Source organism: Chroicocephalus ridibundus, chromosome 1, assembly GCF_963924245.1.
Source record: "Chroicocephalus ridibundus chromosome 1, bChrRid1.1, whole genome shotgun sequence".
Lineage (NCBI taxonomy): Eukaryota > Metazoa > Chordata > Aves > Charadriiformes > Laridae > Chroicocephalus > Chroicocephalus ridibundus.
Genome location: NC_086284.1, coordinates 137,929,514 through 138,217,871, shown reverse-complemented (window position 1 = coordinate 138,217,871; position 288,358 = coordinate 137,929,514). Strand labels below are relative to the sequence as shown.

The following is a 288,358-nucleotide window of genomic DNA, read 5'->3' as shown; positions in this document are numbered from 1 at the left end:
GCCACCTACACCACCGCTTCTCTTCACAAAGAGCACCCAGAGTAACCATCCTCTTTTTCCTCCCTGCAGAGAGGGCTCTCCCCACCTCCCTCCCAAAACAGAAGCTCCTAGCTGTGCTTTCACATTTACCACCTCCTCGTACAACCAAGCATTTTTTCCTTTCCTCCATACAGTATCCGCTTTCCCCGCATTAGCATATATGTTATATCTGTGTAAGTATTTTTGATATTTTTAGCAGTAACCTTCCTCTTTGTTTTATACATATGCTTTCTTTTTCAACATGTGTTCTTGTTCTCCCCGCTCAGGGATATGTCAACAGGCAAAAGGCCATGTAACATGCTCCATCTCTAATACAGGGTATACTTGCTAAGAAATATACTTAGCTATATTTTCTATATGCTAACTAAATCACACAGAATGTCTTTCTCACTCTTTAGAAAGCAAAAGTAGCTTTGTTTCAGCAGGTGAGGAACATTGCAGATATGACAAATAATGGAAAACCTGTTTCCTGGGGTAGAGGGGGAGGAAAAAGTCCAGAGTCTTCCTACGCCCTCAAAATCTTACAGGGTCTAGTTTCTGTGACTGAATTTTAAATGCAGTGTAAGAGGATAAATGGAGTGTGAAAGATTGTCTAGCCCTTAATTTTTCCTGTGTTTATGTCTGGGTTTTATGTTATAGTCAATACTCCTTAGCCTATTTGAAAATTAATCTCCAGTGAACAGGTGAGTAGATAATGGAGCAGTGATTCTTCTGCCTCCATTTATCTTTTCACTTATAGAGTTAATTGAAAATAGGAACTTACTCAGTTACATTTTTCAAGGCACACACACTATTAGAGAGCACTGGCGTCATGCAGCAATTTGTCTTTTGGTTCGCTGGCACTTCATAAAGGCTGCAAATTACAGAAAATACAAGCCCTTAGCTTTGCACAGAGACCAGAACTGATACAATAATAACGTAGCTGTCACTCTTCACATTTATCACACTTGCCTTAAATTAACAAACCTTTCCCACCAAACCCACCATCATCCTTCACTTTAATTCATCTTTTGGTTTGAGCTGCTACACAATGTCCAGGAATACAAACACGGTATTTTTTTTATTATTATTTAATTCTGCACCAAAATAGCAAGCTGCAAACTCTACACTACCACAACCGAGAAAAAAAATATCTTTGTAAAGACGTACCGTGTTGGTGCTCCTGCCTTTCTTAACCTGCTTTTCACACATAAAGGCAGCATCGCCTCTCAAAGTGCCGATCCTGATGGATCACGGGATATGGAGGATGCAACCAGTACATGACTGGACGAGAGGCACATACATATGGCCTTTCTGCGGCAAGCCCTTGCGTCATCCCGTTGTCTTCTCCTGCTATCAATGAATTGTAAAGCAGTAGCTGGGTGTCACGTTGAGAGCGAGAGACATCAAAGCATGAGTGATCTCAGAAATTCAGAACGGATGGCAAACCTAACTCGGAGAATAATCCTTCAGGGAGTGATCCGCTGTAAAAGGCACGTTGCAAACCAAAAGCAGAACCTTGAGGGTGAGGTGATGCTTAAACATGAATTGCCTTTATAATCTTATGAAACCTCAGATCATGATTGGAAACGGCTAAAAAGATGATTCACAGCATTTGGCACAAATATATCCACGTGCCTAAGATAAGGCACATGATTACATGCAACTATGCCAGAAACTGTATTATTAATTTGAGCTTCCCAAAAAAAAATACAGTAAGAAAAAATGGAATTCTGTTTCCAAAGAGTTCAATTCTCTGTGAAACAAACCGAGCCCTAACGTAAACAGCATTGCTACTTCCGTAGAAAATTACTTTACCTAGACTACAATAAAAAAACCCTGTTGCCGGCAAAACACACAGTTTCACAGTCTGCGACTTGACAAAGGAACAATCTCAAGAAAAAAACTGCCTGAAACACGAGGCTTTCTTAAAAGAAGGAGGACAACCAAAAACCACTTTGCAAGAAGTAACAACATAGAGGTGGGTTTTCTCAATGTCCAAAATTGACATTAAACTTTAAAAAAGAAAGCTCTCTTTTTGCAGCCTTGACACTGAAATGCTGGACTAGCGCAGGGGCACATGCAGTAAAAAAGGACCAAAAAGGGCCTCCCCATTCCAAGGGTGGGAGGGCTGAGGGGGGGATTTCAGCCCTCCACTGGCCCCCAACACTCAATCTCGTGCCACACAGTCCCAGTGGAATCATTCCCCGTGTTGGGGTACAACGGTTCGCCGTCGGTGGGTTTGGCTGTGCGGCGAGGGCACACGGAGCAGCGGGTGGGAGCACCTAAGGATGCTGCAAGGGGCTTGAGGCCACCACAAGCTGTGGTCTCCTCTGATGGGAAAAGCTCAATGTTGTCCTCACGCCACGTGGTTAAGCCCACCAGCTTCTGCAGCCAAAAGCAGACAAGGAGAAGACACGGCCAGTGCTACCAGTGGGGTGCATCTCACCCTCGGTGGGGAGATGTGAAGGAACATCACCAGGCTGGGCTCTGTCCCCATCCTCGCTGCTGGGTTTGGCTGCAAGAGCTCTCCCATCCTGGGGATGGTCATGATCCACATGGAAACGCAAAATGCCACATCCGGTTTCTGCTGCAAGAGTTTAACGCTGGTTTTGAAGGGGGAGATACAAAGCAAAGTTTTGGCATTGCCCTTGCACGGGTAATGCTTAGGGGTGGAATATGAAAGTACAGTCAAAATCTTACACATTGGGGTGGAGGAAGATGGGGAAAAGGGCCTCGCTGCCCAAATTTGACAACAGTCACATTCTCATAGCATCAATATTTTTATCCCTTTCTCAGCCAAAGTCATCATCAGTGTTAATGATATTTTTCTGCCTGGTTTGGAAACAAACTAAAGAAAACTGTACCCTTTCTCCAGCTCTTCCCCTCTATCCTCTCTTCCTGCTCTTGAACGTCAGTATAGAAACCCAGAAGACCAAAAAAAAGCAGGCCTTTCAAATTCAGAAATGGAAATTCCAAAGATGGAGTTCCCCCAATGCCAACAAAATCCCTGCCCGCTTCTGCCTGCGTATCATAACCTGAAAAATTGAGTAAATAACAAAGTCTTACCTCCTGTTGCGGTTTAACTCCAGCCAGCAACTAGGATCATGCAGCTGCTCACTCACTCCCCCCAGCTGGGATGGGGATGAGAATAGAGAACCAGAAGAGTAAAAGCAAGGAAAAATTCATGGGTTGAGATAAAGACAGTTTAATAGGTAAAGCTAAAGCCACGCACACAAGCAAAGCAAAACAAGGAATTCTCTCACTGCTTCCCATGGGCAGGCAGGTGTTCAGCCATCTCCAGGAAAGCAGGGCTCCGTCACACACAATGGTTACTTGGGAAGATAAAACGCCATCACTCCGAATGTCCTCCTCTTCCTTCTTCCTCCCTCAGCTTTATACACTGAGTATGATGTGATATCCCATACCCCTTTGGTCAGCTGGGGTCAGCTGTCCTGGCTGTGTCCCCTCCCAACTTCTTGTGCACCCCCAGCCTACTCGCTGGTGGGGCAGTGTGAGGAGCAGAAAAGGCCTTGGCTGCCTAGCAGCAACAAAACATAAGAGTGTGCTACTAACACTATTCTCACCCCAAATCCTAAACAGCCCCACACCAGCTGCTAGCAAGAAAATCCACCCCATCCCAGCTGAAGCCATGACACCTTCCCACAAAGTGATTACCCAGCCTGCCTCACACGTCTTCTGAGAGCAACTGGGAAATCAAAACATGAAAACACTTCTGTAGAAATGCTAAGGATTACTAAAACTCAGGAGAATACAATGGTCATTATGATGATATATAAACATGTGACCAAACGTGCCCAGGATGGTTGAGGATTCAGGAAGAAATTCTTTACTGTGAGGGTGGTGAGACACTGGAACAGGTTGCCCAGGGAGGTTGTGGATGCCCCATCCCTGGAAGTGTTCAAGGCCAGGCTGGATGGGGCTTTGAGCAGCCTGGTCTAGTGGGAGGTGTCCCTGCCCATGGCAGGGGGTTGGAACTAGATGATCTTTAAGGTCCCTTCCAACCTGAACCATTCCATGATGCATCCAATCACAGCAGCACCTGCTCCGCTGACGTGGGACGTGAACGCCACCAACATCCACAGCCTTCGCCTCAGACACCTACACCGGGAGGGGACCAGCCCCCATTCGACCCCTGTGTCGTCCCCCCGCGCTGGCTCCCGGGCACATCCCTCGGCGCCCTCGGGGACCGCGGGGCGGCGGCGGCGGCGGCATCACGTTGCGGCGCCACGTGCGCCCCGCGAAGCCCCGCCCCGCGCCGGCGGCACGTGAGGCGGGGGCGGGGCCGCGCCGTAAACCCGCTGGTGCCGCAGGCCCTCGGTGCCGGTCGTCTCCCCGCCGCCGGCGGGGGGGTGGCACTCGGGACGCCCCGCATGTAAGCGAGCTCGGGGGCCGGGAGCCTCGCCGCCGCCAGCCCGCGGAGCCCGGAGGGAGCGTGGGGGGCGGTACGGAACAGCCCCGGGGGCGAGGTCGCCGGTGTAGCTGGGTGTTGGGTGCGCGTTCCCCCTCCCCGTTGCGGGGTGTAGGCAAGAGGCGGGTGACGGCGGGCATCCTCCGGGGCCAGAGCCCCGCCGCCGCCCCTCCCCGCAGCCTCCCGGCGGCGCGGCACGGCGGGCTCGCCCGGCGGTGCCAACACCGGCAAGGCGGGGGCTATGGCAGCCCGGGGGGGGACGACACACACCCGCTGCCGGGGACCGTTCCCGCCCCGCCTCGGTGCCCCTCCACCGTAGGCGGGACGAGCTCGCCCGGGACCTCGCCAGGGTGGCACGGCGGTGAGCGCCGCCCGGGCACTCAGTGGCGATTGTTTAAGGTTGTGACAAATAAATCCCGGTTTTGCACACACACACACGCACACCCTCCATCCTTGTCACCCCCGCGCAAAGGGGATGCGTGGCGGGGACAGGTGGTGGCGCTCAGCTGTGGCGCCGGGGCAGCGCGCACCAGGGGAGGCAGAGAAGAGGCCCAGGGGTTTGGAGGCAGGGGACGAGGGCTGCGGCTCCCTCTGCGCCCCGAAGGGACAGGACGGGCAGACCTTTTTTGCAGCTGTAGTTTCAGAAAAGAATGAGTTAAAGGTACCCGAGCACCTGCCACGGGCCAGCGGTGCGTCTCTAAATCAGAATTATAAGCTAGTAGCTTTCAGTATCAAAATTATTTAGGGAAACAAGCCTTCGCTGAAAGAACGAAACTGAAATATCCACAGCACTAGTTCCTTTGCTTGTTGTCATCTTTTTTTTTTTTTTTTTTCCCCTCACGCATACATTGGAAATTCAGTGGAAATTCAGAAATGTGATATAACATTCCTCCAATGCTCTGAAAGTTTGAGGCAAGGAACAAGCACTGAACTGCCTAGCAAGTTTGTGTTTCTCTTCAACTCTTCCAAGCTAGGACACAGCTGGAGAGAAAACAGAAGTGGCCACTGCTAGTGCAGAGCTCCGACCTTCGGCGTTTGTCCTGTATTTTGTCTCAGTAAGGAGGCACGTATGGATAGGTATGAGCTTGACAGAACAGGGCTGACAGCTTGTTCTTAAGTGGCACAGGCATCATGGGTTAAGAAAAAAAAGGACCCTACCAATAACGTTCTTGCATTTCGGAAACATTTCAGTCTTGTTTTACGGGTGTTTTAATACACCCACGCAACTCAGACTGAGCTGTGGGAATAATGACAGTGCAGCTTTCCAGCCAAGACCTGGAAAGAGTCCGGAAAAAAGTGAAGGGCCGCATCCTGGTTCTGCTGCAGTAAACTAGCACTAACTTCAGTAGGGCCAGGATTTCACCCTGGTTGCGACCATAAATAATGGAAACAGCAACAGGCAGTATATACATATGATGCAAGTTTAGAAGTTAGAAGTATTTGTGATTCATGACATAATTAAGAGCATTAGGAGGAAACTTTCCATAGGGAAAGGTTATTCTATAATTATCCTCTCTGCTGGCTTTATATCTTCCTTTGAAACACCTGGAATTAGACAGTCTTAAAGACAAGGCACTGGATTCCCAGGCTGCACTGGAATAGCCATAATCATTAACAGAGCCAGGCAGAGTCTTTTCTACTTCATTCCTGTGTGATATTAAAATATGCTGTTAGAAAAGGCCATAGTTATTTGATAAATACTTTCTTCCTAACCCTGGTTCACTGTTAGCAAACAGTCAGTTCTAATACATATGAGGAAAGTTTCTAAGAATGAGGAACATTCCTGCAAAGGACTGTGTCGCCTTTCGTAAGGCCTTTTGCCTTTTCCTAAGACCCGATTGCCTTTGAATGAACTCGGTTGAAGCTGAGGAGGGCTCAGCACCAGAGGAAGCAGTAGTGGAGGTGTGATTGTTATTAGCTATAGTGACAGCCGGCACTGCCGAGTATCCTGACGGCTTTAAGGCAAGGCTGTGCGCAACGCCGGGAAAAGTTTTTTGTGAAGTTTTGGGGATTCTGGATGCCATCTAGAGGATTATCCTTGTCGTTGTTGTTCTCTCGGCTGCTTTTCCTCAGGAAAAGTGCTTTCCTACCTTTCCTGCAAGGAGCGTCTGGTGGGCACCTGCCAGCTTTGTTCCCCTTGGCAGCTGAGTGCTGAAGGCTCACACGAAACGAGCCAGCGTAACCATACGGCACAGTGCGGTACCACTCGTGGGACCTGGCTGGGGCCCAGAAGGCACTGTCATCCCATCAGACCTAATGATCAGCCCCAGCTGGTGTCCCAGACAGAACCGGGCTATTTTGCTTCCTATCCTGGAGCTCCATGGGAGACACCAGCGTCCAGAGAACCACACCCAATGTTTGGAAATCAATCCGTGCACCAGAAGGACAACCCAGGGCCTGACATTCTCTGGTTTAATTTCCTGTGGCTTTGGGCCATGCATTTGCGGGATGCTGGTTCGGGGCCACTGAGGGCAAGGAATAAGATTTATAAATGGATGCAGGAGCCAGACTGCCTCTTGGGACCTCTGCTGCTCAGGTGTGTTATCAGCTGCAGAACTGGCACTCAGCTTCCAGCTCAGGTGTGTTATCAGCTGCAGAACTGGCACTCAGCTTCCACCTAGGAGGATGTAGCCGCATCCCTCAGTATCTGAATTTTCTGTGGCAGACTAGGTACAGAACCATCAAAGTGCCAGCACCACCCTGTTGCCGATAAGCTCTTGATACCAGAGCCGCCAAGTGACATTCTCGGAGTAGGAACTTGGGGTGTGATTGCAAGGGGATGCTCAGAGTTGATGTGGATTAGATATAACCCTGCAAAGATAATATGGGGGGTGGGTGGGGGGTGATTATACCTGGCACATATGGGTTTGTGTCTGTTGTGGGTGGAGCACTTTAAGACCTTGAAGACCAAGCCTGGAGCTTGAGGTTCTGCGGGAGCTCTGCTGCCCTATCTGCATGGTCTATAGGCAAATCACCAGTTGACCTCTCTCAGCTGTCCCCAAACCCTTTATGCCCTTCAGAATTCAGTAGCACAAGAAGTCCAAAATTTGACTGTTCGCTAATGATTCTCTGAAGTTTTGTTTTAGCCTGGCCACTGCTATGCATCGCAGCTTGTGAGAGGGGCTAACTGTTGTGAATCCATATTTAAAGAATTCTTTATGACCTTTAAGATCTATTTTCAAGATCTGTTGCAGGAATTAATAGGTGAATGTATTTGGAAATTTATGCCCTTCTGGCCTATGAAATCTGCAAAATGCCCTGTTTCAGTTCTCCATCCTGCCGTGTCCCCATCTTACCTGCCAGAGGAGGCTGCAAACCCCATCTCTTCTGTCCCCATGCTGGCCTATCAAATGGGAAGTCCGCCTACTGATGCTTTAGGAAAAAAGACAGTGTTTTTGTCTGCGACTGGGACTATTTCTCAGGCAATTGCTTCAAGAAAAGGGAATGAAAATGTCAGGCAAAAAACAGGTGATTGCTCTGGTTGCCTTTAGCTTCCAACTTGGCTGGCACTGCAAAACAAATGGTAAGACTAGTCAGGAAAGAGTTACCACCTTCACTGTAAAATTAAACATGTCTTCTGTAGTTTACTGATTGTCATCACCCCTCATTGTCTTGGATATTCTCCTTCTCAGGTCCTTTCATTTGTTCAAGGTGATACACGTGGCCATTTTCCCCATGTACCACTTCTGTGCTTTCTGCCTTTTGCTGCACTACCTCAGGGGATGTTGTCCACTTCCTTGCGTGCCTCAGTAACCCGTGGGGCAAGCCCTCACTCGGTGTACACTGAAATAAGGGTGTACAAAAGAGGTGAGGGCTTTTCACCCTTCCCTCTCCTTCTATAGACACATCCTATAGATGGCGATTCCCACTCTGGACTGGAGATCGGGATAAATGTCTTTCAAAATAAGCCAAGATTTCCTGTTGCGGGATCAAAAGTATCTAGGTTTACTGCCACACTCCCCTCAAAGAGTACGCAGTGCCCACTAAACTGAGCGTGCAAAGGGTGGCTGATGGTCTTTCTGTCCTTGGCAGGGAGTCGCTGCTGTGTACGCTCACCGGGGAGCGGCACCAGGGAGAAAAGATGGAGCGGAGGCCGGGGAAGACAACTCACGCCCGGAGGAACCTCTTTGGCCCCGTAGACCACGAGCAGCTGCGTCAGGACTTCCAGCACATGCTGCGCAACAACGTGGAGGGGGCCCAGCAGAAGTGGAACTTTGATTTCCTCTGGGACATGCCAGCAGAGGGGCTCCTGCAGTGGGAAGAGCTTGAAGGCCACGAGGTGCCCGCCTTCTACCACAGCTGCATGGTGGGAGGTGCTCGGAGATCACTGCAGCGCTTGAACTGGCCCCTGGGTGTGGAGGACAAGAGTCACCATTTTGCCCAGGTGGCACTGCCCGAGAAACCCAAAACTTCCAAGAAGACGGGGGCAAGAGGATCTTGGAAGGGAAGAAGAGAAGACAGATGTCTTTGACAGGTGTGTGAGACCTTGGTGTGGCTCAGACGATCAAACCTGGTCCCAGCAGCTGCTTAAAAATTCTCTGGTGGGTGTCCCCCCCGCCCCAAACCAGTCTTGCTTCAAGAAAGTGGGCCTGTAAACCAGTCTTGCTTTAAGAAAGTGCAACCCTTCAAAGAAGCATCTGAAGGAGAAGGCAGGCACGCTCTAAATTGATAGGCATGGGGCTTATGTTTTTCAAAGGGCTTATGCGACACCTCCTGGCCCTGGGATTCTGTTTAGGACTTGTCACAGAGCACTAAGATAATGACCACTTCTTGCTGGAGCATAGTTGGGATGGTTAGGAGGGCTAGATGTTTAAAAAGGCAGTCTAAGAAAGGCAGTGAGATGATTTCTCAAGAAGGAGCACAGCAGGAAAACAGCGTCAGATGGGAGTTTTGGGGTTTTTGCTTGCTTGCAGGTTTGGCCATGGGCACCCTTTCCCGAGTGCAGTAAGGAACGCTGGCCAGCCAGCTAAGCCTTAGAAGGAAGACCAGAAACCAGAGAAAGCAGCCGGGTTCTCCTGCTAACTTCAGCTTGGATATTGTACTCAGTGAAGGCATCCAGAAATTTTAAGGGCAAATTGATCTTAAACTTGGCCAGGTGGCAGAAGGGGCTAGGTTTTCAAATGCCTCTCACCAGGACTTGCTGCCAGGAGCGGGTTTCAGCACCCGTAACAGAGCTTTAGGTTTTTGAAAGTCCTCAGCATCCTGCATGCTAAGCTCTTTTGAACATCTGGCCCCTCCTTTTCTCTTCTCAACAGGATTTGAGCTTGGTCAGAAAATCTGATCATCCCCCTGTACTCAGCACTGGTGAGGCCCCACCTCGAGTACTGCGTTCAGTTTTGGGCCCCTCGCTACAAGAGGGACATTGAGGTGTTGGAGCGTGTCCAGAGAAGGGCTACAAAGCTGGTGAGGGGCCTGGAGGACAAACCTTATGAAGAACGACTGAGGGAGCTGGGGTTGTTTAGCCTGGAGAAGAGGAGGCTGAGGGGAGACCTTATCACCCTCTACAACTACCTGAAAGGAGGTTGTAGAGAGATGGGGGCTGACCTCTTCTCCCTGGTGACAAGTGATAGGACGAGGGGAAACAGGTTCAAGTTACATCAGGGGAGGTTTAGATTAGATATTAGGAAACATTTCTTCACTGAAAGGGTTATTAAACATTGGAATAGGCTGCCCAGGGAGGTGGTGGATTCACCATCCCTGGAGGTGTTTAAAAAAACGGTAGATGGGGCACTTAGGGACATGGTTTAGAAGTGGCTCTTGTCAGGGTAGGCTAAAGGTTGGACTTGATGATCTTAAAGGTCCCTTCCAACCTCAACAATTCTATGATTCTATAATGGATTTCCCTTGTCCATATTGGGGTTTTGGTTTATCCAAGACTGAGGTTTTCAAGAGGTAAACCAAGGATTTTCTTTCGGGAATTTGATGTGAGACACCAGCTCGAAATTGCCTAGAAGATAATGGAAGCTAAGGTTTCAGGAAACACTTTCTGAACAGTGATGTTGATCTCAGTTAAGTCAGACAATAGACTAATTTGCTATTTGAGGGTATGAAACTTAATTGCTAGCGAGAGGTTCAGGAAGAGGTTGGAGATTAATGAAAGGTGGAACATTGCACGCTGGAGTACAGAACAATGCTATTTAATGAGTGCTCTTTTCTTCTCCAAAGCAGTTTACAGCCATTAACTAATTAACAGTATAATTTACAGGTAAGAGTACAGAAGTGCAATTCAGAGCACAATGTTGTGATGGTTTGAGGGAACTGCTGTTCAATTGTAAATCTCTCACTAGGTGTGTGGGAGTAAATTATGCAGATATTTCCAGGGGATATTTTTCTTCCGTTTTGTTTTCCCCAGGCAAGAAACATTTCATATGGGGATGTGGAAACCAAAATACCACGCTGCACAGTTTAACACTTTCCCACATGTGTTTTCTTAAGAGAAAACACTTTAGTCTAACAACGGTACCCTTCTCCCCAGGGAATCTGGGTGTGCGAGATGGGCCAGGAAAATCATTTGCAGTCTTCTCATTTGGTGAGGCTTGGAGATCAGTTCCTCTCTCAATCCTTCTCACACAGGGACACGCGCACGCCCCCTTCTTATTGCCAGCTGAAGGGTGCATTAGAAGTTTTCCTCTAAGCGGCAGGAACCTCGTCCCTCTAGGCACGACTGAAGTAATTCAGGCCAAACTGAGCCAGGGAAAGTCATACCTACTGATACGGACTGACCCCACTCTTCCACCCCTTTGCTCAACTTCTGCCATCCTGTAATGAAAGGTTAGTTTAGGATTAGGATCTGAGGTTGGATTTGAACCCGGTTATCTGCGTTCTGCTTTGGTCAACAAGAGCGCTGTAAGGCTTTACGTTAAGATCCAACAATGTGCATTTAATTTAGACTTTCAAAGACAGCTGTGGCCCATTAAATAAATATCAATATATTAAAAAACCAACCATAAGGTTTTGTGGACATTGGCGCCTCCAGAGTGGAAGGAGCAGAGGTTTTCTTGCTGCATTTGATGACTCAGACACGCAGGGTGAACTGGTACGAAAATAGGTTTTTTCCTTCTGTCTCTCAACTCTTTTATATACATGCACTTCACCTCCATTCTCTCTTTTTCATTATGACCCCAGTGTCGTTCTGCTCTGTTTTCTGGGAGAGCCACAAATAAAAAAAGCAGCTTAGATACAGGCTATAAGCCTTTCTAACTTTTTCCTTTTCTTTTTGTTTCTTTTTTTTTTTTTCCACTCCTCTCCTTTTCCAAACCTTTTGGCTTGCCTGAGCCTGATACACTTAGACCTTGGCTCTCCTGGGAGACAGTCATAAATCCTTGTTTCCTTTGCTAAAGGGCAAAGAGAGAAAATAATTGGTAAAAAGCCTGTGTTTTCACTAGCTGGTCTTACTTCTGAAGCAGATCATTCATGCAAGATGGCCGGGAGAAAATGGGGAGGAAAGGACAGCAGGTGTTTAGGTAGGTATTTTTAAACAACAGAAATCTTTCCCTCCTAGGTTGCTGTGGCCAGGCTTTCCTATTGACGTGCTGCAGGCAGCATCCTCCTCAGTACCTTACTTATGCCTTATGCCTTATATACTTAAAGTGCAAGTGCTCTTTGAAGTCCCTCTGGCTAACCAGCCAACTCCCGTGGACTCTAGTTTAGCATCTTAGATGGAAGGCGGACCATCTGAATGTGGCTCTGGGGAATCTGCGACCCTCTGGCTTTTAAGTGCCTCCACCAGTTTTGAAATTAGGCTCTGAGCAGTTGGGCTCTTGCTAAAATTCTTCACAGGCAGAAATGGGAGTACTGACTACTGAAGTCTTTTCTGAATTTCGTCTACTAAGGATAATTCCTAATGCATTTCTTTTCCCAAAATAAAATGAAGGATAGCTACATTGAAGTCTTTTAAACGGAAGAAATAAGTAGTAAGGATTACATTTGGAAATGTAAGCTTTTTTTTTCTTTTTCTTACTGGTATTCCTTTCCTCTGCTGCTCCACTGAGAGACTACAGCGGCTTACAGTAATAGCAGGATTTGCTTTTGTACTAAGTTAGCAGTGCCTGCTCCTGCCAGGGAGAATACACTCTCCTTGGGATCACGTCCTGCTCCAGAAGTCCAACTGAGGGCTAGCTCAGGTTCCACTATGCTCCTGTGCCATGCAGACATATCCTCAAGGAAGTTGGCTGCAGGAATCTCGTTGCACAAACTTGGCTGTGAAAGCCTGCAGAATTCCAGTCATCCCGGCAATAATGTTCTGTGTTGAAATGGATGCAAGACTTTGTGTTGCAAGGACTTGGTAGTTGTTGCCAATTTGATTGTGTAGAAAGCTCAGGTTTAAATATCATGGAGCCCGCATCCTCAGCTGAAATTGGAGCAAATTCATTGCTATGAATGCAATTTACAAATCCCATGAACTCTGAAGATAAATAATCATCTGTCTTCCATTTCAGCTAATTCTGCCCTATGACCTGAAAAAAAAGTATGTGTTTTTTTGTGTGAGGGTGGGAGGCAGGGAAGGAACTCCCAAGGAAACTCCTGTGTTGTAATCATGGTTCTGTAGTTAACGTTAATTTACATTTGCACCTGAAACAAGGCTTCAGCCACACGGGTGTATGAAAACGTAATGGATGTTCTCCTCGTGAGCCACAGTGCTTACTGTGAGCAAAGAACTAGTTACAATTCAGTGGTAGTGCAGGGTTTTATGCAGTCCTCCTTGAATCTGCAGTTTGATCTAATAAGCAGAAATAAAGTGCCCCATATATATAGTTCTTCTGATGTTATTTTACAGAGTATTTTTTGTTACTTTTAAAGAGGGAAAAAACCCCTATTTCTGTCTGGACAGCACTGCAGCAGCAGATCTAAAAGTTGGAGTGAAATGTCGCGTTGCTCAGCTTGCATAAGAGGGTTCAAAGTCTTTTGATCTCAACCGGATAAAAGCCAGCACGTTTCCTTTGTTTTGCTTGGTATGACACAGCTTTATGCAGAACGTGCTAAAGGTATTAGTTTTGTTCATTAACAAGCCACAGAGAAGGCTAAGTGACTTCTTCAACACGAAAAGGGAATATGAGAGATTTCTTGAAAAGCGGCCGTTAGCAGAGTCATAGCCCTAATGCTGTGTATGTGTTCTTCACCAGATTACTACTCGGCAAAGAGGCGAGTCAAAACGAATAAGCAAGCTGCTGCAAAGAAGCCAACGTCTTGAAAGCAAGGGGAGGAGGACTGCTCTGCACGGGAGAGGTTGGAAACATCTGCCAAGCTTCTTCAACCTTCAAAACCAGGGTGTGCAGGCTGCGGACACTTAGGGGCATCCCACAGCCATGTATCCCTGACAGCAGCAGTGAAAACAGAAAATACTTTCATTGGGATGAAAGTTAGACCAAATCAACTGGAATCACATTGGTGAGAAATTACTGGCCTTAAAAAACACTGGTAAGCAAGCTTGGGCACTACAGAAATTGGCTAAGGCGAGCAGTTTAATGTGCATTAAAAATCATTGTACATGAAAAAGTAGTCAACAGGTAAAAACAACTGTATACATGTAATAATGTGCTTGGACAAGTCACTGTGCAGTTGGGGCCTTTCATATCGTCATGTCTTTACATACTTTTTTGTATGGTTTCAGCAGGGACAGCTTACTAATTTTCACCATCTCAGCTTTACAGGTCGGACACATGAAAAAAAATTCCCAGCCCTTTTCCGTGATATATTTTTTCAGGGACAGAATTTTGTGCTTGCAACTATTCAGGGCTTAAGTAACAGCGTTTGGGTGCCAAACGCTGGGATGTGAATGGAGAAAGCTGAAATTATTTGGGAACATCTCCATTTATATCAGCAGCCATTTTAGCCCTGTATGTCTGCCCCACACACAAGAATTAGGTTGTTAAACTGATATGTTATGGGGAGAAGTTTGAAGATATCTTGTGTCTTTCACGTCATTCCTGTTCCCACACGGGCCATATCCAGCTCTTAATTTGGATCGTGCTGTTCCTTCTAGGTCTTTGAGCTTGCACAGTGAAAATGAAGATAAAATTTGCTGTGCATTTGTCCACAGTGGTTTAAAATGCCCGCTGGTTGTAAGAACATAGTAAGAGTGAGGGAGATGGTTTAGTTGCCATTTTATGTTTTTTATTCATTCTGCTAATCTTTCTATAAGAAGAAAAAGGGCCTTAATGAGGCTGAAATGTCACACATGCAGCAATCTTGATGTTACATGGACTGCTTTTCTATGGCGTTTGTTAACATATGCTTTTCCATCGCCTACTTTTTATTTCCCTTTTTTATTCCCCTGACTAGTTGGGATAATTGAAATTTTACAGCACATAATAATCAGTGGGTAAACCAGAAAAAGAAACCTATAAAATATACGCTCTAAATTATACTGCTGCATATGGCCTTAAGATGCATGCAGTGCTTAATGAACTCATTTGGAAAGAGCTCTGTAAATGTCGGGTTTTTAGAACGACATGAGATGATGGACTGCTGCTTTTTGTCTCAAATCTAAACAATCTAAGATTTCTCTTGGGTAGTAAAAGTCCATGTGCTCGCGTGTGTGTGTGTGTGTCAGGTGTACGCGTGAGAAGCGGTGTAAGCAAGTCATACACCCTGCATTACATGCAACCTCAGGAGAGTTTAGTGTGTTTCTTTTTTTTTCCCCGTTAAGCGCTAAAGGTGTTTAGGCGTAAATAATAGTTGGTTTCCCCCCAAACAGCACAGCGATTTCAGTCTATATCTGTATGCTGAGGTAAAGATTTTCAGCAAATTTCAGGGTCGGAGCCTGTTTCCAGCTACCTGCAACAGTCATGAGCTGTGGTTTTTCTGTCTTGAATTTTTGATTTAGTTAGGAACAAGCCCTGCCCCAGCTGATGTCAAAGGGAGTTTTACCCAAATGAAGCAGGATGAGGGCCAACCTGGCGACTGCTGCTCGCAGAGCCTTTGGCGTGTTTATGGGCAAGGCCAGCCTGTTACAAGCTTTTCACCCTCTTGAGATGTCGCATAAAGGTGTGGGGCTGGGCTTTTTGTATGTTTGGTGTTATTTTAAAACTTAGCTTGTGATTAGAACACTCTAATCTATTATTTCATATTTTTTTTTAAAGGGTGGTGATTTTCTCTAATTAGGAAAAATTGCACAACAGTTTCTCCATGTGCTTGTGAATTTAAAGCAGACCAAAGGCACTGAGCACCTTTTTGGTTTGTAGCAAGGTTACTTGCAGAATTACTTTCTGATCAGGGTGGCATGAGCTGTGCATAAAAGCCCTGAAGTCGGCCATGCACGAGGTAATCGTGAAGTAGCTGAGTCTTTTTCTTTCAAGGGGAAAAGGGGTGCTTCTCTTTATTAGGAGAAATAATGACTATCAATGTACTGCTGTCCCAAAGAAACAAGAAAGAATAATTTATTTTTTTTTCATATCGTTCCAAAACACCTCAGTGCTTAAGCATACATTTAAAAGGAAGTATCTGCCTTAAATGCTTTGTAATCAGGAGACTATAATGTCATAGGAATTTGTAAAACCAGTTGTTTAAATTACCAATAGCACAGGTTTTGGGTACCAATGCAGATACTCTCCTTAGAGTAGAGTTTCAATACAGTCAGACTCAAAGGTGGAGACCGTGGTTGAACATTCGGCCTGTCCGCATTTATAGCATCTCAATTAGCTGTGATTGCGATTGGGAGTTCAGGGCTCGGGTAGAAAAGAGTTTTCTGCTGATTAGACAAGGTGATGTCTTTCTGCTTGCCAATTATACATTAGTTAATGGCTTTTGAAGTGACAGAATATTGGAGATGAGGATACACAGTTAACACAAAAGGTGTGCGGGGGAGAATACTGTTTTCGTACAAGTCTTTGCAATTAGAAATTTTTATACTTGTACCAGAGGGCCTGATCCTCCCCTGGTGTACTCTGTGTTAGAGCTCCGGCGATCTGTGGTGGAACTGCCTTGATTTACACCAGAAGAGAACTGAGGCTGAGATGTTTTGCACTAGTCCTTTTAGTTACTCTACAGAATAAAATGACAAGCAGCTATCTGTGTAAAGCCATTGCCTCTGCTATAGTTTTTTTGTGTGTGACAGCCAAAAATAACAACAAACCTCTCGTTAGTGTCTGAGCTTCATCATCAACACAGTAGATAAAGTATATCTGTGCTTCATTACCATGCTGATGAAGAAACAATGAAACATGGAATATTTCATTATTTTGTTCAGCTTGTGAATTGCACTTTCTTGTGTAACACCGTATGCACGAGGGGATACCTCAGTATGTACGAGGGGATACCTCAGTATCTAGCAAAGCTGTAATAATAATAATAATTTTTTTCTAATAGTAGGTGGGTGGAAAACATTTCCCATTCTTTAAATGAGGCAGCAGACCTGATTGAAAAAGCAATACACTGAAGCTTTGGTCTGCTTCGTTCCCTGGGCATAAACAGTGTGTTGAATGTACCAAGCCCAATCCTGTAACGAAGCTGTCGAGGGCTTATTTGCTGACCTGTGAGTTTGATGGGCTGCAGGGATCTGTGGCCGTCCATCAAGCCCCAAAGCGGCACTGTCTCATGACGAGAAGCGAGGGGATGTGTTCGGACTTGGGGCATTAAAGACAGGGTCAGGGCAGCAGCGCTGGCGTAAGGTCTTGTGTTGTGCGGCTGTGTGAGGGAGACAGCAACAGGAGCCCACAGCCTACTGTAACCTTGGCACGCTGACAAGTAGGTAAAACTTACATCTGCCTGAGCCTCTCTCCTTCCCTCCCCCCCCCCCCTTTTTTTTTTTTTAATATAAGCTGCATGCGTGACTCAGGGCCATATATTAACTCAACAGCCACAACCTGGCTTCCACCGATAACCACAGTGTGACCAGCATATACATTAGGGAAATGGGTAGTTCAGGTTTTTTTTTCCATCCGAGATAAATGCATCCCATGAGCAACACAACCTGAGCTGAAAATGGGACAGAGCAAGTCCCGGGACACTTGTTTTATGTTTTGTACAAACACCGAAATAATTTCTCGGGTATGGATTATTTCATTAAATTCCTTTCAGGAGCAACTGGAGAAGGTTGTTCCACTTGGGCGAAAAAGCCGGGAAAAGAGATTCTCCATGTGCTTCTAGTTATTTTCAGGGTGATGCAAGTACAGCTTTCTTCTACTTAAAGCAAATCCTTTGCAAACTATGCTGAAGTACCCTTCTGCAGGGTAGTACTGGTTTCCGGGAGAAGCTACCAACTTATCTTACCATTATCTTTGGGATCCTTGTTAATAGGCTTTTGGGGGATGGGCCTTAATGTCACAGAAATGTTTGGCTGGAAGGGAACCTAGGAAGTCACCTCCTCCATCCCCCTGCGCTAAAGCAGGATCAGGACTTGCTTATTCCAAAGCTTGCAACCTGCTGTGAGAAATGATTTGCTCTGCTTACGTGGCAAATCTCGGGGGTAGCTAAGGTCAACAGCGTTCCTCCCGAGATTCAGAGGGTCTGTGTTATACAAGATGTTTTCTTTCAGGTATTGCTTTTGCTTTGCTTGTTTTGTTGCAATGCTGTAGACGCAGTTGAATTCCACATAAGCAAGCTGGTGTGTTGAACGGTTTGGTTGTCAGATGTGGATCTTTGCAACGTCATCAATAAATGCTGGTGCATAAATATGTTTTAATAGCAAAAGAAGTTGATTTTTCTTCTTTTTAGGCAGGTTCTTCTTGTTTTGTTTCTGCACTGCCCCAACCTGGCCCCCCTACACTGATGCCCCTGTGCTGTTCCACCTTCTACAATTCATCACTTCCATGCACAAAATATTGCTCGGGCTGTGGGGCAGTATAAGCTAAGCTGACCTACAGCCCAGAAAATGTATTTCTGCAGTGGATATTTCATGGTTTCCCACTGAGGTGTCACAAACCATATAGGAGGAAACTTTTTTTTTTTTCCTTTTTTTCATTTTCTGAGATTTTTCTGCCTAGGAAATGCTGCCTCTCTTACTTTCAGCAATCTGTTCCCTTGGCAAGAAATACGACTATCAGGTGTTTAAAATTAAAGTTGTTAAAATCAAATTTGCAAAGGCAGGAGGGTTTGCCCCAGTGTCCTGGACGTAGTCCAACTTTGGTAATTACGTCTCGCCTAACTAAATCCTTCTTGCAGTTTCATGGCGCTCTTCCTGTCCTGCTGAAATCTGCTATGGAGAGCTGCTGTGACATGACATGTTAAACATCTGCTGTGTTTTTACCCAGAAGTGGCCATGCTTCAATAGGAGATGAAGTGATTTATAATATGTGGCATGCATACACACAGATTTCTTTTATTACAATGACTTCTACTGAACTGGAGGAGTTACTTAGGAGTAGCACTTCCGAAAAAAAATTCAGCTCAGGAGCTAAATATGGATTTAAAAGTCTGATTCTCTAGGTCCTTCTTTCAGATGATCTTTTCCAAACCCATCCCTTTCTCTTATAAGGAGGTGCTGAGAAGTGGCGGGTTCATGTGATCAGCTGTGTTTATAGGATAATAACCTTCACGCTGCCCATTAATCCCCTCTGTAAAGGCAAGGAGCATTCCAAAGTGCTGAGCAGCTTCAGCGGTCGGGGGTAAAACCAACACGTACGCACCTGCTAAATAAATATTTTCCCCTGCTTGGTACGAACGTGACATTTCTTCCCGCACAGTTACAGTCGGTGAGAGGCCAAAGAGGGTAGCTCGTCCTGCTGCAAGGCTGATGGGCCAAGGTAAGCTGGCGATTGGGAAGGAGCGCCCCGGGCAAGTGTTTTACAGCACTGGCTGGGGACCTCTAGTGGTCCCTGAAACTTCAAGAGAGGATATTTAAAAAAAAACCAACCAAACCACCATGCACATTCTCACAGCACAGCAGCAAGGAGGCAAAATGGAGAAAAAACGCAGATGTGCAAAGATCAGCCCGGTGTTTTGCCGCTGGAAATGAAACCGTTGCGGCAGCAGTTATTACCAATTATTACATTTAATTGGTCTGCAGACTCATTTTCCTAAAAATTTAGGTGGTCCTTTGCATGAAGAAAGTGGAGAAACACCCTCATGGTCCCGTGGGAAAAGGGAAACTCACAGGATCAGGATGATGCACAGCGCGTCCTTCTGGTTTTAAAGAGACAAGCCAATTTACACTTTAAAATCATAACGTTATATTGAGCAGAAAAACTTTATTATGGATATTTTTAATTCAGATATGTCCTTGGAGCTGGAGCCATGCCACTAAGTATGTGATGAATGAAACCTCTTTAAAGTTCTGTGATAGGAGAACTCCCATTCTAATTGTTTCGGATCATCTGCATCCTGCGTTTGGTTACATGGGGTAATGGAGACCATCTGTCTCCCTTCTTTCCAGTATGTGGATGTGTATCTGTGTGTGGAGCTGTTTTCACTGACACAGTGCACAGACCCTCCGAAATGTGTGTTAAGAAAACCTGTGTACCCAGGAACAGACAACCTTTCTGACCTTGCAAGCCACGTATCAAATTCTTCCTGCAGCCAAGGGCCACAAGATGCACGTTTTGTTGCGTCACGGGAAGCAGGGGACTCCAGGAATTAATGGGAAACGACAGCGTCTCCCCTTTGCTCCCACCAGTCTGTCAGGGCACTGGGCTGGGTCCTGGAGCAGCGCGGGGATGCTGTTGTCAGCAGCACCATTTGGCGATGTCTCCCCTCAAGGGAAACGAGGGACACTGCATCCAGATCTGGAGCTCCCAACATAAGAAGGACATGGACCTGTTGGAGTGGGTCCAGAGGAGGGCCACGAAGATGATCAGAGGGCTGGAGCACCTCTCCTATGAGGACAGACTGAGAGAGTTGGGGTTGTTCAGCCTGGAGAACAGAAGGCTCTGGGAGACCTTATAGCAGCCTTCCAGTACCAAGTGGGGCCTACAGGAAAGATGGGGAGGGACTCTTTATCAGGGAGTGTAATGATAGGATGAGGGGTAATGGTTTTAAACTGAAAGAGGGGAGATTTAGGTTAGATATTAGGAAGAAATTCTTTACTGTGAGGGTGGTGAGACACTGGAACAGGTTGCCCAGGGAGGTTGTGGATGCCCCATCCCTGGAAGTGTTCAAGGCCAGGCTGGATGGGGCTTTGAGCAGCCTGGTCTAGTGCCAGGTGTCCCTGTCCAGGGCAGGGGGGTTGGAACTAGATGATCTTTAAGGTCCCTTCCAACTCTACCCATTCTATGATTCTATGACCCTATCGGAACCTCTGGCCTGTATGAGTTTTATACAGCCCGCTCATACATGACTGTTGTGGCCACGTAGATGCATGTGCCCAAAATCGTGCTAGCAATATTGGCACCCTGTGAAACAGAGTTTGTTGGGCTAAGAAAGGAAGGCTAGAGCTGGAGACAAAGAGTGGAGAGGCTCATGTCAGGCACTTGAGCCATGTAAAAAGAGCATTAAGATGTCACCAGCCCTTGGGGGGTAAAAGTGTGTTTCTGCTCAAGAAAAAATTGTGAGGTTCAGTGCATTTCCCCGTGGTTTCAGAGTAAAAAGCTACAGTGAAATTTCCCTTTTCTTAAAACATAGGTTATTTAAAAACCTGCATCAATTATCAGCTGGCTTGTCTGGCTATGGGATGGGGGAGGGGACAGTGCTGCTCGAACCAAGGCGGCACTGGGGGGAGCAGTGTACCTCCCCCTGCCCCCATGGCAGGCACCACCTCTGAAGGTTTCTCAGCCGAAAAAACGGCAAGGGGGTTATTGAGAACTGTAAATCAAGTGCAGGGGCGATAAATAAGCTTTACAGTGCAGCTACGTTAAGCTACAGCTCCCCCTTCTACAAATGCACCTTTTGCTGAGATATTGCAATAGTAGACTTTAAAGGCAGCCAAGCAGCCAGTGCAAGCGCATTTCTTCGCCCAGATTAAAAGCATTGCTTAAATTCTTGCGGCTAGACAATTTGTCTTGTCCTTTAAAAAAAAAGAAGCCCTACTAAACAGCAAAGCAGCATAAAGAGGCTGGGACGTAGGATTGAGACTGCAGGGAATTGTTAGCTTGCCTGCTGCAAATCAAGATCAGCCCTTTTACCTTTCCACAATCTTTCTGCCTTTGTTGTTTGTGGTTACCACAAAATCTCATTCTAACAGTCTCTCAGATGTTAGAATTAGATAACGTCTCTGGAAAACGGTGCCACGCTCTGGGTAAACATAGCCATGAATAAAATATTTTATGTTACGACACCTTTCATCCAGCAAGACTGCAGGTAAAAATTATACATAATATTATTTAATAATCAATAAAATATTTGTACGTGTTATCATTTATTATGTATATGTATTCATGTATCTATATATAAATATATAGGGATACATATGGATTTGCATGTTATACACGAGGACTTTTTTGCCTGATACAAAGCAATCCTGTCCCAGGGATGAACTGGAGCAGCAGGGGAGTAACATGTAACGCTCACGTTGCCTTTTATATACTAAGGAAGCGACACAAAGCTCTTCCTGAGAGAGGGGTTTTGCAAAGGATGCGTCACAAGCTCCCTCGGGACTGCCAAGGACCAGGAGGGTGTCCATAACACAGAACGTGATTTGGGAAACAATTGAGGTAATGTGGGGTTTTCCGGTGGCCGGCACCATTTATTTGCATCCTGTCCCAAACACATCAGGCCAGGCTCAGCAGAGGTGACCGTGGAGAATACCTGTGATGTTTTAGGGTCATGCTGTGATTTCCCTGTCTTACTGCACACTATCTGTCAGGGAAAGGACTGTCTGAAAAACGCAGGCTGAAGGGAAAAGAGAATTGAGGATGTTCACATCTAAACTGTCCTACCTGGAGCAGAATAGGGCTGTCCCCCAGCACCAAAAAGCCTGGTGATGTCAACCTCAACAGCACATCTCCCATGGCTGTTGTACCCTAGGCAGGGGAATAGGGGATGGGTAGATTTCAATAGACAATAGGTGTTCATGGGCAAAAAAATACCTGAATAAAAAAAAGGAAGAAGCCATTTGTGTACAGCCCCAGGAACATCAGTCTCATCACTGAAGAGAACCACCTGCCGTGAACTCCTGAACTCCACGTGTTCACCCAGCCATGCACTTCCCATGGTGTCAACAAGAAGAATAAATCATGATTTTCCTGATAACAAATTGTTTACTGTCTCCACGCCAGTCTGTAACTATTTTGCTGTTATTTGACATGGGAAGAAACCATAATTTGTGTTACTGAGGTATTAACCTCCTTTCATCTGCAGCCTGTTTTATGCAGAAGATCCACACTAACAACTCAACAATATGTTGGTAAACTTTGGCATCATACAGGTCAGAAAAAGCAGATACATCCATGCAGCCACAGAACTCATTTAATAACATCAGTGGTATAAAATGCAAATCTTACTCGTGCCATTTTTCGGTCCCCACCGGGCTGTTCCAGCAGCGTGACCAGTGCTCAGCAGGGCTGTAGGATCCAGCAGCAACTTTGCAGTTCCAGATGCCACAATTTGCTTCAGCCCGCTTCCAGCTTTTTGGTTTTTTAAGCTTCTCCTCTGAGGGAACAATAATGAGATCCTCTGATAGTTTCGTGAAGGTGAGTGTCTGATCAGTGTCTGAAAGAAAGGAAATGACAAAGCACCCAAGTTCTTGTTCTCACAGAGCAAACCTTTGCAGTGAGTTTGTTGGTGCGTTTTTTTCTCTAAAAAAAACCCCTCAAACTCAGGGTTTTATGCTAAGCGCAAATGAGCAGACTGCTCTGCCTTGCATATTTGTGCATGAATCCAGCCCAGTGGGGAAAAAAAAGAAAAAAAGACTATTGAAGGCACTGAAAAAAAAATAAAATCAGTGCGTGGAAAGGGGCTTAATACATTCACAACGTTATTTAGCTCTAACAAAGAGCAGCAACCCCAGATGACCTTCTGGCTCCTGTCTCCACCCAAGTTCCTGGCCTCTGTTCAACGTCCTGGCAAAAGTTGCAGACATCCGCAACACAATGCCAAGTAGCTGTTTTGTCTGTAGATATGTAATAGAGATTAGCCGAGTGGTGGTGGGGAGCTGCTACACATAAACCAGCACCTCCAAACAGGGAGCTGGCATCCAATTCCCATCAAAGAGCCTTTTTTTCCACACCCCCGCACCCCCCAGCAGTGCCAAGCACCTCCTCGAGACTTCGGTGGCCGGGGAAGAGAGAAAAATTTCCACCGCTTCAGCTCGGAGTTGGGGATGGGGGGGTGGGGGGGAAATTACGCGTCGCCCTCCCGTGTCAGTGCCCAGGCGACTCTTTCATGTCAATGATTAACTGGATGGGACGGGGCTCGGCCGGCGGCGCGAAGGAGGGATAGAGCGCAGGGCCCATTACATCATACCTCTCTGGTGTGCTCAGCCATGGATCACTGATTCGCCTCCGATTGCAAGCTAGCAAAGCTGACACTTGAATGGAAAAGGGAATGTAACCCCGTGCACATGGCTTGTTAACACCTCCCATGTGTGATCGCTTCTAAAGAGACGCCTGAACTGTGTCTGTAATGGAAACGGCTTTTGTTTTCCTGTAGTAGGCTTTAAAAGAAAAATTTAGTTTTGACTTTAAATACTTTTTTTTTTTTCCTCCCTTTTTCCACCAGAGACAGGAAACGGTTCTTTCATGCGTTCAGGAATACAAATTATGATTGGCAGAACATTAGAGCGCAGAAAAAGAGCTTTTGAAAGAGATCCTGGAGGAGCAATCGAGGCAGATTAAAGGTTAGGCCCCGTACCTAGCCAGCCAATCTCCTGGAGTCACACACTCCCAGCTCTCCCGAGTTTGTTTGTATTTTTATCACGGAACTGGCTAGACCTGCAATTTCAGTAAAATGCAAAGTGAGAAGGGAAAAATGCTGGGCTCTCCTTCTCCTTCTCCTTCTCCTTCTCCTTCTCCTTCTCCTTCTCCTTCTCCTTCTCCTTCTCCTTCTCCTCCTCCTCCTCCTCCTTCTCCTCCTCCTCCTCCTCCTCCTTCTCCTCCTCCTTCTCCTTACTTATGTATGAGGTATAAAGAAAGCATCAACTATTAAACCTTTTTCTTCAGCATGTGTTCATTATTACCATTTTATCCTTTTACCAGGACCACTGTGTCTGGGGAATGACTGCAAAGAAAGCTGCTCTAAAACAACATGTTAGCTCTGCAAAACATAATAGGTCCATTTATATTGTATTTTATAGAATATGTAATAATTATGTAATACGTTATTGAATTCTCATTGTACTAATATGTCGGGTGGATTTAATAGTGGGCTGTCATGAGAAATCAAGCGAGAGAGCATGAGGTCTCAGTTAAGCACACAGATTCGGTAAACACTTGGAGTTTGTTAGGAGAGGCGGCCCAGGCTGCCTGCCATGAAGCTTTGCTTCCTGGGCTAGCAAAGTTACAAAACTTGTCACCTAGGAACATCGCTGAGGAGCAGAAGAGCCAGAAGACAGTAGGACATTTTTTTCCCCTCTCTCAAAAAGGGTCTCCATTACTGATGGCTGGATCCGACCATGCCGTGAGAAGGGGCAGTCTCTGGAGTGCATTAAAATGCTTGGCAGAAACCTTGCTGTAATCATTTATGCTTTGTTCCTATGACTAAATTAACAGTATCTTATAAGAAGAGGATAAAAAATAAATAAAATACATTCAGGGTTGGCCACTGATTTGTAAGCGGAAGGGTGATGGATGCCAACCTCACTTGGCTCTTGCGCCTAAAAGTGTAAGTAAACAAACCATCATAGTTCGAGGTCTGATCTAAGAACGGGGGGAACCAAGGAAAGCCAAGATGATACACGGAAGAGTCTTTCAGAGAGAGCAGCAAGTGGGCAGAGCTGCTCTGCCTGCCCCCAGGCTCCTTTTCCTCCACCTCTGGAGCAGGTTGGGATTCATCTGGCAGCACAGCTTCATGTGGGAGGGCGCTGCGCGTACACCTTCCCTCTGGGAATAATTAACCAGGGTCAGCATTGCCGCATCTTTGGATGGGAAACTGTCAAGGAAAACACAAGCACTACAGAAAGCAGTGCTGGTAAGTCAGTATGTGGGAAACCATCTCTGAGTCGGAGATGAACCAAGCCCGTTCCAGAGCAGCTCACTTCCCTTTGGCCGTTTGAGAGCAGCTTCCAGCCTACCCTGAGTAGCTCAGCAAAGACAGAAAACGGACAGCCTAACGAGCATGTGCCCTTGCATTTTTCACAGAAACAGGCTTTTTAGGCTCTGAACGATCTGTGGACTGGAATCCGGCCTGCTCAGCTCTCCCCTGCTGAACTGCTCTTTGGGATAGTATCCACCACACACATTGCCTTGTACAGCAGCAGAGCACGCATGGCCGCTCTACCTCTGCCCAAGAGATAGCTGCAGCATTTTAGTTTTCAGAGAGGTGAACTGTATGCAGTTTGTAAAACGCTTCTGAATCCTTCGAGAAGGAGGATGTCAATAAATGGTTTCTATTCTACCATTGTAATTCCCCTCCTCCTAATTTTTTCTCCAGTTCCCTGTACAAATGAAAGCCCTTCTTCCTTTCCCCTTCTGAACAGGGATTGCCTGATTTTTTTCAGCTAATAATGAAAATAACAAATGCATACTGGAGACTTGAAGAGAGCTGTGCTTGAGAGCACTGATATGTTGTGAAGATGAGAGGGTGAGAGAAGAGACCTTTGTCTGTGATGAGACCCAGATGTCCCATTCTGGATGTGTCCAGCAAAGTTACTATGTCAAGTCTTTGTTTAAATTGGGTCCCACTACACAAGCGTATTTATTAGCATAACAAAGTTGCAATGGCCAAGGAAAGGAAAAAATGATTTGCCTAATGGAAATGAATTGTGCAGCATAACCTGGTGGTACATAGGACTCTATCATGGTATTTAATGTCTCTCCCCACGCTGAAAGAAAGAGTCTTGACACAGGCGCCAGTAGGTCTGTAGAGCCATTGGTAGACAGCCAGAGCATACCATTTAATGGAAGGACATCATTAAATATGCCTTTATTTTTATTACTTTGTAATATTATTATGCAGCTGAAATAAATCACAAGTTGTTTTCAGTGGGATTCGGTCACAAGGCACAAAAGCAGTGAGCTGGGGGGCTTGCTTCTCCATCTCCCTGTAAGCAGCCTTCTGTAGTCTCTGCAAGGAGCAAAGCTTTTGCATGGGGGTCAGCCCAGGACCTTTTCCTCTTTCAGTGTTTATTAAATGCATTAATAAATAATTACAACAACTTGAACTCCCAGGACCAAGATCTAGGCTGCTGCAGCCCAAGTGTGCAGGCAAACATGAGCTGCGGAGCCCCCAGACAAAACTTGGGGGGCTCACTACTGATTCGACATCACCACCTCACTGGCCCAGGGCTAATAAGAGCCAAAGGAGGAACGGGAGAGGTCTGATGGCGGCCAAAGGTGTTTCAGCTATCTTGCCTGGTTCCTGCATGGCTCCCAGATCCCCTCCAAAATCAGGAAGGTGCAAAGATGCCGCATGTTCACCTGAGTACTAAGCTGCAGTGCAGCATCAGCAAAATGGAGACGGAATTTGGCTCAGCCTCCCACAACCAGATGGGCAAAACATGAAGTCTTCAGACATCCAGCAGAGAAGTTAAAAAGGAGAAGTAAAAATCTGTGCTTGGACCTTCACCAAACTGACTGATTGTCCTAAGAACTTCTGCACATCAGGGAGGATGCAGCACGTCGTTTGGTTTTTAAATGGGACGGACACCCAAAGCTTTTCTACACAGTCGCTCATATTCTTATCTCTCATGCAAGTAAGAACTTTGTGATGCAAAACATTCTGTAGCAAAACTAAGTATGCCAGCGGGAAGTTATTACCCATCATGTAATCCCTGGGGAGACCTTATAGCAGCTTTCCAGTACCTGAAGGGGGCCTATAAAAAAGCTGGAGAGGGACTTTTTACAAGGGCATGTAATGACAGGACAAGGGTAGTGGCTTCAAACTGGAAGAGGTTAGATTTAGATTAGATATTAGGACGAAATTTTTCACTGTGAGGGTGGTGAGGCACTGGAACAGGTTGCCCTGGAAAGTTGTGGATGCCCCATCCCTGGAAGTGTTCAAGGCCAGGCTGGATGGGGCTTTGAGCAGCCTGGTCTAGTGGGAGGTGTCCCTGCCCATGGCAGGGGGGTTGGAACTAGATGATCTTTAAGGTCCCTTCCAACCCGAACCATTCTATGATTCTGTGATTTCATGTGATAACTTTAGCTTAACACATTTTATTTACTCTGCTCCCAGTCTCCCTGAAAGCGCTGTTAGGTGTGCAAGCTCTCCCTTGAACACTTCTTTTTTTTTTTTTTTTCATTTAACATGATCAGGTTATTTCATGGGGAGGAAGAATGGCAGACCGTGATTTAGAGAGTACTGCTGGAAGACCAGCATTATTTTTGTAAAACACCCATTAGTTCCTTCTTGCTGCCTTCAAGATGCCTTTTTATTTCTTTTTGTCAGGTAAATGTTAACAGAAGGTTTATCATTAATCACCTTTGGGCTTTTGTAATAGCTTATATTATTCACATGAACGGTCTGTGTTGCAAGACTGCTTTTTTCACTGTTTAGATACATATTATTCAGAGCTTGAGCTTTACCTAAGCTGAAGCCTAACTGAAATAGATAAGTTCTTCCTCAAAAGGGAACCTCAAAATGCTTCAGTTTAAGTCCAGTTAAGACACAAGTATCACCTTCTTGGATACTGAAATGTGTGCAGATGAGAGAGATGAGTTATTGTGCTTCATGGTCAAGACAGAAACATTAACAGTATGATGTAGAATTTGAGGAGATCATTCAATGCACCTAGTGCATAAGTTCAAAAAAATCCTTATGGCCTGCTCTTTTCTGCAGTAAACTCGTATCGCAGTCAAGCTTGTTCTTACCGTCACAAGGGACAAAACGTGGGCTCAAAAGTAGGTCTTTTCATGTGATGCACAAATGTCAGACAGGAGACAAATGGCTGCTCTTCCAAAATTTCATCCCATACTTTGGGGCATGCCCACACTCCTGGGAAAAACACTTCTGTTTGTGACCAGAAACAAACTGGAAGAAGAGCTCTGCTATTTGATAATCAAAGGCTGGTTAATAACTTGATTTCTACTGAAGTGACATCCCAGAGGACTTCCATGCATTTCTCTGTCGGCATCACACATCCCAGGTTCACCGTGTAGGTGCGAGCAGCAGCAAACCCCACAGAATAGGCAGCATCTGCTCAGGACGTTTTCTTTCTAAACGAAAAGGGGTTGCAGAAGAGAAGAGTCTGAGTAACATGTGAAAGGGAGACAGTAAATCCAGGCCCAGACACTGACCGGTTCTGCTACAGATCTCCCAAATCATGTTATCTCGGTGTGCTTCAGAGCACTTCTCTGAGATGGCAACTCCTTTGTAGAGCCACAGCAGGAGGAAGCCTTGAAGGGGAGAGAGGAGAGCTGGGGTACGGGTGCAACAACTCCAACAGCTCCCAAACATCAACACCAGGAGACAGCCTCCAAAAGGACAGGTCCATAGGCAGAAATATTCAGCATCGCCTGCCAGCATTGGTTTCATAATCAGGCCTTGGCATCCTTCTGGGGAGGATGAAGGTTCCATCTGTATTTCTGATTATCCTTCGGCTCCTGTTCCTGAACCAGAGGAATGCCTTCTTGCCACGTCTTCTTTATATCCCTCTGCTATGCACACACACGGACACACAGGAACACAAACTTATTTGCATTTGGGATGTGGATTACAGAGGGATTCTGTTCATAAACCTAGAGGGACCTGTGCTCCCAGGCCTGTCTCTTCAGAGCACTAATTCCCCCCTCCCTCTTTCGCTATGTTTGCCAGTGGAAAAAATTAGCAAACCCTATTTACAAATATTTTTGCCTCTTGGCCCTCTGCCTAATGCTGTGCTATTAAGGCTGTCGTTGTTCCACTAAACAATTGCCAAATGTTTTTGCATGCATGCATTGGCTTGCTTTTGAGTTCAGATATTCTTATTCCACCAACTGCCACCCTTCACTTAATTCAAGGTGAATGCCCTAGACTTCAAGCTTGTCAGAAAATTTCCCCTTTACTACCCCACTAAAATCTGCTATCCCAGCAACAATGGTAAAATTCCTCCACTAAGACGTTTTCCTGCAAACAGTTTTTCTGTCCCAGCCTCTCCTTTCATGATAGAAAATACTCTGCTCATGTTGGAGCAGCATGCCCCAAAGCCTTACACTTAACATCAGACGAGGTCAAAGAGGCTGTAGCCAGTGAGACCTCAGTGGAATTTGGGTACCCAATTCCAAAAACTGTGTCCTGGAGAAACATTTTCTCAGCTGGAGCCTGATCCCAGAGACAAGTAATCTCCATTTCTGCATGCCCAAAGACGTCTGAGCAGCTTAGTGTCTAAGCCAAGTTACGATCAAGGAACAAAATATTTCTCCTCCTCTTTTCCCTGGGGCTCTTGACCTAGTAACCATTCGCAGAGCATATTTTCAGGATTCTCCTCCTTCCAAAAGGCTGTGGTGGCCAACACTTTCTTTTAAAGTACAGAATGAAGTAGCAGTCCATGTTCACTTTCCTGCCTTTTCCTTTTTCTTTACACCCCTGTTGGTTAGCGGGCACCCACTTTTCTCTCCATCTGCAGGGACTCAGTCTCCTGGGATGCCCTCAAGGACCATCTGCCATCCAGCTGGGGACCAGGCATCCAGCTAGCCTCGTTCCTCACCACTCCTGCTGAACCTGGGCCAGCATTGCTCAAGTGACTCTATTACATATGCCCCACTTGAGGGATCAATGCCATAAGGAATTATTTATTTCTGCCTTTTCTAGTTAGTGGAGAAGTCTCTCGGGTCTACTCTGTTCCTATACAGGCCATTTTGATTATGGATTGACGCATTAGTGTCTGGTGAGCAATAGCAAGGGTGATGGTGATGCTACATGCTTTGGCACATGCCATTGACATACACAGCCGACGGATGGCCTCACACTTCTGTTGAGCATCAGTTTCGAGCTCAGACAAAATATGGACTACAAGCAAAAATTATAGCAAATCCAACAAAAAAAAAGGAAACTTCACAGATGCTCATTCACTCTTTTAATTTCTGTGCAAGTATATTCATGCTTCTGTGCACGGTGTTTAGTCCCAGATGACACAGTTTACTAGCGTTTCATCGGCAGCTGAAACAGCCAGTGATAAATGGATGTTGAAGAGCAGTCACAGAGAGCAAGTTGCATATCTGTAATTGCAAATGGTAGCATGGGAAATGTGATTCTGAAACAACAAAGGAAAGATTTATGTCTCTAATGAAAACAACTCCAATGTCAAATACAGCATAACTTCCCAGACCAGATAAAAATACAAAAATTATCTCCAGAAATTACTCAGTGAAAAATTCTGAATAACAAATGCAGTTGAGAAAATGGCTTGGACAGTTTGCAAATAGTAAAAAAGGACATAACAGATTTATTAACCATTATGATTTATGCATCTAGCTTTACTAGCAATGCAAGACAATAAATTAGAGCAAAGCCAAGATTTCCTCCACACTATTTGGTCGGTGAACCTTCATCCTGGCCTGAGGCACTGCTGGTTTTAGGCTGGTCCTGCCAAGCTCAACAGTGTTTCTAGGATCATGAAGTGCCAACACACAAGATCCAGGTGGTCTTCAAGAAAAGCATTCCAGCGTTCGATTTCTTGTCTCTGCAGTTGAAAACCGATGGTGTAGGAGATACGACTGCAGACACATAAAAGCCTGTCTATTATAGCCTAACCAAGGTAGTTTATGGTTAACCCTAAGACTGAAGGTGGGCCGTGCAGCCTTTAATTCAGGCACCCTCACGGAGCACAATACTTTGAAGGACCACTGCACTGCCAATTACTCCCATCCCAACCACACACAAAAGCCCAGTGCCTGTCCCTTCCCTGCGCTCATTGCTCAGGCTGGCACATGTGGAAATCACACCTCTCCCTTTGCTGTGTTTTATATCATCACCACATTCTTGGCCCTCTGGTTTGTCACCACATTCAGCTATAGTGATTTAACTCTACATCTGCCCTCAGGAGGGAGGGGACAAGTTAAAACATACACCTCCTTTAATTTGGCTGTTCACTCTTAACAAACATTGAGCAATTGATCACATTCCTCTAGAAAAAACCTTGCATTTAGGGGTTGGATAAAGATGTATTTTCTCCTGAATTCCCTCTCTCTTGTAAGACGCTAATGTGAATGCTCATCTTGACCAGAAGGGTAACAAAACTTGTTGTCCAGATATAAACACATCCGGTGAGAAGACAGCAACATGAGCAATTAAGCTGAATTCTTCCCATGCTGGGCGCTTCCTAAGTGCCCACTTGATGAATACCTGTGCCGGGACAGGCTGTGAGGAGAAAGTCTGGAGTCAGAGCCACAGGGACTATTGAGTATATCTTGGTCTTGACCATACTGACCATCTATTCAAACTCCGTTCCGGGACTGTGTCTCTTAACTAATCAGTGACACCTTAAGACACAAGTTTGTGACCTTTAGATTTATATTAAGAAAGTTTATGATGTTGCAAGAGTCAGTGACAATACACTGGAATCGGGCAGGGTTTAAATGCTGCTTCAGAGTCCCAGGAGCACAGACCCACCCAGAGCCTCTTTTTATTATATTTCCAGGTCATGCCACAAACCCCTAAGATTACAAGGATGGAGAACATTTTCAGAATACATGCAAAATCTGCTTGGGTCTTGTACACCCTCTGTGAAAGAAACGCAGTAATTTTTAGCAGGGATTAGAGTCAAACCTTCCTCTGTAGCTAACTCTCCTAGCCTGGCGTGAGCTGCCCCATTGTGACCAACTGCCCTTAATTAATGAGAAGGAAGCAGGCAGATACACACTTTGCCAGTTCCATCATTAACTCCTTTTTACGGGTGCTGCCAGACCCTGCATGCATCTCGGGCCAAGTTTCCGTCACGCCCAAGAAGTGGAATTTAACCTTCCTGGTGACCTAATCATGGCATCATCACAAATGAGGTCTTATAACTTAGTGCCGTAGGGCATTAAAGCCAACCAGCTGGCTCATACTTTGTGTTTCGTTTCTTAATAAAAATGACACTGATGTAATTGTCCTCACTGGAAATGGAGGTGACTTCATGCCTTAAGGACTGGGTAGAACTCTGTAATGTCTCTCCAGCTCCATTTAAGCACTCTTCCTAACCCACTGGGGTAAATCCCAACCCTCCGTTAATGTCCACACACACATCATATAGAGGCCAAAATGACAGACGGTCATTCAGACTATCTGGCTGGGAACAACTGCTAGTAAGGATTTTTTCCTCTGCCATACCAGATCACACAGTAGCTGTATACCTGAACCTCCATCACCAGTTGGCTGTGAAATGGGGTGACACAGGATGTACCCCGACTGTTCAGTGATACTGCACAGCATTAAAACAGGGTTGTGGAGTGCCTGGGGTACTTTAGGACATAAAACACTGCCCACCTCAAAAAAGGTAAAGCAAAATGAAAAGGGTATACAAACAGCCACGAGTGAAGCATTAAATCAGCCAGTCCTGGCCTCCTTTCTCAACGTTATTGCAATGCGGCTTCTGAAACAAAAAGATTGCATTGAATCTGAACAAAAAGATTGTATTGAATTAGTGCAAGTGGAAAATTGGTTCTTTGATCAAAAAAAAAAAGCAGGGGGAGGGGAGAGCTTTGTGGGAAAGATTCTTTTAAATTCTTTTGACACTGTCCCACATGACATCCTGGTCTCCAAGCTGATAAAATATGACTTTGATGGACTGACAATTCAGTGGATAAAGAACTGGCTTGATGGCTGCACCCAAAGAGTGGCTATCAATGGGTCCACATCCAAGTGGAGGCCAGTGACAAGTGGAGTCCCTCAAGGATCAGTACTGGGACCGGTCTTGTTTAACATTTTCATCAGCGACATGGACAGTGGCATAGAGTGCACCCTCAGCAAGTTTGCCGACGACACCAAGCTGTGTGGGGCGGCTGACACACTGGAGGGAAGGGATGCCATCCAGAGGGACCTTGACAGGCTGGAGAGGTGGGCCCACGCCAATCTCATGAAATTCAACAAGACCAAGCGCAAGGTCCACCATCTGGGTCGGGGCAATCCCAAGCACCGATATAGGCTGGGCAGTGTCTGGCTTGAGAGCAGCCCTGAAGCAAAGGACTTGGGGGTGCTGGTGGACGAGAGGCTCAACATGAGCCGTCAGTGTGCACTAGCAGCCCAGAAAGCCAATCGTACCCTGGGCTGCATCGGGAGAAGCGTGGCCAGCAGGTCGAGGGAGGTGATTCTCCCCCTCTACTCCACTCTTGTGAGACCCTACCTGGAGTACTGCGTCCAATTCTGGAGCCCCTACTACAAGAGAGATACGGACGTGCTGGAACGTGTCCAGAGAAGGGCCACGTGGATGATCAGGGGGCTGGAGCACCTCTCCTATGAGGACAGACTGAGAGAGTTGGGGTTGTTCAGTCTGGAGAAAAGAAGGCTCCGAGGAGACCTTCTAGTGGCCTACCAGTATCTTAAGGGGGCCTACAAGAAAGCTGGTGAGGGACTTTTTAGGATGTCGGGTAATGGTAGGACTAGAGGGAATGGATTAAACTAGAGATGGGATGATTCAGACTGGAAGTTAGGAAGCAGTTCTCCACCATGAGGGTGGAACAGGTTGCCCAGAGAGGTGATGGAAGTCCCATCCCTGGAAGTGTTCAAGGCCAGGCTGGATGGGGCTTTGAGCAGCCTGGTCTAGTGGGAGGTGTCCCTGCCCATGGCAGGGGGGTTGGAACCAGATGATCTTTAAGGTCCCTTCCAACACTAACAACTCTATGATTCTATGATTCTAAATAATCTTTTCCCCCCCCACCTTAATTGGAGAATTGAAAAAATAAATTAGAGGTTGGCAAATATTCGTCAAAACATTTCAATAGCCAAAGCCTAAATTCTGGCTTTAGTTCACTCTACAAATGACAATACCCTCTGAAAAATGTCAATAATATGAGAAAAAGTTATTTTTGTTTTCGTTTTCCACAAAAAAAGCCTCATCTTTCGTGCAACTCTCTTTTCAGTCTGTAATGGACACAAAGCTCCATGGGCAGATATCCTCTCCATCAGACGACTCCCCTCCACTAAAACCTTTCTGGGGAAGGGAAAACAAGACAAAGGAATAGGAGGAAGAGAGGGACAGTAAAGGAGTCCCAGTGAGGGGTAGGACAGAAGGGGGGGATGCTGGAGAAAGGAAGAGGATGAAAGAGGCAAGCAAACTGTTGGAAAAAGAGCAGGAAGGATGAAAGAAAGAACAAGGTTCTTCTTCCCTTCCCCCCCCCCCCCCCATTACAACAAGGTTAATTTTCTTTTCTTCATCCGTTGTAGGAAACCCAAAAGGGTTATGGTTTAGGTGGTAAAGACAAAGGCTGGGAAGGGAAACGGCGTAAAGTGAGTTGTACAAGGTCACAGCCCATTTCACCTCCGGAATGCAAGTCCACACCTTTGTCCATGCTGCTGTAGTTTTAACTGTCATTTACTAATCTCCTGCACTCCATTAGCTTCAGAAGCAGCCTGTAGATAACGAGATGGCAATGAAAATTTTAAGTGAAACTGATTTAACATAGCAGCTTTTCAGAAAGTTATAAGATAATAGAAAGCATCGCTTTAAAATGCTACAAAATCCAGAGGACGGCCTCAGTTCTGAGAACTGATCTGCCTGGTGTTTTCATGACACAGACACAGAACACTGGCAGCCCACACTGCTCTTTGGTGTGCCAAGAGAGATCTAGTATTTTGGAAATGCCTACCCACATACAGAAAAGAGAAGTTTGGAAATATGGGGTTCGGGAGCTGGAAAATATTTGCAGGAAAAAAAATTATTTTCTGTGGTACATTTCTTTCAGAACACAATGGGTAAACACAAGCCTGTATTAAAGACATGGAAGAAGAAACTTTTCAGAGACCCAAAATGGATCCATGCACCGTTTTGTTTGCAGAATATTATTTCTTCCCTTGAACATAAATGTCAAATCAGGGTGGAGGTGCTCAGCCTGTGCATAGTATTGACTATTTCTTCCTTAATATGCCTCTGCAATTTGTCCTTCAAGGCGTGCTTATCACAAAACCATCCAACCATGCCAGGCAACCAAAGGGCTATGGATGAAAACAAACACAAGAGTTGTTCCTAGCCCATCCCCTTCTCCGTAACCTCCCTTAGTCCTGCCTGGGCAGACGGGCAGCAGACCGACGCTGCTGCCACAGGAACTCCTCGCAGTGCTGCTACCACAGCTTGTTGGCTGTCAAAGACATGGCTTGGGTGCTACTGGCCAAGTGGCTACAACAGGGCAGAGCTTGGGGCACTTCAGGCACCGACTATGTACCGACTTTTCAGAGGGCAAGGAGGTTACAAAACCCTGTTGCCGCTTGGCTGCCCAGCGGATCTGGGTGCATCCCCACAAGCTCTGGTGGCTGATGGGGCAAGTGGGTGAGATGTTTGCTTTGTCTTTGCCTTGGTCCCTTGAGCACATGGCGAGAGTGTCTGGGACACTGGGTTCCTCCTGGAGAGGGTACACTCGCGTCTCTTGAAAGCTTGGCAAGAAGCGGCGGTGAGCTCGGGCTGCATGACATGCCGGTGTTGCTGGTGAGCAAACCTGTGGCTGAGGGAAGAAATGAGGCAGCAGGCTCTGCTGAGGACACCATCACCCTGACAGCCAGGGTGATCCTTTATGCCAGGGACAACCCCTCTCTGAAACCGAACGGTGAGCTCTTTTCACCTTTGAACAGTCCTTCAGCAGTCGGAGATATGAATATTTCAATGTACAGCTTCTGGAGGCCAGAGGTGGTTCAGATCTGGACTACTGCATGCAGACACCCTTTTGGAGCCATAGGGCCAGGGCCAGGGCAGAAATTTCAGGTAGAAATCTTCTGAACAAACTTACTTCTGATTAAGTGCTTCCAGACTGCCATAAAACCTTAAATCATCCATTTAGCCATAAAAAGAATTATAGGAAATACTTTCTAATGCTTTACAAAGAACTGTTATTTAACTGCATTTCCCCCCCTTTTTCTGTTTTCCATGAGTATTGCAGATGAACATACATTCCCCAAATAGATTTCAGTAGGTTTTTACAGAAAGTGGATTTACTTCTGCTGACTGCGGGTACTCTTGGTGGAAATCTCAGGGTTGCACTCATGTAACCATGGAACAGAAATGACATTTTAACTGTCTAAATGCTCGTAGGCAAGCTACAAATGAATGATTATTCAGAGAAATTATGGGCAGTATTATTTCAAACAACAAACACATTCAAGAACATCCAGGCAGGCTCACAGATAGTTTGCAAACAGTAAAAAAGGCCAAACACTTCCATTCAGTTACTTGCTGTAGATTATTCACGCAGCTCTAATAACAGTCCCCTGTCTCTATGAGCCTGCATCAGATGCGGTCCAAAACCGGGATGGTGGTGAAAGCTCCCACTCTATCATTATGAAAACCCATAGTTGAAGCTTTTTTTGCCCATTCATTTCTACAAAACAAAAGCAAAGGGTGGGATTTTCTTCACAGGCGTTGGTCTGGAGTTGCTTCATTTCGGTAGTTCGCAGGTATTTTTACTGTGGCTTTGCAGGGCAACCAGGAGCACCTGTTAACTTTAAAAGAAAAGCACAAAATCCCAGCAAAGCCATATTTTTTCATCATATAGCTATCTGCTTTTTACATTATGGCAGCAAATACAGCTTGCAACTAACATTATTTGGAAGCTGTAAAAAATAGTAATTGCTGTTGATCGGTGGCTGGTTGCACAGCGTCTGATAAAGACCCTACCAACGGCTACGCTTACCGCAGCCACCAGGCTCTTGGCCAAACACCCTCAACGGCTCACAGCTTCCCACCACCGCTCCTCAGAGGTGGCATCCACCTCCCAGCTGTTCCCTCTTCCCGTGCTGATGCCATGAAATACTCGCACACTGTGCTCAGGCCACAGGCAGCTGGGATGCACACCACAAGCATCCTTCAACCAAAAGCATTAGGCCCTTTCTCCTGAGGTAGGGAGCTGAAAAAGAGCCCTGCCAGCCCTTGGGGGTGCCCAGTGGGGCTGGTCTCGCTGCAGGAAGCTGAGGATATTGATTCCCCTGGTTCAAACCCTTGGTTTTGTTCCCTCAAACTCTTCACCCTTGGTAGAAACTCATTTGGGGTGGTGGTATGCGCTGCTATTCTTGAAATGTTCCTGTCTTTCTCCTAGAAATGTTGGCCACATCTTCACACTTTCTGTGAACCAGAGTGTGGTTTGATCTCGTTCAGCTCAGGGATTTTCAACAGCAGCTCATCTACATGGTTGTCATTTATGAGTCAGTTTGGGAGCTATACTTGTCTATTTGGGAGCTGGATGACCATACTGCCATAGCCCTGGAACCAAATTCACATCACTTGATGTGCTCTTCACACCAAAGCAGTAGGGTTATATGGCTTCTGCACCAGCTCTGGTTAAAGCCTGGCCCACTCAGAGATGCTGAGCACTGTCTGTCACTGGCATTGCCTGTAGGGGCTTTCTTTGTTTGAAGGATTTGCTAATGTGCCTTAATTAAATGCTCCACAGGTCTGTGATTGTTTGCTACAAGAAGTAAACTATGATGCATCTACACCAAGTTCCTAAACAGATGCCTCTGTACTGCCAACCAGGGTGCCAGCAGCACTTTGGGGGGTCTGCCCATCAGTGCAAGCATATGAGGGGATATGTGAGTCACCGGAGATCAAGTCAAGGGTACAAGTTTGTCCAAGTCAGTCATTCAGAACTTTGATTAATTTTTTGGGCTCACATGGGTGAAATTCAAAGAAGACGTCCCTGTGCTGCACATCAGCTGGGTTGGTACAAGAGCGCTGGCATAAGAGCGTTGGTACAAGAGCAGGAGAAGCGCAGGTGCATGAAGGTCTGATGGGAATGTGCCCTGCCTCAGCCAGCTCCTGGGAGGTACTTTGGAAAAATGCCACTCCCTCTAGTTTATCTAAACAACCCCTCTGTATTTCTTTTGTTTCTCATACAGCCTGACTCAGTGCACCAACTTTATGTGGGCAAAATCCATGGTGGTTCTTCATCTCCAGGAAGAAACACCATGAAGTCGTCTCTGTCTGGGGGATGAGGTGCCAGCCAGCCCAGGTAAGAGTGTCCATGCAGGTTTTAGCCCATAGGCTCAGCCAGTTCAAGTTCAGATCACTGCCGCATTCAGGTGAGGAGATCTGGTGTGCCTGCCGGAAAAGTCAGATTGGATTACTCTAGAGGGAACCAGGCAGGGGCTTCAAGATCCCTCTTTCCTCCTACCTGCATTTTGGAGTACTTACTGTCCTCTCAGGACAGCAATTGCCTGAGATGGTAATGCCTGTAACTTGCTCTGATCAAGGATGAAACATCTGCAAGGAGATTTGTCCGTCAAAGCAGCCACACTTGCTTGGATGCTATTGCTTAAGGCTGGAAACTCTGCCCTATTCAATTAGGTCATACCTGTACATGAGACAAAGATTCACAAGCTGTTCCTTGGGTTTATTACTCTGTGGTTCTGCAAGAAGGGATGGTGACGGAGCCTGGGAAGTGCCCCGTGTGCCTCAGCAGACCAGGCAGCACCATTAGAGAGCACAATTGCTTGTTTTCCAGCAGGTCTTTATAAGCAACAGAGCAGGATGTGTTAAAAACATGTTAATTTGCTGAGATTCATCTTAAGTCTCTGTTAGAGCTAGTCTTTTACCAGCTGGCGTGTTTTAAAGAGAATCAAATTACAGGCCAAACTGTGTTTAAAGTCATAGGCGGGTCAATACGTTTTCTAATAGGGCTTGGTGTCTTCGCTCTTACGTGCTGGAGCAGGCAAACCAGTTTTAGCTTGAGTTGCAGGGTTACTGTGTCAAAACTCGATTTGGGACACCATAAGGAACAGGGTCCTCATTCACTGCACAGAGAAAAAGAGGGAAGAAGTGAGGAAAAGAGAAAGGGACTTCATAGGAGCACCACGTCTGATGCCTTGGGCTGGGTCTTCACCTCCTGCCCACTGCTGACACAGCTTTTTAATAACTGCTTCATCTCAATTAAGTCATGGCCACAAAAACAAACACAAAAGACCCACCTGAAAACATTTCAGACCTTGAAGTTCTGGGATGAAGAAGAAGGAAAAGTTTTTCACTACATACATCACCAAAAAAAAAAAAAATATGGTTCTTTGCTGGTTTTGTTTTAAAGCCATCTTTGCTTAAATGTATCTCCTGAACAATGAGCAGCCATAAAGGCACCACTGCTATCCATCTTCTCTTCTGCCTCTTGGCCTGGCACAGGAAGAGCTTTTGTTGAAGTGGGGCTGGGCACATGGGCTGCTCCAACATGAAACTCTTCAGAAAACAGGAAGTTTCCAAAATAAAACCCTAATTGTTGTTGAAAAAAACACCCTGTTAACTTGAGGAGCAAATGTTTTCACACAATGACTGTCACAAAAATGAAAGCCTTTCAGACCAAAGTTAAGACATGTTAGGTTTTGACAAAAATATTTTATGAGGAAAGCAGGCGTCTTCTAAAAATACTCATTTAGCCAAAAGCTCGAGTTTTCAATCAAAAATTTAACAGTGAAACAGCCAGGCATACAAAAGTTCACATTACACTCCAAATGTTCTCCTTGTGTGTCAAGAGAGCTGGTGATACAGCAAAACGACCTGTAAGATCAGCAGCAATAAGTTAATATTTAACACAGGGAGGCCGTTCGGGAGCTGCCATATAAGAGAAACACCTCCCTCCCCAGCCAGAACGCACCAGCTCTTTGCTGGTGAAGCCAATGCCAGGCAGCAGGATGTTTGGACAGATTCAAAGTACTGTAACTACACTGAATAGAAAACAAGTTTGGACAACACAGAGACCGCCTATATGGAGCCCTCCTCCTCCGTCGCTTCCTTTTGCCAGAAGAATGACAGCTACCCCAGTGATGTGGTGGGAGAGCTGAGTTTTGGAGCACGACATCATAGGGGCAGGCTCTAAGGACTTCAAAAACTGCATGTGTGGCATAAAATACTCGGACATACGCTCACATAGGAGAACCGTGTGATGTTGCCTAGCCATCCCCAGCCTGGGCAGCGAGCCCAGGCTCCTAGATGAGGGAGGAAAAGGAAAGCAACCTTTGCTTTCTGACCTGCATTAAGTCTGCTCCCTTCCTCATCTCCAGGACTGAACCCAAGGCTCCCTCTGCTGAGCCCGCCACACAACTGCTGTCTCCTTGATCCAGCGTACGGAGGTGGTTTCCAAAATCCTCCCACCTCCTGCACCTTCATTTCACCCTCTAGGCAGGTGGCAGGCCATGGAGGAGGCAGAGAAGGACCTTTCGCCCTGCTCCACCATTGGGAAAGAAGGAGATGGAAGTGCAGAACAGGTCACCACTGACTCCAGGGGAAAATTTTCCTTAGATAAATGTGCATGCGTGTATGTATATACTATACCATGAACACTTGCACATCTCCAAACTCTTATTAAAGATCATTAGTGCAGTTTCACTGAAGGACACTGGCTGAGTCAGCATCAGCATCCAGGATGAAGAACTGCCAGGAACTGCTCAAACACTCCTTCTCCAGTTAACTGCAGAGATGCTATTATTAAGACAGGGCTAAAAGGATCCCTCAGTTCCAAAGCCGATTTTGGAGGCTTTGGAGGCAGAAAAAAACAAGTGTCGTCCCAGCTGGAAGATGAAATATGTTATGAACTGTCAATTTTATATGGGACCACCTTTGTCATCTCTTCCATGTTACCCAGACAAAATGTTATATAAAAAGTTAGTATAGCCTGTTATATATGCAGAGACCTTTTTTCTCACTGGTATATTAGTCCCCACTTGCCTACACATCTTCTTCGAAACTGTGCTCGCCTGGTCTCAGAGCTTTGTATTTTGACATATCCTCTATTTCCATCCCTCTCATATCGTGGCTTTTCAAAGCACGGTCCTTCTTCCTCACTAATAAGAACATGTCTGTCTTCCACCTCCCCAGAATATATTCTTATATTCCCGCACCCCATGAAAAAACTTGCAGTTACACCAGCCCTCCCCTCTATCCCCTGCTAATCATGTCCAGGTCTTCTGATTTCCATTTCCACCAAGTAATCTAATTAATCTCTGTAAGAAAAATCTCATGCCTAGGGTCACCAGGAAATCCACTTGAGGCGTTAAGACCCATATTAGATCCTTTCTCTCCTTAAGTCAAGCATTTGGTGCCCACAAGTTAAGTAGATTAATCGCATACCTTCTATAGGGTACAGTACAGTAGAGTAAAGCTCCAAAGTGCTGTCGCCTGTAAGAGCACTGCTGCAGGACCCCAAAGCTTCTGTGACCCCCTTCCAGGGACAGCAGCAGTGCTCCTGCTGGCGTACTCATCCCTCATGCTCTGAAATGTGAAGATACATCTCCAGAAGACACTGGATTTTTTATTATTATTTTGTGAAGGCTATTTGAGCAGATGACTGATTCCTGTTATTTTTTGGCAGGCTTCCTGATACCTCCATCCCTCAGCTCCAGGCGTTCAGAGCTCGGTGCTGTAGCAATGGCCTGTCTATAAGCTGGACAGGTTTGCCCCCCAAATCCGTCAACACGGCTCCGTAGCCAGAGAGGCAGATTGGGAGCAGCCTCTTTGCCTGTTCCCTGCCCCGCAGCTGGGCTGAGCAAGTCTTCCCTGTCTCTAGCCCTCCCTCACTCTGTTTCCAAAACATCAACTCTCTTGTTTAAAAAGCCAGCTCTGGAAATGTGATAGTAAATAGTAATGTTCTGCCTGTATGTTTTGCCACCACAGTAACAAGATATCAGAAAATATCACAGTCCCTGAGATATTTATACAGCCAGCATGGCTGCAAAGTATCCCTAGCTGTAACTTAAAAAAAGAGGGAGCTGAGGCACAGAAGGATTAAAGGCTATAGTTAGACCTCCTACCGTGGCATCTGTAAGAGACTTATATTTCTGTGACGCTTTATTCGAAAAACTGAAGGAGTGTTCAGACCTCCTCTTCCCAGGGCTGCCAGACCTTGGCTCTCTGCAAGTCAGTAAAAGGTAGAGTTGTATTCAATTCCCTTCTCCAGGTAATTAGCTTGAATGTTGTGTCTCAACACAACACTGCATCTCACTCAGCGTATAAACAAATTGTCTCCTGCCTGGAGAGCAGGAGCTGAGAACCTCTCATTGCTCCTTTTAGCCAAGATCCCATCTCCTGGCTGCCCACAATTCCTTACAGGTATCAAAAAGGGCACTGGCAGGTCCAGATACAAAATCCTACCTACTTCTGCCTCAATGTGTCACGGCCACTGGAGTTTCATTAACTCACCATCTCAGAAACTGGGTTTTGCACAACTGAATCACGTCATTCACCCTGCTGCACGCAGCCACCTCCAGCACGGAGCAGAGCGGCTATGCAAGGCAAATTGATTATACCTGCACCCATTCAATTACTTAGTCTCGATCTTGAAAGATAGTCGCCATGGGTTTCACAGCTCCCTTATAAAAAGCAGCATTGTTCCCTAACCATGCTTATCAGCTGCCTTTACAAGCCGGCAAAGTTGTCATTTTTGCAGGTCAATCCAAAGACGGTAAGAACACAGACACCGGACAAAAGTTGCCGTCATGGGGCATAGTATCTCCATTCCTTCTGCATTTTAATTATTTGAGTCAGGTGTGAAACAAGTAACTTGTGCCGTGGCCCTGGGACACCTGTGGGTGATTACCATCAGCTTTATTTTACAGGTGAGCGAAGCAAGGCCTGGAAGATGAGGCCATCTGCCCAAGACAACACTGTATCAGCAAAGTCAGGAGGGGGTGAATTTGTCTAAAACACCTGGGGCACTTGTCTAGAGTGCTAAAAAAGTTAGGAGCTCAGTATGTGTTTTAGCCAGTCACAAAACTCCCTCCTGCAGCTTCCCGCGGTGCACAGCCAACATCCGTGAGGTTACTCTGACTCACCGAGGAGAAATTCCCGCAACACCCCCTTCTCCCTGTCCTTGCACTCCATCCTCCACTCGTTTGTTTGCCACATATTTCCTCTGGATTTCACCAGGGTTTTCTCGGCGCAGGATGGCCGGGAGACGGGCTAGCGGCCCTGGGAGCATTGGCTGGAGCTCGCTGACACCTACTGACCAAAGCAAGGAGTGCAGAGGGGAAGGAGGGAAGGAGGCAAAGCCAGGCTGCCCGGGCAGGCTCTGGAGTCTTCATCCTTGGAGATACAGAAAACCTGTCTGGACACGGCCCTGGGCAGCCTGCTCGATCTGGCACGGCTTGAGCAGTGGGTTGGACCAGGTAACCTCCAGAGGCCCCCTTCCAACCTCAGCCATCTGTGACTGTGCGAAGAAAAAAGGGAAGGAGAGAGGGAAGGAAGGAGAGGAAGGACATGGCTTCCGGACGCCAAGGGACCACGCAGAGACAAATGCTGGCAATGAGGCACTTCCCACCTCTGAACTGATGTGCATCCCACATGTTCAGCCTCACAGGGTCCAAATTAAAACAGTCATGAAAGGCTGACATGCTGGTGTACACCCAGGACCTGGCCCTTCTGCAGCTGCAGAGCTTCCACACCTGGTCTCCTCCTCCTGAAGTCCCCTGTAGGCACCGCTGTTACAGTCCTGTCCCCTTCACACCACTGTCCCACCACCAGTTATTTACCCTGCGGGAGTTGTGCCCTGCTCTCAGGTATTGCAGGCCAAAGGCATCTTCCACAAGCCACTGGCAGTCGGTGTGTACATGGGCTTAATTCAGCATTCCCGTAAGATGGGAAAAGTGCTGTTACACCTTACACATAATGGCTGACACACAGGTTGTTTCAGTAGCGTCTGGTGTTACAAAGACCACATCTTTACATGAGCTCCCAGGAGCCCTTCTCTCCTTGATCTCCAACATTTTCATAGCCCAACCGTTTGGTGTCTTGAGATCAATGTCATGTCAGAAGGACCAGACACAAAATATTTTCAGTCAAACCATTCCCATCTACGGAGACTCCCACCTAACAGACCACATGCATCTACACTGATTTCAGGCACGTCGCCTTACCAAAAATATACAGAAGGTGGAATTTAACCTTAAACAAGCAGAACACTCACTAGGGTACAAACACTACAGCCCCGAGGCAATTCTCAGGAAAGGTAAGCCCTTACATCCCAAGAGGCAGCTGGGCACCAATAGGTGCCATAGCCGGGCTTGCTTTTTCTAGCAAGCCAGGGCCTGGGGCGTGAGGGGACAGCTTGGCCAGATCTTACTGTGTTAACTCAGGTCTCACAGTACCTGGCACTTTTCCTGTCACCCTGCTACTGATATCCTGTGGCTGCTTTTGTTTTAAAAGATAGGAAGAGAGCTTTTTTTTGCACTCTCAGGGTTGCAGTAAAAGCCTGACCCAGGCAGTTATACTATGCTGGGGGTAAGGAAAAAACACATAAATTGATACCTACCTTTTAATCCTCTCTTAGACGAATTCACAATTTAAGGAAGGGCTAAGCGCTTTAAAAGAATAGTTTTCAGAGTTAAGACTACAGTCTTCTATAGCAAAAACGTGTCACCTAATCTACCTCATTTCATAAAAGAGCCCATTAAGGATACTTCCTTCCTCTCCTCTTTCCTGAACCGCTCACGTGCTAAATGATACACAGGAGAAAGTACAGGAAAAAAGGTCAGACACTATTAAGAACAACAGGGGAGACATCCATCTCAATTTTCCTTTCCTGAGAATTTTAAAATTCCCATAACTTCATTGCTGCAGAGCACCAGCTAGAACAAACCAGCGCAGCACCATCGTTTTCAGTGAAAGTTTGGTTCATTTGCAAACCAAGGTTAGAGATGCGGATGTCAGCAGACGTTTTTCTGAATGACGCTGGTTTGGAGGAAGAGAAACATCACCATCATCATGAAAGACACACTGAATTTCACCGGAATATATTGGCCTCTGGAGGAAGGGGTAGCGTGAGACCTGGCTTGCTGAGGCGCGGGAAGTAATTCATGTCATGGCCCCAGCACAAGGTCATCGGCAGCGAGCTGGGGTGTTACAGATTTGTCCACTGCTCTTAAAGCCAGCACACGCATACAGAGCATGCATAACAGCCATGAGGTTAAGGTGCCATTTTTATTTCAAAGGTGGCAACCCTAAACCAGCCTTAACTATAACCCTAACTATATATAATACGTTTTAATCTGCTACAAGTATGGTCCCTCAGCACCAACGTAGTTATATGCCTGAACCATTTCTTAGCATAAGTAATACCTTACTTGGGCTTCATTATCCCTCCTATGAACTTCACATCTGATAAGCATTAATATCCAGTCAAAAAATAGAAAACCTGCTCCTGCAAGAACAGTCTTGCCTCCTGTAGATAGTCCTCGTGACTCTTGGCTCCCCTTCCCAACTACAAAGCTGGGGGAGGGGAAGAGGCAAGAGATGCCAAATTTTACCCTCAGATGTGCATTCCCACGATCTGTTGATGTCAGTGGGATTTGGGTATGAGGACAGAAGTCAGCACGGTGTCTTTCTGTTCACGGCATTCCAGGTGTCTGCTGAAACAGGCATGCCTCTTGGTTTACCTGCTGCTCGGCTACAATAAGCCCAGTTGTGATTTTTTTGTCTTGATTACGGAAGCTCAAGGAGAGCTGAACTGCGTCGAAACAGGCAGGCATGAACCGGTGTAAATGAGAGCACAGTCTGGACCTCTTTTACAAAAGCAAATCCATAAACCTCGCTAAAAATAGAGAAACTTGGTGTAAGAAGCCAGCCCCAGAAATGCTACTAGAAAAGGGGAGAAAGGGTTGATTGGAGCTGTTGGCTTTCACTTGTCTTGATTGAACTTTTCCTGAAACTCTTCATCTGCTGCACTTTTTCATGTAATCACCAGGCCAACTTTTGCTCTCCAATACAACAGAGTCAGTCCAAAGTTACTTTACTTATTTCAGGGCGGTTACTCCAGACTTAAACTTAGTACAGAATTTAGCTCTGTTTAACACATCACCACCTCCGCAGCTTGCCAGCTGTCACCCAGCACAGCACATTTGTTTAATCTACAACTGCTGTTGTCTCGACATTCCTCCACTAAAAATCCTCCCTAACTGAGGTCTCGTTATAGTAGCGCAAGCATCTCTGGCCCTCGGTACCCAGGGCAGATGCAGGTCAGCAGCAGCAGCCTGGAGATTTTTAGTACAAGGCGTGAGTGTATTTGTGTGAAACAGGGAAGATAAATATGACAGCAAGGTCTCTTGAGGAGCTACCACCTTCTACATCCAGGCACTGAGAAGTCCTAAACAGGCACCGTGGATAGAAAATGGGATTCAGGAAAGACTTGTTGTGGTTGACGATGCCATTGCCCAGAAGATGTGCTGGCACGGATGGCTATTCAGGCTCCTGCCTCTGCATTAACAGTCCTGAGTTCACCACATACTCAAGGGAATTTCCTCCAAAGGGCAACAACGAACGTTCAGCCCAGTTAAGCTGTTATCGTTCTTTGATTTATTATCTGGGGCTTCAAACTCACTCACCTAATTTAGATGCCAGAATGGGAGGAGATGTGAATAACCCCATGTGGAAATCCCACTGCCTGGTGGCTCTCCCTTGTCCCTCCAGAGCTGGAAAACCAGCCGGAGAGGCTGATGCACATCTACGGCTTCCTCAGGGCACGGAGAGCCCGAGGCCGCAGGAGGGCAGCATTGATTTTCTTTCCGAAGCGCCGTGTATGGGATCTCAGATAAATTCCTTCTTCAGGAAGGATTTTTAAAGAGCAATCTCGCGAAACTGTTGTGGGGTTTTGTCTTGGTGAAAGTGTGAGAAGTTACAACGGAGTGTCACTAAGAAATTGTTAGTACAGCCTTGGCAGGTTTCTGGTGCATGGAGGCAGCATCTCTTTTCTGGTTTATAAACCAGTCCAGTCGAATTGACTGTGGTGCAACCTTCTCAGCCAGAAGGCGGGGAGAAGGAACAGGTCTCTTTGAACATCACTGTCCCAAAAGCATGCTGACTATAGACTAACTAACAATAAACACCTATGGCCACCATTTTCTGTATCTCTTTGGAGTACATTTCTCTCTTGGACAGTTTAATGCGTTAGAGACTCTTCTCTGCCATGACTGTGCAGATCTGTTGGGGAGATAGGGGAGAGGTAGAAGTCCCTGTAATGTTCATCCTTCTCCTTTCTTCCCAAAGGCAAGTTAAGAGCTGCCAGGGCACTGCTAGAGCCGTTCCTAAGAGCTGAACACTTCTGTGAGCTCTCCCAGCTCCTGGCAGCCTTCAGAAAGTGGCTCCAGGAGTAAAACCTGAACCTGTCCCAGGAAGGATTCATGAACTGGGCACTGAGCTGGTGCTCCAGAGAGGAATTTACATCCTGACACAAGTGCCTCCCCACCAAATCCATCTCGTGTGATCTGCGAGCAGAAGGTGTCATCACCACTTCCCAAAGCCTCACTGCCCCCAGGCGGGGCACAGAGTCAGAGCCGGTGTCCTCACGGTCACCCCCAGCATCCTGCATCAGCAGCATCCCCATTCTGCCTTTGACACTGGGATTTGGTATGCAGCCACTGCTTCCCCCAGGGAAGACAAAGGGCCTGAACCCAGCAGCGCCACTGCCGACACTTCAAAGAGGTGACTCCATTTAGGCTCTTCCCAGTGAGATAGGATTCAAGCTAAGGGCTAGAGTGCTTCACAAATAACCTCAGAGTTTATTGCACAGTGGGGGGAAAGAAATTACCATATCTGTTCAAGTAAGAAAATCTGGTGTCCCTAGTGAGTGACAGATGATGGCTATTTTTATGAGAGACATACATAAGAACCTCGCACTCATTTTTAAGAGCAAACTCAGAGGGGAGGGGAAACAACAGCCAATATGTGGCAAAACCTGGTGTCTGTTCTCAGGGCTGGTCCGTCATCTGTTATATTTTTGTTTGAAATCAGTTCCCTTTTTTTTTTTTTTTTTTTTTTTGGTAGACTGCTAAAGCTAAGCTGGAAGAAAAGTTGGCTTTCTAACAACAGATTATGCTCCAGCCAGAAGGCTTCTTATCTCATATTCTCCCAGAAATATAGTTCACAACTGAAGTAACATTCAATCCACCAACCAAGTGTTCTGCAGATGTCAAAAGTGACTTGAGTTTCCAAACTTTGTGCACAGCTTTCTGACACAGGAGTTACTTGTTTTGCGAGTCGAGATTTATAACGATATGACGTTTATAAGTAGTTCATAAAAGACTGATGGATAAGCGTGATACGCCTATCAGCGGCATTTATCATGGGTGCTGTGAGAACATCGGTCAAGGATGTTTTATCAGTTGTTGTAAGCAACCCTTTGACCTTTTGGGCTCTGTAAGAATTGAGTCATCAGTTATTAACCCTGTAATATAAGTAACTTTAAGATAAAGCCTGACCTTGCTTCCTTCGCATAACTCCAGCAGACAATTGCAGAGTAGGAAATGATTTCCCTACTGAAGTCAGTGGGAGTCTTTTTATTGATTTCAATGAGACTGCCATCGGGCTGAAAGCAAGCCTGCCTATAGGACTTCTTGGGTGTATTTTCCTCGCTAAAGCCGTTTGATTGTATCTTTTGGAGGGAACAGATGGACCTGATTTTCCAGCCGTCGTTGTCAGCCAGGCTTGACCAGAGGGGTGTGAACAAGGATAATTAGAGCATACAGAACTCCTAAGCCATATGCCAGACTCGTTGAACGAACTCCATCATAGAACAGGCAAGTGTCTACATGTTTAAAAAGGAAGCATGAGAAAGAAGTATGTAAGATGAGAAGGTCACTGGGGCCTCATGTGGGTTCAAGCTGTGTAGGGAAGTCCCTGGCCCTCCTTCACCAAAGCAGAGACAAGCCACTGACTATAACAAGGCAAGGATTTTACAACAAATACCTGAAAATAGCCAATGCATTAAATGTGATCATGTAAAAATGCTTATGGGAGTGTTTTAATGAGGACTCTTTCCAGTTTAGATTTTCTTCCTGGGGAAACTCAAGAAGCCCATGTTAGTAATTATTAAAAAAAGTAAAAATTTCTATACTTGCCTACGCCAAGTCAGAAGCATGCTTTCTATGCTGACCAGGTTGATAAGGGCTCAATTCACAGTCCTATCAACATCTAGTATTTCACTTCCTTTTTCTCCTGTTTCCCCAAGCATAAGACAGAGCTCATCAGAATTTGGCCCGGATTTTGGAAATATATTTAAGTATCACTCTCTTCAACATAGCAAGCTTACATTGGAAGCAAAGCTACCATCCCATTTTCAGGAGACACTTCAGCGCTGAAGGGACTAGTTACCTTCATTGCCTGCCCTTAAGGCCGGGTCTCCTGAATGCCTAGTTCATTTTCGGCACCCTGGGTAAAAGCGCATGCGAAAACCTTAGCGGGATGAAAGGTGCTGAGGACTAAGGCCTACAGTTTAGCAGGATGTGGCAGGATACTTTTGTGGGTCTGTGCATTGTAAGAGACAGTTCTGTAGTAAGACTGTTTAAATACCTGTCCTCCTGGGAGACCCCAGTGCTGCTGTGCCAATCCTTAGCACGTATTTAGGGTTGGACACGACCCTGACGTGACTAAGGGGGTGTGCAGCCAGGGCAGGTACCACAGCAGCTAAAGACCACCTCCTTCTCAACCCCCAGCACATCCCTGTAAAATTAGGCTTGCTCTCAGGAGGAGTATTACGTTTTATAGTGTTGTTGTATAGCCAGTTCACAGTCCTGCAGCCCAGCAGAGCGATGCTGCTATAAAGCCAGTTTAACTCTGTGGGAAACCAATCCTGCCTATTGATAAGCATGTTAAAGTTAAAATGAGGATAGTTCTTCTAAAAAGAGCCTTGGAAGCCTGCAGTAGCCCACTCTTCTTACCTGAAGACGGGCAGATTAAAGAAATTCGTAGATTTGTGGTTCGGTGGGGGTTGTTTGGTTTTGTTTCATTTGGTTTGGTTTAAGGCGAGCTGACATCACCAGTTCTGGTCCACAAAAGGACCCCAAACTGAGCTCTGGTTCTTTGGCCCACCGTATCTACAGTAGGTCATTTCTGTCACCTATTTTTCACTAATTCAAAGAAAAAAAAAGATTGTCCTGCAGCAGGAAAGTAAAACTTCTCTTTATGCTCTGCTAAGTAGAAGGTGGGTACCCAAACAATCCAAAAAAGATCCCCCATTCAGTCTTGGGGAAAAAAAAAAGTAGTTCAAATTCAGGAGTGTGTATCAGATTAAAATAATAAATAGTGACTCCGTTTTCTTTCTCACTGGATTATCCAGGCTTCCCGTGCTTGCCATAGCATCCTTTACAGTGCTCCCCCTTGTTTAAGGATCCCTTGACTGGCATTGCCAGAAATCCTGCCTGTCTTGATCCTGCTGACCTGACTTTGACTTCACCGCGTGATTGGGAACTGTCGGAGTAAGAGGCACAGGATCAGTCTCCAGGGAAATAGGTTCCTCTTTAAAGCAGGTGCAGATCTTACTGCTGCTTCTGAATGAATGCTCCAGCACCAGTCCTCCCCCCATTTCAAATATATGCATTAATTTAAGAATGTAGGAGATGCACCAGACACAGGCACAGAAATCTGACTCATCCCAGCTGCACTCTGTGCATGTAGGTCACATGAAATGTCAGCTATTAGAATGCATAATACGGTATATTAACTTCAAGGAACAGTGAATGCTGCTTTGCATGCAATGCTTGGGGAGGAGACAAAGAAAACTGGTTCATATTAGGCTTTAATTAAACAGAAACCTAGACATTCCCCCATGTTCCTGAACACAAATAAGAGTGAGTCATATTTCTCCTGCCTGGGCAACTTACTATTTCCCACACCAAGCAGAGATAAGATGTCCCCAGAGCTTGGTATCCCAGAATTAATTTCACTTTCTTTTCATGCGCTCAGGGGCCTTACAGGGGTCTGAGCCCACCTAAGCAGAGCTGTGGCTTTAGCTCAGCTGTGGGACTTTTCTCACTACTCTCTGAACCACTGTTGGGATTTAAACAGGTGAAAACAACAAATGAAACCAAAAAAACCCCAGCCCTTGATGGGCTACCATTTAGGGGCACAATTCACACCAGCCCTGGAAGTCCTGAGGGATCCTGTCTGAGGTACACCAAGTCACCTGTCCAACCCTGAAACAAACCCAGGCTGAAATGCAGTGTTGTTAGAGAACACAGAGCCATTCACGCACTGGGCCGAGTTTTCAAATCCCTGAGCCAAGTTCAGCCCTAGGACAGCCAGTGGACACAAGTTTAAGCGGTAACAGGTTGAGCTTTGCCACGTGGCTTCATTGGAGTCACCCTATATTTACTCCAGTGCTCCTGAGCCGAATTGGGCCCAGGGATGTATCCCAAACTACACGTCTGTGGCATCAACTGAGGCAGGAATTTTAAGACAGACTATTTCTTGTGTGACCCCAGTGCTGCCTTCAGCTCCCCAGGGCTAGTGACCCTTCTGTATCAAGCTTCAGAGCTTGGTCCTGCTGAACAAAATGGGAAGGCTCAGGGTGGATCAGAGCTTGGGCCCACGCGTAAATCACAACTGCTTCCCCACCGCCTGACACTACAAACACAGAGTCTGTACGCGCCGCGTGGAGTGCCTCAGGCATAATAGTCCCAACACACAGAAGGCACAACGTGTCAAGTTGTCATGTATTTTGATTTGCACCTATTACCTCATATCTCTTTGTGTGATTTATTTTCCTGGCCCCCCTCCCCCCACCCCAAACAAACTTTCTGGCACTGAATGCACAGAGTGCCTTTTTGTCCCCAGTCAGGTGTCAGCTGGGGGACCTGACGTCTCTGTCCAGGTTTGTCGCTGGATTCATTGACAGGAATAAAAGATTCTTTAATACCAGGAATGTGGCAGGTGCCAAAAAACGAACCTGAGATTTACTTCCAGCTCTGGTCAAACAAATGCACAATTCAAAACAGATCAATGCTGAGTGAAAATTACTTTGCCCTGCGAAAGCAGTTCCAAAATAATCAACAGCAGCCGTGGCTCTGGCAACCATTGACATCCGATTCGGGATAACCTGGTAATACGAACAAGTGATGTTTTGGGCTCTCTGGAAGCACTGAATGTACATCCTCACCCCTCTTCCAGTTTATCAATACTGAAACAATGTACCTGGATTTTATGAAGGCTTGATTAATTCAGCAGCCACTAGAGTAGATAGTGCAAGCTAACCTCATGAGAAACTACTATCACTATGTATTTCGAGCCTTGATCCTTATGTCTATGAGGCAAGAAAGAGAAAGTGAACTCCCAAAACAACTGTCAGGTTTTTTGCCTTCTTCCAAAATATTGTGCATTTACCACTGCCAAAGGCTGCATCCCTAAACTAAAAGAATGATTGTGTGAGTCATTCCAGCAGTTTCCATGTCCCTGTGCAATGCTCCATCAACACAGGTGTCAGGTAACCTTCCTTCACCCTCCCTCACCCTCAGTGAAACCAAGTTTGAAAGAAGTTGAAAAGTAAGAATACCTTTCTCTGACACAGATAATCACAGGGAGGAAAACAGGAAAAAAAAAAAAAAAAGGAAACTTGCTGGGAAAAATCAGCAAAGTTTGAAATACTCAGTGTGAAATACCTGGAAATGAAGCTGGTGTACGGTCAAGCTGCCATTACCATTGCCGTCCTGTACCTGGGCAAGCATATATTGCAGATGAACTTGGAAAATCATACTCCCACCCCAATCTTTATAAAGTTATTGTCTTGGTTATGAAGATAAATTTCACTGAACCCCAGCACAACACTTTGTCCAAGAGTTCTCCCAGCCTCTAACTGTTGTGAGCTCAGGTGATTTTCTGAAAGCAATGTGGTTTATTGGTTTAGGATGGTTTAGATCTGTTTAGCACTTCCCAAACATTTGCTTAATCTCCCCTCAAATTCACATGAAATTCTGCATCCACAATGTCCTTTGGCAAGGAATCCCATAGAGCTACACCCACACTTTGTGGAAACAACCCCTTCTGCATGTTCTGAACCAGGTTCCTTCATCTGATGCCCCCTTCCAAGTTCTTCTATTGGAAGACGAACAAACAGTCCCCATTCACACTCTCCATATCATTCACTCTACCAAATCTGCCCACACCTTCCCCATTTTTAACTAGACAAAACAGTCCTAGTCTATGCAAACCATTTTTTTATAGCAGCTATTCTGTATTTCTGATTTGATTCTCATTGCTTATTGTTTGACTGTGTGCAATGTAGCTTAAAAATATAACATATAGGAAATGAAATTATACTGCAATAATTGCTCTGAAAGAAACTCTCTTGCTTTAAAGTAGCTTTCAATGAGCAACTGCAATTTTCCTCCATAACCCTAAAGACATCTAATACAAAATTATAAAAATATACTTGGGTTTCTCCACTGTTTAATGGGAAAACATCCAGCCTTTGAGTCAGCCTTTGTCGGTTCATCTTGCCCGTGCACCTAATGACAAATCCTGAAGGAGCAGAAATCCACGAGCCGAACAGTGTCCTTGGTTAGCTTACACGCGGAAAGTTTGTCAGGACTAAAATGATACATTCCTTCCTTAAACTGGCAGTGTAATATAATTTATGGAGCCATTGTACTTCTGTGGGACAAATGTTTGTGAGACACTGCTCACTGAGGTTTGGGGAGGGTTGGTACTACTCTGACTGGCTTAATACAGTGTATGTGGTTGAGAAGCTAAGGAATTGGTGTCAGTGCCATTCCCCACAAAATAAATAAATAAATAAAGCTCTCCAATGCTAAATGGAGAGACCAGACACTCCGATTACTCTTTTTTTTTTCTCTTGAGTTTCAGTATCTACATGGGAATCAAAAGACAAAAAGAACACAAATTCCCAGAGGAAGCTAATTAAATATTCCCTCCACCTTCTTCTCCTTATTCATTCGCTCCGTTTCTTTCAATTGGCAGGGTCCCATGGCGACCATCCTGGAAGAAAAGCATCCTCTGTAGCAGCCGCGCCTCGCCATAGCAACCGGGACGTCAGCGCCGGCAGCCAAACCCCGCAGCAGGCCGAGGGGGAGGCACTGCCCCCGGGGCTGCCCTCACCTGCCCCCCGGGGCCTTGCTGCTGGCCGGGAAGGGGGGGTGAGAGGGGGGGAAGCCCGTCGGGGCGGGAGGGATTTTTTTTGGGGGGGGCGCGCGCTGGGCAGCCCGGTGCCCGCCCCGTCGGGGCTCCGGGGCGCCGCTGTCCGTGGTGCTGACGGTCCCCGCGCCGCGGAGCCCCGACGGGGAGGGGAGTGGGGGACGGGCACCCCGCAGGGAGCGGGGAGGAGGGACCCGGGGGCTGGGGGGGGGATGTGGGGCAGGAAAGGAGGGCCCGGGGCGGCCGGTTCCTGGGGAGGGACAGCCACATGATCCGCATCCCACATGACACAGAGAGAGACTGGTGGCAGCAGCCGGCCCTGCGAAACGTCATTTTTTCCCTCCGTCAAGGAAGAGGGGTGGAATACCCCATGCCTCCCCCTTAACCAGATTTACAAATATCCGGGCAGAGGCAGCTGCAGATGTGACTACACTCCGTGGTTTCCAGTATGATTGGCACCTTCCCAGGGGTGCCTTCACTTGGGATTACAAACAGAGAAAGGACAAGACCGGTGCTTCTGGGATTATGCTTTGGAGCAGGTACGTAGATGGATAGGTGCTGTGCTGAACAGTGCTGTGGCTAAAGGGATGGTTCTCTTTGCAGAGACAAGCAAGATGATCTTTTCCAGTAATTTGTCTTCTGCGCATTTACTTATGTGCATTTAAAATCCTTGGGTTTTAGCAAGGAAGACTCATTCCTCAGGAGCAAATGCTCTGAGGGGCTTGAATTTTAAGCTGATTCTGCTGAAAGCAGAGAGGTGTGTAGAATTACTGCAGAGTAACAATGTATATTTTCTGCAGAAATCTACATTCTGTATATCTATATTCATTATTTTTAAATTATGTCACTTATTTGTCTTAAAGCAATCCCCTGACATGATCACTTTGATAAAAGCAGAAAATCACTTCTACTGAGATGGAGCAGACCAATCTGCCCGTTTGTTGTTGGGTTGTTGCTGGTTTGTTTTTTTTTCTAGATGCATTCAAACAGCTTCCTCTTTCCTTGTGTTATTGCACTAAAACAGCTGCTTTTGTATTTTTCAGTCGTTAATTTGAAATCATCCTTTCTGAAAGTGTTGTCCCCCTTTTTCTGTGTGGGTGCCTGGATGCAGCTACTTAGGGAAATACCACAGACACAGTAATCTTTGCTTATCTGTAGTCAGCAGAGGCAAGAACGCTATTCTATTTTTGCTAATTCAGGCACATACTCTCTAAGAATGCATAGCAATATTTTTCATTTATCCAGCTGGCTTCCAGCATGTCAAACAGTATGTTGGCTCCACAGAGTAATGGAGAAGTAAAACTGCTTTCTGCTTTCAAAAGGCCATTTGTGTGTACGAGGCAGGATTCATAGCCAATTCTTTCTGGCAAAGATTTTCAAATGTGGTTCTTGAAGATTTGTTGTTAAAGCCACTGTTAATCACTCAAACAAGTGGCTTGATTTGCAGAAAAATTGGATGCCAACCCAAAGGCATCCTTAAAAGCTTGAGTGTCTAAACATGGATTTTGGAAGCTTGATTTATGAGTTTATTTTTAAAATCCTGGTCTCAGATGAGTCACTAAGAGGAGGAATTTCTATACCTTAGACACATTTGGGAAGCTCTGCTCCTTAGCTTAAAGTAAGAGCTTGCAGACTCTTACTCCCCCGCAGTTCTTCTGTGAAGCCTCTGTTTGCAAAGCTGTGCAGTGCAATTCCCTCATCTGGGTCACACCATATGATCTCCATCTGCATTTTCCTTTGCAGCCCCACCAGGCGTTCTCCCTCAGGTGTTTAACAATTTAGAGAGCAATAGCAATCAGACAATGCAGAAGAACCCCCTAACATCCTCAAGTAAAATCTGCTTGCCCTCCCCAGGACAAACACAGTTCTTCCAGCACCAAAACATGACGCTTGAGTCTTTGGGATTTCTCCATTCCAGCAGCTTCCATGATTCCCTAGATGTTCCTTCTGACAGGCAGCCAACACAGTTCTTGCAGCTGGCACCTAGCCCAAGAAGACATCTCCAGTTCAGCGGTTATCGGCAGGCCAGCTTCTTGCCTCAGTGGCTTCCTCTAGTCTGCTTTTGTCCTCCCTGAGCGTAGCTCGGCCAAGACATCCCTTCCAACAATCATCTCTGCATCAGGCATTTCCAATCTAACTATGGGCTTTGCATGGCCTTCAGCCATCCTGGCTTCTCCAGAAAAGTTAGTATAGGAAGACTATGAAATGCTGTCACTAATGGCCATATCCTCTGACAGATGCCCAAGGGAACATTCTCCTGTGCTCATTCAGGTCTCCTTCTCTTATTCCTATCAGATAAGTCCTCCTGGAAGCACCTTCGAATCTCTGGCAACTCTATCCCTATCATGATTATCAGCCACCAGTGCCCCCCGACTCTCTGTCACTGTGTCTGGCACAGGTGACTTGTGTCATGCGAGCACTAGATACACATTACTGAAAAGGGTCAAGAGCCATATGACAGGGACTCTCACAGCACCAATGTTTGTACAAGTGTAAAAATCCTGTTAGCACATTAACTTCTTGCATACTGAGAAAGCAGCTCTCATGAGATTTAATGTCAAGAATTCATTTCCATATGACCTTTTCGTATAGAAGGAACTAAAAACACTCTAAGGTTTTCCTAGGAGGAGAACTTGTGTCCACTGCTAGTGAGAGGTGAGCTAAGCTGCCGGGGTGCTCACTGAAGCTGCTGGCACATTCTCCATGTGGGGGAGAGGACGCTCAGCGGGGAAAGGGTGAGAATTTCCAAGACATGGGCAGAGAAATCAGCCAAGCGTGAGATTCACCACGGCTTAGCTGTCAACACCCACCATGACAAACCAGCCCCGGTAAGCACTGCGTTCCTCACATCAAGCAGAAGAGCGTGCTGTGTTGTGGGCAATGCTTGGTGTTGCCAAAAATGAATGTAAGTGTGTGGGAGAGAGCATCTTTTTTTTTTTTACCTCTGAATCAGGAAAGGGTCCAGCCTAGCCATGTCCAAGGACAGATTCGATCCCCATTAAGGAAGGCAAACAGCCTGTAAAGGTATATTTCCACCTTCTCCACATTCTTCTTGGACAACTCCAGTAGGTGGAACAGTAGGTGCTATTTTGACAGCACAGTTGTAAATGAGGTTGGCCCCTCTTCTCCCTGCTCCCCCTTTTTCATTCCCCCACAGTCACACTGCACACAGGTCTGGGTTCTGCCGTCATTTTTACAGCAGTGCTAATCTGGAGTTTTCCCTACTAGTCACAGCCATAGGAGGGCAAAATAAAGCTCTGAGACACTTAAAACTCTGTGAGTCTTTCCTTTGGGGTAGAGGAGTTACATCTGTAAGAGGAGACTCATAATCACTGTGTACCTGTTTGTAAACAGCGTGTTGCACTCATTATGCTCGTGAGGTAGTAGCCAGAGCACCATGCTATTTGTGTCTCCAATGACTGCACAGACCAGGCCAGGGGCAAGAGCAGGGGAGACAGATGGAAGAATCAGGCTGTCAAAAGTTCGTGGCAAACCCAACATTTGTCACAGCCCAGGTCTGTGAAAGGAAGTCTCTGTCCTCCCTGGGCTGTACAGATGACCCTACTCCACAAGACACTGGAGGATTAAATTCTCACCGTAGGTAACCCTGCCTATCTCTCCAGAAAGGTCATCCTTGCTGCAGATCTGAGGGTTGCAAACTCCACATGGGCTTCAGCATAGCCTTGGTTGAAGAGAGTTAGACCTGTTCCCTCACTCTGCAGATGCGTATGGGGTGAGGGTGTCTATCTGGGTGGCAGAAGAGCACAAATCTGGTAATTTACCGCTGTCTGTCCCTGAACCAGAGCATGATGCTGGGTATAAGTGGGTACTGTAAGGTTTCCTTCCCACTGTCAGCAAAGAATAAACGTACTCTTAGAACTATGTGCATGAATAGATTACTATGTCTTAGCAATTCACCTTAGGTTAATAGAGCTACAGTAACTGCCTGCATGTCAGCCTTAACCCACCGTAAATACATGAGAAAAATTCATTGACTTCAAATGCAGGAAAAAGCCATTACTCCCAGAACCTTTAACACCACAAGGAGCTTCAAAAGATGGCACCGTCTCTTAAGAAGACTCAGCCAATATGCAGTAACTTGTGACTTAGGCATGTTTTTGAACCCTGAACGTTCATTAAAATCATGCCCCATGGATTTGCCCCAGGCCAGGCCTCAGACCTAGTGTCACAGGTCTGCCATCAGAGTAGTTACTCCAGATGTGAGCTGATAGATCCAGAAGCGATAGATGGACCCCGCTTTTGGCCTAGTTAGTTGCTGTACAGCTCACAACTTACTGAGCTCAGTTAAAGGGATAAAGCTGAAAAAGGATTCTTCCTCAGGCAACGAGTACAAGAAATATAAATTGCCCCCAATTCCAACAAGTATTTCAGTATTATATCTTTGTTCTCAGCTTTAATACCTTGTTCGAACAGTCAAGAAAGAACAAGAAGAGCCAAGGAAGGTTGATGGCAAAGATTGTCTAGTTGCCTGTACTTTCCTCAAGCACACAGCAGAAATATCTTGTTTAGGTTCACGTTCATGCAATAACCAAGTGTAACATATATTCTTTAGATGTGCTGGAAATAAAGAACATTTCCTTCCTTTATTTGATTCTGTCCATATTTCTTGCTCCCATGACCTTGCCCTGCAATACAGGCTAGGCTCTCAGATGCTAATAAAAGATGCAATAACATATATCGACTTAGATCATCGTTTCAGTTCAGAAGCTTTGACCATAAGTTGGGCTGAGACCACATCGGCACTGAAAGCTTCATCCACGAAACAGGCTATCCACACTTCTCATCGTGTCGTCTTTAGCTGCCCGTGCTGCAGAACAGGAATCTCCACCAACTGGGTAGAGCCAGGCAGCAGGCAGCAGAGTAGGAGATATGGGTATGGATCTCAAAAGTTTTATTGCATTCAAAACATTTTATTCCCCTGATGAAAGAGGGGCAGATGTTTTCTATCCCCGTGCACTGGAATGCAGAGAGTGAGGAAGAACACACTTCACCTCAAGAGATTTTCAGGCTTCGCTCCGAAGAGCTGCCCGGAGAATAGAAAAGCCTTCGTAAGAGGAATAGGGCGAATAGCTGAGCATTTTTATGAGCACTAGACCAGAGAATAGAACTGGCAGGGAATCCGTGTGCTTACAAAAGCATGTGTATCCACATTCCTCCACTGGAAGCAGAAGTACTAAATGGCCTCAATATGCACACAGCCATCTCCACACTGCAAGAAAACAGATAGAGGTTAAAAGACTCTGTGCTCTTCTATAAAAGGATGATTACATTGCAACAATGCATGCACAGGGCAATTAATTTGAATTTAGGCAGGGATGAATGTCACTTTCTAGCATCTTACACCCAGACAAAAGCCCCCCCATTCTGATTCAATTTACTCCCACTTCTAATGTTGATTAAACTCAGTTAGATGAATCATTTCTTTTCCAGTCTGGCAGCTATTCCCGAGATATTCTTCAGAGAGAGAAGTTTATGGAGTAAATGACTAGCTTAATGCTTTTGAAATAATTGTCTGGGCCAAAGATTGCTTGCTGTTTCACAGTTACAATACAGAGAGGTAAAATATGTTGAATAAAAAAGCCCCTCTGCTAGTGCCAGGTTAAGTAATGTACAATGATCTGTTTCTTTAGCTACCTTTTTAATCCTAAAAAACTGTTGTTGGGAAAAAAAAAAGTTTATTCTTTTGATTAAATATTTAAAAAGCCATTTATTGCATTCCCTTGCAAATCTTACTAGGTTTTACTCTTCCAAATTGCCATGGATGCTACATTTCCAGACAGGGCAGTAAACATGCAAACACATAGTAACTGTGCTATATGGGCTTTATTCAACAGCAAAGTAGATGTGGCAGTGATTTTATGAAGTTCTTGTGTCTCAAATATTTCCATCTCTAAGTAACAGAACCGTTTCGGAGAGTTAGCAAGAATATGGTTCCTCTGCTATCAACGCAAAGGGATAACCCTGAAAATGGAGTGTTTGGGCCTTCAAGCTGTAAATTAAGTGCATAAAACGGGAACTGCTGCACCAGGAGAATCCTCTTTGATGGTTATGAGTCATGTCTTTTTTTTTTTCTTATGCAAATGCAAAAGATTTAGGGTTTTAAACAGAAATACAGGAAGTCCTTATACCAGTTTCAAAAGAATTCCCACTCTACAGTGATCAAAAGAAAAAGTGAAATTTTTGATGCTGCTGCATCCATGCAGACTCACAATTACTAGAAAGGGTCCTTTCACTCAGATGAGCGTTATATAGGTTTAAATAACATATCTAGGTTGTTTAAAATCAAACAAAAGCATTTCTGTTAAATAAAAATGTAATTAGGCCTCACATATTGGCTATATTTTTACTTTTTGTGTTTCTAATACCTGCTTATTGACCTGCAAGGCAGAGGGAGACTAAAGAGGTCATCGTTATTTTCTTATGGATCTGATATTTGCAAGTTGCAAGTTTTGCAAGTTCAGTAACACTTAAATCATATTTCAATGAATGGTGCAGCGAACAGGAGCGTGGGAATTGGAGACACATAATGTAGCAAGATACCGAATCTCTAGTTATTTGCATTTTAAACCCATACAGAGCAGTGCATACACTGAGCTTTTCATGCTCGTGTTGCCATCAGGAGCATTAGTCATAATGCAGAAGTTTAAGACTCCGCTATAAAAAACAGACTTGCCCGCAGAAGAAAAAGAAACGCTGGGCCATAGACACTAAGGTTCGTCATGCTAAATCAAGGCATGATTCTGATCTCAGTGCCACCTACGAAAAATAGGGTTGACCAGAGATCCTTTAACATAAAATAAAATCAGCTTCTCATCCATTAGAAGGAAAAATTATCTCCGAGTACATTGTTTAATCAGCAAGCATTTACTTTCTTAAAAAATAAAACAAGCAATTGCCATTCAACCAGAGCAATCCTATGCTCGGGGTAGTTGAAGTCCCTATTATTGCACTTATATTTTCGCCTGGACCTTGTGGGCAGTGTGCCCTTTGTTACAAGGAAGAAAGAATCACAAAATATAGTATTACTTGTGCCTGTGCTGGGTGCCTCTTCTGTTTTACTCACAGCGAGGAAACCACCACCACTGGAGACGCGAAACAAAATACTCTTATCTCTCAACACAAGCACATGGTCTCCGGTGAAGGTTGGCACACGGGAAGGCTTCTGCCGTTCAGGTTTTGCTCCCTCTGGTAGCAGAGCCCCAACACGAGACGGGCGGATACACCTCTTGCCATTCTCCTTCCTCTGTTGGCACCCACCGGTTGGCTTTCCATGCACGCCTCCTGAGGGTGTTACGCACTGTTCCCTGATGGGTCTCATGTTTGCAGGTAACCCGAGTTCTCCTGTAAACTGTGGTCAGGCTGACTTTTGAGCAAAATGCAACAGAAAAGGAAGTACTCTTTGAGTGCTACGACCCTGTAACTATTTTTGGGTTTGCCCACCTGCATAACTAAATGTCTCAGGTCTGAACAGACACGGACAGCCAATTTGGCTCACCAGGAGAAATATCATGAGAACCGTGTTAGCGAGTCTGCATATTATAACAGCTTAGGAAGGTCATTTCATTCTTGTACCTGACTTCCAATTGGTCAAGAAATTTCATCTAGTTATTCTTGTGCAGCTGGCTATTTTTAAATGGCACATACTTCTGCATGGCAAGAAGGGAAATTAAGGAAGAAAATTAGTCCGTAATGTTCTTTTCTATCTGGTTAATAGGCTCCACATGTATTATTCTATTACAGATAATTCTAACATGTAATTAGCGGGTTATACTGTCAATGCATCCTGACAGTCTGCCAAAGACAGCAGCCCAAATACCCTGCAGCCAGCTGAGGATGGCAGAATGTCTCCAGGGGAGCAGAGCCACCTGACAGAGGGTGAGGAAAGGCAAGCAGGAGCTGTTTGAGAAACCAGGCATCATCTGCCAGGCAAATCTACCGAGAAAAAGATGAGGGAAGGCAACTACGGATGAGGGGAAAGTGAAGGCCAGGCTGGGCAGCACCCACAGCCCTCCACCAGAAGAAGGGATGAGGGGCAATGCATCATCTGCAGATGGTGCCCCTTGCAGGTGGTTGGCAACTCAACCACCACAACACCCACTTCTGGGTCTCACTACTGATGTCCCCGAGTGTTATTTTGACAAGAAGGTGCCATCCATAATTCCTTGTTTAACCCCCCCCCACTGAAACAAACCCCGTTGTTATTAGCCTCAAACCGCTTCAGCTACGAGTCCAGCTTAACCTGAGTCGCATTTTCATCTCCCAGACGCTACCTGCATCCGAAAAGCTGCTAAAAAGGGCCAGCTGCTTTGGGAGCGGCGCCAGTGATTCACGCGTTGACCCACTTTCCGATGATGAGGAGCTGGTGGCTGGGCAGGGTGCGAGGCACGGGGGAGAGGCGCAGCGGGGTCCTGCGGCAGCCTGGCTGCGGCTACGTGGGCTGGCTGCCTCCATGCAGCTCTGCCGCGCTGCTCTCAAGCACACTTTGCACATTCAAGCACGCTAAATTTGTGGCTATGCTGCGCAGCTGATCGCACATCGAGCCCGTTCACGTGAAACACGCAATGTTATATTAAGCAGAGCAAACGAAAACGGGGTCTAAAACACTACAGGAAAAAAAAAAATCTCTAACCACATCAAGCAATTAATACATCTTTTCCTGTTCTGCCTCTGGCTACTTTTTTGCATTGTGTTGTTGAAGATCACATGCAAAACAGCGCAAGGAGTAAGATCCCAAATTCATCCAGAGGCTTTGCGCTTTCAGGCTCTGCTCTGAGTAGGCAGATAAGAAGAAAGTATTTGGTGATAGATGCAGCACTAGAGTAGGCAGAGCAAAAAGCATCATCAAAACTGACCAAAAAAAAACCCTCAGAAAGCAAAGCTGGGAAGCTGTTATCACTTGGAAAGCAGAGGAGGATGGTGGTTGCTTTTTGAGCTTGTCCATTTGGCTTCTGGGATGAACTTTTTGATCTTCTGATCTTCCTGATTTATCTCACACAGTATCAAGACTCCAGAGTTAAGCATGCACGCTATATACCCACAGAAACAGTCTTTCTATTTCTAATGAGTAAGAGGCTTTGAATGTCAACAACGTGACTGAAAATACACTTTCTGGAGCATCAGCCCCCAGCCAGGTGCTTGTCTACACAAAGCCACTAACATTAAGTATTTTTCTATTTTATCCCTGGGATAGGCTAGGACCAACCCAATCATCTGGCTAAAACCAAGACTGGAAACTCTGTCTAGCAATATATCCATTCTTGTCTCACACCTCCTTAAAACAGGCGGTTATAGCTATCACATACCATGGCGTGTACCATACCTACCATAAAAGGACCAGCTACAGTTGGATCCCAGAAGCCGTATTTCAGTGCTAGCTCAGAAACACAGAGGTCATGCTAGCAGCCAGGCATGTGAAAAATACTGTCTAAAAAGAAGACAGATTATTGATTGTGCTAGGATTAGGAGTGGTGTTGGGAATTGGAATAGCATTGCATCTTGTGACAGTTCAGCCAACACAACCCGAGGCTCCACTGCTGGAAATCACAAGGCTCCCCCCACACTTCAGCTGCATGAGAACATTTACCTCCTCCCCTAGAGTTTTACTTTTGAATCAAAACTCTGCCGCTGATAAAAAACTCTTCTGCAGGTTTCGGGGAAGGTTGTCATGCCACCTTCTTCTCAGGGTGACAGCAGGAAAGGCTACCCTTGATGGGGCAGGTAACTAACGAGGCGAGGATGTGCGGGGATAGTGTTGATGTTCAGGAGAGACACTTTAAGTTACACAGTGTCCAACACTTGATGAAAATCTCCTCACTGTGGAAGGGCTGAGGAGGATTCATGGTGAGGAGCGCCCACCCAGCTTGCTGCCAGTCCTTCCACCGCGCTGAGCTTTCCCTTGCCTTCAAACTCAGACCTCACTTACCTTCCAAAGTTACATCCAGAAACAAAAAGATTCAGGGATATTGGGGATATTAACACCAATGGTACTAATGATTGGATGGGAGCAGGGTTTGGCTGCTAGCATCCTTATCAATGAAGATCGTGGAAAATATTACTTCCCATTCCACCTCTTGGTATAAGAAACAGCTCCTTTGTCTATCTGCTTGATGGATTTATGTCAAGTCAAGGCAGCAGGGACACTGTTGGTGTGGGTTTTTTGCAACTTCCACGCACTCCAGAAGTACAGCTCATTTCTGGGATCAGTGGGGCATATTCCACTCACTCAGTTTGCAGGTCAGCAGCACTGGTGAAACTGCACCTCAGTCTCTATCTGTGAAAGGGACATTTGTCTTTCGGAGGACAGGAGTGCCTGTCCTAAAATACTCAGGCCATTCATAAGAATCTGCATGAAACTTCATGGCCTCTGCTCCACCAGATAATCTCACCAGAGATTTCTGACCATTTCTCTGAAATCTACTACTTTAGGTAGTACGTATACTACTTAAAATTAGCTTTCACCAGTTAAGGTAGGTTTTTCCCACATACTTGTTAAATACAACATTTTCTCTTCTCTCTTGATGCAGCCTGAGCAGAAGAGTTGGCCATGTTTCCCCACAGCATGGATAACAGCAGCGGTCCTTCTGTTCTCCCTACCTTATTGCTCCCGCAGCAGAACAAGAGCTACCCCAAAACCTCCATCCCTCCTGCTGGCTGCGAGATGGCGGAGTCACCCATAGGACCCAGCGCAAGCAGGAACCACACGGTCTTGCAGTATGAGCTGAGGCCAGGGGAAATTGCAGCAGCCAGCATGGTTTTGGGAGTGTTGTGGCTGGTTTCTGTCTTTGGAAACTCCCTCGTTTGCTTAGTGATCCACAGGAGCAGGAGGACACAATCCACCACCAACTATTTTGTTGTCTCCATGGCTTGTGCAGACCTTCTCATCAGTGTTGCAAGCGTGCCCTTCGTGCTGCTCCAGTTTATCTGGGGCAGGTGGGCGCTGGGGAACGTGATGTGCAAGCTGGTAAGGTACGTACAGTACCTCACCCCCGGAGTCCAGATCTACGTGCTCCTCTCGATATGCGTGGATCGATTCTACACTATCGTCTACCCCTTGAGCTTCAAAGTGTCCAGGGAGAAAGCCAAGAAAATGATTCTGGCCTCTTGGCTGTTTGACGCTGTCTTTGCATCACCGGCTTTCTTCTTCTATGGCTCCAACAGTGACGACCACTGCAACTTTTTTCTCCCCAGTTCTTGGGAAGGAGCCGTCTACAGTATCATCCACCTCTTGGTGGTGTTTTTGATCCCCTCCATGCTCATTATCCTCTTCTATCAGAAAGTCATCAAGTACATTTGGAGAATAGGCACCGATGGCATGACTGTCAGGAGGACAATGAACATCGTCCCAAGAACAAAGGTGAAAACCATCAAGATGTTCTTAATGTTAAACTCCGTGTTTCTCCTGTCCTGGCTCCCTTTTTACGTGGTACAACTGTGGCACCCGCAGGAAACAGACTACAGAAAGAGCTCCTTGGTTTTCCTGGCCATCACCTGGATCTCTTTCAGTTCTTCAGCCTCTAAGCCAACCCTCTACTCTGTGTACAATGCAAACTTCAGAAGAGGGATGAAAGAAACGTGTTGCATGTCCGCCATGAAATGCTACAGAAGCAACGCATACACCATCACCACCAGTTCCAGGATAGCCAAAAAAAATCACGTTGGGATTGCAGAAATCCCAGCTCCGGCCAAAACTGTCACCAAAGACTCCATCTATGATGCTTTTAACAGAGAAGCAAAGGAAAAAAAGCTTGCCTGGCCTATTCAGTCTAATCCCCCAAATACATTTGTCTAGTTGGCTTCATTGCTTTGAAAAATTACGATGTACCCCCTGAACAAGGAGCTTTCTCTGGGTTTTGAACCAATGTACATATACATGTTTTTAACACAACTTTTAGGGAAGAAAAGAAGATGTTTTATTTTATTAAATGCATTGATTTTGATGTGTCCGGTCCATTTTATTTCAGTTACCTTCTGCTTTGTGGAACTGCTCTCCCTGAATCACCAGCATAACTTCTTTACAAAACAGAACAGCTCTTACACTATCAGTATGTAGGGAAAAAGGGAGAGGAAAAACACTGCTTTTTATAATCCCCATCCATTGGCCACCATGTATAAATCCACCCAAAGCCATCTATACTTCCTTTCGTTATATCCCTGTGAATACTGTTGCACTGGGGTTTTCCCACTCGCTCAGACCCCACGGGTAAGATGTCCATGCGTGGGCAATGCTGGCATAACTCTGAGCCCACTGACATCAGCGGTCAAATTCCTGCTGCCCTGGTAGGGTCAGCCTCAGGCCAGCGCTGAACGCTTTTGCATCTTCAGCATTGCACCTCTCCAGAGGTCTCGTGGTCCAAACTGCCTGGGAAAAGTCCTTCCCTTGGTCTTGCCCTCCCCGCCTCCTCTCGAGTTGCTTCTACACCCGTCCGGGTACACCCACCCAGAAGCCAGGGGTGGGCACGGCCTGGGAGAAGAACTGTTGATCAAAAGGGGTCACAGCTGTACCAGGCACCCAGGGAGTCCTCACCTGTTAAATTCAGTGTGTCTCCTGGCCCGAGTGGGTTCTTCTGGGGTACAGCTGTGGCACCTGCTGCAAATAGTGGTTTTTCCCAAACAGGAGCAGGAAAACAAGCTCTGTAGTCACACGCTCGCCTGGTGGCATCCTCCACGGGTGCATGTTTGAATAGGTCCCTGTCATGGTTTAACCCCAGCCAGCAACTAGGACCACGCAGCCACTCACTCCCTCCCTCCCTGTGGGAGAGAATCAGAAGAGAACTGAGAAAAAACTCGTGGGTTGAGATAAAGACAGTTTAATAGGTAGAGCAAAAGCCGCGCATGCAGGCAAAGCATGGAATTCATTCACTGAGTGAATATGAATGTGAATGAATTCACATTCACAAGGAATTAATTCACTGCTTCCCATCAGCAGGCAGGTGTTCAGCCATCTCTAGGAAAGCAGGAGTCCATCATGTGCAATGTTTACTTGGAAGAAAAATGCCACCACTCCTAATGTCCTCCCCTTCCTTCTTCTTCCCCTAGCTTTATATACTGATCATGACATCATATGGCATGGAATATTCCTTTGGTCAGTTGGGGTCAGCTGTCCCAGCTGTGTCTCCTCCCAACTTTTTGTCCACTCCCAGCCTACTCACTAGCAGGGCAGCATGAGGAGCAGAAAAGGCCTTGAGTGCTCAGCAACAACCAAAACCATCAGTGCGCTATCAACAGCACTCCATCCCAAATCCAAAACATAGCCCCACACCAGCTGCTAGCAAGAAACTTAACTCCATCCCAGCTGGAACTATGACATTCTCCACCCCTTATTCCATCATGCCCAGGTCCCACACTATGCAATACATCATCATTAACCACCCCCCCGCTTCCCATCCTTTGATGTAATACACAGATATCATTCACTTAGTCTATGGACCACCCCTGTGAAATGTCTGTAAAATACCCATAAATGTCCCCCAAACGTCCACTGAGTTCGTTTAGTCCATGACTTTGAGGTCCATCTGTCATAGCAGTCTTTCAGGGCAGGAGAGATTGTGTGTAGCGTTGCACAGTGCTCAGGTCAGGCCACTGCTGCTCACTTGCACTGCTTCTTGTAAGGCTTGTCCTCCATTGGTTCAGGTGGTTCCTGCTATAGCAATTCCTATAACGTGCAACAAAAATCATGGATTACAAAAATTCAAAGGTGTATCTGATACAATCTCCACCCCTGGTCCCTTTGGGACGGGTTATAGGGTTTAATATTGCAATGAACTCCTCCCCTTGCTCCCACAGCAGCTGCTAGCAAGAAAGTTAACTCCATCCCAGCTGAAATCATGACAGTCCCTATTGGGCATCCCAGAGGATACAAGCTGGCAGGGAGCTGTGGCTGCAGGCGGAGCCGGCTCCTGCTGCTATTTCTCTGCCATCACACCGAGAAGACAACCCAATGGGACCAGCCGGGGCTTTGCTCCTGGTGGGAAGGGGAATGGCACCAGCTGTGCTGTCTGGGGAACAGGGGGGAGAGGGCAGGGGCTCCTCTGCGACCCCTGCGCCCCATGACGGTGAGAAACGGGCACTGGCCTGTGTGTGCATGGGGGATGTGGGCACCCACACGCTGGCCCTGCAGAGGCTGACCTTCAGCTCCACTGGCACGGGGTGGGAGGCTGCAGGGCAGGGGAGGGTGGTGGGAGGTGTTGGGCTGGCAGGGCAGCTGGGCCAGCCCTACATCCCAGCTGAACAAGGGAGAAAGAGAAAGGAAACCCATTGTATTGTGACCACCACGTATAAATGCATAAATGCACCCCAAACTGTCTATACTTCCTGAAACAGACAGCCCTTTTTTTTTTTTTCTGCATTTGTCTGAGTCTGTGCAGTTAGTTGAGTCTGTGTGTAGAACACACCCTCAGAAAACACAGATAACTGTTTGTCCACAGAATGAGGTCACCAACTAGCATCCGGTTGGTGAATTCCCCTCACTCTGCTGGATCAATGTTCTCCCATGAGCTGGAGCCGTTAAAGGTCCAGCCCAGGCTGCTGCACCCCTCACCCAGTAAGGTTTCCATTTTCTCTTCTTATGACATCTACAGGAGAGTCCTGCAGGGTTCAGACCAGTGGCCCATCCATCCCAGTATCCTCTTGTTGACCGTAACCATTGGCGGCTGCTTGAGAATAGAGTGTAGGAAGCAGGGAAGCTACAGAGAGGTCTCCCGACCTGGTCTTCCAGCTTCTAGTTGCTGCTAAGAGCTAACACCCTTCACAGGGTAGCTCCCAAAAAGCAGTGCCATTCAGTAAATCTGCAGCAGGTCCAGAACTGGCCTAGTCACAAAGTGCCAAAGACAGGACAAGCAGCCCCACCCTGGTTGCTTGCTCAGGCCCCATCTGGAGTGGATTTCAGGAGAGTTTTGCCTGAGAATCAAGGATTTGACCTCTTTTCAGTTGAGGATTTCAAGCACTTTCTTCCTATTCTCTATTTTCTTCTCAATTAGCTCCAACAAAGTCAGTGGATGGTGAATAGTTGATTCCCACCCCCTCTCTCTGTGCCAGTCTTGGGTTTGTAACCCTCTATCGTGTATTCTCTCAGTTAGTTCTTTTCCGTACTGAAGAGTCTCATCCTACTCAGTCATTTCTTGCACAGAACCAGCTCCAGACCAGGGTCTCTCTGGACCATGCTGATGTAGCAGCCAGGACATGGCCAAGCATCCTCAAGTCCAGACTACCAGCAGGCATTCAACACTCAAGTCATCCTAAAAGCCTCATGGACACTTTGATCGCAGGTGTTAAACTAGGCAATAGAAGACAGGGTGCAGGTGTTGGCTGTCCCTCCACATATTTCTGTTTCAAAATCTCAAGCTCCCCGCTGTATATTTGAAAGAGAGATCCTCAGCCCCAGCCTCCTCAGAGAAGGATTATCTTTTTCTTCTTCTTTCAGAGCAAATGTGGCACAGCTGGGTTCCTGTTCATGCCTGGGGCCTGAAGGTGCTGCAGTAATGGAAGTTAATAGAACAAGAGCAGCAAGTACTACAGGGTGTATTAAACACTCTTAGGTATCTCCCTGTCCCGTCAGCAGGGAGCAGAAGCACACGTGTGGTGGACTCCCAAGCTGACGCGCTCTGAAGAAACTCTCATGCTGGCAATGCGGCCGGGGAAACTCCTTTGTTGAGAAATATTCCTGCATGTATGGTAGAAAACTTACTTCCTCCTCCTCTATTACACAAAGTATGGTTGTAAGAACCCTTACTGACTGCAGGAACACTTCCAGTATGTATTTCACAAATTCAGAAATCCCCATTAAATAAGGATCTGATATTTCTCATTAAAGCCATTAGCAAAAATTCCCATGAACTGGGAGGAGAAAGGACCTTGAAAAGGAGACAAGACCAATATCTTCTGTGTGGTTCATGTTCTGAGCAGGTTGTTTCTCCCTGAAAAATCACCGTATGCTTAGTTTTTCTTTGCCATTTAGTTACCTCTGACACTAAAATCAGGTCTAGGGTAAGCAGGCCAGGTTAACTTTGCAACATAATTTTTATTGTTGTGTTGCGAGATGAAACCCAACAGCTGTTCATTTCTTTAGTAGTTTTATTCCAGAAATGGGACTGAACAGAATGAGCCCTGAGGTTGCAGAGGACCACAGGGTCATAGTTACCCGCCTCCCACCAGGTTTGAGTCCAGAGGGACCCAGGACACTTGTTCCTTCATGTCTATGTGAATAGGAGTGCATGAGACAGCCTCATTATCTGGGCATCATGCACAGGACAGGCCATAACAGTCACTGTCCTGTCGAGGTGTATCCAGAGATACTGTAGCCAGTGAGTCTTTGTACGCCAAAGATGTTGCCTGTGCACAGCCAGCTTCCAGCCCACAGGTGAGGAGCAGGTCTCAGACCATTACAGACCCCGAACAAAAATACTGCTGCAGCCACCACGTGCAGGGGCTGCTGCCTTCAGACTTGCTCCGTTGCTGAAAAGGAAGGGAGAGGGAGAGGCAGTCCACCCCTAAGGTGCTAGCGCCACGCTTGCAGACCCGTCATCGGCCAGACGTCATCTCACACACAAAGCCCAAAAGAACACGCCAGCAGCTGTGAAACCACAGACTTCTGTGCAGCTTTCCCTCTTGGGAACTGAGCCACATTTCCCCACCTCCTGGAAGCTGTAAAACTACACAAGCTGGCCAGGAAAAGTTCAGGACTGCCATGACACAAGAGCTTGGGAGGCAACGTCCCTGGGTTGGAAGAGTTGGCAGTTCTGCCCTGAAATCACAGGCCTAACCAGCCCTGCGACTCTGAGCGAAGTCTTGGCTTGCTTAAACCATCTTCCCCTATCAGTAAGAGCCCAGTCACAGTTCTATCAGAGTAAGTGTTACTCTGCTTGTATAGCTTCTTTTAGCCAAAACTATACTGGTAAAATCACATTCTCATGAACATAAGCTGCGTTTGAACTTGGCGGAATTTGCCCGTGCAGCTCTCCCTCTATGCAGTTAAACTGATAAACCTTCCTGATTTCTACTTCCATATGATGCAGCTTTTGGTATGGTTAAAAAAATTGGCCAGAACAATGATACAAAACCAGTTGCTTCAGTTGCTCTTCTAGCCAACAGATCCCTCGGCCTGAAAAGCCAGCCTTCACCAGGCAGCACAAGCGAAAGGAGCAGCGATGTGCCCCTATGTCGGGTGCGTAAGTACGTGCTCACTCCTACCACCTTCCTTTCCCTTTTTCTCTATCCTTTATCCCACCGGCCGTTGCTGCTGACCAGGTTCATGCCTTGGCAAACATGATGTTTCTGGGAGAGGTGCCCGGGGAAAGGCTGCCTGAGCCGCCCCGGCAGCTCCAGCCCTTCAGATGACACCTGCCACTGGCAGTTTGGTGCTGCCCCTGGGAGAGCTGAAGAAGACATCACGCTACAGCAGTGCTGAAGATGGAAAATATCTGGCAGCTTGAGAGTTGACAGGGCAGCTACTCCATGCTTGGGGTTGGCTTCGGAAACCTGTAATGAAATGGATGGAGACTGACAAGTGCTGCCCTGGTGCCAGAGAAAGGAGGAATGTTTTCCACTCCTTCCATCATTTTAGGACGGGTGATGGATGGGTTTGATATCACCAACTGCCAGGTATCTGCTGATATGCCAGGCTCCAGAGATGCCAGAGACTCAGGAGGAAGATCATGGATTATCTAAGCAAGAAATGGAAAATGCTGCAGAATTTGTCTGATGAATATAAACAAATCTCTCCACGCTCCCTCACAACTCCTCATTGCCAACAGCTTGTTTCAGTGATCTATCTAATGCGACAATAAATTTAATGAAGAGTGAGGAAATTTAAGGACTAAACCAAGCAATGCTACTCAGAAGAAGGCACTTTGAAGAAACACATTTTAATGTGGGAATAGCCAGCAACTGCCTCCGGAGCTTCATACAGCCCTTGAGACACCCCAGAAAGCTTGGTTAGGTGCCCGGGATGCCGACCACTGCTCCTGCATGGGTAGGCGTGTGTGTCCATGAGTGCATGAGTAGCGAGGAGGAAACCGGCGTGCAGACGTGGGCTGAAGCTGGCGGAAGTTATTAGGGCAGGTTTGACAATGAGCAAACAGAAACTCCCCGTTCACAAACACATCTCAACCCCATCTGCAGAGGAGCGGCTCTGGGAGAGAGGACTCCTGGATCTCTAGCCCATCCGCCCCTTAGCCTTAAATGTTTTCAGTGCAAGAACATGACATAGTGCCAACCATTAAACATTTTTTTTCCATTAAGTGGACAGCCGTTAAGTGGAAATTCCATCATTGCTGTTTACTTTCGGTATTAAGTGCCTCGCACTTGGGAATTACTATTACAAATTGTCAAATTATGTGCCCCCTGCTTCTTATTTTAGCAGAAAGTTGGATTTTTGGTTAAACATGTTTTAAAAATTTCCACGTTAGGGGTGGGGGCTAGTGAGAAGCAGAGACGCACACCACTTGACCCGATTTTTCAGCCAGCCATCTGGACGTGACAGCGAGGTGGCTATCACCTGTAATTGAACTTAAGAGTTTCCATATGCCCGGTTAAGAATCCCCTGAGTTTTTCCATTCTCCTCAACTCAACCAGCTTGACTTCAGAATTAATTGACATTGATTTAGGAGTTGGTTTTCCAAGGTGTTGAACACATGCCATTGATTTTAGCTGAAATTCGGAGTGCTCAACCTTTCTCGATATCAGATCCTTCCTGTTTAAAAGAACAAAGAGCAAATTTGAAGTTTATTAAAGCCAGACCTATACGCTCAAAAGAAGGGTTATTAGCCCCCTAAGTGATTCTGTAAGTTAATATGTCTTTATTAGTTGGCTCTTTTCAACCTAGCAAGTGTTGTGGAATAGGCCATTTTAAATTACATGAGCTTTATTTGAACTGGCTTCTAGTAAAACATAACACACCTACTGGAAGATTGTTATATAAATGTCACCTTCTGGTGAGCAGTCTGAACTAAAACACAGATTTTTTTTCTACACCAGTGCTAACACACATAAAGTCTTCTTTCAGTTTTCTCATGAAACCAGTCCCTGGATAAAATTCAGAAGTGGCATAGACAGCAGTAATTCCTTTGTGTTCAGTATCTCAACCATTTTAGACCAGCTCTCAACTTGGTCCTACATTTGCAAGAAGAAAAAAAAAAAAAAAAGAAAAGAGATTACATCACCAAGTAATTTGATTTGTCCTCATCTCATGCCTGGCCAGACACTAGCTTCTTCACTGCGTGTACAAGTAAGACCAAGAGATGCTTTTGTTTCCATGGTTTGGGCAGGAGGGACTGATCAAGGACTTTCATTTTTTTTTGAGGCAATGTAGAATTAGACAGCAGAGACCACATACGGATGGATGTAATTGCCCAGCTTATTTCCAAAGGCATTATGGCACTTCTCTTCAGCCCTGGAGATTTACCGTCTTCACTACAACATGTACTCTGCAGAGCCCATCTCCATATTGATCCAGATACAGGAAGGAAAATGATTAAGTGATATCCAGAGTTAGTAAGATTTCAGATTATTTACCAGTTACCTGTAAATGCAACAGGAGCAGCCCTGAGTTTCTCGTTAATTCACAGCACTGCCAGGAGCTGGTCTGCTGTCAGGCTTTCTGCGGACTCTGAAACAGCTCTTGCCACATTATTGTCTTGCTCCCTCTTATTAATCCAGGGCATCTTTCTCCGAATGAATTCTTGAGGTTGTATATTTTTTTCCTTAAGAAGGATGTTGGGGATGTGGCCCTTGGCCCTCATACCAGGAGTTGCGCTGCCAGCACCAGTCTATGGCAGAAAGCACTGAACTTTCGAGCTAAACCATGCATAACCTTAGGACACCAGCAGAAGGCAGCCACCACTTCAGTACAGGCCAGAAAACGGTCAGACAGACACATAAAGAGCTATTCCAAAATACTTCAATGGAAGGTGATATGGCAAAGGGTGGCCCTCCACAAATTGCTCTTGAACCTACAACAGCACTTCTGTAAGTCCCACCAGAGAGGTCTGGTCCTGGTTGCAATGACAGACACACTGCCTTTCCACCACCACTCCACACCGCTCTTCATCGCCCCCACGCAGGGGCTGCCACCCGTAAGTCCTGACACTATTCCTGGCCAGCTTCTGACAGCCAAACGATGTTTTTTGATGGCCAAGTTCCTAGTTGTGTCTTCAAAGGCGGTTTCCTGCTTGTTGGTCATATCAACTGTCATGAGAAATTCCTATCAAGGTAACACAGCATTTGGAGTTTTGTCTTCAATTATCTCTTTCCTCTATTAAAAAAATCTGTTTGCAGTAGTAAGCGCTTTTGAATATATTTGAGTATTATATTTCAGGTATTTGCTGTCATCAGGGAAGTATGGCTTGTGAAAGGACGCAGGGGGAACCTCTTTGACGCTCTCAGTGGTCTACCAAAAGTCTCTACGGATTTATCGCAGTTGCAAGAGTGTAAGGGATGTACTTATTGCAGTGGCTTTTGTAGTACGAGCAGAGCGTGCACGGGAGGTACAATACCACCAACCTTGCACAGTTCCAGCTCACACTGCACATATGCAGAAGGAAATTCAATACAACCTCATCACTAGCACGCAGAAAGCTTCCTGGGAGGTGGTCCCTCGCTTTAGCCTTCCCAGCTTAACTCCTGCGTGGTGAAGGGAGATACAATGATCTGTAAAGAGAAAAACTCCCCACAGAGCCCAAATATCTGCCTGCCACGCTGATCTAGAAATAAAAGCGCTCTTCACCCTTTACAGAACACTCCCTGTAACTCATTCCTTACATTCAATATTTTTCCCTTGATGCCCTCATGACTGCAAGACCAGTAGCATTCTCACCTTAGTTCTCAGGATACTTTCTTCTAAAATTCCCTAAAACCACACTTTATTTCTCTAAGGCTTTTAAATTTAACAAGGGGCAAGACGGCAGCTCACTCTATATGAAGACACAAACAAAGAAAACAAACACACACGCAAAATCATTTTAACATAACATAACAACCCTTTGGCTTAAAAGAAAATTGAGCATAACTTTGTTTGGGACATCCTATTCACAAGTCTCTCACAGGAGGCACCTGTAAAACATCTCCACAGTGCCCAACCTTCTGCTGTACAATTGCAGAGGGAGAGTTAATGTAAAGAGGCTACAGTCCTCAATTTATATACAATCTTCAACGGGTAAAAATCTGGCCTTTAAAACTGATAGCACACAAGAAAGTTTTCCAAGCATTATAGGGGCAGAGGCAGTGTAAGAAATGAGCAGTAAGGCTCCTATTTCCAAGCCAAACACATCAAAACTGAATATTAGGGTTTCAAGCTCACCTGACTAGAATTTTACTATTCAAACATTCAGTTTTAATTAATATTTTCAGAGACCGCTTCCTCAGTTTAGGTATTTTACAGAATATCTCAGAAGTGCTAGTTGAGAAAATAATCTATTTTTCATTTGTTGAGAAATCTATCAATCACATGCCTTAAACGTATAAAACTCCTTGGAGGAAAAGGTTTTTCATCCGCTAAGATAACGCAGCTGTAAATTTTGAAATCCCAGTATGACTGAGCTGTTGATTTCAGCTTTACGGAGCGAACTCCAGACTCTTCAATCACCCTGGTTACACAGAAGCCTTCTCTCATAGACGGACTCTGGTCAAAATTGATCCAAAACATAAGACTGGAACCAAGAATCTCTCAGACTTCGGGGCACACACAAGCTCATTTGGGGACTTGTTTATCACCAGCCTGGTTTGCTGGGGAACCAGGGCTTACGCAATCGTGTCTGCAGCCAGTCTGCACCAGCATCTTCTGAGTCCCTCCGCCAACTCCAACTCCAATTGAAAGGGCAGTCATAAAGCTAATACAGTTTGGGGAACTAACTGATCTGATCGGATTAACCTATCCACCTGATGGGGAAAGCCAGAGAGACCTCCATCACCCTTTCAGTCCTCTGAGAGGGGTGCACCGGCCGGCCGGTGCGTGTCCTTGCTCACCAGTCAATTTGCGAGCGTCCCTGAAGGTCAGCCACAGCCTGGCTGTCTCCTACCCATCAGCAGGGCTCAGGCAGGCAAAGGAGGGGGGCAGGGGGGCAGCTGCGGTTACTGAGCGAAGGAAAGGGAAAAGTCAGGCAAAGACTTGCCACAAACTCAAAGGAAATCAGACTGTAGGGACTTTACCAACAGAACAACCCGCTTGACAGAGACACAGTCCAAACCCCTTCCCATGAGATTTTTACCATGCAAACATTTCTGTAATTTCAGTGTATAAAAATCAGCACAAGCTTAACAGAATACATTAGCATTATTAAAGCTAAGATAAAAGCAAATAAACCAAGTGTGCTATTTATTCATTCTGGAGGATAATGAAAGGATGCCAGTGATCAACTATGAGCTTCTGGATCATTACAGTGTACGGTTACAAGTGATAAGGTTGGAGCCGCTTAAGAAGTTTCTGCCTTTCAGATGAGGAAAAAAAAACCACCCTGACTCTAAATAGGTCTAATCCAATCAAAGCCAAAGGAAAATAAGTTTGTGAAAACACTCCTTCAGTGGCCCCCACAGTATCAGAAATACTCTCTGCCAGAGGTAACGGTATTTTAATCTTTAAAAGAGGGAGCTAAAGTGACAATCTCTACAAGAAAACTTTGAATGGAAAAGAAACACTGATGTACAGGAGAGCTTGAATCCCTATATTAATTTTTTCATGAAAGCAACTCAAGTTCCATTTTCCTTTGGAGGGCAGAAGAATTTTGCCGAGGTCCAGGCTTCCAAGTGCCAGCTCCCCTCAGGACAAATGATTGCTGCCAGGCGAAGGCCATAAACTCAATTCTTTCTTGTAGCCTGATCACTGCAAGGGAAACATGACTAGCTACGTTTTCCCTGCTCCTTGCTACAGTCAAGTTGTGACCTCAAAAGCTCCCCATGCTCCTTGGAAGGCTAGCGGTCAGCCCCCCCCCAACCTGTTGGAGCGGGTCCAGAGGAGGGCCACAAAGATGATCAGAGGGCTGGAGCACCTATGCTGTGAGGACAGGCTGAGAGAGTTGGGGTTGTTCAGCCTGGAGAAGAGGAGGCTCCAAGGAGACCTTATCACGGCCTTCCAGTACCTAAAGGGGGCCTACAGGAAAGATGGGGAGGGACTCTTTATCAGGGAGTGTTAATGATAGGAAGAGGGGTAACAGTTTCAAACTAAAAAAGGGAAGATTTAGATTGGATATTAGGAAGAAATTTTTTCCTGTGCGGGTGGTGAGGCACTGGCACAGGTTGCCCAGGAAGGCTGTGGATGCCCCATGCCTGGAAGTGTTCAAGGCCAGGCTGGATGGGGCTTTGAGCAGCCTGGTCTAGTGGGAGGTGTCCCTGCCCATGGCAGCGGGGCTTGGAACTAGATGATCTTTAAGGTCCCTTCTAACCCGAACCATTCTGTGATTCTGTGAAAAGAAACTGGAGTGCATCGGCATTGATTCTTGCTCCACTCTTACCATCTCCATGTAGAGCTTGAAATCAAGCATGGTAGAAAAATGGCACACATGGAAGAAATTCTGGTTAGATGCCTCCTTGACAGTTATCCCTGCGCTTCTCCCCATCCTTTCTAATTAACTTGAAATTGCTACTTTATGAAATTCTCACTGATGTCTGAAAACAGTTATATACCAATGAAGACAAGAAAAAAGAGGTTTTACAGTAACAAAGGAAATAATTTTAATCCATGTTAACAGGTGATATTTAATGTTACAGCTGGTGACAGTATTTCTGGCAGACACGGAAAGCTGTGTTAATAACAGGCACATTTGTTTTGTTTATGGGACTTATTTCATGCAAAGAGCATGATTCAGAGAAAATGCAGGGTGAATACAAGCAATCACAAGAGGCCATTCATCATTCTGCCTACGGTTTTTTTTTTTGTTAACAGATCCACAGAACTGCAACTGTGCTCATTCCACGAGAGAGACGTTCGTGGCAGAGGGATTAAAACAGACAACCTTTATCATCATTCTCCAGCTGTCAGTCAGCCTTTTTTATCTGCCAGCACGTGTAGACAATATCAGCTCCGTTAATAATGCCACTCCTTTAGTGGCATTGGACTGAAACGATGACAACATTAAGCGGCTACTACAAAAAGACACAAGATCACGTAAATCCAGCAAGCTGAAGTAGTTAATTGGCTGTTGCTCAAACACCCACGGCAATCCACTTTTGTTCCATTGGTATACCAGTAATTAAAAAGCTAATTGCCATTTTCTTTTGGAAGGCGAGAAACCCTAAGAATAAAGTCAGGAGAAATGCAGCTTGCTGAAGTGAGAACTGTAACGCGGTCTGTTCTCATCAAGAGATCCCTGCAGTGTAAGCCAGCTATCACCTTCTGAAGGTTTAAGCAAACGCTTGTCAGAGGAGTAATTAGCTGATCAGAAATCTAGGGGATACCTCCCCTCCTCTTTCTCTATCTGAGATCCCAGACAGGATTCCAGGTTTAAACGGAAAACTGTTATTCTAATCACTTTGGTGAAACCTTTTATGACTGATGTTCGTGAGATAAAGGCCTTTGGCCAAAATTTTCTCTCTCACAAATGAATTCTGCCCCCAGCTCCATGGAGTGCTTCAGGTACGTAAACCCCAGCTGAACTTACCCTTTTGTTTGAAAACACTGTCAGCAGCGAAAACGCTGGGCAACCTGGAATTTTACAGAAATACAAGCAGCAGAATAATCTCAATCTCCGTGTTGCAAGTGAAAGACGACTTACAACTTTGTGAGTAGCAGAACCGCTTCAACGCATGCCCAACATCTACAACTGAACAACGTTATCATTGCTGTCTGCTCCCGCTGTCTGCTAAGAGTGTTGCCTTCCTCCCGATCATACAGCTAAACAGAAGAACGCTTCGACAAGAGAAAAAACCACTCTGGGGTGAGCTGGTACCAGCACTGCTTCCCCAAGGCTACGCGGAGAAACAAGAAGCGGGTCCTGAGCTACAAAGGGTGATGACAGTACGAAGAGCTTGCAATGCAGAAGGGGTATTTACTCTGACGTTACCGAGGGCTTAAAATGCAGAAGGGGTATTCAGCGTGAGTCAGTGTGTGTGCAGAGGCAGAGAGAAACAGCAGAATAACTCATGTTTTGATGTAGTCTTGTGGAAAAGGAACCCCTGACAGCTTTTGAAAATAGCTGCCAGACCACTTACGGAAGAAAGGAGATTCACAGAAGACTCTCCTTCTGTAGGGAAAAAGGAACGCATACTGGAAAGTGGGAGATGTCAAAGTACTGCTTAGGGGAGAGGAAAGAAAAAGCCCAGAAATGCAAAACAGAAAACACTGACCTAGCAACACGGCAGGATCTATGTTCGATAGGGAGTAGGAAAGAATTGTTCTTACATCAGCAGGCATGCGGAGCACGCCACATAAGGACATGGTAAAGTTGGAGGACGCTGCTGGTATGCTCTGCCACCGGAATATGCAGCATTGCTGTCACCAGCACTGTATAATTTGATCAAAACGTATTTTGAAAGTTGCCATGAGAAAGGAGGTACGGAAAAAGTCACCCTTCATAGCAAGCTATTTCTATTCACATCGAACACCCCGCCTCATGAAAAACACACATTTTATAATCCACTCATCATCTTTTACTCACAAACTTATTTTAGCATCAGAATACCTATCAGCTGCAGCAGAGTGAGGAATGCCACCCTTACCCACCCTGATATATAGAGATCATACACAGGAACCGCTTGGAGCAGCATTTGCTGTTAGTAGCGTCCATTAAGTCAGTTGTGAGTTACAAGCAGACACACAAAAGACCAGGGCTAATCTTCCACAAGTTACCCGAGCAAAACTTCCACCTCCCAAGCGCTTTTTATTGAGGAAAAAAAGAAACAGAAAGTCAGTTGTTTAGGGGTTTTAATTGTGGTTTTTTTTTTAAATGAAGTGTTGCTGAAAATCACTAGCTGAACGATGACAGCATTTTCTAGTTACAATTTAAAGTAAGGCAAAGAAAATACAAATAATGGTATAAATAATATCAAGCAACAGCCTTAGCAGAAATTGCTTAAGGCACTAGCTATAACCGACACTACAAATTCTACTTTTGTATCTACATATACAAATCTATACATCCCATAAATACAGCATCAGTTGAATTTTAGTCCACTGATGCACTAATTCAGTATTGGATACCTCAGATTTTACTGCTGATTAGATGCTGCTGTTTTCTCATGCAAATCCCCACCAGAGTCACACAAGGAATTCAGTTAGTGACAAAACTTACAGAGAAATTAATGCTCAGCGGCACCAAGAGCAGGACACTCACAAGCTGGTGTTTTACCTTCCTCACCTACTGCAGGGATTTCTCCATCAGCCGATCCTCTGTCGCGCACGCTGTAATGCTTAAGTATAATGAGAAGGACTAGAGTTCTTATTTCAGCTTTTCCTCTTGATTACCCTACATTTTTAGACTAGTCTCAAACATTTGGTCTGCATTTGGTCCTTTTATTAACAGTAATTTCATAGCTAATTACAGAGATCATAATGTATTGGAAAGTAGCAAATGGAACCATGATGACGAATCTTCTCCATCTCTTCATGGGATGCCACGAAGAACCAGATGTAAATTAATCTTCACCCTAAAATGTAAAAGGGAAAAAAAGGAAGAACAAGTCAGTCACAGGCACTCTCCCAAAGCTAGTCATGGGTTCAGCTGTCAAGAAAGAGAAAAGCTTTCTGAAATGTATCTTATACATTAAAAAAACCACAACCAAGCACCTCTGATACAAGTCATAATCGTCTTTTTGAAAAGCAGTTAATAGAATGCAGGTTCTTTGGCAAACACTTATTATTATCAGATTACAAAAGCAGACCATGATTTTTATTTATTTTTTTTAACACATATAATTGCAAAACATTCTCAGTTTAGTGACAGGTCTATTAAAATGTATCCACTTCATTTTTCAGGATTCTATGCCCCAAGCATATATTTGGGATTAAAAGGACAAGACTTGTTATATCTTTTTCATACTGAGTTTTCACTATCTGGTAAATCCTCGGGTTAAATTCTCCCAAAGGATTAGTGCAACTGTATGGTGCTTACTCCACCAGCATCGACTGAGTTCAGTCTTGCCATATGTTATTGTAACTGAGTCCTGGCATTGTTATAAACACCAAATACTACAGACAGCATTTTTCTGAAGTCTGCGGATAGTTTCCAAGAGATACCCACCTTTAGCTGAGCAAACGGTTCTAGCTGACCGTTAGATTTCTGCGGCAAGTGGGAAAATGAAGCATTTCCAGGCTTATCTCCTTTCTTCAATGTTTGCGAGAGAGAACCAGCTGCACACACTCATGGCAGGAGAGACGGGTGGAAGGCTGTACCCACCTTACACAAAGAGAGGGTAAGACCAAGCCACCCTCCCTTACTTAGGGCACTATATGAGACTCCTAGTCAGAGGACCTGGTCGTATCACTTGTAGGAGCCACCTCAATGTGAATGAAGACGGTACACCGTTAAAGTACCAAATGAGCACGTACCACAGGCATTTCCTATCGGTTTTCAAGGGGAACTGCTGAACTTCAAACTCCGAAATAAAGGACTCCCAGAGATCCATCTATGCCCAGAACATTTAAAACACAGCACAATCTGCCATGGCATGGAAGCCACAAAACTTTATCTAATCAAATGATTGCTGCTGGGAATCCTGTATTCCGTAATGAACTATGGCATCTCGAGCAGGTTGGAGGATTGCAGTCAGAGCCTCTAGCTCTGTGTCACACCTATTTTGGCTTGCAGAACAAACATGGAAACAGTTGAAGAAGATGGAGGCTGTAACGTGCCTCCTGTCCCATCTGCATGAAGCACAAAAAAACCCTGTTAGAACACGGATGCCACTATTTGTGCCACAGAGCTTGGCCAGGCTTGCCAAACATGGTCCTGAATGCCAACTGCTGGCTAAGCCAGGAAGCAGGAGCCACTGTGATGAGGAACAGATGAAAACTGTTGCTCATCACAATGCGGAAATTCCAACTCCATAATTTCCTCCATAAAAGAAAACATAACTCCTGATAAGTTTCTTGTTTGGTATCACAGAAAGTGAAACAAAGAAAGAGTGGAGGGAAGAGAGCAAGTGGGGTATTTCTGGTGAGATTGGAGCTGCCTTTGTCACGTAACCTAGTGTAGAGTGGAGCTATTCTGGTCACACATGCCCTAACTCCTCTGCATGTTTTCCTACATCCCTGAAAGACACTTAAGTATACACATAACCTTTGAAATACATTTTTAGTTACTTTAAGATGCTCAGAGGGCTGGAGCACCTATGCTGTGAGGACAGGCTGAGAGAGTTGGGGTTGTTCAGCCTGGAGAAGAGGAGGCTCCAAGGAGACCTTATAGAGGCTTTCCAGTACCTAAAAGGGGCCTACAGGAAAGATGGGGAGGGACTCTTTATCAGGGAGTGTAGTGACAGGATGAGGGGTAATGGTTTCAAACTGAAAGAGGGGAGATTCAGATTGGATATTAAGAAGAAATTCTTTACTGTGAGGGTGGTGAGACACTGGCACAGGTTGCCCAGGGAAGCTGTGGACGCCCCGTCCCTGGAGGCGTTCAAGGCCAGGCTGGATGGGGCTTTGAGCAGCCTGGTCTAGTGGGAGGTGTCCCTGCCCATGGCAGGGGGGTTGGAACTAGATGATGTTCAGGGTCCCTTCCAACCCGAACCATTCTGTGATTCTATGATTAATTACAATATATAGTTTACATCTGAAACTGGAGGCACAGTACAAGTCTAATTCTAACCAAAAATAATTTATTACACTTCTGGCAAGTTCACAAAGTATAGTTCTGGACATCTGGCCTAGTTTCTTTCCCCCCTCCAGAGAACCCAGAAAAAGGACGGGCAAGCATTCAACATAGACAAAACCCCCAAAACCTATGGGCTGGCTTCGTTGCTATCTTTCAGGACAAACCGCAGTTGAGAGTTTAAAATATGGGGGGTGGGAACCCTCATATCCTCCCCATCTCTGCTTCGATGTTACTTAACCTTTCATAATAGTTTTCCATAGAATCATAGGGTTGGAAGGGACCTCTGGAGATCATCTAGTCCAACCCCCCTGCCAGAGCAGCGTCACCTAGAGCAGGTTGCACAGGAACGCGTCCAGGCGGGTTTTGAATGTCTCCAGAGACGGAGACTCCACCACCTCTCTGGGCAGCCTGTTCCAGTGCTCTGCCACCCTCAGAGTAAAGAAGTTCCTCCTCATGTTTAGGCGGAACTTCCTATGCTCAAGTTTGTGCCCATTACCTCTTGTCCTGTTGCCAGGCACCACTGAAAAGATCCTGGCCCCATCCTCCTGACACCCACCTTTTAAGTATTTATAAGTCTTGATAAGGTCCCCCTTCAGTCATCTTTTTTCCAGACTGAAGAGACCCCATTTCCTCAGCCTTTCTTCATAAGAGAGATGTTCCAGTCCCCTAATCATCTTGGTAGCTCTCTGCTGCACCCTCTCCAGCAGTTCCCTGTCCCTCTTGAACCGGGGAGCCCGGAACTGGACACAGTACTCCAGATGTGGCCCCACCAAGGCAGAGTAGAGGGGGAGCATGACCTCCCTCAACCTGCTGGCCACACTCTTCTTGATGCACCCCAGGATGCCATTGGCCTTCTTGGCCACGAGGGCACATTGCTGGCTCATGGTCATCCTGTTGTCCACCAGGACTCCCAGGTCTCTTTCCACAGAGCTGCTCTCCAGCAGGTCAGCCCCCAACCTGTCCTGGTGCATGGGGTTATTCCTCCCCAGCTGCAGCACCCTACACTTGCCCTTGTTGAATTTCATAAGGTTCCTCTCTGCCAAAACTCTCCAACCTGTCCAGGTCTCTCTGTACGGCAGCACAGCCTTCCAGTGTGTCAGCCACCCCTCCCAGCTTTGTGTCATCAGCAAACTTGCTGAGGGTGCCCTCTATCCCCTCATCCAGGTCATTGATGAATATGTTGAACAGGACTGGACCCAGTACTGACCCCTGGGGAGCACCACTCGTCACTGACCTCCAACTAGACTCTGTGCCCCTAATCACGACCCTCTGAGCTCTGTCTTTCAACCAGTTATCTATCCACCCCACTGTCCATTCATCTAACCCACACTTCCTAAGCTTCCCTATGAGGATGCTGTGAGAGACCATGTCAAATGCCTTGCTCAAGTCAAGGTAGACCACATCCACTGCCCTCCCCTCATCTATCCATCCAGTCATGCCATCATAGAAGGCTATCAGATTAGTCAGACATGATCTCCCCTTGGTGAATCCATGTCGAGTACTTCTGATAGCTTTCTTTTCCTCCACATGCCTTGAGATGACGCCCAGAATGAGCTGTTCCATCATCTTTCCAGGGATGGAGGTGAGGCTGACCGGCCTGTAGTTCCCCGGCTCCTCCTTCTTGCCCTTTTTGAAGGCTGGAGGAAAGCCAATGTCACTCAGGCACCTCGCCTGTTCTCCAGGACCTTTCAAAGATGATGGAGAGCAGCCCAGCAATGACTTCTGCTAGCTCCCTCAGCACTCTTGGGTGCATCCCATCGGGGCCCATGGACTTGTGAATATCTAATTGATTCCTCACTCGATCCTCCTCAACCCAAGGGAAGTCTTCTTTCCCCGTTACTTCCCCCAATGCCTGGGACTCCTGAGGGTTGGGCCGAGCAGTAAAGACCAAAGCAAAGAAGGCATTCAGTAACTCCGCCTTCTCCACATCCTCCATCACCGTGGCTCCTGTTTCATTCAACAGTGGGCCCATGTCCATGTCTATGCAACATTTCTAGCAATTGCTAACTAAGTACATGTGTGGACAGTCTAGAGAATAAACCTAAAAAAATGCCTTAAGGATTAATATACAAATGCTCAGAATGGAATTCTGAAAACAACTGTGCTGTACTCTGAAATACAGCACTTTATTATTGTCGTCAGTGCTTTTGACTAATCCTGAGTTGAGATAATGCTAAACAGACCAAATTAGTTCAATAAAAAGAAGGCAACATTCAGTCTAGTAAAGTCATTCATTATAATATTTATTCTATGAAACAAAGAAGAAAACATAACATTAAAAAATGTTCCATGCATTTAATAAAATACAGAGAAAGACACTGTCATAAACAAAATGGAGAATAAGCAAGCAAAACCCCCACTGAAAATCCCAAGAGCTCCACTCTCCACAATGCATCATTTACACACAAAAAGCATACATAGGAGAAAGAGCAGTCTAAGGGAAGTGGCAGGTTATCCGTCAAGATCTTGGACGAGTAAATCAACCCACAAGACGTTTGCCATTGCCTCTCTTATTGCAAGACCAAATCAATGCAACCTGTTTTCCTTGCTACCAGTTCTTGGTGTTATCTTTTTCTGGGAAACCAGGGTAGCATCACAGAATTCATATTAAGTTGCAGGCTAGAAAGATACTGGGGCTCAAAGTGAAGGCAGACACAGAAAGATAGCAGAGCACAATAGGTGGAAGAACATGGCAGTTGTTCCACTGCTGGAAGCAGGGTGGAGGGAGATGCTTTGACTATCTGACTGGGAGCAGGAGAGGGGAAAAATACATCCTGTGAAAGAATTATAGGCAGAAGCAGGGAATATATCTAGTACCTCTCTTGAAGAGCCCCGAGAACATAAAAGACATGCTGCATTATAAAAGGATACTGAAAGTAACATCTTTATTTGGGTTACAAATTACATTGCTATAAAACTTCTTACTGAAAGCTTTTGATCCAGTTCCTTCTCCTCAACCTACAGTACTCCATTTGGCTTTAGCAAAGCTGTTACAAGATCCTTCTCTTGCTTTTATTTTACAGAACCTCTCAGACTCCCACAATGGTTACTCATCATATAACTACTGACCACAAAGCCAGTGTAGTTCTGGGCTCTGACATAAAAGCAGCCCCTCATCTCTAACTGGGAATGCCCAAAAGCTGTATTTGAGGAGGGTGGTGTAGAGAGAGGAAGAACAAGGCTCCGCTTACACAAACACCTATTACCCGAAAAGCCTCACTCCATGCAGGCTTGGGAACACCACAATCAAAGACTTTCATGTGGGGAGGAGCAAAGAGAAGACAGCAGACTGGGATCCTTTCCCCTGCACCCGGGGATGCATCCACTTCTCTGACAACAGCATTCTTCTGCTAGCTACCAAGCTATCTCTGCTGCAGTGCGGAAGGTTCTGCATTGGTCTCCTGCGAATGACGCACCATGGGGGAAGATTGTTACAGTTACAAATTTGGTTTTCATGTTGTTACTTAAAAACATAAAGCTAGGAATTCATTTTTTTTTTCTAATTTACAGTAAAGTGTAATTTAACCTGTACCATGAAATATTACAAAATTAGAAGATGTGAGATATAGAATTGCCCGTGCTACACCATAGCTCTGTTCCTTTGCAGGCACATATCAGGATTATGACTTTATATCACATGATCTTTCCACATTTCAATCCCCAAAAGAACCTTATTTCATTCCCTGGACAAGCACAAATGAGGCAGAAAGACGACTCCACAGGAAATTCCAATTCCACCATTTCTCACTTTTGAGTGCTTGCAGCTAGAATAATGTTTTCTTGATGGAGTTTTTAAAATTCAATTATGTTTTGTGTGCTCCATTTACCTTGCATTAGGAAAACAGAAAATGCTGTAAAAGATTAAGGTCTCAGGTCTTCACAGGCCTCCACAGGCCTTGTTGAAACACAAAGACTGAGTCTTCTTTTTAAAATAACTGCCCAACTTCCTAGCTAGTGTAATTTCTGTGTTGTCCATGTAAACATTACACTGAGTCTTTGTACCACCCACTAAGCTCTTTGCTTCAATCAACTATTTGTGCCCAAAAGCACATCCTTATGTTTCTTCCTACACCACAGCCATCCTCCTACGCCACAAAAGATGTAACAAAACAGGAATTAATCATAGGCTGGATACTTACAGGGATTGCTGCTGTTTGCTTCTGTCTTCCCAGCCTTGGCAAGTTTGGCCGAGTTCTGCTGTGCTTTGCCCTGCTCCTCTCCAGTTAGCAGGGCTTTTATTTCAGAGGGGATTTTCCCTTGGTCCATTGCCATGCACCACTGCTTGTACTGAAATACGCAAACACATTAGGCATTAGCAAAGTGCCAGGATCACATTAGCAGACAAAACAGAACTGTAATCTTTACCTTCCGGTATATTCATTTCAGGTTTGAATTTACTGGGCTGAAGCCTCTTACAAAACTGCAAAGCACTAATGAGCTAAGCACGTGTCCATGGTTGCATACCTGGCCTCCGTAAATCCTGTTTCAGTCAATAAACTGCTACTCAGTAGCAGTACTAGACACAATACTGTAATTATTAAACAACATGGAACACTTTGTGCGTTTTCTCGCTGCTGGCATGCCAGAATACCGTTCCAGTTCACGGCCTATTAAAAACAAATATTTCACATGACTCTGGGGCTGACTGACTATTAAGAGGTCCTTTCTGATTGTGCAAAGCACAGTTACAGCACATGTGCCTTACTCCTAGTTCCCTCATCTTAAATTCTTCATTGGCAAACCCTGAAGCACGCTAGAAAACCTGTGGTCAGTTGGCTGACTTTCCACCCAGTCTTAACCCCATTCACTTGTGGGGATTAGCCCTGCCTACTCAAACAACCCTAATGCAAGGTGAAGGAAATATCTTCAGCTCCAGCAAAATTTCAATGGCATCTCAGTATTACCGAGGAGCTGAGTCTGTATTTCCAGATGAAACATTCTCTTTGGTTAACGCATCTTATTTGACCGAGACACCCGTCTTACATATGCTGTAAACAGAGGACAGCTGCGCAACCATCTACACATGTGGGTGAGAGTATCCTGCAAGAATCAACCTCCGCAGCAGACAGAAAGGTCCGTGGGAAGCAATGACATGCTTTGGATACACATCCCCCTTGATGCTTTAACACATCTCTTTACACTCTCTACCTCTTTCTACCTCTGTCAGCGGTTTTCCAAAACAAACGTTTCAAAGAGGCTTATATGCAATGGCCCTTTCTTTTGCTTGCTTCCAGTTCAAAACCAGCAGACAACTTGTGACACGAGGCTCACATTCAACACGCGAAAATCAGCAAACAGCTGAGTGCATCTGTTACTGATGTTTTGATACCTTATGGCTAGCCAAATCCCACTCTCAGTCACAGTGATTTCAAAAACAAATGTCCACGAGGACAGGTCCCAGATAATACCGAGGGTTATGTTAAACGACAGTTTCTTACCATTTCAAGCTCTTCTCTGAGAGCGCAGATGGCTCGCTCTCTGCTTGAAACCAGCTCTTCCAGATACTGGTACCTCAGCTTCTTCCTGGCTCTGCACTCCCTTGCACTCTGACGACTTCTTTCAAGCTTTGCCTTCAAGTCTATTTTGGCTGGTTTACGACCTCGCTTGCCTGGTTTCTTTACCTTGCCTCCGACCACCTGGAAAGGAAGGGTACATTAAAGATCTGTTCTGCAGAGGGAATGCTGGCGCCACATCATTGTGCCTACTAGGTGTCTCAAGTAGAAAATTTTTGCATGTACTTTCACTGATTCTCAGCAATAGAGGAAAGCTGTAGTGTGCTTAGGGGGCTGATGTATGAAGTTTTTAGTGATGGCATCAAAAACAAAAGGGAGGGATACGACTTCATGTTGAAATCAGTGCTTAAGCACTCCTATCGTAAATGCTACTAACCTGATTTGGAGAAACAGCCTCACAAAACAGTTGAGGTTGGCAGGGACCTGGAGGTCATCTAGTCCAAACCCCTCCTCAAGCAGGGCCACTTAGAGCCAGTTGCCCAGGACCATGTCCAGACAGCTTTTGAGTATATCCAAGGGAGACTCCACCACCTCTCTGGGCAACTTGTGACAAGGCTCAGCCACCGTCACAGTAAAAAAAAATGTTCAGAGGGACCCTCCTGTGTTACAGTTTGTGTCCATTGCCTCTGGTCTGTCTCTGGTCTTCTGGGGAGCCCAGAACAGGACACGCTACTCCAGGTACATGGTAGGCTATCTGGGACACCTCGTAGACAGAGACGATCAGTCAAATTCATAGCAAAACTGTTTTATTATTACAGACAACTCCTGCCCTAATATAGTGCTTCTAGAGTTGGCAAGTATTATGGAGTTTAACACTTTAATTTGGAAGAAAAAATATTTATTTATATCAACATAATTCAAAACTTAGTTTTGCTGCAATCAAATGACCATAGTTTCAGCCTACTCAAAAGATGAAACCTGTCAGAATTACTCACTAGCCATCTGAGCTTCCTCAGTCCTGATTTATTTCAACGGAATCTTCTGAGGATTTTCACTAAAGAGGGAACTCCGTTGCACCGAGTCCTACTTCTGCTGCCTCTGTTCCAGTTGTACCTAACTACTCTGGCCACGTTTACCTTCAAAACAATACTACACAGCCTGGAAAATTGTCTTCTCACACCTCCTCATGCAATATATCCCAATGTTCAACTCTCCCAGCACCTAATTTAGATCTCCCTCGCAGAGCTGTAACCCCCTAGTTTCTTGTCCTATGGATTGCACGTTTTGCAATCATTTTCGCCTCTTCCTTGTGGGTCCATTTTTATTTTTTTTCGTTTTACACATCAGAAAGCTTCTCCTCCTACAAATAAAAAAAAAAGAAGGGAACTGTTTCCTCAATGTTTACTCTATGCTTCCCCACCCAAATATTTTACTCTTAACATGAGCGCATGGCACATGAAAGTCTTAAATATGGTCTGAAATTCAGTCCAGTGGCCATCGGGTAGTATCGCCCTGTAAGCATTGCGTGAGCCACACACCCCACTTCCCCTCTGAAGTGAGAATTTCTCTTTATTTGCATTCTGACCACACTGTTTGAATGAAGGGGGTGTGGAGAAACACACCTAACACACACACCTACGTACAAGAATTTCACTGCTGGTTTAGTGTTTCACCATACTGTGTATAGACAGTACTTTTTCTAGTAGTCAGTGTTCCAAATATCAGAGTTCATAATAAAAAAAAGGCACTTTTTACTGTGTGATGCTACAAAATAAGTCAGCTTTGACATTCAAAGAAGTCACTTGCTCTACAAACTTAGCAGTCTGCAATAAAAACAATAACATAGTGAACTGATGTGCTAGAATGAAGAAAAAAAAAAAGGCTTATGCAATTGAGGCTATTTTTTCTTTGGAAAGTGAGTCAACAATCACATGCCAACATAAGCCTACCCTCTCTATATCGCCTCTCCTAATTTATTCAGGAGTAGCTGCCTACCACAAGCAAATGGAGGAACAGAAAGTACTTAATGGACATGTAGTGATAATGAAACAAACGTAACACATTCAGAAAAGCAAAGGAAAAAAATCAATCTCTCTTACATTTGAGCTGCTGAATACAGTTTGGATAATTCATTCACTCCACCAAGGTGTTCTCCTTAAGATCTTCTAGTTCAGATACTATATTCACCAAAATAGTATAAAACTAACCAGCCACGGCGAAGGGGGAAAAGAAGCTCCAAAGAAAGGAAAGTGACTGTCCCGTTTCAGACGTGACAAGCTCGGCTCTGTCCTCTCATAGAACCGCACTCATATTTACACATGGTGCGATTTATACTCCTAGCTCAGCAGGAGTTAGAAACACACATAGTCTTCCCAGGAGCAGCTGCAGGCACTCACAATTTGCTATCTATCACTACTTGCACTTAAAAGATTTCTGGATATTACATTATACACTACAGCCAAAGTACTTCAGTTCTCAAAGACTTAGCGCCTGAGGCTTTTCTGTGCCAATGCAAGGTAGTTTAAAGTAAATCTTTGAATTCAAGAGCTCGATAAGGTCTTGTAGAGACACACACTCCAGCTCTCTTAAAAAGTCTTTGCCACTCTGAGTTCTGACCCTTTAGAAGAGTGGGCTAGCACTCAAGGTCAGAGTCCCAGCACACCACGTACTGTCATATGAACAAAACAATAACTCGAGTCTTAGTCCTGCGCAGGAGCGTGTCACAGCCATGCCCTTTCACCACAACGTCAGCCAGGTTGAATAGTTGCTACCGCGCTGTTTCTCACAGGCAGCAATTTAAAGCTACTTGGAAATAGCACCCAGCCTTTCTACAGCCAGCATCCCGGGCAGGCACCAGCAATGAAAAGCGTTCACAAGCAGCACAGCTTCACAGCAGTTAAATCCATCCAACGTCACAATCTCACAAAATAATTTCTTTTTAAGGACCTGTTATTTTAAAGCATTTCGTGTATGTTTATATGCAGCTGGTGCCTTTTTCAAGATAGGGGTCACATCAACACAGAAAACATACAAAGGGCCAGGGAGAGTGGATCTTTACGTCAATACGATATCAACTGAGCTCATACAAACTCTGAGTTTAAAGGCATGTTTTCATGGACAAACCTAGGGATGTGGACATAAAAATCATTAAAGGCACTTTGTAGTCTGCAAGGAAATTAGATGCTGGTGTAGACTGCTTTGCATATTGCAAAGGCAGCCTGGATCCACCGTTATCAATTAACTGCTTTCCCTTCAGTCACTCTAGGGACCTTTCTACAGATAGGTGTACTAATTGCTCTCTCCCCCCCAAGATCTTTTACCACTGCAGCAGCCCTGCACACAAGCTCTCTTATGGGAGGAAAAAAGCTTGTACCTCTTGGGTCATTGCTTGCCAATGCTCTAACCACCAGGACTATGCAGATAATGAAAAGCTTCCTTCCCTTTTAACTCTGACTTTAAGCAGCAAGACCCTAATAATATTCACACCACACCGAAAGACTCATAGTGTCTTTGTGGCTCCTGATCTGGAGTTCACCACACAGGCACCACCCCGCACAGCTGGTTTGGTAAGCTATTTAAACGAATCCTGCATCCTTAACAGTTTTTCCTCACCAATATTTAGAAGCTTCTGCTGTATCCTTAAGCAACCCAGCTGGGGAAAAAAAAAAGGCCTGATAAATCCTTTGCCACCATCCCACATTACCATATCTCCCTGGCTTCTAGTCATGTTTGCCTATTCAGTTGCTATGCTGATGTGACAGAAAGAAGACAAAGCAGAAGTGCTAGCTGATGTTGAACGTGGCAGCAGACCAAGAAAAAAAAAACAAGCAAGCAAACATTTTTTTTTATTCCCTTTGTATTCCTCCAGAGTTTATAAAGGGAAGGGATCTATTAGCATTCAGCAGCAGGGATTTGTTTTTTTTCCAGGGAGTCACATGTAATCAAGACCCAGAACAATATTAATCATAAAATTGGTCACAGAAATATTAATAATGACACACAGTTGTCAGAAAGCCAACCAAGCTCCCATTGCAGTTCACTCAGACTTCAGAAAATAGAAAACCATTAACTCCCTCCCTTTTTAGTATGGTACTTGGATCATAACATCATTCTTGCCTGGTATCGGCATTCAGGTACAGAATTATTTGACCTGGAATTGGAAATAGCTTCCGTTACTTACCCTGACATAGAAAAAGCCCTCAGATTTCTGGATTTTTTTATTTCCCCCACCCCCAAAAGGGATTCAGCAGATCTCTACAGAAGCACTGTCAGATTGCATGATGAAGAGGTCCTCCTTTGGAAGGACATAGATATAGATAATACGGCTACTAGCATTCACACCCTCAAGGAACTGAGCCACTCTGATAGAAAATTGTGATAAAGCTGGCCTCACTGTGACATCTGTGGGCTTTGGACACTTTGGCAGATTAAAACAACGCTATCTGAAGCACTGTTCAGAACTGCTGATCGGCAATGCTGATCACACTGACCACTTCAGTGTCTTCCAGCAGATCTCCGTTCATTCACGGATAAACAAATAGCTCTTAAGTGCCAGCACTTCAGATCCAGCTCAGGAAATTATCTTAAACTGACTCTGTGTTAGTGGCTGAAGGTATAGAGCTGCAGAATATAACTTAGCATGGAGTTGATGATCATCTACAGAATTTATATAAAACTATGAAAGTGATTAGCAAGAAACAAAAACAAACCTAAGCACTGCATTCGTTCCAGTAGAACCTGTTCACACGCAAACATTTTCTCAAAATCAGTAATCAAATGAAGATAGTCACAAATCTAATAAAGATTAAGTTACCTGATGTGCCAAATCACAGCATACCATTCACAGTAGCAGCATAAAACCCAGCTAGAAAGCATGCTGGTTATTGCTCCATTGCATGACTTTTTATATACTTAACACAGATTATTTAGTTAACTTTCACTGGCAGACCAAATACATTTTCAGATCATTATTGGACACAAGATACTACTCAGTGAGCAAACACTTTATAAATCTTAAGCAGATATGTCAATAGAAATCAATCCTAAAACTCTAATAATACAAAGTGATTGTTGTACTAAGAATGTAATCTTTAGCACAGATGTGTAAAGACAACTATCTTTGCCGAAACGTCTATTTTTAAAAAGCATAAGCTGGGAATATGTATCAAGTTTTCATAAAGTGTTACGCAAGTATCCACAAGTTAAGATGGATAAGCATTAAGGTTCAGGGTAGGAATTGCTATTGCAACTCTGCAGCAATCATCTAGATGCCACCTTACCATTCAACAGTTGAGAGCCCTCCTCTGCCCCCTAGGAAGGACTTACAGCCTCACGCATGGAAGTGTGTCCACAAACACACCACACGCATTCTTGCAGTTCATGCTAAAATGCTAAAGCATTTCTTTAAACCTCTCTCTGTCAGAGCTCAAAACAGGCAACAGGGATGGTCAACTAACACTACACTACGTATATCCTCCTAGCCCACTGCAAACATGAAATAAAACTCTTCTAGCTGTTCTGCAGGGTTTAAGCTCATCCGTTTTACTTACCCATAGCAAATGCGTGAAAGCAGACAAGTCATCTGAGCAGTGCTGACCAGAAACTTTTTAAAACATTTGACGATTTGAAATTGCTTATCTCAAATTGTAACTAAAGCTATTCAGGTTTTATATTTCCAAGCAAGCAGCAATGAGAACACTTTACGTTCAAATATGATAATTCTCCAGCACTTCGCAAACCTGTGTACTGTGAAAAAACCTTGAAGGGTGAAATCATGATAACTCACCTCCTTAACAACTGAGGCCATTAGGAAAACAGATCCTGTGCTTCGCTCTCCACACTAGCTCTCAGTCCCTCCTGAGAGCTCAGACATTCCTCAGAGTCGATTCCAGGATCACCTGGGAGATGGTCCCTCTCTTTGTAATCCTGGTCACCCACAACAGCAAGGGTCACAGGCAGAGACATGCCAGAGGACACCTCATGAATGAATGAAGACCATCAAGCCCTTTTTTAAGCACAAGATTTCACATCTGACTTGCTCCCACACTCCCTCCAAGGGATGTCTGCATCACTGCTATTTATGACTTGGAACCAAACTCCCTCTGCCTCAGGATCACACACGGCTGGGTATTTGATGTTTCAAAGCTAGGCAGTGGGGAAAGAAGCACGACTCCTCACGTGCAGCCTTCTGCTGTGGCCTTCCCCTCCCCTAACACCAAGTGCTCCCTCAGCACGGAAAGGCTGTACAAACACCAGAGCAAGACATTGACAGATGCTCAATCCATATATAAAAATGCACCATACAACAGTTTATCTGAGGGCTTGCTTTTTCAACTCATTTAACATACGAAAACACTCTGACCTTACCTATTTAAAGGCTTTTCCTTCACTTCACACACTGCAAGTTTGTGGAAATTTAGAAGTAGTCAGGCCCCAAGACCAATGCCCTTGCCCAAGGCCCAGCCTGATGGAGAGCAAACAATCTGAGCTGGAGACCTGGCTTTTAACTGCCACAGCCCCTTTTACAGGTATAAAGGAATTCACTTCTTCATTTAGAGGATGCAGCAATTTATTTACAAGGAAAAGAAAGCCAACAACCAAGAACTAGTCTGTTCAAAGTCAAGAAACTAACCTGGAATTAAAACAAGTGCAAGAGATTGAGATCTACTCTTTTAAAAATCCGAAGAGTGGGCTGCTATAATGTAATCAGAACTGGATAACAAAAGGTTTTCCTAAGCCTGCTTTTTTACTTTCCTTTGTATATCCAATAAGTAGCTGCCTTGAACTAGCAAGTCATTTTAAAAAGCTGCTGGGTGCATTTCACTAAATTTTCATTTCCATTCAAAAAAGTAATCACTGCTAAAATTAAGAATGATGCCCTATACGTTAAAAAAAACAATCCAAACAACAAAACACTTTACATTTAAAAATACCATTTAAAATATAATATTTGTCTCCAAAATGCACTTTTTAAAAAACTCAACGTACTCATTCATATTTTGGCTCAGTTAGGTGTATTTTTGAAGAAAAATACATTTAATCTAAACGTCTTGAAAACTAAAGCTATCTTCTTCTTACAGTACGAGAATATTTGTAATAAAAGAGGGCAACCCCAAACTTTTATTGTTGCTGCTTTGGTTTTTGTTTGCTTGTTTTTAATTTCACTGCAGTAACAAAAAAGTGATCGAATATTAAGATTTTTTTTTTATTTTTTCATTTCTACCCATGAACTGAGAAGTTACTCACATCAGTATTGCCCAGTGTGCCCTATAAAAACTCCTAGAATTAATACAAAAGATTGCAGTTAGCTACGTGGAACACTATTTTAAAGGTTACCAACAAGAGTTACTTATCAACTAACACAAATGTGAAAAATACTTCTTACCTCCCACTTCCCAATGTATATAATAAATATATAGCAAGTTATATGTAATCTTATAAAGTAACCAAGTAACTCCATCTACAAAGGCTGAAATCAGTGACAGAATTTCTCCTTTTTTCCCCATGTCCAAATACTTCAGTGATACATGTGCTATTTTAACAAAGATTAATTGCCAAGAACAGCTGCATCACTAAACTCTTCCCCTTGCAAAACCAATAGCTCAAATGACAGCAAGAAGCAAGACTAGTATCTAAACAAGCCCTAGTTTCACAACAGCTTTGTAGGAGAAAGAAAAGAAGGTCATATTTTGGGTTTGGCTGGGGGTTTTTTTTGGTGTTATAATTTAAGAAAAGCCTTTAAAACTGCAACATTGAAGTTTTTTAGGTCTGACCTCTCTCTTTATTTCTTACCATTTCCTTCCCATTTTGAGAAATATATTAAGATGAACCATTTTTCAATTGCTCTCTTAAGCCGGGTACAGCTAAATTATAGTGCACTAAGAATTAGGGAAAACATTACAGCCCGCAAGCCCAATTCTTGATTCTTTATGTCATGCAGAGGAAAGAAAACGCTGAACGTGGGTGGATGCAGCTATAGAACGGTTAATTCGCTACTACTTATCTCAGTTTTCACAGGGAAATTCCTTTCGCAGTCACGCTCCTCCAATTCACAGCTAAGACTCATCGCTCACACAGGCCAATCTCCTCAATAAGGAGGAAAACATGATTCAGTGGGGTTTTTAGAAGATTTCAAGGACGCGCCAGCGGTAAGACCGCACTGGCTATAAAATGAAGTATAAATAGTGCTTGCCTCACCCTGACACAGCAACAAACAGGAAGAGCCCTCCCAAGAGAAATGGCATCTCTTCAACGGAGCCACCAAACCCTCAGGGCAACCTGCAGGGGCGGGAGGGCTCCCCGGCCTCCCCGCACCGCCTTACAGCCGGCCCCCGCCGCCGGGCGGGCCCCGCAGCCCCTTACCTTGCTGTCATCCATATGTGCCGCCAGCCCCGGCCCCACACCGCCGCGGCCCCCGCACAGGGAGCTCACCGGAGCCGCCTGCCCCTACCCCGGCGGACACCGGCACTCACAGCCCCCCAGCGCGACCAGCCGCCATCGCCCGCCGCCCTGTTTGTTTACAACAGGGGGAGCGGCGGCGGAGCGGTGCACGCTGGGAAGAGTAGTCTTTTCCGGCGCCGCCGCCATTGGCCGATGGGGAGGTGCGGGGCGGGAAGAACTACAACTCCCGGCAGGCCCTACGCGGGGGAGGCGGGGAGCGGGGCGGCGATTGGTCCTCGCCCCCGGGGAGGGAGAACTACATTTCCCAGAAGGCTCCGGGGGCCGGCCCATCTCCCCGCGGGTGCGTTGGTTCCCTCCCTCCCTCAGAGACGGGCGCCTTCCTCGGGGCCAGCCGTCGTCTTCCTCAGCCCCAGCCGGCGCGGCGGCAGGAGCCAGGCCGGCCTTAGGGGCCTGTTGCCGCCGCCAGTCCTCCCCCGCCGGCCATCCTCCGTGAGGGCAGCTGCCGGTTCCGACTCTCCCACAGGCTCCCTCAGCCCTGAGCCCTAATTTTTAACCCCAATCTTTTCCTGCCGCTGATGAGGTCACTGCCACCAGTGCCTCCTCCTCCTGTTCCGTGTCCGAGCTGTCCGGCATGTCTGACTGGCCCCGCAGCAGCCTCTGGTGATAGTTATGGAGCCATTAAGGTTCCAGCTGAGGGGCCATGTAATGGCTCGAGCATTAAAGCAAAAAATAATCAAGTTTTCTGCTGTTATTTGCCTTGCTATGCCCTTCCAGTTCCTGAAGATGGAACCGAGTCTCCCTGGCCACTCGAGCGCTGCGTGGTGCACCGGGCCTGAGCTCCCCCAAGGCTGAAGGAGCCGTCCCAGTGATCCGTTGGGAATACCGCCTTTTCTCTCCTTTTCATGGCGACACACACCAGAAAAGGTTAATGTTGAGAGGCTTTGATGCAAAGCCAGGCTCTGTGTATGTGTGTGTGTGTGTTTGTGTCCCCAGGCCCCTTGAAATTAGTCCCCTGCTTGCCCAAAAAGGCACGTGTACCCCCAGCGAGCAGCTCTGTAACCGTGGTCCGCATTTCAAGTTCGCAGTGAAACCTGAAGCGAGGCATGTTTCATGTTGCTGCATGTTTCTTTTTATTCATGCAACTCTATTCACAAGAGTTTCCCATGACTTAATCTCTCTTACATGCAATTGTTAGGGCTAAAGGCTTTGTCATGGGATTTTCCCCCTGAATCACAGACCTTCCTCTTGGAGGGATATGCTTTCTGGATGGCAGAGACAAAGCACTTTTAGAAAGTTGGGGGTTTTTTCCCCATCAGCTTATATGCTTTTCAGTTGTCGAAGACAAGGCAGTTTGCACACTGTTTCATGTTTGCCTGTCCAAAACCGATGTATCAGTCCTCGCAACTCTGCCCCTAAAATAATAAAAAAAATAAAATTAAAAAAAAAAAGTAGGGATGATCAGTATGTTAAGCAAGAGGCATCAGCTAATCAAGTGGAAGGAACAGCTCACTGTCAGCTTGCCTAGGTATTCTCCTGTGCTCCCCTCCTCCACCTCTGCCCTCAAATTCTTGGAGAAGGCGGTGAGGCGCCTCGTACCACCTTTGGCACTATCCTGGGGCCATAAAGCTGGCTTTAAAAGCCAGTTGGGGGTTTCCCTGGTGAAGGGAAATATTGAGTGGCAAAGAGCCAACATAGCTCACTTAGGCAACCCTCTGTTGCAACATGAGTGGAGGAAGGAGATTAGACAGAGCCCTGATGCTGATTCAGAAAGTCCAGAATCCTTTTAACCAGCAAATTAAAGTTACAGCTGCATCTTTTCCTCCCACTAGATTACCCCACACTACCCATTCTGCTTTATGTCACTTAAGAAGCAGACCTCTCAGCTTCTGACCAGGCTAAGCACGAGCTCCCGGCCTAAATGCTTAAGAGCTTCCATATTTTAGCACGGAACAACTCAAAATATGTAGTTCCGTCTGCTTTTCCACTGTGGCTATGCTGTCCTCCAGGATGGATATGAACATGCAAATTGAATGGGAGCCTGTCAGAATAGTTGTGAATGGAATTGAACATTATATATATGTACATATATAGCATGCAAGTTATGGTGTTTTAAACTGATTTTAACAGCTAGAAGAAAGTACTTTACAGAGCAAATAGTGAACTCTTGGAGTTTACTGCCACAGGACACTGTAAGGCAGAGAGTTCGTCAGGTTCAAAGAAGGGTTAGACAGATTCATGTTTCATAAAGAGGTACTAAAGGGCTGTATTCTCCACCATCCCTAACCTAACAGTTTGGGATACTGGGGGTGTATGAGAGGAGCAGAGCACAGAAAAAGGCCAAATTCATGTATTCTCCCTAAAAAGCATCTCCTCCTGCCACTCCCAGAGAGAGAATACTGAATTAAATGGACCCGTGGAGTCCATTAGCGGAGCTTTTCTCTTTTTCATGTTGTTTAACAGGTCACCATTTTGACCCCCAAAGACTCACAAGTGAATTAAGATTTTTAAGTAAAACTTCCTTGGTTAAAGTAAAGGCAGATGATCTGCGCACTAGACTAACTCATCCTCGCTAACTGCAGGTTACTGTTTTTCCTAGTATGTGGTCATTCCTGAGCGATTCTTTGAGCCGACCTGATGGTTTTATTGCTAAACCATAGCAATGCACATCAAGGAAACACTACCTTGTATTAAACCCAATGTCACAAATTGTCTTAGGCAATAACTATTGGCAGTTCCCCACTGAAATTAATTACATTTATTTAAAGAAGGACTGTGCTTCTGAGATCCAGAGAGACTTTGAGGTATATAAATAAACTGGGTTCGGTGATCAGGCAACAGTTTAAAAATCATTGCTTATGTGAGAGAGACTAAAAAAGAGATATAACTCATGGGGTGATTTTGCACCATGTGCTCATATTTGCAGTGGTGTCAACACATCCCAAAGAGGTGTTTATTCTCTCTTTCTAGAACTGCAAATGTTTTAATTTGGGCAAATGGAAATCTGTTCCTCTGAAAGCCTGCCTGAAATAAGAATAAATCTTGTGACCTGTTGGTATCAAGACTCAGCATTTTGCTGAAATTGCTCCACTGTCCCTTTGTGGAGTCTTTGCAGATTCAGAGCCTTTGAGACCGGTTCATTCATGGATGGGAAAACAAGGATGAGTTAAGATATTTTCTTGTTTGTTTTCCAAATGTACCAGGATGCCAGTTGCTTTAATAGAGATGCCAACTCATTTGCCATGTGGGGAAAGATTGTGCAAGAAGAGCCCATCTTTCAATCTCCTGGTTTCTTTGTAGAACAAACAAAGAAATTGCATTGTCTTATACCCTCTAATCTGATACCCAAGAAACATTTCTGGAAATACAGGAAGAAACTCCCTGTCTTTCAGTTTTTAGACTCTGTTGATACTGACACAGAGATCACCCTCACCTCGTCATTTATATCCATCACTTAAATTATTTGTCACTGGGGAGTGACAAAAATGTTTGTTTACATGGGATTCTATAGCTTATTGTCACTTACATAACTATGATAAAAGTATACCAGATTTTCTTTTTTTTTTAACGTTAGAGAAATAATCTATATATGCTAAAGCTCTAAAAGACCTAGTAAACACATCAGCAGCCCATGATAACAAGTACAGTGATTGATCACCTTGTTGGGATGACTAAAAGAAAATTCTATTTAAAATACAAGCTCTTTGAAAGCTGATTTTTAAAATCTAATCAGTGTTTGAACAAAGCACAGCACACTGGGAGCCTGATCTGTGACTACTGTATAATTAAATATTGATAAGGGGTTTGCTCTCATATTTGCTAAATGTTCTACTTTGTGACAAGATGAGCACCTTCTGTAGCTACAAATCCTTGAAGTCATATCCACAAGGGGAGTTCTTCCTGTTTAGCTACTGCAGATTAACTTCTCAAGTAAAGTGGACTCAAAATAAATTAATTTGGAATAATCAGGTCTTGTTCTACGCATACACACACATAGAAACAGTTACAGCTTTATCTAGCCAAACTAACTTTCCCACGTAAGCAAAATCTTGAAACAGTGCTCATGAAGCTTTTATGTTGATGAATGGACAGGCTATTTGTAAATTTTATTGCATGAAAATGTTCACGCTGCAGTCGGAAATGAGCTACTTCTATTTTCTAACTAGTCAGTAGAAGGGAGAAAAAAGGTCAGATGCTCCTCTACTTCATGTATGTGATTGGTAGTTCCAAGTAAGATAGAGTGGAAAACTAGGAATGGTTGAAAAAGGCGTTTGAATAACATGGATTTCATGTAGAATTTAAACTAAACATAAATAACTGAGAACCAAAGAGCAAGACAAACGAATCACTGATTAAGAAGATGACGAAGAGTGGGTTAAAGTTCAATGCGGTGCGCAAGTGAATAAAATTTAATCTCGTTCCGAAACAACAAACAAACAAAGCAGCACAATATGCCACGTTCAGGAATGTGAGAGCCATGTTGTATCTGGCACTTGAACAACAGAGAATTATTGCTGCTGATATGGTAATTGCAGAGGTACAGAAAAAAGTGGGTGGATCATGTGAAATTCATGAAATACTTGAGGTGAACTTACAGCAGGATTAGTCTTTTTCTTTTAATTGTGTACATTGATCTCTATGCACAACTGGTTTTGTAAAATAGCATATTGTTCATTCTCAAGAGGTTTAAAAATCCACTTCAGCTCAGTGTCATTTTTTGTTCTTAAGATATTTTGCAACGTGCTTCTCCCCTTTGGCCTACGCAAACAAATATGCCTGCATATGCATACCTACTAGAGCCAGCCAAAATCTGCTGCCTGTAGCTGGCCATTCTGATAAGAGTATTTCTGCTTGCTCTCCACGACGCTTAAAATCATTTTAAAGAGTTTTGTCCGGACCCAGACTCTATGGCATGGGCTGTGCTCACACTCAGAACATTTACTAATCTAAGTCTGACACTGCTGTCTTGCTCAAGGGCACAAACAAGGTTTCTGCACAGCTTGAGCATGAAACCAAGGACTCGTATAGCAAGCTGCATCTGCGTTGTAACTGGGTCAGAGGGCTTCCATGATGACCTGGACTACTCTACGAAATGTCATTGTGTTTCATGTGAAGGGTCAGGTCATCAAATACGGTGCTTTGCCCTGGTCTGCACCGCTCGCTCCATCTTAAGTCAGCATCATATCAGCTAACTTCTGTTTTGCGACTGTGTTTAAACATATTGGATTTCCTATCCTAGGATTGTTGCAACTCCTGATGAGACTTGTATTTGCCTTTAACGGGATTTGTGTTTAATGAGACTGCTCACGTGAACAAAAGTTACTTACAGGATCAAAGGCTGCACCACAAAAAGTGTTCTATTAACTGGATGTAAATCAAGAACACACTCCTGGATAGCACAAACTCGTTTGCAGGGTTGTTTCAAGGCAACAGGCAAAAGAAGCAGCAGGTTATTGGGAGCCGAGACCCTTAACCTGTTGTCAGCTCCCTTCTCCCTGGCTCTCAAAATCTTCCTGATGTGTCCCAGAGCTCCCACTACACCGGTATTTTCCTGAAACAACCAGCAAGTTTTCTCTTCCCTTGCCTACGTTGCCTTTGCTGCCCTTGCCCTCAGCCAACAATCTACTCCACTCCTCTGAATGATCCTTCGCTTGGACTGGCTGAGCTGACCGACCTTTGCCAACAAACCTGTCCATGATGGCACCTGGCAGCACCTACAGATGGACGTGATCATGCCCAGCAAGCATGGGTCAGATGAAAAGGGCAGAACAATACCAGATAACACTTTTTGGACATGGCTGGAGCTACCACGGTTTGATTCACCTGAGTAGGTTGGTTTGAAAGCAAATTACTTTTCAGCATGTATTTACAAAAATAGGCTGATCAAATTTTGCATTCCACTTCAGTGAGGTTGCAAACTTTTGCCTATCGAGTGGTCCAGGTGTGACCCAGTAAAAAAGTGCAGATACTCTTGAACTGCTCTTTCTAGTTTCACGTGAGCTGATGCTCTGTCACCTTCCTTGGGAGATACTATTGATACCGACACAACGAATGGAAATATTCGCATGCTTCTCTCTTGGTAACTCACAGCAGATTGGAACAGCTTCTCAGGCACTGGGAGTAATTTAGGTAACAACTAAAATGAGGGACCCAGAAGCTCCGTTTAGCTCTTTAGTCAGGTACATACCCTGATCGCATCCAGTATCGGTGTGAGACCTAGGTAAGAGCCAGCTTCTTTCTCTCCTCTCCTGTTTCCATGCAAAGGGAACCCGAAGGCATGCTCCTGAGAGAAACTGTGTCATACTCAGGTGCCCCACTTTGTGGTGGATGTGACCACCAGGATTTGCCCAATTGTGACACCAGCTTAATGCAGGCGTGGGCATGCCCCCAGAGATAGGGCATGATACAGATATTTTGGAAGATCTTGTGCACTTTTAGCCTTTTGCTACTCTGGCTCTGCTCATTTCAGTCCTGACTTCCCTTTAAATTCGCAAGTCAGACTGCTAGTTCTCAAACTACCACGTGGAAAAGGTAACAATCAAGAAAATTGACTACAAATGCACATAAATATCTACTAATTTTTTCCTTCTCATTCACGTATAAATATATGTATAATAATTGTTAGCTCCAGACTATCTCTGACTTGAAAGCATAATTGATTTGTGGCAACTGTTTGAAGATTTGGAGGATTAAATGTAATTATAAGATCAAAATTAGAAAATACTGCCTAGTTTGCAAAAAGCATTAAAGTACAAGATCTGGGGGGTTTCCCCTGTGTCTAAAAGGACTGTATTTTAAATCAAAAAACACGCTGTGGACTCTTATTTTTTCTTTTGAATGTTAAACAGATTTCAGACAAGACTGATCCAAAGGAAGAAGGAAATGGGCTCTATGAAACACTGATATATATTGAAATCAAGCTACTTGGTTTTTAAGCAGGTGGTCTCTTTTTAACTTCTACCTCAGGATTTCCCTTAAGAATCTGGGACTGGGGACTATATTGTCCCCCCAGAATTGGGGACTGACACTAGAGTTTCAGAAAACTATATAAAATAGCTCACTCCATTGATGTCTCCGCTGTCTTGTGTTACAGACCATTCATGGTGGGGCTAATGCGGTGTAGTTCTGCACATTCCCCAACAGTTTTGCTGTCAGACCCAGGAGCAGCGTACATTAAAGCTTTATTAACTCCTGAATAGCTCCCCCTCTACAGCACTCCACAAGGGACCATTAGTGGTTCCTGTCTAACCAGGCATATCTGTAGGAAAGAGCTAAATGACGCTGGGAGGTAATTCAAGGGCAGTAAACCTATAGCAAGAGGAGCTTTCATCCTGCCCAGGATCCCTTGAGATCCACAGCTATCTGTTTCCAAATATGACATGAATGAATTTTCTCCATGCATTTTTCCGTGATTTTCCCAGGCTAAGCTGCAGGAAAAACCCTGACATAAGTATGTAGTGTTGATGCCCATGTTAGGCGTTCATCTGCTTGGTTTCAAAGGCGTCTCCAGAGGCTGATTTAAAGCATTTACATCAGGCTGCTGCTCGAAATCTCTGAAACTTGGAGGTAAGTAGCTAATTATAGACTCCGTGAATAGACCCGTCAGTGGTCATTTCACAGGACCAAGTGATGTCATACTACAGAATAGCTTTGCCATCCGTTTGACTGGTATTTCAAAAAAAGAAGTGCAGGTGGGGGATTTGCGTGTGTGTTTGTTATAGATTTTTTTGTTTTGTTTTTTACCATCTCCAGTTCTTCACGTAAATGAGCTATTTATTAACCAACTGTTACAACGTCAGGTATAAACATTAACCAAGGAAGCGATGAATCTATACACAGATCGACAGCTGTTTGCTAAATGTTCACTTTGATTGCATAGATATAGTCCTTAGCTGTCTACTGACTTGCTTCAGTGAAGTCATTCCCTTCCCTCTACCTCCATCTTTCTTGACATCCCTTAAATCTCTAGCTATGTCAGGGAGAAAAGGCCCCGTTGCTGAATCTGTGTTGAGACTGCGATGGAAAATTTTCCCCTGATAGTGTCAGAAATGTTATTCGGAGTCCCTCAGATAGCTACAGCATTCTTACATGGAATACAACTCACCCTTTTTCCCCTTTAATGTGTTCAGCAGACAGGTGGCGACCCAACTGGTGGCAAATTCCTAAGTATTTTTATCCTTTAACTCTCAAATGATATGAACAAGTAACAAGAAATGTCATGCACTGAGTATATGAGTAATGTTCCCATTAATCAATCGTCCAAAATAAACTGGCTTATTATGCCTGTTTGTACTATACTGTAGCTATTTGCAGATAGATGTACTGAAAGAGCAAGCCTGATTCTTATCGGCTGTGCTCCATGCGGAGGTTTAGGGGCAGAATCTCTTACAATTTCACTCCTCGTCCACACATGCTTTGGCCAGGCACGAGAGAGATTCACAGATGTTGAATACCACCAAGCTGCAATTGTCTACTTTCTGGTGTCAGCATTTGACTCCCACTTGGACATAATTGCGTATAGAAGCTACGAGGCAGCACAGATCTTTAGCTGCTCTAAACTAGCAATCAGACCCAGCATGTTTTGGAGACAATTGAGATGCTGAAAATGAAGTCCAAACAAAACAAATGACTTTTTAATTCCTAGTTTCAAGAAAGAATGGTTGATTCACTACTTAGGTTGGTGGCTGGTGTCCTGCACATGAATTCGAAGAATGAAACTGGAATTTGTGTTACACTGGAGGCCTCATCTGTCTCAATTCCTGATTTTCTTGCAGCAGTTTTGGCAACAGACTACTGCTTGTAATGGATGTGTCACAGGACATCCAGGAGTCCTAGAAAAGTGCCGCCGTGTATGTACCTGGAGCAACTCACTTAATGTCTGGTATAGAAAAAAATCTCTGCAAAGGCCATGTAGTTCCAGACAGGTTGCAGTTGCTGCCAGCGTAGTACAGGTTTTCACCATGTAGAAACGATCTGTGCAGGCAAGCACCACCTTTATTTGGTGGGGACTATAGGGCAACATACTCATGATCTGTGCAGCACATCTCAGGTCCAAATCCCCTGGTGCCAGACAAATTGCAGCGTGGTTGCCTTTGCGCTTGCACTTCTCTCTGAAGACAAGGTGTAATCTACAGCCATGTTCCTACCAAAATACACTGAAGTGCCACAGGAAGCACTTAACCTCTTTAAAAGTCTGTTGAAAAGACAGGAGTCTCAAACCACTTGAGTGTACCTGTGTAAAACATTGAAAACAAGATAGGTGCCTTACTCATCAGGATACGGTCGTACTGACTTGTCCCCAAATGCAGAAAAGACAGGTGTCCCTGAATCCGTAGTGCGGGCAGTCTTTATAAAATGGAGATAATTTCAAAAAATTATAAATTTCTTTGGAATCATAACAATTCATAAACAGTTTAGATGGCTTTTTTGCTTTCTATGTTTTTGGCTTATAAAGTTCATAGTCTGGCTGCACAACTGAGAAGAAACAAGAGAATGGTACAATACAGCCCTTTTGCACCACCCTAGAAGTGCTGAGGAACATTTAACTGGAAGTAAATATACCCTGTGCAACTACGCTATCATCTTATGGACAACTATGGGGAGTGAGGTGTGTGACTGAAAATACAGCTCTGGGATTTTTTAAAGATATATTTGCATATGCATTTGTTACTAGGCATTGTGGTGGTGTTGAAGGATTTCATACTTCCATTCCTTCAATTACCTATATACAAACTTGACTCAGTTTATTCCAGCGTCTTTTTTCACACCCCTACCAATGTGAAAGAGCCTCAAATGGATGTAAATGTAATTTGCTACCATAAAAAAAAAGTCCAACTACTAAGCACAACAACTTCTATTGGTCCAATAAAATCTAGAAGCCATGCTGCATCGTAGGCATGCCGTAAGGAGACAAAGTAAAGAAGAAATCTGAATATGTTTTTAACATCCACTGAGATTAATCTGGCCACTTAATATACATTATGTATTTTCACATGATTATTTTAGAGCCTCTCTTCAGCATAAAGTTAAGCTTGTTTGTAAACTTTAACTGTGTACATGTTACTTTAGTAATTTTTACAGTATAAATTCATATTTAATAATCTGGCTTTATAATATTTGGTTAGCAATAATGAGATCAACTCTACAATACATATATTTTTAAAGTACTGACTTATACTGTCCAACCAAACTTCTTCCTGGGATAGCTTTGCTCATAGAAACTTATACATAGAAATGTATACACTGAAATTTCATAATAATTACAGGACTACCTTAACGTTAGACAGATAAATTTTCAGCTAGGGATACTGATGCATGAGAAGATTTCTCAGTGTAAAAGAAGGACACGAGATACCGGAATCGTGACTGCCCCATCTATACCATGCAGTAACTTAGGTTGGAAGGGACCTCTGGAGGCCAGCTGGTCTAACTCCCTGTACACGGCAGAGCCAACTTCAACATTAAATCCAACTCCAAAGTTAGATCAGGTTTCTCAGGGCCTTGTCCGTTCCAGCACTGACCATATCCAAGGATGGAGAAGCCACAGCCCCTCTAGGCACCCGTTCCAGTGTTTGACGACCCTCATTATGAAGAGCTCTTTTCTAGTATCGTCAGACAGCAAACGTCAATCTAATGAGTGTCAAAGAGTAACTCTACTTCTGCTGGATTAGCAAGGTGAATTGAGTCGTCTTGCATTATAACAGTGCCAGATCCACAGCGAGGAAAGTGACAGGAGCTCACAGTCAGAAGCAGAGGGTAGGAAACTGTGAGCTGGAGCATCTCCTTTTGGCATTGTCAACGTGTTAGATGGGCTCAGCCAAGTCATCTGCCTGCATCTTCTCAAGCCATGCACACCCCTGTCAGCTGGGACTGCCTCTGGCACACGTTGGTTCAACACGTTGGCACACTGGTTCACTCTTCCCCTACCGATTGCTGTGCATCCTTTCCCCCACGTAGCCATCTCCTCTGCAGCGGCTCAAGCCTTTGTTTATTCACGTGCTGTAAAACAAATGGGGGACCAAGCTCTGCTTTCAGTGACGGCCAGCTTACAGCATTTGTGCAACTGCATCCTGACCTCCTGCCGGCACTATAGGGTAAGAAGGTATTTTAAATGAATCATCGGTTATAATAACCATTTTTCTTAAACTGTAGCTGACATCATTTAATTGTAAGTCCTCGTACAAAATAACAGATGAATAAACATACAATTTCTGCAACTTAGTAATTAGGCAGGCCCTTCTAACAGGGCCTTCTTTTTCCTTTTATATTCTGGAACTCAAATTGCATCTCCCATTTTCCCATAAACGTCTCCACTGACTGGCTCACAAAAGAATCTGTCCTCATATGTTCCTGACTAGGAAGTTCTTCTGAGCCTACACAGTTACCAAGAAATAATGTCTTAGAAAGTCACATCCTCTACTTGAAATTCCCCCTCTTAAAAAACCTTCCGCCCCATTTGATTTCATAATATCCCACTTAGACTCTAAATGGTCATGAAGATGAACATTCTTTAGTGTAAGTTTATCTGGAACCCATCATCATTTGATCAGTGGATTGAAACAAATTTTTTAATGACCAGAGAGTCAACAAGCCAAATTTATATCTGAGGTAAGTGGGGGCAGCTTCAAATAAGCCATGAGAAGTCTGCAGCAGACTTTTATGTAGAAAATAAAACGTTGGATTTGTAGCCCTGGGCTTTACCCTCGCTGATCTTCTCCCCTTCTTTTTGCAAGCTGAACATAAACCAAGGGTTTAAACATTTTTACTATGTTAATGATTCTTCCCCCAGCTACAAGGAGAACAAGGGGAAAACTGTTTTGAAGCAGAAATGTTCTTGCAAGATTTTCAACCCCCTCCCATAGAGCTAAAAGAGTTGTACCCATAGCTAATACACAGAAGCCAGCCTTTTCCTGAGCATCAGAATAGTCAAGGAGGCAATATAAAAATAAACAAGCAGTCCTTCACCTCACCTCCACCTTAGAGTTTTGAACTCAGATTGCTACTAAAATAGGCATATTCTAACCTTGCATCCTAAAAAAAATAAAATGACACACTCTGAAATTTTCACATGCTTCTTTTCCCTGTAACCTGATATTTTCACCTGTCCTTCTTGACAAACTCTGCTGCCTGTTGTTGACAATTGGGCTAGTACCAGCCCGACAATTTTCTGACCATTCAACAAAACAAGACACTCTTCAGAGTTAACAGTCTTTTTTTTTTTCCTATGAAGGTTTTTTTCTGTGAGGCCAAAATATTGATGTTCTGGGTGTTATCCACTTAAAGGTTTATATGAATGAAAGCTTATAAATGCAGGTCATTGTGGTGCTCATGCCTTTCTTTCCCATGGCAACAACACACAGTAATTAACTCAGTTTTCTTTTCCCTTTTAGAACTCAGTTTGTTTTCATTTCCAGAGGTTTGTCTATCTTTTCCTTTTTTTGATAGGAAGCTCTTTTTATCTATTAAGTACCTTTTAATGATTCCATGAAAGAGAAATCCATCTCTTTCACAACTATTTGAAAATCACTATAGTTTCACTTGCATATTACTGCAACAGCCAAATTGCACCTTAGAAATAGAATAACCAGCAACCTATCAAATCCATAAGGCTTAGGATATCCGTAGGTGTCAGGAGCTGTTAAAGGTAAGCAGAAACAACAAAATGGATTAGGAGAAATGATGAAGACTCTAAAACTGTCAGAAAATTTCCTCTCTTGTGTACATGTCTTGAAAATTATAAATATTTTACAATAAAGAAATATAAAAATAAACTGGTCTTTAATACCACAGGTTATTCATTCACTTTCTATACTCATACTTTTAAACAAGTTTTCTGATTGTGAGCTTACTTGAGCATGCTATGAAGACAGTAACTTTGTACTTAATGGTTTCTATTAACCCACTTTATGTTTCACATATCACAATTTTAAAGCATTTTATGGATGCTGTCCTTTTCCACTGTATCCTTGATGCTCTTAAGGAAAGATTTCATTATAAGAAAAAAAAAGTCTAAACTGTATTTAAGGTTGGTAATTACTATACTCTCACATCCTTTAAAGTATTCAAGTAGTTAAAAAGAAGGATATGAATAGTCAAAGAGCTCATACATTTTATGTTGCCCTCATAATAAACACAAATACATTTTCGTTCTGATTCATCATTGGCCACAAACAAAACATGAACATACAAAGCTACTCTCCAGATAGTATAAATTGGCACAGCAACTTAAGTGCTAGTTGAGCAATGATGGTTTTCACCATCTGTGCTTACAGCCCATTACAAGTTGATTTCAATACAAGTACACCAGCCTACAGACAAGTCACTAGCAGTGAGTAAGAGCCAAAAGAAAGAAGGTGAGGGGGGTGTTTGTTGTGACAATTATCTTGATTTCTGGAATGTGTTTGTGATTTTTTTTTTTTAATGTATCACTTATTTTATTTTTCTGTTGTTGTGGTTGTTACTTAAATATTTTTCTCTTTAGATATAGGGAAAAGTGAGAAATGTTACTAGTTAAGTTTCTCAGTTGCTGGAGATTTGTCTGAACTTGTTGTTTCTTGAGAACAGTATTTCATTATTCTGTTTCCTGATGACAACATGTTATTATGCTTCTTTTCTGTAAATAATATTTATTATGATCTCCAATTTCAAATGCCTTCTCAAAACTTCATCTTGCTCTTTCACACAGAAGTGGCTTAACCATCAAAATAGCTGTCTTTGTTTCTGTTTAAGATGATTAGGATTTATCAAAAACGCCTAAACTTTATAAAGCCCATCCATTAAATCAGAAATCATTATTACTTCTTTTCTCATTGTCTTCTGTTGTCTATCTCTTTTATAGCCTCTGTCTTTGTGTGTGTGTGTCTAATTGCAAACTAAGCCAACAAACTTTTGTGCAAGTGTTTAATTTTACTAAATGTGCCTGTTCAAGGAAGTAAAAAAAGTTACAATTTCTTTTGAGAGACGGAAGAAAAGAGAGGGAGAAGGATGAGTTAGTGGTTAGATTTGGAATTTAAAAGAACTTGCTTCAGTTCGCTGATCTGGAAGTGGCTTGCTGTACTACCTTGAATGAGTTACTTTATCTCAGTAACTCATTCTTGTATCCACAAAACATGGTATCATGATAGTCCTCTGTCGCACTGAAGACTTACAGAAATAAAGGGTACCCAGAAACTATGGAGATAGGGATCATGTAAATTCCTATTGAGTAATGGATATAGAATTTATGAAGTAAGGAGACACAGGGAAGCAGACAGCTGGTGCTCTCCTTTCTTTTTCTCTGTACTTTCTGCTGCTCGAGTTCCTGTAATTCTCCCTTTCTCTTCCACTGCTCCAAATCATCCACTGTTGTCCTACAGGGAATAAGAATATTTCTCCATCTTATCTCACGTTCGTCCCAGATCAAAAACACATATCTGCATTGAATGTAGACCTCTCCACTTGCACACTAACCCCAGCTTGTTTGACATGCTATGAATCTGGCAGTCCCGGAGAAGCTACAGGGAAGTAGAGGTATGAAAACTACCTGCAGCAACAGAATAGTGAGGCTATTCTTATTTAACCATTTTCCAGAGGGGTAGAGCTTCCCAAGGTCTGATGCATACATGGAAGGGAAGAATGGGAAGATACTGGTTGTTCTCAACTCGCTGTTTCCCCCTGAGGACTGCGACTCTGCACCTTATGCGTCTGATGCCCGCATTTCTCACACTACTCAAAGTCCTCGTCTCTAGACTGACCTCTCTGATGTCCCTCTGCAAGCTTTTATCTCTCTTCTGCTCTTTCCCCAACCCTCAGTACTACATCTTCTGTTCCTACCAATTTCCAAATCCTCATGTTCCCATTGCTGCTCTCCCACAACCCTGCGCTGCTCCGACTACCGTACCCTGCTCTCTGTGCCAACAAAGCCAGTGGTATTTAAAAATGCTATGAATGTTTCAATGTGGGTATCTCGGCAACCCTTCTATTTTTATATACCCTGAAGAGCTGTTGGTAGCAGTTATGTCTGATACAGCAGTCTGCTCTGAAAGCAGATTAGGCCAAACTACCCAGTGCCCCTGAAGCTGTCCATGAAAAGGTCATCACCCCACTTCCCATCTGCTGACTTGGGTTTCCCCTAATCCATTTCAGCCAAAACAAACCCATTCAGCTGACATCTACTATTTAAACTGCTTAAGCTACTCTGGTTGACTTTAGCCGAAACAAGTTTGGGAGGGATTGTGCGAGCAGCTTGCAGGTAGGTAGGAGAGGTGGTAACCTTTGGCAGAAGACAGCCGTGAAGGTGACTGGGAGCTGTCTGGGAATGGTGACCTCTTCAGCAACCGCACTTCACCCCATGGAGGAAGCGAGCACCCACAAGGGGATTTTAAAGCATGGTAAATTCCGTGCTTTAAGTTCAATTCTCACTTATTTCACAAGAGGTTCCTCTGGCAAACCACTCCTACCCACTGTGCAGAAGAAAACATGATGACGTTACTCAGGCTGTCATTCATCTTTCCCCTGTTTAATCACTGCTAACTGATTAACCAAGTGAAGTGCCACAAAATCTATTAGCTCGAAAAGGAACAAAAAGCTATGCTAGCTTTTGATGAATAAATAAAGAGAAACATTTGTAAACAAGGTGTATAATTCTCCAGCTCTTGAAAGTACCCACCTATTCCCCCTCCCTGGCCCCCTAACAATAGGGACAGCAAGGGGTGACACACTTAAAACCGCTCCCACCAGAAGCAGGACACAAACTGGTAGGACATGGGCGAGTTTCAAAGTTCGAGTGCTGTTGTATAGCCTGCTGGATAGCCACCATAACATCTTTCGCCCTTGTTTTACCCCATATAGACACTTCGGGTGTCCTCATCTCATGAGCTCGATAAGGAGGCGCAAGAAAAGGACACTAACATTACCTCTCTCAATACAGTTTTGTCAAAAAGGGGCACTAAGCTCTGAGGCCGAAAAAAAATGCATTGCCAGAAATGTAGCAAAATACGTACCATAGAACTGACAGACTTCTGAAAGCCTGGGGAGGGAAGGTCAGCAGCCAGGGACATCAGCAAAGCCAGGCAGTCCCTCTCACAGAGGGCTCAGGTGTTCACCAGACTAAGGTCTGAATCTCTCCCTGTTTTGCGCCTGCAGTTCAGATCATTTCCAGGAGCCTGCTGTGGAAGTGGTAGGGAGGAACGAAAGGCTTTCAAGGAAAAAAAAGAAAGTTAAGCTGGAGTTAGACTCTGGCACGCACGCGAACGAGTTACTGCTCCTTCACGAGTGACCACCTGCCAGCTGATGCATGTCAGCTGCCAACATGGGCACGCTTTGCCCATTGCGAACAGGAGGCAAAGGACATGGCCACTAATCTCAATGAAGCGAGGTCAGATGCTGCCTCAGTGTTTCAGTCCTCCAGACTCCTTCCATTTCTGTCTTCAGGCTAGCAACAAACTTGTACCGTTTCATCCTGCAATGCTCTCCCTCATCAGACTCTCTGCTCAAGCTCAGCTGAAAGAAAAAGTTATTCTTAGTATTAACTTCAACCTGCAGGAGTTCATTGTGATATCGGTGTGGTTTAGTCGCACTTTTTATTACATTAGGAAGAAAAAAAATCCTGACTCTGTATTAAAGAAGCTTTAATTTTCTGTCCTAGACTTTTCTGTATATATCCTTTTTTTTCAGCTAAAAATAAGAATATTCCAAAAAGATCACAAGTATTTTTTATTTTTACAGTGAGGAAACTTTTTCAGTCTCCCAATTAAAAAAAACAAAAAAAACCCCAAAAGAACAGTTACGTGAGGTGTTACCGAGTTGAGATGACAAAAGGGAAGAGAGAATTGAAGTGTCTTTCCTCCTCACCACGCGCCCCTCTCCGCTGCTCCCCACTTGTGAGGATAACTGTGCTGGAACTATTTGTTCCTGCACTCTCCTGGTCTGAATAAGCCAGGGCACTGGCTGTCGCCTTGAGTTTCTCTGGCACGCTCTCTGATCCCCTTCGTCAAAATGGGTCACTTCTAGCTCCATTAACCAGCAGTTAATGTGCAGACTTTAAATACTGTGGGCACTTTGGGGGTTTGCAGAAGGTGTCTTCAGGGCCACTGGTTTATTGAGACAAAAAGGCAAACCTGCTCTTCAGCTACTACGAGACAGACACGTGCAAAATACTGAACGTACTGACATAAATTGCTTTACCACAGCTTCTTCCCTGCTTTTGATTTTTCTTTTGTCACTGCCTGATGGAGACTGGGCTTCTCTTGGGACTTCTCTCTCCCCAGCACGCTCTGCGCTCCCTTGCAGAGGACGTGGCTGTTCAGCACGAGTGCCAACAAGGCTTCCTTGTGAGAGACAGCTCGCAACTCCTTAAGACCAGGCCCTCAGGCCCTTTGTCAAGGTGGTTCCTGGTCAATTTTGCCAGGACAGAGCCCACCGCCGTATAATTTGTTCAGAGTTGCCTGTATCCCGAAATGCCAACCACACAAACTGTTTTACTGTGGGTGATAGCCTTGTGCCTCTCCCAAGGTGCTTTGTTTGAAGCAGAAGCCACCAAGAACGCAAGGACCCGTGCGGTTAATCCTCTTTCTCATGCTGTCTTCCAAGGGTTTTGCAGCACAGGGATTCAAAAGCCAGCGGAGGAGAATGACCAGGGTTTGAATTCTGCCGTGTATGGCGTCCTGCACGCCCAGCAGTGCCGGCAGGCTCTCCTTCGCCGTGGTGCCTCCGAGGGAGAAAGAGGGCTGCACAGTATTCCAGTGTACCTGGAAGAGGGATGCGTAAGACAAGACAGGACCCATCAAGTCTCTGAGGGACGTACCTCATTGGTACTAGACAGAACAGACACGTTAGATAACATAATTGTATTTCTGTGTGTCCGTTTAGACTTAACTTTCGCTTTCCTCAAGTTATTTGTTTTAGATGCGTTTTTTACCTATTTTTTTTTTATTATTATTATTTAACAAGGTAATTTAAAGGGTGAAGGCCCACAGTGCGCCATGTCGCCAGCGGGGCGCCCTGCCCACACCCAGGCTACCACAGGGGGACCTGACGCCTTGCTCTGAGGGCCCTGCGTGGCACCCCACAGCGCTCCATTTTCAGATGATAACACCAGTACGTGGGGTGCCACCGGGAGCGCCCGCTGCGCTACCAACGGCCCTTTAGCCAGTGGCACCGAGCACAGGGGAGGCCGCGGAGGGACCGGGCTCGCCACTGCTTCGCGCTGCCCCACACGCCCGGGGAGGCCCGCGGCGACGGGCCCGCCCCAGGCCTCGGGTGTGGAGACGGGCGCAGGCCCCCAGGCCGGGGATGGCAGGGGACGCCGGGGCTCTGTGGAGAAGGCACGGGAGAGGCGAGGGCCGGGCAGCCAGGGCAGAGCGGGGGAAGCCCGCCTCCGCGGCCGGGCGAAGGGCGGAGAAGAGCGGCGGCGGCGGCACGGTTGAATGGCTCCGCGGCCCGGGCTCCTCCCCGGGGCCGTCCCGGCGGCTCCAGCGGGAGGCTGAGGAGAGCGGACGCGTGTGTCGTCGCCCCCACTCCCGCCCCGGTGACAGCACGGTGCAGCCTGAGCCCCCCCGCCCCCACCAGCGGGGCTGCGAGGCGGCGGCTGCCGCCTCCCTCTCCCCGCAGGGCTCCTCTCTCTCCCCCCGCTCCTCCTCTTTCTCCCTCTCCCTCCCCCCCTCCCTCCCCCCCATCTTCACCCCCCGGCTGAGTTCATTCACTGGGATTGGTTTCAAGTGACGCCATCGCTTTATTTTTACACCGATGACCTCATCCCAGCAGCTTGAAGTTTACTGACCAGCAAAACTCTTTTTCTCTCGCTCGCTCGCTCCCCTCCTTGTTGCCCGCCTGCGCTGCCCGTTTGTTTGTAATCCTTTGGGTCCTTCTGGGAAACGAAGGCTTTTAAAAAAAAAAAAAACAACAAACACCAAACACGAAAAAAAAAACCCAACCCCCAAAACTTTCTCCCCTATCCCGAGCTTTTCAGCGTGTGTCGTGTCCCTCCCACCCCCCCCCATCACTGTCCCCTTTTAATTTTCTCAAGCCATCTTGGGGGGGGGAGGGAGGAAGAAGAAGGAGAAGAAAAAAAAAGCTCCAAATATTTCCTTTTTCTTCTCCTCTCCCCTCCCACCTTCCCCCTCTTAAAAAAAGAGCTGAATACAGTTGTTTTGCTTGTTTGTTGTTAGTTTTTTGATTGCTTTTTTTTTTAATTATTATTATTAAAGAAGAAGGAAAAAGAGGAGCGTTCCCAGCGGCTGGAAGGAGACAAAGTTGTCTCAGGCGGCAGCGGCGAGGCCGGTGGCAACAACTTATTGATCCGTGCCGAAGGGACGGCCCGACCGACGGACAGACGGACGAGGGGGGGGGGATGAAACAGTAAGTGCTGTCAGGAGCGCAGGGACCCCCTCGCCCGGGGCCGAAGCCAGCCCGGGAAGGGGGCGAGGGGCGCCGGGGGGGGGGGGGGGCGCGGCGGGGCCGGGCCGGGCTGGGCGGGGAGGAGGAGGAGGAGGGAGGTGAGGGAGAGGCGGGAGCCCTCCTTCCCTCTCTCCCTCCTCCCGCATGCCCTTCCCCGCCGCCCCCTCACCTCCGGAGGAGAGCGCCTGCAGCGGACAGGTCGCTGCCCCGGCCCGGGCGGGCTCCGCAGGTGGTAAGGAACCGGGGCGGGGGGTGAGCGGGAGCTGGGTACCGGCAGGGCACGGTACGGTACCGGCGGGTCGCCCCGCGCTCCCCCTACCTGCTGCGGGGCGGCCGGCAGCCTGCTGCCCGCGGCGGCTCCTGCCTCCTCCTCCTTCTCGTCCCTTCCTCTCTCGCCTCCCGTTATCCACCTGCCTCTCCCAGGCGGCCGGTGTGCGGGGCAGGGGAGGCGGCTGGCCGCTGGAAAGGGGCGAGGGAGGGACGGCCGGCTTCTGGGTGCGGGGGATGCGCGGGGAGGCTGCCGTGCCTCCGCCTGGGCGAGGGAAGCGCGCCTGCCTTCCCGAACTTAGTAAACAGTGCTGGCTCCCCGACGGGCTTTCCGGCCGCTTAAAATGGTCGGGGATGCTTTAAAACCCCCCCCCCCCGCAAGGGCTGCCGGAGAAACCTTGGAAGTTGTGCCTTTCGACTTGGGGAAAGGTTTAAATTGAGGCAGTTGTGACAAAATGGAGGGCTGCCGAGCGAGGCAAATTGCAAATTGTTTAACCTGGTATCGTGCTCGCGTCAACTCGTAACTCCCTGGCCGGCACCAGGACGCGGCCTGACAGATACCCGCCCTCTCCCGACTTTATTATTATTTTACTATTTCTTCCCCCCCCCCCCACCATAGAAGCGTTGGGGTTGAGGAGTTGAGCGCGCATCAGTGCGTGCCGAACAAGGTGTATGGGATGTGCCTGTTGCAAAGCCTGACCAATGGTAGGATTTTTCAGTGGCCAAAAAGGTTCTGGTTAGATGTCAGAGGGGAAGCTGCTGTTTTTTAGAAAAGCCAGGAGAATATACTTTCTTTTACTGTCGCTTCAGCTGGTCGACGTAGAAAATTGATCTTTGGGTTTTCCTTCAAGTGAAGGGTGTAGTCATAGCGAGCTGTATTGTCTGACCTATGACTAACTTTTTTTTTGTTCAAACATTCAGTGTATACCCAGCAGAATAAATAAATCTGTGCTCCTTTTGAAAGCTAAAAGCAGACTGAACTGTCTCTCCTTGCAAGGATGTCTGTCGGGGTTCTTAAAAGAAAAAACCCCAACCAAAACCCCAAAATGCTTTTGTAATCTTTGCTTTAAGATTTATGCTATTCCTGGCAGCATGTGGTTTGGTAGATACAGAGTTTATAAAGTCACAACTGACCAAAGTGGAGTTGGTTTAGACCCCTGTGTTTTGAGGGGAGGTAGGAAAATAGTAAGTCTTATTTTCTTTTTATGGTGTTCATCCCACTGCCCATTGGAGATTGAAGCATTCATCACAGTTGTTTATGTTGGTTGTCTGGGGGTTTCTATTTGAATGTGAGCAAGTATGCAATGGAGGGGGGATGTACTTGTATTTTTAGCTTTAATTTTTAATGACAAAAGATAGAGTAGCGATATTCAAAAGTAAATCCGGCATTTACTGAGTATGCTTATTAATATTTTTAGGAAGGAACCTATAAAAAAATGTCTGAGATGTAATAAATTCTGGTCATTATGCTTGTTTAATACAGTAGTGCTTCAGTATATCCTAATACACAATTTCAAAGTCTCTTTTAAAATGAACAAATAAGTAAAGCAGCAGAGAAGGGGCCAGTTCTTTGCTAATTAGAGGTGGTGGCTGCAAAATGCTGTATGGTTCAATACACGTGCAAAGGTCCAGAAAACCCAATCAAGCATTTTAAAACACACCACATTGTATGTAAAGATACATAAGTACATTCCTGCTCCGGTAGGTCTGGCTTTGTTAGCTACCTAAGCAGATATAATGGAACAAAATCACACCAGAAAAACTGCTGTAGGAGAAAGCGAGCTCAATTTATCTTTGTTTCTGTAAAACGCACGCTCTTCTTTAAGCAAAGGCAGCTAGCCTGGCAGGGATGTTTGCTTTTAGCTAGAATAGCTTCAGCCATCCATAGGAACGGTATCATCAGAAGCCGTGCAGGAATGTGTTAAATGGATTTCGCTAGGAGCTTTGTCTCTCAAGCCAGCGCCGGCTCTTCTGGGGTCCTGCCAGCCCTCAGCCCCTGGAGGAGTTGCCGTTGTATCTGCCATGTGCCTGTGCACCTTCCTTGGCAAAACGATGCTGCCCTGGGAGTCCGGTCCCTCTGTATTCCCAGCCGGCAGCTGGGGGCGGGGGAGCGAAGTTGTACGGGGTCACCAGAGACTGGATGGTGGGACAGGTCAGCTGCTCCTCTGCCTTCAGACAAGTGATTTCTGTAGGCTGTGAGAAGCCCAATGGAGGGCAAATTCAGGCTCTCTTCTACACCTCTGTAAGAAATGCTGAGTAGGTAAATCAGCCATTGATTTCTGTTACGTGCATTGGTCTTCAAGTGTGGTCTGCTCCAATGCGCTGTGTGGTAGGAGCTGTGCGCAGGGCGAGGGCCTCTCTCAGTCACCTGTCTTTTCAAAGCTGGATGCCTTAATCCCCAGACCTATTCAGGAATATTGACTGTTTTCGAAATACAAATTTTCCAAGAAATACTGTAAGCACAGCTGAAGCAATTTTTCCCCTCAAGAAAAAGGAAGCAGAGTGATAGCTTTCACTTATACTACGCCTGTTGAATATTCTAGGACTTCTTCTCTTTTTTTCTTTTTTTTTTCTTTTTCTTTCCTGTAAAAGCAGTCAGGAAAGCATCATGGATATTCTTCAAGTGCTGACAATCCTTAATAGCCAGATGACGTAAAGTAGTTACTGTCAAAGCATGAGGTGTGGAAGGATTGGCACATCCCTTCCTTTTTCTTTTTGGCTTTTATTTCACCCCTAGGAAGAAAGCAGGGTTTGGCCTGCGAATCCTGTGAATCTGTCTTTACAGATTTGTTGTTATGTCGATCAAATGACTAAACGTTTCTTGCAATCTTGTAGCGTTTTGTCCATAGTTGTGTAATGGTACATCCATGATTGTTTAAGAAGAATTATCACAAAGCTGTTTTTCTGGGTAATAGGGAAGCAGCCATGCCCCTGATGTGTTGAATGGTACATTCACTTTCGCTACAGTTTCTTAGGGATTGCATCCAGATTTAGCGTAGTGACATGAAGGGTTTCGGTGTAATATTTTAAATACCAGTAACTACACATCATATCAGTATTGGTAATATTTCTCTGATTTATTTGGTGTCCCCCTTCATAAAGAAAGAGTAATGCGGCATTCTTTAGGGCTGTCGATTGCATGTGTGGCCTTGGCTTTCTGCACGAATCAAAACCATAGGTGATGGGTGGCCTGGTGATGTGTATCAGGATGCCTGCCTGGACGAAATTCAGTGGTAACTGAAGACCAGGAGTCGTTCACGTGAAGGCGAAGCAAACACTGCGACTTCAGGCTACTTCCTAGTCGTTACTTGGGGGACCCTATCCTCGGGGGTTTCTTTATCAGTAGTGTAATAGTGTCACCGCCCTGATACCAAAGCTAATTGAGAATGAAACTGTTTCTGGAGCAGGGCCGGAGGCTGAGGTGCTCTGTGCTGCTGCAGTGTTGCTGCTGGCTGAAGACAGCCGTGGGAACAGGGAAGTTTGTATCACCACTTCTCTCCTTCGCCAGACCTGATCTTTAGATTGGGATTAGCTTGGTAGCTCCAAATAAGAAATCTCCCTTACAGTTGTTCTGTAACTTCCTATAACACCTGAAGAACGCCCAAAATACGCATTAATGGTAAAGTTTGGCATCTTAACTTCTGTGTTTGCGTAGTTTTAATTGGAGCAGTTATTGGTTTGCTTATGGATAGGGCCTGTTGGCAGCTATCCTGGTCTCCAGTGGAGATGATGTTGGCCACCAGTGAATTACTATTCCTCGGCGATCAAAGAAAATCTGCGTCTAGGCTGTGTGCATGGAGGACGAGAGGGAAGATGGGCGTGAGTTCAAGGCCTTGTGTTTCCTTTTGCTGCGCTATGTGGTCTGCTGCTGAGCCAAGGCTGACCTACTCGGAGTTGGCTTTGGGAAGGCTGGCAGCTTTCCACGTTGTGTCCCTACGAAATGCTCCTGCAGCCAGAAAAAAAAAAAAAAAAAAAAACCAAACCAACCCAAAACCAAATTAATAATTGGGCAGGCTAGGAAAGAGGGGAAAGAATGTTGCTGCAGTGAGGGGAGGTTCGCTGTGGGGATGCAGAATGATCTCTTCTGCCACGGACCTTCCCGAGCTCCCGTGCTGCTGCTTTTCCGTGCTTCCGCTGCCCAAAGCCGTAACATTTGTGCTGCGTGAATATACGAAAGGAACTGCTGAAACAAGGTCGTCCTTTGTGGGGAAGCCAGTTATCTCTGCTCTTTCTTGGTCACAATATGAGCCATACGTCGCCACTAACTTATGCAGCTCCTCTTTAGTGTGTTCTTGGAACTAATTTTGCCCTGTGTAGTGCAAGTTTTCATCCTGTTTCTCAGAAAGTAGGATCAGTTTCTTGCACAGACCTCCTCAGGTAAATTTGCGCTCTCATTTGGTTTCAAGCTTAAGTTATAAACTTGTGTCAGTTGTTTAGCAAATAAAGATAGACAAGTGGAGGTGTGCAGGGGCTTTCAGTAGTTGAGAATGAATGTAATTTTTTTTTCTTCCTTTTCATCTATCCAGAGTGATAGTCTGCTAAAATAGTATGAAAATTTTTCTTCATAAAATAATAACTATGTTCCATTACATTAGTTCGGTAGAAAACTATGACCATGGTTTCTAATATTGAGACTAAAACAATGTTACCCATTTTCATTGTGCTCCACTTGATTTTGCTTTACTATAATAATCTATGAATTGAGCCTGTTTGTTGACTAAATGATAGATTGATGGCTTGTACAAATACTCTTTTTTTAGACATCCTTGCCTGCTGTCTAATGTTTTTTTGTATTACCGAAGGCTTTGCGGGAGGCAAAAAGATGTGTCTGAGTGTGTAATGTAGCAACACTGGAATGAGAACTTTACAGAAAGCATAAAACGAGGAGAACAACAGAGACTAATTGTATGAAATTCCTTTTATGCGCACGTTCTTGAGTTTGAATAACTAGTATGTATTCAGCCTCTTGGATTAGAAGGCTTTGGCTCTGCATGTGTAGCATAGATGTTGCTCTCAAAATAGGAAGGCAACTCTGCCTCCCCCCACGCTATTCCGGATAAAAATTGATTCGGTACTGTGTTTTGCTCCTACTGAACTTCTAATAAAGCATATTTAAAGGCTGAATAATTCATAATGTTGAGGATATAAACCCCAGACTTTTAATAACAAGAGTGTTGGTTTTGCTTCTTGATTGCTAGATGTAAGAATCATTCACCTCAGACTTGAAAGACTGAAATCTTCCCTGTCAGGACTCAGGTTTCTACCTGCCAAGATGGTGCTTGCAGGGGAGTGACTTTCTCGATAGTGCGTATTTCACTAAGCTTATACAGTCCCTTAAGCATGGAAGCCATCCATCTTCTCAACACCATCTTCCAAATACATGCAAAGAGTCTGAACTACACTTCAGGGGGCTTCTCTCAGCATGCCATCCTGCTACTGAAACAAAGCTTAATTTCAAAGGTGCGTCATAAGCACCAAGAACATTTGCCTAAAGAACAGGCATGAGATTACTTTCCACTCATTGTATTAATGTTATCTAGAATAAGTATAGCACCTATCATCTCTACAGTTCCCACAAGTATTTTGTTACTGGTGGTAACCTGCTTAGGTGTTGGGATTTCATACCTTCTTTAAAAATTATGCTTGGGACTCAGTGTTTTCTCTTGCTTTGCAGCTCTGCCATCCCTCCCAGTTTCATGGGAGTCTGTTCAAACTCTGGAAAACTGTAAGGGAAGAGAGCTGGAGGGGGAAGAAACTTTTTGTTATGTATCTCTCTCCTAACCCCATCATACTCAGAAGTGCCTTTCTAAAATAAGAGAATTTAGGTAGAGGCCTCTTACTAGGAAGACTTGGGGAGCAAACAGAATAAACTTTCAACCAAGATTCATAAAGCTTTGATAGTTTTTAAGCAAGGACAAAGAATATTCCAGCAAAAAAGTACAGCAGTAATCTTATTGCATTGAGTTGACATGTTGTTAGGTCCAAGGAGGTCTGAAAGTACGCACTAGCAGAAGGCAAATGGTGTCACCACTTTAGTAGGGTTCCCTCTGCCTGTCCCAAGACCCTGGGTGCAAGGCAGGTGTGCTCCAAATTGAGGATAGGCTGTGGAAATCTCTCTTCCCGTAGTCTGTCTGGAGTTACGCATTGATGGCAAGGCTCTTCTCATAGCAACAGGACCCAGTACCACCTTCTCCTTTCTCCCAGGCTACTCCCATGCCTTAAAAACTCCAAAGCTTTACACAGCGGGTGCTCTGAGGCCTTACTGAAGAGAGGCAATGAACAGTGACAGGTCTATAGGTTCATAGTCCCGTATCTCGGGAAGACAGCAGCTGAAGGCAAACAGGCCCTGTCTTTGTAAGAGCTGGTAAACTCCATGTTCTCCTAGCTAGTAGGAGACTTAGATAACAAAAGCATAGTTAGATAATAAAGCTGCTTCTACTGGTGCTATGCTCTGATACCTTGTTTGTTTCTCACTGTCTCCCTTTTTTGTGCGTTTTGTTTTTTCTTGCACGTAGCTTTTCATCTGAATATGTATGACCATGTATTTTTCCTGGTCAGTGGAGTAAGCTCTCTTGTGCAGCTGGTGAAAATCCCTGGCTTCTCATGGTTGACACATTGTGAGCATGCTGTCAGCTTCTCCGTCCTCCTTTCTGCGTGTTAGGTGATCCATGTTTGGATGCCATCCAGTTGACAAAGCCTGCTTCCTCAGTGTGGTTCACTTCGCCTGTCTGCTGTGACTTCCAGGTGGACCTATTTGAAGGTGCATGAAAAAAATCTCTTTATCCCGCCCAGACATGTTTGTATGAGTAGCCCATTTGTTGTCTATTTCCTCTCAAAATATTACTGAAAGAAAGTTAACTCCTTCAAGCATAAAATGGATGAAAAAGAATAGTAATATAAGTGCAAATCTCCAAGATGTTAGTCATGACAGAAAAAAAAAAAGTGTCAAAATAAGTATCAGTGCATGTTTTTCCAAGATACTCTTTCCATGGTGAGACCCACATCTTTCTGCCCCCTCAAATCTACAGAACTCGAATCTTTTTCTCGGACTGAGGCTTGCATGACTTGCCAGCCCTCCCTACAGGTGTGACCTGTTCTGGAATGAGGAAACGCAGGGTGTCTTTTCCCCTGCTGCCTCGTGTATGGTTAAACCTATAGCAAACGGAGGAGGAAGCTTAGGCATGCTGTTCCTCTGACAGCCTTCTGCAAATACAAGCTATTAATGACCATTGCCTTTCATGGGCAAAAACAGTACTGGCAATTCCTTTGTGCACTTTGTTTAATGGCGTAACAAGCAAGCACATTAGCTATTTTTATTCAAACACCCAGACATAAGCCAGTATGGCAAAGTGGCTATGAAATGTCTGCATAGCTGAGTGAAAATACAGCTGCTGTTTAAAACAAAATCTTTTTCTTTTAGTTACAGGTTTTTAAGAGGGTTCAACCGATGATTGTCTAATCTTTCTAATTGAGCTGTGGTGAGGATTTTCAAGATTTTGCATTAAAATAGGCAGAATGTTCGTTCAGTCGCTGACTTTGTCTACTGTTTCAGGCAACAATAAGGAGGTAATGCAATAGGGGAGGTGGGCAGGTGGGGGAGACGGGACTGATTCAGGTTAAAGGTTCGGGTCTTGTCCTTTCAGGACTATCTGTTCTCACGTGCTGCTTAGTGGCAGGCACACAAACAGAGCTGAGCACAGTGACACTGTTAGCAAATGCTAGCTGAGAGAGGAGCAGTGTTTGTTTTGGGAATTTTTATAAGCTGCCAAGTCCTTCGATGGTGGGGTTTTTTTCTCTTTTTTTCTTTTTTCTTTTTCCCCCTTTTCCTTGAGGACGTGGTCTACTTTGGTAGAAAAATGGCTTTTGTGGCTTGATGAATAATTAAAAAAAAAATTTCAAGATGGTGTTGATGATTTAAGTCTTCGAATATTTCAAAGCCAAGAATTTATGTTATGGATTATCTTGTGAGGGACGTTGAGCTTTTATTTCTGTGCATGTGTACATGCTCAATAAATAGTAATACCTTGTTATTGACATGCGTGGTCTCCAGTTCAATTTTGGTTTTAAAAAAAAGAAAACATAACTTTAAGCATGTGGTAGATGTTAGAGGTCCTAAGGAAAAAAAAATTAATCACTTTAATATTATGCTTTTCCTGACCTGGAACCTGCCTGATACTGGAGTACGTATCCAGTAGTAGCACGTTTTTGTATATCTTTGCTTGACTAAATTATAAAGTAAGCTTACAAAAATCTTCTTATTATATCCACCAAAGTGAGGCATTTCTATTGAGTGCTTAATATTTGGCCCAACTGGTGATACTGCTTTTCAGTACAGTCAAGCATTATTCTTGCTTAGCTATTCGTCACTTGTTTACCTCTTTTTCCGTTTATGTTGGCAAAGTGAGAATCTACAAGCGTAACTTCCTCCTTGAAAGGTCTCTCCCTTTCAAATGTCAATTGTTATACATCAAAGCACAGCTGGAGAAATCTACCTATTGGGAGAGAATGGCATTACTTTCTTTGGACAGGTGGAGTGGAATGGGTCTCAAGTCGATCACGTGCTTTGGGACATGATGAAAGTAAAGTAATTAAACCACCAACACATAAGCACATCTTTCAGCTTCTCCACCAGCAGTAGGCTTTCTTTAATTCAGAATTCTGCAGAATTAGTTCTGATTTATGTAGAAATGGTTAACTTGAAATGCAGTACTATCTTCTGATGTCCATGGACAGAGCTGTGACCCTTCTACTTTTACTCAAAATGTGGTTAAATTGTACTACAGTGGAAAAATATTCAGGCTTATCACTTTCTGGAGCTGAAGTTTCAAACGGTATTCCCAGTTTCAAAAGCTGTGTGGTATTAGAGTTGACTTTTGTCATTGTGAAAATACTTGAAAAGGGAGATGCGCGTAAGGAAAAGAACTAGAGAGAAAGAAGAAATAGGGAATAATGGAAAAGAAGAGATATTGATCAGATGTCAGAAAAATATACCATATGGGCTAATAAAGGGAAAAAAGAAGAAAGTAGAGTTAACAGAGATGAAAAATATTTTTAAAAAAGAAGGAAAATGTTCTGCATTAGCTGCACACGAAAATGAGCCTTTTAAATCACAGAAAACATAGTTCTAATGTGACAAGAGGATAAGATGTCTCCAGATCTCTTTTGTTATCTACTACTGCAAGTATAGTATCTACTATACTTGCAGTAGTAGATAACAAAAGGGTTGTTTTCTGTATGTATGAGAAAAGCCATTCGACAGGCTGTCTAAATGAAGTCTAATGACAAGTTATAGGAAGTACAGGGAAAGGTGTAGCTCCCATTGGGTTCGTAGTTGTAAATACAATTTGTTCATCAGGAAAATATCTTCTAAAGATTGTTAAACACTAATGAGTTGTCCATTTTGACTTTCTGAGTCTGTATTTTGATTTATAATTATTCAGGAAGGAAGATATGTATTAAAAACTAGAAATGCTGGATTAGAATATGTGGTGGCTATTGGGAGAATAATATTGCGTGGGTTTGTGTATTTGGTCTTTATCTCTAGGCATCTGTAAATATTTAAGAATGAGTTGATTTCAAAACGTTGTGCTATAGACCATATCTTCATGTTGGGAATTTGTAAGGTTCAGAGACTTAGGCTTCAAATAGTGTGCTCCTGAGTCCACATAAAGATATGTCTTTCAATGCAGCTGAGAGGGTGGGAAGGAATGGGGAAGATGATCTGTCTAAACACTTCTGTTATGAGTTGCTATTTTTCTTCATGCTATTAGCAATTTATTGTTGGGGTTTCTTTTTGAACTGGGTATGTATGTAGCTATTCTAGATGGAAGAGAAGCTTTTATCTTAAAAAACAAAACAAAACAAAAAAAACAGTTGGTAAATTTTGTGTTTGCTTCTAGAACATGTCCAGTTCAAGAGGCTGATGTCCTCTAATAAAATTGCAGGTGCAAATGTGTCAGTTTACCCGGGCCCTTGCTGTTTGTCTTCTAACATTATTGGGTTATGTTACATGCTGCCATTGGTGAACTAGTCAATGCCACAAGGAGTTTTAACCTAAATAGAGAAAGCAGGAGAACAGTAGTCTAAAGGCTATTGACAAAGTGTCTTTTTCCAGCTGTGCTAGTAGAAAAGGTCACCGAGTCCAGCTGCTTGACACAGCCCCTCTGCCTTTAGCTGCTGCCCTGAATCTGCTGCTTAGAGTGGTTTTTACGACTGTTCATACTTTGCTTGAGGCCAAGTCAGAGAATGAACTCACAGGTAACCTGTTCATGTTGTGCTTGCAGCGTACCAGAAATCCATCATACTGTTTGCTCCATAGGCTCTAGATAGTCATTTGCTCCATGCCAGACCTTCAATTACCTGCCTTTTTGACACATAGATGAGCCTTAGAAGTAAAATACTCTGTAGAGTATCTTTGCTTCTGCATTCTTCCCAATTTGCCGTTACTCTTGTTGACCAAAAGAAATAGGTTCAGTAGCAGTAAAAGTGAAGTGGGAGAACAGCAGCGTGGATCCACTGAAACTGGCAGAACTCTCTCAAGTCAGTGCAATGCAGCGCAGGTTTCTATGGCAGGTAACACCAAACGCTCACAGTTACTGTGATTCTTTTCTTGTCTTCCCACCTACCGTCATTGCAAACTCACTTTTCTAATGGCTCTCAGGATCCCGCAGTGAGCCAGGGCCAGGAACCAGAAATGGCTGAAAAGTGTTTGGATGTGGTTTATTTATGTGTTTGTTTATTCAACGTGCTTGTAAGGTTAGTTTGTGACTGATTTAGCAACTTGAGTCAGCTCACTGAATTAACATGTGAGCTGGCATACGGGACGCGGTTGCTCTCTAGTAGCCATGATTTAGCTTGTTTTAAGCTGCCATGGAGTATCTCCCCTCAGTTTGCCCTTATGCGGATGTGTGTGAGGCTCTGAAACCACAGATCTTGGAGCAGCCAAAGGTATGGTGGGCTCTGCCTCCTGTTGACCTGTCTGCCTGTTGAGAGGGTAAGAATGCATTTAGTGGTTTACTACCCAGGTGTGCTGTGGCAAAATAATTTCCTCTTGTTCCAGAGACCCGTCATTTGCCCTTGTTTGGGGGCTTCCTGCGCGCTTGGCTCACAGGAGCTGCCTGTGTCCTGCAGTGCAGGTACGCCTGTTGCTGCCTGTGGCAGTCCAGAGGGAATTGTTGAAACTCAAAGGAATGCCTTTCCAAGCTTGTCTTTCTGCAGAGGCAGCAAGAAGTGTATTCATTACATGGATCTGCCCACTGGAAGCTAAGACTGGAAGCATCGATCCAAGCTAAAAACCTGATCGCTGTTTGTCGCTGTGCATTCAAGTTGGTTTGGCTTGGCTTCCCAGAACTACGAGAGCTTTCTGCTCTGTTGGCAGCTCTTGCTTGTCTGCCACCTCACAAGTTTAGAACTTGAGTTCTGTCAGGATGCTTTTCCTTTAAAACAGTGGCAGGGCATATATGTATTTGTGTGTATATATATGTGTGTATGTGGTTTTATGTGCATACATCCATGTACAAACTATGTATCTCTATATACATGAACATGTGCATCTGTGTATATATACACACACACTGTGCAGAGCAGCTTATATCTTATAAAGCTTTTATTCAAAGTGATTTCTCAATGTTCTATATGATAAGAAAAGCAATTAATTAGCTAGTGAAGCAAACCAGCCTTGCATATAAGCATTCTTAGGCTATGTCTAGGTATAATGACTTAAGATCTGTGTACATGGTCTTCATGGAACACTTAGTATGTAGTTTTAGGGGTTATAGCTATCTGAAGTAGGCAGATAAATTTTGCACATTCATTAGCTCGTGATGTATTTGTTTGAACATGCTTGTGATTTCTAGTCATTACATGGTCTTTCAAAGGAAATTGAAAGTCTAATCCCTTTTTACTGAAAACTTGAAAGCGTTTCCTTGATATCATGCTCATTTAGTAAAATGAAAAGTCTCTTTTTTTGCTTTGAGAATGGATGGCTAGTAATGCCTATTAATTTTTTACCCTCTCTCTTTTTTTTTTTTTTTTTTCTTTTTTTTTCTTTTCTCCTCATATTAATTTAAGTGGTACCGGTGTCTTCAGACTTGTCATACGCAACTCTTATTTTCCTCACTCGTTAATTGTTTGTGTCATCTCTGCCCACTGCTCTGGGGGAGGTGGTGATTAAACCTGGAACTTGATTTAGCACTCCTATTCCTCAGGGGAGGAGGAAGTTCTGACTTCTTTTTAAGCATAACATTGTATTTTTTTGTATACTTTCAATCTCAAAATTATTTGGGTTGACTGTTCTTTACATATACTTTGATATGATGCTGATACCAGGATCATCTTCCTGGGGTCCTGCCTAGAGTAACAAGGTTCTGCTGGTTCAGCTGGAGCTCTGTAGAGCTCCTGTCGCTGCGTGGCTGCTTGCATTACTGAAAAGCAATGGCATCCACACTGGAAGAGATGGTCTTGCAGAACTACGAGAAAGCTGGGGAGGGGCTGTTTGCAAGGGCATGTAGCGATAGGACCAGGGGCAATGGTTTTAAACTAGAGCAGGGCAGGTTTAGATTAGACGTTAGGAAGAAGTTCTTTACAATGAGGGTGGTGAGACACTGGAACAGGTTGCCCAGGAAGATGGTGGAGGCCCCATCCCTGGAGACATTCAAGGCCAGGCGTGATGAGGCTCTGAGCAATCTGATCTAGTTAAAGATGTCCCTGTTTACTGCAGGGGGTTGGACTAGATGACCTTTAAAGGTCCCTTCCAACCCAACACATTCTATGATCAAGTATAGGGCAGGTAGGAATCCAGAGCATCCTGCTAATGAAACTGCTGTCCCTAGAGCATGTCGTCGCTAGTTTTGTTACTGGTGGCATTTTGTCAGCTGAGGCCTTTTGTCGTTCAGGGAAGAGACTTTCCCCCCCCCCCCCCCCCCGGCCCCAGACCATGCAGACTGAGTTTTGCTGACTTACATCAACAGACAAGTCAACTGAAGTAGCCCGTCTGTTGACACAGGTCTGCCATTCGGCCGGGTGCAAAGCTAAAGTATTAACCTAAAAAGTGGCTAATGTCCAATAACTTCATCCAATATTGTTTCTATCAGAATAGATATCAGTTTGTCTTTTTTTCTTTACTGTTCCTCTGAGATTTTTTTTTCCATCTCCTCAGTTGTGGAAAGTGGGGGTGTGCATATAGTTGAAAATGTTATATTTTGCTTATAATTCATATTCCCTGAAACTCTTTGTTATAGACTACAAAATAGACTTTCTGGTAAGTCTACATAAAATTCCTTTAAACAGTTGAGTTGACATGCTCAAATTACATGGGCAAATTTAACAGTGGGTTTAGGTCAGATGAAGAAAGGTTGTTCTGTGTCCTCCCCCCATTTGTTGCCTTACGCTTCTTTATGCCTATCATCAGGTCTGCCAGAGGGTCCGTGTGGCTACTTTTAAACCAGTTTTCCTAGTACTGAAGTTCACGGATTTTTTCTTCTTTCTTTTTCTTTTTTCTGTTGTCTATAGCATGTTTTACAAACACTTCGTACCTATGCTGGAATAGCTCGCTTTAATAAGCATTACATATTTCTGTTATCTGCTCAGCCCTTACATTCTTCAGTTCCCTCATAAATCTTGAGGACGTGGTGACTTACTGTTAGTTAATCAATATTTATTTTTTTTCTTCTCTTCTTTTGACATGTCAGTCCTGACAGTAGATCATCTTAGTCTATCTCAAACTTATCTTTTGCCAGCATCCTGTGTGGGAGAGGCTCTTACAAAGAAACCTATTTTTACTTTCTCAGCTGTTATTATCTAGTTGCTAGTATCAAATTTAATTGCACCCCTCCATTTTTGTGCACCACCTCTTAGAATTTTTCTTATTATTTTGATATGTTTTCTGATCTGATACTCTTTGCTCTCCTAAAGCATTTTTTTTCCCTATCTACTGTCACTTATTCTGCTTTCTGTTTCTTTACCCAGGCTTGGATTCACATTTTTCTGGGATATGCTCATTTGGCCTGTGTAACCTCACGAAAATGTTACCATTTAAACATAATGACTCTTTTCTTCCCTGGCTTCCTGTTCCTTTTCCTTGTGAAGTGGTATGTATACCTTCCGCAACTTTCAGACTCAGCTGGGAGCTAAACATGCAGCTTTTAATTTCCTCTCTCTTCTTGAACTGAGGATCTTTTGGACGGGTGGTGTCTTAATCCACATTTCTGAAATGTAACGGCACGGTACTTGTTTTTTGTAGGATTCCTTCCGTGAGCGTGGTAAACTTGGTTGTATTATGGCCACTGTGATTTAGCGGTGAGCTAATGCAAACAGTGAACTGGCCTTCCAACACAGTACTAAGATCGCTCTAGTGAGGAGCAGGGGAAAAGCTTAGTTTCTTATTTCCAGGTAAAGAACAAACACGGAATGAAAAATGTCCCTTGGCATGTCCTGCCGTGGTTCAAAGGCTAAATTGAAATGTAGATTCTCCTTTGTCAAATGAAATTCCTCTTGCGTTTTGGCATGGTGTTCCCCTTACTTCCTTCTCTGAACAGAATTGGCGTGACTCTTCCCCCTTTTCCACAGTAACTGTGTGATTCCTTGTTTAGTTTGTGGGAATTGCAAGAGCTCTGATGTTTTCCTGAATTAAAAGCACGAGATTCATAGTGATTTATTCCTCCTTCCTGATGTTCCTCCTGACAGCCACATACAGACTCTTTAGGGGGTTTGTTTTGATTTATTGTCCCCTAGGAAAAGACTCTTCCTCATCAGTCTTCATTGCAACTTATGGCTCCTCATATACGGAGTGCTTCAGTTGACTTCAAATGTAATGACAGTGCCATTTTACAAACTAAAGGAGTAAGGAAGGCTGCAGCGACAGCGTAGCGCGCTCTCCGCTTCTGTATCAGCTGTCCTCCCTTCATTTGGGGAGCGTGATTCTTTAAATTCCTTCCTAATAGGTTTCCATTTTGAAATACACTCTGTCCGGAATGACATGGGCATCTCTGCAAGCATAAAATTATTATGAAACACTAAGCACAGAGAACTTGTTATCAAAATACTTGTTTCTTCTTTTTTTTTTGCTAAGGTCACTGTTGTGAAATGGTATGATTAAGAAGTGTTACTCCAGAAGTAGAGAAAAGGTATTGGAGATTGCATTTTTTTTCTGTGAAAAACAGTGCTGTCTTGAGACCCAATTACTCCAAAACAAGTCGTAATGAAAATATACTAAAATCCTCAGCTTTAGCTTGGTTGTATCAAATACTTGGTAGAACTCCAAAGTGGTAAATAACTCAGTTATGTTCTTTATGGAGTACTAATCTTGTTTGCTTTGGCTTCTAAAATGAAAGTCGCAGCTTATTTTTACTTAGTATACACTTTTTTTAGAGTGTCCCTTCCATGCATTAATACAGATATTTATTACAGAACCCAGGAGGCCGGTCACCAGCCGTGGACTCTGCTGTGTTTAGTGGTCCCAGAGGCAGGGAGGAGTGGCGTTCACCTGGGCAATTCTGGTCTTCGTACTGATGCCAAAGTCCTTGTAGGCATTGTGGCAAAGTACTGGTTTTCAGGCAGTGTGTGTAAGAGAGAGGTGACGGTCTCCTGTTACCTTGTATGGCTTAAGAAGAAAATAAAGGCGCATCTGGTCAAAAGAACAGGTCTGGAAAATTACGTTTACTGTGGTGTTCTGCGTAGGTGTGAACAGCGCAGCCAAAGGAAATGCTACTGTGCTACTAGCAAAAAGAGATCATGTGCCTAGGTGAGCGTTTTTCATCCATCTATGTTGTTTAAATTGTCTTAATACCAAGTGGAAAAATGAGCAGGGTACAACTCGAGCTTTGATGTAGAAGTCTAGGGACAAATCTGTCATGAGATGAGGCAAGTTGATGGGAAAGAGGAAGGCAAAAAAGGGAGCTTCTCAGCTGTAGCAGATTTTTGAGTTCTTTCAGGAGGCTACTAGAAATTATTTAAACGGGCAGTGACTTGATTTGTAGGTGAAGCCATTAGCTAGTGACACGTTTCTCTAGATTGGCCATCAGTTAATCATGTTTTCTTTCTGTCACCGTTTTTATTGCACGATGTGGTGGTTAAAATCCAGGAGATAAGTGTAGTAACATCTTAAGTTATCTGTTCAGTTACTTCTGTTAACAGCAAGAATTTATTCTTGTTGATGACTGCCAACAGTTGGCAGGCACAAGATGACATCTTCAAAGTAAGTCTTAAACAAACAAAACTACCTTTCTTTGGAAACTTCTGGTGTTAATTCCTGTCTTTCTACTTTTTCTCTTGAGACTGTGTTACAAGCAGTGGTTGTTTCCTTAACGTATGATTAGGTTTGCTGTGGCGGTTTTAACAGATTTAAATTTGGAGACAGCAATCTAAGATGAGACAAGGTGTCAAAGTGATGGTTTTAGACATGGTGGTTCCCGACAGTACCCAAAACATAGTTCATCTAGACTTGTAGGACACATCCCTTTGACTGCTCTTGTTACTGTGTTCTCTGGGAACTCAGTGAAGTAGTGCACGTGTGTGTGTTAAACTGAGATTTGCTTTCAATGCGGTTTTTGGTTTTTTAGGAAACTTAAAGCTACAACAGTCAAGTTTTCTGATTGAATTTTCAGACCTGACTGTGTCTTTAAAAGGCCCATCGGGTGCTAATATGTAATGCTGGGTTTTCACTGAACTGTTTGTATGGGATGTCACGAATTCATTTATCTCTTAGTGTGGCTGTTGACCTCAAACAGTTTACTGTGTTTATAGTTTTGTAACAGATTAAGTAACTCTTCGCCGGATTCAAAAATTAAAATTGAAATGCAATTGATCATGATAATAATGTAAGTAAGGTAACAAAATTACCAGACCTTCAAGAGGCTTAATCTCTTGTTCTTTGTGGTTTATTTGAAACCTGTGAAGCTTAAAAGGTGGCCCGGAGTTGCTCTTCTCCTTCATAGTTATTCAACTTTAAGGTTTTCTTAATTGTTGAGAGACAATCAGAGGATGCCTATCTCAGTAAACCTGATGGAAGTGTTACAACCAGGCTCTTTGCACATTGGCTGCTCTCTTTGTAAAGTTCTGAATGTTTCTGCCGTGTGGATGCACCACAACATTCCTGCTTGAGGCATCAGTAGTCTAGAGATGGATTTTGCAAGTTTGCCTGTGTCTGAAACTATTCGTAGTCTAGTTGCTGGGTTCAGACATGGGACTTGCTCATTAGAAAAGCTTTCCCGTGGATAAACCTGAATGCATTTAAATGTTTGAAAAGAGCAAGGGTTGGGTGGAGTACCATGGGAATTGCCTTTAGCCTTGCTGGATGGATAGACAGTCTGTGACAGGCCCCAGGAGGATTTGGTCGTGCCTTAAAAATACCAAAAGAAAGTACCCATATTTAGATTCATAGTCTGGTTCTGTGTGATCATTTATCCCTAAAAAGAAAAAAGAAACATGAATTCTAAGTCAGTAAATCATTTACTTGATGCCAGCTGTCCACCAGAAGAATTTTGGATCTGACTATGATTTTGTCAAAATAGAAACGTGCTAAAAGATACTTACCTAGACTATTCAGCATCCTGTCTGGGAGCCACTGCTTTAAGTCACAGGAGTTCTATAAAGTCGTATGTACAAAATGAAGTGAAGCAGTGGGCCATTTTATTGCACATCTCTGTCTTTGTCGAGTGGTGACAGCATGAGTGGTTTTTTTGGGTTTTTTTTCAGATGTTCTTCTTGGAGCTTTGTCTGTTCACTCCTTTCAGAAAGTACACCTCAAATGCCTTTAAGTAGCTAATGCGAAACAGGATTGTGCTTTTCTGTGGTTATCACCTCAGGTGCTGGTAGTAAAGGTGTTTCCCACGGGCAGGCAGAAAGAGAAGGTGATGTTCCTGGGTAGATCCGTACCACTTAAATTGCTGTCTGGAGTGGGGCAGTTTCCCATGGGGGTCCTTTATGAGTTTGTGAGGGGCGAAATTACAGCAAGAGAAATTTTCTTCCCTGCTGTTTTCCTCATTCCAGTCTACCTGAAGCAGAGAAACCATCGCTCCAAAGCTGTCATTAAGCTTCCTAAGAATACTTTTATTAATTGTAATTGACTGTACAGTATAGTTTGACAAGAGTAACGAAGCAAGGAGAGCACTTCCTACTGTTAGGCTTAAAGTTTTTTTTCCTTTAATGACAAATTTCTTTGGATTTAGCATGGTCCGTCTGCTGCAAGCTTCTCAAGTGCAAACACCGATGACCTGGCAAGCAGCACAGCACTGGTAAGAGGATATTTCAGCCAAGGACTTGCAGCCAAGCTCTTACCTTTTGCATAGGATTTTCTTTAACGGGAATGCAAAGCAGATTGGATCGTGGTTAAATAATTACCCCTCGATTCAGTGAGTACTGCCCCGAGGAAGGTGCTTGTGTAAGGAGCGTCCCTATCGTGCCGCGTAAGAACAAGGATGGTGTGCTGAGCCTGTGTGACCAGTCATCATGCTGGTGCTTTCTCATACTTAACTCTACCGACTTGTGCTGAAAGGAGTTATTAACTTGCGTTTTACCTTAAACACAGCAAAAAATGACAAAATCTAGCATAAGGGGAAATGGTGCACTTCAAACTGTGCTTTTCGCTCTTTAGACCCAGGCAGCAGGCACTGTCTGTTTGTACCATCGGAGCAGGGATTCTTTGTGGAATTTCATCCACAAAAAAAATGCACTGCTTTCCCATCCAAGTAGTGCATGCTTTGTTTATAGCCAAAGGTGTGTCAACTCCTGGGGACAGCTGGAGGTTTTGTGGATTAATATCTGATGGCCAGGTTGATCTTTTTGGGGCACTAGTGTATTCTTCCTCTCCTTCAGTTATTCCAGCATATTTCTCACTCAACTCCGTATACAGATCACCCATGCTGCCTGCAGCAACTGCTGTGTGCTGGTGGTAAGATTATTTTCCATTCCTTATGCTGTTAGTGTGTTTGAGCAGAAGTAATAACTCAAGTTTAAGAGATCATCTGCTTTCTCGTTTTTTTGGTATCGTAATGGCACATAGCAGCAATTGCAGAACCAGTCATTCTGGATGTGGCCGTGACGGGGATAGTGCAGATTGAGGTGCTCAGCCTAGTCCATCTGCCCTATGCTGTGAAGGGCCTTGGAGAAATAGTTTATCTGGGGTATGGAAAGCTCTGTAGCTGTGCCGTGGGGAGAGCCTGCACAAATAAAACCACCTTTCTATCAAAGCTAGTTTGAGCACCAAGTTAGTGGTTTGGTTCAGAGCTGAGTGGTTTGGTTCTGAGTCCTAGATTTAAGGATCTCCTCTGCACACTGTCCGTCCTTGCACTGAAGCGTGCTCAATGCCCGTGGAATATCAGCAGAATTTAGCTGCTGAACACATTTTAAAAAAGTAATTAAATCCCTGCAGCGTCTTGCTTTTTTGACTAAAATTCAGGCGTATGGCCATAGGCATACCTTTGATGCCAGGTGGTCGCCTTGCCAAACCTAAAGCTGGTTCTCAAGAAGATCTTATGTGGTTAGGCTTTCAGTACAGTGCCAGAAAGTTGAACCTTGGCAAAACTATGCTGTAAGCTGATGGTGAGAACAAGATTAGGAACAATGTTTTAGTCTTGGACAGGCATTGTAGCTACGGGTAGATGAGATACATTTTCTTCTAGATCTAAGTCATAGGTTTTTTTTTTGTTTTGCCTGTTCCAAAGCAGTCTAAGCTAAATTAAAATTTGGATGTTCTAAAAATTTATTTGGATTTGTACTTGACTTTGCCCAGTTCCCAGGTTATAGATTATTTGATTTCAGAAGCGTGTGCCTAGGCATTTACTGCTCAAGCTTGAGGCTGGTGGTGTGGCTGCAGAGGAAGAAGCCTGAAGGGGGTGGGAGGAGTGCTTCTCCTTCCCCTCTTTCCTGGTGACCTCCACTTCTGTGGCTGCGTTAAACCCTTTTCCTGCACATTTTGACCTGTGCTATAATCCTATCGGACAGGGCAATTGCAGTCAGGGATGACGTCTTTACTGGAAAAGATTTCTTGCCTAAGCCTGCGCATCTGCAACGCTTTCGGCGTTCATTGGTAGAAACTGGCTTCTCTCAGGTGTCTTTTTGACATGACTCCTTGTGCTCTGTGGTTCAAACCACCAGGGTCAGTCTTTTCATGCTACATGGAGTTCCTGTGGAGAAGCTAAATTGCATGCAAACTGGAAAAACTAGCTAGCTAACATTCGCAATCCAAATAGAATTAAAAACCAAGCAAACAAAAACCCCAGGTAACAAACTAATCGACTATATCTATCACTGTCATGACTTTGTAAAGGCAGATGCATCCAATCTCACGTGTTATCCTTGTTACTGATACCTTTAAGTCACTTGGAAATGAAGCAAAGGAAAATTGGTTTTAAAGTAAAAAACAATTTTCTACAATAGCTGCTACTTGTAGCTTTGTAGAATGAAATCTAGTTCTGTCATTTTGGGTAATGTGGTACATTTTTATTTGTATCTGGAAATGGTCAAAGTAGCCTGAAAAATAGTTTTAAGGAAGCTATCATTTTTGTATGGGGTTTTGTGTGTTGGGTTTTGGTTGTGTTTTGGTTTTTTGGTTTGTTTGTTTTTTGTTTTTTTTTTTTTTTCCAGAAAAAAACCCCATTTTTTCAGACAGGCTATAAGAAAAGTTTGTAAGGAGAGGGATTTTTTTTTTTTTTTTTTTCCCCAGTTTAAACTGACTTTGTGGAAGACAGGCAATGCTTCAGGAACACAAACCCTACTTGAACCTTGAAACAAAAGCAGTGAATATAAAGCTAAATCTAGGTCAAGTTTGAGTTAATAATAATAAAAAACAACTTGATAATCTAGAGAAAAGTTTGTTTATGGGAAAAATGTACCACAAATCTAGTAACTCTGTGATTACTCTGGGATTTTCTTGTTTTGGTATTAACTCCAAGGTTTCAGGGAAAGGGGAGCGTTCTTTGAGGGTATCTTTTAGGTTTCTTTCTGCCTTGTAGTGTGTATTTTCAGTGGTGTGGCTTCAGCCAGACAGTTTCCATGAGGAATATGATTCATTGGGTAATTTATGATATACTTAGGGATGTGCTTTGGACTACTTCTTTTCCTGTTTGGGAAGAGGGACAAGCTGGATGTGGAGATGTTTTGGAAGCCTTGACTTTTGTTTCTCTGTCACAGTTTGGTTCTGTTTCACGTCTGTGTGTGTGAGGAAGGGCTCGTGCATTCTGGAGTTCATGCCCTCCCTCTCCTTATCGCTCCATATTAACTGGTCTCATAAAAGATGTCACCTCTCCCTGCAAGACTCGCCTTTCCTGTATCCTTGGGCAGTTGCAGATACAGCAGTAATAGTGGGGATCTGTTGGATATGCAGTTCTTGTGAACCAAGGCTGTATGTTTTCTTTCGTGGAGTAGCTGGAATGTAATGTGGTGCTGGAAATGGCTGTGAGAGAATGCGTCTTTTCCTGAGACAGAGTGGGATGCTTTTCTAAGCATGTTAAGGATTCATGCAATAGCACTGCTAGTTCAAGATGCTCGCAAAGCTTACTGCTGGGTCCAAGGCTCATTTGAAGTTTTGTAGCTAGGCAAACTTAGAATAACCTTGTGCTTCACAAGCTGTCATCTTTGCTAACATGCTTAAAAACCCTGTGGCAAGTTTTGTGTCAGAAATAATAATGAAAAGATATCTTTTTGAACATCAAAAGTTATGCAGACAGATAGCTTCTGTATGTGAGCGTGCTTCGGTTTTTTGGTGTGGCTGCATAAGAAGCATTTCTGCATGAAGTCCCAATTCGGTGGAATGCTTTGCACCCTCAAGAGTTAGCTGAATTTGGGTAGAATACAGGTACAGCTAGAATTTCTTTAGATCAGGTAAGGATGGGGAAATAACAAGAATGATTTGGGTGTGAAGGGACCTTAAAGATCATGTAGTTCCAAGCCCCTCTGCCATAGGGAGGGACACCTCCCACTAGACCAGGCTGCTCAAAGCCCCATCCAGCCTGGCCTTGAACACTTCCAGGGATGGGGCATCCACAGCCTTCCTGGGCAGCGTGTTCCGGTGTCTCACCACCCTCAGAGTAAAAAAATTCATCCTTATGTCCAGTCTAAACTTAGCCTCTTTCAGCTCAAAACCATTGTCGCTTGTCCTGTCACTACAGGCCCCGGTAAAAAGTCTCTCTCCATCTTTCTTATAAGCCCCCCTTAACTATTGAATGGTGGATTGAATTAGTTCAAAACACCTGTTTCCCACACCTTTAAATGGGCAGTTCCCTTCTGGATGTTGTCTAATGAAGGTGAGGCCTAAAATGGCAACGTGAATATGGCCACATGTTCTTAAACTTTTAGTCTGTAAGGTTTTTTTTTTAAAAAAAAAAAAAAAAAAAAAAGAGGGGGAAAAAAAACCCCCAAACTGTGCAGTATTTGACGGGAAGCCAATGTAACTCCCTTGAAACTGGAGTGGCATGCCTGAGTCAGTGAAGTATGAGCTAAGAATCTGGCAGAAGCCTTTTGCACAAAGGAAGGCTGAGAGAGTCTCTCAGGAAGCCTGTACGCTGCTAAATGTGGCATGTTTGAACATGAGACTGACATCATTGTGAGTTCATAGTAGTGAAAGAACAAAGTATCAGCCACAAATTAGGCTGACCTAATTTTTAAGTCACTTCTGAAAACTTAATAGCGCAGTGTGTTGCTTGTGCAAGCTGTTTATTTCTATCCCGGCCTCTGACTGCTCGATTTAAACTACGAGTTAACCCTCTAAAACGTTGAAGGAGTTGTTCAGGAAGGTGTGTGTGTGTGTGTTTGAGGGGTGCTGCAGACTTCCTTCCTTGGCTCTCTTTCTGCTCTGACCTCAATCTTCACATAAAGGAAGTGATTAAGGACCACCCATCGTATACCTTTATCCTTCAGGATCAATTTCCTGGAGGTAAAAACCTCAGGATTGCGTACCAAAACCGAACTCGTTCCTATGGGCTGCTCACACGCAGACTGGAAGTCTGTCTGAAAACGCTCAGAACACTTGCCAGCAGTATCGACAGGAATTTATGTAAAATCAGTAAGTTTTTTTTATAAAACTAAACAGTATTATTTATTGATGTGTCCGTGATCATTGAAAAATAACTGATGCTTCTTCCATGGCTGAATACCTAAGAAATACAAGGGTCTCGCAGTTCGCAGATGAGGTACTTCTTTCCAAGTATTTTAGTTGGCTCCGCGTGCACTGAAGTTGATCCATTCTGTTGATATATTACTTCAGTTATTGCAGAAGCATATTGAACTCTCCTAGCTTGGGATTACTTTGACGACAATCAATGCCTTTCTGGTTGCTTTTTAAAGGACTCTGTAACACAGAGCACCTCTACAAATTCTGGAGAAATATAAAATCTTGTTTATGGACTTGTACGGGGCTGTGCATAGACGTAAGCACACTTCAAACAGGATAATACAAATATAATTTGAGGGAATACGTTTTGTTTCTCTTTGCTGTTCAAAATCCTGTTAGAGGCCCAGTGAGGTTGCTACAAAATATTTATTGTTGACCCTGGTCTTTGAGTAAGGCGCGTATCAGATAATAACAACAGAATTTACTCCCTCAGTTTGGTATTGCTCGCTTGTGCTTTTCAAAATTTAAAAAATCCTGGTCCCTTTTAATTCTTGCAAAATAGATGTAATGGCAGTCACGTTTTATCGGTTGTTCTTATGGGGGATTGATATAATTTGTGGTTATGTCGCTCCTTCTACTTAAACGGTAATGCTTATAGTGATGTAAGAGGCAGAGCTGGGGAACGTAAGCCACCCTCTGCTCCCTCCTTCAGCTGTAAAGGTATATGTGGCTTCACTTTTCAGTTGTGTAGTTACCATCCTCGAAATGTGGCTTTGGCACTGCTGCAGGCCTTGTGTAACAGGATTCAAATTCAAAGAAACACTTGGGATCCTTTGGGAAGGATGAACCAGGGCGCATTACCTGGATCGTAGCTTCTGCTTGTGCTCCTGAACTGAAGCCCTTTTGGCACCGTCTTGTCAATTAAACTCGAAATTGAAAACAATTGTAGTAAGCAGACCATCAGAATTACCTTTGTGGGTACAAATTAGGTATGAAAATATGTTGGGTTCCCAGCATGTGAGCTGTCAGGAGTTTTACACCATGGTGAGAGGTTTGGGTCCCAGTCATCCGGATCTAGGAGTTTGTTAATTTATTTTCTGGGCCTCATTCAGCAGTCACTCCATGTCATAGCCTGGAACCCTTCCTACTCTGCACAGCCCAGAATGGGAGACCTCTTCACAGGATTACTGCAACTGTTTAATTTTGGGGAACACCTAACAACTTGAATTATTCCACCATGTTAATTGGGAGCCATCTATCTCTGCGTTTCCTTCTCAACCCCCACCTCGAGATGGTTGGTCTGTACCGTGTTTCAGGACTCACTGTTTTCCACCATCTGTTCTGTTTCCTTGCCATATAAATGTCAGTTAGGGAGAAACCCAATTAAACTTACCTTCTTTACTGAGTAGGACTGAACTTACGTATGTGTAATGTCAATGTTTTATTTGGCCCAGCATCCCTTCTGAAGGTGCTTCTGTGTGCTTTTATCACTGTGTAGCATACGCTGCTCACAATATTTTTTTTTTTTTTTGAATACGCAGGGAATTTTTTAAATGAGTTTGACAACAGATTTAGTTAACACTTATTAGTTTTGGGGTCTTTTTAAACTTCTAGATGTTTCTCTGTACAGCTGACAGGACAGGCATGCAGGGCAGCACTGTATTTTCAGCCACAAGCAGGAAGAAACAAAGTATTAATGTTGACAGTTTAAAAAAAAATAATAAAAAAAAATAGAAGAAATTCCTTCCAAACTTTCTCATGCCCTGATGTGAAGGGGTTGAATGTGCATGTTGCCTTCCGGGAGAACTGGTGTCATTTCCTCAAATGGGTGAAAGACCAGAACATTTTAACCCACGGAGTACCGTACCGTGGAAGTAGTTCACGCGTTTCTGTTCTTAAAGGAGATTGACTCACTGTGATCTTTAGTCATTCAATTTAATTTAGGAGAAGAGTCATTAAAAAGTCTGTTGCAAGAAATTCACCCCTGCCTTGCCCAGAAGCTATTCTGATTTATTTCCCTAATAAAATTACCATCATTATCCTCTGCCTTTAATCCATCCTGTTTCTTGTACGAAGGCTTCAGATCCACCTTCTGTTTTCATCATACAGTGACCACAAAGCAGATCAGAGCTGCCCTTCTTATTTTTTTTTTTTTTTTTTTTAATTTTTGGCTACTTATTTGCTGGCCCATATTATTTGAACGTCTCCCCCTTTAACATCTCTCACTAGGCAAAAGGCCTTAAACTTAAAGGCTAACTATTATTTGAAGACTCTGAGGTCCCATCTTACCCTCTTTCATGGGAAGCCTTTTGAAGAAGTAGCATGGACTGTTACAACTGCCGTGCTTGGTGTTTATTTAGCACTACTCTTCAGAGCCCTCCTCCTTTTAATCTGTTTCTCAGCAAAAAGATGACCGTGTAAAATACAACAGTCGCTGTTCGTATTGGTCTGCAGAGCTGCAGAACATGGTCGGTCGATTCAGGATGTGCGGGTTGTGTAAGTAGATGGAAACCCTGGTGTCACGAAAGGGTCCGCTGTAAAGCAGTCTTGCTCTACAAAGAGTAAGGATATGCTGAAATTTCAACAGCTCGAGGATTTATAAAGTAGTTCAGCCATTTAAGGATTTCCCTTTTTGTACTTTGTGTCTTTGAATCGAAAGCTAAAATACAGTTGCTGGTAGAGACTGGCATGCGTGGACTTTGCCGGTTGTCACAATTAAATGACGAATCTTCACCATTCGGTGTACAAGACCCAAATAGCACTCGTGGTGTGTTTTCTAAGGATAGACAACTGTCCTCCACTTTTAATTCGGTTTGTGGATTTTTACATTGTGTGCTGTGGCTTTGGGTTGGATCTCTTCAGACTCGGATTACATAGGCAAACAAAATAATTTTGTGATTTATTGTAAATTTTATAAATTTTACGCCAGATACTTCATACAAGATTAGGTTTTTAGGAAAGGAGAGGTAGGTACTGAGGTCCTTAGAAGGATGCTGTCACTCTTGACTGTTCAAGTCTCTCCCTGGCTTCTAAGTTGCCTGATGCCCCAGAGCTCTGTCGCTGGGGGAGGAACGCTCCGCTCCGTGTGACCCAACTGGTTGGGTTTGTTTAGCTGCAGTTGAGGGAAGGCCCTGAGCAAGAGAGGAGAAAAAAAGGCATCCATTTCTAATTCTGGAAAATAGAAAAAGGTATTTAAATAAGGCCTGGAGGACTTCTTATTTGCCAGAAGTAAGTAAAAAGGCAAGTTTATATCCTTTTGTAATTCACCCTAATTGAAAGGATGTATATTTCTTTTCCTAAAGTCAGCAGAAAAATCCTAGCCTCTTAATGATGAAAGACTTTTTTTTTTTTTTTTTTTTTTTTTTTTAAACTTTCTCCTAAGCACAAATAACTGAAGTTTCCACTTTAAACTTGGGTGGCTCATTCATATTTCACTTAATGGTAACATGGTATCCTCTCTCTCTTTCTCCCTCCCTCCCCCTTCTTACCACCAAGTCTAAAAAGGAGGAGGGGAGATATAAAATGTTTCCGAAAATTACAGGAAATGTCTGTTCCTTTAACAGCATTGCCAGGGAATTTCCAAATGCACTTAATGCTTATGGCTGAATTTGCGGCAGCTCAGTCTTCAATCACGAGTGGATCCTGTTCTAAAGATGTGACACCTCCTTCCCCCAGTAAACTATGTTGAAATTAAGTATATGCTTTGTTTCTCATCCGCTCTTCAGCAGAATTAATTGCGCCCAATGCTGAAATGAAGGCTCCTGGGGGCTGCTTTAAACTCCTGATTTACTTCTATTCATTAAAGTGGGAAAAAGAGTATATAGTTTCCTGAGGTGGTAGCTAGTTTATTTGTAAGGACTTTAGAGAGGCATGGATGGCATGTAGTAGCGAACGTGAAGACTACCTAGCAGCTTTCAAAGAGACTTCAGAAACTGCATGTGAAGCACTAAGGAACAAAAAAGGAGACGCCTTTTGTCCCAGTACTTTGTTTCCTTGGACTATCACAAGGTGGTCTCTGATCATAGGGTCTTGTCTTAGTTTTAATTTCCGGGGATGAGATTAGAAAAGGGGATAGCAACAAATACCATGAGTAGGATGAGCTTTCTCTTTGTTCTCCATTGCTGTCTGCCGATGGACTAGGGGAAGGAGCAAGGGAGATCTGCCGAGCCCCTTCCTGGGGCTCGAAAGGGTGTCTGCCAGCTGGAGCAAGCAGGAGGAGACATGGACCTGGCACAACCTTCAACAGATCTTCTTATCCACCTCTCTGCCCTGCTGCTCTCGCATAGGTACGCCAGTATGCTAATGGTGGACAAGCGAGAGGATCTCCAGCCTGGGACCTCCCAGGGACAAACACACGGGTCCCAGTCGAGGTGTACGTCCCAGTGAGCAGAGCGTGGTCTGGGTAGCCAGCTCGTTAATTATCTGAAGGGCTGTAGCCTCATGTTCTACTGTTGGCGTTTGCAAGGCTTTTGGAGCAGTTGCCTAAAGACAGAGAGGTGATTCTTGTAGCTCCTTTCCTTGTGAGATGACGTGGGTTGTGAATCTCTTCGCTGACTCTCGTAATGCACTCAGCCCTCTGCTGCCGTGGCTCTTCATGGTTGTCATGTCATTTACTACGTGATTCGGCGCCACTCCTGGATTTCATAGTAAGGCAGCACTTGGCAAGAATTTATTATCATGGTTTATGTTACAGTGATTAAGTGGAGCTGTCATCTCTTGATAGCGGTGATTTGAATCTTGTTTTTTAGCTGGCCAGGAAATAGTTTGGAATTGACACTAATATGTTTATTTTTACTTCCTCATGTACAGGTTATAATTTAATTTGTTCACGTAGGAACAGGAGGTGCTTTGTATAGAGGTTGTACGGGTATGACTATACGTAATGATTGGTGACGCCAGTGTTACTGGCTTTCAGTGTTGGCTTTTTTAGCGTGTGGTGAGGTGGGATTAATTACCCGAGACATTCTGTTTTGTTAGTCTTTGTCCAGGCTGTAATCAGACTGACTTGTGGCAATCTCCTATATTGATACTGAACAAGAGTTTATGAATTCGCTTGAAATCACGCAAATGCATCACCTGTGAATGCTAGTTACAGATTAGTTTTCTAGCAGGGAGGTGTGTCAAATTGTTCGGAAGGCTATTGTTGGTTGGGCTTTTTTGTTTGGCTGTTGTTTTTTTAAGAATCTCCAGCTTTTTCGTTTTTTCTTTTTCAAGAAGGTGGAGAGATATGCTGTGGGGTTTTGGGTGGGTTTTTTTTTCTCCTTTTCTTCTAGAAAATCAATATAATGTAACTTTTAATTTTCGACCCTGTCCATTTAAGTGAATGCTAGCATTTATAGATCTCTTCTCACCTAGGTTTTCGTGTATTTGGGGGACTTTTACAGCAAATGACTACACTGAAAGTGTGAAATCCATTTTCTGGGGTTTTTCTGGTTTGGGGTTTTTTGGGTTTCTTATACTTGTAATAAGGAATTTTTTTTATTTTTTTTTAATTTTCTTATGTTTAGGTATTTCCCTCTACTGGCCTTTGTATGTGAACCACCCTGTTCAGCCCATTTAGATTTTGACTTAAATGTAGGTGAGTAATTGCTTTTGATGTGAAGCAATAATGAATTCATATAAAATACTCCAGAATTTCCAGTTGCTTTGACTTGGAAATCATACAGAGAGAGTAATCTTTTAAAAATCCATTGAAACTTCCTGGTTGCCTAGTGTCCCAGGCGATAGGAAACTAAAAATGTTATGTATCGTTGCATTTGTTTGGAGTGGATTAGGTAAGCCTTCCTTCTAGGTGTCACAGAACTATACGCTGTGAACCTACAAGGAAAAAGTATTTTGAAATGGAAGGAGCTTCTTGCTTGTATGGGTGGAGAGAGGAGTCCTCAAATAAAGTCTCTGAGCTGTTGAATAGAGTGATGCAATGTTATCAACAGCACGCTCTAACGCTTCCCATGAGCTCACATTCCATCAGTCAAATTTCCCTGCTATAGCACATAATAAACGTTTATTATTAAACAGTAAATGTCAAAGGGGGTGACTTCTTGGTAAATGCAAGTGATGATCATCAGGCTCAGTGCTCAGAGTTGGTATTGGTGCATGGATAATTTTTGCAAGAATATTGCACATATTTGAGGGCTATGTCACCAAAATGTGGTAGTTTGGTGGTTTGTTTTGTTTTGGGGTTTTTTGTAGTAGAAATGCCTATATTATTTCAAATACCACTATTTGTATAAAAACCAATGTCATACCGTTATCTAAATGGCAGGTCGATTCATCTTGCTTAGCCCAGCTATCTTACAATTCTGGTAGTAAAAAGGTCACTCAGTATTAGATGTATAAATAGAGTGAGATTAAAAATCTAAACTGGAGGTGTTTTATGCAGCTTATTGATGGGAAGCTGATTTCCTTTCTGACTCTGTATCTCCATGCCTCGGTTCTCAGATTGGTGAGCACAGTGAAATGGGGTGACTTTTCTTTAGAACTAGTAAGTAATTAGTCAATTAGGATGAAGGGGTATGGAGCACGGAGCAAAAAATTCTCCTTGTATTTTTTTTCCAATGGATTATACTTGCCTTTTTCATGAATGTACAGTGTGCGATCTAAAACGCATGTGGCTGCTATTTCTACAAGGATTAGAAAACTATTCCGTTTTGACTGCATATCTAGATCTAAAGTACAGATGTGCTGAAAGTAGGAGAGGGGGGAGCAGCCATTCTGATCATACAGGTAAGCAGAGAAAACTGGGGTGAAATTCTTAAAACTGCTTCTCTTTTATGAACATGATGCATAAGTGACGTTTGGGAAAAAAACCAAACAAAAAACCCAACTGCGTGTTTCTATTTGAGTGACTGCCTTTCTGCTCTCCACTCTTGCACCAAAGTGGAGTGTGCTGGGGAGGGTGGGGGAAGGTCTGTGTTCTTCCACCCCCAACCAACGTGAGGAAATGGTGTGCTTACGAGGTGACAACACTTGCTTGAGTCCCCTGAAATGCCAAAAGACACCCTCATTCCTCTCAGTTGACGAACAGGAGCCCTTGTTAACAGAGCTCTTCTTTCAAATCACAAGCATTTGTAATCTCACTCCTGTGTTCTGCACAATGGCAGGCAAGACATAGGCTTCTTGTAATCTCATTTACGTTTTTTTTCCCCAGACTTTATATTACGCAGTTTTTGATCTCTAGAATTTATTGGCTTGCTTGCTGAATTCAGAAGTATAGCCATTCCTCACTTTCACTTAGAAATCTTATTTGCCTAGTGCTCCAACAGATACTTTGTGTTTCTCTCTACTAATGGGTAGCAACTTGATCAAGGATCGGCCCTCTCTCTCTCCTTGATTGTCGCTCAGCCTCTAGCAGCATAAATTACAAGCATCTGTCCAGGACAACTTTATTCCCATCTTTCTGAGGTTGGTGAGGGAATGCTGTGTCTGTCATAGATGTTGAGGGGGGGGAAGACATCTTGCAGGAGTGGGAATTCACCCTGTGATCCCTACATCAGGAGTTCCTCTCTGATGCAGGAGTTTGTGGAGGCTTGTTTGTTCAGTGTCACGAGTGGCAGTGGTGGTAGGGACTGGTGCTGATGGTGGTGGCACTGGCTATTGAACACTGTCAGCTCCCAGCTCTGTAACACCGAAGCCAAATACTCCTTTGAAGACAGCTGTTGTGCCGACAGTGGCATGTATCCTGCAGTTTGGGATCTCCTACCTCTGCGTTTTGATTCAGCTTTTTGGTTTCTTTTTTATGCTCGTGCCCATCCTGAGAAACATGAGAGGGAATTTGACTGTAGGGGAGGATAGAAATTTTCTCATACGTGCATGTGTTTGCCTCTAGAAAGCAGAAAAATACAGAGTTTTAAAAAATCAGCTCTTTCAGGTGTCTCAGGCTGGGTGCGCAAAAGCTGCCCTTCAGGACCTTCTAATGTTCAGATGCTGTAAAGTTATTTTGTTGGCGTTGTGCCATGCAGCAGTGACGTATGTGGGAGCGCTGCTGCAGGCACCTGCCAAAGCAGGCATTTAGTGACGTTGGGAGCAAAATTGCAGGGCGTTAATGACACCAAGGTTCAACTTCAAGGTTATCTTCTTACGCGAGGTAGAAGTCTTTCAGAGCAAGGCTTCTACAGGGTCTTTGCCGGTTTGTTAACCGAGGAAGAACTAGAGCGTCGTTCTGAGAGGTTTTTAAAATATGTTCTTACTACATATGTTCTAACTACTCTTTAAAAATAGTTGCTATAGTATCAGCCAAAGCCTGAGATAACTCAAATAAGCATCCTTTTATGACATAAAGGAGTTGAAATGCTAGAAGTAGAAATTAGGAATGCATATAAAATGTGAGTTATTTTGACTGAAGGATCAAACACACAACTTAAGTGCCAAGTTTCCAGTTATGTGGTTCACTGCTTCGCTCCATCTGAGCTATTTGGGATGGGGACAGGAATCCCTGAGGCAAAGAGGGATCCTGTAGTTCTGTGGCAGCATTACACATACATACTAGAATCACAGAATGGTTCGGGTTGGAAGGGATCTTAAAGACCATCTAGTTCCAACCCCCCTGCCATGGGCAGGGACACCTCCCACTAGACCAGGCTGCTCAAAGCCCCATCCAGCCTGGCCTTGAACACTTCCAGGGATGGGGCATCCACAGCCTCCCTGGGCAGCCTGTTCCAGTGCCTCACCACCCTCATAGTGAAAATTTTCTTCCTGAAATATTAGAGATCCATGGTTGCTTGTATGGAAGATAGCAGGTAGCAGGGGGTTTGTTGTTTTGCTTCTTTAAACAGTATGGAGAAACTGTAAAAATACGGGGCAAGTGTGGAACAGTTCCTTTTAGTTCTACAGTGAGTTAAAAGCTTTATTCTCCTCTTTAAAAGAAGAGGTAACAAGCAGTGCCACGTGTTGCAGTCCATCTACAAGGAGGAAGAAGCCATGCAGTATTACCAGCATGTATGTGAGTGATCTCATGCAGTATTCTCATAGCTCGATTACGGATCAATTTTTGGTAATCCTGATTTCAGTGTAGAACATCCTGTGACTAAGATGGTTTCCTAGCTTGAAGATCAGCCACGTAACGGCCTATTTAGGGCAAAGCGTTATATTGCATCATTTTATGTGGCACTACAGTGTCAATACATACCATTGCGATCTAAGTCACTAAGTAGCACAGCAGAAAGAGAACAGTCAAGAAATCGAATTTTAGCTTTTTACAAACTATGATTAGAAATTAAACAGATATTTCAACACCTCATAGTAGCTGAATGATAAGAGCAGCTACCAGGAAGGGGAGGAGAACTCTAGTGTTTACCTAAAGCAGGAGGCTGCCGGTTTCTCTTGTTGAGATAGGTCCCACGAGAGAGTCCCAAAGTCTGATAGTACCAGGAACAGAAAGGCTTTAAACAAAAACCTGTAATTGATAAAAATGTTGTTCTTCCCCTGCCCAATGGAGCTGTTTCTGTCAAAATAGGATTTCAATCAGAATAACTCAGTGTGACATTACTGTTAAGTTTATTACTTTCAAGCCATGGGCAGAATGCTTTCAGAAACCTAACACATACCTATACATTAAGGTAATAGTGTTAATTAAAAGGATTCTTGACTGTTTTCCCACTTGCCTTATGTTATTTACATGCTCTTTTTAAGGGTCTTATGAAACCTTCCATCATACAAGAGTGAAGGCTGGGACAGCAAGCAGTAAGCATTTAGAAGATAAGAAATATACCCAAATTGAAAGTTGCAAGTTAAAGATTATGTATTTTTAACAGCCTGTTTGAGAGTTCTGTAGTTTCTCAGCTGCTTTATTTTCCTGTTATTACTTGGACTTTAAGTCAGCAATTTACCCATCAAAACAAACTGTCTAGTTCACGAACAAACTGTCTAGCTCACAAAAGAGCTAGAGCCAATTCCCACTAGAGCTAGTGGAAAAGTTTTCATTGAGTTCAGTGGGTTTGGTATCTGGCAGCCTTTGATACAAATAAAAGAGAATCAAAATTCACGACCGGACATGTTAAGAGAAACAATTAAAAAATGCAGAATGCTTTTTTCTCGGAAATAAAAAAAACAAACAATGGACACAACTATCAAGTTTCACTTTCCCCCCCTCATTGCATAATGGCATAGACTTTTGATAGCTTCCAGTGTGTCTACCGAGAGCCTGAGGGCTCAAATATATAATGACTGCTCTTTGAGGGGGAGCACACCTGCCAACCAGGTTGCAAAGACAGGGTTGGGTTTTTCTAATAGGTTTAATTAATCTTGGTATAGTAGTTTTTCCAATAAATTTTGTAGCTTAGAGGAATATGCATTTTACTGCTATACGCTTACATTTATGTGGACAAGCTTAAAAGCACTGGCTCTATAGCAGCAAAGTCAGGGGAAATCGAAAATCACATTTTGTCAACCTAATGGCTGTTTATGTGAAATCTAGTGTTTTTCTTGTATTGCCACATGAAAGTCTCACAAAACAAATTTATTTGAGTTTTCTTTTTTGGGTTGTTAAAGTTTTTACTTTTTTCAGAATTTAATTTATTAGATTTGTATAACATATCTAACAAGCAGAACATCTGCTGACCTGGGATTTCCCATTGCTAAACACAACTGACCTGTTGCTGTAACAGGACTTTCAATAAACTATCTATAAATCAGTTTGAACTCATGACTCTGCTTGCAATTAAGATAAATAACAAACATTTCAAACTGAAGCAGCAAGTCAACACTATAAGTAAACTCTGAGTTTTCCAGCTGAACCCTGTGATGTAAAACTATTTAAAAAATATATATATAAAATCATCATCCCCCTATGTACCTGTATGTGCGTGTATCCTCATAACTTGCTTCAGTTTACAAATGCTTCGCTGCCTCAAGAGTGTCAGTCGAATGGATTTTTATTTTCTTCATCTGGCCACTTCAGTTTTGTGACGGTTGTGTTATTTTGCTTTGTCCCAGCCAGCAGAAAGCAGAGGGGGACAGGCTGCTTGGGTCACAGGCTGGGTGGCATGGGCCCCAACTGACACAAGACTCGCTTGAAGGCACGCTTTGCTTTTTGTGCAAGAGGTGTTGCATAGTTTTGTGACCTAAAATCGTGTCCCCAAACAGGAAAAGGGAATGGGATGGAGTGAGACACGCAAACTGGAGAAATGTGGCTTCTTGCTAAGCTGGCTGTACCCTGAACCAATTTGAGCCCAGATTGGTCATTTTCAAACAGTCTGCCATTCTGATGAGGTGAGGAGCTCCGTCAGGCTTGTCCTTTCGTGGCCGGGCTCTGACCTGTGAGCTCTGCCACCTCGGTTGAAGAAGTCACCACCCTCAGCTGTCTCCTCTCGCTGGAGCTGATTACTGAGGCAGCTGAACATGTGGCTTGTGTTTCTTCCAGAGTTGTTGTTTGCACCCTTACGTAGACGGTTGTCATCTGTAAATACCCATGATTGCACTAAGAGGCTGAGTTTTGAACTATGGGAGCAAAGCAAGTGGACTCGTGTTTTCTGTTGGATCTATAGCTGCAGGACTGCATGCGCTGAAGTGCAGCCAAATCCCTTATGGGTGAAGCCCCGTGGTGGCTCCTTTGTGAGGAGTGTGTTCCTCCAGGGACTTGTTCCACCACAGTGTATTTTGGGAGACTCTGGAAAGCCTAGGACAACTGTGAGGCAGTAATACAAACGGGTGGTGAAACATGTCAGGTGTTTTCACTGCTCTGCAGCTGCTGCCATTTTGGCTGATGCGGTTTGGATGCTGTCAGGATCTAATTTTACGCAAGTATGGTTTGCTTCGGATATTGTTTATCATGTGTGAAAAGTGTAATGTACCTCATGTAACTGTCCCATCTGCTCCAGACGGGCCAGAGACAGTGCTCACTGCTTTACCTTTCAGTGGCGTATTCACGAGGCCTCTGTTCCATGGCTGGTGATTAATTCAAATAAAATGCTTGTGTCCTGATGTAGCATCTTGTTCTTCTGGTTTCTCTTCAACCGTGTTCTTAAAGGAGAGAGGCGGATGGAAGTTTCGTCCTTTCTTTTGTACGGTTTCAGTTCCCCGACTTGCAGTGCTGGCTTGTGAAATACTTTCCACCGTGTTAAACTTTAAAAATGGATCTTAACTAATTTTACAACTTCCTAGTAAGTGGTGAAGTGCCGAAACGCATCTAATTAGTTTTGCTGTTGAGAGGAATACCATGATTTAGGGCAGTATCTCTTAATTATATTCTAACAAATTCTCGTGAAGAGGCAGAGCTAGTGGCAACAAAAGTCTGCAATTAAGACAGGGTACGTTGCCTGAAATACAAGATAATTGTCCCGGCAGGATCGTTGGAATAGATTCAGAGACTGTAGTTGCAAATACTCTCTCTAGGTGTTTGGCAGAGAGGGGAACTTCTCAGGAGTCTATTTATTATATGGTAGATACCACTGTGCAGTTAGCCTCAAAGTTGAATGTTTTGTTCTGCAAACTTTCATGGTCTCATCTGGTTTATGGTTGTTGGTTTTGGTTTTTTTTTTTGATTGTTTGTTTGTTTGTTTTTTTATCTTCCCTTTCTTACAGGCTCTTAGTCCACTGCAAAGCTGATGGGTGGGAGCAAAGGTAAAGAATGATGTAATGCCGCGGCAGCCAGAAAGCGTCTTTTGTTTGAGTAGTGAAATGGCTACTCCATAGTCATCTCCCGATGAATCAGATGTGAGGGGCTGCTTTGTGGAATGAACCCTTTGTAACGGCACATCAACTGGAAGCAGGAGGAGACATTCAGCTGAAGAGTTCTTTCTGAAAATGGGTTTAACTTTTCTTTTGCCAGTCACTACCAGCATGACCTCACACACTTCTAGTACAATGGTGTGGCTAAGCCTTTGAGTACACAGCCATTACATCATCGCCGTAAATTAGAGAGGGAGGTGGTGAAAGAGGCCTTATTGTTGTCATGGCCGATGAGATGATCAGGACTCAACTCATTGTCGCCGAGAAGTTGGTGGCTTTGCTGGAGAGTGGTACAGAAAAATTGCTGCTGATTGATAGCCGCCCCTTTGTGGAATACAATACGTCCCACATCTTGGATGCCATCAACATCAACTGCTCCAAGCTCATGAAGCGGAGGCTGCAGCAGGACAAAGTTTTGATTACAGAGCTCATTCAGCATTCAGCAAAACACAAGGTAGGGGGCATTTTCCTATTATACCTTGCGTTTGTTTAAAACAGTGCCTGGAAAGCAACTTGTAATAATTTTCCCTTAGGTATTTGTGTTTTTTTTAAAAAAAAAAAAAAAAAAAATAATTGGGGGACCAAGTTTTGCCGAGCTCTTCCCTGATTTAAGAGACTATTGGTTACTGCTGAGTTTATCTTGGGGATTCTTTGTAGCCTGATCTGCCCTAAGTGACAGAGTAATGGGGAGGGATTTAGAAATTACTCAGAAAGAATGCTCTCAGGGTTCTTGTATGTCTTGCAAAGCATAGTCCCTTAAATGTATGTAATTAAGGCAGGGAACATTCTCATTCTAAACTTTGAAGGATTCTGTGGGATCTGTGGTGGCAGGGATTGCTTAGCAAGTGGTCGTAGAGTTTGCAAAGAAACTGTAGCTCTGTCAGTCCTGGTTGCTACTTGCTGTTTGAAATACTTTTCGTGTGAGTAGTTTGATGGGGTTTTGGTTGGTGTTTTGTTTGTGGGTTGTTGTTGTTTTTTTTAAATAGTGTTACTTGTGAAAAGAAAATAGCTAAGCTTTTTTCAACTTCATGTGTATCTATGTGTGTTTTGTTGTGTTTTTTTTTTTTAATCCATTGGTACTTGTTTCAAATGTTTTGGTTACAAAAATAATTTATTATGTTCTTGCTTTGACATATTAAAAACTGAAGCCTTTTATTGTTATTACTTATTTATATATTTATTATTTATTATTATTATTATTACTACCTAGAGCACATTTTATACATAAAGTTGTATAGATGGCTATAGGCAGTTTAAGGTCTCTGTACTGCTGTACAGAAGCAGAAACTGAGGTAGGGCCTTCCTTTAAAAAGCGTAGTTTTTAAACAAACCAGCCAACCTAGCTGAAGGTAAAGCATTTTACAAGTGACATAAAATTACTTAATGGTAGGAATTTGCAGTGTGTGCTTCAATTTGGAGCAAATAATCAATTTACAAACTCTGAAAGGAATTAAATTGGATCAGGCAATTAAGTGTAAAATAAAATCTGTTTTACATACATCTACGTAAGAAATCTGTATATCTGAACTGCTGCATAGCAAATATGTGGGAACCCTGATGCAGGTGATTAAGTGCTGCTTTTAATCATCTTCCTCTTTTGTATCTCATTCTGAACTACTTGTGTTTCAGATTGAAATTGATTGCAAGCAGGAAGTGGTGGTGTATGACCAAAGCTCGAAAGATGTGACCTCTCTGTCATCGGAGTGCTTTCTTACTGTGCTACTGGGCAAACTGGAGAAGAATTTCAGCTCTGTGTATCTGCTTTCAGGTATGATGAACCAAGAAAAAAAAAAAACAAAACGCGTGAATGAAGAGAAGAAAGAAAATGCTGTTGTTATAGTTGATGTGTACACAATTTTGCAACAGTGCTGGTATAAACTTCTGTTATAGCATAGCTTTTTCTGTAGTCCTTTATGCGTATAGTGACACTCGTAATACGTATAATGCTTAGAAATTGCATCTTGCAGGGCATATGTGACACCAGTAGTGTTGTGTAAATGGAAATTGATCAATACAGGGTTTTTTAGATGCACATGTCTCCTATTTCAGGGTCAAAAGTAGTGAAGGAAATGTGCTTCCCTGGTATTCTAAATATTGTATGTGCTAGGAGGAAAATTTCTTCCTTGGTAATTACTACAATAAGAACAAGAGAAACGATCTCCCAGAGTTATGGAGATTATTTTGTATGACTTTTTAAACTTCAGCTCCTTGAGTGGTAGTACTCTATTTAGGTCTTCTCCCTCATCCCCACCTTTTTTTCTTTTTTTTTAAATCCCAGGTCAAAGCATCCACAGAAATTCAAGTCCTTATAATACAGGATTTGTTGGTGTTAACGTGTGCTTGTGTTGTTATTTCTGTCATGGAACAGTAGACCCAGTGTTCACAAGAAGGAACGAGGAGGGGCATGAAATAGATCCAGGGCTGAAAGAAGAGGGGATGACGAATACAAGTAGGAAATCCATTGCAGTGACTTGATCAGTGATCTAATGAAGTGTATACATAGTCTCTGAAATGTTAAAACTACGGTCAGGGACTGAATAATGATGAGGAAAAGGGAAAGGGCTCCAGGGAGATGCTTCCTCTGAGCAAGAAGGTTTCACTGTGGTTTGTAGCGACTTCCGATGAAAGTGATAGGGAGGTGGTTGTGTTACTGCGAGAACTTTTCCCAAGCTATTTTGAAAGTGACTACAGAGGAAATGAATAGTTTCTGCACTTGGACAGGTTCGTTTGGTGCTCGTGAGAGCTGTACTTACAGAAAGCTAAGTAGGGTTTTGCTTTACCTATGTTCAGTGCTTCCGTTTTCTTTGCTGTCTTGGAAAGAATTGCACCTGCGGGCCGCGGACTACAATATTAGATTAAGTAATCCTTCTTCCACATGAGCCACCAAGTGAATGTGTGGTGTCTAGGCACAGTAAATGCTTAATGTGAGATTGCTGAAATATGTGGTTAATACTCTCTTAAATTTAAAACTGTTATTTAAAAAATAGGCCAGTCTAGAAGCGGTTCATGCCTCTTAAGAAATCCTTTTGTTGCCTGAATACCCAGCTCTGCTCATCTGTCCTGAGATTATTTTTTTTTTTAATAACCAGAAGCATATTACAGCTCCGGGCAGCAATACAGACTCTTTGCAACTTAATTTCCATGGTGGAAAGAGACACAGCTGTCTAATAACTAAGAATTAGACCTCATAGCAGGGAACAGAGTCGGGGGGGAGATCCCTAATAAGGCCAAGCAAAGGAAAGATCTCAAAACTTCTCTTCCTTCTGTTGTCCCTCTATTGATTAGCTGAGTGAGCCGTGGCTTTGATCTTCTCTTTCCTCTACTGGACCCCATGGAGGTGGCCAGAGTGTCTCCATCCCCACGCTTGCTTGTGGCTCCTGTAGGAATGGACTGTACCACCCGGCTCCCCAGTGCATAGCCTGGACAAACACCAGTTGCATGTGTCTTAACGATACTATGAGAAATTGCTTTGTTTTGTTTTAAATTGTATTTATCTCTAGCATGTGGCAGTTGTCTGTTCAAGCTGAAAATGCAACGTAAAGCACACATGCAAGATACTTGTGCACATTAGTTAGCTGAGGTGGACTTAGCGACGTGCAGCTGGTAAGTATTAGTTTGGGTGTTAGAGGGAGAGGAAGGGAATCTAAATGTGTTAAAACCCTCCTTATATAGAAAGGAGGATTTTTAGTCTAGCATGTCAAATGCGTTTCTCTTAGCAAAGATTAGATTTAAGAATTTAATCTTATTTTTGGTTAAATAGATAGTGATGGGGATATTTATGAATGCAGAAACAACTGATGGCTTTAAAACCAGTAGTAGAGGAGTATAAGAACAAAAGGGAAACAGAAGGAAAGTGTTTACTACTATCTGTTACAGGTAAGTGGTTATTTCAGCAAACATACCCAACTAAGATGAATTGGTCGTAAAATAATTAACATCAGGTCTATTCCTTCAGCTCTCTAGCATTTCCTTCTCTTATATGAATTTGCTCTGATTTTAATCCTTACATAAGAAAATACATTTCAAAGTCCTGTTGTTTTCTTGCATCTATTAAAAAGCTAGCTACTTAATAAACACATACGCACGAGAAACCTTTTGGGATATGGGGTGAAGGAGAAGGTGCTAGATTTGGTCTTACAGAAAGTTCCTCGGAGATTATTGATATGAGGCCCTAGGAAACGAGATAAAATGTGTTGTCTCAGCAAGCTGATGACGAATGCTCATAAACGTTTATGGCCTATAATGAGACCAGGGGTCAGTGCACCATTTAAAAAGAAAAACCTTTGGACTTGAGTTTTCCCTATGCCACTCAATCTGGCTTATTTAAAATAGTGACCTTAAATAAACATTTCGGGGTAGGAAAATATTTTTTTGTTGGGATAGAATAAGGAGCAATTAACAAATATCTGAAATTCCTGCATCTGTTCTTCCTGCCTCCCCCCATTACTGAGCACTCAGTGAGGTGTTTTTTTATTTAGGTTGTGCATACCCTGGAGGTTGTTTTTCGTTGACGTAACTAATGTAAAGACCTCAAAGGAACCCTTACCAATTAATTAAAGCTCTTGATCTAACCTCATAAAAATATTTATAATCTGGTGGGGAATGTTCTCAGGAATTTAAATATTTCTTTTGGCTCCTAATTTTTAACAGTGCACAGAACACTGAAATGTGGGTACCGAAGGTTTAATCCCAGTCCCATCACTGCACCTACTCTGCTGAGGTAAATAAGATTTAAACACAGGGATGTGACTTGCTTCCTTCTCTTCCCAGATTTGGAGAACTGGATTTACTTTTATGGAGTCTACTTTTCCTAGTTACAGTATTTTTATGATGTTTCTGCTTGCTCTGCAGAAACAGTTAAGAGAGACTACTATTTCTTGCCTGATGAATTAGCATTATTAAGGTGGTAAATGCCAAGAGTCTTGCTTACATTCTCTTCCACTATGCCAATGAAAATGGTTCAGGTTCTACTTTGCTAAAACACTTGCTCTTCCCTACTTCTTAACTCTGGCTTACCCCTACTCATGCAAGCACAGATGTCTTCATGATGGCTACCTTTCAAGTGCTGCCTGTGATGAAGGTGAAGCAGAGCTTTTTATTTTGTGGATTTTTTATTTTATTTTATTTTTTGTACAGAAGACTCATGCTAAACAGAAGGGTTTCGGAAAAAAAACAGAAATGCCTACCTTTCTGTATTTCCAACCTGACATTAAAAATTGTAATAGCCTAATGCAGAAACACTGTTGGCTCTGAACTGAAACCAAAAGCAAGAATTCTTGTACTCAGGTGGATGTGGAGCAACGGTAAATATCCAAGAAGGACTAGCTGAACTTCAGAGTGCTGTAATAACGGGATCATAGAAACAGTTTCACTGAACATTTTAGAATTTTTTAGTGCTGTAAGACCAGAGTGTGTTTTGCCAGCGAACCATGAAGGACGTATTTTTCTGTCAGTCACTGAATTGGCACTCAGACTTGGTGCACTGTGGTATTCAATGCCACTGAGAACAACCGATATGGAAAACTTATGTAATGTACCAGATTGTAAAGCGTATGGGCAGAAGTGGGGTTAAATGTACTGGAAGCCTTTTGTGAGCTTCTAGAATTGGCTGTACGGTCTTATCCTCCAGTGCCTGTGTGCTGAGGTGTAGATCCGTACGTGACTGTATTCCTTTGGAGCCGTGCCTCTTGTTAAGTAGCATCCACCTGATCTGTGAATGTAATCAGGGTTCTCTGTAGAAAATGGTCTACTTTCTGTAGCTTCACGGTTGGAGACGAAGCTGCCATCCTTCGATGGATGAAGTAAAGACTGCTGGGAAAGAACGACTGCTCTCACGCTTAAGTCAGATGGGAGCTGTCTTGAAAAGGCGTCCATAAACATCTACATGCTACTTTCTACACAAGTTATCTGTATGAATCAGGGAATCACTAGTAGAGAATTACAGATTTTCTAGGTGCCCAGCGTGAAGCCCGCATCTGACTTGAGCACCGAGCGGGGGAGCTGTACGTCCCCCTCCCAAAACCGTGGTTGGACGGTGGGTACAGCCACCACGTAAAAAAGTGGTGGTGACACGTAATTGAGGCCCACGTGGTGAATTGCCTACTAATCTCCATTACCCTTCTGCCTATGAGAAGTGTCAGCAATAGTCTGATTTAATGGATTTTGCTTTCACAAGAGCTCTCTGATAAGCTTCTCCAGAGCACAAAGCTACCATAATAAGCTGAAAGATGTAAATTATTAATTTTGTATTCAATGCCAAATGCAGGTGACGTATGCAGTGGACAATGAATGAAGTCATAAGCTGAGTATGTAGAGAAACAGCAAACGCAATGAGTTCAGTGAGATCGGGCAAAGATCCTGGAAACAAAATAGTGAGTGATTAGCCAGGGAATGTTGCAAAAGGTATGTTTTTGCTGGAACTTCCCAAATGATTGTTTCCCCCTGACCTGTCCCTCACCTAACCAAGTGTGTGTACAAAATGGAAGACTCTCTTGGAGGACGCAAGGAGAAGGAAACAAGGCAGGAACTCTTCTACAGTCTTGTTTATACTGGCATTTTTCTTAAAAATATTTGAAATTGGGAGTCCATTTAAAGGAATCCTAGTATAAAAATGCTGGTATCTCTAGGGTACATTTGCCATTGTGTTGTCTCTACTTGCCTGAAGCAAAGCTGGATGGAAAAAAAGCCTAGTGTTCTCTCCCCGCTTTGTCACCAGAAAAACCATGTGTTGTGGCAGAGGAGCAGGAGATCTTAAGAATATTCTTTTATAGGTAGGTAGATTAGGTATAGATAGGTCATTTCTATCTCTTGAAGTGACCAGGGCTGCAAAACTGAGCTTTTTTTCCCTGCTTCTGCAGTCCCATTCGGCAAATAGGAGGATACCCAGCATGGCCTGAAAGGTGGCATGAGGTGGCTGTGGTTTGTGCTGTTAAATTCCTGTCTAACACCCTAGCACCTCTTAACGTTTGGATTTGGAGCACAATCATTTTTGGTTGTGGCCAACTGAAGTTCCAAGCCTTCCTTGTAAGTCTTTGCAGGGTGCCTCAAGGAGAAGAGCACGCCTTCAAATGGCAGTCATCGATTAAAATTATCGAGTTATCTGCAAGCTTAAAAAATTGTAGCAAGAACAAGCTGTTAAATATCCTGCCAGCGTTTAGAGAAGGAAGGATAGTTGCACAATGATGCCGGCTTTCCTGATGCGCTGGCTGGTTGATACCATTAGAAGCAAGTCTCTAAAGAAAGAGGTAAAAGTCTTGTTGAGGGAGCGCGGCATTCCCTAAGTGGTCCTGTAACCCGTGGAGGTCGGCCAGTGTTGGTGGGGAGGAGACGAGAGCCAGAGCGCAGCTTGGCTCCAAATTGCCCTCTTCAAAAGTCCCCCTCTCCATCAATTTTTAATGAGGCCGCAGAAAAACTAGTACCCTCAGCTACAGCCAGTCCTCTGCGAATATCCTCCCACCCTTTGTACTTAAAATGCAGTTTGGAGTGTTCGTTTAGTGCCGTGATTGTTTTAAGCACTTGAAGAATGGGAGTGGAGTTTATTACTTTCATATGCGTGTCCACTTGCTGTCTTTTGAGAGAGAGCAAAGTTTGACTAGCGTGGAGCTCTCATAACATTTCTCAAACCCAAGAATAACTTGTTAAAGTTTGCTTTTGTTTTGGATACCTCTGGATGCTTGTGAAACTTAATGGACTGAAATCACGATGAGGGCGTCTTTTTTTTTTTTTTTTTTTTTTAAAGGCAGAAAGGGCAAGCGTGAGTGTCCTGTGTGCTCGCTTTACTTGTTGTTAGTCAAACTTTTCTATATGCCACTTGGGTGGGAAGGGGGGGCTTGACCCCATTCTCGTCCCCGTCCCCCCCCGCAAGCCTTGTTTGCTTAACCTGCTTATTAACCTTGTCTTACCAAAGGCAGAAACCCTCCAGGGCAAAGAGCTTTTCTTGCTACTGTGCTTGTAAAACACCTGGCATAACGGGGGCCACTTTCTGAATGCTGCCGTAATAAAAACCACCCCTGGCTTTCCCGAACGGTGAAACCTTGATTCCGGTGGAAGGACTCCCCGTGGTTGATGAGAGGGGACGGGAAGGGGAGGGCGGGCACGGGGATGGCAGGGTTCCTCCCCGGGCTCTCCAGCCTGAGCGTATGTAATGGAAAATGGCAAGCATCCCTGCGGAGCAGAGCTGGAATGCGTGAATTGTAATGGCCTGTGGAGGTCTGCAGCTCGTTTAAACAGAGTGGAAACATTGTAGATCCATAAAACTCGTGAGTCAGAAAGTTTACAACTTTCCTTCCTTACGGCAAAGGAAAAATCTATACTGCAGCTTTTAGATAAACATTTTAATGTTTGATGGGAATGTGACTGTGAAAGTGCTGTTAAGTCACAGCACGAAGAGCCTCTGATCTGATTTGAGGCAAAGTAAATGTTAAAGTTAGTTTTGTATATTTTGTCTTTGCTGTAGTGCTTTTTAAACTTGATTTATTTTTTTAGCGTAGATTTCAGTAAGGTTGCATTAGGTGCCTAGCACTAACCAGTATTTACAGTAACAAATTCTGAATTGCTATTAGGAGAAGGAGAAAAAAAAAAAGCTAAACATGAATGTACTCCACTGCCTACCTTTGGTGAATACAGAAGTTTGGTAAGGCTTACGTAAAATTACAGGGTCTAAATACTATGTTGTAGAGGCAGTTGCAAATTTTCCTGCTTTTTTATTCTTCTTTTCCTTTAAAAAGGGATACCAATGTAGCATATATTAGTATATGGCTATCTAAAATTATGAATAATTAGTGCTTTTAATAAAGAAGCAAATTCTGGGTTTAATGAAGGTGATGGAATCGTCTGTCAAATCCACAAGCTTCAAAGTCTCCTTCTTGCAATCATTTCCTAGTACATACATGTAGGCTTTGTTTTTTGACTCCTCGCTTGGGTCTTAGACCTTTTCCACTCCCTGCTTTGAAATAATTGTGTTTGATGCTGAGTTAACGCTGACGAACTGGCAGACAATCGGGTCTTGTGGGAAAAGGAAGACAGTTGCCTCTGGTCTGTTTTCAAGAATTCATTGAAGAAAACCCATTTCCCCCTTTGGCTTTTTCTGAACGTTCAGAATCCAAAGCAGGGGGGAAAAGGAGCAGTATCTGATTTGAATAGCACTTAAGAGAAATTCCGAAGTTTGCTGTTACCAGTGTGTGTTGTCCTTGGGCTTTTGCAGCAGATTCCATGACCTGTGGAAAACCAGACACGTTCACTGTCTCTTACATCTCCAGCAGGAGCACAAGACAGGATCTTTCTGTGCATCCCGTGTGAGGCACGCAGGGCTGCAGGGCCCGCTGGATCTACGGAGATGCTGTATAAAACACTCCATAGGTTTTTCTTAGCCGGAAATTTTAGGGAAGCCAAGTTCATAGGAGTTGCCATGTTGTCTGTCTCCCACAAAAGATGTTTAAGCTTGTTGGTCAGCTTCAATAAGGTTTGACAAAAGGAGTAATTAAATGAAAAAAATAATGGAAGTTCTTGAAAGCCCTATGGAAATGAGCACTAGTACAGCACAGAGCCTCAAATCAGTGTCTCCCCCTGAAAAGTAGTTTCGGGCTGGGCTGAGCTGCTTGTGGATTTGGTGGTGTGACCAAGCAGTGGTGCCACATGGGCCTCAGCAACGCAAGAGGAATCCTTGAGATCTCGGGCAGCAACAGCTGCCTGAAGATCCACCATGAGATGGGCACCGGTGGCAGGTGGGATTCTTTGGTTGTGCAGCCTCTCAAATTTCCTTGGTTGAAAAACATGTTTGCTTAGTGCGAAGGTGGACGGCTGCTCGTCTGGGCTTTAGGATCAGTCTCCATTAGTTGGAGAAAGTGGCTGGGACCCTCATCTCTGTTACCAACCCTTTTTCTAGCAGAATTAGTATGTTTCCCATGAAACTGTCTTGTCTAATTTTGATTGGTTACATCTCTGAGTGGTTAGACCCATTTGAAGGAAACTTAAAGACAGGGAGGAGGAGGAGAAATGAGCATAACATGGAACAAACATAGGAAACACCTACCATTTCCACACCCCCCCAGTTTTATGTCCTGTTATGGCATCATTTAACTGGAATGGTTTTATTGAGCATTGGGTAAAACCAGTAAAACCTTACAACTCTGAACAAAGCATTCAAATCGAGACCTTAGGGCTTAACTGGCCTTTCACTTGCAAACCCCCACAGTGGTTTACCAGCGGCATGGCAGCTGGTACTCCAGGTCTGCTTCCGTATAACGTAACAGAAATGAGCTGATGTAAAGGCTTGTGGTTCTCAGTAGTTATTCCCCTGTATTAATTTAGGATTTGTCTCTGATGGTGGTTAAACTAAGTAGTCGTAAGGATCTGGATGGATTCCATTCCCTTAATGAAAGGTAGCTGTTCCCAAATCAGTAACATTTCTCTGGCTATCATTTGTTGCCACCTGAATCCCATCTTCTCTCCCTCTCCTCTTCCTGCTGCTGGCAAAGTTAGTTGGGAGTTTTATTTATATGAGGACTTAGGCAGTGAATCTATAAGAAAGAATAACATTTACTGTGGAATTTTGCTGAAACTTTTTCATCCCTTCTGGGTTTGGCCCTGTTTTGTTTCCTGAGTTGGCTGAGAAGGGAACTGAAACTTCTGATACCAAAATGCCTTTAACAATCATACTTTTTACGATCACAATCATAGTTAGGAAACGGTGGCGTCTTGATCAAAGGAAAGTCTGTAGTCACCACTTTGCAGAACCATAGCAACAGGGTAATTGAGCAGGTTACCGGATCTTGCCAGATTTCTGCTAATGGATACGGAGGCTTGTAAGCAAGAAACGCCAGCTGTGCTGAAAAGACCTAGGAGGTGTTGGGCTGTCTGCTGCACACACGAGGGCTTGGGCTGCAAAACCACTGGACAGCTTTTGGCACTGTAACGTGGTTTCGTAGAAACTGTTGTGTGTCACGGCCACGAGAAGTGAGCAGAACAAGTCAGCACTGGGATGCCGTGCGGTACTGCTGTTCGTTGAATGTGCTGCAGCCAGGGGATGCTTGGCACTCGGTTAGAACTGAAATAATTTCGCCAGCCTGTTCACTTTAACAAGCTACCTAAGCAAGAGCTGAGTTACCTTGGGGCAGCTGCAGAACTTTGCAGTCTTCTGATGTATCATCTAAAATTTTAGCAGAATTTAATTAATTGATTTTTGTCTCAGAAACATGAGGGGCAACCGGCTGACCGTTACCATTTACCACTGCTACTTTTGATATCTTTTGCTTTCAGGTTGGAAAAATATATTGGATGATAAGGCTTTGAATTACTTCTGTCTCATATTGCTTTAATTTGCTCCCATAATGATGGAAGTCATCATCCCCAAAGATTTTTTTCTGTCAAACTTGATTAGGGCCTATTACACAAGTAAGACAGACGTTGAGTACTGTTAGCTACTTGCTACCGGCCAAAGGATACAAGGACTTACATATGAGCAGTCATGACAGAAGCAACCGGGTATTTAAAACTGAAGAAGGAGATGCATTGTGCTGCTTATCCTGCTTGACCATCAAGGTTTTCAGATGTAACGAAACTATTGCATGAGTGGTGATGGAAGAGCCTTCCATTTAAATCATCAATATCAGAAAAAGTAGACTGAAAAACTTCAAAAGCCTCCGGGGAGGCATCTTCTTAAACACAAGCAAAATTTTATGGATACATGTATAATACATAAAAGTTATTCCGTTTCCCCCTTCCTCTGTCTGTAACATTCGAATAGACAAGAAGTGGTTTCATCGTGTTGAAGGTCAACAGAGCTGTTTCAGCTCAGCTTCACCATCAAGAATACAGAAAACCTGTACGGTTCACAAGCCATTTAGGGGAGAATATTTTGGAGTTATTTGTCAGTCATCTATTTCCAGGGCTCAGTTACATTTATCTAAGACTTCAGTGAAATGTTATTAACCCAGTAACTCTGTCGATGACCTGTAGATATTTTTTCCCCCACAGTTTCAACATGCCGTTCTGACTGATTTATTATTTGCAGAGGCTGCAGTAGTGGTGGGAGAAAGGGTGTTGTTTAGAAACTAGCTCCAGAAAAAAAGTGTATTTCCTCTTATTAAAACAAACTGCCCAGTGCTGCCAATAGCTCTGTTCCAACTGAGGTAGGTAAGGAGGTTTAAAGATGAAATTTCCCTTGATGCAAAGGTCATCCTCAAATTACAGAATTTGAAACTAAACCAGTCCCATCTTTCTTTTGAGACTCAGTTTTCTATTCTGCATTCCTGCTTGTACTCTAAATGTTTAAAGTTTGTTTTTTGAGGATGGTCTGCTTCATTTACAGCAGAAGCGTACAGGTAGTCTCAGAGCTTAAAGGCTTTTCTCTTAAGAGGCTCCTCATATAGACTGTGTGTGGACTTCAGCTTTGGGGACTCATAGGGGCCATAATCTGTGTTAGAAAAGAGAGACATGGGAAATAAATGCCTTCTTTCTACACGTCTGTAGGTGCTGTTATTTTTTTATCTATCTATCTGTCTGTCTGTCTGCCTATCTATCTAAAATAAATAGGTATGTTTTTTTAAGTCAATGCAAGCAAATAATGATGAGTGCAGTTCTTTAGAATAGAAGTTAGGCTCATAATGACACAACAACTCAGCAATCGTATGCATGGATGCTGTTATTCTAGAAGAAGTTGTTAGTTTAGCAGGATGGATACAAGAATGTGTTTTGTTGGTATGGATTTTGTTTGTTTGTGGGGTTTTTTTAAAGCATTTTTCAACATAGGCTGATCTAGAACATGTTTTTCCTATTGTGAGTGCCATAAATCAAAGCCAGATTTGTTGAAAAGCTACTAACTTTTTGAAATGGTAATAGAAGATGGCAGGGGAGATAGATTAATATTTGAAACAAGTCACTGATTTCATGTTATTTCAAGTCAGATCACTCATGATACTAATACCACGTTAAAATATATTCACAGGAAAGGCGGACTCACTTGAGAGCCTGTGTAAAGACAGGTAATATAATGTCAGACTTACCCGATTTGAGAGTTTTGTGCTTGTAATTCATGTTGTAAAGATGCTGAAGCAACATCTTACTAGGAAAGCACGAGTAGAATGAAGAAACATGATTTTGAAGTGATGAATGTCCCAGAGGAAGTGTTGAAGCATCTAATCTGAATCACTTCAAGCTTGCCTTGACAGAGCTGTAGAACAAAAATAAAATAAAAAATTGCTCCTTACACTTAAGATGACAGAGCGTGGGTTCCATCTCCCAAAATCTCGGATTTTTTGCATATTAACTTCTTGCTTAATTTCTTGTTGCAGTGTTCATACAGAAGTGAGGCCAGTCCCTACGTAGCTGGGAAAATTCTTTTTTTCTTGTTGTTGAACTTTGCCCATGTAGTCTTTTGCAAAGAAAGCACAGATGTAAAATCTTTCCTGTGCTTGTGCTGTTTCTTTGTCAGGAAGAAGAGTCGCTTCTTTATTTCCAGCTGTGTCAGAGAGAGGTTCCAGAAAGCAGCCAACAAACTTCCCAAGGAATAAAGATTAAGCAAATGAAACCAAAGACCAATATTTGATTACCCCTTATTCCCCCAACCTCTCAAGGAACTGCTGGGCACCATATCGCACATTAAATTTAATCTGAGAGGCATATAATGCCCATGAATTCAAGGATTGTTTCCTATAACAGAGGGGAAAACATTATGCTGCACAGAAGAAAATTTAGCAAGCGTGTGAGATAATTTTTTTTTGCAAACTCCTTCTGTCGTTCCATTGATACATTGAGCAAGCAGCATCTGCGCTCCTGAACAGAGCTGTTGTAAAGCAAGGAGGAGGAAATCCAGCTAACAGGAATAGAAAATGTCAGAGCCAAACCTTTACTGTGTCTCTAGCCCAGGCCCTTCAGTTCAGGGGGTATGGCTCTGGGATGGGCAGTGCCTTGGCTTAGCATCCCTCCCGCCCGTCCCCTACAGTCCAACCTCACCCTCATGTTCTTCTGATGAGCATTGTCATAATTGTCTAAAATCACTTACCTAACAATATAGACAAGTGATTTTTTTTTTTTTTTTTTTTTGGTAAGTGACGCAACTGAATGGGAATTGCTGTTCATAAACCTTTTGTTCTGAAAACTGCTTGCTGGCCGTTTTGTTTATCAGATAAAACGGGCTGTTACAGACATGGCCATTACCTTGGTTTTTTTCTACATCTACTAAAGATACAGATTTTAAAATCCAAAGAATAGGCATAATTCAAGCAATGGTAACACAAGCCTTGACAAAACAGTACGTTATCTTATTCCTGAATAATTTTATTTCACGTCTTCAAACTGTAATAATAGCGAACATAGCATTTGGCAGATCTAGCACATTAATACTTCACTTCCTTGATGATAAAAAGGTGCCTTGTTCTGAACAGATAATAATTATTCTTTCTTCACTTAAAATTCCAATTGTCTCTGTGCTTTAACGTGAGAAAATAGCTGGGGACTTTCACTATGGTTTGCGCCTTTCACCTTTACTGGTTGGCTGTTCGTGGGTGAAAAAAGTCAAGAAAAGTCTATAACATACTGATTTAAGCCGCTGCCTCCAGTTCTTCAGACTAGTTTGCGAAGATGAAGTATGAGAATGAGCTGAGCTTGGGGGTTTAGCTAGGCTTGGAAAAAGCTAGCTAGCTTTTGTGAGAACGTTTTTAGTCAAAGTGTAAGTTCATTGCTGGAGGTTTCTTTGGTTTTGTTTTCTAACTGTGGATAAGGCCAGATGGATCACAGTTGGTAACACAGGTTTGTAACACAGCTCTTGTGATGGGAGGGAAGCCGGGAGCTAGATGAGCAAGAAGAAGAAATGGAGCTTGAGCTGCGTTGTATGAATTTGTGTCTGGAGCAGTCCCAGCCTCACTTCTTACTCCCTTCACGTTCCGTAGCAGCTGTGCCATGCTGACGGTGAAACAGCCTAGGAGCGTTTTTGGTGTTCACTGAGATTTTAGGTGGATTTAAATGTGTCATCAGTGATTCCACTCTAGTTTTTCCCAGGTGGTTTAATGCAGTGGTGGGAAATGGTAGTGAAAATGTTTTGGGGCCGTAATATGGGTAGGGTCTAATAACTGGTGCAGATGAAGAACCAGCTTGCAGTAAAAGGAGTAGAGACTTGTAGTGATTTGCTAAGGGAGTCCATGGCTGGGTGAAGTCTTCACCTGTAGTCCCCCCCGCCCCGCTCCAGTTGAGATGGAGAAGCCTTGGCTTGGTGTGCTTTTGAAAGATGAAACCTCTTCCAGTGTGTTGGATGAAATTATGGAGCAGCGTAGAAAACAACAATGTAGGATTTTAAAAGTAAATGTTAATAACCACATACTGATGCTTTTACCAAATTGGGTAAACATGACTTTTCCTTAATGAAGTCTAATTATAGACTAAATACAGGAGAAGGAGGTGTTTAGAAAACAGCTTGCTGGGGCGGAGAGGAAAAGGTGTGTGCGTGGTGGGTGTTGTGGCTGGTTTTTTTTTGGTCTCATTTCCACATACCATTAAGAATGGGAAGAAGCACCAAAAACTTCTGAGGAATGGAGAGGAAGAGAAATAAATATTCCAGACAGAGCGGGAATACAAAGCCAGGCCTTGCCTGCTGATGGATGGTTCTGCACAGTCGTGGTACCTCTGGAAGAGGCGCACATACAGTCCTTCTGTTGAGGCTTTCCTGCTGCCCTTTAACCCCTCCCCATCTCCCGCAACAAACGCTGCTTTCCAAGAACTGGTATGGGCCCCGATGCCTACAACACCGCACGTAAATTAAATACGTACTGTTCCTCTCACAGGTGGATTTGCTGAGTTCTCCAGCTCTTTCCCCGGTCTCTGTGAAGGAAAATCCACGCTCGTCCCTACTTGCATTTCTCAACCCTGCCTACCTGTCTCCAACATTGGCCCAACCAGAATCCTGCCTCATCTCTATCTTGGGTGTCAGCGGGATGTCCTCAACAAGGTGAGCGTTCTGGGTGTCGTGTTGTTTACTTGGATGAGTATATAATTTCCGTGTGCCTTCATCCATGCTTCTATTATACCGCATCATTACAGCTATAAAACATCTAAAGTAGATACAGATAACAGCTGTCTGTGCATAAGCCATGGAAACCTATGTGAGAACTAGTGATATACAGACCATATAATTAATCCACGTGTCACTTAATATGAAACTTGGTCTCCTCTCTCCTTCCTCTCAGAGATGATGTGGTACCTTCCTCAGTAACCTATCAGCCAACAGCAAACTATGAAACCTGCCATTACAGCAGGTGAGGTAGTTTCCTGGGTATAGCTCTGACTGGTTTGTTTTGGCGAGTCTTGGATTTTAATATATTAACGATTACAGTATAACAAAGGAAGTTTGTCTGTTTTTTGGTATTTCCTTCAAGTGCTGGAAAAAATAGCACTTAAATACCATGAATTGCATAACGAGGGACTACTGCAAGCAAATCTTTGTACACCTAATAAAATGTTCAGACCTGGACAATCGGTGGGGTCACTTTAACATGGGCTTTTATGGTAGCACTGCACTAAGAAACTTTTACTGTATCTAAAGACACGTGCATTTAATAATTTCTGTTCCTAAATAGCAGCCCAGGGTACTTTGGTATACTTAAAATACTCTGCAAAGTCATCAAAAAAAAGCACTTGTAGGGTGCTGGACTATCAGATGTTTAAAAGAGCTTGTCTCAAATTGCTACAGGTATATATAATTCCTACGTATATCCAGAGATGTTTGCCTCCATGAGGAGACCAACTCACATTGTTTACAACCTGTATCTTGGGTCCCTTCACAAGGGAATTTTTATTACTTCTGCTGCATGTGCCCTCTTGCCTTCCCTGTTATCTGACAGTCCTGTTTATTAGTTGAATCTCCAACAGCCTTCATATGCTGGCATTAAATACGTGGATGGGGGAGAGGGGAGGAGTGCTTCACCCTAGCATATTGCCTTAATTATGTGCAAAGCATATGTGTATGCTTTTGTCCTGATTTGAGGTAAAACAGAACCAATTTTCTGATTTGTAATTTTACTTTTTAGCTGGGCCTCTTCTAACTGACTAAACTCTGAAATTAACAGCATATTGTTCAGAAACTGTTCGCTCTCAGAGTGGTAAGACCTGATTATACCAAGGAACGGTGTGCACAGAGGCTCTTGCTTATACTTATTGCTATAACAGCCAAGGTCAGCCCACTTTGCTGCTTGCCCCGTTAGAGGGTCAGACACAGAGAAGCGCAGAGGGGTCCCACCTGCAGGGAGGAGCAGACGGGACAGGTGACCCAACACTGACCAAGAGGGTATTCCATCCCATCTGCATCACGCTCAGTATAAAAGCTGAGGGATCAAAGGGGCAAGGCTGCTCTGGCTCACTCTTTCTTCAATGGCCGACGTTTGAGGAGGACCCTGTCTGTTCCTCTGCCTTTGGTCCCAATCTGAGCATTCCTGACTCTAGTTCCGGAATTCAGCTCCTGTCCGTCGCTGACTCCAGTCTGGGACTTTCCCCGTGTCTGCTGGTGACGCAATCGTCATCCTGGGAGCCGAATACGGTTTTGTATATATTGTACACTTTTTTTCCTTTAATTTTTATTATTCTATTATTATTTACTATTTTCTTATTTATAATTATTTTCATTAAAGTAGTTTAGTTCTTTTTCTAAACTTGTAAATCTCCTTATCTCTTCCTCTCCTCTCTGAGGAGAGAGTGGCAGGGAGGGCCATCTGTCGTTCTGCTTGGCCAATCCGGCCCAAACCACAACAGCTTTTTATCCGTGTATAAAGCTTAAGACAGGAACTATCCTAATTGTCCTGTAATTGGATCAAATTCATATACTTTGACAATTATCATAATTTTCACTGCGTCCTTTTACTTTCACTCTGTCACAGTCTGGCCGTTAATAAGCTATTTTTATTTTTTTTTCACAATTGTTTTAAGGGGATCTTTGACATGCAATCATGTAGTAGAAGGTAATTGTGCTTTAATAGAGCACACAGAAGAATCTTTTGCTTGGAGGATAGTCAGCAGTCATTGTATTTGCTTTGTCCTTTAAAATCTTCCATGTCTTTACCGCCAGGTAGCAAGTCAGCAATTCAAACTCGTTGTGCTTACGACGGATGTCAAAGCAGCTTACTACCTTTCCTACCACAAAAGCAATTTGTGGTCCCCGGACAAAAGACAGCAGGAACTAAGTAATTAATAAAAATATTAAAAAATCCTTGCTTTAAATGGCAGAGTATTAAAAAGATGATTTTATGCTATTTGTTTCCATGTGTCAATGGCAAGCGCTATCCCAGCTCACGGTGGCAGTGAGGGGGCTCCTTGTTCTCCTCATTCTGCTCCAGACCCAGGGATGTGCTGCTCCATTTGGGATGTGACTGGAACTCCAGTGCAGTGGCTTTTAAGTAGTAAATAATCACAGAGGGTTGAAAGAGGCTGTTCCCTTTCTGTGCAGTAAATTGGTGCCTATCAACAGGTGTTGGGCACAGGTGCCGTGTGTGTGCCTCACCAGGAAAGGAATCCAAGTGGTAGCAGTGGTCAGGAATTTCGTTATAGGACCGGAGAAGGCTAAAACTGCAGTTACTACTGGTGAGCCCTGAGTGTGGCAGAGCCATCTACAGGAAGAGTTTAGACTTGGTGGTGGCTCTCTTGCCTACTAATCTGCAATCTTGATATTATTTCGGCATGTGTCCATCAGACATCGGGAAGGACTGCAGCTGCAGATAGTTTAGAATTAATGTAGGGCCCCCAGGAGTTGGTGAGATTTGTACTTTCTCACAAGTCCTGAAGAGTTATGATCAAGGATTGCCATGTTTCCCTTTTTTTTTTTTTTTTTTTATGGAGAACCACAAAAATGAGAGCATACAATCCGTAGAAAGTTTGGTAAGTTCTTATCGCCTGGCATTATCCTTGACAGTCAGTTCCTCCACCTCTTAGGTTTCTTCCCCGTTTAAGGACAAAACCTCATCTTATGAAGCAGATCTGTTTGTTGCTTGTGCCTTTGTCCTCTTACTTTGAAGGAATAGCCGGCAGTGCTTTATTCTGAGCATGTCAATTGTTTGCTGCACCAAAGTAGGCCTTAGTGTCTTGGTAGTTTATCTTACCTCTTCAGTTTCAGTGATTGCCTGTGGAAACTCTGAAATGGCTTCCATCTTTAATATCGGTGCCTTTATTAACCTAAAGAAGTGTGGGAACAAATCACAATTTCTGCCTCTTAGAACGCACTCAGTATTTTCCCAGCTGTCGGCAACTCCCAGTTTCCTGGGTTTAATCAGTTTCTTGATTCAACTCAAAGTTAGCAGTAGATGGAGATCAACGTGCTGGAAACAAAACTGGCAGAGCTCTGCCGCTTGCTTTGCTTCTGGGGAAGCCTGGGTGCTACACAGGGCTATTGGGGGTGAGCAAGGAGGGCGTCTCTTACTACAGTGAGTGCACAGAAATACCAGTACGTGGTAAGGAAACTGGGAAGCGAAGAACATTCAAAAGGAGAGGGTGAGAAACAAAATCCAGGGACGAGTAGCAAAGTTCTGTCTCTGTTAGGACAGGCCGTGAGCTGTTAAGTGGTGATGTTTGCATGCTCTGCTTTAATGGCCTTGTTGGTTTGTTGGCTATCGGGGACAAGAAGCCAACCTTCTGTTAAGATTAGAATAGGGTTGGGTTTTTATTTTTCAGGTCCAGATTTTTTTTCAATAATTTTCTGTAAAATTCCAGTACAATTCACAAAACTATTAAGGTGTAGTTGTGTATGTTGACTTTATTTTTGCTGACAAATGCTATCTCTGAGTTCCCAGGATTCTTCCCGTCAAGCAGACGTATTGATTTCTCTAAAACGTAAATGTCTCAAAAATATCTGGAAAAAGAACTCTTGATCTGCACTACTGTACAACCTGACGATTTAAAGATGTGAATTTTAAGCATGTTTTACCAAGATGAGCTTATCTTTTCAGGATCTTTATCAGCTTATCTCTGACTGTACGGGTAGGGAAATGCTTGTCTTGTTGCAGGACAATCTGTATTCATGACCTTTTAAGAATACCATTTGCCATTAATACCTCTGCTGATAATGCTTTATTTATGAAAGACAGGCAAACGCAAATGCTTGGTTTGTGTCCTTTAGCAAAATTAATGATTACTTCAAAAAAGTCTTAGGAGATTCTTTGTATTTTTGCTTTACAGATTTCTAAATGCTTAATTCTGAAAACGTTCATAATTTTTTTTTTTTTGCGGTGTTGAAATACTAAAAAGTGCTAACAGAAAAGTTCTTTTTCACTTTTTGGATCTCAGTGTTAATATATAAGTGGTTATCTCAGTGTGATATATTGGTGGCATTGCAAGAGGGTACTTACTTTTACAGGTCGTTGTTGCTCTTTGTGAAAGAAAGACAAAACTAACTCTAACCTAAATTCTCGCAGTGACAGGGTCCTTTCTGGAAGTTAGTATAACAGAAAAAAAAATAATCTGTGTTGTGGTTATGGGCCTGAACAAGCCTCCTACTTACAGCTCATGTTTTGTACCAGCATTTAAACTGTAAAACTTTCTGCTTTGCTACTTACCTAACTATTCTCTTTCTTTTCTTCCAGACCTGGATTTTATTTCCTGGAACAAAATAACATTTTAGGGTGCCATTAATTTTCAGATTAAACAAGTCATAAAATGTAAATAAGCTGACAAAAGAGCATTTACCTTCTTTTCACAAAGTTGTTAGTATTAGGATTTCTGGATCTTCCTCCCATCGTAATTCACTTCTTCCTCTTGGGTGCCTTACAATGAAGGCACTGTTATGGTTATTATATTGGAGCGTGTTGCACAGGGAATGATTGATACTTTAGAACAGAAGGAAGCATAACTTCTTTCTTTAGCCTTAGTCTCAAAGACAAGCACTAACACATTTTTGGGTGGTTTTTTGGCTCAGAGAGTTCCGACTTGGCGTCTGCAGCCTTCTTGTTCCCATTTGAATAATCAATTCCACATCAAAACCCTTGCATAACTGTGGAACCGTGATGGTTGGACTGTGCGGCCCACCAGCGCATATGCTTTAAAAGAAATAATAAGGTTTTCTATTCTTCTTCTAAATTCATCATCACTCTCCCAGCATCCCTTAGCTATATCCTGAACAAACGCGCATCGTGGCAGTCCATTTGTTAGCGATACCTTCATCGCCTCCCTCCTTTATATATTATATTGTTTGTGACCCTGCATGTACTTCTGTACCTGCTATTTCAGTAGCTCTTTGCGCACCTTCAAGCAGTGACAGCAGTAGGTGAGGAGCTGGTTTGGGGGCAGTATTTCAACGTAGTGATCGTAAGCAGGTACTTATTTTACGGAAGTTGATGCCGAAGAGCTTGGGCTTCTAGAAGGGGAAGGCTGTGTAGCCTGGGGCAGCGAGGCAGAGATGCTGGGCATCAGGGGTCTCCCTTGCAGACGTAAGATACCGCAGGTCTAGCGGTAGCTACTCCCCTGTACCAGGAACCCCATTCCCAATACCTTCCCTCTCTGGATAATTCCAAATATTCCCCCGCTTCCTTACAGCGCTCCTGCTTTTAAACTTTTAGGTCTGTTGGTGTGTGAGAGCTGAATAAAGAAGTTGTGATGGAGCCAGCTATGGAAAACACGCGGGGCTGAGGGAGTTTGCTGGTTGAGCTGGGGAAGTGTGAAGTTGAGAGGGGGAAATCGGTGACATACTGGAATTTGGTGTCATTGATGAGAAGCTGAGCTTTACTGGGAGAGTGACCTGGGAAACTAGCAGGGTAAGAAGCAGTAAGGCTGAGAGCTTATTTTGACATATCCAGGCTCTTCCCCCTCTCCTGTCCTGCCTGCCCCCCCCCCCCCCCCGCCCCTTTTTTTTTTTTGGTGACCATTGCTGCAAATTATATTTCTGATTATTTGATTTGCAAGTAACTGGTCGTCATCTGTTCCCCTTGGGTAGGTATGTTTGTGGTATAACGTATGTTCATCAGTTTAAGGTGCCCACACCTTCAGGTACCCTCTGTGAGGGACTTTGGATGAAAGTTTGGAGGAGCTGCTTGCTTTGTTCCAGACAATAAAACTCAGCTTGCTAGCAGAAATTCATGTAAATTCCCTGTTTAAAATGCAGTCCGTAGCTGTTATATATGTTTCCATCTGTAAATGACTGAGGTAGATTCCCTTCTCCTCTGCAGTCCTTTGTTCTCACTGAACACTTAATTTATGTGTGTATGTATATTTATTTATGAGTATTGATCCTCTCTACGTACACACTGTAACACACGTTGAGTACCCGTATAGTAAATATCAGACATTAGTTAGACTGCTCTAATTTGAACAAGGTAGAGTTCTGGCTCTTCAGCTAAGTAGCCATATCCCCATTTCTCTTCACCAAAACATCTTTATGCTTGCAGAAAAAAATACATATGGGGAAGAAGCGACCGTTTGACTTCATGACTGTATTTGCATACTGGTAGACCTCCAGTTGAAATCTGCAGTATAAGAATTCATTCTTGCTACTGCTCCCATGGTTTGACATAATTTTTTCATTTTTTTATATAATTGCTATAAAAGCAAAAGGATTAAAATCAGATATTTTTTTTTTGGCTCTTTTTATGTTTCAGTTTAGTTTTAGGCACCAGTTTCCATAGAAATCTGGCCAAAATCTCACCAATGTTTGTAGTCAGTGTAACTGCTCTCCAAGCACAGTATTGCACGTCACTTACTGCCAAATCATATCTGAACCAGAAAAGTTGTTTGATCAGTATTATTCCAACCCGCTTAATTGCTTTTCTGTAGCAAGATGCGTAATTGCAGGAGATGGGATGGTTTTGGTAGAGCCATCTCTAGTCTTCTAGTACTTGTTTCACATGTTTTGGCAGTAAGGTACCTACTGCATATCTCTCAATACCAAGAGTATGGCAAGGTGCAGAAAAGAGGTGTCTCTCTCTTTATTTGCAGTCATGAAAATTGATTTATTTAAAAAGCCCAGTTGATTCTTATACATTGAGTCTCTTTGCTTGTTGCTGTGATAATCTCTGAGATGCAAGAGGACTAAAGACTGAAAACTGAAATGTGAGCAGCTAAATCATAAACCACAAAGTGGAACTCCTATAAAACTGCAGTTAGTGCTGTTTTATAGGAGTTCAAGTTTGTGCTAATGGGCACAAACTTGAGCATAGGAAGTTCCGCCTAAACATGAGGAGGAACTTCTCTACCCTGAGGGTGGCAGAGCACTGGAACAGGCTGCCCAGAGAGGTGGTGGAGTCTCCATCTCTGGAGACATTCCAAACCCGCCTGGACGCGTTCCTGTGCAACCTGCTCTAGGTGACCCTGCTCTGGCAGGGGGGTTGGACTGGATGATCTCCAGAAGTCCCTTCCAAACCCTATCATTCTGTGATAGTGTGTGAAAATGGTCTAATTCAAGGTCTTCAGCTCTTACTCAGCTCTTTCGCGCAAGGTTTTAAGTGAGTTTTCCACCATTGCCTTAGAAACAAGGAAGTCCCAGATATTTTAACAGGCGACTGCAGGAAGCATCAGTTTCATTTCATTTTACTCGCCAATATCTGTGATGGGGCAACCTCAGTCTTATGTATGTGAGGCAGAAAACACGTATTCAGGCCAGCAAACTACATGTGGGAAGTGTCTGGTTATGTTGTTAGCTTGCATGGTGAGAATTTAAACCAAAGTAACCAAAAAAATTGATTCTCTTGGAAGCGATGCTTCATAGTAGCAGAAGGTATTCTACCATTATTTCTGTTCTTTCTTAACTTTTTTTGTATGGGCTTTGCAGTCCATATGTTCTTTGGACACACTGGATGTCTCATTAAAAGTTGTTTGAAGAATTAAAAGCTGAGGAAGTATCTCTTCTTTTTTTTTTTTTTTTTTTATTCCAATAAAGAATGCTCCCAATACAGCTGAAACCATTCCAACATGAATTCCAGTTTGGGTTTTAGCTTTATGGTGTGCTTTGGGTTCGTAGTTTCTTTGTAATTTGCCAAAGATACCATTTGACTTCTCTAGGCTTAATCCTTCTCTCTTTCCTAGGAGCTGATGCAGCAGAATGATATTGGCTACGTACTAAACGCCAGCAATACTTGTCCAAAGCCTGATTTTATTCCGGAATCCCATTTCCTGAGAGTGCCTGTGAACGACAGCTTTTGTGAGAAAATTTTGCCTTGGTTGGATAAATCAGTTGATTTTATAGGTGAGAAGAAAACTTAAATTCTCTCACTAAAACAGTTTCTGGATTCCTTTGTGTGTCTGCCTTGCTGTTTTGGCTGGAGAAGACCTGAATGCTTTCTGGGTGGTATGAAAATACCCTAAGGATCTACCTACACGATCACCATCACTTTATACGCACAGAACCAAAATAACATAAGGAGATTCTGCGTGTTCCAGCACTTGAGGAACAAAGACACTTTTAAAGAGCACAGCTCTGCTTTCTGGCAACCTGGCCGATGCCCGATATACGCCTGCAGAGAGCGAATTAGAAAATTTGACATACAGATCCTGTCTTTAGCTTTGGGAAGTGAGCTAGCCAAATTTGAACGGGCCAAATCGTTCCATCATGAATGCTTGCTTTCTACTTGCATATAAAATTAGAAACAATCACCTTTCCCAGACATCTAAATAGGTTTGTTTATGTGCACGTTAAAATGATGCAGTGTGCTGTAACTGCACTACGTTTCCTGTGTGTAGCCGTGTGCTTTTTCTATACTCAATGCTATACAGTGCTAGAGAAAAGAAGTGGTTTTTGTTTAAAGCTTCCATGAGATTTGCAATTAGCAGTTAATTCGGAAGTTTTGAACAATTTTAAATAACGTTGCTTTCTTTGCAAACTTTTCGTCGTGGTATAATGCTGCTGAGTGTGACACTTGCCGATTTCTTTGCTACGCAGAAAAAGCGAAAGCATCAAATGGCCGTGTGTTAGTGCACTGTTTAGCTGGAATCTCTCGCTCTGCCACAATCGCTATCGCATATATCATGAAGAGAATGGATATGTCCTTAGATGAAGCTTACAGGTAAGGAGAAAATTTCCTTTCATATTAATTCTTGTGCCTGTTGGCTTATTTTTAAGGTGAAGAATGAAAGGTTATATGACCGAGGGTAAAAGCAGGCTGGTAGTTCACTGGCCTCTGCACACTCTTGTTTTAAACGTAGGCTTCATCCATAAATAAATCAGTGGTGTTGGACTAGATGATCTTTAAAGGTCCCTTCCAACCCAAACCATTCTGTGATTCTGTGACATCACCCACCGAATATTAATTCCCCACCTGCAAAATGCTCATGTTGGCCTTCGCTTCAAGTAAGCAAATACACGGAATTTAAACTGCTTACTAAATGTGTGCGTATGTACATACACATACAGACACAGCTATACCACACATAACAATATCTTGTAAGTCAGAGAGAGAATGGAATGGACAGAGTTAAAGAAAGAGAACTGAGGCTATTTATAGTCACGCTTATGACAAATGCTGGGCTGGAGCTGTTGACTTCAGTTTGGAATTCGGTAATGCTCTCAAAGAACTGCCTGCAGGTGAAATAGCTAGGAATTAAGAAAGCTTCTTTGTTGCTATTAAACTCAACCAGAAAGTATTTTGAAGAGTTAGCTCTTTGTGGCATCAGGGAATTTTTATGGGACCACCCTCCCACCCCCCACATTTTTTAACCTTTGAAATCCCATGTTTCTGTACCTGGATTGTGAACACTTCACTAGATTCCAGGTGGCCTGGTTGCAGTTTACCATGACTTCTCTCTTTCATTCAACAACCTGCTCTGTTGTGTTGTACAGAAAATGGTGGGTTTCTTTTTGATGGGCTTTACATGCGAGTTGGCACAGCCGACGCATCGCTGTAACATCCGTGGTGCAGAAGCCATTTGAACAATTGCGCTGGAGCAGGTGTTGAGGAGTACCTCCCAAATCACCAGTGTGTTTGCTACTACTGTCTCTAAAACACTGCTGAGGACAGAAAGATGAACATTAGATATTCCCTTGTGGAGCGTGATTTCCATGGGGCATTTTCTTTTAAGCTGAATGAAGATAAGTGGAAAATAGTGCACGTAAGAGGTGCCGCTGAACTACAACCATCTCCCATTGCCTTCAGAAACTTTCCACGGTTTCCTACTAGAGCCTGCTTACAGTTTGGTGTTGTGCGGTGATTTCAACGTGTATGGTGAAACAGGTTTGGTTAAGAAGCGTAGGTGGAAGCTCACACTTATACAACTATAGAAACTATGGATGAATTAGTAGATGTGGATGGATACTCTGCAAGGTATGAGCTTCAGTCACTGAAAAAAACCCATCAGGTCTCAGGCTGTGGTGGGCTGGTGGTTAGCGCTTCCAAAGTGCTGCTTCTAAATTTCGCTGTGAAATCTCCGCATTAAATTCTAGTTTGTTTCTTAAGCAGAAGTGTCAATTGACTGTGAAGGATATATCATCCTAGGCCTTTTTTGCTTTGCACTGTTTAATACTGAACAACTACTGTGAAATTTAGATTATACTTTGCTTTATTTCCTTTGATGTGGCGTAGTGAGAACAGTCGGCAGCACGTTTCACTCGTTGGTTTGCAAGCTCTTGTTGGCCAAGCTTGAAAGAAAAACACTTTCTCTGAGTTAATTGAAAGATAAAATGTTTGTCTGATACTATCACAAAATTAAAAAGGTGACACTGTTACTTGAAGTGAAAGATCTGAGGAAATAAATGTTTTTAATACTTTCTTGTGTATAAGGGACGATACAAGGGAAAAAAAGATCAAAATTAGATGTTATGCATGTTTTCTAATTGGGGGGAAAAAAAAGTGTGTAAGTTTGTAAGGCCTTAAAATTTGTCGGGGGGATCCAGCAGGGTTTCTTGTACCCTTTTCCTATTTTAGAAAGCTAGTTTTAAATTTAGGACTCAATTTGGGGTGCGAGACAAGGCAAAAGCGGAAGGAAAAGAGTTTTGGAGAGCCTACCAGAACACAGGCCAGAAATGGCGGTGTTGACCAGAAGGATCTTGCTTTAAATAACAAATCCAGTAACAAATACGACTGTTTGGTATTTTTCATGTGCTCGCTTGCATTTGTGCTAGAGTATACATACATCCACAAATATACCTTCACATTTTTTTTCATGCTGTTTTTAATGACTGCACACTCACCTTTGGTACACACCCCCTGAGATGTCTTTTTTTTTTTTTTTTTTGCTTTTAATAATATTTAATTTTCCCAGTGGTACGTTATATGTGTGTTTGTACTAGATTTAGCTCTTCAAGGTTTCTTCCCCTGTTAATTCCCTTGTCATCTGGTACCTTCATAGTTCCAGGAACGCTTTAAAAAAGACAAAGGGAGGAAGGATTTGGGCAGCTTTCTGTTCTACAGCCTGTAAAAAGCAGAGAGTACTTACTTAGCTATATTGCAAATCACACAGGTAGGAAGTGTTGCTTTTGTATTTAACTTCAAAGTGTTTGACATGATTTCTAATACTTAAGCCTTTCATATGTTTAGAGTCCCAGTTCAGGAAAACGTTTTAAGTATGCCTTGCACCTTGTCCGTGTTCAAGCGAATATGTAAGTGACTGCTTAGATTGGCAGGTGTATGCCAGTCAGGCTGCTTCCTACAGGACTCGAAAATAGGTTAACTCTTCCAGTGGTTTGGTAACGCTGCTGCCCTTTACTGCTGAACGCCTGCAGAGCCGGAGAGAGCATTTTTGTTTTAATGCTGCATTTTCTCCTTTCTGTTTATCTTTTTGATTATCGTATCAGCGGTCAGTACCAGCGTATGGTAGAAATCACTGGGTTTGCTGTATAAGGTCAGCACATATCAGAGCTTTTTGTCTTGCCTGACAAAGATAAACAGGGTAAGAAGCGCTCACTGCAATAACAGCAGCATGAGAGAGGTGAAAGGAACACGGGGTTTCATCCCTTTGAACGCTGGGGAAGACAGTCTGCTTTCTGTAGTGCAGGGGAGGCCCCTGTCTCTTGGCTAGAGCTCCGATGCTCTTCACGCAGAATTTGAGGAGCTCTTAACTCCGGTCAGAAACCGAGGTAGCAGAGATCCCACCGGTAAAATAAAACATGGGAAATTATTCCCTCAAACCTTGTTGCGGACATCATAAAGAGGTAAAAAGAATGCTTCCTTTTCCCTTTTTTAGCTGCCTTTAAGTAAGCTACAGAGAGAACTGACAGCATCATCTTGTTTAAAAGCTGCCTCCTTTTTTGTTTTTCCATCCGTGTTTCCTGTGCTTGACTGAACCTTAGTCCCAGCATCCTGACAAGTTAAAATTAGGCTGTTAACATTCACAACAATCGCTCTAGGGTTATCTCAGGCCTGAGCAGCAGGTCATTAAATTAATTCTTGTTTTGTTTGTCCCCTCTTTCCAGATTTGTGAAAGAAAAAAGGCCAACCATTTCTCCCAACTTCAACTTTCTGGGCCAGCTTTTAGACTTTGAGAAAAAGATCAAGAACCAGAGCGGTCAGCCTGGACATATTAGTAAGCTGAAACTTCTGCATTTGGAAAAAAGCAGCGAGCACGTGCTGGTCCCAGAGGGTGGGCAGAGCAGCCTCTCGGCTAACCAGCTCTGCATTACCGCTACCTCCGAGATCGTGGAACAGAAGCCGATGGACTGCGGCAGCGCACCGCGTGGGCACTTGTCCCCTCTGGAAGATGGCCCGCTGGTACAGGGCATAAACGGACTGCACGTCTCCCTAGATAAGGTGGAGGACAGCAACCGGCTGAAGCGCTCCTTTTCTTTGGATATCAAATCTGTATCCTACTCAGCGAGTAGCAACTGCGTGACTGCATCGGTTCAGGGCTTTGCCTCCTCTGAAGACACCCTGGAATACTACAAACACACGACTGCTTTAGAGGGCAGCAGCAAGCTGTGTCAGTTCTCCCCTGTCCAGGAGGTCTCGGAGCAGACCCCAGAAACCAGCCCTGATAAGGAGGACGCAAATCCTCCCAAGAAACCCCAGAACACCTGGCAGCTGGATAGCCAGAGCAAACGGCAGCACCTGGGGAGAGCCAGCAGCAGCGCCACCGCTCAGCGGTCGCTCCTGTATCCCCTCCACCGGAGTGGGAGCATGGAAGACAACTACCGAACAAACTTCTTGTTTGGTCTCTCCACCAGCCAGCAGCATTTGGCAAAGTCTGCTGCTGGGCTGGGCCTCAAAGGCTGGCACTCGGACATCTTGGCTCCCCAGACATCAGCTACGTCCCTTACCAACAGCTGGTATTTTGCAACCGAGTCCTCGCATTTCTACTCTGCCTCCGCCATCTATGGGAACAGTGCCGCTTACTCTGCCTACAGCTGTAGTCAGCTGCCCACGGGCTGTGACCAAGCCTGTGCTGTGCGCAGGAGGCCAAAGCAGGGTGATCGAGGTGACTCCAGGCGCAGCTGGCACGAGGAAAGCTCTTTTGAAAAGCAGTTTAAGCGCAGAAGCTGCCAGATGGAGTTTGGGGAGAGCATCATGTCAGACAACAGATCCAGAGAAGAACTAGGGAAAGTAGGCAGTCAGTCGAGCTTTTCGGGCAGCATGGAGATCATTGAAGTGTCTTGAGGGGCAGCAGGCTTGTGTGACTGTATCGGAGTTGCTTCCCCCTCCAGGCTGCTCCCCCAGAGTTTGAGAGGTCCCTGTGAATCTGAAAAGAACAATCTTTGTGCAAAAAGGTGGGGGGGTGGGGAGGGAAGAAATGCGAGGCTTCAGTGCGAACGCAGTGACTAGATGAATACGGCAAAGGAACGACAAGTGAGCATCTGCCTGAGGAGACCGAGGGCACCGCTGTGTTTTTCTCCTCCCCTTTCCTGGAGAAGGGCAGAACGTTTCAAAGATCTTTCCCTCACAATTACATGCAATGGATTGCACATCCTTTCAGTGGTTTTTAAAAAGGAAGCTCTCTTGGCATCAAACCCTTTTTCTGGTTCCACTGAAACGCGCTCCAACCCATCAAAGCTAGTTTTGTTCTCCCCTCCTCATGCCCCACATCCTCACCAGTGCACCTTAGCCCTGACACTGAGCCAACCTCTGGAGGGAGACCTTTTTCCTGTCAGAAAGGAGACCGGGAGTGATTCCAAAGGATGTAGGGACTGGTTACAGCAAGGCTGGGCTGAACGCACAGTTCAGAGAAATGTAAATACTGGTGTAACTATTGTTCTAATGGGTAGGCTTTAGGTGATTCGCTAGAGAGCTGCTTCAGAGAGAAAAAAAACCCAGTACCTCAAAAATATAAAAAATAAACTAGGGCTTTATGGCTGCCAGATGCTGGTAGTCAGTTCATACGCAATGTGAACAAGTAACGACTAGCCACGTTTGATTTTAGTTTTTTTGAAAAGCTGTCTACGCACAAGTGTTTCAGTTGGCTCAGCAGCAATTCTTACAAAAGACAAATGAACCATACTTAAGACTCTTTCCCCCAGTCTTTTGAACCATAAAATAAGCAGTATTTGTATTTCTGATATTAAGCTGGCTTCTGGGAGAGGGGTAGCTGCTTTGGCTTCTCAGCTATAATAGAGTAGGTAATTCTTAGGGTTAAGTGCAAGAGAAGTGGCTGGTACAATACCACAACATCCTTTTCTTGCCGATTGACAATTTAATAGATGTCTCTTGAAGGCTTTTTTTTTTTTTTGGTCTCTTTTTTTAAACCTAAAAATGAGTCAGGATGGGCTTTTGTCCTTAACTGAGCAATACCATTAAGGAACCGCTCTTCATATGGTTCCAGTTGTGCGTGGGGTGGGTGCAATCCAGGTGGCTGGCTTTTTTCCATCCCAACATCCTCACCCAAATTCTGGGGACTTGGAGATAGAAGCTTCTCATTAGGTTTGCTGACTTCATCTGAGAAAGCGAAGTGTGGCTGGCTGAACAAGGAAAACAGAAGGGGACCTCCAGCGTCCCGTCCCATAGTGTGGTTTGAGAAGAGACAGCACCTCCTGCACTCGCAGCTCCAAAGGAACTTGATCCTGGTCGTTGTCCTCTGTCTCAGCGTAGGGTCTTGGTGTCCCAGCGTGCCGATGCATGGCTGCAGATGCTTCTAGCTGTGCTGCTGCTGGCGGGTACCATGTCCTCCCCCTCACCCCTCCAGGGAACACACCAGCTCAAGGAGGTGTCACCTCCCTGCTGCCACTGGGATGTTTCATGGGAGGTGAGGCACAGTCCTTCTGTCGTGGTTTGGGCTGGCCACTAAAATGAACAACAGCAAACCAGCTGCTTCCCCTCCAGCTCGCCATTCCTGCGGTACCTTGGCTGCCACTGCTCCAGTTGTTTTATGTGTGCGTGCTTTGCTGCAAGAGGTTTGTGGTCAGCAAGGGGTGGCTCCAGAGGCACGGTGTCGAGCTTCATCCTTCCTGCTCCGAACGTGTCATCTCAGTCTTCCCCAGGACCCCTCAGAACACGTGTGGGGGGGGGAACTATCTTGTTTTGTCCCATTTCAGTGCGGGCAGCTGAAAATTGTAAATCACATGTAACAAATACTTACCCCTGGCCAACAGCTTTAAAAAAATACTTGTCAGCAGCAAACTGAAGCCCTAATTCAAGTCAGCAGCTTGGGTTATGTTTTTGTTTTTGGTTTGGTTTTTTTTTTTTTTTACTGTAAGTTTAGCTAGTTTGTGACTCAAATCTCAGGTTTTACTATATTGAAAAGTGGAGAAAATTTTGTCACTTTGTTTTGTGGCTAGGACGTGACTTTAATTTCCTACAGTGGACTGTTTTAAAATAGCACTGAAAGCTACAGCATTGATTAACTCGATCCTAAAAAGTGCAAAAGGCACAGAGAGAGAGGCAGCACCAGGAGTAACTGAACCCAGAGGCTGTGTTCATGATGTGCGTATGAGAGGCTGGAAGAAGGGGTAGCCTGGGCAAGGGCTAGGTTGACAGAATGCTGGAAAGCATGTCAGGTCTCGGCTATTCATTAAACATACTGCCACTTGTCTCTGTTTACATATCAAGTGAAAGTGATTACATTACAACTATTTTCAGCATATATACACACACACAGAGTGTGTATATATGTATGTAAACGATTTAGCAGTGCTCCTCTCAGCCAGATTTCAGTAAAAGCCCATGTTTTTCATTTAAATCAGTTAAAGGGGGTTAACACAAATCAATCCCTAGAGGCAGAAACAGAATCTTCCTCTCTTTTGTGCTCCTTCACACGTGTTTGTTCTCCCCTTCTCTCCATACATACAAACAGGTATGTTTGGGTTTCATTTTGTTAATCGCCTTCTAAGGGACTGAAATCCGGTCTTCTGGCTCCTGATTTCAATACGCTGTAGTCACTGAATCAATCAAAGCTGTAGGCTCAGTATTTTTAGGGGACAGGTTCCTGTAAGAGGATGCCTTAACCCCATGTCCTGCCCAGGGTGTCTCCTGTCCCAACTAGTGTCCTGTACCTGAACAATGCTGGAAATGGTTTGTAGAAGTTTGGAAAGCAAAGTGGAGGACGCGAGGGGGGGAAATGTGCACATGTTCAATATGAATATAATGTTCTTTGGTGTATGGCAAGCTGTTTAAATGGTTCAGAGAGATGTGAGTTTCTCATCTTGTTGTGTCGTGAGCATTACCTGTATGTTATGATGAAATAAAATCAGAAATGGTACCTGTTTATATAGAACGGCTGAGGAAGGAGCCTGTGTGCCTCTGGCTGTGGAGTGGGCATTACCTGCCTGCAGCATGACCTGCTCACCAGCACCCAGGACTAGCAGGAGGCTTGTCCTTATTGTACATATCCTTCTCTGCGGATGCGTGCCTGTTAATGAATGACACAGATTGAGCAGTCCAAAGCTACCCATCGCAAGCAGCGGTGATTTTACAGCACCAGTAACAGTTTGGGCCTCTGTTTACCCCACCTCTTCTTCTCCCTTCAATAGCAGCAGTGGCACTTCTCTGCGTTAACAGCTTACAACGTCTAACACTGTTGTGGGTAAACTGTTCCCAAGGCAGCTGTGCTAGTCTTTCTAAAGCAAGTATTTCAAATTGATTGAGTTACCCCTGTATGAACCCCCTGGTTTTTTCTTGCGTCCCATACTTATAATTGGAATAAGAATTTAATTACTTGTTTAAATACTTGTTTTGACTGATTCTGCCAGTCCTGAAGCTTTTGGAGCAACTTCTGATCGCTGAGGGAGGGGTATGCGCCTCATTGCTCCTTCAGAGAGTAGTGTACACAGATGTAGAATTTTTACTAAAAACTACATAAAATGTAGTTTTACTAACTATATGTTCATCAGCTAGCTGCTCATTACTCTTTGACTCACAGCCCACGTTTTAAAATTAAAAATTTTAAAATTAAATCCTGCAGTAGAATAGGGCTGTTACATTGTATCCTTACACGGCAAAGCCTACAAGTTTGTGTCATGGCAGTACCAGAAACGGGGTTTTAGTCAGATCATTTCAAAGCATAATGCCAGCAGGGGAAATGCAGAATCCCTAGCCTCTCCAGAAGAGGCTGTACCATCAGCCAGAGCACAAGTAACAACCCGCAGGAGCTTCTGTACTTACTTTCTACAACCGAGACATACCAGCTCCTACGTAGAAAGCTTTCATCCATCGCACGGTAAAACAAGATCCACGCACAATGGTATCACAAATGGCATCGGCCTGTTATCCTACAAAACAGGTTGTCTTGACAAGCTTCTAAGATCTACCTACTCTAGCTTCCCTCTCCCTGCTCCATAGTCCAGTTCTGCTCCCAGTAGGTCAAACTAGCTCTGTCTGTTCCCTTTAAGGTCTGGTTTTTGAAACATGCGCTCTAGCTTTCACCACTCCTCCTTTGGCCTGCTTTGCAGGACTTGCTCTGCTTTTGCCCCTGCCGTTAGACAGCTCTGTGAACACACAGTCTAACTCCATCTCTAGTTAAAACCCAAGAAGCAACTGAAATGTCTCACACATGTAATCAACATTTAATTTTCATTTCCTTGACTGGCATTACTGGGATTACCCAGTCCCTGAGGTCACTAGGCTCTTGATTTAACCATCACAGTTAAATTCCTAGAGTGAAGTGGACTGAAAACAGGGCAGACCTCCCCCCAGCATGGACCAGGAGGCTTTTGAGGGGGCTCGGGGGGTAGGGGGCCTGTGGGAGTAAGACACAGAGTAGAAATTTGGTAATTAAGTGAGCTGCTGGTTTTACTAACTATATGTTCATCAGCTAGCTGCTTATTACTCTTTGACTCACAGCCCAAGTTTTAAATTTATTTCTGTGAGGAAGTGGTGATTTCAAAAGCCCAGAACAGTGGCCTGGCACTTCTCCTGGGGAGTGCACAGGACTCCTAATAAGGCTGTTACTGCCCCTTTTAAAATCTGAAATTAGTGAGCCTTAATCGAACTCACCTACCTAGATATTTTAATGAGATAGCCGTACCCTCTCACTGAACACCTAGCTAGCCTGTATTTGCTCTTAAAGTTTCTGAGAAAAGCAGAGTTATTCTAGTACTTTTAGACATTATAGCATTAGAATGCAACACCACTATTATATTATACACAGAAAACCACAATTGGGAATTCAGGTAGAAGAACAATGTTCATAACGTATTGGCACAGCCCAGCAACTGGCTTTTGAACTATGCCTACGGAGAACTTCTTGGCCCTTGGGCCCAAATGGTTGCTCTGAGGCAAGCTGAAGTGTTCCTGCAGGAAAGCCTTCAGTTACCCTACCACTTCAAGAATATTAATGAGAGCCACTGTAAATACAAAAGGAAAGGGAGCTATTTGTAGCTGGCAACACTCAACTCTCTGGGAGGGGGCTGCTTTCCTGGCATATAAAATGCTGTAAACCAGACATTTCGGGAACTGCCCTACTGGAAGGGGATGCTTACTTTGAGATGTGGACTTCAGCTGCTGTTTACAGGGGCCCTCACCAAGCACCACTGCTGTACAAAGCCAAAGGGTGATACAGGCAGCGATGAGGCTGGGGCATCAGATCACTTTAAAAACAAGAAAAATACCCCTCAGACCCCTGTACGTTAACGTCTCTCTCTGTTAAGCAGCCCCTGTGCAGTAGGCGACAGTCCATCTCCACTTTGCTTTCCCAATGCCAGGAGAACTGCGTACTGCTGCAGGTATGTTCACTTATTCTCTAAACCACTGATCTCCTGAGTTTATTAGACTAACCTGTTTCCTGCTGGAAACAGCTCCGTCACAGGGTGTTCTCAAAGCTGGGTCTCCCTCAGCAAGTAGCAATCAGCTCTTAAAGCAGCTGACCCTTGCTTTTTTAATAAAATTTTGCTATCCACTTGCAGAAAGTTGGTTGCTTGGTCTTTAACAACCCCTATGATAGTCCATTGAGCCTCCAGTATTGCTGTGCTTCACAGCAGTTCGGCCTGCATCAGAATTAAGAGAACAGAATCGAATGCTTCATTTGAACACTACATGGGTAACATGCCCAGCAAGGTTTTGACAAAATCTACAGCCATCCTAATTTATTTCTGCGGTCACATTACAGTCTTACAGTAAGCCATCATATTTCATTACCTCCACAGCTTCCCCATGAGGTCTGTTAAAATACAAAGCTTTTAAAAAGACAAAAGGCTTTATTTTAGGCAGGCGGCATTAAGAATTGCCATTTGAATGCTCCTCTCCTCTCTCCCACCTTAGGAAGACTTAGCTCTGTGACGCGGTAGGTGCGCTGAGCACACCCAGCACCCCCTCAGACCTGCCTTGGCTTTGGGGACCACTGGGTGAGCTATTCCTTTCGTGTCACCTTGCTGAGGATCAGGCTGTCCCATGCAGGCTCACCTTATGAAGAAGTTAAAACCTAAATACGGCAGCTGAAAGCAAGATAGAAGCCCCACAGAAGTACTGCAGACCAGCTGTAAAGAGGCTGAAGTTTGGCTGAAAGTGCAAACTGACCCATTCGGTGATGTGGGAGGAATCAGCAGAGGCCACCTTGAAAGCCACGCTGCCCAAGGATGCCCATCTCTAATTCCTTCTGCAATCTGGCAAAGAACTGATGTAAAGCACCTGTCAGGACGCGCTGTCTTTTTGAGAGGAAGCTAAGTATTTTTAATTTCACGCACACACGCTCTTACTTTTCTGCTCATATTTAGTCTTAACACTGATTCTTAGGAAAGCCGTTGGGTGCACACAAGGTACAGCCGCCCTAATAAAACAGGCAGAGGGTGTCACACCACAAGCGTTTTGTGCAGAGAGGCGGAGTCCATCAATCCCAGGCCCTCTTCTTTACCTCCAAAAGGCTACCAGCACAGAAAAGGTAGTCAGCCAGCTGATCTACAGTCCCACCCCACTGCTGGCGAGTCACCAGCATCGCTGTGCACATCATTGATTTAAATGACATCAGTGCCAACCTGAATTGGGACAGCATCCCAAAAACACAACATTTATTTTCATTCCAGGACATACGTTTCCTTACACTCCCAGGGCAAGCAGTTCGCAGGGCAGCTGGAACCAGCCATTTCCACGGCATGGAAGTGCGTTGACTCCAACTGTGTACAAAACAGTAAAGCTAAGATATGACTTCCCATGCTAAAGAATGCGTACTGCCCGTAGACAGCACAGCAAGAAGTGGTGCCCTGTAAATGAAAAATAAGCAAGGCAATCGGAGAAACAACACACTTGGAAAAGAGCGATACCAAACGTTTTAATGCTGGGGCTGTGGGACATGTAGCGTGTAGGCAGCTGAAAGCAGAGCAAGTCTGCGAAGAGGATAATAACCCATAAACAAAGGTGCACTCAGCCACCAGGCTGGTAATCAAAATACACTCCGGCAGCTGGGAAGCAGGAGGGATGTTACAACAGTACCTCAGGAAACCACTGGCAGACGGTCCGAGAGAGAGAGAGAGAGAGAGAGAGAGAGAAGGGCTGGCTCATGCAATGAGTGGGGCTGTGAAAAACACATATTTCTACTCTTTCTGTGTAAAAGCTGAGAGGAGGGGAAAATACACTTTAAATATTTAAATATATTTAAATATATTTAATTTAAAATACATACATTTTTTTTTAAAAAAACACAACTCTCTTCTGTCCCCTTCACCGGATCTTCACAGAAATTGCCCTGCAGATAGGTTGGCACTTTAGCACCCTGTCAATGTATTAAATTACAAAAACATCGGAAACAACAAAGCAAACCTCTTCTGCGCACATAGCACGCTGACCAGTGTGGGATGCAACAAGCACCAGCAGCAGCACAAAGGGGAGGTTGCCACAGCAGAGTCAGGGGAAGAAGCAGAGCAGCTCAGGCCAGCAGGGAACCGCAGACCCTCACCCTGTTCCCCAGCTTTTCAGAAGATTGTCTATCAAGAAGCTTAGCTTGCGCCCCAGACCACACACCACCTCAGAAAGCAGAAAAGGGCAGAAATGTTTGTTTTCAGTGAAGCATGCCAGATTATTCTCTGCTTGTAGCACTAATTTTGTGGTAGAAGTAACGGCTAGTACATTCGTAAGAGATACCTGAGGCCTTCTCCAACAGCATTTGGCTTGGAAAAGGAAGTTCATAAGCAAAAGGTAATTCCAGTTATATCTAAAATCTTCTGCTAAACAGTGGGAAAGGGAGTAAAGCAACAGTCTCACCTTAAGCATCACCCGCATCCGAGATGAAGCTGAAAGCAACGTGCAAAGCCAAGCGAATGAGGAGCAGCCAAGCAACAAACAGCAGCTCAAGACGACATGGCAGGAAATGTCTTCCCCTCAGTGAGAGGTCCAAAGACTTACAGTTAATGAAGCCAGTGACAAAGTTTTAAATAAAACTGTAAACCATCGTTTGAGAACAGTTAGAGGGTGCCTGCTATCTTACAGTACCCATACACAAGACTATCACCTGTGGAATGGAGGTGATGACCTGTGTGCTTTGGAAGAGGTCAGCCTTCACGTTTCAACTCTGACTTCTTTCTAGTTAAGCTATTAACATTTTTCACAACTTATCCTTGCTTCCCAGAAAGCTCTAGCTGAGAGGCCCAGCAGCACACCCACAAGCTTTAAGGCCAGTGCTCATTGGAACAAGAATTTTCTCCCATTATCAGCCCAATATCTAGGTGTTTTACGGCAAATAAGGAAGGAACTGATTTGCAGCTCTCGCTTCTGCAGCTTTCGGATAGGAATACTATTCGCTTGCCCTCATTAGCACCGCAAGGAGCAATGCTTTGATCTGATACTTAATAGCATGAGGCCAAATGTCTAGAAGCTTTACAGAAGCGAGCATCTGCAGCCTAGCCCCTGCCTCAAGATCCAGTATCAGGATCTTCCCACCAGTATAGGCTTCCAGGACGTCAGGGTGTGGGATATCCATGATCCCGTCTGGCAGACGCCTGAATGTCACACATTCTAAACTTCCAGACAGCATCATCTGGATGAGGAGGACAAAAACGCCTGCAGCCGCTATTTAAAGCTGCTGAATATTCTGGTGTGTCTGATGACGGGAGGCAGACACATATTCAGTGATGAACAATGAGGACCCTCACGGGCATGGCCACAACAAGCAGGTTTTCATGGGTTTTTACATCTCATGTAAGCTTTTAACAAACCAAGTGTAAAATACTGCAGGACACGTGAGCAAGGAGGGAAGCCTGATGTTATATCCCGTGCAACATACAGCATACGTCTATGTATATACAACTACGTAACAACCCTGGGATGCAAGCAGTAGACAACCAGGCCCACCTCGCCTTTACTAGGAAACCTGCTGAGTTCCTCACTGTCTCTCAGTCAGTCAGTTGCTCTTCCCAGGGCATCATTCCAAGGGGCTTCATTTCTATGGGACTCTGCTTTCAGACAGTGTTCAGCAGGCCCTGGGGTCCAGTCAATGCTACGGTTCAGATCCGCATCTAAGTCGGCTGCAGTCCGTGTCACAAAGTTCACTCCAGGCTACATGGCCTTTGGGAACCCAACAAGAGAATGGCCTGTTGCTTCCTGCCACCAGGCGGCAATTAATACTGTCAAAAATCTACCGTGCTCTTACTCCCACATGCTTAGAGACCATCTTTTGCTGATTAAGTACTCTTAAGTACTAAGAGGTATTGAAGCAAGTCGCCTTTGGCAAGTCACCTAGCCCTTTGCTCTACTAGCAGATGGGTTGTCACACTGACTCTCTCAAAGACAGCTGTCCTCACTCACCACTGGAATTGCATGCCTGATGTACAAAAACCCTTGGGGTTCATGGGCACACTTCAGCCCCCTCACCAGTAACAGCATCCTGGGACCAACATAAACACACACAAACCTACTCTTGACCTGGCAAACTCCTCGCTTCTGGTTTCACACCCTTTCTGCTGCAGACAAGAGCTGCTATGCAATGGTGACGCAGGCTGTTCAACCTTATTTCTAGATCTGTAAATATTTTTACACCAGCGTACAGAATATCCCCCTGTTTTATATGGGGAGAAGCCAAAGCTCGGAGAGATGCGAATCGCCTGCAGCCAGCAGACCAGTGGCAGACTTGGCAACCAATCCGCCTCCTGTGGGCCAGCCCAATGCCCGGGCAGCGTGGACATGCTGCTTGCCTTCCAGCAGAGCCCTCGGCCTGGGAGAAGGCAAAAGCATCCTCTTGCTTTTGGAGCAGTTCGCTGAGCATGATCCCAAAGGGCCTTGTGGTTTCAGTCCTAAAACACCAGACTCAGGCAAGCTCTTGGCATGACGGCAGCTAAGCCAAGGAGAAGACCTAAAAGGACTTCTCGTATCTCCCCCCTCCAACTCCATACACTTGAAAGAAAAGAAACAACTGTGTCCCTCTAGTACAAAAAAGACAGCACCAAGATAACTGCAGTGTCCTCATAAAAATAAAAAAAGAGACACCTCATGTTCAACTTTGGGATGCAAAGCGAGCAGGTCGGTGCCAGTGCCTGTCAGAATCACTGAGCAAAGTGAGGGACACGAAATGCCACCAGCTGGGGCACGAGGACATTGCCAGGGCAAGGGGGAGAGGAATGCTAAGGCTTGCTTAACATGACTGTACATACATATCTGGAACAGTTATTCCTTTACAGCCTCATAAATTAGTGAGGACATAAAAACAGGGGCCTCGAGGAGGAAACACCAAAACCCTGCCATGCAAACCATGTTAATTACGATAATAGGCAGATTTTAATAAGCCAGTTCCTGGCTCCCGCACTTTCACCTATAAAACACACATATTTCTAGGGCCAGGGGATCTCCGAAAATACCTACCAGCCATCTAATCATCTACACCCCAGTGGCACAAAAACCATGTTAGAGGGTTTGTCACACCCTGTATCCCTTTGAATTTTTCTAGTAAAAAAAAAAAAGAAACCACATACAAAAGAAAACTCCTCCTCTGTAAACGCCAATCTAGTCACAGCAATGAAACAAATGTCTCTGCACAGGCGGTAGTGGTAGAAGAGACAGGAGGGCAAGAGGAGGGAGATGAAAGAACGGTAAATCATCTTCTCCAGACGACGGGACCAGGGAGCTCCTGGATTCCTGGCTGCACAGTTCTGGCAGCTGACGCTGCTCTTCCTCTGGTGCCCTGGCAGAGAGTCAGGCAGCACTGCCGTCCGCTTCAAACATCTGCCAGCCCAGCCCGCTGGAAGCGTGTCTGTGCTGAACGCTGGAGCGTGGAAGGTGAGGAGGGGGAGCCTGCCGGATCAGCTAAGACTTTAGCTCCCGGTCGGGTTTCATGCTGAAGGGCTCCAGCCTCTCGCTCTCCGGCAGCATGCTGTTCAGCCGCTCCATCAGCGGGATCGTCTGGTCGATGCCCATCTGTATACGGCGGAGGATGGCAGACATCTCGTTGACCTTCTGGATCTGCTCCGCATACTTGGCATACTTCTTCTGGCGCTCCTGCATGAAGCTATAAAGAGTTTCCACAGAGAGGTCCATCTGTTTAAAAACAACAGAGCGAGGCACATTAGTCTGACCGTTACCACAGGCCTTTCAGCACGTTTTCTTTCCTAAAAGCAACTGAGAAGCATGTTAGATGTCCCACTGGAGCCACCAGCCAGGTACAAAGGAGCTCCTCTGTTGGGGCGCAACAAGTCCGTCATGAAACGGAATGATTCACAGCTGTATACCAGGGAAGACATATGACCACAACAGTTCTACACCCAAATGCTGAGTATTTTGTCAGAAAATTCTTTATTTACAGGACTGAAAGCCAACAGGCACTGCCAGGGATTTCCCAATAAACTATACACATATCCTCCAAGTTATCCAAACCCAGGGAACTCGTGGCCTCCACCGACACCTGTGGTATATTTTCAGTGGAGATCATTCATTTGCAAGCTCTACCACAGTTTCCAGTGCTAATTTCATTGCCTTAGACAAATTACTCTGCGACTAAGCCACTGCTGCTATTACCATCATCGTCTGGAAAACTTCTGCCTTGGGAGAGAAGCACAACAGACTGCTAGCGTCCCTAATTTCCCCGAATCCTAAAAATAAATGTGTTATGAGTGACCCCAGGAGAAACATTAAGTAAATCAGCCATGCAATTAAACACAGTAAGTACCCAAACACGGCTCCAGTGTGATGACAATGACAGGAACTGCAGTGCTATTCCTGCCATTGAGTGACGAAGGTAGCCTTTATAATTCACAGCCCAACTTTCTCTTCAGCCAGACCTGTAAACTCCAGGCAGGATTCAGCCGATAGCTGCTAGTACCGTATGCACATGAGCCAAGTCAGATGGTTTAAACTGTCTTACATGTTGTAAGACATTCCATATATTCAGAGAGCTTGGTAACAGATCTGCTCCAAGCCCTCAAACACACACCTGAAGCTCAGTTGCTTCAGCTCGCTGTAGCTGTGCTTGACAACCCCAGCTGCTCCACTGTGATGGCTCTTCAAATTGGTATGTCTGAGTGGTTGGATGCTCTGTCACAGTAGAAAGCGGTCCCCTCACCTGAGAATCAGCACTTGCCCACAGTGGCTGCCGAGAGAAGGGCAGGAGCAGACACACACTGACCAGTTTTAGCCCACTGCCTCCTCTTACAACTGACTGTTTTTCCGAACCTCTCTCATCTAGTTACCCCCAGAGGAAAGAGGTTACCATTCAGGACGAAGCAGCCTCAGGGAATCAGTACTGGTTGAAACAATATCTCTAACTTTAACTGTGTGACAGAGTCAACCCATTTGTTGGAGGACAGCAATCGTACCTGCCATCAGGAACAAGCTAAATTTACTGGTGCACTGCTAAAAAACATGCTGTGCTGACCAGATCTGACTTACATAGTACTTAATGGGCAAGTGTAATCCTGACCCAGCACGCAGTGGTGCGGGGCTGTAGGGGAGAGCTGCAGCAAGGGGAGGATGGGGTGGAAGCAATGCAAAGCTGGAAGGGGGATGCCCCACCAAAGATGGAAGTCTCACCTGACCGAGCACTGCCATCCCGCTGGCAGCAGCAGTGTTTGACACTGGGGGAAAAACTAGGGGAGCTGTGTTTGCTGACAGACGTCCCTTTCAAGCCCTTGGGAAGGAGTCAAGATATACAGTCAGGCAAGAAAACATTTGATTGAGAAACCTAAGTTACAAACAGCTTTGAACACAAACACACAAGTTCCCACTGAACTGTTAGGGGGATTAGGAAGCTTTTTTTACCTATCACCTCCATCAGAGCTGGATACAGTGCCAATTAACCTTTTATTTTGTCTGTACTTTCTAGTGTTCTCAGGCTGAACTCTTCATCCTCTGTGCTTTCCTGTGAATTCCTCCCTCCACGCTTCCATGCATGGGACAAAATAAAAACCAGCAGAGCAGGAAACTCCAAATAGAGTGGAAACAATTTAAGCCTACACAGGGGTTTCTATTAAAAACCCAGCTTAATAATTTAGTAGCATGGCGCTAGCTCTGTAAATTGGAGTGTGTAAAAGCCAGACCACACCAGGTCTGCACAGAATGGAAGTAAATTCAATCCAGCGCCTAAAAACATCCTACCTAATGAGAGAAAGTGGCGTGGAGTGGCAGCCAGTCGGAAACCTGCCAAAAGCCAGCATGCCTCATTAAACTGAGCAGCGCAGGGACCCAGGCAGAAACCTCCCCTGGTGTTGAAGTTCTCCTCCACAGACAGGTTCTCCATGTGGCCTCACAGCACTGTACAAGAGGCAAAGCTCATATCTACCATGCTCTGAAACAAAACAAACAAAAAAACCCCACAAAGACCCCCTTTTCTCTCCATTTCAATAATTTTATCGCTTGACTTTCAGGCTCTTTGTGTAAATACCAGTAACAACCTTCTTACTGGAGGGGAACACGGGAAGAAGCTGAAGCTGACCTGCAAAAGGAAGAAGAAATGCAAAGGGGCCTTCCAAGCTCTTTTCTACTTTTGGATGCATTCACAATAGCTATAAAAAAAGCTGCCTCACAAAAAAGAGAAAGGGTGGAAGTGAGCGTTTCCTATGGTTTCCCTACACCTAGCGTTTGTTTGCCTGCTGTGGGAGGCCATGGCAGCTGCACAGCCAGCAGCAGGACAAGGAAGACTGAAGTTGAGTAACTGTGAGGAAAGGCCAATTTTTACTCAGACCAAACCTGGTCTTTTTAACTAGGGGAAAAAAAAAAACCAAAAAAAAACCCACCAACCTACATGTTAACTCCTGTATATAAATGCCAATGCCTCTTTGCAGCTTTCCTTGAAGCGGGCCTAAATACACACTTACATCCTTCCTGCCTCCTCCCCCTCCAAGCAAGCTCCTCCAGTGCCAGACCTTGTGCTTTCACCTCTCCTGGCATGCAGTCCTGTTCCTCTGGCGCTCAGACGGGGACTTCAGTTGCAGGACTCAGAGGGTCAGGCCTATTTACCCACCACAGAGACTAAAACTGTCCTTTGGGAATCTGCAATGAACAGGGAATGTGCATAAGAATCCACTTAATTCCCATCTATTTAATTCCATACAGTAGCAATAAAAAGCATCTGGAGAAGGGGAGCTTAGGCAAAGAGTCTGCTCCCTTGCCTACAGCCAAGGCAGTCCATGTTTTCCAAGACACCCTCAAGGGTCAGATGAGTGAATTTGCCTTCTCTGAGCAGCTCCCATCAACTCCCACCTCCCATACACAAGGCCCCGCCACAGTCTCTTCCGAAGAACACTCAGGTCTCAGCCTTCTTGCCCATCCCTGGCTGAGAAGCAACCTGGGAAGCACAGCACGATGCTTCAGAGCCAGCAGCTCTTCCACTGCCCTACAACCATCTGGAAGTGTTTATTTGAGCCATTGTTTCTGCTCTGCTTGCTTCAAGCTTCCGACTACGCCAGGCCACCACTGTTGTGGGCAACTCCCCCATCACCAACCTCTACCCATAAGTCATGACAGATGTGGAGCTGTGCTGTCACCAGCTCATCGATGGCTTCATCATCACAAACTTCTCCTTCAAAAACACCACTGAGTAAGTTAGCATCATCCCCAACTTACAGGTACAGAAGAATTTAGAGAGTCAAAAGACTGGACCTGATGCCTCTTAAGAAGCAAAAGAACAAAAGCAGAGGGCAGAGCCCAGCATGTGAGGTCCCGGTCTTAATTCTTGTCAAAGCAAGAGGTTCTGCCCAACCTGGTCTTAAGGAAAAAAGACATGTTCTCAGTGAAGGGGTGAGAGCTCCCTATGCACGTTTTATTTCTTTCCAAAAATAATTCTCCTATTAAAACAGCAAACCTGAGGCTGGACATGCCCGGAGTATAAGACAGGATTTTTTTCCCTTCCTACATCAAAAAGGATGGAAGAGTTTTTTCAGTTTTTCTTTTAGTATAGCATCATAAAACAGACAAGCCTAAAACTCACCTTCCAGCATGACGTACTTTTTTTGTACAGCCAGTGACATTCAGAATTTGGGTCTGTTTCTATTTCAAAGCTCATGACTCCTCCGTGGATCAGTAGCAGCAGGACACTAATTTATGCCTCAGCTTCACATTTTAAACATGAAATGACATCTACTGGGCTTTTCTTTCCTCAAATGAAAACAGATTCGTAATTACTTCCAACAACAGCGCAAGATGGATATTCCCCCACTCAAAAGGGCTCCAACACGGCCGCTCCTGCTACACCATTCACATTGTCAACTAGTAAGGGCTCGCAGATTCTCCTCTGCGTTACACAGGCCCATTTGTAACACCACACTGATGAAACACAAAAACAATTGAGGGTACTTTCAGACATCTTGCACACCACAAATTCTTGCATTCATTTTAGAATTCTTTGTGGCCCACACTGCCAAGCAGAATAAAGACATGAGTTCAAGCCCACAAAAAGACTGAGGTCAGCACTGGACACTGCCCAACTCTTTTCAAGAGACCATGCTGAAAACAAACCAGTGCCCTACATATACCTCTTACCTGGTGTAGTTTTATAGCACCTCTGTCACGAGCATGTAAGTGTCCTGAGCTCTTGGAAACAGAGGTCACATCTTGTTAGTTCAATGACTGAGACTGAAAATTGGAGCTAGACACATTTTCCCTGGTTGCAGAACATGCAAATGCAGTCAGAAGTTCATTAAACTTGGAACCAAATTTCTAGAGAGGCACTGCTGACAACATTTGTAACAAAACAAACATATCTCATAGGAGGATGCTCTGTCATTCCCAGCTTTTCCACTCCCTCCTTAAAATGCCAATAAGGCAAGAAGATGTTTTGTTCGCCCCCCACTCAGCAACAGCCTTCAAGAGCTCACCTAGACATCCATTTGTCCAGGGTCCCTCTTCCCTAACAATTTGCTGTCAGCTCCCATCCCCTATGGCTGACACTCAATAAAACACAGCAATTAAGGTGCAATCCTTATTCCAGAAAGTTCACTTGCTAGGACAGTGCTCTGAGCACAAGCAGCCTTTCCCTCCATGTTGTCAGGTGCCGGGCTGGGGTTAAATGAACTCCTTCCTGCAGCTGCACAAAAACCACATCTGAAAGTGACAGGCGGGAACATGACTGCACGGAACATGAGTCACGATGTGCTGGTGTGAAAATACTTTTCAATCAATGCACTTAAAACTGAAGACAGCTCCTCTTTCTGTACTGCTTGAAAACAAATGTGCTCAATGAATGGCGCTTTTTTTTTTTTCCTCCCCTCTTCCCCTCTCTCTTTGATAATGTCACGCAAAGTTAGCACAATAGCTCGTGATGACTTCCTGATGACGGGAACATCCTCTGTTTCTCCCACTCATCCCACACGCTGTTAAGTGATAAACTTACTGGGTAGCATCTCTGCCAGGGTAGGAAACAGAGATGCCCAGCCAAAGATCCCATTCAGCATCAGTAACAAGTACAGCTCTCATGAGTACCCTTCCTCTGCGCCACTGCCAGGTAAAGAAGTATAATTTGTATTTAAGTTTTGCTTATCACATCCAAGACCGAATCCCCTGCCAAAATGTTCCTTTTGCTCCCTCTGTAATTTGTCATTGCTGTAAACAATTGCAAAGGGCTACTCTGTCTAAGCACACGGATCACAGTCAAGTTAGAAAATGAAGAACATTCATTTTAACTGGCTATAACACTGAGTTTTGGTAATATTAATAGCTGCATCGGGGCCCTTACTTGAAAAGATCTACAGCTGAATCCATGCCTGGTCCCTAAAAGCTATAGTAGAAACGCAATAGCATAAGATAGGCTGCTGCGCCTGTAACATCAAGATTTAACTATTTTCGGAGGCCTTGGGTTGCACAAAAGAATTCAGAATTGAAAAGAATAAGAAGGTTCATTCGTGAAATTAGCTTTTCCACCTTTATGTAAATCTTTTCCTGCACATTGTGTTATTGGACAGGATACATGTTTGTCGCTACCCTGCAGTCTGAACTCCACAGCCCACGTCTCCCTCACAGCTCCCACTCGAGCCTTCCCTGCTTGAGAGCTACCAGCATCCCTCTGCCAACTGGCAGTCCCCCAAGCTTAAGTTAGGACTGCTGTCACTAACTGTTGCTAAAAAAGGAGTCCTAAAGCTATGATGAAAACAATACCTACCTCTCACCCAGCACTAATGAACCAGTAAACTTCCAAGCACTTGAAAAAGCAGGGCCCCACTTCACAGAGGTGAGAGAAGATGGACAGCAAAGCCCAACAACCAGTAGCCATCTGGAACCTGGTGCTGTAGATGCTAAAGCCACCTCTCCAGCTTGGATACATCTCATATCACCCATCTTGTTCTACTGGACTTTCTTTACTTACATTTCCCTCAACACCACAGCTACTTATCATCTTTCTCTCTCAAAACAGCTAAACCGTAACACGTAAGCAAGTGAAACTCAGGGCACAGTTTCACATTACACAAAATCCAATGCAACCTCAGGCTGCAGAGCAGCCGTCCCACCCCTCCTCTTCAAATTAGCTGTACGATCATGGGACCGGCTCTGCATGTAAGTTTCGGGGGGTGAGAACAAAACAAGCTTGGTCTTCCCAGGCTCCTTTTATTTTTTCTTCAGTGGTTTGGTCTTCTGTCCCATCAGCTTACAGTCACGGAAGCGACAGGACCATCATGTGAAGAGAAGGACCATCTCTCGTACTGTACGTGCTCCTGGATCCTAACTCAGCATTTGCTGCTGCTGTGTCAGACTTTTAAATACGCAACAAGATTCTTGGGGGGGTGTATCTGATTTTATCCCTAAGATTTCTAAAACGGCACCAAGAAAAGGTTATAGTAATTTGTATCTCATTGACTTTAACAAGTAAGAATACTTTTTTTAGATCTTTCAATTGCTGCTTTCATAGAACAATCTACATCCATCTAAAAAGTCATCTCTAAAATCTATCAAGACTAAAAAATGTTGTGTTACATTCAAGCACTAGAAACGCTTCCATAGCTCTCCTAAATGACAAAATTTAAGAAAAATAAGTAACAAAAAAGCACCCAGACAATACATAAGATAAATGACCCTGTGTATAAAACGTCCTCACAAAACCTCTCTTTTGTGGAGTACAACTCCACAGAAATGGATCAGAAACTCCTAGCCTGTCTTTAATTAGCTGTTCCTAGAGAAAGAAAAATCTGTATCTGGTACAGAGTGATCTATTGCCTAAATAATAACTTGCACAACTGTGTTTCAGACTACCTAATAATTCTGCTACATAACACGGCCTTCAATTCCCTCATTTCCCAGTTTTACACTGCTGCTACATTACTCATTCAGAATACTCCTGCATCCAGCCAGAGCTTGAATATTGTAGGACAACAGCACTTGCAAATGTTATTTAGCCTTAGGGTTTCAGTACTTTTAATACGTCAGAATGACTAGCTTTAAGCAAGTCGGTTTTCCTATGAAGAATAAGCTTCGATTTGAAAAGAGATGACCACTATCATTTATGAGATGTTTCCTCAGAAAACACCACCGTCTTCATTTCAGAATAAAAAGCTGCTATCTAAAATAGTCAGCATCATTACATTTGCAAGCCATCTGATCTAATGATATTATTCTCAGCTTCACACTTGGGACCTGACAGCTGTAGGTCTTCTTTTCCAGATGTCCTACAGAAGGTCTTTCAAAATTTTTCAAAAGGGGATGCTAACCTTTGACATATTCAGTCAGGGTTAGACAAACAAAAAGAAAGTGTTTTCTAGAAGAGAACACTACTTAAGTAAGAAAAGGCTCTTAGTTCTTTTCCAGGGAACGCAAAGGAGCTGAGTTTTAACCATTTCCTACAGTTTGTGAAGTGGTAAAAGGATTATCTAGGACTCCCTCTTTTTTTTGTCTGGGGAATTGCAGACAAAGATGGATTCGAGCACCCCGCTGCACTTACACAGCCACTCGAACACATCTGGTTGCATCAGACCCATCCCCCATGTGCTGTGCAGATGGCCTGTATACACGCAAGACGGCTGAAGTGTGAGATGTGCAGGGGCACAAGCCCAGCAGCCAGGAATCAGGGATTTCTGGATGTCTAACATGCCAGATGAAGTTTTTGCTCTTTCCCTGACAGCCACAGTTCTCATATGGAAGTCCAAATCAACTTCTTCTCACCAGGGAAACTCAAAGGTATGTCAGTTCCAACAATGTTAGCCATTAATACTGTGAAAAATTTGTGAAAGATCTTTTTGTAGCTCTGCATCAGCTCTTCCATGTTCAACCAGAAACTGAAATGAGCCAAGTACATGCCTGTGATGATGAGAAGGGGAGGATCTACTCCTTCATTCCCAGAAGAGCTACTTTCAAGACTAACTCCACCATACTTCTACACAGTGCTGAAGCTCAAATGTCCAGCGCTTTTCTGGAGGCCACATCTGGTAGTAAGTCTTTGGCTTCAGGAAAGCCTCAAGAAAATCTTGAGCACTGTAGATCATTTCCATAGCAAGCTCTTCTGAGGCTATAGACTATTGTTTAAAATATGACAACAAGGGTACATACCACCACCAACACTCAACAATTCAGTAAATTTAATGAGTGAGTAGCGGTAACTAATCCACCCTGCGCATCCGTTTTTACTGTATTGAGCCACGGCAGCCTCAAGTTTCACAGAAGGCAGAGTATTTCTCTCTCCTTGTTCATGTCTACAAATGGATCTCTAGCAAAAACTGATTAAAAGCAAGAAGACATTTGAAAAAAACGCCTGACAGGAGAACTTATAATTGAAAAGTAGTTCTTCTTCAGTTCCCATGTATCTTAGATTAGGCATAAGCAAGAATTAAATTCTATGGACTGGATGAAGCACAAGGTAAGGCTATGACCCAAAAATCCTTTCTAACTTTAAAAAGTCTTATAAATTCTTTGACAATTCTTTGCTGTTGTGTTGATTTTTTTTTTTTAACAACAACTACCTGAGCACCTTTTTCAGCTGAAATACATCTGATTGATTTGGGATTTTATCTTTCAGATAATTTGCCAGTCCCAGCAATTGCTCTTCAAATACATTGCTTTCTCTTCTGGTAAAAAAAAAAAAAAATAAAAAAAAAATGTTATTTCTTGTTCACTACACCACAGTTTGGCACAGTTCATACACTTGATTACAGGGTATTCTAATATACTATAATTCAGCATTTTATCCAGGCTTCCAGAGGTAGATGACACATCCAGTCAGGACCAACGCCCACACGAATTAATAACTAGTAAATGATATGTTTCATACCTCTAGAGCAGTGTTGAAATAATGGCTAATAATGTTCTCATATAGAAACATTCATGCCCCAATGGCACAGAAACATTAAGGAAACCCTACCCTTCATAAAAAGCAAGATGGACAGATTACTTGCACTAAGGCTTTGTAATACTTCGAACATGAAGTCATCGCTGCAGATCACATCTGATTGTTATCAGAATGCTAATTATAGGGCTGCTAACACAAGGTCAACCCGGCTCCCCCAGCCTACCACCAAGCATCTTTAAGTCATCGGTGCAACTTCAAATATTTGCAAATAATACTGGCTAACCTATCTAAAATGAACGTCAACTGCTGAGCAGGCTTTTAGCTAACATTCCTGACACCTCTTCTCCTCTCCAGCCTCTCCCCCCCATTTCTCACTTAAAGGTAGAGTTGACACCTTGAAAATTTCAATTCAACATTGAAACAGGAGGTAATTGTTAGGAATGAAAGCCTGTAAAGTCACTTTTCTGTATCAACACAATCCAGCAGGGAGGGAGAAGACCATTTTCAATCTATATTAACCCCAGACTTACTTAGAAAGAGAAATCATACCATTTTTGGTCTTTATTTGACTAAACCAAACAAGTACAGCTTTTCCAGTTTCCTCCCCAAGGTTCTCCACTCCCCAGCCATCCTTATAACCCTTCTGTTGTACTATAAACTCACCTTCCCTGAACATGATGAGAACTGCGCACTGTGTGTCAAGACGAGATCTTCTCACAGCCTTGTGCAATACAATTAATATGTTCCTGTTTCTCATGGGAGCACCTTTTGTGATACAGCCCAGGCTGATACGTGCTTTCTTCATATCTCAAATCTGTTTCATGCCCAAATTCAATATCAAGTCTGCTGACTCTAGAATGGACTTCAATCCTTCTTATTCCTATTTGAAGATCTACAACACTGAGGGGGGTGTGTTGGGGGGATGGGGGTGGTGGTGTTGCATTTGGTTGTTGTTGTTTGAGGTTTTTTCCACCTGGAGAAAAAAGGCTAGAATAAGAAACCAAATTTCCTAGTTTAAACAAGCTGTGAGAAGAAACTGAATTCTATTCCTTCTGGTACCCGATTATCATAAACTCCATGCACTAATCCTGATGAAAACATTCATTTAAGGCTTAGCATAACTAGACTTCCAATCTTCAGTGCCAGTCTCTTAAGCACTTAAGTTCTATAATGATACAAACGTTTCTGACTGCTAGGTGCTTGTTTAAGTTTAATTTCCTACTCTTTCATGGAAATTTGGTGGTGGAAAGAATTACAGTTTAGATTTTTTTGCAGAAGGCCGTAAGAAACCAAAGCGCAAGAGAAGGTAACATGCTGGAACTGATTTCACACATATATTCTAGGAGGGAGGGACTGGTCTTTTTTATGACACTAAATGAAGCAGTGCATGTTAACACAACAGATTTCAGGCTGTCACAAGTGCAAACAATCTTTCCTCTTCCTTAATAACTGCTAGATCACTTCATAAAGTTCATGTACAACAGAGCATTGGCCATCTGCCTCGGACATACACAGCAAGACATTCATTCCATTTATTAAAGTAACAACTGTGAAGCTTTTTCAAAAGCAGTTTCCCATTTTGATGCTGGCTGGTTAAGACATCACCCCACCATTCAAGAATTCAAGCTACTTGCACACCAGGCTAGAGAAAAACGAGCAAGATCAACCAGAGGACATGAAGGTAGTTTCCAGCTTAACAACCCTGTGCATTTATTTCTGCATGATGGTGCCTGTTAAGATTGCAGACTTTATACATAACACTTCATCACAGAAGGGAGAAGAAATAAAGAGCCTGATAGATTGCCACAGTCCTCATCAATCTCATAGTTCCAAGATGCCAAAGACTATATTTAAGGTACTGATTTTTTTCACAGAACACTGTGTTCCCTAGATTTTCTAGGTAGGCACAGCAGCATGGCATTAAATCCCTCGAAAACACCAGTGGCATTTCAACCCAGGTTCTTACCCATTTCAGAAATATTGCATCCCAAGGAATTATCAGGCCCCTTTCCCTGGATTTGGGGCATTGTTAGTTTAAGTCTGTGAACCGAAAGGCTCACTTCTGCTTGCAAATTAACATGGCCTCATTGAGAAAGTCTTTGTAAGTTTGTGTCAAAACTAAACACATCTCCATTTCTGCCAGGCTTTGTTTAACAGGTTTACTTTTGATTCTCTGAGCCCTTGCCTTTAATGGGATGAAAGGTAACTTAGTGATCTGTTCCATATGAGCACGTGGACCTTGAAACAAAGACCTGAAGTTAAAGAAGCACTTTGGACTTGGTGAGGTCATTCATATTTTGCTGACCTACTTCAGTTTAGTCAGAAGGTGCATCATTCTCAGGGCATGTCTGCTGAAAACAGGTTTCACAAATAGTTTCAGAAACTCAGCTCTGATACCACCTACAGGGAAACCACAACTAACAGGAATGGCAACAAACATCTCAGCAGAGTACTGAAACAAACAAAACCAAAGGCCAAGCAAAAGACACCTGCACAAAACTTCCCCTTCATTTGAGTCCATTCTCTGAAGGGACACTGGTCAACTGTTACTGGAGCGTGGGATGAACCCCAGACACTCCAAATCTTTCTGCTCAGAGAGGAATAGAGCTAAGACTCTGGTGCATCACCCAGTAGAAACTACGTGTGCTTGCAGCAGATATGCACCCCGAGTCTAACTGCAGCCTTGGTTAATGGGATCCTGCACTGCATCAACCTAGTCCCCAGCCTGAGGACCATCCTTCCAAGGTTTCTGGCCTAGGATTCATTCATTCCTGGTGAAGGAACAGCTTCCTGCATTTAGAGAGCTTACTCCCTTTATCACTGCCTTCAAGGTACCACGTCCTTTAACTTCCACCAGGGAATATCAAACCTCGACAAGCTTTTCCCTACCACTGCCAACCCTCCCATGTCTAACAAGAGGGGTTAGAAGCCACAGGTCCTGCCCAGAACAAATCCATCCTTCCCTCTAGGTGAAACAAAATTGCGTTGATGACCTCTGCAGACCACATTCCCCAGCACATTATGCCACCAGGTGACAGGTCTCTTCAATAAAACAAACACTCAATGTCACAGAAACAACCTAGTTGCAATAAAGGTCAAAAGGGCATAAGGCATTCACAAAAAATAAACTGAAATTCCTAAATCCTCAAATTGTTAGGCATGTTTTGCTTCACACATGTGGTGACATGAATAGCTGAATCACAATTTATGAGTCTTAAATACACGGGATAAGCTACAATGTGCTTCTATATAGTGCTTGTGTAAAAAAGTGTTTCTCTTGTTAGTCTGTCAAATGCACTAGACGAGATGCTAATAGAAAATAATGATTTAACTCCTATCCATAATTTTAAGCAGCTAAAATATTAGGAGCTGTGGTCTATGTGTGGCTTCAAAAGTTATTTACTTGCCAAATACTAAGGGATGTATTTCTGGACGTTGTGACTACATACTAGAGAAGCCCATTACAATTACTTTTTGCAGCAAGTTAGTAAAGGGAAAAAAATAAAAATCCAATACACATCTTATTCTGGAATATATGTTTAAAATAATAAGCTATTCCCATAGAGGAATTTATAGGTATGAAACAAGCCATACACTGTAATTTGCTATACGGCAAACCAAGTACTGATATTAATGCCTGCCTGGATGAAAGTTGTTTAATTATTAAGAACAGTTAAGAATATAAAAGTAATGTTTATTAGATTTGAAAATTGAGGGGGGAGGGGGAAGGGTTGTCCCCACAGGTGTGCACAAGCTTAGACTGAAATATTTTTAATTTCATTTTGTATTGTAAAAAGTGTTCTGTTTTCAAGATCATTGTCAGCCTGGGATTCCTATGGTAATAAAAGCTACAGATAACACCGCATCGATATTTGGTTTTAGGGCAAAGCATAAGAGCCCTCCCAATAATCCACTTTCAAGTACATTTTAAGCACAGTTTATCTAGGAACTACATTTGCCTTTCAGGGTACATAGGATACTTCAAGTAGCACATCTCCTTTGCCAATACTGGAAGTCTAGTAAGATATGGGAAGATCTTTTCATTCAAAGCTTCTTTGAAAGGAGCTTTAGGTGGCTTTCAGCTTCCCTTTTGCTTTCATAAAAAGAAGGTAGGCCTAAATGTTCAAGTGTGACTAGTAATTTTTGAATACTTGGCTTTGGGTATTTTGAAATATGTGATTTTTTGAGAAGCTTAGCATCTTGTGCGTGAAAAATAGTCTTTTCTTAAGGCACTGAAACTACACAGTTTTGGAGGTACACAAAACCACGGGCCCTTTCTGAAAATTCAGCTCTGTTCCCTAGCCTTTACCTATTCTACTTGCTTCCCATTCCCTGTTATTCACCATCCCCCATCAGATGACTCTCCAGATTCTCTCTCTGCCACCCAAAACAGATATCCTCCACTGATAAGGTCTTAATGTAAAGTAGCTCTCTCCCTGCCTTGTTTCCTCCTTTCCCCCAAGTCATACCTTTTATTTAGTGCTGGTCAGTGTTTGCCTTCAAACCAATCTTGACAGAAACCCTGCATTTTACAGATCACAAAACTGAGGCAGACACTCGTGGCGAAGAGAACACATGCAGCTCTCATAAACCCAACAGCAGCTGGAGTTGCTCAAAACTTCGAACTAGTTATAATGCAGATCTACAGCACTGTCATGGCAGAGCCAGATGTGGGATGCAGCAAGTTAAGACCTCCCATCTACAGCCAGGACCCTAAACCCACCCCAGAAACAAAGGAAAAACATTGCAGTTGAGCTCTTTTGTCCTCATACTGATAGACGGTAAATTTTTTTTTTTTTTTTTTTTTTTTTTTTACATACAACACCCAAGAATAGGAAGACCAAGACTGTTTGATCCCTGCTTAGCAAGTCATGGTTCACCCATGCGATTTTAAGCCTGAAATATCACATTCTCCGTAAAGCACATTGTCAACTCCGTCCCCAGCATTAAACACTCTGTGGCAAAAGCTCCAAGGTGCACGGAAGATCAGTTTAACCTATTAACTAGCTCAAATTGCCTTTTATAACATGTTATCCACTGGGTTTTAAAGATTACCTTTTTCCTAGCGTACACATATAACAAGCTCATGTGTGTCCATCAGTAGACAGACTAGATCCCGTTCCCAGACCCATCTGAGCAGAATGCCCCCAGAAGTTAATAATGTGGTGATTCATCCAATAAGCTAAAAATTTTCGTCCTACAAAATACCACAGCATAGACAAATTACCCAGAAAATGCTGCACACAGGCTTTTTTCTTGAAAACTGTCACATTTTGTGAGGTGCCATAACCCTGGATTAACATGTACATAAATCCTAAATTGCTGTTCTGTTGTTTTTCAAAATGATAAGGAGAAAAATTTAAAAGAAATCCCAAATATTTCAGTGGTCTTGGAATTAATGCAGTATTGCAACAGATGGTGAGTCAATTGCCAAAAATTAATATGAAACATAATATTTAATGTGTAGTGGTTATTTTGCCCTAAAAAGATGCAAGCACATTCTTTTTTTTGGCAGTGAAGACAAAGCCTATTGTCATAAAAGTCAATCCCTTCCAAAACCAACAGTTAGAGTACGCGTAAGTGTAACTGCTGAAGAGAGGCAGTTGAGTCAACTACTTTCAATCACATCTTCAATTCTTTCGCCTTAAACAAATGCTGTGGTAAACGGATTTCTTCTTGAGAACAGTCACAGCAACCTGGAAGCTTCACAGGTTCTACATATAGAAGGAGATACGGATCCAGCCAACACACTGCAAAGAAATTCTGGCTAACCTGGGCAATGGGATGGAGAGCAAAGCTAGACTGTTTTGGTCCCCAAAGTAAGAGAACGCACAGACGGGTCTACTTAGATCTGCAGTAACTACTGTCATGCCATGTTTTCGTTTGCCTTCGCTTCTTCTCTTTCCTACTAAGAACCATTTTAATTCAGATTGTGCGCTGATTTAAAAACCACCACAGTCAATTATGAGTTATCGAGGACCAATAAATTTACAACAGTACTTCTGAGGAAACTTCTGGCCACACAGACAATAAGCAAAAGATATTTGCCCTGGGACATATTGTCAAGGGAAGACTAAAAAAAATCCTAGCTGCAGGCAGTATGACTGTGGCATACTATGCAACAGGAGTATTACTGCACCGAGTACAGTCAGTGACAGTCTGAAAAGTGAACATAGCTCAGACAAATCGTAGGAAATCGGGGACTGAAGCTCACCAGTGTTTTGTAGGAAAGCTAAAAGCATCAGTCACTTGATAAGTCTGTTATCAGAAGAAAAACACTTCAATGCTTACAGTGTTAAAGAAAGGAAAAGGGAAATACTGACTACTAAAATGAGGATAAAAGAATTTACTGTCCGGCTTATGCACACATTATGTTTTTCACAGTACACTTCATTTTCATTTTTGCTCTTTACCAACGGTCAAAGCTTTGTCTACATGGCGAAACTAAATCATTGCTGACAAATGGGTGCAGCCAAATGCGATTTCCTTTGTCTACACTTGTAACGAGAGACATACCCTGCTCTAGTTCAGCTGCACCCCTTGTTGTCAACGACTGTCAACAGCGGTTCGATTTAGTGCACCAAGGAGAGCCCAAACAATTGGGAAAGAATGATTTAAGCTGAGTGGGTCCCACCCGGCTCCTCCAGAACACACACGCCGAACAGCCAACGCAAGAAAAACATTTAAAAATATTAGGAAAATGAACAGTAAAAACCCACCAGATCTGGCAGAGGGACTGAAAGCATCTGAAGTTACTTAAGTGTTGTGAGCAAAAAAACCCCCAACCCAACCAACTTGTCATTTGCTTGACTTACAGAGTCGCCTGTTCCTCCTTCCCTTTGTCAGAGAGGAGTCTGCGATAAAGCAGCTACTGACGGTATCATTGTTTTATTTACATGAAAAAAAATCATAAGCCTTACGAACTGGAAGAAAACACCACCATAGCTAATTTGAAAAGGACTCTGCCACTTGCCCTGTAGAAGGCAAATCCAACTAATGCAGATTGCACTGGTGCCATCTACTATGTCTTTAAATCATGTCGATATTCCCTCTCACACTTTAACAGCCAAAAAAATTCCAGTCTGCTTGGATTAATGCAGTACACTGTCATTAGGCTGGCAATTAAATCCCATTTCTGAGATTGTGTGATCTGAGTCACCAACATCTGCAAATATCTTTACATCTTGTGTAATAGCTGGCCTCAGATCTTGATACACGAAAGTAAAAAGGCCTTTTTAATGGCTCCCACGTTATTTTGGACTTACAACTTCATGATGACAGCAGCTTCTCAAAACAGCCAATGAATCAAATTTATTATCCAGTTTGTCATGTGGGATTTTCTTAACTCTAAGCCAACAGAGCAACAACGAATCAAGGTCATTACTTATATTGCACGAATAAAAATTAACCACCTGTTCAAAAATTTTTCTTTTGACATTGAAAAGTATTTGTTCTCACAGACTTTTGACACATGAAGCATTCACCAGTTCTTCTACACATCTGAGAGTATGGAGAAAACACTCTCAAACAGCATCTCCTATTGTGCCAGTCTGTCTGGACTTAAAAAAAAAATAAATCCGTCAGCCATCCAACTGCTTCCAACATCAGTACTCACACATGAGAAAGACAATCCAATTGCTGGATGCTCACCCCAGGAATTAATTTCCTCCCCAACAGTATCGTTGAATATTTAAGGCCAATCAGCAATTTTCAAATGATAGTTTAGTGGTAAAAGCAGCAGCGCGGGAAGATCTTTTTGCCATACAGATCAGAAGAGAGACAGCATGTTATGGGCTTTGAAAACATAGTCTAGCTCTACAAATTCATTGAAGAAAGAATACTACCTTCTCCAACCACAGAAGATGTTAAGGTAACCTTTTCTTTCCTTAACGTAGAGCCTAACCACAAGGCATAGTAAAATGTATGCTATAGAGATCTAAACAAGGAATGTTACCTTTAAAAATTCCAGTCATCTTTTACTTCTTCAACAGTTACTTGCAGTACCTGCCATACCAGAGGAAGAGCCACTGTTTACGGCCAGGAATCATAGGGCATAACCAATAATCACACCACCTAACAGTAACCACAATGAAAGACAGGAAACTTTGCTCGAATTGTACACCCACAAAGTTTCCCTACAGGGTTTACTTTGAAGTGGACTGCTGCAAGTGACCCATGGTCATCTAAAGCAAGGACCTCCATTCACAGCACAAGATGGCCAAGCCAATGCCCCAAGCCCTTCTCCACCAGAAGTAGGCATGCTGCAGGCAGTACCTCCTTGATCCGCTTCACGAGCGCGTTCTGATCAAAGGCAACAGCTTCTGCACACTGGTGAAGATGATCTTGGTACCGGAGACACAGCTGCAGCACCTGCTGGGGGTCCAGCTTTTCCAGTTTGGTGTTGGTCGGAGAGGTCTGCCCACTGAGGAGTCCTACAAGGCAAGGGAAGGACCAGAGTTAATCTGACTGTTCATATAACTAGTTGAGCTGCAAGCTGAGAGGCAGCAGAACAAACCCAGAAGAAAAGCTTTAAGGGGTAATGAAAAACTAATTCAGGCTCTTAGGATACTGAATAGACTTCAGCAATGAAATAGTCCAGTGAAGGCTAAAAGAAGGAAGGTCATGGATTGAAGATTTATGGATGTTTAGGAAAGCACAGTTTGCCACACAGCTTAGCCCTCCTTGACAGAACTTAAGCACAGGCTCTAAATGCAGGCCCGCAACACATAAGCTTGGTTTTCATCAATAAGCTGTATACAGTGAGTCCTGTTTTGTCTCCTCCACAAACAATCCTAAACTGTGAAAAATGAATCCTCTCCTCATTTATGTATGCCAGAAGGGGAAGGAGTTGAGATCTGCATTCCCACATGGGCATGGGATTCAAACAATTTTCACTGGAATCATGCTGTCAAAACCAGAGCTCTAAAAATTCACTGGTCCCCCAAAACAAACCTGAATAAAAAGTGACCCAAGTTAAATTATTAGGGGTGAAATGTCTGTAATTTGCCTACCTTGCGTTTTTTAAAGCTTCAGAACCTTTTCATCTTCTAAGATTTTTCTGTACAATTTCAAAGACTAGAAATATACTCTTTCTTTTTTAATATGTAATTAAGATCCTTACCTACGCACATGACCAAGTTTCACAAAAAGCTCACAAAAAAAAAAAAAAGGTATAAACTTAAAATTGGGACACTGGTAGTATCCAGAGGAGAAAATTGTCCAGAGACATTTCCCCTGCCCATTCTTTCTTGCCCACAAAGCACAATTTGAGAACCTCTGCTGAGCTCAAGCATATGTGTTGCCATACTGACTGCTTTCCCCAAAGCTGCTGGAAAAAATGATGCTAAACTCTAAGGACATGCTTTTTTTTTCCTTTTTGCTATTTTGTTTACTTACTCTCATTTAATTTTCCTTCAGCATTAGAACAACTTTTTTCTTGTGGGGCACCACGTGACAAACAGCACATACGCACAACCTGCTTTTCCCAAAACATCCGTCAAGCTATGTAAACTGAATTTAGTGACTGCATGCATGTGCCCATTGTGACTCTCAGTTTACAGACAGGAAAAGATATTAAAACAGCAAATGTAAGCAAGTATCACACTAGACAATTAAAAAGTAATAAATGCCAGTTATTTGTATTGAAAAAGTTCTAAGAATGTACCTCAGTGGGAAATGGAAACTATTTTGGATGGCCCCCATGCCTATTGGAAGCTACAACTGGTGACATAGAGTTCTTGCCAAAACACAAGAATAAGATAGAAACCGAGACTTAAGTCAGAAGCACCTCACGAATTTGAGAAAGTTAAATGTCTTTGAAAACGTTTGCAGACAGAAATGAAAACAAAACTATGACAGCAACTTCATCAGATACGATGAATTAGGTTTACTTTTCATCAACACTCAACATTTTATTCTCTCAGGACGCTCTCAATTACCCTTCACGCAAAACCTTTTCTTTCCTCATTGTAAGAGGAAGAAAAAGATAATTTTGTTTTACTGACTTGTTGCCCACTACAACTGCGCTGCCTGAGTCAAGAGGTCAGGAGAGGAAACAGGCACTTCACCATTTAGCCTCAAAACCCTGTATTAGCAGTAGTCAAATTATTTTTTGTGGTTTAGAAAGAATCATCTCAAACAAAATCTTGGGTCCAGCAATATCAACTGCAAATCTTTCAAGCCTACTTTCAGCTGAAGTGCAAAACTTCAACAGGAGCAAATCCACTGAAGAAAATAAGGCTTTTTTAAAATTTGTATGTTACATGTTCTAGTGCTTCATCAGTTCGTTAATTCTGATCGTCTATAAAAATTATCTTGTCAGGGTAAATGTTCCAATAATGTTGTCAACTTTTAATATGTTGAATGTTCACATAGGAATGAAGAGTTCATCGTGCACCTGAGGCAGTTATCCTGTTTCTGCACTGATCAAATACATGATGCTATCAACCAACTAATTTTCTTTTACTACTAATCTCTCACCAACTTCAAGAGGAGGAAGAAAATTAGACTCTATTTAAGAGATTTAATTAACATGAAGAGTGTATTTTGGCCAGCTTATGCTGCTTATGATAATTTTGAAGCAGAATAGGCCAAGGACTGTAAAACGAGCTATAAAGGAACATGCTACTCAAACTTTTCTAATGTTCTTACAACCTTGTACAGGTTACATAAGGCTAAAAGCAAAAATTAATAAACTCTAAGGAGCCTCTAATTCACTATCCAGAAAAACACAAGCTCAAGTGAAGGGAGACATTAACTGTTCAGCTGGAATTCCTTCATAAGAAGGCAGAGGTGGAAATAGAATCCTGTACAAATGTTTGGAGTAGCAATAAAAAACAGACAGCACATGATGCTTAAAGACAGGCTATGGCATTATTTTGGGTGGTGCCAAAGCAACTAGCTTCTCCAAAGAACTCTGGGCTGACAATGCCAGAGAACAATTTAGCTTAGAGTTTCAACCTGCAAGAAAGGAAAAAGTAGAATGAATAACAGCATGAAAAGACCATGCAGCCTTCCACCTGGCATAAATTCTCATTGTCAAAGAAGCCGGTCCACCATTTTTTGTTGTTCACAGTAACGACTTACTACCCACACTATACATTTTCTTAACATCCCCCTCTCATGAGACCCCACCTGGAGTACAGCATCCGGCACAAGAAGGACATGGACATGTTAGAGCAGGTGCAGAGGAGGGCCACAAAAATGGTCAAAGGGATGGAGCACCTCTCCTATGAAGACAGGCTGAGAGAGTTGGGGTTGTTCAGCCTGAAGAAGAGAAGGGTCTGGAGGGACCATATTGTGGCCTTTGAGCACTTAAAGGGGGCTTGTAAGAAGAGACAGAGACTTTTTACCAGGGCCTGTAAGTGACAGGACAAGGGGCAACAGTTTTAAACTGAAAGAGGGTAGGCTTAGATTGGACATAAGGAAGAAATTTTTTACAGTGAGGGTGGTGAGACACTGGAACACGTTGCCCAGAGAAGCTGTGGATTCCCCATCCCTGGAAGTGTTAAGGCTGGGTGGGACTTTGAGCAACTTGATCTAGTTGAAGATGTCCCTACCCGTGGCAGGGGGGTTGGACTAGATGATCTTTAAAGATCTCTTCCAACCAAAACCATTCTATGATTCTAAGTCAGTAGTTTTACTCCAAAAGAGCAGATGGCAAAAGTGAGAGAGACTGCAAAGACTCAGATCCCAGGGAGGTTTTAACAGGGAAGCCCAGGGGGCAGAAAAAGAGAGATGCAGGGCTGGAAAGGACCCCCCTGTGCCACAGAACCCAGATCTCTTCTCTTCCTCCCAGCAGCAGGCAGTGACCCCAAACAGGTTTAACCTCCTCCATGAGCTCTGTACTTGAGACAGCAGCATACTTCTCTATACCCGTGAAAACCTTGAGAGCCACGGGAAAAACCCTGAATCAAAAATAAGACACAGAAAAGGGTAGGGTGTTAAAAAAGGGTGTTGCTGATGTCCTTTGTTCCTATACTAACAGGAAGTTGAGGAGATATCTAAGAGCCTCTAGCAATTCAGCACTGAGAAAGCTTCATTTTTAGAGCAGAGAGATGGTCAGCACTGCAAACCTCCAGGTATTATTAAACAACTCTCCTCTTGAAAACCACTGCTGCCTTCTTAAAGCCTTGTCTCACACTTTGAACTCTCCACTGAACAGGGCCTCCCTCAGTGACTGGTCTACACATGGTTTGTAAGAGGATATGAGATCATATCTATTGCAACAGAATATTCATTAGGTTACTCTTAAAATTGCCAAAAGGAGGAGAGGCAGAGGTTACCGGGTTGTTCAGGCTCACTACCAAAACAGCCAGAATTTGAACCTGGTCACCAGCACATCTCAGAGAAGCTAACTGCTGAGCTACTATCTCTTCTTCAGTGAGGAAAGGATGTTCCTGTGATTTCATCTGTGTCATTATTACTTCCTGACACCCAAGAGCATGGTTCTGCTCTTAAATGGGAAGAAAACAGCATCTAAAGTTCTAATTTCTTATTAAATTGAATACTCATTTTTCAAGCTGTTGCTTCTCTTCCAAAGAAGGAAGCACCCTAGGAATCATCTTTGCACTGTTTGAAAGCTCGAGAAAAGACTTCTTGGCACATGAGTGATGCAACATACTCCAGTGTGATAAGGAAAGGTGGCATGGAGGACATCGTGGCTTAGGGAAAACAAAAATGGGGAAACGGGAGAAGGACTACTGCAGAGCTTTAGCACAAGAACCAAAAATGCTTTGGCAACTGCCAAACATGCACAGTCTTGGCTATCAAATTACGCCATAAAACAAATAAGAAGACAGACCACATTATGCGCCTGACGCAACGAAGAGAAGTAAAGATTTACCACCTACTCTGGATACATCTGATCAGTAAACGGCACACCCATGAAGGTGATAAACAGCAACTGGGACAAAGAAAGATTTACGTTTCAGCTCCTAAATGGTGTTTTAAAAAAAAAAAAAAAAAAAAAAACAACAACCCAATACACCAAGTATGTCGTGCATAGAGAAATATCATATATCACTACAAGGCTAGCTGACCCACAGACTTGACAAATCTGTTATTGTTTCCATATTCCTTGGCAAAGCAGAGGCATGTTAAAACCATTTTCCTCCTACTTAGTCATCTCCTTGTTGGTTCCAGATCAACATACACTTCCAACAAATCACATCCTACTGAGCAGAAGAAAGCTGTTAGTTTAAAAAGCATTTTTATGACTAGAAGTGAAGTTCTTGAAAAAATGCTTTACATGCTGTACTGATTCTACATACATACAGAACATAGTAACGCGCCATAGTTATGTTCTGCTGCTTTAATGGAGAATCCTAACAACTTGAGCGCTTTCCAACCTGAAAAGTATTAATATTTCTGTTTGACTTCCACATTTTGACTTGTCAGTCCCTTCTTCAACCAGTAATAGCAGACATTACAAAGAGAAAACCAATAGGTCCACAGTTGTTAATTTATTATTACAGACAGCAAAGCACATGATGCTGTGGTCTTGTTACTAAATTTTAAGGCCAGAAACAGTCACTGTCATCAGCTAACCAATCTTTCTGTGGAATATAAGAGAGAACTTTAAAAGTAACTCCTTATTTAATCAGACCAGAAGTCTACCTTGCCCAGAATACTGCTTCCAACATTTGACAACAGAGCACATTTAGAAAACAATATCTTTATCAGCTCTTCTTCCTCTTCCACAACCTTCCTGCCTCCAGAAGTTATTAATAAAGTTGCAGGCACAAAATACTGTGCTCAGTGAAGCTATGGTACTTGAATTTCACTAATCCTTTTTGAAAGGTATACATTTATTTCCACAATATCCTGTGGCAATAAGTAAGACGCTTATTTATGCAACGCACGAAGAAAACTATTTTTGCCTGTTTTACACTTGCAGGATGTACTTTCTCCCATCGTCCTTCCAAGCTCAAGAACCCCACTGATCCGTCTCATCTCCTCCCCCACAGAAGACTTAATTTCTCCAATTACCCCTGCAACGCTTTCCAACACCTCTAACATGAGGCCTGACTTCCCTCTTTAAAAGCAAAGTCAATTCTTCAACAACGTACAATGGTTACACCTCTAACAATCCAGTTGCTTCTATAATTGCTGCCCCTTTGCTGGGCCTACTGATCAGCAACACCCTTTTTAAGAGCATGCATCACAGCGTATTGTACATGTCATCACCTCTTGTCCCAAGAGCAAGGTTAAATGAAGCAACAGATTACACACCACAATTAGCAATAGCTTGTCAGCTTTACAGAGGTGTTCCCAGTTCTGGCACCTGTTTCTGGAGGTTTATTAATGTGCACATTACCATTTTTTCTAAAACCTCTTCTGTGAACCCGTCTCGTTCATCCTTGTAAAGAATGATGTACTTCTTTCACAGCAAATGCTGATTCAACTAATTGATTTTGCTTTTCTGAAATTCTTCTCTGAAGACAATCCCATGGAGTCTTCAGCATGCTTCTGGAGAATCTAAAACACTTTTATTAAGTATATACTAGTAGAAAGCTATTTTCAAGGAATTTCTCCTCTGGTCTCCTGATGATTTCCTATTTAACCTACTAGAGTTTGTGATCTTTTCTCTCCTAACACAAGTTTCTTTTTGCCTTTTTTTTTTTTTGTGTGGATATCTATTTGTCTACAGCTTCCTTCACACTGCTTTAACTACAGTGTTTTCCCCTCTCCCACCCTTCAAAATCACCTGTGCTGCCGGCAACTTGCCTTATTTTCAGCTGTTTCCAACTTCTCTTACTACCCTAATTTTTTATGAAACTCCTCTTCATAAATTTCATCCAAGACAATAAAATTTTTTCAGATCTTCTATTCCTCATTGAATTTGAGTAGACTATGGCTACTATTAATATAATAGCATTGAGTCATTTAATTTACCCTCATTAAAACAGTGTTAGTTTTAGCTTAAAAAGCACGAGTGTTTTTCAAGTCTCCAAGAGTGTGTGTACACCAGAGTATTTAAAAATGATCAACCCCACAACTTGCCTCATCAAGCATTTTTAAAGCTCTTGGGTAGAAGCTACCCAGCCCGGCCAGCTTCTTAAATAAGGTCTGGCCTCAGTGGCCACAGCTTAACTATTAGAGTCGCCTTTCTTGTTGCTATTTGCATGGGGAGATTGTTTTGCCAGTACCTTCAGGCATCCTAAGTACCAAAAAAAGATCCACACAAGAAACAGATGAAATTACATCCCTAAAGACTGAGTTTTCTTTCTTGACCATTACTGCCTGCACAAGTCTGGAGTCAGCAGAATAAAAGGCATTAAAATACTTCCAAACAGATAAGGTAATCAGGTTTACAGGGCTCTTATTGACTAAATGCTTTGAATTTTAATTGTGTACTTCCTCACTCATTCTTGAAGCCTAAGAAAAGGCTACATTTCCAGCAAAGCCTGAAGAGTCAAAATAGCTTTTTGGGGGGTTGTTTTGTTTTGCTGTGTGTTTTCTTTTTTTCTGTTTTCTTTCTTCTTTTTTTGTGTACAGTATCTCAGTTAAGATATTGGAATAAATTTGGAAACCCAGGCTGCCCTTAAGAAAAGGGCATAGAATTAGTACGAGTTAACTGTAAAGAAACTGAAATAGAAAAAAAAAAAAATAAAATCACTGCTACTCATCCAGAAATCTTTAAGCTCAAATGTGGACGACCACGTGATCTTTTTCACAGACCAGTTTATTTTCTAAAAATCTCACTGATGAAACACCTTGTAATAAAATACTTATTCATTCCAAGACAAAAGTTGCCTTTGTCAATGTGTATTTTCAATTCTTTTGAACTTTAATGGGGGAACACAATGACTGTAGGCAAACTGAATAGCTATTATGTGAGCAAAGAACATATTTGTATTGTGACAAGGAATGTTGGCTGTAACAGCAGATTTTCTCTCTACTTTGGAGTCGGTACCATGTGATCATTTACTTCTGCATGGGTGACAGATGGGACGAAGACTCTCATCTTGTCACATCGTTTAACAGGCAACTTTTCTGACTGCAGAGCTCAAATACGGTCTCAGTATGAATACTGCACCTCGGCCTCCTAACACAGTGTAACCTATTGCCTGTAAGACATTACTCACCAAGATATATAAATCACCTCCCCTTTTGTTCCTCCACCATTTGTCTTAAAAAAAAAAAAACCCAAAACATCAAGATGACACAAGACATACAAGCTTCTACAAAAATGTAGTTTGCTACAATTGTAAGACAAAACCCCCACACTTTCACAGATTTCCACCTATTAAGTCACATTATTTACATTAGCAGAAATTGTGATTCAGAGGGGGGTTTTGTTGTTGTTGTTATTATTACTAAAAGAGTGTTTATGATATTTCTGCTTTCCTATTGAGCCTCAGTTCTGCTTAGGACTAGATCCTGCAAAGATTTCTATACATCTATACAAAAGCTTTCTCCTGTCACATAAGGATGGCTATACATACTCAATAGTGTGCACACAATTTTTTGTGCCACTGAAGCCTGCAGCTTCTCTGATGTGATGACTTTTGCCCCGTGTGTTGTATGGCCCGTACAGCAGTTAGCACAATGGAGTCTGATCACGACCGGACTTTGAAGACTGCTGCAAAACACAAATGTCTCAGTGATGCAAAAAAAATTCTGAATTAAAATTTCCATTTGAAAAGGAGTAAAATAGAAAGAAATCAGAAACACTTCCTCATTTGGACTGTTAGAAACCTGGATGTCCACACGGAGAAAATAGTGCACCATCTGCATCTGAGATTTCAGCGTGCAGTTACTTAGATATGCCTCTCTGGAAGTACAAGACTGCCCAGTGTTACACCTTCAAAAAGTTGCTAGCAGTTGCCATAAAATTGGAAACATGCCTATCAATACCCTTCTTTTGAAGCTTCAGGTAGGGAAAATGGTAGACAAGATACTCTGAAGAAAAGCACACAGCTGCACTTTGTCAACTAAAACCAGCAAAGATCCTACCCAGTCCACCTCCCCACTGATTTTTCACTTCTAGAGCACAGAAGTAATATGGAAAAAAAGTGGTTTTTTGACAACACAGTTGCAATATTGTATGGCCAGCTTCCTGCAACAGCCCCCAAAGTATAAAAATAGGCAGAAGTCTGGAAAAATGGAAGGGGTAGTTCACAGGGAAGTGAGAGATAATGGTCCTGTGTCGTGCAATAAGCTGTACTTACTCTGCAGCAACTTTTATTTTTTTAAAAAAAACAACAAACCAACAACACAAACTTCTCTCTTGGAGAGACCCAAGACTTACCATCATCTGATGGCATGAACATATGATATCCGCAGGCTACAACTGACACCATTATCCTAAGTATTCTGCAAACCAAGAGGCCAGAAGACTAACATCATTTTATAAGATGAGGAATTGAGGCACCAAGAGATTAAATGATTTATCTGAGACCACATGGAAACTGCTGTCCATCATCCTAATGACTTCAGGGCCAGAACATCCCTCCCCTTCTCTTGCCCTCAAAATACCAAACGCCAGCAGGGCAGGCAGCAGCGGAGCCTGCTTTCCTACAGCACCGTCAGCATTGAGCACTGAGCATCAACATGGTCTCTCCCACACAGATTCTCAGACATCTAATAAAGGTTCATAAGATAACCAGAGCCAAATCAACAGCTTATTCCCTCCAACCCCGACATACAGGCTCCACAAAAGGGAAGGTCCAACTCCCATCTTCCTTATCATGTGCCTCACCACAGCTCTTGCACAGAAAACGATTCACTTCACTAAAAACACAGGAAACTAATCCAGTGGTTTTTGTTTTCCTCTAGGGTAGCAAAAGGAATCAGAGTACCAGGAGATCAAAAACTAGAGCTAGTCCCAGGGGAGGCAGGAGAGAGGGAAGGAAAGGACAGAGGGGGACTTCTCTGTTTTAGCAACAGCCAACCGTCATTTCAGGTTTTTTATGCCTGCAAAGCATTGAGAGAGTCTCAACTTTACTTGTCCACCCATATTTCTTGAAATAATAGGACCTTAACTACCTTTTGTATCTCTCTCCAGCTGCAAAGTTTTGTTGAAGTTTACCAGTAGAAGCAAAGTTTTCTAGGCCGTAGATGGAAGAGAAAAGAGACAGCAGGAACAAATAAACTCATTTTCTCTTAATTAAAAATTTAAAAAGACCAACAGCAGTAATAAAGATTAGCCTCACGGCAATCTTTATTTTGTTTTAGGCAAAAGTGCATGGATATTCATCCATAAGACATAGCACATACTAGCAGAAAAAAATAAAACCCACAAAAAACCAGTGTTCAGTGGTTTAGAGGAAAGTTGACATCTAAAGGTCACCTCTGAGCACAAGGGCACCCACGTGAAGTTGGGGCACGTTTGCTCTTCTACAATAACCAGCCTGTGTACACACACTAACCCCAAGTAAATTCAGTGGGGGCAGAGTACACTGTGCTGCTTTTACGAAGAGGCAAAAGTACACACAGGCAATTACTACAGCGTAGCTGAAGTGCTGCAAGCCTGAGTTCACAGCCTAGTTTTCTCCATGGTAACTTATTCATAGGCCTTGTGCCTGAGACTACGTTACAGGGAAGATGATTTAAGGCAAAATGCCCAGCCGCTTCAGGCTCACAGATTACATCTACGACATGTCTGTAAATGAGGTATGCTTCTTCAACATGTAACATCTTTTATTAGATTAACTGATCCTGCTGTCTGTTGGTTTTCTCCAAACTTTCAGGCACTTTCTTCAGTTCAGATGTCAATTTGAGAGTTTTCTGTTTGCGATTTATTGCCACAGCATGGCACAGAGCAAGACTGATGAACAGGCCATTTACTTAGAGATTCAGCAACTCCAAGACTTCAGTTTTCTTTTCCAGAGATGGAGAAAACTGTTTTAAAAGTGGCAGAGAAAACTTTAAAGGTAGCTTCACTGAAAGAGTTCCTTTTAGATAAGGAATAGGATCTGCTGATGAAACTTTTTATCGATGCTTTATAATTGCAAACAAAGCACAGTGCTGATTCTGGTATAACCATCATTTATATACATGAAATATATATCTGAAAGCTGCACTCTTCATGTATTTCCTTTCATTTTTGTATCATCACAAAAAAGTGAGACACCTGTGATATTTTCTTCCACTTTTCTCACAGGGAGTTTCTGTATCGGACCAAAATACAGTCAAGTGTTAGACTTAAAATCATTCACTTCTGTTCTGGCAAACACTATATCCTCAATTACAAATGCAGCCTCAAACCTTAAGAGCTTGAGTGAAGGTGTATTGCCATAGTAAAAATAACATCATGGCCAAGAGTTATGGCTATGTCATGGCCTTTGTCCAGTTTTCCAAGAGCGCTATCTAAAATCCATATTAAAGAAGCACTGTCCAAAATATACTACTGACACTTTCTGGCCACGGGTACTAGGAATTTCTCTCTACAATGTGCATTCAGGAAAATATAGCGAAGAACAAGAATCATTTGTAAATGCAACAGGGTTGACATCTTCTGCTTTATCTTCTTTTCTCACATGCGACCCAACTTACCACTCAGCCATTTTTCTAGCAATGTGGGCTGCCATTTCACATCCAAATCTTAATTTGGATAATACTTATTCCTTCTCTGAAGGCTTTACCAGCATGACTTGGAATGGCTCCACTACTCAGGAGTAGCAAAGTCCAAGGGGGGCTGATGAAACTTTTTAAATGATAAACCCATACGTACGTAGCTCATACATCATATACTTCACAGAAATTAAGTAACTGCTTCTTACTGGACTATTTTGTTTATTACGGTAAGTGGTTATCTACTAGCAAGTCCAACTGAGTAAAGGAGAGAGGGTCTATCCACTGCATTTCTCCTGTTCAAGGAAGCAAGGAAGCATCGCTTCAGGAACCTGGATGCCCTCAGACAACTAAACTTCTTTCTTTGGCAACCACACTGCCCAAACAGCACAAAATTATTCAGGAAGAGCCATTTTCTATTTAAATGATCCTACCATCTGACATTTCTTCTGTGAACGCCTGTTGCTGAAGTCTGAACCAACACTTTCATCCCTGTCCTAGCTCTCCAACTTGTATTTAAATATTTGGGGTTTGTTCCTACCTTCCTAATTCAAGTTGGCCAAACTCAAGTGCTGATGTACTTTTCTGTCTCTTTGATTCTTTTCCCGCATCCATTAGAACCCATTTTAGAAGTAACTCAAGGGATATAATGGATGTGACTTTCCCAGCAGTATCAGTATCTAAATAGCTATTACTGCTCCCAGCAGAAAGGTATTTTCCCTGGCCAGATGGAAACATGGAGCTGGCATGAAATTATAACAACTAAATTTAGGATATTGAAATTACTCAAAGGTGGAGTTGGGGAGAGAAGGAAGAGACAATGCACGCACTGTTTACTTTTGACAGTGTGTTTAAAAAACTAATCACTCAGCTTTGCAAGGCTTATTAGGGTACCTAAAACATTCAACAGTTACACAGAAGTAAGTGGCCTGCTATGCTCTGTATTACCTCCACATTTATCATCTCCTGTCAAATACTGTCAAGTGGCAAAGTGCCTTGAAGAAAGACAAAGCACAATAAGGAATCCCTAGCATGAAGTGTTTTAAAATCCCCGGGGGGGGAAATCAAGCAAATTGCACCTCCTCTGTAGTAGACAGTTTACATTCCCTTTGCACTTCAGTAAATAAACTCACTAGTAAAATATCATGAAAGAGGATCATCTTACTGTTAAAATAAGCTGCTACTTAAGCAAGCTTTGAATACCTAATGACAACATTTGTGTGATCATGTCCTTATAGGTAACAGTAATCTAGGAGTACCTCTTTTATCAGTTACAACAAGTAATGGCACAGGGTTAACGAGCCTGGGAGCTTCTTGAGCCCTGGCTCCCCACGCTGGAAGACAATGACTCGAGTCCCAGCGTGGCCATCAGCCCGGGGAGACGCATCTCAGAGCCAGCCCCCAACAACTTCCACATTCCAGCTCTGCCAAGCACATGCGTCACTCCCTCTGCGGTTAGATACCCAGAATATAACAATATATTTCTCCCTCCACTTAACCCCCACCCCCCCCAAACAGTGCAGCTGTAAAAACATCCCCTCCCCCCCCCTTTTTTTTTTAATATACAGTCTGCTGATGGTGTGCTCACACTTAGCACGAACCTATTTCCTAAGTCTGTCATGGAAAGTATCAGTCATTTTATAGCAAAACTTCACTTCCTCACCATAAGGGTTCTAAATACATGGTAGGCGGAACTTTGCTCATCCTAAATCACGTCTCCTGCAAAGTACTTATAAGGTCCATTACAAGACTTATAAAGCCTTTATAGCTTGAAAGTCTCCCAGCAGTCAGGAAAAGCCCTCTGTCCCTGTTTAAGAAGGTACCCTTGCAGAACTACATCCTGAGCTCATCTTAGGGCGCTCTGATGCTCAAAAGGGGATGAAACTCCTTACTCTGCCACCCCTTGTTGGCATGCAGGCCAGGTCCCATCCTTGTACCAGTTCTGGTTATCACTGAGCTCCTCCACAGGTGGATTCACCTCATCAACCTACCCAAAAACTACTTCTCACTATTAGTTCCCCATCAGCCCAGCAAGCCAAACTGGCTCACAAGGGGGTCAAGACCCAGAAGCAGCACAAACCGCACAGCTATAGATAGGTACGTCCTTCCTCCTCTCAGCTGTTAGATCAGCTCTACCATTTTGGGGATGATCTGGAGACAGACATTCTTCCTCAGTCCGGGGTAGAGTCTGGCATGCAAAATTATAAGACTTGCTCTTGGCATCCTTTGACTATACAAAGAGAGAAAGAAAAATACAACATGTTATGGATGCATACAGCATCAGAATACCACCAGTTAGAGTAATTATAGGTACATGAGGACATCTGTCTATTCCTTTTATTTGTAACACAAGAAAATATGCACAATAGCCAAATAAAACTAAAAACACTGAATAGTTACTCAACTGTTGAGTACTTTATCTGGTATGGCTTTTAAAAAAACAACAAATAAACCAGACTTTCTGACTTGGTTTACTGTAAGAGAAACTTAACGGCATTTCAATTAACAAATCTCCATTGGGTATTGCTTGTGCACAAAGCCAGTTACTACTCTTGGCGAGGCTCCAGCACTGTAACCTTCCCGATGATTAATGCAGGACCTGAATCGGAGCAGACTGCAACGCTCGGCCACTGCGGCTTAGGCATTGAGAAGCAAAGCTTGTTCCCCTAGCTCAGGCCTCCTGCCACACCAGCACTCACCACCTCAGCCCCAAGCGCCCAGCTGCCATGGGACTGCTCTGCCAGCAGCACCCAGGGTCCCTGCATCCAGGAGGAGCCCCCGAGCAAGAAAGTATCAGTCAGACACCTCTCCCCCTCTGCATCATACCACTGGGCAGAAAAGCGCCTCAAGAAAACCACGTTATTCTGTATTGATACATATACATGCCCATAAAGCTCAGTTTCTCTTCACTCGCCATCTGAAACAACAACTCGTTCTGCAGCACTGACAGCAGTTAATTCTTATGTTCTGTGCAGAAGGTTCTGACTTTAGATAAGAAATAAAATACCAGGAAGGGATGAGCTGCAAAGCCAAAGACAGCCTTGTTCCCAGGCAAATACTCTTCCTTGTTATAAAAATAGGGGGTGGGGGGGGGTGGGGAGGAAAAAAGATAGAACGCTTCTAAATTAAATTTTCAAGATTATACATGAAAACAATTGAAAATTAAACATTTAGCCGCAGCGGCTTGTTCCTGTGCACAGTCTGCAGACTCGGCAGCTTCAATTCAACTTTCAGAAAACCCTCCATCAGGTCCAGTATAATACTGAACCCAGCAAAATACCGAAGTCCTACAAACAGTATATCCAGGTCGAAGGGACCTCTAACTACTATGTCTACCACTGATTCACTGTAACTGGAACATTATTTTGATGTTATGCGTCTGCATTGCATCTGCAGGATGCAATCCGTACTTTCTTAGGTTTCTTATGAAGGTGATAAACCTTGCGTGCTTAAACTTTGTTCGCATGAGGCTCACCAGTAATGTCAGGATGGCTGTAAGACCCGCAGCTGTTAACAGAAAGTAGCTGTTCCAGATACTGTTTTGGTATAGGGTCCTACATAAACATATTTGCATTGCTTTTTCAAACTGTAGAAAAACAGGCTCAGAGGCAGATTTCAGAAAAGGCATGCAGAAGGGACCAGCCACAATTTTTTTCAGAAGTTGTAGGGGAAGAACTTTGATCGCCTGGCAATAGTAACCACAAGGGTGATGGCAGAAGAGCCTTACCATTTTGTGTTCTGAAATCATGGAGCATTTCTTGTTTTCACTAATAAAAATAAATATCAACATGTTGACTCCACATCTCCACTCTAACAAAAAAAAAAAGTCTAAAAGCAAGATGAAAACAAACCATGGATTGCAGACACGTATGCATCTCTTCTTGGGTTGGGGGAGAAAAAGAGTAGGAAACTTAACTTGAGAGAAGACATAAGTGACAGTAATATACAACAGTATCTAACTCCTCAACTGCCTTAAAATTAAGGTACAAAACAATTTAGAACAGCTTAAAACTTGAAAGTCCAGAGCCTTGAGTCCTTAAGACTCCCTTAGAAATGCATTAGTACCTTAGATGTTTTCATTCAACAAGTTAATGAATAAGTGATTTTTTCTCCCTCTTCTTCTGAATTAATTTAGGGAGAGGAGAACAGCAGCAGCAGTTAAATGGTTTGTTTGATTCTGATAGCTTTCAGTAAAGGAGTGGAGCCCACAACAACCATGACCATCTGTCCTTCCCAGCTTACCCCGCCTGCACTTCTAAACAGCTCCAGCACAAACGCAACAGCTTTTCCTTGGCCAGTCTGCCTTGAAGCCTGGTGCGCTGTTCTTCGCTCCTACCCAGAGCGGAGTCATTGCAAAAGAGGTCTGAAGTATGACATGTCTAGTAAGGTCGTTCAACAGAGAGCACTCAAATCTATTCAATCAACGCCGCGCTAACCGAATTTTTTGAATGAGATAGCGTGGATCTAGCAGGAAGTCATCAAATCGAAAAGCTTCCGGAGAGTCACATATACCTGAGGGAATCGCATAACAAGAGGGTCAAATGTAAAGCTTTGTCTCCTTACACTATCACTGTGGCACTAAAAGCCTGGTGATGAGAGCCAGCTGAATATAAGTTATATTGTTAAATTGATTTGCAAAGTTTGTGCCCCCAACAACGCAGTCTTTAAATCCTTTCACATTCTGAAAAATAATGGCCAAATTTTCCACGAGTGCTCAATAGCCTGAAAGGCTGTTTGCTAACTACACAAATACCTTACAGATGTTTGGGTAGCTGTAGGCTGCTCGTAGCAACTTGCAAATGTGGTGGAGATGAAGAAAGGGATGGATATAGAACACAGAAAGTACCTCACATCTCTACTGCTAGAAGGCTGGCACTTACTCCAGCCTAGACGAGCTCTTGTCCAGTTTAACTTGTACCACTTTAGAAACAGTCTGCTCTGAACCAGAATGCATGAACACAAAGAGATCAAACACCACACAACTCCTATTTCTGTTAAGGGGAAAAATAAAAGTTATTAGATCAAGTCATAAGTTTTAAATAAATAAATAAACAAAAAGCCATGTCACTTCTATGCTCTATAAGAGCATTCATACAGGGGACAACCAGCAGTAGGTGCTCCGGTACAGCCAGCTCACAGGTTAGATGTTGTTAGTGACTTCCCATGCTTTTTGGGTTTTAGAAGACTCTTTGTTTTGGTTTTAGAAGCAATTTTTTTTCCTAAAACTGCTCTATCACAACATTCACTCATTCTATCTACACCTTTTCTGAGGTACTTTCCAACACCACATACCGTCAAATTTACCAAATACCAGTAGTTAATTCTTAGCTTCAGAGTGGTACCTACTGGAAGGCAGCTTTTACTGTTCTGCCGTGCTGCCTGCCTGGTGTAAGTCTCTCTGCAGAGAAAACCTTGATTACTTGAAGTATAAAATATGATGAAGCTTTAAAAGAAGGGTATGCAGGGGTTGAGGGTGAGGGGAGGTCCTGCTATTCATTGGCCAGGCACTGAAGCTACCAGAGGTCACAAAAGCTGAACTTCTTTATTCAAGCAAAAATTCCCATTAAAGCCAAATGAGGTTTTGTTGAATAAGGGCCACAGGAATGAGCCCATAGTATGCTCTCGACTGGGAGCAAGTCAAAGCAAATTACGCAACGGCCGTCAGGAATCTGTGTACAGCTCTTCAGAGCCGCAGTGTAGGAGGAGCCCTGAAGCATCCTTAACCTTTGTCTATTTATGTCCCAGCACTGAGACTCCTTCCAACAAAACAAGCCATGCTTTTATATATTTTTATTAGCCCAATTTATAGCAAAGAGAGCTCTCCTCCTCTTCCTCATTCCCCTCCCCTCCTTCCCACCCTTCCCTCTCCTTTCCCCTTGCCGTGTTGTGCTGTTTGTGTGGAAAAAACCGAGCTCCTGCCCTTGCCAAGAGTGACATCAACTCATTCTTATCCGGTGATGTCCAGCAGAATCTTCCTCTGATAAACATTTGCTCAGTGTCAGAGCCCCAAGGTTACTGGCTGCATTTTGTTTTCATTGTCGCTTGTTTTCTGACACTTCACTGCTCCTTATACATTGAAATTCCCCCCCCACCATGTCTTCGGACCTGGAGCCAGAGTGAGGCAGCGAACAGGACATTCCTCCCCGCTTACCCGGGCCTTCCCACCACCCCCTTCCCTCTGGAACAAGAGTCTGTTTGTCTCTCTATGAACAATAAAAAGCTGATAACTGCGGAGAAGCGAGAAAAAAAAAAAAAAACAGGAACAAAGCGTGTGCAAAAAGCAATTCAGGAGTGCAGACCTATGGATTTTTGACCTTTGTTTTCTCTTTTTTGCACAGATTTTCTTATATGCTTCCCTAACATGCTCTAAAGTTACCGAAGAGGCATAGCTGATTAATGGGCTGAGGTACCTTCCCATCCTCGCACAGCGGCACTCTCCACCAAGACTCACCAACACTTGCTCAAATCCAACATCTATGCTGTCTCATGGTTCTGGGCTCACCCCCATCTGATAAAGCGCTTCAGATGTTCTCCTCTTCTCCCCTCCCTCCTTTTTCTGTCCTCTTGTCACAAGCCACCAGCTTTCTGGAGCAAAAGGAAGATGATCCTTTTCCTCACACAGTCCCCTAGCATTTTACCCAAGCTGACATTTATCTGAAGCACATCAACCTGCGCCTTCAGGCAACTAGTATGGAATGAAATGCATTGCTGTCCCAGTGACGTGGAATCCATGGATAATCTATTACAGCAAGGAGGAGAGAAGATTTTGACAAAACCAAAGGGCTGTGTAAAAGTCAAGAGCCCTGAAATGTCTAGCAGTGAATAAAGACTGAAAACAGACACCTTTTAGCCTGGGATGGCTCCTATCTACAACTCCAATGAAGAGGAAGCACTCTACAGAAACTTCCACTTATGGATACATTGCATCTACAACTGCATCCGTTCTTGGGTCAAAAGGGAGGAAGAAAAATCCATTTGTACTGTTTTCCAGAAGGAAAAGTCTGCTGTAATTGGAAGATGTACTGGTAGCACCAACCTACAGACTCCCACTTTTCTAGGAAACCAGTCTTGCAGTGGTCGTGAAAACGTTGCAGCCATTCTGAACAGCTTATAAAAGAAATGTCCTTTTAGCTTATATGTGACAGAATGGAGGTCAATTACCTTCAGAAAGCAAGTAAAGAAAAAAAAATTACTTTCAAATGTTACCATTAACACATACCAACTGTACTAGAGCATTAATAGTACTGAGGAAAACAGATATATAAAATTACTCCCTGCCACCATCACTTAGAGGATTCTGCTAGAAGAAAGAAAGGGAAGGCAATGACCTGGCTTAAAACAAAGTATAGGAATCCAGTGTTCAGGCAGGTCAGTCAACTTGTCCTTGTTTTTTCAACCTCTCCAATTCTCAGTGATGCAGCTAATATCACTTGGATCCAGTGCTCCTATGAATTCACAAGTCTTAGCAATACCTGTTGCCACAGGGCTACCTGCAACATCCTCTCACACAACAGCAAACTCTATCCTTGTGCAGTTTCTCACTGGTTTTTATGCTTCTTTTACTATTACTGGTTTCTAGTTCAGACAGAAAATGTTAACAAACAAGACGGTCCCTCAGTTCATAGCCTCATTTTCTAAAACCCTTGACTGCTCCCATGGAAGCTTATGATCACGTCAGTGCCCTAAACAAGTAGGCAGACTACAAGTAACAACCATAGTCAAGGCAGGCAAGAAATATGTTCTCAAACAAACCACGAGAAAGTAACATACAGGCTCTCAAATACACTTTAAACAACAAATGCGACATATTTTATATCAATTTCCAACAAGAAGCTTGCTTATCTTTTAGAAAGATGTTTGGGAAGATCAAGGTCTTACTTCCTCTTCACATAACAGTTCTTTTGAAACTGTAAAATATTAGGAGTAGTTAAAAAAAATAAAGTCATCAGCTAGCCTGCAAATACATATTTTGCAAAGAAATGTCCAACAGATTAGTCTATTTACTACTTACTGAAAAGAGAGAGGGGGTCCCAATAAGACAGCCAACTAAATGAATGGAAATTCTCTTGCCTTAAAGGCCTAGTAAGATGCTACATGACTACTGCAACGGATTGCCCTCAAGGCTATCCTGTCACTTCTCATGACTGAACAGCCAGCCAGATGCACCAACAATTTACACAAAAACAACATTATAAATCTATAACTGAACGTGTAATACCATTCCAGGGAAGCACGCATAAAAACCTACACAAACAGAAACAACACATGCCAGCCTTAAAATACAATTAAAAACCAGAGTGATTTTCCAGAATACACAAAGCACGTTTTTAGCACCAAATTCATTACAAGCGTTTGCACTGAAACGTATCTCTTAACTCAGTGGTCAGAGCTTGGGTGGAAAGGAAAGGGAGACTTTTTTTTTTTTTAAGGTGTCCAAACACATCCATTTGATACTGCTGCATTGGTGGTTGCTCTACTGTCCTAAAGGTGAAACAACTGTTGTCTGATACAGGGACACAGCTCCATAGGAAACCTGGGTGATAGTGACACCCATGCTCGTTTTAGGATTTAGCTCTTTTCTAGGGTATCGTAATTTATGATATTCACATGAATATTTTGAGTATCTGGAAATGGGATGTTTGGTCTCAGAAATACTAACAGGGAACAAATTCCCAAACGACCTTGACTATAATTAACCATCTAATTATAGTGGCATTTGGCCTACCAACACCTCTCTGGCTGTTTTGTCTCAACAGACAGACTGACTGCAGAATTTGCCAGAGCGGCCCCCCTCAGCAAGATAAACCCCTGTGTAACAAGAGAGGTGATAGTTGCAATACAGGAATTCATACGCCTATGAACAAAATGAACACTTTTTTCATGGCAGAAAGAAAAAAAACATATAGCATTGCTGTCTCAGGGGTTTAATTAGCTTAGCAGGAACACTGATAACAAGACATCTTATCAGGAGCTTTGCTTTCAACAAAACCAATTAGTATCAATTTAAACAGAACAAGCTGAGATAAACGTGTACAGAACATGCATAACCTTGAGGTTCACAATGCCTAATAATTAAGTACTGGATCATTTCCCATACTCAAGAGAGAAAAGTTTGTATAAATCAACAATAATCAAAGGAAAGTTGTTCTCCTGTGAGGACAAGAAGGGTTTGAATCCAGCACATTGATTTCAGCCAGTTGTCCCTGTGAAACTGAGCCATGGCAAGGCTCAAGCTTTTTGAGCAGCTTTTTGAGATCTCCAAACAAGATTGTGAACTTTTCCTTCCTATCATTTTGACTTACTTTTCTCAAAAAAAAATAAATAAAAAAAAAAAATCAGTCCATACTTCCAAAGTCTCTTATAGACAAAAGAAAAGCTGAGCCACAGCTAATTAGCAAACTCCCCTTCCACCCAAAACTGTAGTTATGCACCTCCTTTCCTGTCCCTGTTCTTTTGCAGCCTTCTCTATCTGCTTTTCCATTACTATTTATTTTTAATCTGGTTTCAGCAATGTTTGTCTGCGTTTTTGAACTAGCAATGGACTGATGGGTCGCTAATTCCTGATACAGATTTCAACCTCGTACAACTTCTAAATAGGTTGGATGAGCAGAAAGTGAGGTGGATTGAAAACTGGCTGAGCTGCTAGGCTCAAAGGATTGTGATAAGTGGCATGAAGTCCAGCTGGAGGACAATTACTAGTGGTGTTACTCCAGAGAGTGATACTGGGGCCAATACTGTTTAACAAGTTCATTAATGACCTAGATGATGGGACAGAGTGCACTCTCAGCAAACTTTCAGATCATACAAAACTAGGAGGAACAGCTGATAATACCAGAGGGTTGTGTGGCCATTCAGAATCACCTTGACAGGCTGGAGAAATATGCTGATGGGAATCTCATGAAGTTCAGCAACAACAACTGGCTGGAAAGCAGCTTTGCAGAGAAGGACTCGGGGGTCCTAGTAGACAAGTTGAACATAAGCCAGCAGCACATCTCTGTAGCAAAGACAGACAGCAGATCCTAGGCTGTATTGGGAAGAGTTAACAGCAGATTGAGGGAGGTGATCCTTCTGCTCAGACACCTCAGCAGTACTGTGTCCTGTGCTGGGCTTCCCAATATGAGACACATGGACGTAAGAGCACAAGTCTCATGAAGCACCACAAAGATGATTAAGGGACTAGAGATCTGTCATACAAGGAAAGGTTGAGAGAGCCGGGATCGTTCAGTGGAGGGGCGTAAAGAAGATAGAGCCAGGCTCCTCTCGCAGGTGTATGCAGTTAAAGGACAAGATGTAAAGGACACAAATTGAAATACTGAAAATTCCACATAAACATAAGGTTTTTTTGGTTTAGTTTGGTTTTTTTACTGTGAAGGTGATCAAACACTGTTAACAGGTTACCCAGAGACACTGTGGAGTCTCCATCCTTGGAGATACTCAAAACACAACCAGAGTCGTGGGCAACCCCCGCTGGCTGACCCTGCTTTGAGCAGGGAAGAATTGGACTAGGCTGTCTCCAAAGGCACCTGCCACCCTCAGCGATTCTGACAACAGGCAAAGACAAAAAGGCTTGTAAGGGCACCGATGCCTTGTAAACACTGCTTATGTAATCCCTACTACTCTTAAAGAACTACTAAGTAGTAGTTATAAAACTACTTCGCCCATTACGCCTTTGAAGTAGGCTCATACCCCTTCCCTTTTGACAGAAAGCTACAAAGAATCGCTACCAGAACAGGACTTTCACTTACTCCCAGCTCTAACTCAGGGCTTGCACTATGCCTCTTGTATCCGACTTGATTAATATAAACTAGTCAGGTCTAGCCCGAGTTAGAGAAGAAGCAGCAGAAGCAAGGAGTACTCTGTTTGCATTCTGGTATATGGCAATCACTGCCTGCGAACATAAAATGCACATGTTTCTTATAACATGAAGGAATGCTTCTGGATCACTCGGGCCAACTGAGAGCGTTTCAAATTCATTCACTGGGCCAAATTCCTTTCTTAGTTACTGAAAAATGGAGCAACATCATTGTGGTCAGGACATGAATTTTAGGCTGTTGTAATTACTGTTGTATGTGTGAATGTACGCACGCACCCACCCCACATGTTTAGACTCAGTACTACTTCCACAACTGCGCTACAAGTTTCACAATGTTCAGTGTTTTTTCTTACAGCATTAGGAAAGTTATAGGACTATCCCGTGTACTTCTAGACATCTTGGCTGCAGAGGGCTTGGAAGGCGTACGATCTTCACATACTTCTTCATTTGCCTTTTAATTTTTCGTATAACAAGCAAAATTCTTAAGTGGCAAATTTTGTGGTTAGCATGCAACTCTTCAGTGCTTGGGGCTGATAAAGACAGCTTTCATTCAACCAGAACACTTCCATCTACATCAAGTCTTTTCTTAGAGATAACTAAAGTAAACACAGGTGTTTCAACTTACAATTCCTATGATGCCTACGTAAGTTCTTAAAAATGATGCATGACTACCATCCAGAATTGCAGTACACGGGAGCTAGTTACTAACCCCCTACTCCCCCAACTCCTGCCATCAGCACCCACTGGCTTCAACAACCATGCGAAGCTTGTCTCTTGAACCGATGCAGCTTTGCCCTCTAACCAAAGGGCCTCGAGTCCCTCTCTGGTCCTCTTTACCAAGTACATGCCTTTAAGTCTTTAAGAATACACTCCACCGGGCCAATACCATAAAACATGTTTTGCAGGCTCCACTGCGTTTTGAGACCAGAATACCTGTGATGTCTCGGTACAATCTGAAAAGAAGAAAGGAAGTCTTTGTATGTTTTGCAATAGCTGCCCCATCAGCTCTCTGCATGCTTTAGCTAATCTGTCCTGGCTTAATCAGGTGGAATATGGGTTGAGGAGTTAGGTTTGCAGCAGGGTGCATCCTCTGGGTTTCACTGCAAGAGCCCCATTAGAGAGAGGGGGGATTTCAGCAGAGAACCTGGAAGACAGCAAGCAGTTTGCATGCCAGACGTTAACCTTCACCGAACCACTGCCAGATACCTAGACAGTTTCAAAACACAGGAAACCACAGGGCAGAAAAACCCTTGCTCTGAAGAAGCTAACCACTTAACTACAGCTGAAGCACGAAAATCACAATATAAACAAACTCTCAAGTTTCCTGGTATTAACCATGCTTTATTGAATGTAACATTGTCTTTCACTCATGCCACCCAAATGATAAAAAAAAAAAAAACTGGTGACTTTCCCTACAGACAAATGCCAGCTTCTCAACAGTCATCAGACCATATGCTGCAAGGTTTCATTCATCCATGGTGCTGTATATACTAAAATCCTGGAAGTTTCTTTCCATTCTATTGTAATTTCTGAGAGAATTTTTTTTTTTTTAAACTGGTAAAAGCATAGTGTAAGACTGGAACGTTTAACTATCAAGAAGTTATGCTGCTGCTACTAGAGAAAGAGAATATTAATGAGCATTCCTTGACAACATCGCTGCCTTTGTTTGCAACAAATTTTTCCAGCAAACATAGAAGAGGATGAAAATTCTCTCCTTTTCATTTTTATCCAAGAGCATTGGAAAAGCTTGCAGCCCAGAAAGCCAACCACATCCTGGACTGTATCAAAAGAAGTTTGGCCAGTGGGTCAGAGGAGGTGATTCTGCCCCTCTACTCTGGTGAGACCCCACCTGGAGTACTGCGTCCAGCTCTGGAGTCCTCAGCACATGAAGGACATGGACCTGTTGGAACAGGTCCAGAGGAGGGCCACAAAGATGATCAGAGGGCTGGAGCACCTCTGCTATGAGGACAGGCTGAGAGAGTTGGGGCTGTTGAGCCTGGAGAAGAGAAGGCTCTGGGGAGACCTTGTAGTGGCCTTCCAGTAACTGAAGGGGGCCTACAAGAAAGACGGGGAGGGACTCAGGGAAAAGAGCAATAGGACAAGGGGCAATGGTTTCAAATGGAAAGAGAGGAGATTTAGATATTGGGATGAAATTGTTTACTCTGAAGGTGGTGAGGCACTGGAACAGGTCACTCAGGGAAGTTGCAGATGCCCCATCCCTGGAAGTGTTCAAGACCAGGCTGGATGGGGCTTTGAGCAACCTGGTCCAGTGGGAGGTGTCCCTGCCCATGGCAGAGGGGTTGGAACTAGATGATCTTAAGGACCCTTCTAACCTGAACCATTCTACGATTCTATGAATTACCCTCAAACCAGGACAATAACTTTAAAACTCAGGTGGCATTTTTACCAATTTTATTTTATCTTAAAACCGGCAGCAAAATAAATAAAATAACCTCTTTGTAGATGAAGACAGTTCATGGAAGCCTAAGCTCAAAGACTGAAAGTTTCTTTTTTCTCAAAAAAACCCCCACCCAAACTAAAAAGGGGATAACACCCCCAGTTGTTTCTGCTTTGCATCTGGTTTTAGGATTGCAGGAAGAAATACAGTATCTCAGCATACAGAGTAAGCCAATTTACGTCAAATCTGCTGTCCTACACCCCCATATACAACTGCCTACGCTATATTGACCTCTCCTTTACATTGTCATGGTGCTTTTACAGCTAGGTGGAAAGCTACTTCAGGGAACTGAGATTGAGGAAAAACTAGTGTTATTTTTAGAGAGGGTAGGGTTAAGTTTTCAGTTGGCTCAGCTCCCTGTCTGGCTGCATGAGAGGCAGGGATAACACAAGGGAGTAGGGAAAACAAGACTGCCTTCAACCAGCTTTAAGCTCAAACTGAACTTGGCGAGCCAGCTAGAATATCAGGAGATGAAACCTGCTGTGCTCATGCCACTCCCCAAGGACCACTTCAGTGCCTGAGGTGTGCACAATGCATATGTGAGGCAAACTGGTTTAAAAATAAAAAGCTTTGTGAAGACGTATGAGTCAACATTGAATGAGTAGGCACAGCCACAAAGCCCAGTATAGTCTCTTGCAAAGGATTCAGGCTTAGGTCTTAGAAGGTACACAGCCCAAGCTCAGGGATGCACTTAATAGCTTTATTAGCCAAGAATGATTCCGCCTCACTGGTTTGGTTGGATTCTCCATGACACTGCCTTGCACTGTCTAAAATTTAGCCCCCAACATACATTACTCCTCACCATGGCACTTTGAGAGCTCACCCAGGAATGGTACTACTGCTGAGGGTGCAAGTATCTTCTCTTACCACAAGGAGCCCACCTCTAAAATGTCTGAAACCAAGAGGACAACACATTGCAAGCCACACCTACATATGTAATGTTCCCAGTCCCCAAAGCCTTGGGCATAGTTTTCTGAACACAGAACTGCTAAAGTGGATCACTAACTAGAGGTCTAACTAGTCCTGCATCTCCTCTGCAACACTAAGAGCCCAGAATCAGCAGAAGACTGGTAACCCAGCCTGATACCTAGAAACCAGCACAGACTCGAAAACATAAAGTTTGATACTCCCTCTAAAACGTTTGGTAATCGTTTATTCTGACAACTCCCTCTATTCCTAACCCCTAAGCAAACATCCAACTCCTTTTTGAACCTTGTTAAATTCTTGGCCCCATCAGCATCCTGTGGTTGAACTGTTCCAGCATCTAATTGCAATTCCTAACTTCTGGAGCCGCCTGCCGTGGTCTTTCTCACTTGAACACTGAGCCCACTCCGCCCACGTGCAAACGAAGAATGTTCCTGATAATCCTTTTGAACACATCTGCTTCAGAGCAGAGCGCTGCCTCAACACAGGTCTGCACCAGCCTCCAAAACGCACATATTAGACCATCAGGAATTGTGGAAAGGCAAGAAGTAGAATGCCTGTGGCAGACTAATCCCTGCAGCAATATTTTTAAGCAGCAATTAATTTACTCTGCCAGGCAAAAATAAATAATGCAAAGGCAGAAAACAGGAAAGCTGAATCTGAACAATAAAATATTCAAACAATTAATAGGCAGGATATGCTCTGGTTTTATCAGAACGCACCTGAATTAAAGATGTGCTCTTGTAACACAGCATTCCCTAGAAAAAAAAAAAATAGAAAACACAGACTGAATGTGTCAGGCACATATGCACACTAGCGTTGTATCATCTCCTCCCTTGCATCCTGTACATCAGGGAGCCCAACTGTACTGGCCAGTTTCCAGAATGAAATCATATAGTCTGCTATCAGCACTATGAATTTATATTTCCAGAAAATCCTGATGTCATAGCCTGAGAGCAATTATCAATGAGGAATTATCGATTTTAATGTCAAGTTGTGCAACCCACTTGAGAGGAGGAATAGAAGAAAACGGCCAAGAATGAACAGGCTATTCAATGACTTTAAAAACAAAAAAAGAATTAGTAAGAGTCTTTGATATCCAGAACAACTGCAGTCATGGCCAAAAAAAAAAAAAACCTAATTTTATTCCATTAGAGACTTATTGTTGGGTCCAAATTTCTTACTGTAGGTTTGCTGGAACAGAAAAATCAAACAGTTCAGCTGAAATGGTCAATATACATGCAACTGACAACATAAATGGCAAAAGTACTCTAACTATCACACCGATTTTACCCACCAAATGCTGCAATCAGACATGGAAGGCATGACTTCACCCAAAGGGACAGATGAGCCCTAGAGTTGTGAGCAGGATCCAGGGACAGAAAAAATGTGATATACATGTGCCACATGATGCTAGTATGTGCCTACCAGGCTAGTATCAGCAGTGAGTTAAACCCCTCCATGAAACCTGAGTTTCACGAAGAGTAAGCTCTTTTACTACACCTGGAGAATGTGGTTTTATGGCAGCTTAGGTGTTGATGTGTTTCACCATATCATCCAACAAGTGCTGGAGCCTGCGCAGAGGAAAGGTGGGAAGGGACTGGGTCATCAAACAGCAACACTCCCTTAAGTGCCACGGGAATGAAGCCTTGGCATGAAGTTGTATCAGCTCACTCCTAATGGCTCGTCGTTACCAGAAAGGGGTGGCCCCTGTGCCTACCTCCTCTCTTGTACCAACCCTGGCACTTGTCTGATAGAGCAGTAAATCAAATCAGCTTATTAACAGTGGAAAATTAACCTGGCACAAAAAGAGTTTAATGCCAGGTTAGCAAGACAAATCAGCTATACATAGGGTCAGATCAGTGTCAGACTCTATGAGGATGAATGGAGGGGGAACGGCACACAGAGGAGGAATGTGAGGGGGTGTGTTCTCCTTCTTTGGACAGGAGGGAGCTATTACATCAGCTCAAGCTACATTGCATCACTTGACCCCGAGGAGCCAGACTGTCTCACTTTGCCTTAGAGAGGACACCAACCTTTCTCCATCAGCCTCTGCATTCAGAGCTTGCTTTCCAGTTGCATACAGCATCATTCTATTATTCTCCCATCTATCAGCACAGGCAAATGAACTACATGAACCTTAGGTACAACCTGCTAATAAGAAGTGAACAACAATCCCCATGGTACTAATCCTACAGGTAGAGCCCAAGCCAAGCACTTTGCTAGCCCAGGCCAGAGAAACTTTGCCTTCTGCAAGCTTTCAGAGCACATACCCTTTCAACCTGTGGTTGTTCAGTGATTGCCTCACTTGAATACAACAGGGTTATACAATTTCAAGGCAACAAATGTCATTTTGATAGGAATCAAATGCTCATTTAAGAAGGAGGAAAAAAAAAAGGCAGCGTATTTCCTTATTTTACTTTTCCAAATCCTCCATGAGGTGCTAGTTTGCTAGATGTAGCCAAAAAGCAAAACTAATGCATCAGTCTGATCCCTCTATTAAGAGATGATGAATCTAGAACATTTCTGAACTGTATTCCAGGCATCCTCTCTGCACAGGATTTGATTATCAGTTCAGCCATGCACTGGATTGCTGCTCAGAAAACACATGTGTTGTATCCACTTTGCAGAAATAGCTTTGTTTCAAAGACATCAGAAAACAACTATGCAATGACTGCTTATTTGCATTTGAAGCAGGGGATGGTAAAAAGTCCAATTTGTGACCATATTTTTAACATTCACTGAAAAGGGACAGGTAGTCACTGAATAAAAGGCTGCAGTGGTTTAAGATGCTCTTAAAAGAGCCTTTTTTGACTTTACTATTCCCAGAAGCAGACAACAAAGCAGATCACAGGAGTCCCCTTTATGTGTTTCAGCGTATAGTCACCCCTAGTTATTTTCACCTGCCAGTAAAAACCACCAGCTGAGCCTAGTACTCGTGGTACTCGTTAGACCCCTCCATGAACCATCCCGACTTTGCAGCCCAGGAGCAAATCCATCTGCTCCCATTGCTTCAGTTCACTGCAAGTCCACCAGGTCAGGAGCAGAGCGAGGGAGGGAGGGACATCACGGGACCTACTCTAACAGGAGTGCAAGGTGAGGTCAGCTAGGCCTGCCCTCTGCAACAGCCCCCTGTGGCAGCCCTGTCCTACCAGCCATGCTACTGGTATGATGACCAGCAGCCACCAGCAGCATAAACCCCTTCAAGCTTCACATCTGCTCCTATAGCACACATCAAGATGCAGCCCGAGACATCAGAGATGCTTTCACTACTAGGATACCACAAAGGGTTGCAGCTTGCAGAAAGGGGCCTTTGTTTTAGGACTGTTTAGAGACATTAAAACCAAGTATCCCAAAACCAAAGGATGCTAGCATCACCGATCACTCTAGAAAATATTGGTATTTACTTTTAAAGAAGTTTTTACACGAGTCTTTTAAAAATATCCATCTACATGGAAGGTACACGTCTAACTAGCAACAAGGTTTAGTTCTAACACCTAAAGAGCCAGAATTAGAGAAGCTTGGTCTTGGTCCATCTGCTCTACTGCATGGAAGATAACCTGCTTCTCTGCAGTGTTTTATCTAACATACCACAAACATTAAAAATATACCTGTATATATATGTACATGTATACAGACATACATATATATAAACATACACAAACTCTCCTAAGATACCAACATATGAAAATAAGAACATTAGCTAGAGATATGTTCACTTGAGGAACATGTTTCTCAATATAGAACAGCTTTCTAAAACAAACCTACAGTTATTATCCCAAAGCAGGGGGCAGAGGAGTTAAGCACAAATCCCTCCATATAGGTTTAAAAAAATTCATTACCTACAGCACCACTTTTAGAGTGCTGGATTAACTACATCACAAGAATACACCTGAGGGCAAGTACCTCTAACATCATGCCAAACTCCTCCATGACACCTCAGAAGAGCAGAGCTCTCTGGGGCTAAAGCAATTAACTGCCTTTTATGTTGTAACAGCAAAGAATCAATGTAACCATTCTTTCTCCCTTTTTAGTTTTGGACAGTATGCCTTCCTGGACAGAAGAGATCACCTCAATATCTCTACACTGCCACTTCACATAAGAATGGGAAAGTAAAGCAACCCCTTGAACCAAACTGTACATTTTACAATTTGTTAACCCCTACATTCAATTCAGGCAACAAATGCCTTTAAAACATTGCAGTCTTTGATGGAATCATCCTACTGTTAGCTCTTTCTAGTGAAGACACAACAGTGTCCTTCCAAGGACAAGAATACTGAGGAGATCTTCCTATCTTGACTGAATCAAAAGTTGCTATGGTGTAACTTGAGGCGATTTTGAACATAATTGAGGCCCATTGTTAAGTGAGTTTGTCTTTCGCTTCATAGGCATCATGGGGCATACAGTTAAAGAAGAATAAGGCAAAAAAAAGAAGTTGGCATTGTCATTTGTCTTACTGCTTGCTAATGTGCAGACATCCATTTCTACTTAATGCTAAATATTTATGAAAACCAAAACAACCCACTTAACTTCTTTGTTTTTTTATTAAGCAGAATGACATCATCAGAAATCCTAGGACTTGTTTCAAAGGCTCACTGTTGAAACCAAAGCCAAAAAAAACCCCAAACCCACCAATGAACGTAATCTGATAAGAAATGATCTGTTTTGACCCAAAACATCAGCAAAACTGCGGCCTTTAGGCCAGTGCAGAGTAGCACTTTTAGAATAGCACATCTCTGTTCCCTGACCGGTTTTACAATAGCAATACCTGCACCAGCGAGGGAGCAGCCCAGGAGAAGAGGACCTGGCTCTTCCAGCGGCAGCAGCCCTGGCTTTGAGAGTCCCTGGAACTACAGGAAGCTCCACGGGGAGCAGCTGCTCTTCCACCACTACGCATCCTGATGCAAAGCATTATTTTAAGGATAAGGCACTTCAGGTAGGCAAGATCTAAAACGTCACTCTGAAGAAAAATACAGAAAGGAAAAAGAACACACGTGAACACGGGAGTCTTCCAATTCTCTGATCCTTATGGATTCAAAGAATGTTTATTCCTCTTGTAGGAAAAAAAATAGACAAGAGTTGAAGTTTAGTATAAACATGAGATAAAGCACTATTTTAAGGTCATTTATTACATTTCCTGTGGAAGAATTAAAAAATTTTCTTTCAAGCTTTAAAGTTTCTTATCCCTGTGTTTCATGACCAACATTTTGGCTGGAACAAGTCTAGTGTGTTAAATGAAGAAAATCAGATATAAGTTAGGTACAGCGGATTCCAAACTTTTGATAACCAAGACTCAAGGGAAAAAAAGGCATTTGCACACAGCTCCGTGCAAATGAGCACATCCTGGCTTAATTTCAGGAGAAAATGTCCCACAGCTGAGAATGTAAAGTGGGATAGCAATAGCTCTGAGCAAAATACCAACGTTTAATGAAATAGCACTAAAGTTCTCACCAGCAGAACTCTTGCCCCTCCCTTAAATTACACTGACACAGATTTAAACGGACAATAGAGTAGATGCTGCAGTGAGTTTGGGACTGGAGACATTAGTTTATTTTACCATTACACAGAGGGAGTGGGAATATACTTACAGAATAGCCGACACCAGTATGTTAAGGCATATTACAGCCAGGACTTTGGCACATATTCTTTCCCTTGTGCTCAAAAAGGGGATCCAGATCCATTTTCCATTGCATCCCACCCCATCCTACTTTTGTTTTTTTGCTGTGCTTGCTCCACCACAGCATGGCACAAGGCATGCAGGTAACTGTGGCTCAGGAGATGGCAATCTATCTGCTCTTCGACAGCTTTGCAGGGCACAGTCCCAGCACACCTGAAGAGTTGCTCCCGTCACAGATGCTCTTCAGAAACTGCCCTATTAATGAGGAGGATGAAGCAAGTTTGGGGAGGGAGGAAGGGGGCATTAAAAGTAAATATTATTGCTGAGTGAAAGCAGTCAAAGCACACCAATGAATACACACACTAGATTTGCTCAAGGAAAATGCCAGTTTGTCAGATGCTTTGGAGAAACTTGTCTATTTCATTACAAGTTCTGGGAAAAAGTTATCTAAGTGTTACACATGATCACATAGTCTTTAGTATTACACTGAGGTCCAAAGACTTCTTACCATATGTTTGAAAGAAAAGGGAAATCATTCTCATTTTTACTGTAATAAGCTATCCACAAGTACCAAGGATGCACTTGGTTTGTAGCCTGACATATTAAGCTAAATATAGAGACAGAATAACACCCTTCTGGGCACTGGTAAACATTGGGCTAAAGCCAATTCCCCATCCTCACCCCAATCCTACTGAGACACTGGCTCCACCTACACCTAATATAAAATGAGTAATAAAAATAGAATACACAACTTGCCTTTAAATCCAAGGAACAACCCAATAACTAGTCTTACACACCAAAAACATTAAGTTTACCATGACACACTTAATTTAGTACTTTATCTGTTAGTCTAGCCCCCTCAACCATCTCATGCCTCAGCATGGCCTCTACTTCTGAGAATTCGCCTAATAGAAAACCTCTTTATTTTTTTAAAATCGAGTAACATCAACCCAAATCTCTTCTATTTCATGCAAGGGTGCATTTGTGTCTCCATTTTGTAAAGGAAATATTTCAAGAGGGAAGTAACCGGTGTGGTGGGCCACAGGAGGAGAAAAGCACTTGAGAAGAGATCACATTTATTTTGTTCTTACATGCACAGGGACTTCAGTCAGAGACAGGAACCCACACACGCTGCAAATTTCATTTAAGGCATGGTAGTACAGACTAGAACCTGGGGAAATGACAGAGGAGAGAGAGATTTCTGTGGTTTTCAACTGCACAGTAAGATTTATTTCATTTTATTTTCTGATATTCAGGGCTTGAACAATACAATCTTATCTCAATTTCACTGTACCTTATTTTGATAAGCAAGAAAAATAAGCCTAGCAATCTGGGTAATAAAGAGGCAGTTTAGCACAGTATAGTCTGTGATCAACCTCTGAAAAAACTTCAGTAGGGTCAAAAACTAGAGGTAGTATAGATTTTGTTTTCCTGTTAAGCAAGCCTGTTGAGTTAAGATGATAAGGGCGGGGGGGGGGGCGGAATCAAAAGCATCAAAATAGTCGTCATCAAAACAGTTTTTAAACAAAAGGTTTGTGAACAGTCTTAGCATCTTTTATCTTTTGCAACCTCAGTTCCCCCAATGGCTGCTTTCCAAAGAACAAAAAATCAATTTTATTGCTTTTAGGGGGAAAAAGCCCCAAATCATTAGTTCAGCCTGTTTGGTTCACCCCTGCTTTTGGAAAAATCACTAAACCAAACAGGGAATCAAAGAGCGGAATACCAAATATTTGTATAGAAAGCCACAGAGGTGCAAGTCCACCAATCCAGCTGAGACAGCTGGACCTCCAGCTCCTGCCACCACGCCACCATCCACAGCCACTGCACAGCCACCCTCCCACCCTGCTCCACGCTTCCGACGGGTAAGCCAGTCAGCAAAGCAGAGAAGTGAATCCAGCCGGGGCACTTCATGGTAAACCCGAAAGCCTCAATAAATTCTGCGCACGGTATCTTCTACGCATCAAGTCCAGAACCTAATTTGGCCTTAAAACCACCAAGATAAGTGTCTCCTTTGTTCTGAAGTACCTAGACAGGACAGCTAGTTTGAATCAGCACAGTGCCAGATGTTTCCAGATGAAAATCTCTGTGATGGATTTATGGAGAATGACGTAGCAACTGCAGCCGTAAGCCTGTATGTTCCACTGTTACCCAACCGCATGAGGTTGCGGCTCCGCAACTGGTAAAGCTGATCTCAGCTGGCCTCGACGTGACCTCACTCCGCAACTCGTGGGATTTCTCCCCACGCCAGCCCCAGTGCCTGCCATGATGAGCCAATTCAAGCTGCTAGCCTGCCAGAAATGTTTTCCTTTTTTTATTTCCTAGATAATTCCTTGGTTATGCTGATTACCCTATTTTTCCTTCATCTTAAAATAGCGTTTAAAAGGAATAGATAGTAGAGATGAGTCCTCCATGACCACTGGTTAAACATCAATTGATTAGAGGTTGGAAAACAAACATCCTCAGTTTCTCCCCTTTTTCCAGAAGTATACCTGGTCTGTCAATATTTAACAATTTCTCCCTTTCTTTTGTCCTGTATGCACTACCCTTATCTTTCCCTGTTGTACATTGACCATGATGGCACACAGGAGCACGACCCAGTTTTAGCCAACTCACTCAACCAGTTTTCTGTATCTTTATTGAGAGATCAACCTTTTTCACATCAGTCCTACAGCCACAGTACAGTGCTTCTGTATCTAACTCACTCCTGTCAATTCAATGCATAGGAAGACTACTTTATTTTAATTTAGGTTTTCAATAGCTGATGCAATCAAAACTTTAACCCGTATCTTTGTAGATACTTTGCTCTGCAAGCTGCAGCAGCACCAAAGTAGACAAAATGCCACAGTGTTCTTTGCACAGGTAAGAGCTGACATGAAAAATAAATCTACTCTTCCCACATTTCTCCCATTGTCTGGCATGAAGGGCTAGATTGATTCTTCGCATTCTTCATCCAAATACAGATGCAAACACTGGCAACAGAAGTAATTGGATTCAGATACCAATAAAGACATTTGGCATTTAAAATAAAGAACAGGAAGTTTAAAACACCCCTACAGCCCAATCATCAGTTAATGTACGAGAGATCATTTCAAGAGGCCTTTTGGAAAAACATAATTCAGGCAAATAGCTTTAACCAGCGGGGCTTTTTTGTTTGGTTTTTCTGTTGTTTCATTGGTTTTTTAAATGCTTTTACAATTTTGGTCCAAATTTCTTAAGATGAGAAAACCCATGCCTTTCAGAAACAAAAATAGTGAGGGCAATGTATTTAAAAACTGATTTGGAGAAACTCAAGGACAACGTCACAGAAAACCTCTGCCTTCCAGGTTCAATAAACCCAAGGTCTCCCTCCTCCACTGCAAGAGTCAGGCATATTGGTATGTTTTAAAACACATGAATCATGTAAAGCAGACGTCCAGCATTTTTAAAAATTAGTCCAAACACGTTATTGAAAACTGCCGGTTCCTCAGCCTCTGCATTTTATGTCAGAAAAATTTGCCCATTTTCATCACGTCAAGTCTGTTAATTTTTGTTTCCTTCAGTACCTTTGACATCTGATACATTGACTTATTAACATGCTAGTCTTCATTAAACATTAAGTGCTATGACGTCCATTTTAGTACTGATCAAATTCCACATTTACTACAGTTGTAGTAATTACAACTTAGCGAATACAAGACCTAAGTTTATATCAAGTTCCTCACCCACCTCCAGAAGTTTCTAAACTTTTAGCAAACAGACTTTGAAATATTTCACATGCCCATTTCAACACACAGTTACAGCTGATGCCTTCACCTTCCCATTGGCAACACACCTCTTTGTATCTATAGAATTGTTACACACCGAACAGGACTGTGAGCGCCTTACTATTTCTTCCAAACTTAAAAAAAGCAATAGCAAAAAAAAAAATACTCAACACCTAGTTGGAACACAAATCTAGCTTAAGGTTTTAACTAGAGTTTGGAAGTAGTGGGGTCTATCATACAGATGGTATATTCACACAGATACCATAGAGCAGCAGACAATTTTTAAGAGGGAGACACCTAAAAGCCCTGTTGTTTGATGTAGCACAGCAACCGTTTACGAGGTCATAGGGAACAGCAATCTCTTTTACAGAAGAAGAAACACATTTTTGCACAAAACTTCGCTAATAATTCTCACCAGCTTTGTTTGTTCTCCACAAAGATGCCAGCAGGTGCTCCCAATATATAAGTATTAAAGACAGAACGTTTGACAACTAGGCAAGGACAGAGAGAAACATCACATTTATCTCCTAACACAGGACAGCAGGTAGGCAGCGTATCTACCTAATGCTGCTTCACTGGCAGCTAGGCATTACAAGAGACTGAAATAAATTAATATGACGTTTTATTTTCTCTGTTTGCTGGTCATCTGATAAGAAGCTTTAAGCATCACATAGTATCTGCACACAACTTGCCCAAGTCAGGATCACAGTTAGTTTAATTAGACTTACAGTGTGGAAAAATAAATAAATAAATAAATAAAAATCAACCAAACCAGCCATCTGGGCCCTTGAAATGATTACAACTTGAGACCAATTCAATATGAGAACCAAAGTCCAATCTTTTTCTCCTGGTGTCTTTATTAGGATATTAAGCAAGCAAATGCCAACTGCTTGCAGTGATACTTGCTCACAGGACACTGCATTTGTTACTGGGTTTTGTGTTTTACCAGTAAGATGTCAAAGACAACACGGGCAAAAACCCCATGGGTTTGCACTTTTTGTAACTTCTGTGTTGCCAGGTTGCAGCAAGAGGAGAAACCGCTCCCAGAATTGGAAGCCACAGCCCAATCCCCTTCCTTTCCAAAGCAGGGTCCCGTAGCACCTCATGTGCTAGGTTGGTGAATGTGAATCCACGCTGGCACCTCAAGTCTCCGGACCACCCTGTGTGGTCTGCAAAAAGCAGAGGTGCACTCCATTCCATTTTAAAGCTCCATTGGGCTCTTGGCTCCAAAGAGGACAAAGCTGTGCAAAATTTAGATTCATCTCTGATAAAAACAGCCACCGCACACCCATGCATCCAAGCACACTTCAGAGTTTGGGAATGGTTTCGGTTAACAAAAGGAATAATAAAAATTTATCCAAATGTTCAAGAAAATAAATGAAGTCTCTAATCTTAATGACTAATGTATGCTTCCTTACTACCTTCTCTACCACAGAATCTAATAAATCAGATGGATAACTAAGGAAACATAGAACAGTAGAGAATTTCAAACTATTGCAATGAAAGCAACTCAGCTACCACTCAAATTATCTCCAGATTTCTGGTAACACTAAAAAGTGGTGAAAAGACTCAACAACAGGAGGCAACAAAAACCAAAAGGTAAGTATTCTACTCTAAGTCACCCTGTTTGTACAAATGTATAAATGCAAACATGTACTTCCATTCCAATCATCTGCTTTTTGCTACTTCCATATCACAGAAAACGAAATTTAATCTCATCGGAGGTAAAGCAGCATGCGTTATTTAAGAAGAAGTTCCAATTCCACCGTCAGTTCTTCCACTTGCTATTAAAGATAAAAATTCTCTTTACTCAGATGAAATCAAGAGACCTAAGGATTAAAAGGAAAATCAAAATTTTCCTTTTAGGTTCAGGCTTTGTTTAGCTGACAGAAGTCCTCCCAAGAACTATTATGCTGAGGGATGAGAATTGATAACACCCTGACAAACCTTCTGCCCATCCTCCTTCTCAGCCAGCTGAACATGTCCGATCCATTCCTTGGAAAGAGAGATCAGTCAGCACGAAGAGTGTCACTGATGCTTTTCTGGCAGTTTTGTTTGTGGTTGGTATCATATTAAAAGAAATATTTTAAAACATAAGCAATTTTATTTAAAACTTGTGAAACATATCACCATGATAATATATGCTGCAACACTGATCTTTATGCTTCTTGGAGCATGTCACACAATGTTTTTGGGCTCACCCAGAAAAACTGAAAGTGAAGGGTTACTCACTGACACACAGCCAAATGAAAGTTATTATGTTTTTTGCAGTCTCTTCATCACTATGACTTACAATGCCCTGACCCATCAGAGGATCACACTTTCCAGGAAGCTCTCTGGAAACATCCCATTTACACTGCAACAACTGCAAGTGGTATATGCAGTGCGGCAGACTCCAGGTGAGCTTCCAATTAAGCACATGGGATATAGAGAAGGTGCAATATGCCAAGGTGCATTGACCAGGGTCAGTTGCAGAAGTGTCCTGTTCTTGAAGGACTGCCCACGCATCCAGGAAAAAATCCACCACAATAAGGACGTAACACAGTAAAGAAGAGACGATCGCTTGTCTGAGACAGGTAATATCTGAAAAAGAAAGGGATTCTTTGGAAGCGTTTTTCTTGGCACTCTGCTTCTGTTTTAACTTGAAACGTGGCTTCCCATCCCTTGTAGCTGGCACATGAGTTCAGAAAGAGTTTGCAGAAGCAACGGATTTTAAATAAGGAAACTCAGACTCCCGTAATTGTATACCTAAGTCCAAGTCCTGAAGGGGCATGTCTTGCCAGCAGTCTCACTTTGAACAACAGTGAGATCAGGGGGATGAGAACACACACAAGCAATTTTGCATGGTGTCTCACTGAAAACAAGTTTAGGCAAGCATTAAGGTTGCCTATATTAGCATTTTAATTTTTAAAAACTGGTTATATGCAAATAGGTTATAGCCTCAAGTTCCTGGTGAGCTGCCAACATGTCCCCAAGCACCAAAAGGCTTGGACAGCATATAGAGAAGGACATTACTCTCCAGTTGATGTCCAGATGTTTTGCTATACAACTCCCATTAATGCATTAATGAAAAGAAAGTCACATAAATCCCTTGCAAAGTCAAAGGATTTTTACTGTCATGATAGACTTGAGACAAGATATCTTAACAACATTTCCAAGGCAACAGAGATAAAGGTGCAAGACATTCACCTTCCACCCTCCCTCTTCTAAGAAATAACTTGGGAATTGGCAAAGCATTGGATTTTAAGCTGGATAGACATAACTGATCAATATAAAGATTCTCTCCAAACAAACGTGTTCATTTACATGAGATTAGCTGTACCCCCACACTAGGAAGGTGGGGTAAAAGTCTGGAATATTAGGCTATCGCTTAATGGATGCATAATTTCTTCCCCCTTCCCCCTTTCTCGTTTCTCTTCTCTTCCCTCACCCCCTAGCAAAAGGGTCTCAGTTTATACCATGTTGTGCACTCTGGCAGCAACACTCATTTGTAAGGCTGGTGATGAACTGGAAAGAAGATCTGACTGAGCTGAATATTTTTGGACTGGGGGTGGGGGGAAGGAGAGGATGTCGCAGTCATTTTCTAGATGCATCACTTCCCCAGTTCCATTCCTTACACTGGATGAGCATTTTTCCCAGCACAATGGGCCACTGGGGAAAAAACTATGCACCAGTATCTTAGGATGAGAACACCTCAGTCTTCAACATACCTATCATGAAAACAGCCTTGCCGAAAAAATACTATTGAACTCCATGTTACAGATGGTGTACTGAGGTGAAGATCAACAGCCATGGACAGGAGCCGAACCTCAAGTGCTTGTATCTGAATTACCATTGACCTATACTTTCATTTTCTTACCATACACGCTTAGAAAACCCCTAGTATCAACAACTGAAAATAAGCAGCACACAAGATTTTTATTTTTCAAGATCATAAAGACTTTCACCTGAAGATTTCTGCACCATCTCCTCCCCACAGACCTGGTACTGCTTCAGCCTGTAGTCACAGTTACGCACTGTGTGGCTCAGCTCACAGGTTCAGCTGGCCTCAAGCCCAGCTTGCCAGCAAGACCACCAAGACCTTGGTCACTTGGTAGAATGAATAAAACTAGAACACAAGTGTTCATGAAAAGAGCTTAAAGAGAAAGCAGTTTCCAACGCGCTGTTTCAGCAAGGTTTCCAGTCCTTTTCAAGCACATCTACGAGTCCTTCTGTATTCCAGTGACACCCTGTGGCAGTTACCTAGACTGCAGTCTTTTCAAGTCTCAATATTAACAAAGGACTACAGGGTAAAGAATCATAGAAGGTTGGAAGGGACCTTTAAAGATCATCTAGTTCCAACCCCCCTGCCATGGGCAGGGACACCTCCCACTAGACCAGGTTGCTCAAAGCCCCATCCAGCCTGGCCTTGAACACTTCCAGGGATGAGGCATCCACAGCTTCCCTGGGCAACCTGTGCCAGTGTCTCACCACCCTCGTAGCGAGCAGCAAATCGGAAAACAGAGAAAGGACATTGCAGCACTGAGTTGAAGGACTGCTGCTGCACCTGATTACTCCTGAGGCATGAAATGCACAGGTTTCTCTTGCACAGCAGAGTTACTTACTAGAGCCTGTGACGCCGTACCCTTGACTCCACAGCCACAGCTCAGCAGGCAGGTTCAAAGGCAGTACTCCACCCGCTGTTACACCTTTCCTTTGGGCACAATACATCATTGCCACGCTGATATAACATGGTGGAAAGAATCTAGTTTTACTGACTGAGCTTCACTGGTCTTTGACTGCAACAGCAAACTGCGCTTCATACTCTGACATTTCTGCCTGTGCAAGTTACACAAGTGACTTCTAAGGGACATCCCCACTGCTATCAATTAGAGGACTGCAGCCAGCGATGATAAAGTCCCAATTTTCCCTGCATTAGAAAAGACTCACCTACCATTTCTGGATTATAATTTCTGTATGCATCAGCTACTGAAAGGAAAAAAAAAAAATCACCACGCAAGTGAATGCAAACAGCAGCCTAGTATTTTTACTGTTTGCTCTTAACCTCATAAAAAATACCTTTTGTAACAGCATATGCACTTAGTTTTGCCCTTCAGCTCTTTACCAAATGAAAAAAACATACAGGATACAGCACCTCAAACCAGCTCAAAGTGGATCTCTAACACAAGAGTCAATCAGGCAGGAGATATCACACTGCATGACATTTTACATTTAATGAACACATCAAGGACAACCAGGGCATATCAAGTGTGTCTTCTCTGAAATTATGTGCCAGAATTACAGATAGTAAACATTTTGGAACTTGAGAGACGTAGACGTGTGCAACACAGGTGGAAGTACCCAGGGAACTCAACCACTCACACACACACACAAAAAAAAACCTCAAACAAAAATCTCCACAAGCATTCAAGACATCAGCCCACAAAAGGCATTCGCATCACTGCAAAAAAATCTTCAGAACTTCTTAATGTCTTATTCTCAAGTGTCTTACGATTGCTGGAAGTTAGACCTTCAACCATAAAAAAAAAATAATTATAATCTCCTCAGGTGTGCTAAAATCCTGCTAGAGAGTATGCCAAGGATGACCACAGTTTTGTGAAGACTGAGCAGCATCTCAGCAACACCTCTCTCATGCCAAAGGCGACCTGGGGCCCTTTAGCTCAGTACGTGTGGCCAAGGAATAACCAAGAGGAGGAGGTGGATAAATAAAAGGAGGAGAACTAGAGTGAAGGAAGTAGTGTGAATCCTGGTCTGCAATCGCCTCTTCTGAGCTACAAATGCTTTCTAGCTTGTAGTTATTTAATACAGAGCACAAACAGACAGATGAGCACAAAACCTCTAAGGATGTCCCCATCTTTTGAAGAGAGTTAGAAGAGGTTTAGCTAAAAGGTAAAATTACTGAACAGAAAGTTGGTTCTGTTTTACCTCAAACCAGGAGAAAAACCAAATCCCTTGTGGATCTAGCTTAAGGCAGTGGGAGGGTGGCAGGAGTGTAAAATCTAACAATCTTATTGGGCAACTTTCCAAACTGTCTCCAGAACATGTTTATTAGAGTTAAATTTCAAAAATCAACCTTAGCACTCTACCATACAAACTTAAACTGTACAGAAATGCACGCTATTTTGGGACAAAAACCTCTGCTCTGCTGGAACTGACAGGAGCTTTGCCTTCAACTTTGGCAAAGTCACAATTTCACCCTGAACACACCTTACTGAGACAAACCATTGCCTTACAGCATGTACCTCTGCTCCTGCCCCTTACCCTTGACTAATGTAGTCCCTTCACTGACCAGTACCTCAGGATGACATAGGCTTCCAAGTTCAGCTGTACAGCGCACTGGCAAAGCGGTGCTCATGCACAACTACAACAGGCAGCAATTCCACTTCCTACTAAAAATTACTACTAGTGATGTTATTACTATTGCAAATTGAAAAGCAATATCTCAGGATTCAGTAAATAATCTGCAATTGTGAATCTTCTGGTTTACGCATGCAAGGGTGCTGACAACTAAGCCAAGCATACCCTGACCACATGGAAAATAGAGGGAATATTACAGTATGTCAAACCTCACTGTTGAAGCCAAATGAACCACAAAACTCCTATTTTCCTTTTTTTTTTCCCCCCTCCAAGCTGCCCGAGAAAGGAATAGAGGCAGAACAAATTTGATTCTAAACTTCAAGGTTTTATAACAATGAGCTTGCTGACCTGTGCTTTATTGCTTGGTTGTCGGTCTCATCTTACACAATTATACAGAGAGAATATGGTTAAGCTAAGCTCCCACCACGCTGCCTTCATAACTAGGTTTAGGGCTTGAACAAACTTGTTTTTTCACTTCTACCTTAATAAACTTTTTATCTTTATGTAATTTCAGCAAGCCAAACTCTAAATTAGAAAAGAGGGGTATTACCTACGGATACGACTTTCTGGAATCTACTTTTTATTCTGTTAACAGTGTCTGTGCAGGGAAACAAAGACAAGAATAGAGCTTTTGAATGATGTGATGTTATAGAAAGTGAAGTTAACTGCAGACAGGCAGTAGATACACAAGTATCCACTCATTCTTTACCTTGCCCATGGTTACTTAACTGAATCAGCACCTATAGGGAAAAAAAAATAATATCAAGAACTAGGACTTAGGTCCTAGTGCTGTTTCAAATATGTAATTACCATTCATTCTTTCTTAATGAGAAACGTCTGCTTTCTCAGAGGAAAAGTCAAGTATTTTGTTTCAGAATCCACAGCCTTTTCCTGTGCATCTCTATCTGAACACGTCTATATTACTCATTGGCACAGTAACTAAAGACACTAAAATTTTCTGTCCACATGTAAGAGTTCCCCTCAGGAACTCAGTCACCACTCCAAGGTCCTATCCCTTCCCTGATCATCAGATGCTTCAGTCCCAGCATGACAGACATGTCCCAGACACAAAATTCTTGTTTCTCTATATCTGAGTGTCCAACATGTAACATAGCATTCCTATCTAATAAACACAAATACTTGGTGATAGTAATGGCTGGAAGAATACAGTGAAAGTGAAAGGAGCAGCAGGTATCAGAGTGGCCAATTAAAGAAAAGAGAACCAAATTAATGGCACCAGGAGGGAGCTTCCATTAGGTCCCTCTTACTTTCTCCAACCCCATCCAGCCTACAGAGGGAAAACTTACTTTACAGATTTCAGTCCACTGAATAACGCTGTTGCAATATCCCTATAGGAGCAGTCTTGGAGAGTAATCACTCCAAATATTTATCTCTATAAATACACGTATCCCACGTGTTTCTAACAGGAATGTTTCTTTGCACGCAGTTTTCATTGATATAAAACATCAGGTTCAACAGAGGGATATACATTAGAGAAAGATACCCACAGACACATCACATGGGGAAGGCAGGAAGAGAAATTTCACTGGCCCTTCAGTCATACACAACCAAGTCTAATGAGTTAACTTATGAGCAAGACAATAATGTTGAATAAAACTACACAGATACAAAGGAGAGAGGGGGAAGAAAAGAAATCTATCCAGATTTAGATGCCTGAAGTCCTTTGAGGACTCAAACAAAAAACAAAACAAAACAACCAAAAAAAATGATGCTCCATAAGTGCTTTCCCATCACACGCTAATCCTTGTCCTAGGAAGAGTTATTGGTGACACTCCAGTAGAGCACACTAGCCCCTACACCTTATCAGCCAGATGCATCTGATTTCCAATCTCCTCTTGACATAAAGAGATTACACCCTCTATAAACATTTGTAATTACACTACATATTTTGTATGTTATAAACAATAATTTTCATTTCACCTTAACCAGGTAATAGTGCTTTTAAGGTACACCGGCCAACATGCAGGTACTTCTCATAAAAGTGCGCAATATATCTACAAGCCAGGACATGGTTAACTCTTTACCACATGGTATTTTTCCTCAGCGCATCTTCTTATGTACCCAAAGGGTAGCTGCACCCCAAGAGCCACACTGGACAGCTCTGTCACAAGCTCTGTGAAGGTAAAGGAAGGAGAATCCGTGGGTGACTTGTGATGACCACCAAAGCTTATTTGCGTACAGGCAAGATGTTGGGGAAGAGCCATACATGCCTGAGGAGGTCCAGACAGGAGTCAAAACTATTAGGCTCAGCAGAAATTAGAGCTCAAGGGTACTCACACAGGGAAGAGGAGGCCAGGCTAACAGCCTAAGCAGATACACTCACACTCATGCTCTTTATCTGCCGGCACACATGCAGCGTGGAACAGGTTGCAAAGGGACAGGCGGAAAAGGTAGACAACTGAGTATACACAGTCCCTAATACTATCGCAACTGGTGTGGAGCATATTGTTTGGATAAGACCTAGTCACAGACTCTAATCCTCTCACACGTAAAATTGAGTTAGTCCAGGTCTCCAAATAGTTGAAAACCACTGAGGAATACATGGAAATAGGATATCACTATCATCTTCCTCTCCTCCAACTATCTTTTGAAAGGAAAGCTCCTTTCCTTGAACTGAGGCATCTCCTAGGTTCTGTTTTCAGGAGCTAGTTTTGAGTCATGAAACCAAAATGGAGAGACAGCTCTCTATAATACAGAATACTGGTCCACAAGCCTAAAAAAACCCCACAACCAACCAAAAGAAAAAAAAAAAACAAAAACAAAAAAACATGAGGCAGATGTGCACTCACTTTATCATTCCTGGTATTTCTTTCTGCTCAACATGCAGACTTCACAGACTTCATTGAGGGCACTAAGCATGCGGTCCACTGAACAAACTTGGATGCTGCAAATTCTGTTACAATCCTACACCCTCAGCAGTACTGTTAAGTGTTGCAATAAGCAGATCCTCCTTGTAAGGCACGCAGGCAGAATGATAAAGGATTGAAGTACCATAAGGTGTAGAGAATTATAGGAACATTCAGTAATGTGTACTATTAGTTAAATTCCCTAGACAATAAATGGAAGAAGTAGCACACAGTGAGGTAAGGGAAAGAAGAGAGGATTTAACTCAGTCACAGAAAATACTGAGGAGTAAGAGGTGACAAGATCTATTGCTTTAAAGGCAATAAACTCTAAACTTCCATCCTTCTTCTACATGCTATGCCAGAAAGACAAATACATTGATATTTTTCAGACAAGTAGTTTTCCTGACTGAAAAGTGACCTCATAAAAAAAGTTATAAAGGTATAAACAATCTTTTCAAGCTGCTTAATGCAAGCTTAGGTTTCGTGTGATTGGAGGACAACAGGAGATCGGCACAGCATCGGTACAGCACCACAAGTATCCACCCCTATTGTCTCTCAGAGCAGATTTCTCAGCACCTCCCTATGCTTCTCTGCTCAAGATGTGCACCAGCTATAACTAAAATACCATTGACAGGTTTTCACTTTAAACCACATTGAGACAAAAAGGACACTCCTTATGCTGGACCTGTCTTTCAAGACTCTTTCTGCTATGTAACTTCAGTTTTCTTACTACACTACGGCCAGGTAAATTATATGCTAGACTCTTCAGAGTAAAGGCCTTGTTTTTTCATTTGTGAAATACCTTTCCTGAGAAATAATGAAGCAAGGTAAATACGGATAATGGGCAGCATAGCAAGGAAAGAACTCACTGGGTTAGCCATATTCTATTCATTTACTTCTAATTCATACCTCATAGATCTTTGCTTAATGCTTAAAGATGTTAAGGACAGAAATGCCACAACCTTACTCAGTGACCTTTTCCCATGCTTTGCTCTTCTTACAAAAACAGCAGTAGTATTTGTAGGACAACAATACGGTTATATTGGGCTTGGGGATGCTAATGAGCTGCACACAATATCCTTCATGTGGCTACAAGCTTAAAAGATGCACACCATGTGTGTCTGACAGACAAAGGAATGGAGTGCACCACAAGTAACTTGCCGTAGGCCTGTAGAGAAGCCACCTCTCACCTACACGATATGCCTGGGAATGCAGGTGAGCCTGAACTAAGAGCCCCAGCAACCCTCACTAACTTTGCTTCACTCCTTGCTGGGGGGGATCAGGAGTTCCTCTGACAGAAGACATGCTGCATACGATGGCAAATGCAATCTGCAGTCTCAGCATATGACCCAGACCTGAACTGTTCATAAGCCACAGTCTCCAGTTACATATCAGCATGCTACCTAGCTCACAGAAACGATCCCTGCTCTCAAGGGAACTTGCACACAACAAACTAAAGACAAAATAAAACAAAAAGAACAGTATCATCACATTCTTGTGCAGCAGGCCAAGCAGGGATCAGCAACACCTTCGCCGATTAAATATCCAGCATTAAAATGATTTTTTTTTTTGTTTAATTAAGATTTCCTCCATAGATAACTCAGATCACAAAAGAGGGCTGCTGAATTATCTCTGAATAAGCCCATATTCAGTGAAATCACTGTATGCAGCACTTATATTCAGTACCTCTTATGCTTCTAAGAGATGCTACCATCACATCAGTAACTGCTTCCTCCAAATGAGGAGGAAAGGACAAGGAAGAGCAGCACAAAAGAATTACCAGTATTTACAAAAAAGTTTATTTTTTGCAAATAAAAGGTTACCAAAAGCTTATTTCAGGTTACTGCAGGTGTTGGTTTAGTTACAGGTTAACGGTAATGTACAAGACCCACCTAGAGGAAGGTCACAGTCCTACCTGCACTGCTACCTGGGGAGCAGCCCTGACAGACCACAGTGCAGGCCTTCAAACCAAAAGGCATCAAAAAGGCATCTGCAACCAGCTAAAGAGGAACCAGAGGGTGTCTGCCCAGCACACAGAACCGGTTCCAGTTTTCATTTCAGAAGGCTACCATCTGGGCATGAATGTGCCTTCCTATATTTTGAAAAAGACATTGTCCCAAAGACAATATAATCAGCAGCGGCAGAAAATAGTCCGCCACCTTGGAAAAACCCAAAACATTAAAGAAAGAGGAAATGAAGCACAACTGCAGCACGCAGCTAAGATGGAAGGCCCCATGTGCAGAAGTAGTTTCCAGCTAAATGCAGGCTCATAGCAAAGAGATGTGTTCAGGAGTTTTGGACCGACAATGCAGGCACATCCCAGGAGCAGTTTAATTACATTTCACCAGCAGCAGCTACTTCACAACCTATATCACAGGGTCCTCTGTATGAGACCATCACTAGACACAGAGAGAACAGGCAACACTTCAGCTAATTCTTTCAATGTCATTACCAACACACTATCAAGACGTAATGAAGTCACCAGCCTTGAGCCAATTTAATAGGCTGATGCTGAAAAGGGGATCTAATGTCCTGGGCTCCTCCTTCACCACAGCTCCTGTCAATTATCAGGCATCAACTCACTGACCTCTCCTGTAAGCCAGCTCCGCTCACTAGCCCAGCATGGAACTAACCAGTAAACGATGCATCTTCTATGTCTTCTACCAAAAAGGCCAACAAATACCAGAGCCAGAGCGACAGTGGGGACATGCCCACAAGGCCAAAAGCAACAAGGAGTAAATGCCCCTTTCAACAGGGGCAAGCTGACAGCCTGGTCATTCAATGAACTACTGTGCAGCAAGCACCAAATACAAGAAGAAACTGAAAGTCACTCTTACACAGTGTGAAGAACCGTTCTCCAAAACAAACATAAATTTTCTTCCCATATCTGCATGTTACTTGAATTTTTAACTTAGAACCAAACCAAATGGAATACAACTTGTAAGTTGTCATTTTCTATACGAGCCATGGGCTCCTGAAACACTGTGGCTTTCAGATGTTCCAGAAACATCTCAATAAAGCACAAAGACCATTTGCTAAGACGTTCCTTTTTCAAAAATCAGGTTAGAGTCCACAAGTCTGTCAACAGACACAAAACGCCCAGTAACATTAATGGGACTGATCACCGGATTTGTAAGTGACAAGAGACACCCTTCAAAATTAATAACTGATGGAGCTTGGCCAGCCGAAGCAGACAGTCACCGCCTTTCTGGCGGCTTTTGTCAGACAGTCAGGACATCTCAATGCCATCAGGGTGACCAGAAGAAAAATGAAACAAGATTGGAGAGCAAACTAATTGCAAAATCCCATAGGGATGGGAGGAGGCACAGCAATGTAAGGAAGCTTCTGCTGCTCACATAGTGCCATTGCAGTGAGACAGTAACCTGTTTCTTTTGCTTCTTCATGATGAAGATCTTTTATGAGTACAGAATTCTAGCCCTAAGTAGAAAGTTAATGAAAGTTTAAATCATTTTTCCTGCAAGAAGATATAGTCACAAATTATATTGACTTCCTTCAAAAAGACCCACAAGATTTACTTTGTCTTACAAAATCTAGAGCACGCCACTCACAAGACAGCTGCCCAAAACAGAGCCCCAAACACACACACACCAACCTCACCCATGTCCTGCTGCCTTTCTCAGAAATAATCAGTCAAGGAAAGTAAGAGTGTTAGTCTCAACCCATTTAAGTTTGATTGTTAATTTAACAGATACACCTCTCAGTTTTTGTTCCTATTATCAAGCTCCCAACATTTTGTTTGCCTTAGGTCTTGCTGACCTTGGCACAGAATAGGAATTATATTCTTAGCTGGATGACTAGTTCTCAAACAGTTTCTCCTATAGTACTAACACACACCAACAGGTCCTTTATATGCATCCGTCTTTTTTGTTTACCATAACGCTTCACTGCTACTGGAAAGACAGACCTCAATGTTTCTTGAGGCTTGAGAGAGATGCTGATGCCCTCTGGAAGAATGCAATGAGCATTCTGTTTTCACAACACAAACATAAAACCTAAACACTCTTTTCAAAAGTTTTGGAGAAGCTTTGTAACAATGTTTAATTCCTTACCCCACCCATCTTACTTTAATTACCAACAAAAACTGCAGAGAAAAAAACCCCAACAGAATATTCACCTTTGACTTTTCAACCCTGCCCACTGCTTCCTCAGTTAACTGTGGTCGTTAATCACTCTTAATTTAACCCTCTTGTTTTCAGGGTGAGCTACCTGTTAGTAAAGGTGCTTTAACTGCACTTTGTCAAGTGGATCCCGTCTCTTGCCAGCAGTCCTCAATCTTCAAAGAGGATCCCCTGGTCATAAAAGCATGATCCCTGGTCAGAGGTGATATTTCACAGATACGGTAAGAGCCTTTCTGAGAGAAATCCCACACTGTAGTAGCTTATTAACCTTCCATAATCATGACCACACAGAAAACTGCATTTTTAGGTTTTTTCCAAACACCTTCATAAGATGGGCTGCTTTGTTCATAAGCTACAAAAGTATCACCATTTTGAATTACTCAGAGAAGATGACTTTGATTTAATACACAGCTGGTGATGACTTCGTGCTATGAACAGACTGCAAGAACCAGGGACGCTGAACAGCCAGAAGCTTCATTTTCATGCAAATACCCTCAGGAGGCCACACAAAAGAAAGAACAGCACATCATTTTTTTTTTCTGTATTGCTTACAAAGAAGTCTCTACAGGGAATGCTTGTCAGGGAGACGAGAGAGATCGGAGACTTCCTCTGTTGCTCCCAGGAGTCTAGATTATAAACTGTCCTCCCCACTTAAAAAAAAAAAAAAAAAAAAAAAAAAAGGCTCGTTTCATCAAGAAGTGAAGTTCCCTGCTAGCATTTCTAATGGAAGGTGTTTACATTCAGGGAAAAAAATAATAATGCAAACACTCTAAATATACAGCAGTTTTAGAGAACAACAGTCAGGCACTTCACTCCCAAGTGTGCTCCTTAAGAGTAGTTTTTCTCTCAATTTGGCTGGGATTGGGATTTGATGTTTACAAATGGCAATACAACAGGCATCCACTGGAATGCTTTCCTAACCCATCATATGTGGGATGCTCTCCCCTTTCTGTCCACATGAATATAGCACCAGAGAAGATAGTCCCTGGCATTAAGAAAAAATACATTCCAGTCCTTGACTCACCATAGTAGGTGCTACACAACCACTTCAAGACAGTACCACCTACCCCACTGAATGGCTACGTCCAACAGATTCAAACACTGGAATCAGCAAATGCTTAAATGCTGACTTCTCAAACAGTGCTTATTATACATGTGCAGTAGCAACAGTACTTCAAAGAACGCAAACATTACTCAGAAGGACCCTACACAACCATAGCTGTAAATCTGAGGTGCAATTTTTGCTGCAGAAGTCAAGGAAAACCTAGTATGAAAGATGTAATGGACACAACACTGGCGTTTTCTTTCGTGCAAGGGTGTACAATGCTAAAGACCTCCAGCTTCACTGACCACAGCTCAACACAATATGGCTAGGAGAGACTAGTGCTTCAGCTCTTAAGCGCTTTTTCTCTCAATAACATGCAGTCTCTTCATGATCACGTACTTCCCCACTCCATCAATTTAACTATTAGGCTTCTTCTGAGACTTCAAAGCAAAACATAACCCTCCGGCTTAAGCAAAGTCAAGGGAAAAACTGAAAAGAATAACGAAGCTCACAAGGGCTACAAGTTCACGTCTTCATGTCTCCAAGCTGGTAGATCAGAAGACACAAGCTTTTAGGGTTAACTCCTAAAAGGTCTCTAATATCCTTCTACATCCATTCCAGGAACATGATCTTGCATGTGAAGAATACAGAGAAGAGACCAGTCCAGAATGGAACAACTTCTTGAGCCAGCCTGTGGCAGATCTGAGGCCTCTCAAGACTCAACTCACTCAACAGACTACACTGCTTTCTGTAGTGAACACAAGCATCACAGTCCTGTTGTTCAAGTAACAATAAGCATTTGAGGCTGAAAAAGCTGTTTGCAGAATTAAACATAATTAAGAATGCAATACCCCTGAGCAGTCACCAGATGTCACCACATCTCTAGAGACTGGGAGGGAAACTCTTAGCCAGCAAAGCGACAGAAATAGAAAAGATTTCTATCATACATGCACAGCTTCAGGTCCAAAGTAAGACCTGCAAAAGCAACTCGGTGACTAAGGCGACTTCCCATCATACAACTTAATGCATGCATGTTTAGGAGTTAAGGGACCTGGACTGGCTATCTAAGGCAGTGACTTCCAACCTTTCTATCTCAGCCACATGGCTACTGCTCTCTCTTATTTCTCGCTTCCTACCTCAAGCTCTGTATCATTGCTCCTCAACCACCCATATAGGAACACCACCTCTGGAAGCGATCACCAGTCCCACTTCCCAGGACTTCCACAGCTCTCATGCAACCCAGGTTTGCTCACCACAGTTCAAGGCTGGGTGGAACTGAAACTCCTTGTCATCGCACTCTTATACATACACAACAACCTCGGTACCAGATGTTAACGCAACTTCTAAATTTGGTCTCTCAGATTAAGAGTTCCTTATTTCCTTTGTGGATTTGGGTTCCAGCATTCACATTCCAGACTGTCACTGGTGAGATCCTAGCTCTGCCTTTTGTACAAGGCAGGACTCGGACAAAGCATGTTCTGCCTACAGGTAATGACCCAGCCTCCTGCTGACATGAACGCTGCGCCAACATCAGCAATCTTACAGTCCTTTCTAAAATGGTAGTGAAAGTGTCAGGAATAAATCAAATACAGATTTCTACATCACCCTCTGTAAAATTAAAAACAAAAAATAGTTGAAAAAATAAAAAGGTGTAACTAACACACACACTCTCTTTTCTTGGTCAAGAGGGACAGCAGTACCAGCCCCAAAAGTATTCATATTTGCTTTTCTCCTACTTAGTGGCATCCCCATCTTTCTGTCGCTTCTGCTAGAAACAGTAGTCACTGCTGCGCACATCTAGACCCCTACCCAGCAGTACCCAATAAAATGCCAAATATTTGGCCCATAGGGCTATCACAGTGTCCACAATTACTAGTCATGTTCCGGGGTCCTCATGCAGTAGACACACACCAAAAACAGAAGTAAAGAGTTCCTATCCAAAAAGTGATACTGTGATTTTACATTGCCCCTAGCACAAAGCTTCTACCATATCTCCCCAGCAGCCACGCATGAATCAATGACACTCAGACCAGTAATGCCTACACCTTCAGCTGTGCAAGACCATATAATTTCTTCCAGTAGCAGGGAGGGCTAAACATCCCAGCTCGTTCCTCTCTGTCACAGCAGGCCTAAAAGGCATGAGTAAGTGCTGCAGCCAATGTACACATGCACAGTAGGCCTTGAATTTAAAAAAAAAAAAAAAAAAAAAAAATTGGCTCACTGAGTGTCCACTACACAGCATATTCACACAAGTTTGCTGACCCACACCGTTCCAGGGAGGGGAGCCCAGAAGCAGGCTGCTTTTACCAAATCAATTCATGCAGGCTGCTCCAGGCAACTTCCTTCCTAAGGGACTTTCAGATACTAAGAACACTGCACAGTCTCCAGAAAAAAGAGGTAGCTAGAAGCCAGGCCACACAAAATGCATAAACTGGTTTTGGTAAACTGTAGGCTTGACAACTCCCGATTTAAATCTTCACTTCCCTTTGAACAGAATAGGAGGAAAAAAGAATGGGTGCAGGGGAAGAAAGAGAAAAAAATGGGACAAAAAGAAAAAAAGAAAGAAAGAGAGAGAGACACAGTGGGAATTTAAGAGGTCCACTGATATAAAGGGATGTTGTTAACACAGGACTTAAGGACCCACACAGTCCACCACCCCCTTCCCAAAACCAAGAACAAAACCTCCTCTAGGTTGGAAACCACAACAAGAAATCTTGGAGTCATAGCTATGTATGGATTCAGTTGCTTGAAGTCAAGAGAGTAACACAAAGATGTTTTTAAGAGCCTTGAGCAAAACTAGAGACTGCGGCCCATCTTATATTAGAATGTAACACAGCATCTCTCATCAACCAGTGGCACAAGGCAAGCTGATGTGCTTAGAGATGAACTGCCTCCACAGCAGATGGTTCCACTGCAGAGAACATTACCAGCACACCTCTAAACCACATCACCCACTGTTTAGAAGGCTGGGAATAATTATGACAGAACAAAAGAAAGTAAGGTTTAAAACAAGAGGGATAGTGAAAAATATGGTCAGAAATATGAACCTCATTAGGAACCTCAGGATACATAAAGCTCATTAGGTACCAAAAAAACCCCAAACCTTTAAAAACAGAGGAATAACAATTGCTACCTTTCAAAAGGGGCTGGAAAGTTGGAATTTCCTGCAGTTTTATGACATCTGGATCATTGCTGACATTCCGGGAGGACTGTGTTCCTGGGGCCACCACCACAATGTCATCCATTTTTGCTCGTTGCTTGGCTGGCGACGGAGATGCTGGAAGGATACAGGGGGAAAGGGAACGATCAAATTAATATGCAGATTCCACCAGAACTCAACCCTAAGTGAATGTTACCTTGTTTGACATAGCCCAGGTACATTTCCCTGCAATATACACACACGTTACCGAGATCGCTGAAGGACGCCACGCTCCCTTCTCATCCTCTCGTTGAGAATGCATTACATCCAGCAAAGCTTTTTCAAAAATCAGGTAGCAGCTGATTCTCCAACACCCGCACCACTGACAACCCCCCCTCCTTGTTCTCCCCCGGGCCCTGCACCCCGCTCCCTCCCTCCCGGGAGGCGGCAGACAGGCCCTCGCCGGGGCTCCGGGCTGCACCCACCCCGCCGGCCGGGCTGATGCCCCCCGGCCGCCCGAAGTGGGCCCGCCGCCCTCCCCGAGAAAGGGCCGGCGGCCGCTGCCTGGCAAAGGAAAACCGTTCCCTTCTCCACAGACGCCCGCCTCCGCCCCTCGCCTCCTCCGCTCCCGCCGCACCAGGCCCCTGCAGCGGGGCGCGGCGCCGCCACAGAACCGCCCCGCCTCGCCTCGCCTCGCCTCGCCTCCACAGGGGGACGGGGAACCCGCTGCCGGGACGCTCGCCCACCCTTCCTCCCTCTCGCTGCTCCCCTCCCTCCCTCCCTCCCGCCCCGCAACGCAGCGGGCACCGACCTGAGGCGCTGGGCTCGCCCAGGCGGCTACCGGCCTCCGCGCTCTGCTCCGCTCCCATGGCGATGGCGGCGGTGCCACCGGCCTCGGCCTTCACCTTCTTCGCCGCCTTCTTCTCCTCCTCCTCCTCCCCCCGCCGCCGCCGCCCGCTGCAGCGCCGGGGGGTAGCGCCGCCGCCCGCCGACGGGGCTTCCGCCTGCGCCGGCCGGCGGCTGCGCCCGGGTGGCCGGCAGGCCCCGCCCGGCGCCGTGCGGCAGGCGGGGTTCCGCTGTAGGGACGAGGCGACGGCGGCCGGGAGGCGGAGGGAAGCGAGGGGATGGCGGCTGCGAGGGCGGAGGCCTCGCCTCTCCACCCCTAGCCCGCAGGCGGCTGGGCCTGCGGCGGGCCCGCCTCCCGCCTCAGCTCTCTCTAAGCCGGAGTGGCTGGGGAAGCGCACGGGGGGAAATTTCGGGGCGGGGGGCAAAACAGCGCTAATCTGTTTTGTTTTTTTTTAATTATGGATGTTGGATTTTCTGTCCTCAGGCAAACCCGCTAAACCCCAAAGTGCTGGGTCTGCATCCCAGAGTGCCCGGTAAAGCCACCCTGGGGCTGGGCCGTGCTGTTCTCCCGTGGCTTCATCGGTCGGCTCGCAGACATGTCCCCTCACCCCCCAAAACTGCAGCCCCTTGTGGGAAACGGCCATTGCCAGCTGCCTTTACCCATGCGCCAAAAGAAGCCTGGGACAAAATTTGACAAGGCAACTCAGGTTAAGCCAAAAGAACAAATGAAAAGGAGAAGGAAACACGCTTTGAGATTTCAGACTTCTCATTTCCATATTTGACAGAACAAAGCCACACAGTTGTCTACGACAGAAGAATTGTCTATAAATACGGAACAGTGCTGGTGCGTGATAGCTTCTGAACAAGCCTGTTCTCTGCCCACGCATGATGGCCAGCGTCATTGAAAGCTCTGCACGGAACTCAGCTTCGTTTCTCTTGGCTGCCTTTGCTAATTGCCACCGAGATTTAATTTAACGCAAAAATAGTGCTCCTGTCTCGTATGAACTGCGCCTCACTGTTACTGAGACCAAGGCTATGGGAAGACAATCCCAATCTAACACCACCTTTCGCCAGCTGTAGGCTGTACAGTGTGCTTTTGCAATCTAATAATAATACACCTTTCTTTCAACTCCCTGAACGACTGCTTGGTTCCTGCCAAAATAACAAATAAATAGTATGAAAGAAATGTAGTTATCTGGGGGAAGAACAAACTATTGGGGGGAAGAACAAACTACTGGTCGCGCAATTCAGTTTACAAACTTGAGTTCCTAATCTGCAATAGACACACGCATGGTTAAAGTCACATAATGTCAAATGATTACAGCCTAACCGGTGCTTACCATAATGTCATTTGACATTATACATCAGTCTGCTGCTGTTCCCCTTCCCGCCAGCAGCGAAGCCCCAGCCGGTCCCGTTGGATTGTTTTCTCACTGCGCTGGCAGAGCAATAGCAGCAGGACCTGGCTCCACCTGCACCCACAGCTCCCTGCCAGCTTGCATCCTCTGGGATGCCTGTTAGGGACCTATTCAAACATGCACCCGTGGAGGATGCCACCAGGCGAGCGTGTGACTACAGAGCTCGTTTTCCTGCTCCTGTTTGGGAAAAACCACTATTTGCTGCAGGTACCACAACTGTACCCCAGAAGAACTGACTCAGGCCGGGAGACAAACTGAATTTAACAGGTGAGGACTCCCTGGGTGCCTGGTACAGTCATGACCCCTTTTGATCAGCAGGTCTTCTCCCAGGCCGTGCCCACCCCTGGCTTCTGGGTGGGTGTACCCGGACGGGTGTAGAAGCAACTCGAGAGGAGGCGGGGAGGGCAAGACCAAGGGAAGGACTTTTCCCAGGCAGTTTGGACCACGAGACCTCTGGAGAGGTGCAATGCTGAAGATGCAAAAGCGTTCAGCACTGGCCTGAGGCTGACCCTACCAGGGCAGCGGGAATTTGACCGCTGACGTCAGTGGGCTCAGAGTTATGCCAGCATTGCCCACGCATGGACATCTTACCCGTGGGGTCTGAGCGAGTGGGAAAACCCCAGTGCAACAGTATTCACAGGGATATAACGAAAGGAAGTATAGATGGCTTTGGGTGGATTTATATATGGTGGCCAATGGATGGGGATTATAAAAAGCAGTGTTTTTCCTCTCCCTTTTTCCCTACATACTGATAGTGTAAGAGCTGTTCTGTTTTGTAAAGAAGTTATGCTGGTGATTCAGGGAGAGCAGTTCCACAAAGCAGAAGGTAACTGAAATAAAATGGACCGGACACATCAAAATCAATGCATTTAATAAAATAAAACATCTTCTTTTCTTCCCTAAAAGTTGTGTTAAAAACGTGTATATATACATTGGTTCAAAACCCAGAGAAAGCTCCTTGTTCAGGGGGTACATCGTAATTTTTCAAAGCAATGAAGCCAACTAGACAAATGTATTTGGGGGATTAGACTGAATAGGCCAGGCAAGCTTTTTTTCCTTTGCTTCTCTGTTAAAAGCATCATAGATGGAGTCTTTGGTGACAGTTTTGGCCGGAGCTGGGATTTCTGCAATCCCAACGTGATTTTTTTTGGCTATCCTGGAACTGGTGGTGATGGTGTATGCGTTGCTTCTGTAGCATTTCATGGCGGACATGCAACACGTTTCTTTCATCCCTCTTCTGAAGTTTGCATTGTACACGGAGTAGAGGGTTGGCTTAGAGGCTGAAGAACTGAAAGAGATCCAGGTGATGGCCAGGAAAACCAAGGAGCTCTTTCTGTAGTCTGTTTCCTGCGGGTGCCACAGTTGTACCACGTAAAAAGGGAGCCAGGACAGGAGAAACACGGAGTTTAACATTAAGAACATCTTGATGGTTTTCACCTTTGTTCTTGGGACGATGTTCATTGTCCTCCTGACAGTCATGCCATCGGTGCCTATTCTCCAAATGTACTTGATGACTTTCTGATAGAAGAGGATAATGAGCATGGAGGGGATCAAAAACACCACCAAGAGGTGGATGATACTGTAGACGGCTCCTTCCCAAGAACTGGGGAGAAAAAAGTTGCAGTGGTCGTCGCTGTTGGAGCCATAGAAGAAGAAAGCCGGTGATGCAAAGACAGCGTCAAACAGCCAAGAGGCCAGAATCATTTTCTTGGCTTTCTCCCTGGACACTTTGAAGCTCAAGGGGTAGACGATAGTGTAGAATCGATCCACACATATCGAGAGGAGCACGTAGATCTGGGCTCCGGGGGTGAGGTACTGTACGTACCTTACCAGCTTGCACATCACGTTCCCCAGCGCCCACCTGCCCCAGATAAACTGGAGCAGCACGAAGGGCACGCTTGCAACACTGATGAGAAGGTCTGCACAAGCCATGGAGACAACAAAATAGTTGGTGGTGGATTGTGTCCTCCTGCTCCTGTGGATCACTAAGCAAACGAGGGAGTTTCCAAAGACGGAAACCAGCCACAACACTCCCAAAACCATGCTGGCTGCTGCAATTTCCCCTGGCCTCAGCTCATACTGCAAGACAGTGTGGTTCCTGCTTGCGCTGGGTCCTATGGGTGACTCCGCCATCTCGCAGCCAGCAGGAGGGATGGAGGTTTTGGGGTAGCTCTTGTTCTGCTGCGGGAGCAATAAGGTAGGGAGAACAGAAGGACCGCTGCTGTTATCCATGCTGTGGGGAAACATGGTCAACTCTTTTGCTCAGGCTGCATCAAGAGAGAAGAGAAAATGTTGTATTTAACAAGTATGTGGGAAAAACCTACCTTAACTGGTGAAAGCTAATTTTAAACTACCTAAAGTAGTAGGTTTCAGAGAAATGGTCAGAAATCTCTGGTGAGATTATCCGGTAGAGCAGAGGCCATGAAGTTTCATGCAGATTCTTATGAATGGCCTGAATATTTTAGGACAGGCACTCCTGTCCTCTGAAAGACAAATGTCCCTTTCACAGATAGAGAGTGAGGTGCAGTTTCACCAGTGCTGCTGACCTGCAAACTGAGTGAGTGGAATATGCCCCACTGATCCCAGAAATGAGCTGTACTTCTGGAGTGCGTGGAAGTTGCAAAAAACCACACCAACAGTGTCCCTGCTGCCTTGACTTGACATAAATCCATCAAGCAGATAGACAAAGGAGCTGTTTCTTATACCAAGAGGTGGAATGGGAAGTAATATTTCTCACGATCTTCATTGATAAGGATGCTAGCAGCCAAACCCTGCTCCCATCCAATCATTAGTACCATTGGTGTTAATATCCCCAATATCCCTGAATCTTTTTGTTTCTGGATGTAACTTTGGAAGGTAAGTGAGGTCTGAGTTTGAAGGCAAGGGAAAGCTCAGCGCGGTGGAAGGACTGGCAGCAAGCTGGGTGGGCGCTCCTCACCATGAATCCTCCTCAGCCCTTCCACAGTGAGGAGATTTTCATCAAGCGTTGGACACTGTGTAACTTAAAGTGTCTCTCCTGAACATCAACACTATCCCCGCACATCCTCGCCTCGTTAGTTACCTGCCCCATCAAGGGTAGCCTTTCCTGCTGTCACCCTGAGAAGAAGGGTCCCCCAAAACCTGCAGAAGCGTTTTTTATCAGCGGCAGAGTTTTGATTCAAAAGTAAAACTCTAGGGGAGGAAGTAAATGTTCTCATGCAGCTGAGGTATGGGGGGAGCCTTTTGATTTCCAGCAGTGGAACTTCGGGTTGCAGCGGTTGAACTGTCACTAGACACTACTGCTGTCAGCTGTTGAGGATCTCTATGCTCTGGAGAAAACCCGGGGGGAGGGTCAATGTCCTTACCTTGGTCTCCCAAGCAGCAAGACTGACTCTTCACAGCTCCCCCTGCCGAGCGGAGTCCATCCGCCACCAACCTGCAGGTCTGTGGGTGACCCAAGAGGCAACTGAAGGGTTGCCATGAGCAACTGACACCAACACACAACACGGAACCTCTGCCCACGGCTGTGTCACGGGGAGCCCTTGCCCAGCTCTGGGAAAGGACTCAGTTGCCTTGTCTTGGCCTTGGGATGTGCCAAAGTTCTGAGCTCAGGAGTCCTCTGTTGAGACGACCTGTGGGTTTGCAGGGGTGCAGGGGTTGCCAGATGAGTCCAACCCCTGTTCTTTTTAAATGTGCATGTCTCCGTTTATAGTTCCCCCGTGTTTCCTTTTCCTTTCTTTGCTTTCCAGACCCTTGAAGTCCTTCCTCCTTCTTTCCATCTCCTGTACAGACGTTGCCTTGCCTGGGCACTGATACCACATAGCCTTCACAGCTCCGAGGCCAGGTACTGAACGTCACCAAATTGGTGGGTGCAAGGCAAAAAAAGAGATTGGAAACGGGTTTAAAGGAGGTTATGGCTCTGTTAGCTGCTAAACAACTCACTATTATTAGATGGACAGTAGTTGAACTTGGGGGCCCCCAGTGTTTACCTCTTTAAAGCAGCACAGAGCAGTCATCCAACGCGGACTCTCATTGCTGACTACAACCCCACCCCCAATGCTAACTCAATCAATAATCTGTTGACTTTTTAGACAGTGTTTTTCACCTGCCTGGATGCTCGAGTGTCCTTTCTATTTGTGAGCTAGCACTGAAATACAGCTTCTGGGACAAATTTTTATATTAGCTGCATTGGGCCAGCACATTTAACTTCAATTCACGTCCTTTCCACTTCCGCATAATGGATTTCTCGCTCCTCTCTACAGTGTTTTCATTTATTTTTGTGAAAGTGTGAATTTGTGGTATATCACCACCCCTGAAAAGTTTTAATTTACCTATCAACCATCATCTGTGTCTACCACGTGGAATTTTATCATTGAAAACATTATTAAAATAAAGTTCTATTTAAATGTGTTAGTTGTGTAAGTGAATTCCTTATTTTGTCTCTAATGTGGATATAATACAAATCCTCTGTAGTGTCCTGCGTCCAGTAACTAAATTAATGTGCCTGAAACTGTGTGTGGTTGTACATATCTACATTAGGATATATAAACCTGATGTTTGTATTACCATGACCCAAGCAACTTAAGCGCCTTGCCAAATACTTTGTATAGTTTCTTACCAGTTTTGCTTTTCCTTTATGACTTACTCTGTACATTCAATGCTTGACATAAGTGGATTATTTGAAACTGTCCGATTGGTACATGAAATATGTAGCTGCAGGTTCCTCTGAAGGGCCTGGCTAGGGCTTAAGGCAGAAGCTGTGCCTGGGGGTAACACAGCACAGGAATAGCCCTGACCTACCTGTCCCTGCATGGTGACACGTTGGTGTGCAGTCCCGATTACATGGGCACAGTCCCATTTGCCTCATTGCTGCTACCGAGCATTACAGAATGTGACTGCCGTGCTCTTGGACTCTCTAAGACTGGCTTACAGTGACTAGTTTGGAGGAGAGGGTGTTAACTGTACATACAGTGTATGCAAGTGCGAATACCCACAAACGTACATATATATATATTTGAAGTTCCTCTTATCTGCGCCCAGGTGTTTCACCCTGTAGGGCACCAGCTCCCAAGCAGAGATGCTCTACAGAGGTAGAAAAACACCTTTAGTGACTTAGCTGTGACACAGGGCTGATGGGGTCTGTCCATCTTCCTCTCCCTCAGCATCCCTTCCTTCCCATCTTGGTGGGGAGGGAAGCACAGCAGCCACTGGGCAAGGCTGGCTCTCTCCTAGCCAGCTGCAGTGGTTTCTGCATGACTTTTGGTGGACCTCAGCTTCCCTGTACCTCAGCAGCCTGACTGAATTGAATCTGCTCTCTCCAGGGAGGCTGGGTGCCCACCCTATAAAGAAGAGGTGGGAAGGGGGCAAAGAAGCAATGGTGTCTGGACAAGGGCAGTTGTGTCATCCCATAGTATCTCTACTGCCTTGCTCATATTACATATCACATCAGCCCTCCTCATATTCCCTTAATCATCTACGCCTGTCTCACCACAGTAGTCTCCGCACAGGGCTCCATATTCGCTCTCCTTCCAGCATCCCGACACCCCCAACCCTTAACACTATTCCAACAGTCCCAGTGAAGAACCATTTTCCTCACCCTCAAGTTACAACCACCCCAGCCAGACCTTTAGCCATTTTTTTTTTTTTTTTTTTTTTATGAGCTTCTTTCAGCTTGGCTTCTTCCACCACCACTATGTAAGCAAAGGCAGGTGGCAGCTGGGACCCTGCCTAATGCATAGCACAGGTAATATTTGTGCTTGCTTTTAGTATTCAGTCTCACAGTTCATTCACTGTGTGATACGGTTAGTAGGTGACACTTTAAATGTTTGCATTCTCTTGCAGATTTTTCCTTTAAGAGTGAAAAAAGTTTTACCAGTTTACCAAAAGAGGGAAGCCTGGCTACCAAAGTCTCCCTCTGCATTTCAAAAAACTATAAATAAACATTTTCTGAAAGAAAAGCAGCTGAAAATTTCAGGAAAAAAAAAAAAAAAGCACCAAGAATGCAAGAATCACAATGAAACATTAGGAATTGCCCCAAACTGGCCATCTGATGTGAAATGAGAAGATAGGCTCAGTCTCTTCCCGCACATACCTCCAAATAAAAGCCAACACCACCCAGCTGTGTTAACAAAGGAGACGGGGACTGGCTGGGCATGAAGAACAAGTCAGCCGCCCGTCCCTTGGCGTGCGTCCATGGTGTCGGGCAGGCAGCAGCAGGGCAGGATGAAGCAGGATGTGTCCCTGCTGCTGCTGCTGCCGCCGCCGCCCCTTGCAGGGAAGGATCTCAGAGAAGCAAGAAATCTCACCTCTGTTTAAGTTTCTTTCTTTAAAGCAGACAGCAGATGTCTGCCAGAGATGGGACCAGATGGCCTATTTTCATCATTCTACCCTAACTGTTACAATGTGTAGTATAACCTGCCCCTTTGGTAGCTCTTCACATAATGGCCCACCCCTAAAAAGAAAGTGTCTTTTATTTACAGATAACTGTATTATTCTAAGTACTCATACTACTCTCACCCTTCTCTGTAAGGATGAGACACCTGAAAAAGAAGGAATATATCTTACAGTCTTTTTATTCCTTGCACTCCTTACTCTCTGGGCCACTATTACTCCTAAACGCTGCCCCAAAAGTAATAATAATAAAAAAAAACAATTACAAAGAGGAAATGAAAAATTTCCCAGGAAAAAGCATTACTTAAGCAATCAATCGCACTAAGGCCATTGAGGGAGTAGACAGGCTTGTCCATACAACTCCCCTTCCGCAAACACCCTGTGCTTTGGCGGCGGTTTGAGCAGGATTACTCAGGGAGACGAGAGACGCTCACGCAGACACCAGAAGATGCACGTGTCCGTTTAGACCAGGACGTGCAGATTAACCGCTTTCACGACCGCCTCCAAAAGCGGATCTCAGTCGGAGGAGACCGAGCCAAACCACATCAGCCTGACCCACCACCCCCCAAGAGTTTCACCGGGTGGTTTTCCCTTTGCGCCCGGGACCGGCGAGCGGCTGGAGGAGCGGAGCCACCCCCGCAGCCCCGCCGGGCGGGCCGAAGGGAGGGCGGGCAAGCCGGAGGGAAAGGGGGGTGGCTCGGATCCGCCTCCCCCGGCCCCTCCTCCCGGAGGTGTCGGCGGACCGGGACTCCCACCGTTCTCCACCGCTGCCTTCCCGCCCTCGGACGCGCAGCGGAGACCAGCCCGGTGGGCGGAGGCGGGGGGGTCGGCCCGAAGGTGCCCCCAAAAACGCATCCCCGCCCCGGGAGCAGAGGAGGCGTCTCGGCGGCGGCTATCCCGGCTACCAGCCCTTCTGGGAAGCTGGCCGCGAAATCCGGTTGCCGGCCGAGGAGGGTCCGGTACGTCCGTGGTAAGGGGCGCCCAGAGAGCGGCGAGGGACCATGCAGCCCGCTAGCCGCCGGTGGCCCGTTTGCTGGCTAGTGATCGCCTGCGCAGTGGCCAGACCATGCCTGAGTCAAGAGTGCTCCGCCGAGAGAATGGCCGATACCATCGTCGATATAAACTTATCTCTGCCCAAAGGCATCCGGGGCGCGGAGCCGCTGTACGCCCCGAACCCCGAAGCTTGTGTCCGCGCCTGCTGCTCGGGGGACAAGCTGTCAGGTAACTGGCTCCTCTTCCATCTTTTCTGTGACTGTGTACGAGCAGCCCTTGGGAAATTACTTCTGAAGTTGTCTGGGAAAAGGGCATTCTCTATATTCAGCCCGCAAACGTTAATTTACCCTTTCCTTCACGCCGCGATGAGTAACGGCTTGCAGCCGCTATCCTGTTTTGCCAGGTGCGGTGTCAGATCTTAATGCAAGACCTCAGAGTGTTCAGGAAAATAGCTGCAGTAAAGGGACAGTGGTAATTTTAAATGATAAAAACTCTCAGACCCCCAAACTTTTAAGAGCCGGGAGCTGTATTTCGTAGATGTGCTACAAAGTAACCGACATGTTGCGCTACATTTAATTTCTGCCAAAAATGAGAGTGCTTACCCTTCTCTGAGAGGGCTGATTCGCATCAAGCTCTTGGAGCAGCAGGAGGTACAGCAGCAGCGAGTAGACATGACAGTGGTAAAAGTGACCCCCCCAAGCAGCAAGAAGCCAAGAGATTCCTGGGATGTGAAGGGAAAAGTGGATAACTAACCTCCTTCCCGATGAGTATATCAAAGAAGTTTTCAGATTTATCAGAATTTGGCAGTGCGGTACAGACGAGGGGAGGATGAAGGGTTAGTCTCATTATTTCCCCAAGTTCATTTGTGCAGGAAGGGGAAGGTGTGACCTTTTGTATGTTGGCCCTGGGCCATTCTTTTGCAGTCCTGGGTTGTTTTTACTGTTGGAATGTTGTACGTTAGTACTTTTCCTCTTACTTACTGGAGGAAAAACTAATTTAACAGATCAGAGCTTATTATCAAGATGGTATAAAAGTTCTTATTGCTGAAATACGTGTTTGTGTATATATATATCTCTCTCGTGTTTTGCAGGAGACAAGAAGTGTAATTTGATGATTTTTGACATTCAAAGGACAAGCACACATCCGAACTGCTACCTGTTTTACTGCCCTAGCACAGAAGCTTGTCCAATGAAACCCGCAATGGGATATGCGAGCTACAAGATAACTAGAGGTAAATAATATTTAGAGCCACTAGTCCCCACACTAGATGACTTTTGCACCTGTGAGTTTTCAGTAGTGACCAGAAAATGTTTGGGGTTGCGTTTTCGGTAAAATGCTCTAATCCAAGCACTGTAATTTGAAAATGCTGCTCTTTTGCTTTGTGGAAGGTGGGTGGGCAGGTGTGTGGCGAGCTCTTGTGTGGGCCCATCTTTCTGGTTAGAATAACATTCCAACCCTTATTGAATTCCTTCACGTTAAATTTAGAACTCTTCATAATTTTCCCTTGCTTAAAACAAAAAGAAGCTGCTTCAGTCTTGGTATATTCAAGAAGGAAAATTTCCTGTGTGTAGTGCTGAAGAGTATCACTAAGAACAACAGAAATACGATGCCCTTGTAGCCATCTACATATTCAAAGGATCCATGATACGCTGATGAATACCATATACACACAGGGAGAAACACCGAGCAAATGTTGGGTAAGACTTGGATCACCACTGTGATGCTGCTGAGTAATTGGCAATAGTAATCATTATTCTCTGCTTTCAGTTAGGGAACCTGAAGTGCAGATGCAAAAGGACTAAGCTCAAAGCTTTATGGCATGTGGGCTATGCCATCAGAAATATCTTGCTATCTGTCATGTGCTGTGGGATTTTCAATAGCAAGTCTTACTTGTTGACTGACGTTGGCTCGCGCCAGGCCTGCTTGAACGGCTCAGATAAGAAACTGATAATTAGACTGTCCTCCTGCCAAGAGTTCACAAGGTGGTTTCAGTGTGGCTGCTTGAGAGAGCAGAAATTTCGTGTTTCCAGAGACTGAACTTTTGCTGAAAAAAAGAACTTTTCCAAGAGCAACTATGCAAGGAGCGACAGCAGGATATGAAGAAAGATTATTCACATCATGTTACCCAATAGTTTTGTGCAAGCACAGGCACACAAGAATTGAGCAAAAGCAACGCGCAACAAATTAACTGCATGCCTGTAAAATTATCATGAGAACTATTCTTTTCTCCAGCTCTTTCTCCCTTAGAAGAATACAGGGGTTTCAAACACAGAAACAAGGAATGTAATCGTACTTGTGCTTTCATCCTTCATGTAGTGTAATGCTCAGTTAACAACTTGATTGCATATACCATCACTTTTTCATTTCGCATTTTTTAGCTTCTGTAAACATTGAATTATGGAAAAATTATGCTAGCGTATTTACCTTATGTTCCCAATAGGTTTTCAAAGGTAGCACCTTAGCAGTGTTGGTACTGACAAACATTTCAAGCTTCATTTTTTCGGATGAGAATCTGCATGTGGGGACACTGAAAACCAAACCAAAAGGGGGAAAGACATTTTATTGGTAATCAAGCATCTTAAAATACTGTTGCTATGTTAGTAATGGAATTCTGTTTTTTCTTTTTTTAATGATTCTGCTGGCTGCTAACTAATGGAAACAACCTATGGCTTGGGATGTAAAACATTTCCTTGTCCCAGTTGCAAAGAGCTATTGCTAAAAAAGAAATAATGTTTCTGGTTTCTGCTGTTCATGTACTTTTGCGGTGCTTGCCTTTTCCACCCCACTAAGACACCCAGGCAAGACTGGTGGGTTCTAGCAAAGTAGGCTCAGGAGGTGTTCAGTTTGTTTTTGTTTTTTTTTTTTAAAGCAACAACCTGAAGTTTGGTTTCTAATGCAGCTTATTGGACTTGAGATATCAGCAGGACCACTTTGGTTTCTTAATCTCTTCTTGAAGTTTGACTTGCATAGTGCCCTTGTTCTTTCTTGCCAACAAGCATCTCTATCCTACCCCAGCTGTGCCTCGCACGTGACAGTTTTGGGCAATTGCATTTGGGACCTTGTAGTCTAAAATGGAGACGAAGAATACTAGAAAATCAATGTTTGATGCTGGAAATTCATTAAGGCAGGCAGTTACACTAATTAATCTGAGTGCTGCAGAGTAGCAGTGATACTTAACTCCTGTACGGGACCCATCACGTATCCTCCCTGTGCTTCCTCCACCCGTCCTTTGAACGCTGTGTGACTGCGCCCTGCTTGCCTAGCTGTTGCCCAGGCGAGCCAGCTGAAGATGACAGAGCATGCTGCAAGTGCTTTGTAGCTGCCACGCTACATCCGCTGGTTGTTTAAATGCACGGGGGGAGAAAGCGTCCATGGGAGTGCATCGGGAACAGGGGAAAAGTGAGCTGGGAACTGACCCCACGGTGTTGACAGGCCATTTCCTCGCTGGTGTGGAAATGGGTCCAGAGCTGCAGAAGCAAACTGAGAGTTTGGGTGTCCCTGACCATACAGTTTCTGATTCTCTAATAACTGAACATTTTGTTATTTAAAGCCATTTTCTAAAACCAGAGTATGGCTTTTCTCTAAAGTCAGACCTTGTGGCTGGAGTCCGTTATCTCTACTTAGGATCTTACTTTGCTAACAAGCTAGTACCTGACTGTAAGTTTAGGATAAAAATTGGTGTCTGTGACTCAAGCAAAGTATTTGCTGTTCTCTTGTTTAAAGCATTGCCAGTTTTTTTGTTTGTTGGTTTTGGGGTGGTTTTTTTTGCATTTCATTTTTTTGTGGAGTCTTAAGGCTTGGAAATATATATTACAACAGCAGCCAAGTAGGCTTCTTTGCATGTATAATAAAACTGAAATAAATCCATGCCTCTAGATTCCTACTTGAGAAAAAGGTGACAATGAAAGTGTCATGGGCTTTTTGTTATTTATTTCAATTCCAGTGCAGTTAACAAACCTCTTTATTTCTATTAAAAAAACAGATGAGTGAGAGTCAGAAGTACTTGAGAGGGTGTTCCCTTTTAAATGTTCTGTATGGCAACTGAATGATAATGATTATATATATTTATATATACACAAATATATATATGTGTGTATGTATATATAAAAACTGAATGATAACAGCCCGTCTCCCCAGAGCTCCTGCTCACCCAATGTCTCTCTATGATACCTGTGTAGAATCAGGCAGCTGCTTTGATTATCGATTGTATGGAATTTGTCACATAAAGCTGTTGCCTTGCTTCCAAATTCTATTAAATAACATTCACCCACCTGGTTTGCAAGCAATACATATCAGCTTCTGCAGAAATGATCAAGTGCAGCCTGCTTCTTGTGGAGGCCTTCACTACAAATACCTCGGAGGCTCTTGGAGTAGTGTCTTCTAGCATGGCAGTAGGGAGCTCAGGTCTTTCCTACAAATCAGCATGCGTATAAAATGGTCTATAAAATGGGATATTATTGCCACCTTCATAAGAGAATTTTTGTATGTGAATTGAATTGTATCAAACAATCACAGGGTGCTTGGATATTACAAAAATAGGAGTATATAATCATCTTTTCTAGGTGAAAATGTGTACATCTGACAAAAAGTGACGTTGATAATATCTACTTCTTAATTGACAGAGGCTGAGAATGGTTTAAAGGCAATGGGCCTACTCACTCTGCATTGCACTGCTAAATAAAACACTTACGTGCATGTGATACGAGCACAAAACAATCAGATTGGGATGCTCACTCTGCACAGGTGAATTCTGTAAGAAGCATCAGTCAGGGTCTGGTGTGCCCAAGCTTGAGACTGACAGGTCTTATGACACAGAATTTAAAAGTCACTCACCATATTTTAAGGAAAGGAAGATCTTGATGCCTCAGTTTCATTAGTCATTACTTTCTGGAGTCCCCTTATATCTCTCTTATTCAGAAATACAAATAGAGCAAGCCTGTGGTAGTCAAAAATAGATTTAATAATTAAATATTGGTATTTCATTTCTGTTTACAGACACCCATGCCCCAGAGGATACATCCTTCAAAAGTGAGGACTTTTCTTCAAATGGCTATTCCATGTCTTCGGATGCTGGAGCCTTTCTTTCTCCCAGTCAGACTAGCCGTCAGAATCGTACCGCTGCTTTGCAACAATCTGTCTTTCATCAGGCATCTGAACTCCTTAACCACGTGGTCGAGCATTTAGACAACATTGAATTGCATACAGTTTTTCGTGAATCTCAGAAGGCAAAACATCCTGAGAGCTTAGACCCCATCCCAAGCCAGAAAGTAATCAACCTGCCGCCAAATACGACTTCTGCTGTTCGAATTAGAAACCCCTCTGCTTCCTTCCCCACCACTCAGTCTAGCGCTCCTGAACCCAGCAGTACTACTCTGACTCCTCTGCCTACAAGTACCACCCGACCAGAATCTCAAACAACCTCTCTGCATCCTGCTGGTGCTAAACCTACTACCGTCACCACCACTACCACCACCACCACAGCTACCTTTCTGCCTGCTGCGACCACTAGCGCTAAACCTGGTGTTCCTGCCACCAGCATCGCTGGTGCTCGTGTTCCTCTTTCCAGTCCTGCAACTTCTGCTTCTGTTTCTGCAACCGAGCGGGTAACCACAAATTCCAGATCTGCTTCCACCCCGTCAGGGCTAAGAACTCCAGCCACCCATCCTGGGCCAACAGTTGTCTCTTCCAACGATACCCGCCATGTCACCCTCCTCTCTTTTTCGGGTTTCACTCTGCCTGCTAGTGATTCCCCGACGTCTTTCCAAAACAACCCTCAGGGTTATGACCCATCTGATTCAGAAAGCTACCTGCCAGAGAGTTTTCTGGGAGGGAAAGGTGTCGTTCAGCTGGGAGAAAAAAGCAGCCTTGTAGCGGCTTTGCTTTTTGGGGTGATATTCTTGTTGCTAGTTATCACACTGACAGGCAAGAAAATACACGAATCTCTTCAGAAGAGGCATTATACCAGGCTGGATTATTTGATCAATGGAATGTATGCTGATGTATGATGGGGACAGGGAATAAGATTGTGTGGAGCATCTCCCGCCTTTGAGAGGACAACTCTGAAACGGAACAGTAGATATTGAAATCTCAGAAGAGGATGGATTCCTTTTTTTTTTGCCACTAATGGGAAAGCAGCAGATGGCTTTGGTGGGGAAGAGAACTGCTGAGTACTGCTTTTTCTACTCTGAACTGTAATATCTGTCATTTTTGATTTATTACTAAATCTGGAAAATAAACACTAAAATCCAAGTTAAGCTAAGAAGATCTTGTATTTAAGGAGAAAAAGCACTTGAAAAGCTTAATCTGTACTGTGACAAGATTAGTGGAATAGAAGTACACCTAATAAATTGACTACCTACGCAGCGCGTGAGTGTTTTCAATGCTATTTGCCCCCAAATGCCATAGTGTTACACGATTGTCTGGCAATCCTGTTTACTCTACCTGTAGCCTTAAAGGAGTACTTGGTAGTACAGTTTTGCGTTGACATGGTTTTATGTACAAACAGTAAAAATTGTAGTACATGTAAGATAGTTGGCTTAACTTTCCTAAGCTACGTGTATTTTACGGATATGTACCTTTAATGCTCTTTTCTTCTGCTTATTTTCTTCATCACAAGCTATCCTTAAAACCACAGGCTGCAAATCTGAGTTTGCCTTTTCCAAAGAGCTCGCCACCTTGTAGCACGTTGTTTTTTTGCCAGACGTATCAGAGAGAAAGAGTTTTTATCATATCAAAGTAAAGCAAGCTGCAATCAAGCTCTTTCATGACAAACGGCATGATCGAGTGACTTGGCACACGCACAAGAGAGAATCTGTTCCAATACACCTAAATCCCTAACAGTTGAGACTCAACACCTGATCGCAGAGCAGGCAGAAACTTGCGAGGGGGCTTTAGCGAAGACAACAGCTGTATTATTGGCAGAAGACACACAGAAAGGTGCGGTCTCCATTTGCTGAGCATCTAAAGGGAGGTAAAACAGTTTTCAAGGAAAATGGTGGCGATGTTGTTGGAGGGTGCCAACTTCAGGGAAGTTTCCTACGGTCAGCAGGAGCAATTGAACAAGTCTGCATTATCTTCATGCTTCTGGTGTTCTCCTACTTTCCTCACCAGGCTGGTGGCTCTCGAAAGAGCTCCTTGCAATGGTGTCGGACTTGTTGTCCCTCCTGAACACACAGAGCTCTTCCTGGCTCTCAGAGCACACTCTCTTCACTTCTAGGGTCACCTTCATGTGACTGGTAATAAGCAGAGCTGCTGCATGTTTTTCCCCGACTCTGCCGTAAGAGATGAGTGAGAGTATGTGTGAGCATCTGCTGCTCGCTACGCAACTTCCAGTTCGTATTATTCACATTTCCCTTCACATACACCCAGGTCTAAACCTGGTTTTGGAATGAAAGACTAGATTTCACAGTATTGGTGTGGCAGGCAGCATAATCAACAACAAGCATCAAGACACAGAAGGAAGGGTGCCTTGTGAATACAAGTAAATAAATCTATTACAAAATATGAAACGTGACTCACGTCCAAGAGGTTCTTAGATCTGTCAAGCTTACTGTGGTGTGAAGCAGGCAAAAATGGCCCCAAGGCAAGTTTTCTGAGAACTCTAACAATAACTTTATGCAGAAAATTCTCTGAAAATTCCATTATTCAAAGATCAAAGAAAAGCCAGTGTTCCTTATGTCAAGAAGTTGAATTCTTACTATGTGGGGGCCGCAAATTGGTTTACAGATACAAAACCAGCTGGTCTTCTGTGCTACTTAAGTCTGACAATGCTTAAATAAAAACCATACTGTATAACCTCTTAAAAGTGAACAAAATTGCAACAGAAAAGTATTTCGAGTTCATCAGTTTGTCTATTGACTGCGCTTTGTTTAACCTCAGTTTCTTTCCTTTTTTTTTTTTTTTTAAATGGCTATTTTCAAAGCTTTCTGGTCAAGGAACGTGATGGGGGTGAACAATATTTCTGGGAAATGAATTAATAAGATGATAAGTCCAGTTGTGGGCTGTAAAAATGCAGGTGCAGATCTGAGGTTGACCATAATTTTCTCTCAGAAGAACTACAACTTTGTGAGAAGCCTTCTGTGTTGCTGATGCCATCACGGCAGCTTATTGCATAAGAGGTGCTGAGAACAACCCCTGAACCCTCACTGTGTCTTTCTGCTGTAATAACTAATTTGTTGGAGGGAGAGATGGTTGGTATTAATTGATACAGGACAGTACAGTAGAGATACGTTCAAGAGAAGGCAGGCAGACATATCTCAGGGTCGTTCAGAGCACTAGGCAGGTATTTGGCTAACATCACTAGAAACATCGCCCTCCAACCCAAACGTCACTGCATATCATGCACGGTGAATGGCAGAAGTAAAGCAGCGAGGTGCATAGGTACCATGACAAATTTGATGTGGATGCTGAGATGAGCGGCCTTTCACAATTTTTGAGGAAACCAAACATCTTCAAATGCTCTTACATTAAAAATCCTTTTTAATGCTTGAGCAAAGAAAAGTAGGTATTAGGCAGGTGCACTGAAACACTTACCGTTTTTTTTTCTGCCATCCATTTGTCTTGTTGGATTAAGAACAAACGGGGAATTGTTAGGTGACAAGTTTGTATCTTTCTGGAGGGGTATTTACAAGCTGTGTTTGAACACTAGAGGGCAACAACAGTTTATTAAATAGAATTGACAAGTTTTGAGGATGCCAATTAAAAAATGTTTTAATTGGCTTGGATTTTAACTTTCCAATCAATGGTTATTTCATTGCAAAAAATTTTTATAGGAAAGCTGCTTTGTTTATTGGAAGGTTCTAGGTGGAGGATTATATACGCACACTTTTAAAACTTCTTACTACATCATATAGTGGTAGTGAACAGCTGTAGAAGGCAATAAAACTAAGCATATTATCTTTTCTATTTTAATACTATTAAATCAAATGGCATTATTAGTCACGTATTGGCATTGACAGTTAACAGAGTGGGAGACAGATTTCCCATCATCATTCTTGCAACTATGATGCTTAATAATATGCATTTTTGGAGCTTATTTATTTGTCTGCTTAATGCTCTTGTATTATGAAACAGAAAGGAGTGAGACAGAGTAACTGTAAAAAATCCATCCAGTTTGTTATGCTGTTCAACACTGCTTATGGAAAACCTATGTGTGTTCTTCTATTTTTCCATTGACATCTCCTATGATCTTAACCGTACACCATACTCATGTCACCGGATCATCAGCCATCACAATATGATGACAACCTGTGCATTTGGGGTGGCTCTTTCTAAAGGTAACCAGTTACGTTATGGCTCGAGGCCAAAAGCTGATTGATTTTAATCACCTGGAGAGTGTAATAAATGCTGTAGTTGCTTGCTTTCATGTTGTTGCTTTATGGCGCTGAGCAAACATAAGGTGTGTAAACATAGACTATCATGAACAAAACTGTTTTGTGGTATTGTACAGTAGGGCAAATAGAAAGCAAGGGCAAAGAAGGGCAAGAAAGGGCAAATTTTATAAGCACACCAAACAATCGTAAGGGAATAAATTGCATATCTATTTGAGATGGATGAGAAAAGTGTGTAGTACCTGCCTCAGAGGGCTGCAAACTCAGTATGGCATGTTGTCTTCAAATAGCGCTTCAGCGTATTGTAATTCCTGTAAGAGTAGGAAATGCTTATACTCGGCATTCTTTCAAGTGAATTACTAACCAACTAACAAAAACAAAGAACCAAAAAAGAATTACATAAGAAGACAGTTTGAAAACGGGAACATATTTCCCTTCCTTCTACAAAACCATCTTAGTGGCTTGGAATCTGGTGACACCGTTAGATATTGCTTTCATCCCACCACCCCACACTCCATGCTGATACAAACATAGAGTTTAAAGTGCCATTATTGCACCTAAGAGTTTCCACCCAGTACCCCTTCATACAGAGAAGCTGCACTTTGTGCTCTGTCACACTCCTGAAATTGGGCTGGACTGCCGGACCCTTCCTACGTATTGCTTATTCTCTCACATATAGGTAATATACGTCTCTACCTCCCTGTTCATGTGCAATTATGGGATAGCTGCATCCCCTCATCATTCAAAAGCCTTGCACGTCCCTTCAGGAGTGTACATGGTATTCCCAGATGCTATACCAGCCTCTTGATGGGTACGTCCCCTGAAGGATTGGGATATACTGAAAATTTTTCTTCATCTTTGGTAAGCCTACGCTTGCTCTTAATCTCACGGTCTAAATTTGCTTTTTTCTCCTAGGTCTCTGCATTTCTTGAAGATACCAAAGTGCAAAGCCCAAAACTGCTGCTCTTTGTCCCCTTTGTGCTTGGTAGATATTATAAACAATGAATAAATACATTTTTAAGTTTCAGTACAACTATGCTGGATCGGTGTTTTCTGCATATTGGCTCCCAAGTAAGTTAGGAATGAGACGAACCCTTTACTTCAGTGGCCGTGTGCTGCTCTGTCTTTGTGCGTGCAACTCCCATTGATGTCAGTGGGAGGTCCTCCAGCACAGAGTTTATGGCTATAAGTCAAGTCCTCCCACTTTGTGGCTCATAACTTTCCAAAACAATTGCCTTATAGGATGACAGGACTTCTCAGCCCAGAGGTAAAATTTCTGAAAGAATCCAAAGACCCTTTTCCCAGCTGCTTCTGATTATTTAACTACGACAATGTTGTCCTTGTTTTGTTTCAGGGCACGAAATAAGGAGTTCAAATATTTTTCCCCCATGTGATAACTCAGGCACTACTTCTGAAAAGACTCCAGATTTGGCACATGCTATATGTTGCTTTTACAAAGCACTCCATTTTAGAAAGGGTAAAAAAATAATTTGTTTGTGAGGTATAGTCTTAAGCAAATGACAACAGCTCGTGCTGTGCTACTCCCTAGTAAACAAGTTACACGTGGCTTTCCTGCACCGACAAATGCCTAAAGCAAGGGCATACCTCATTCAGGTCAACATTGTAAGGGATGGTAGAATGTGAAAAGTGACAGGCCTGAATGCCGAAGTCTATCCATGTGCTACATCTAGCAGAGAGAGGGTAAGGTTTTCCAGAAATATGCTGGAGCTTCCATCTCAAGGGTGAGTTTGAGGGTAGTTCAAGTGCCATGATGTTTTTGCAGTCGCCAAAAATGGGTACCACTGGTGACAGCAAACTTCTCCTCTGGCTACCCCATCAATTGATAACGAAAGTGATTTCCAGGAATTTAGTCTGCATACACCAGCAAGAGCAAAAAGAGCAGCCAATAAAGTGCGTACGTGCTACAAGCAGTTACAGTGCCGCTCGCTTCCCTGTATCTGGAGCTTCTCTTGACTTTGTAAAACATCAGGTGTTTGGAAGACAGAAGTTTATCCTGGGCAGCAATCCAGATGGAGTCAAAGTGAGCAGATGCAGCAGCTGGGGTCTACGACCTCGCACAGCAGCACGTTACCCCGCATCAGCTGGCAAGTGGTAATTGTCCCTGAATGAGACACGCGTTCTTGTACCTGTTCTGCCGTGTGCTGACACCCACGCTCCAGCTGAGACTGAAGAAGGAAAGTAGGCTTGAAAGGGAAATTAAAAAGGGGGGTAAAGTTTATAGCTTGGTAACTGACCCTGAATTTTTTTTTTTTTAGTTAATTTTCACCTGATTGAATGTTGATGAAGTCCTAATTAGAAACCACCTTGATTGCAGCTCTCACAATGGACCTGATAAAAGAAGACAGGTCTCTCCAGGAAAGACTTTGCGTATTTCTTATTTGGCTTTTGACCTAAAATTTAACAAGTCTTGTTTGAATCTTCAAATCAGCTCAATTCATATTTATTTTACCCTATTACCATCAGTTGTGACAACTCAGTATCTATCCTCTACCTTCTTTTTCTGCACAGCCGTTCCACTGTCTATCCAATGTTGTTCAAGAGTGGAGGTTTTGCAGAGGGAAAGAAAAAGGGAATTTGCCCTTATATTTGCTAGGTTGTGTTTTGCTTTAGTTTTCAGATATTCCTGTTTAAAACTGGACAGTATTTTAAATTTGAACATTGATGTTCAAAACTTTATTCTGAAATATAGCAAAAGAATAAATGGGTGATCCATATCTCAAGGACCCAGGGCTGCATAATGTTGAGTGCTTTTTGCTCATGAAGATGTCCTTCTGAATCTATTGAAATGAAAAACCATATCCCAGAAAAAAAAATATGTTGTCCTTTGTTTGTCTCAAAGAGCCATGACAAGTGTTCTGGCTACACCACAGGCACAAATCTGAAACATTTTGTGTTCATATAAGTGTAAACCGTGGCATGTATTTAATGGAAAGAGTAATAAAAACCACTGTCGGATGCATAGCTGAGTACTCTGATTTCTGTGCAGAAACTGGGGGAGCTGCTGGGACATTGAACAAGACCAAGAGCTGCAGCTCTTTTCCTTGTACACTGTGATCACTCAGTGGGGTAAACCAAAAAAATAAAGTGAGGGCAAGTGCAAGTTGCCCAAACCTTGCTGTTTGGTAAAAGCCATAGTACATGCAGAATGTCCTTGTTGCTTAGTTGGAGAGATATGGCTTTAAGGAATGGACTGTTCAACGGATAAGGAATTACCTGGATGGGCACATCCAAAGAGTTGCAGTCAATGGCTCAGTCCAGATGGAGATCAGTAACAAGCAGGATCCCTCAGGGGTCTGTACTTGAACAAATACTGTTCAGTATCTTTATTAATTACATAGACAGTGGGACCGAGTGCACCCTCAGTAAGCTTATGTATGACACCAAGTTGAGTGGTGCAGTTGATACACTTGAAGGACAGGATGCCATCCAGAGGGACCTCCACAGGCTTGAGGATTGGGCCCGTGTGAACCTCATGAAATTCAACAAGGCCGAGTACAAGGTCCTGCACTTGGGTTGGGGCAACACCCAGTATCGATACAGACAGAGGGATGAATAGATTGAGAGCAGCCCTGAGGAGAAGGACTTGGGGATAGTGCTAGAAAAAAAATTAGATACGAGCCGGGAACATGCGCTCACAGCCCAGAAAGCCAATCATGCCGTGGCCTGCATCAAAAGAAGCATGGCCAGCAGGTCGACAGGTGGTTCTGTCCCTACTGGAAGGTGTCCCTGCCCATGGCAACAGGGTTGGACTAGATGATCTTTAAAGGCCCCTTCTGACCCAAACCAATCTGTGATTTTATGGTTCTGTGATTCTATGTTTCTGTGACTAACTGAGGGGTAGTGCACAAAGTGGGAGCTACAACTAAATAACTGGTATATACAATGCTCTGCAAAGATTTTTTTCTCCTATCTTTAAGTGGTTTGGGCCTTTGGCTCCCATTGTTTTTTTTAAGATGGTGACTGGGACACCTTTTGTTACGCTGAGTTCATGATTTACTGCCACAGTGTACCACAGGAAGCACATATTCTCACTAATGTCTCCTTCAGTTAAAGTGCCAGGATTCCTAAACCACAAATGAAGATAAGACTCTAAATCATAATTTCTTTCAACACTCAGAGCTTTACTTATCTTAAATAAAAAAAAAAAAAGTGTTTGGGGAAAATAGCATTTTAAATGTATTGTTCAAAGAAAAGATTTCTTAATATGCCAAGATTAAATGGGGATTTTGTTCTGTGTAAGCTCTTTTCAGATCATTCTAAAGGTATTAGATTTTTCACAATTGTAGGAAGGAAAAAATTAGTGGAAGTTGCATTAACTGCAAAGCTCCGACACTGAAAAAGGCATTGGAAGGAGCTTTATGAGTCAGGGCTATTCAGACACAATTCCCTGTCTTTTATTCAGAGATCCATGTGACCAAATACCGTCTTTGTGGGTCTGACTGGGGAGGTGGGGGAAGAAGGAAGGATGAGGAATGGATTGGATAGCCTCAGTCTAATCACTTCTTTTTCTTGAGAGTGGAAAATAGAATCTAATTATCCCAAAATGAAATGTGATGATCCTTCAATAATATCTTTATAGCAGGCACAGCTGTTTTAACAAATATATTTGGGGAGTGGATCTGCCTTTCTTTGTGTTTTCCTTTGGCACTTATCTACATTTATTTGCCAGCCGCACGGGAAGAGTCTTTATTGAAGTCCACACTGTAAGGAAATTATTCAAAGAACTAACGGAGATGGAAAAGCAGCAAATGAGACTTCAGCCATATATAATTGCCTCTTCCATCCCCTCATCACATGAAGAATGAGTTACAGGCCGTAAGCTGGTGAAACCTTTACATAGGGAGCTTAAGGACCCACATTCATTCCTGCTCTCACAGGCAATGAAATCGATGGCAGACACTTTAGCTAATGGCTGGGGTGAATACGTGAGGAGCTTTTTGCTATCCTCTGCCTGTATTTCAAATATCTTTTGTGGCAGCACGGGTGGTTACAGCATACCCTGCACTTGATGCTGCTGCCAGTTGATAGCGGGGCTGGGGGGGGGTGGGGATGGGATGGAGAATTTGACATTCTCTTTCCACTTCAGCCGTTCTCTCCAAGTCCTATAGCTCTGATGCAAAGATCACCATGTTTTCCATACACCAGAAATGCACGCACTGAATTACTGGCAAGGACTGTTAAAATAGGATAGACTGTAGAATCAGCCCCTGTCAATTGTCTTGGGATTTCATTAGTTGAGAAGTGAGCAAGGGCTAATTAAAACTATTATCTGCATTGTGATTAGTTGACGTAGATTTAAGAAAAAAAAATGAAATTTACTCATTCAAGAGCGATATCTCGCTCTAGGGCATCCACAATCATTTTTTGGATTCTGAAATAAAGTGGGGACGTACACATGTCCTGCATGCTGCCTTTCCAGGCCTTGAAACATGCTTCCCACAGTGAAACATAAAACTTATTGGACAGAGTACAGCTAATAGTTCTGAATTGTCAGAGGCATCGATTTTTCTCTGAGAAATCCTGGGTAATGGTAATTTAATGAAAATGTTACCAAGAATATGCCTCCATCCTTAATTTTAATTAATACCTATAAAGCAATTAAGAGGGGAAAAAAGATCTGGGTTTTCCTTGAAATAATAAATTGTTCCAACATCTTGCATTTGTGTAACGTTACCTTACAAATCTCTTCAAAGAAGAGGGCTTCCTAAAGCATCGCAGACATTAAACCTAAAGATGAACCATGAGAGGGCACTCTTTTCTGCTCTGAGGATCTCCTCTTGCTTTTCTAGTCTATTTTGAGAACCTACCTAACAGCTAATGAAAACAACACCCCTGAAGAGCTATCACGGTTGATGATCCATAGCCAAATTCTTGAGGTGCTTAGTGTCTTGGCCGAATTGCAGACTAATTTGTATATGAATACAAATAATACAAACACAAACACAAACACAAAACCAAGTATAAATAAAATATGAATGTGGACATAAATATAAATATAATAATAAAATACAAATATGAAATATAAATATGAATCTTCCTCCCAGAGTTTGAACTGGAGAAGGATGAGTCTCTTTGCTTGCCATGAGCTGCGCTTCCAGGGTGCTGCACTTTAGGCCAGCAGTGGCTATTTCAAGTTGCAAATGAGCTCTTTCCTACGCACAGATGCTGTGTCACACTGCGTATGTTACATAAAGATTGGAAATTGTTGTAGGAAAGATTGCTAATTACCAGGGCACGGTGACTTACCTTTCTTGACCACAGGCATAAATTCTAGTCATTAATTCCTGTGACTAGAAGAGTGCGAGCAAATGTACAAAGCTTTACCAGTAACTAATTTTTAAACTTCAAAGGCTGCAGTGCAAAGCAGGATTGGTAAATATTATGGATGCGTATTGCAAAACGCTGAACTCCATGAAAGGGGTTTGAAAAGGAAATATTCTTAAATTGTTGTTGCTTAAAAGGCACGCACGTTATGGTTAATAGAGCCCAGATGCTGACTGTTTTTGAAAATTTGAGCAAACTAAAACAAAATAGTGTTTTGGTGTCTGTCAGCTTGAAATGCGAGCTCTTTTAAAAGGATGTTTTTGCTGTATCGACCTAGCATTAAAATGCTTTACA

The 288,358-nt window shown here is 43.7% G+C and overlaps 7 protein-coding genes and 1 long non-coding RNA gene across 16 annotated transcripts; 4 read left to right on the top strand and 4 right to left on the bottom strand.

Annotated features, from left to right (window-relative positions):
• Positions 1-8,531: 8,531 nt before the first annotated feature.
• On the top strand, positions 8,532-13,875 carry LOC134509976 (cyclin-dependent kinase inhibitor 1-like). Its single transcript, XM_063322679.1, is given in 4 exon segments — positions 8,532-8,868; positions 8,871-8,924; positions 11,854-11,913; positions 13,573-13,875. Coding segments are annotated over 4 exon segments (519 nt in total). The 3' UTR covers positions 13,641-13,875.
• A 40,680-nt stretch (positions 13,876-54,555) lies between these two features.
• GPR19 (G protein-coupled receptor 19) lies at positions 54,556-66,279 on the top strand. The gene is made up of 2 exons (XM_063322665.1): positions 54,556-54,880; positions 64,886-66,279. Exon 2 carries the CDS (start codon positions 64,906-64,908, stop codon positions 66,148-66,150), a length of 1,245 nt encoding a protein of 414 aa, XP_063178735.1. The 5' UTR covers positions 54,556-54,880; positions 64,886-64,905; the 3' UTR covers positions 66,151-66,279.
• Positions 66,280-78,040: 11,761 nt separating this feature from the next.
• On the bottom strand, positions 78,041-97,072 carry CREBL2 (cAMP responsive element binding protein like 2). Of its 3 annotated transcripts, none has more exons than XM_063355536.1 (4): positions 94,328-94,487; positions 88,528-88,725; positions 87,229-87,376; positions 78,041-80,927 (listed from the first exon to the last, which is right to left on the bottom strand). In XM_063355536.1, the coding sequence occupies exons 1-4, from the start codon at positions 94,346-94,348 to the stop codon at positions 80,923-80,925; spliced, it is 372 nt and encodes a 123-aa protein (XP_063211606.1). In that variant the 5' UTR covers positions 94,349-94,487; the 3' UTR covers positions 78,041-80,922. The 3 variants fall into 3 exon arrangements, with proteins under 3 accessions (XP_063211606.1, XP_063211625.1, XP_063211614.1); XM_063355555.1 differs by lacking the exon at positions 94,328-94,487 and adding an exon at positions 96,904-97,072 and having other exon boundaries at positions 78,044-80,927; XM_063355544.1 differs by lacking the exon at positions 78,041-80,927 and adding an exon at positions 85,307-86,490 and having other exon boundaries at positions 94,328-94,478.
• Positions 97,073-107,021: 9,949 nt separating this feature from the next.
• Positions 107,022-114,383, bottom strand: LOC134509963 (uncharacterized). The gene is made up of 3 exons (XR_010069455.1): positions 113,718-114,383; positions 112,920-113,113; positions 107,022-108,025 (listed from the first exon to the last, which is right to left on the bottom strand). It is a non-coding gene; the product is annotated as an uncharacterized LOC134509963 (long non-coding RNA).
• A 1,331-nt stretch (positions 114,384-115,714) lies between these two features.
• Positions 115,715-184,945, top strand: DUSP16 (dual specificity phosphatase 16). Of its 4 annotated transcripts, none has more exons than XM_063355498.1 (8): positions 115,715-116,274; positions 145,132-145,202; positions 152,144-152,744; positions 153,920-154,058; positions 168,064-168,227; positions 176,270-176,429; positions 177,123-177,246; positions 180,588-184,945. In XM_063355498.1, the coding sequence occupies exons 3-8, from the start codon at positions 152,514-152,516 to the stop codon at positions 181,762-181,764; spliced, it is 1,995 nt and encodes a 664-aa protein (XP_063211568.1). In that variant the 5' UTR covers positions 115,715-116,274; positions 145,132-145,202; positions 152,144-152,513; the 3' UTR covers positions 181,765-184,945. The 4 variants fall into 4 exon arrangements, with proteins under 4 accessions (XP_063211568.1, XP_063211576.1, XP_063211558.1 ...); XM_063355481.1 differs by lacking the exon at positions 115,715-116,274 and adding an exon at positions 116,412-116,545; XM_063355506.1 differs by lacking the exon at positions 145,132-145,202.
• Positions 184,846-263,811, bottom strand: BORCS5 (BLOC-1 related complex subunit 5). Of its 3 annotated transcripts, XR_010073681.1 has the most exons (5): positions 263,576-263,809; positions 262,759-262,902; positions 210,419-210,576; positions 192,423-192,984; positions 184,846-184,945 (listed from the first exon to the last, which is right to left on the bottom strand). XR_010073681.1 is itself a non-coding variant. In XM_063355516.1 (4 exons), exons 1-4 carry the CDS (start codon positions 263,631-263,633, stop codon positions 192,754-192,756), a joined length of 591 nt encoding a protein of 196 aa, XP_063211586.1. In that variant the 5' UTR covers positions 263,634-263,809; the 3' UTR covers positions 188,503-192,753. The 3 variants fall into 3 exon arrangements, 2 of the variants coding, with proteins under 2 accessions (XP_063211586.1, XP_063211595.1); XM_063355516.1 differs by lacking the exon at positions 184,846-184,945 and having other exon boundaries at positions 188,503-192,984; XM_063355525.1 differs by lacking the exons at positions 184,846-184,945; positions 192,423-192,984; positions 210,419-210,576 and adding an exon at positions 247,427-247,800 and having other exon boundaries at positions 263,576-263,811.
• A 2,130-nt stretch (positions 263,812-265,941) lies between these two features.
• On the bottom strand, positions 265,942-273,242 carry LOC134525031 (probable G-protein coupled receptor 19). Of its 2 annotated transcripts, XM_063355478.1 has the most exons (3): positions 273,144-273,242; positions 268,373-268,854; positions 265,942-267,295 (listed from the first exon to the last, which is right to left on the bottom strand). In XM_063355478.1, exon 3 carries the CDS (start codon positions 267,273-267,275, stop codon positions 266,031-266,033), a length of 1,245 nt encoding a protein of 414 aa, XP_063211548.1. In that variant the 5' UTR covers positions 267,276-267,295; positions 268,373-268,854; positions 273,144-273,242; the 3' UTR covers positions 265,942-266,030. The 2 variants fall into 2 exon arrangements, with proteins under 2 accessions (XP_063211548.1, XP_063211539.1); XM_063355469.1 differs by lacking the exon at positions 273,144-273,242 and having other exon boundaries at positions 268,373-269,372.
• Positions 272,104-282,727, top strand: MANSC1 (MANSC domain containing 1). The gene is made up of 3 exons (XM_063355457.1): positions 272,104-272,618; positions 273,481-273,621; positions 277,386-282,727. Exons 1-3 carry the CDS (start codon positions 272,399-272,401, stop codon positions 278,393-278,395), a joined length of 1,371 nt encoding a protein of 456 aa, XP_063211527.1. The 5' UTR covers positions 272,104-272,398; the 3' UTR covers positions 278,396-282,727.
• The last annotated feature ends 5,631 nt before the right edge of the window (positions 282,728-288,358 follow it).

What these genes read in the sequence shown, in the direction of transcription:
- BORCS5 (XM_063355516.1), bottom strand. Translation starts at nt 263,633, where the DNA reads ATGGGAGCGGAGCAGAGCGCGGAGGCCGGTAGCCGCCTGGGCGAGCCC. An exon ending in GGGCGAGCCCAGCGCCTCAG is followed by an intron (nt 262,903 to 263,575) that starts GTCGGTGCCCGC and finishes GTATCCTTCCAG; the next exon opens with CATCTCCGTCGCCAGCCAAG. An exon ending in TTTCCAGCCCCTTTTGAAAG is followed by an intron (nt 210,577 to 262,758) that starts GTAGCAATTGTT and finishes CTTGCCTTGTAG; the next exon opens with GACTCCTCAGTGGGCAGACC.
- CREBL2 (XM_063355536.1), bottom strand. Translation starts at nt 94,348, where the DNA reads ATGGCCTCAGTTGTTAAGGAG. An exon ending in TGGCCTCAGTTGTTAAGGAG is followed by an intron (nt 88,726 to 94,327) that starts GTGAGTTATCAT and finishes CTTCCTTTCCAG; the next exon opens with GTGGTCGGAGGCAAGGTAAA. An exon ending in TCAGAGAAGAGCTTGAAATG is followed by an intron (nt 87,377 to 88,527) that starts GTAAGAAACTGT and finishes TGCGTATTTCAG; the next exon opens with TACAAGCAGTGGTGCATGGC.
- LOC134525031 (XM_063355478.1), bottom strand. Translation starts at nt 267,275, where the DNA reads ATGTTTCCCCACAGCATGGATAACAGCAGCGGTCCTTCTGTTCTCCCT.
- DUSP16 (XM_063355506.1), top strand. Translation starts at nt 152,514, where the DNA reads ATGGCCGATGAGATGATCAGGACTCAACTCATTGTCGCCGAGAAGTTG. An exon ending in AGCATTCAGCAAAACACAAG is followed by an intron (nt 152,745 to 153,919) that starts GTAGGGGGCATT and finishes CTTGTGTTTCAG; the next exon opens with ATTGAAATTGATTGCAAGCA. An exon ending in TCCTTAGATGAAGCTTACAG is followed by an intron (nt 177,247 to 180,587) that starts GTAAGGAGAAAA and finishes CCCTCTTTCCAG; the next exon opens with ATTTGTGAAAGAAAAAAGGC.
- MANSC1 (XM_063355457.1), top strand. Translation starts at nt 272,399, where the DNA reads ATGCAGCCCGCTAGCCGCCGGTGGCCCGTTTGCTGGCTAGTGATCGCC. An exon ending in CTCGGGGGACAAGCTGTCAG is followed by an intron (nt 272,619 to 273,480) that starts GTAACTGGCTCC and finishes CGTGTTTTGCAG; the next exon opens with GAGACAAGAAGTGTAATTTG. An exon ending in GAGCTACAAGATAACTAGAG is followed by an intron (nt 273,622 to 277,385) that starts GTAAATAATATT and finishes TTCTGTTTACAG; the next exon opens with ACACCCATGCCCCAGAGGAT.
- GPR19 (XM_063322665.1), top strand. Translation starts at nt 64,906, where the DNA reads ATGTTTCCCCACAGCATGGATAACAGCAGCGGTCCTTCTGTTCTCCCT.